Here is a 253,142-nt window from a genome sequence, read left to right as displayed (position 1 = left end):
GGGCCCCACGCCAACTGCTGGTCCAGGAACATGGTGTGTCCGCTGTCTTCAGCCAAGTGTACACATACACACAGGATCTCCACAGAGGGAGGACAAGGCTGCTAAAAAGATGAACACCGAGTTGGCCAAGCTAAGATCTCACATCTGTCACAGCTGCCAACAGTCCGTGCCTCAAACTCAAGCAGAGAGACACGCACGCAGGGCTCTTCCACACAAGAGAGAGATATGTTTTCACTTTCAATAGGCCTGAGTGAAGCACGTTCGGTAGAGGGACACAACTATAAATCGATGTGTGTGTGTGTGTGTGTGTGTGGGGAGAGTGTGTGTGTACATGTACATTTTGTGTTCGTGCACCCATCAGTTCCCGGGGGGGAATATCTGCCAGTCCCCCCAGGCCAAGAGAAGGCAGCCCGGCAGGGATCGGGCCCGCTTGCTCGAGGCTCCAGGCACCGGCAGAAAATGGAGGGACTGCTGCGTACGCGCTCGTTAGGGTGTGCACCGGCCACTAACGACCGTCCCCACCCCCCCACTTCACCCACTCCTCTCTCCCCCATCCTACCTTCTCCACCCGGTAATGAGGAGGTACTGCTGAGGGCTCACGCTGTCAGTGTGTGTCATTAGCCAGAACACACTCGCGCACACATTAGACAGGTGCCTCATCCCACCTGCTGACACACTAACTGGCTGTGAGGACTTCCCTGAGGGTGGAGGGGAGGACGGAAGCGTGGGTGTAGCCATTTGAGCATGTGCGGGGTTGGACCGGACGCATCCTTCACCCACCATCCTGGACTCGGTCCCACCGCCTTCGGGTCGAACGTAGTTCAACTCGGGCTTTCTGCTGTGAGTGGCCATTGCTCCTGAGTGGCCAGGGTGAGGTGTTGGCTTGTTTGGGTTCAGTGCAAGGCTGTTGGGAAACCATGTCCGTTATCAGCAGAACCAATCTAGTTTCACAACTTCCAGATTACCTGTTACAGTTGTGCAATTTCTAGTGAAAGCTCTTATTTGGAGAAGTTTCTGTGAGGAAAGATGTGATTCATTGTCTCTCACATCTTAATCTGGGAAGTGAATGTATGTTTCTGTGTGTCTGTGTGTCAGCCTCACTGTTTCTCTCTCTCTCTCACTCTCTCTCAGACATGTCTGGACTCCTCTCACACTCTCCTCTCTCTTTCTCTCTCAGCCTCTTTCTCCTCCTTGATTCTCCTAACACAAATTCTAACACAAACCACGTTTAAAAATATTCCTTTAATACATAATCATGCGTAGTACAAGTTGAGTGATGGCATTCATGATGAAACCACTCCTCCATAACTGATAAGATTTCAACAACTCCAGTGAATCATTTTTGAAAAACAGAAAAACTAAAAATATGAATTCAGTATTTTCAGAACTTTCTGAACAGTAATACTCAGTATCGCCTTTTTCCTAAATAATTTGTGAACTTCTGTAAGTCAACAAATCCTGACAGAAAAACCATTTTTTTCTGGATTTTTTTTTTGGTGTCTGTATTGATATAATCTCGAAAGGCAGGTCTGACTACACTGTGATTTATTAAAGGTTTTTCAGCCATACACAATCACTCCATCACACTGCGCTTAAGCCCAGGAAGTAACTGCACATGCACAGAGGTGCAAGGTTTACAAAGTCTACACCACGCTACAACCAGCAATGAGGATGTTCTACGTGCCATTATTACTGATGGCAAACTACAGTTTTGTATGTGTTGGGAAATGGTGAATATGAGACTTTTATTGAGGACTGTTATTGAGTCAGACACTTGGGTCAAAGGTCAGAGAAACAGGACATGAAGATATAGTACCTCTACATGATGAAATCTGAAATCATATTCAATTAGCTGTGCTTTTTTAATTTGACATTATGAACTTTGAATCCAGTATGCTTGAGTTTGACTACATTCATCTACATTACCTTATATTCACCTTAAAAATGGTGTGTTTGTTGGTGGTAAATGATGCAAATATACACACACTGGCAGGAGCTGGGACCTTCTTTACTACCCTGAGGCACCCTAACCTGTTAATGCTTTCAGCAGTAATGACAGTTTAAGACCATGATGCTATCTGTTAGACACTCTGAGAAGGAGTCAGCAGTATTAATTAAATCCATTAGATGTGCTTTGAGAGAAAATGGCTCCCCACTCTAAGTCGTAGTCTTGTGCTGCTGGGGCATTTCACCACAAAGCCACCATTGTCTTCTCCCAAGTGTGCTCTCATTTTCCAACCAGGACTCCGCAACCACAAGCATCTGCGTTAGTTTCAAACGTGGTTCTTGTCTACGTCCTCTCAGGTACATTTGCCGTCCTGCACACCCTCATCGTTGGAATGGAGGTTGTTCTGTTTCGTGTCTAAGAAGAGGCCCGTGAAATTGATGACAGTGGGTTTAGATATGTCACGTTGTTAATACTCCTGTTAGCTTGACAGCTTGAAGATGTGTGAGCTGGCATCATTCCCAATGAAGGGAGAGGGAGAGAGAGAGAGGAGAGAGAGTGTGTGTGTGTGGTGTGTGTGGGTGTGTGTGTGTGTGTGTGTGTGTGTGTGTGGGGTCTGGTCAGCTGGAAGCATGGGGCCGTGGCCCAGGGCTGAGTGGAGATAACGTCACAGACGGTCCTGCTATCTTCCCTCTTGGCACCGAGAAGTGAGACTACAAGGCGACCACCGGGAAAAACAACAGCGAGCAGGTGAGACTTTGCGAGACGAGCCTGTAAAGAGAAACATGGACATTACAGCCGACGTGTAACTACACCTCAGGTTTGGTCAGGCTTGATGGTAGATAAGGCAGGGCGATGGCAGGAGACCACAGAGTCTACTGGTGTTGGTGCCTTAAACTGGGGCAGGATGGCTAAGAGACAAAAGCAGAGATGTTGGAAGACTAATGTTCTCCATTCCACAGCATTTGAAGTGGAATCTGTCTCACAGTATCCGTCTCTTTTACCGATAAAAAAAACACGCTGCCTACACTATAGAGAACCTGTCATGAGCTCAGTGTCTCCTCAACTGCTCAGAGAGCCGTCTCCCACTTCACCTGCCTGAGTCACGCCAACCCCAGCACGCTCCGTTCGCCTCGGAAGGTATTAATACAGCGGTCTTTGTGCGGAGCACTAGTGAGATTGTGGAGGTGCGACATTAGTCAGATGTGTTTCGACGGGTCCATCTGCTTCTGTATTAATCGCTGTTCCGCTCGGACCGTGAGATCAGGAGACGTGAGATAAACATCAGGGCAGTATGGTGTGTTTCCTCTCCCAGCGCTCGGCTCAAAGGAGCACTCTGTCACATGCTCTCTCTCAGTCTTGCTCCAGGCCTTTATCTTGCCGACCACTGATGTCTCCTAAAGCAGCAGGTACCTCCCAGCCCGCCCTTGTAATGGGGCCGATGGCTCACGGGGTTGGCTGCTATGTGGCTCGGCCTGGTCCTGATTACCACCGCTGCCTGCTTGAGATTGGAGCCGTTTGGAAGGCTCACAGTGATTAATTGCTCCTCGGTCTGATCGCTTCGGTTTCCTCACTGCAGCAGGTCTTCCGTGAAGGTATTAGCACTCCATACAGAAGGTTTGAGGCAATGTGGATGTTCGGGGAGTCAACGTGGAAGATGTTTGCCAAAGGCCTTCACATGTTAAACCTTATATCGACAATAGATCATACATTGGGTTACTTCTGCATTTTAACTGCATATGGAGTGTAGTTTAAATCCATAATTTCGTACTGTTTCTGTCTTCCATATGTTTCCAGGTATTGTTCAGTGTCCATGTCGTGTTCCCTGTATTCGAGCGCCCTTGAGTTGAGAAATTACAGATGAGCTCACATGCTTCCTGGCTCAGAACAGTCTCACAGTGGACTCAATCATTTCTCTCAGATGTTTCTCTCAGATGTTTCTCATTTTAGTCTCATCGTCAAATCTCATCGTCATATTTCATCACCTCTGCGCCTTGTAACAGAGAGACCTAGTTGTGACACTTCTGAAGACCCCTGGGTGAGTCCAGACCCTAGGGGTGTGTAGATCCCAAAGTTAGGTACTCCTGCTGTGTGTGTGCATGGTCTGGCATCTTTGCTAGCGGCTCCTGCACGTGCGCGCACACACACGCACACACACAAAATGCGATGAAAAACCACTGCCCTTTCTCTTCTCACCATCAGCCTGAAATTTTCTTTATTTACCCCCAGTCTGCCTGTTTAATCAAGGCCTGGGCTTGACTAAGGTAAATAATAGTGCGTGTGTGTGTGTGCCTTCTCTGACTGCAATATTTACAAAAAGGCAAAAGTTCACTTTTAGAGATTGCTAATGTCCATAAGGTGCACACACAGCTTCATGGTCCACCTCATCCTGAATCACTGGAGATGATCCCACACTCCTGTCAGAGCTTCAACCTGAGGAGTGGAACCACGTACCTAGACCATGAGGCCTTGTCCTGTGTGTGTGTGTGTGTGTGTGGTGTGTGTGTGTGTGTGTGTGTGTGTGTGTGTGTGCGCGCGCGCGCGTGCGTGCGTGTTCCTGTGATCAGTAACTTAAAAAAATAAAGAAAGAAAGTAAAAGTGAAGGCAGTCAGCTTGCCAAGGCCTGTGATGTCCTTTATGTTTGGTCTTTCCACTAAGTGCTCTGGCTGGAGTCGGCCTGTTATGTAAGACTAATGGCTTTTGCAGAGGTCCAGTAGTGTCCATTGCAATGCATTAAGGCAAACAGCAAACTGTGCTGTCAGTTTAAAGCAGTGTGTGCTAGTGGAGCCTAATTTCCTTCATTCTGCCGTCACAGAGACGCCATGATCCTGTACTTTTTGATGGAAGCCCATTGGATAACCCGCTGATGAAGGGAGCGGAGTTCGTTGACGGGGCCGGAGTTAAGTTTGTCATAAAATCTATACTTTGCCTCAATAATGCATGGGTGATGAAAGTCTCTGTGGCGTACCACACAGAATAACAAATGTGTCTGTTATCGGCGTGATTTGCCTAAGGCATTGTGTCCTGGCCTCTGCTCACAGCTGAGATATAAAACGGACAATAGCTATTCCCCTTCTCACACAGACTACACAAGCAGCTCATCAAAGGGAATTCCTGTTAACCCAACACCTCCCGCCAAGGCTGAGGGTGAGAGTGCTCCACACTCTGATACTACACTCACAATCTGCAAAACCTCGTACAGCCCAGCTAAGCAGCAACTTACCAACATTGTTCTCATTGACACACACACATCAGTCATTGTCTATGAGATTTCAGCATTAAATTTAAAAAAATGGGGGGGGGGGGGGGGGGGGGGATTTCATCCTCCCGCATGAAATCTGAAATGCGCTCTCTCTGAGGAGGCCGTGGTGTGAAGCTTGTGCCCGTCTCTGAGGAGTCTCCACTTGACTAAGTGCAATACGGAGACCCTTCAGAAGAGCCCGATTCAGCACAAGGGTCACTGATTCACCGGATAAAGCCCTGGCACCATGACAACACTCCCATGGCCAGGTGCTCTGTGAAGCCTGCCACCACTTCAAGCAGCCAACACTGTATATTTACTCGAAAACACATTTAATTTTGGATTAAATTGGATGGTAATTATTGTGGAGTTCTTCCAAGATGCTTGTGAGGACTAACACAGGTGAAAACGACACCTTACATCAATTCGCCTTGTAACATATAACCTTAATTATCCGGCTGTGATTTCCAAGACAGCGAGATTTTCTCAAAACATGACCGAGCCTTCCCGGGCTGCAGTACATCCAAGCAATCTGTCTTCAGTTCAAAACAGTGCCTCACAGTTTAACTTCTGCTAACACGTAGATATCATTTCCTGTATTCTTCACACATACCAAGACAGCTACATAGATAGATAGTATGAGGGGGGGTTGGTGTGCATCTGGTACAGGGCACAGGGCAATTAACAACAGGAGAACACGTGCAGAATTTCAACTGTGGTCCAGGAGAGACTAGATGATTTGCATGGTGGAACAGCAGTGCTGGTGAAGACGCCCGGTCGGACAGACCCGGAGCATCGGTGGCGCTGTTCTGAGAGGGGGCGAGAGCTGGGGACGGTTCTTCCGCCGTCTTATTGGTGAAGACGAAGACACACGAGGGCAACACAAGGAGGTATTCATAATTAAAGGCCAGCTAGCGTGGCCGGTGTCCTGACGTCTTCTTAGACGTCCTGCTGAATTTTTAAAGCATGTTATTCGTGTTTCCTCTTCTTACTTTACCCTCGATCTTGAAACCTGCACGGAAATGAAGAAGGGACAGAAGAAGAGACAAAAGGGATAGACGAAGGGACAGAAGAAGAGACAGAAGGGACAGACAGAAGGGACAGAAGAACAGACGAAGGGACAGATGAAGAGACAGAAGAAGGGACAGAAGAACAGAAGAAGGGACAGAAGAACAGAAGAAGGGACAGAAGAACAGAAGAAGGGACAGAAGAACAGAAGAAGGGTTCCTTTTTATCACACAATACACAAGTGTAACAATGCACAAAGGCCAGAAATGAGGTGCAATAGGAACAGAAGCTGATACTTTGTTGTAGGTCCAGTAAACATTGGGATGTCCTCTCTGTGTTTGGCTTCTTCATCACTGGGCAGGATGATGATGATAAGGTTGCCCTCTCCCCCTCTTCTTCTGACCAGGCCATTTTTCAGGCCTTCCAAGCTGCGGGACCTGGCCCATGATAGGAGACCTGCGACAGTCGTAATTAGGAAGAACTGTTTTTTGGGCTTAGTGTGTAAGTTCAGCTTAGTGTGGTTCAAATCATACAGTACTGAGATGCTGTAGTTCTTCGAGGAAATTGAACAACTGAAGACATTCCAATATGGATTTTCTCCTATTTATCACAGTCTTTCAAGAGTGCAACATATCTGCAGTGTGCATTTTAGTGTGTGTGTGCATGAGTGTGTGTGTGTGTGTGTGTGTTGTGTGTGTGTGTGTGTGTGTGTGTGTGTGTGTGTGTGTGTGTGTGTGTGTGTGTGTGCATGTGTGCGTGTGTGCATGAGTGTCTGTGTGTGTGTGTGTGTGTGCATGAGTGTGCATGAGTGTGTGTGCATGAGTGTGTGTGTGTGTGTGTGTGTGTGTGAGAGAGAGATTTACAGATCCCCTGCTGATATAGGATCCATCCAGATGTCTGCTGTACTTCAGCAGCTGGGAGGGAGGGAGCTCACCCAGGGAAGTTCAGCTGCCCTGCTCCGGGCTTGTGGAGGCAGAGCATTAGCATTCGCCCTGGGTATCTTCAGACAAGGTGTGTGTGTGTGCACGTGCATATATGTGTGTGATATGTGAATGTCATATCCCTCTATTTCTTTGAAACTACATTACAGACCAAACTCTGCACAAGGTTTCAGTATTATTGTTAATTATAAAACTTTCCTACTTTCCATAATTATAAAACTTTTTCCTACTTTATTCAACCAACATATTTAAATATTACAGAGGATGTCTTGGACCGCCAGGATTTTCCTTTTTATAAGCGTCTCAATAGGCTGAAGAACTTTTCTTCCCTTTTCTAATCGTCCTGCTCAAGAATAGTGCCACATGTAAAGGACCTTTTTTGATACCTTTTAGCTACAGAACTCTCTGTTCAACTCTACAATATGTGCAGGTTCCCTGGTCCAGATCCTTACAGAAGAAATCGCAGCAGAATACAAATGAAAGGGTTCAAGTCAAGAGCTCTCGTTTCTTTAATGAGGACTAAAACCTATCAGCACATTTACCCTGATCTACTACAGTCCTGTCTCTGTCTCCCCCTGAAGACTCCACTATCTTCTGTTTTTGTTCTTCTGTGAAGCCTAACCCTTCTCTCTCACTCTCTTCCTCTCCCTCTCTCCCTCACTCTCATCCTCTCTCCTCTCTGTCTCATTCTCTCTTTCTCGGGTGCCGTTACACTCCTACATCCCCCAGCATTTACACCTTCTCATTGCCAAGAGCGCGTTCTGTTCCAGGAAGGAAAGGTCACTTTAAATAAATAAAGAAACAAGGAGGTATCTAGCCATCCCACATCCTCACTTGTGCTTTGAATGGCTGTGTGTTGTCTCTCTCTCTCTCTCTCTCTCTCTCTCTCTCCCCCATCTCTCTATCACTCTCTCCCTCACTCCGTTTGCCTGGAGGACATTGGGGAGTGTTGAACAACAGGAGCAGAACTTCGGCCCTCCCCTCCCACTCCTTCACCATGCCAGCATTAGTCATGGAGTAGCAGTTCGATTCCCTAAACGCCTGTGCTGTGAGCCGCTCATGCCTGTGTGCTGCAGGGGGAGCCGGGCCGTCTGATGAAAGCCGTGAAGGGTTAACGTTTTGATACCTGCATGAAAAATAAGGAAAGAAAACGGAAGAATGAAACAGAGCTACAAAGTCATACCATACAATGTTTCTTGTCAAACAATAATGTACTACATGTGGTCCCCACAATAAATGCAATGGAAATGCATTTACTGCATTTAAAAACAAACAGGATAATTTCATAACTGTCCTCGTATGATCATAGGGCAATGGAAGAGCTCCATAACCTTCTTCAGAACATACCGCGAAGAAAGGCTCATTGAAATTTTGATATTTTCATTTTATTCCCTGCCTGAAGAGGTCCAACACTTGCTAGAAAAGGCATCACTTTGCCAAAAAAAAAAAGCTATCCCACAAACCCACTCTGCACTAATTCCCATCTACCCCTGTCAGACATGTTGTCTATTGTTCATTCCACTGTTAATGTATCCATTTGTTGAGGCTTTCTCATAAGGGTGTGTTATGGCTGTGGTGCTGTCTGAGGCCCCCCCCCCAAAAAATACCCCCACCCTCCCCCGGTGTAGCCACTCCACGCTGCTGCACCCAGGCTTACCCACGACTCTGGGGGAATGCAACGGCTTACATCATCCGCCATGGCCTTATCGACCCACCAATCAGGAGCTGCTAGAGGACTCTCAAAGGCTGTTTTGTCTGCCTGTGCTCAGACCCCCCCCTAACACGCTTGCCCTCCACCACACACGGGTATTTGTTTACAGCAGTCCAAATTCGGGGCTGTTTTATCGCAGCGCTGCCATGCTGTGGGGAAGAGGAAGTGCTTGAACGTGGGGATGCTTATCTGTGGCAGAGAACAAAAGCAAATCCAGCAGGTAATCCACCTCACCAACCAACCAGCTGCTCCAGTCTATTGATTTACCTTCACCACCCTCCCCCTAGTCACCGGGGTGGGGTGGGGGGGGGGGGGGGGGTGTGAAAAAAGGGATCATTATCCTGGTGATTGATAAGGATAATTAATAGGTCATTATACTAGGATTTAATGCCTAGCTCTGTTCAGCAGGGAGGCAGTGTAGTGTATGGGAATGAATGAATAGCATCCAGTGAAGCAGTAGGATGAAGAACTTGGCGGTTTGGGTCGGGCCACACGGCCCAGCGTGGAGCACAGGGTTCTGTTTACCCAGACGCTATACCAGACGCCGACACAGATGGATAGTCTACAGTTTGGGCAGATGCTGCAAAAGAGATACTGCAATTACGCTAATGGTTTGAATTAAAGCAACTTTTCTTCTACCGATTTATGTAGAGGTAGCCCATTAGCTGTCTTCGTGGATCTGTTTTTAAGAGGTGGGTGTAGTCAGAAGACGTTCTTTGCTTCTGCCTGTGGGTAAATGGTTTCTGCAGAATGTTCCTGTGCATTCTGGCTACTCTTCAACCTCGCTAGTCTCAGGTAATTAGCCTACCCTCTTCTAAGCGTACATCCTGATAAATATATCTGAAGGACTTTTATGTGTGAAGAAAACCGTTTATTTATTTGTTATATTATATTTATATTACATTTAATCACATCTGTGGGAAAGTTGATATTTGTGCCTTTTAACAGCTATTGTATAAGAAAGTTCTTTGTATGTAGTTTGTACCGGTTTTAATCCACAATTTTAACAAAGAATTGTAACCATAATCCAGGGGAGACCGAAACCATTTGCAAGTCACCCGATGCCAGTTTTGTTCTTATCATCATCTGCACATTATGTACTCAATGTTACCGTGACCATTAGATTTACTACTACACTCTGGTAACGAAAGGGTGCGACGAAAGCCCCGCCTTTTCCGGTCTTTTAGGCCAATGACAGTGCACAATGCACCATGATGGGACGTAACGTAAGATGCCGTCGTGTCGGGATTGGAATGTAAGAGAGTAACAATCGGAACAACTGAGCAATCGGTAATTGGGCACACGGATCCAGCGAGCCCGTCCGCTCGTTTCGAATACGCCGCTGTTCTCGCTCTTCTCCTCCGGTTCGACCCGCTGTCTTCATGAACGGATTTACTTCTCGCGCGGTTCACGTTTCGGGGGAGGAATAAGAGCGATGCAGGGATTCGTGAGGCTACAGCGGTCGGGATGAAGCGCTGTGCCCGCGCGCTCCACGCGCTCTAACGGAATCAAACGGCGCGAGCGAGTCGGGACGTCCGTTCACACCGAGACGAACCTGTCGGCGCGGTAAAGACTTCACGGTTCTGCCTCACGGTGCGGTCCGGAGGAGGAGGGGGGGGAACCAGGAGTCCCCGCCGCTCCCCGATGGAAGTTCGACTACATGAGGCACACGGTCGGTAACGGAAGCTGCGGGGAGCTTACCGGGCTGGTTCTGGAGCCCAACGTGCGCCGCCTATAAGGTCGTGTTAAAATGTTCCGACTGGTCCGACGAGGGAGAGTGAGGAAATAGCGTGTCCAGTCGCCCACATGCGCCGGGTCAGTCGCCCATTAGGGGAACGGAATCCGCAGACGAGGGAAGAAGAGAGTTGGAGAGCCGAACCTGGAAGATGGCGGAGCGGTGCAGCCCGCGGTGCTGAAGGTCCAACTTCCACACGCTTCACGTTTCTTCGCGAGCCCCGCGGACCGGCCCGTAGTACACATGCAGGCCAAAAAGCGGTATCTAATTTCGCTGTTGACCGGCGCGTTCCTGGTTCTCCTGTTTTACTTCGGCGGGGTCCCGGGTCCGGCTGCGGGCGGGAGCCGGCATGAGCGCAGCCGCGGCCGGTACCGCTCGGTCCAGCCGTGGCCGCACTTCTCGGACCGCTTACAGTCGTTCAGCCCCCGGGACCACACGGACACGGAGGAGTACAACACCCACACGTCCCCTCGGCAGAAGAGGGACGTGAATGCGGGTGTGTACCGGGGCGGACGGTGCCGAATGGACTCGTGTTTCGACTTCTCCCTGTGCACGAGGAACGGCTTCAAAGTGTACGTGTACCCTCAGCAGAAGGGCGAGAAGATCTCGGAAAGTTATCAGAACATTTTGTCGACTATCGAGGGGTCTCGGTTTTACACGTCCGACCCGGGCCAAGCGTGTCTGTTCGTTCTGAGCTTGGACACTCTGGACCGGGACCAGCTGTCCCCACAGTACGTGCACAACCTGAAGACCAAGGTGCAGAACCTGCCGCTCTGGAGCAACGGTAGAAACCACCTCATATTTAACTTGTACTCGGGCACATGGCCGGACTACACGGAAGACTTGGGCTTCGACATCGGCCGGGCTATGCTGGCCAAGGCGAGCATCAGCACCGAGAACTTCAGACCCAATTTTGATGTGTCCATCCCGCTCTTCTCGAAGGAGCACCCGAGGACCGGGGGGGAGAGGGGCTACCTGAAGTTCAACACCATCCCACCTTTTCGGAAATACATGCTGGTGTTTAAGGGGAAGCGCTATCTGACCGGTATCGGTTCGGACACGCGGAACGCCCTGTACCACGTCCACAACGCCGAGGACGTGGTTCTCCTCACCACCTGCAAACACGGCAAAGACTGGCAGAAACACAAGGACGCTCGCTGCGACAGGGACAACGCCGAGTACGACAAGTAGGTTTGGACTTTGGTCCAGCTGCTTTTGGCCCGTCTGGGTCGAGAGAGGGGGCGCGTTGTGTCCGGTTTTGATTTTCTGATGAAAAATTTCCATTAGAACTTCCTCACTTGTAACCTTGAGGCCTTGGAACGTTTTATAGCCATTTAAGTTTGTCGTGTGGTAAGTTTTCTGGGAACTGAACTGTTCTCTGTCCTCCTCGTGTGTGCAGGTAAACTGCAGCACTTTTTAGGCGGGTGTCTGACATGCATGTCGGGCTTTTGGCAGCTGAGCACATGTTGACGATCGTTATAAATCGATCCTGAGCAGTAGACAGTTTAATGTGTACCACCGGTCCGTCCACAACCACGTGCTGTAGCGCTCCGTGTAAGCCCAGTGTCCTGTACACCTGTGTGTTGGTACTGTCCCGCTCAGACTCCTTCCTGCTTGGCCGGTGGCGCTAATGTGCGCGGATATTTTTGGCATGGAACCCTTTCCGACCATTGCACTGCAGAGGTGCTACTCGGCAGGACTCACTGATGTTAATTGGGTGTGTGTGTGTGTGTGTTTGGAGCAGCTGTTTGGAACATGAGCAAGCTGAGCCCAGCAGAAATGCTGCAGCTGACATGTTCTGTGTATTTTTTTTTTATTGCTTGTGTATGTCTGTTCGCTCTCGCTCTCTCTCTCTCTCTCTCTCTCTCTCTCTCTCTCTCTCGTGGGAGGGGGGGGCTGGTGTGTTGGTTGGAAGCTGATTGAAGTGAGCACCGTAGGTGTTGGCCATCTCAGAACCCACACATTTTTGCTCCGCTGTGTTATCCCCTGCTGCTTGGTTTGAGCCCACTCCACTCCATACAGTAAAATAAAGCTGCAGTTATCCGACCGCTGTTGTCTCGAGGACCTCTAACCATTAGTCTCAATTTCACCCATCCCGAGGCCCAGATAAAGCCACCTGGAGCTGGTGCATTTATCCTATGGAGCCGAGTGGAGTAATTGGTAAATCTCACCCCCCCATTCAGAGAGATGTGTTGTCAGTGGGTCTCGTTTCGCCTCCGTTTCTGCAGAATGTTCGCTCCCCGCTCAAAAACACGGTTGAACTCAACCGAGCAAATGTGCCAAGCTATATAGCAATGAACTGAATGATGCTTCCTATAGGCTGAGCTTGCATGATGCATGAGAAACTAATGAGTGGCGTTTGTCTGTGGCCCTGCCACCCCAACCCCTTATTAGGAGTGCTGATTCATGTTTGGAGATGCATCTCCAGGGTATCTCAACACTCATGACTCATAGCCTCCAGACCACTGAAAATGACTCTTGACTTTTATGGTGGTGTGTGATTCTTCTTTTATATGTCTGACAGGAGTTGAGATTTTTGCAATTGCCTCCATTTCATAATCCTACTGTACAGAACTCGTGCTAATATGGCCGCCCCGACTCCGCTTCAGCCAGACGGGTGGCACTAGTGGGCTGAGCGGGTGCTTCATCTACAGTGGCGCAGCAAGGGTGGGGGTGGAGATCCCTACCAAGGTGGATGAAGTCACCAGTGCTGCTCAGTGGTAAACAGGAGAACAGTTCAGAGTCTACAGAGTGGTAGACGGGAGAACAGTTCAGAGTCTACAGAGTGGTAGACGGGAGAACAGTTCAGAGTCTACAGAGTGGTAAACGGGAGAACAGTTCAGAGTCTACAGAGTGGTAGACGGGAGAACAGTTCAGAGTCTACAGAGTGGTAGACGGGAGAACAGTTCAGAGTCTACAGAGTGGTAGACGGGAGAACAGTTCAGAGTCTACAGAGTGGTAGACGGGGAGAACAGTTCAGGGTCTACAGAGTGGTAGACGGGAGAACAGTTCAGGGTCTACAGAGTGGTAGACGGGAGAGAACAGTTCAGGGTCTACAGAGTGGTAGACGGGAGAACAGTTCAGAGTCTACAGAGTGGTAGACGGGAGAACAGTTCAGAGTCTACAGAGTGGTAGACGGGAGAACAGTTCAGAGTCTACAGAGTGGTAGACGGGGAGAACAGTTCAGAGTCTACAGAGTGGTAGACGGGAGAACAGTTCAGAGTCTACAGAGTGGTAGACGGGAGAACAGTTCAGGGTCTACAGAGTGGTAGACGGGAGAACAGTTCAGGGTCTACAGAGTGGTAGACGGGAGAACAGTTCAGAGGCTCTCTCTGGTCACTGGCTCATTTGGGGAAGTTGTGGAATTCCTCGTAATCTCTGTGATGTCACATGGATCAGCTGCAGATGGAAGAAATGATTACAAATCCTCCACCTGCAAGGGGTTTTCAGTCTGGCATCCAGACTTCTGCCCTGTCACTAAGCCTGTTTATTTATTTATTTATGTATTCCTGCTTATAGGACGTCACGGGCAGTCATGGTCTGGTGATTGGGGAACTGGTCTTATGATCGGAGGGTTGTGGGTTTGATTCCCAGGCCCATGATTGACCAAGGCACTTAACCCCAACTGCTCCCCGGGCACCGTGTGTACCACAGCCCCCTAGTGATTGTGTGTGTGTGTGTGTGTGTGTGTGTGTGTGTGTGTGTGTACGCTCACTGCACAGATAAATGCAGAGGACTAACTTCGTTTGGGGTGAAAATCACGTTTGACAATATGGTAACTTGTATCTGACTAATCCTGTTTCTTGGTAAGTGTGTGTGTGTCCGTGTAGTGCTGAGTTGCTGGGTGATCTCTTGTCATGCAGTACCTACCCTGCTAATATTTAACCACTGCCTTCCGCCTTTATTGACATTAGGATGCAGCCGTTGTGGTTCTGGGGTTCTACGTTCTATTGTGCACAAGCACATTTTTATTGAAAGTTTTCCATCACTCCAGGCCTTCTCAAACTTTGAACTTTGGCCTTTGTGACCCAAACCCTGGATCCCAGTTTAGGTTATTTCCACAATAAATGATGGAGCATATGAAACACTGGATGTGTCCATCACACCATGTATCTGCTCCCACCACACAGGCCTGTGTGGTTGCGCTGGATGAAGGTCTTTCAGACGTGAAGGAAGGAGAATGTTGCGGTGACTGTCTGACTCGTGTTTCAGTTTCACTGCTTCACAGCAGCCAGACACTTTGAGGCGAGTGTTTCCACTGCCTCAGTTGCTGTTTCTGTTGTCGCATTAATAAATCATGAATTTGTCATGATCCTCATTCCCTTAAAGCAGTGGCTTGAGATTCGGAGATAATTAGCTAGAATAGTGTTCTGCTTAATTACTGATAGTTGATTATTTCTGCACTTAATGTGGTGTGACTGCTTTATCTGTGAGTGCCTGCATGTGTGTATGTGTATGTATACGCTCTTCATCACCTAGTTTTTACATGTTTGTAAGTTCTGTGATGGAAATGGTGCTCAATAACTGATTTTCCATTGTTGGCTATGTGCAATATTTGCAGTAAGAGACAAATCTCTTTGGTAATGTTCTGTTTCGTTTTCACACCACTGCAGCTCTGTCAGGCTGCCGGGTCGTGTGTGTGTGTGTGTGTGTGTGTGTGTGTGTGTGTGCGTGTGTGTGTGCGTGTGCGTGCGCGCGTGTGTGCGCGCGTGTGTGTGCGTGTGTGTGTGCGTGCGTGCGTGCGAGCGCGAGTATGTGCACGTGGTGCTCCTGGTGCTGATCTCTCTGGCCCCTGTCTGTCTCGGTCTGTGTGGCCTGGCCCGAGCCCCCTGCCCTTTGACCCCCCCTGCAAGGGGATTATCATGGGAAATTTTCCCCCGGGACAAAAACCAAAACCCTGAAGGACGAGGCACTCGCAAAGTCATTCTAAACTGCTTCACCCAACCACTGTTTGCTGTTTATCCATGATGAACTTTATACCTATAATTGATATTTTGTTTTGGACTGCAGTGAGAGTAGTAGTGTAGTCACACGTATAGTAGTCACGCAGTGCCAGATGAACCACCCCTTGGCAAACATTAATAGCAGGACCATTTAGCAAGGACCGGGGTAGTTCAAGTGGCAGTAATTGAGAGTACAGGATAAAAATGTGCAAAACGAGTCTTTTTATCTGAGACCTGTCAAGAGAGCGCTCGCTCTCATGAATTAATAAGAGAACAGTAAAGTGGTAAAAGCATCTCGCACTGAGGCAGGCGGCAGTCGCTTCTCTCTGAAACTGAGTTTAGTCGGACAGTTGATTGACTCCTGGCTGCAGAGTAGAGAGAGAGGGAGAGAGAGGGAGGTGGAGAATTGCCTCCTTGGAGATCAAAGGAGGTCTGTGGAAATTCGCATTGTTTATGCCTCTTCCTCTTGAGTGGCCGAGTGTGTCGAGGTGGACCCCCTCCTCTACGCCCCCTGCTGTCTGGCAGGAGAAGCGCTCAGGGGGCGGGGGAGGTGCTGGGATTTACCATTCTTAAAATATTAATGTCCAAATGGACTAGAATTATTGAAGAAAACCAAGACCTTGCTTGTAAAAGTTTATCTTGGAGCTGAAATCCAAAGAGGCAGTACAGTGGGGAAACTGCTGGTTTGTACATTTGCCTGTGAAAGCTTGAGTCTGGAGTCCAGTTGTGAAGAGATGAGGGTGAGGTGAAGCCATGCTCCCCTTACAGGAAGACTATACTAATAAGCCCCGCCCCTCCCACCCAGCAAACCGTATGAAAGGATGGAAGTACTTGTAGTTGCTTTTCAGAATACCATGTTTGATGCACTATACCTGTATAGTGCTGGTGGATATGGCCTTTTTTATGTAGATGGGGTTGGTGACCTGGGGAGCCCTTCTATGAGGTGTGAGATGGTTCATGCGCCCTCGTAAACTGGCAGCTTTGTTTGCTCCTTGATGTTGGTTGAGTTGGCAGAGAGGTGTCGGAAGTGGAGCAAATACGTTTTGTTTGGTCTTGGGGGGGGGGGGGGGGGGTTCTTTTTTGTGTGGCCAAGTCGTTGACCAGTGGTATACGATGTGGGGCGTGAGCAAGGTACCGTGCACTTGCTGAGGTGTAGGTGCGTGCGCGTGGTGCATTTCTCATTGTGATGTCATGCCACTCGATTCTTTGCTGGACTCCCTGGATCCGCTGGATCATCGGTCCCTGGTGCCGGGACGTTCGTTCCCTGCTGGATTGCTCCATGTCAGGCTGAGCTGCCTGAAAGGCACTGCGACCTCCCTGAGGTCAGCATGGACCACTCTAATTCTGTCTCTCACAAAGCATGGGAATGTAAACGGCTCGAGGGGCATTCTTATGGTACAGGGGCTCTTCACCAAGCCATCCATTACTGCACATTATCTGTTGCATTCAATCATAGGCCTCGTTGACCCTTAACACAACACAATCGCTGTATTGCTAAATCATTCTTCAGAGAAATCAAAACAAACATTTTTATTGCTAGGCAAGACTAGCGCTGCGCAATTAGCAGAGGTTGTTTTAGGGAAAAAAAAGCATTATGGTCTGAAGAATGTGTGTAGAGTGTGGAGAGGGAGAGGGGAATGGTGTTGGCAGGGGGGAGCTGTCTGTAGAAAGAGTGTTTTGTTTAAGTGCTAGCTGATCTAATGGCCTGTGCTGTTTTATGGCTTGATTTGACTTCCTCTCCAGTGTTTCTCTCTCTTTCTCCTCTCTCTCACTCTTTCGACCCAAGGCTCTGAGGGGCTCCTTTGTGTGAAAGTTTGCTCAGATTCCTTTGCAGTCTGTGCCTTGTTGACACCCTGCCTCCCTCCCAAACCCCTGCAGTCTCCCACTGCCTTCAAAGCTCCCAGAGCCCAGTTTCCTCCCCCTCCTGCCCCAACTTCCCAATTCCCACAACCCCCACCTCTACCCCACCCACGCCAAAGGCCCCCCCCACCTCTACCCCACCCACGCCAAAGGCCCCCCCACCTCTACCCCACCCACGCCAAAGGCCCCCCCACCTCTACCCCACCCACGCCAAAGGCCCCCCCCACCTCTACCCCACCCACGCCAAAGGCCCCCCCCACCTCCCTCTTTCTGCCAGCAGCTAGACTGAGCCTCTGCTCTCTGCCTTTGCTTTTGAACCCTGGACGGCACTGACAATGACCACACACACACTCCGCTGAACCCACGCTTGACAGAATCCGCCCCACTTAACGGTTCAGTGGCTGAGTGGCGACTGTCGAGGGAGGAAGGAGCCCCAGGCGTCTGTGGTGGAGAGTCTGAGGATTATAGAATTTCTTTTCATTTTTCAAGTTCTCCCACCTGCCAACCAAGACTTGTTCTTCAATTTGTTCGTGGGTTACTGAAGGTCCTTCTCGTGGCCAGAGCTGGCTGGTGGGACGTAGGAGGGACGGTGGCGAATGGCTCCATGCAGGCCGTGTGTCTCTCTCCGACACCCCCTCCGATGGACTGTGCAGCACCCTGTTACTCTGACTGAAAGATGCCACCACTGCTTAAACGCACCGTCTTGGTGGTATGAAGATTTTAGATCCTGGGGGCAGCTAGAAACACCTGAACTGGAGATTGGATTTTAAAGGTATCCATGGCTGTCTCGTCATGTTGGCATTCAGTAGTTGCCAGTTACTCATTCATTTTCCAAATCATTTATTTCCGATGTGTTGCCAGATACCTGAGGCTTAACGTTGTTGACGCCTGAATTATTTTTTTCAGGTGGTAGTTCTCAGTCAGGCTTGGTGAAGCTTTGTTCATTGTTGACTGCCTCAACTAAAGAAACAACTTAACAGGCACTGTGGATGAACTGCTGATTTCTCTCACTCTCTCATTCTCTCTTATTCTCACCCTCACTCATTTATTTTTAACCCATCTCCTCTTATGTCTGGGTGAGCCATATTCATCACATCCACCACTTATGCTGATTGAAGGTGGCTTTTACTGGAAATGGAGAGTGTTATTTTATATTTTCCTCTCTCTCTTTTCTCTTCTCGTGCCGTTGCCTGTGAACCGCTGTTAAATGAGCTCACAAGACATTGAGGTGGCGGACGTCTGCGTTCTGGGCGGGTCCTGGCTCTGCCGCCATGTCCTCCTCAGGACCCCGCATCCTGCCGGACGGTATGTAGGAGAGAGGCCGCCATGGTCCCTCTTTAATTCAGGCACAGCACCGGGGATTAAACGTGCTTTCAGTGGCCTAACATGACTTTGTGCCTTTAGTCTAATACGTCTCTGCTTTCACTGGCTGAGGCTCGCAGCCGTCTCTGAAAGAGGGACCATTCTTCTCTTGTTCCTGGGAGTTTGTTTCGCTTGGTCTTTTACCTGTGTTCACCTGTCATGTCATCTTCACCTTTGTCATTACCCCATTTGTAGGCCTCTGAGAAATGTATCTCTACAAGGAAGCTTTTCCGCTCTGACCCAAAGGTCTTCATTATGCAAATGCATATTTATTATGTGATGAGAAAACAAAAGGCAAGTTTGCCTTCCTCATTCCGTGTGTGTGTGTGTGTGTGTGTGTGTGTGAGAGAGAGACGTGAAGTCCAGTAAACACTGGGTCCGTCTCTCTCGCCGCTTCTCACTCGCCGTCTACACTCACCTCCTCACCTCCACCCCTCCTGGGCTTTTGCTTCATGGACGTGTTCTGATTGGCCGAGCACTCGGCCGTCCTGAAAACGTGCCTGCTCGCGTGGACCCTCCAGGCTCACTGAATCATTCCTCAGCAGGGTCGTATCTATGCATGTGTACCAGTCCCTTTTGCACTGCGTGTCCATACAGGCATGTCCATACAGATGCTCTAATGTCTTCTGCCTTGATCTCCATCCTGATTCAAGACCTTATCAAAGTGTCAGCTGGGGTTCAATGCAGGCATGGTCCAAATGGCCCTCGCTTTGGGAGACTTTTGTGGAGTTTAACTTTTTTTGTTTGTGACGTGTTACATTGAGAATATCTAACATTTTTGCATAAATACTAAATAATCCATTCATTATCATTTAACATTCATGTATTCATTTTTGAGAAAGTGACTAAGTACTATCTTGATAGTATCAACAGGGATATATACATACACATACCGTTTTCGATTCGGATTTGTTTGGAAGTCTGAGCTCATTCATTGGTCATCTCCTATTTCAGCATTGTGTTTATACAAACATACCACACTGATGGGACTTTATATTACAGCAATATAGAATTGTCAGCTTGAGAAAACGGAGAATAAAGTAATAAACATGAATATTAATGACACGAACATTCATGAATGTGTTTTCTGCTTGTGGCTGTTTGGCTTTACATAAAGCAGGCGTACTCAACTAAATTTGTCCGCGGTCCAATTTTGGCAGATACCTGTGCCCTGAGGTCCGGTGCGGCGGGGGTGGCGAACGTAAGTTGTTGAGCGGGGGGGGGGGGGGGGGGGGGGGGGGGGGGTACAGTGCGCGAACGGTGCATTTATACTTTCGCGAGCGTCACTGCAGTGTTCTCCGCACCGATAGGCGTTTTGTCCGAAACGATATGTGGTAGAAACACCCCTCAAAACAGGGGAATGAACATTTACCTGACCAATTTTAATGTTGCTATATGTTTCAGGTTTGAAAAGTGCTGGAATTTAGGTTAAAGTACTTTAAAATGCTTGAAATTGTAACTACTTGGTTTCACAACAAATAGCTGTCTGACTGAATAGTTCTCTTGTATTAGGTTAACAAATACGAGCCTCTTGTAATTCCAGGACGAAACATGAGAGAACGTGAAGACGTGAAGATTGGGCGTTTTTTAAATAAACAACCATTAAATAATGTGATAAAAAGCGAATTATTTTGAGTATATGTATAAATATTTAACTTAATTATGTTTAACATGCTGGGAAATATTGAAATGGACCTTGAAAGTGACGTACAAGTGCTTGAATTCCACCTTATAAAGGTGTATGAACCCTGAAAACGTGACTTTGTTCATTGCGTTGAAGCGTGGCGCGAAGTTACAAAATTCGAGAGGTGCACGACCTCTCGAACCGACAGCGCGCGAGGCACTCGCGCACACGCGGAGCCACAGCGATTACGTCATTTTCGCCGCGCGGACCCTCGCGCCGCTCGCGAAGCGTCAACCAGGCAGGCTTGTTGTTGAGCGGGGTGGCGAACGTAAGTTGTTGAGCGGGGGTGGCAAACGTAACACTCGTGACGGAATGTTTTGTCAATAGTCCTGAAATAAATGCTACGGTTTTGTTTTGGTCCGTATCCAGTTAATCAGGAATGAGATTGGGTCCGGACAGGACTGCGTTCGGGTCCGGATCCGGACCGCGGTCCGCCAGTTGAGTACCCCTGACATAAAGGGTGTCTGCACAACACATTTACCACAAATTTATTATTCAGCCGCTGTTGAGTTATGAGCTTGGTGATCCTTCAGTCTCTGAAATCTCAGGTTTGGTCTTTAAAGGCAGCTTTTACTTCCATTAGTATGGGGTCCACCTCAGGCTTCCGGATGGCCTTTGTTTGTTTGCAGTGATTTTTTTTTTCTACCTTTTTTATATGCAAGTTCAGTTCTGCCCATTAGAAAAGTACTTTTATCATTTAGCTGGACTTGTCCCTGCAGGTCCACTCAAGAGAACTTGTAAGTCTGGGATGTTGGCACATCTCTATTTTGTTAGATAATCTCTCCAGTATCACCTGCTTCTTTCAGGATCCTTCTAAGAACTGTTCTTCTCCTGGTCTGCTGCTCATGTGGAGAAGAGAATAGAGCCGTGTGTGTGTGTGTGTGTGTGTGTGTGTGTTGCGTTGCTGTGGTTGATCCCTGCTCACCTGCCAAGCCTGTGCTGTTCTTAATGGGATCTCTCTGAATGAGGCTTTTTTTGAACTCTCATGAACACATCTTCACTGTGCAGAAGAGTAACACTTGCATGCACATATATATGGCATTTATAACTTGTAGCACAGAGTTAAGGAGTTTTTATTTTTTCCTTCCCTGCCTTTCATGTCCAGGCTTCTGCAGAGCTGCGTTCATGTGTTCAAGGCTGCTGTGCTTCTCACCTGCTGGTGATAGACAGCGCCCGCGTGTGCTTATCAGGAGCTGCAGTGATTTATGTGCCGTCAGTCATCTGGCATGTCGATGGTGTCTGCACACACCGCTGTGGAATAATCTGTCCGCGGCCACACAGCTGACTGACGGAGAACTGGTGTCTAACTGTAGCGGCGATCGTTTCTGTTCAATTAAGCGGGATGGTGCAGATGGAGTCGAGTTGGGGGCCCTTTGCAGATCATGATCCACACGGGCAAAGAACAGCAGACCAGGAAACACTCCGTCTTCATCAGGCCGGCATTCTCCTCCATTACGTTATGGTAATTTCCGTCACTGCTTAGCCGGCTGGCACGGCGCTGCTCTCTGATTGCTGATGGAGGAATATTGTCGCCTCTCTCCCGCTGACCTTCGCTGGTGCGGCTGCAGGTTTATATCGCTCTGTAGAGCCTTACAACCCCCATCCGTGAGGCAGACTCTACATTTCTGAGGAGGATGTGCTCAGCTGGAAGGTGTTGTGGTCTGATGTTCCTGGCACCATCTTTAGCTCTTGGCTGCCCTTTTGATGCCCAACATGGAGTTGGAGCCTTCAGGAACTTCGGGGGGGTGGGGTTGGGTTTGTCTTTCAGTCCATGCTGGCACATCACGTTCCACTGAATCCACATTTCTAGTGAGTGACCCCTGACTCCATGTCTCTGCCTTCACAAGAGCTTAATTACGAGGTGTGTTGTACGCTGAGGGACGACACGGGGTGACCTGCTAAACCTCATTATGGGAGGGCCGCAGGAGCTCAGAACGCTGTCTTCTAATGACGCTGTGAAGGCTCCCACCTGTTCCACACTGCTGCACTCACGGCCTGCTTTTCTGGGTCTCGTGTGTGTGTGTGTGTGTGTGTGTGTGTGTGTGTGTGTGTGTGTGTGTGTGTGCGCTCTAGCTCCTCACACTCACTGTCTTTCCTAAACCACCTCCTTCCATTTGCCCCACTGTGGAGGGCGTGGGGTGGCAGGAGGAGGCCTGGGTTGTGGTTAAGATGGTCCTGATCCAGAGTGGTAGGAATCTGGATTGTAGCTGTGATTTTAGCCCCTGGGCGAGGTGCACGCGGGGCTGATTGTAGGTGTTCCAGTCTGCTGGCTACGGAGCAGCCAGTGTCTGGGGACGAGGCCCAGCAGGGAAGCAGCTTGTCCAGGACATCTGCTGTAAAAGCTTGTGAGTCAGCAGAACCAGGGAAACGAGGAACTACTCCTCAACGTCCTGGGCAGCAGGGGGGTGTTCAGATAAAGGAGCGGAGCAGGTCTGAGCAGTGTACTGATCCAGGATCAGCAGAGCCAGACCACCAGAAAGCTCAACAGTCGTGGCCAAGGCTGCTAGCTTGGCTGCCTGTTCTCCCAGGTGCTCATGTTGGTGGGGCTCTTTTGGACCAAGGCCTCCAGAATAGGCATCTGCGTGTGTACAAATTGAACTCAAATCCCCCCCCCCCCACCTTTAGTTCCAAGGTAATGCGTCTCTTCCTCGCGAGGAAAAAATTCCTGCCATAGCAAAGGACATAAAAGAGCCCTTCACTGGCTCTCTGGTGGGATCCATCATTGTCTGGAGGCTGGAGGAGAAGAGGAAACGGCATTAGGTCTGCGCTGGTCCTATAGAGCTGCGGGGAAGTGGCTGTATAATTGTGCGCCGCCTTCATTAGCCACTCCCCAGTGGGGGATTTAATGAATGGGAACTCAGGCGAACTATCGGTGCTATTTGTGCCACAGCCGATGGGCTCCGGCGAGGGAGCGCTCCCGCCCGCCGGTGTCCATCACGCCTCCGAAATGCGTTTTCCGTGCCAAGGCGCTGCCATTTGTGCTCTCCTGCGGGGAGGCGGAACAAAAGCGCCCTGGCCACAGGAGCAGGAGACGGAGGCGCGGTGGAAGGTTTTCGTGCCTCTGCGCACTTTATTCGCAGCATTGTACTGAGACGAGATTTTGGCAGACTCGTGCTTCACCGAATTTAACGGGAATGTGCTCTGAGCGGACGCTGAGCGGTCACCGTTGTAGTGGAGGGGGGCGCACACACCGCGGACCATGAAAATGGCTGTACGGCCTGAGGCTTGATGAAGCACATCCTGCCACGTTGCTTGTGCATGTCTGCATAGGTGTACATGGCTTACCTAGTGAAGAAAACTCCCTTCTTTTGAGGCTTGAGCTAAAGTACTAAGTAGTTATTATTGGGTGACTCAGTAGATTGCATTTCACTTTGGCATGTTTTGCTGTGGACTGTTCGGTTTTATTGTGTATATAATGCAGCTGTGACCTGGAGACCATGAACAAAACGGCGTATTTGATGGCGATTCGCTACATTCCACATTAAATATTTGAGCAAATAAGATTGAACGTTTTAACAGCTTCCTTTCCACTTGTCTGTGTGGCCCTTGTGTGTAAAAGATTAATGGACACTGGGCTTGTGTGTGGCCTTGTGATGTCTTGTTGTTTCCGTGTTGTTTTTGAACAGATAAATACATCATTTAGAAGGTTTCCTCTGCCTGATTGCAGTTTAGATTGCATTAAAAAAAAAACGTATTCAGATTGTGACCTATATCGTCTGTGGTTTGGTGTAAAGGCATCATCTATGTCTGTTTTGCTGTGTCTGCAAACTGGACTGATCCTCTTGTGACATGGGAAATGAAAGATGACCTCACCAGTCTAGTCCCTGGCGGTGATTTGTCACACTCGTGGGCTCCGTCATTCCTTCCGTCTCTCTCTCTCTCTCCCCCTCTCTCTCTCACTCACTCACTCACAAGTGCACACTCTCTCACTCTATCACATTTCTCTTTCTTCTCTCGCTCTCTACAGGGGTTGGCTTCAGATGTTTAAACCTGATCCAATGCTGAAACCCTCGAGATGGAGCCCCGTCTCTTCTGTGAAGTTATTTAGGGCCCCTTTCTCCCTCCCCAGCCCACAAAGGTCTAGCCATCGCACTCGCGCTCACTCGGCTAGCGTTTGGTAAACACGAAGCATCCAGCCTCCAGTAGCTCCACGTGCGGTTTGCATGCCTTTTCACAGCAGCCTGGCGCTTCTGGGACACAAGTGGTAACCTTGTGGTGAAATGCTTCTCGGGCCCTCTCACGGTCTAGATCCTTCTTCCCTGTCTGGAGGCTGGAGACCACGCCGCTACCTTCACCCAGTCTCAGCCACTCAAAACCTCCATCCTCCATCTTGCACTGTTGCTTATTGGAAGATTTATATAAATGCTACAACGTCTCATAGATTTGATAACACTGTACGTTATGATCAGATTGAAATGGAACAGTAACTAATACACTGTCAACGTCACCCCTGTTTGGCTGAAGGGCTCCAGCGTATGGGCTTTGGCTTATGAACAATAAAACCAAGATGGAGAACTAGATGGAGATTGAAGTATGCAGAGTTTTATGGGGGGAAACCCTCTACACTTATATCTTTCTCCTGACTGGCTGTGACTGCCTAAATGTGCTAGTTCATTCAGGCTGTGGTTTCCCCTCTGAGCGCCTCCTTCCTCTCTGTGTTTACGGGCTGGGGTGAGGGGTTCTTCTACCCCCAGAACTCCCCTCCTTCCTCTCTGTGTTTACGGGCTGGGGTGAGGGGTTCTTCTACCCCCAGAACTCCCCTCCTGCCTCTCTGTGTTTACGGGGTGGGGTGAGGGGTTCTTCTACCCCCAGAACTCCCCTCCACCCTCTCTGTGTTTACGGGGTGGGGTGAGGGGTTCTTCTACCCCCAGAACTCCCCTCCTGCCTCTCTGTGTTTACGGGGTGGGGTGAGGGGTTCTTCTACCCCCAGAACTCCCCTCCACCCTCTCTGTGTTTACGGGGTGGGGTGAGGGGTTCTTCTACCCCCAGAACTCCCCTCCTTCCTCTCTGTGTTTACGGGCTGGGGTGAGGACGGGGGTGGGGTGAGGGGTTCTTCTACCCCAAGAACTCCCCTCCTGCACTTACTCAAACACTTATTTGTTTATGAAGGCATGTGGTTGGCAGTGAAATGGAGGCCAGAGCCTGTTGGGTGATATGCTGGGGTGGAGACTGCAGGGGGTGGAGCCATAGGGGGAGAAGCCAAATCCCTGTGATCTGAATTAGGAGTCTCAGGCTGGTGAGGTGGCTGGTGATGGAGCCTGTTTTGCTCTGCCTGGTCTCAAGAGGGATTCTTGAGGTGTGTGTGTGTGTGTGTGTGTGTGTGTGTGTGTGTGTGTGTGTGTGTGTGTGTGTGTGTGTGTGTGTGTGTGTGTGTGTGTGTGTGTGTGTGTGTGTGTGTGTGTCTGGATGTGTGCCTGCCTGCCACATTTTCAGGCTCAATTCAAGAAGAGCAGAGATGTTGGGCTCCCCACCTCCCCTTTCTTCTAGCTGCTTTTTTTTCTCCATTTCTTTCCTTTTCTTTACCCACTCTGTCTTCGTCCCCCCCCCCTCCTCTTCCTCTTCTCCCCATTGCCTGTGAAGGTGGAGGAAATCCAGCCTCATTGTTGTGCTTTGTGCCGGCACTCTGATCATGTGACCTTCCGCCTCGGCGGGAAATTCCCAACAGGCCGCCGCTGTGTGGAAGTGCTTCTCCAGTGGCCGGGCCCGCCCCACACACACACACACACACACGGGCCTGAAGAGCGATCCAGGCCAGCGGGAGTCTCGGCCCCTGTCCATGCCAGCAGCTCGCCACACCGCGGCCTGCAGCCCGAGCCCTGCGGTGAACCACCCTCCCATGAGGACACCCTACAAACGCAGTCGAACACCCCACAGGCTGGCTGACCTCTGACCTCGCACGTGGCCTGTGGGCGGATTTCCTGCTTTTCATAATGGGGACGTTACATGCCGTGATTTGATTAGCCATTTCTTTGGAGTTTGAATTACTCGCTACAACTCTGAACCTGTGAGGCAGGGTGTTTTGGGGAGCCTTCAATATGTCACATGGTTGCACAGAAGTAAAGTTTGATATATATAATCTGTTGGGTTTAGAGTTCAGCGAAGTTTTGATTTCATATATTCCATTCAGCTTCATTTCATTATATATTCCATACACACGTTCCATTACACGTTCTTTAATCACAGCTGGGTGTCGGTGTCCTGCTCTTTGTCAGTGTGCAAATAAATGTAGTTTGCAAATCATAATGGCACTTTTACAAATGAAGCCTCTGCAGAACGTGTGTCCTGATGTCCTTCAGTCCTTCAGTCGTGCTCACGCCGACCAAGCATGCATAGCGGACCAAGACTGGTGTCTTTACGGAAAGCTTTGTTGATATGCAAATATCACACATGCACTCGTGGCTGACACGGTGTGTAAATGGCCAGACGCTTGACACCTCGCCCAATGGCTGGTGGAAACCCCCCTCCCCTGGCTACTGTGTTGAATGGGTGGAGTACGTCCAGTGTTTGGGTGGATCTGCTACACGTGGATGGTGCTGGAGACGTAGAGGAGTTTAATATGCGCGCCACACGGCCCGGCGTGGGCAGTATGTGGGAGGAGGGGCTTACCGTGTGTGAGGGACAACGGCATTGTTCAAGACAGTGTCCATGTGTGACGGGGACATTGAATATCATACCGCCGCAGATTCTGAAGCTTTTCACTGTGTTTTCCTGCAGGAGTCTGGTGGGTGGAGGGGGGGGGTGTAGTTTGCATGGCTTTGGTTTGGAGGCAGCAGTCAGATCTTTGTGGCTGCAGACGTGGGTGTAGGAGGCTCTGCTGCTCCACTTGGCCTCGCTCCTTTTTGCCCTGAGGTTTTTAATGTGTTTTTTTTTCTTTTTTCGTGCACTTGATGGAAATTCACAGCACATGAAGGAACCGTGCACATCCATCCACACACACGTCAGACTCACACACACTCACACTCACCCAGCCCTCGGCTTGTTTGGTACCTCCGAGTATTTTTAAACTCTTCCAAGTACTCTGCAGGAGTGTGCACTACACGCACACACTCGCGTGCGCACACACACACACAAGGCAGTACTCTGGATGAGGTCACTTTGGAACGCTCACGCACTCTTAATGGCATGCGCGTGAGACTGTGGTCCGTTATAGACCAGTCAGCCAGTGAAAGTTTGAGTGATGACTGCTCAGAGCTGGGGGGGATACTTGTCTATATTTTTGTGTGTGTATGTAGAGAGCTGTGTATGCACGCCTGTGTGCAAGCAACCATGATGGTGGCTCATTATATGCTTTTGCAATGTCACAGGAAGTGCGGAGACATCCCAGCTGTCCTCTGTAGTCCAAACGAGGCGAGAGTCGGACCCACTGCCACACAACGCCACGGCTGTATTTTTAAAAATAACCGGTCCAGAAAGGGAGTTGATGGGCTACCGTGGCAACAGCATCCCTTCCTCCAGCGTCTCCAGGGTCAGCGTGAGGCCGACACGAGCAGCCCGCCTCATCACGGAAGAATTCACGCGCTGCTTGGCACGAGTAATCTAGCGATTATCTGCTAACAGTTAGAACAAACTACAGCAATGATTCCTCAGCTTCACAGCGCTGGTGTCTAAATCCTGTTGTTCTGAATCATCTCCAGTCACGTTGTGCTATTGCATCCATTCAGCTGTGATTAGCCTCTTGAGCTATCAAGTCATTAGTGCCAATTGAATATGCGTATTCATAAGCAGAAGACGGGTGTCTCGCAGTGGGCTTATATGATTTCGCTTGGATCATAAAGCCTTGGCATATGTTCAGCTGAAGGGGTGTGTGTGTGTGGGGGGGGGGGGGATCACATGCTAGTTCTGGTTGCAGACACGAGTGATTAATAGTGGTATCTGTTGGCTGTCTCGGCGGAGGTGTTCTTCACAGGTGTATGCGAGAGAAATGGGAATGTTCCTGGGTTGAGGGGCTTTGAGCAGGTGTTCAGACCCACTCTCTTATCTCCACACAGCCAGGCCCACTGTTGCTCTGCCCTGCTGGGAGTGTGTGTGTGTGTGTGTGTGTGTGTGTGTGTGTGTGTGTGTGGACGGTGGGCGCGCGTCTCTGGCGCGGCCCACGGCGGCGTGGTGTCTGAAAAGAGACACCCAAAACTTTCATGCCAGGTTTGTATAGAAGTGTGTCATGTAGCCTGCATGTGAGAAGGAGTCATGTGACTGAGGAGATGAAGGCCTCTGTGCCCCAGCAGCAACAACAACAGGCTCTGAGGGGGAACTGGGGGGCAGGGGGGGTTGGAATTAATCATTGTAGATGTTTATTGGATGGGAGTTGTACACTGCTACAGCACTGAGCTGACGAGCTTCATTACCAACAGCAACAAGAGCTGCTGCTAATGTGTGTGTGTGTGTGTGTGTGTGTGTGTGTGTGTGTGTGTGTGTGTGTGAATATTCCCAGCTCTTTCCTCTATATAAGGAAACATTTCCGTAACTACTGAGGCAGGCTTGGACCATAAACAGATTGAGAAAACACCCTCAATTGGAAATCAAAAGCTAATCAAGCATGTACACACCATGAACACCCAACCTTCCCTTTATATTAACGCACTATTGTTCCGTTCACGTTAATGCCGCACTTTAATTGAGCTCCTGTATAAATATGCACATGAACGATGACCACACCCCCTGTGATGCAGCAATCCGTCACGCTGATGTGTCCGTGTAGCCCTCCTAGAATCACAGCGGTGCTGACCCATTTAACTTTCTGCTGTAATTGCCTGCATGTGCCCTGAAGTCCGTAGGCAGGAATGTTTTGTGTGAGAGACTCTCCTGTGCGGTGGTCATTTCCCCGGTGTCGGTCCACCTTACCACAGTCTGTTCCACTCGCGTTTGGATCTGGGCACTCCAGAGAAGTGCAGAACCCACTGCCTGCGAACGTTGTGAGAGGCTCGGTTAAAAGCTGCAGAGGGGATGTGTGATGTGGCTACAGCAGGCTGCGCTGTGAGGAAGAGGCTTCTGCCTGCTAATGGTGTGCACATGTGGTGGAGTGTTCTGGAGTGTTCTGGAGAGATGTGTTCAGTGCTGGTTTTAAGGCCCGTCTCCCAGATGCTGCCACTGCAGGCTAAGATTCTGTCACGGGGATCTAGTGTGGCTTCCCACTGATGCTGCGAGTCCACAGACCCGCTGCTGATCGAGCTCTTGTTGGCTCAGCAGCCAATGCCTCCGTTCCATGTAGGCAGGCCAGGTAGGCAGGGTCTGGCTCTATGTCCTGACCCTGCTGTCACCTACAGGTGAAGCTTACAGCAGGAGCTCTCCCTGGCTGGGTGGGGCTGGGGCGTGTCTCCCTGGCTGGGCGGGGCTGGGGCGTGTCTCCCTGGCTGGGCGGGGCTGGGGCGTGTCTCCCTTGCTGGGCGGGGCTGGGGCGTGTCTCCTTGGCTGGGCGGGGCTTGATAAATTTTACGTGCAGCCTGATGAATTCTGCAGTTAGCATTAGTGTTCTGAAAATTGATTTCATCACAGTATTGATTTCATCAAAGTTTCCCCTGTGATTTCTTTTTGAAAAATAAGTAATGGTTCATAGTTCTTAATGTGATTTGTGAGCTCACTGAATCCTAAAATAGCCAACGGAAGTCGTAACAATGTTTGGAGCGAAATTCAGCCAAAAAAGAAAAGTTTCCTTGACTAAGGTGACCAGCTAAACCAAACGAGCTTTTGAGTGAGTAGATATTTTCTTTCAGAAATACAGATGTAAACCTTTTTTGGTTTATTTTACTTTTTATTTTTAAGTGCTACTACAAGAATAAATTGTTTAGCTGAAGCCCTTTCTAACCCTTCTGATACCAGTCACTGCCATCTTTGTTTTCGAGATGAAATCAAAAGTTTTTTCCAAAATGGTTTTATTTAAGAAATGCCTCCCTGTTCTGTAGAGTAGAGGGGTTCACATGTGAGGCGTTTGAGTAGCTCTCACCCTGGGTAATGACTTTTCAGATGCTAATCGTGTCTTAAGGGTTCAGAAGGAGTCAGATGCTGCCTTGGGGGTCAGGGGAGTTTCCTCGGCACACCTGAGCCTGTCTCCAGCCCCCTGGCCCTGCTCTCATGGCCCTCTCTGGAGCCTGGCTGTCCTGACCAATGTCCTTAATCCACTTAATCCACACGAATTCCCACAACCGAACCTCCCACGCACGCACATGCAGTCACACGCGTGTGCGCACACACCCCCTCACCACACTCGCCACAGACGCATAGAGTTTGAGTGGGCCGTTCTTATCCGTCCTCATGCAGTTAACAGCTCACCACGATTCTGTGTGTGTGTGTGTGTGTGTGTGTGTGTGTGTGTGTGTGTGTGTGGGGAAGGACAGATGCACGTTTGCGCACTTCCTCGACTGTAGTCACTCCAGTGCGCTGTGTAGCGGATGCTGTGGCTTCTGTTGTGGTGACCGAGCTTCAGAGTCGCGTACACATCCGCCTGTCGGGTCGGTCGTCGCTCACGTCGGCCCAGCACCCTGCTTTCAGCTCTGTGGCGGAAACCGTCCAGGCCGTCGAACCTTTCATCGTGGAACCGAATGTTTACACGTTGCGGTGATTAAAGGGATGTTGGCGTTTTGATCTGAGGGCGTTGCGGCGCTGACGCTCGCCGCTGCTTTGACTGAGCAAGGCAAGAGGCTGGCTCCTCGAGAACAGTCGCTCAGACAGGCTCCGCCTCCTCAAACGCCTCCTCCAACCCCAGGCCTGCCTCTCCTCCTCTCGACTCCACCCAGCTGAATACATTAGTGAGGTTTGGAAGTTTTGGAGACTGAAGTGTTCGGGGGAAGCCCAGAAGACTCTGTTCCAGCATGCAGTCACTTCCTTGCCCCATTTCTCTTCCTGCTTCTAAGACTTCTAAATCTAAAATACCCAATGCCATCTAGTGTCTGCGTCTACACACTGTAAATAGACATCTGCAGAAGGTTACTGGTTTAGCAGTGGCGCTTTCTGTTGCAGTAGAAGTGTGCCTTGTAAATGCTGAAGCTTCTGCTCTTCTGGGCTCTTGGTGATAATGCAGAGGCAGACGTGTGTGTGTGTGTGTGTGTGTGTGTGTGTGTGTGTGTGTGTGGGGCCTCCGTTGGGCTGAGGGAGGTGTGTGTGGTACCACCCCCCACCCAGACCTGCACCCCCCCCCCCCCCCCCCCTGGAAATACCTCACTCTCTCTGTCCTTCCCAGCTTCACTACGCTCAAAGCCAAGAGGGGGAAGGACGGAGAGAGTGAGGTCTTGTCCAGGACTTGTGACTGGACGCTGACTACCACACACTGGATGTCCTCCTAGTGGCAGACAGGAAGCGGGAGATCTAACGCACCTGCTCGTGTGGGTCTGCCTCACCCGTAAGCCCCTCCCACGTCTCCTCCCACGTCTCCTACGGAGACTCTGCAGCTCTTTATAGGCAGCTGGCAGCAGTCAGTCTTTAAGCGGCCACACTTCATATCTTCTATAGCCCTTAAGAAGGCAGCGCCTTTATTTTGAAGGTCTGTACTGCTTGGTGTAGGGATGTGGTTTAGCAGTGCTATAGACAGTCATGGTGTGTGCGGTTTATCGCAGCTCCTCTTTTATCTGTGTTGGCTGGTTGCTGACTGGACGTCGACAGTCGGCCTGTCTGGCCACACACACCACGTGTTAGTAGCTGAGGCGCTCGCAAGGAACCTAATGTGGCAGCCAGACGTTTCAGAGCACCCCTCTCTCTCTCTCTCTCTCTCTCTCTCTCTCTCTCTCTCTCTCTCTCTCTCTCTCTCTCTCTCTCTCTCTCTCTCTCTCTCTCTCTCTCTCTCTCTCTCTCTCTCTCTCTCTCTCTCTCTCTCTCTCTCCCCCTCCCTCCCTCCCTCCCTCCCCATCTTCTCCCCCACAGAAGAAAACAATGTTTGAACTTCCTTTTTGTGTATCTTTCAGTCGAGCGTGTGTTCTGACTGCGTGGGTGTTCCCACCACTTCTTCCTTCAGCCCCTCATTTTCCTCTCACTCTTTCAAATGCACTCTTCACACTCCTCCCAGTTTCACTCCTTTCCTGCATTTCGTTGTCCATCTCTCCTCCCCTCCATCCGCGTGTCTTCATGCGGGTCCTATAACTGACCTTTCTCATGGTGAGGTTAGTGGTGTAGTCGTGATGGGGCGGAGCTCACATGGGGGCCGCTTCTCTCCCGTCAGCCCTATCCACCAATCCTACCTGCTTAATTAGGGTATTTCCCAGAATCCCTGGGGTGGTGTCTGATCTACTCTCTGAATGAAAACTGGCTAGCTGTGAATCTTTGTTTGAGGAGACAAGTTTGTTCACGCTTTCACCTTGCTGTACTTTGACCCGTTAATGAATATACCAATGTCAGCACTGTAGCAAATGAAAAGTAATTTGTTTAAATTGCATGCTGAAAGTTGTGAAGGACAATTAAATATGTAATTACCTGTTTAATTGGTGTAATTTCAAAGTTCTTGTCAGAGAAGCCAGTTAGCCTTTGTAGAAAGATGCAGTCTAAATCTCAGCAAAGATCCATTATGTTGTTCCCATTTCACTAGTTCTGTAATTTGTGGTATTAAAATAATAATTTGCATATGAATGGAGTCTGTGTCTGTTGCTATCCAGTGCATTACACTAATCAATATTAAATCTCTCTCTTCCCCTTCTTTTGCCTGAATGTGATCTTCTGTGGATGTGGTGTCCTCTAAACAAAAGGTAAGTGAATTCTTCATCCACTCGCTGCTCTCCAACACAGTGCTTGATGTACTAGTAACAGCAGACTCGGAGTCTTGAGCCTTTTGACTTTGAGCACAAACATTTTATCAGTAGTTTGGAGAAGCAGGAAGAGGGTTAGTGTGAGAACTCACCATGTTGTGAGCGTGTCGCAACATACCCCCCACCAGAGTCCCACTGCTGAAGGAGCTCTGGTCCTGAACCAGTGAGAGAGGCCAGTGTCTGTCCCTGACAAACTCTGAAAGCATTTTGTTCGTTTTCTCCCTTTACTGGCAGATTCATGTTTATTGTTTAGAAAGCGAGTGTGCTAAAGACTGCAGTTTGAGATTTGACTGAGAAAGGGCCGTCTTGGGCTCCTCTGTGCCTGTTTGGATGGTGGTCTGTGAGATTACTTCACCAGCACGCCAGACATTAATATGAACCGTAATTCTCTGCTGTCTAACTTTCATATACTACAGGACAGTCATGGTTCGTGTTCTAGTCTATGCGTCACGTATGTGATGTTGTGGCACGGACACTGCGGGTGAGGGCCCTGCTGAGGGTGTGATGTTTTCTGCCGTCAGCTGGATTTGTTCCTCAAAGCCTCGGTGATGCAGCTTAATAAATGGGAGGTGGTTTACTCTTGGCCTCCTGTGCCTACGCTCATTTTCCTGCTCATCTCGGGTAATGGCTTCTCCACGTCCGTCCCGGTCCCTCTCTGTTGCCTTCCCCCGCGTCTCAGACCCTCTCATCCGCCGGTGTGATTAGCACCGCCTCGCCCCGCTGTCTCGGAAATGAGTTTCCAACGCACCGATAATACAGCAGCGGCGCCACGGAGCCACGCCGGGTCCTGATGAATATGCAGTAGGATCGTCTGACCCATCAGGAGCTCCGATACGGGGCCTCCTTTTGTTTCTCTTTCTCCCTTTTTAATGGAATACCAATGAACTAAAACCGTGTCCCTTCAGGTCCTCCACGGCAAACCTTCTCAACGGAGAACGGAATAAGGAAATGAGGCACTTTAAAGGCATCCGTACTGCAGCTAAATGGCACATAGGGCACTTTAACTCTGGACGCCATCTTGGAATGTGTCTTGTGACCCAAGTCTTAGTCTAATACGTTGAGAGCGGGAGATGGTGTGGGGGAGTGAAATTGTGTTAAACGGGGGGGAAATGGTCCATGTGCTGGAGTGTGTCGGTGAAGCTGGTCTTCTCATCTGTCCACACACTGGACTCCGGGGCCCTCGTTAGTCACGCGGCCCCTAGGGGAGTCTGCGAAGGAAGCAGAAGGACTATATGAGGTCCTGCAGTGCTGCGATTTGTTGCGACAGGTCCGTGAGTGTCCTCCAAGCTCAGCTGCACTCTGAGAAAAAGTAAATAAAAGTCCTTCCCAGGCTTGTATGTGTAATGGTTTGATTTGGTTAAGTGTGGGAAGAATGCTCTTCACTGCATGTTGAGTCTTTAATCATATTAAGTAGTGGGTGGAAAGACTTGCTGAAATGTGATGTGTGTCTACGTGTGTACGTAAACACACACACCAACCACACACTCACCCGAAGACCTCTCCCCACCTGATTGCTTTCTCATTTTTCTCTGGAAAGATTTATGGTCTTCAGGATCTGTGAGACAGGCTATTACCATGAGCTCTTAGAACTCATCATTCAACTGAAGGGGTGCGTGTGTGCTCCACTTTGCTCTGGTCTCTCCTCCGTGCCGCATCCGCCCTTCTGCCCCCGCTATCTGCCCAGGGTGCACGGGTTACCGTCCCAGAAAGATCTGCTCCTCAGATTGCTTACATCGCTGCCTTCAAAGGCTAACTGATCTCAGTCGGTTGTTGATGAAGCACGTGGGCTCAGGAATCTTCCCTTTGGAGAAGTGGAGCAGGAGAAGGCCGTCTGCTCACTTTGCAACGCAGCTTTTACAACGGCTGAGCTGTCAATCATTCTCTTTATCTCCGAAGGAATGTAAATCATTGCCATTCAGTATTTAGGCGCTCACTCTCAATCCTGTACGACTGGGTGCTGCTAGCAAGCGTAGAGGAGCCGATGGTTTGTAGCTTCCGCATCGCTGATGTAAAGTTTTCCAACCGTCTCGCAGCATCTGCACAGAGGGCGCGTGTGAGGAGCAGGTCCTCATTAGGCTGGCAGTGTGCACCCACAGGAGCCATTATGGTTCAGTTAAATCAGCTTGTGAGAAGCTGAGATCCGTGTCCCTGGCCCCCTCCCCCACCCTTTACACCCCAAGACCAGCTGACACTCCGCCCTTTTCCACCAATGAGGAACCACTTCCTAGCAACTACCAAGCACTACCATAGAACCGGTGTTCTGTCGGATTTTCCTACCTTGTCGAATTTTCCTACCGTATCAGCTGGCAGCGCGTATTTATAGACTAGTCTGTCGAATTTCCCTCCCTTGTCGAATTTTCCTACCGTGTCCGTTGGCATAGCGTATTTGTAGACGTATCTCTTAGTTTGTTTACCTTATGGAAACGTCGTAATGTAGCGCAAATCAGCGTTTAAAAAGTAGTATTGTAGACGTATCTCTTAGTTTGTTTACCTTATGGAAACGTAATGTTGCGCAAATCAGCGTTTAAAAAGTAGGATGAGCTTTAAAATAAACGTTTTATTTTGCGTATTACTGTATTATTAATAATAATACAAGCAAATTGGATTGTTTACATCTTTGAATGAACATGTTTTTAGCCTGTGTGTCATTATAAACCAGCATTAAGTTCAACACTACAGGTAGTGTTACACGGTTAAAAAAACTTTATAAATAGCGATAAAACATTAAAAAAAGAACACGTTCACTTACTGCACTGATGTAGGAGTAAATGGCGTTGATGTGGAGGTAGTAAAATGGCGCTGTTTAAACAACTAGTTAACTTAATGCACAGTTGAAAACATTGCAATTGCAAACAAAGAAGAAACAAAGAAGAAATTATAAACAAGAAATTAACTTACTGCACTACTGAAAGGACTAAATAGTACTGCACTGTTGAAATTCGCTAGAAGGTAGGAAAAATCGATGGGTGTAGTCGGCGGCCACCAAAATAGTGACGTAAAGCGACTTGCGCATGCGCAGTAAGCCTTGGTATGAATTTTCGATGGGTAGGAAAAATCGACAGAACACCGGCCCACTTTTGCACCAGTGTTTGTTGGAGCAAAAAAATAAACTGTAGTAAGGTGCTCTTAGATTACCTGCGTGCATTTGTGGTGTTCCAGAAATTTTTAAGATAGCATGGGTAAACTATTGGTTATGAGAAAACTGATAATAACATAATGAAATGACAGATAACAATGTTAATATAGTGAATATAACAATGTTAAATGGTTACTGAGATTTATAGACACATGTCTGTGAAGTCTAACCTAATCAGCCTAACATCATTAATGGCCGTCATGAATGCAGATGCAGGGTGAGCTGCTATTGAGCACAAAATAATGCGCTAGCAAATTCCTCTTTCCAGTGTTGCTTTCCTCTACAAATGGACACGCCCATGTATGTCATCACGATTCATGATAAGGAACCTTTACTTCCAGCTGGGAAGGAACGTTTAGAATTCCAGCACCAGTTTATTTTGGAGAAGTTGCGAGAAACGCGAACCGTAACTGTTCAAGTTTCACATTGGTGGAAAATGGCTGACGGTTCCAACCAAATCAGAATCTCCGCCTGTGCCGTCTCCTCAGTGTCTCGGACAGAGCCATGTTTTATCAGTAATCAACATTAATGTTCCTGACTAAATTTATCCCAGACTCCCATAAGTGTTGAAGCCATGACCCAGATGGGACTTGAGAACTATGTGAGGTGTTTATCAAATACAACATGGGGTCCAAAGCAAGTCTACCAAGAAGTGACGAATCGGGTCTGGGGACTCCAGAGGGCCAACTGGCTTGAAATTGCTTTACTTGGCTCTGTTGACATTGTTACAGGCAACATTTTTCCTGACAAAAGCTCTTTGAAATGATGGAACACACCACTAGTACAGTGCACAGTGGGCCACAGTAAATCAGGATTGGTGTGAACCTGAAGCATGCATGTGTTGCCTCTTGAATAAGGTATACCATATGGTGTGCCAACAGGACATTAAAATGTATTTCAGTTTCATACTCAGTTTTGGTGTATCGTTGAATAATGCATATCAACCGATAAAAAAAAAAAAAGAAAATGTACTGGTTTTTGGTAGAAATGGCAGCTGTTCTTGGTAATGGTTCAATAATGTCTCCGTGTTTTGGTGTGTGGATGACTAGTGTGACCCCCTGATGCCCTCCGGATATTTCAGGCGTTAATAAGGAGCAGTGGTTCGTGCTCATCTGCCACTTTGGTTTTTGAAGAGTAAACGTTCCCCTCTGAGAGTACGACCTGCCTTTTTGTGCTGTCAGTTGTCACATTCCTCTTCATTGTATCCCCACGTCGTCTGGTCTACGGGCTCTCGCTGTTGTCCCCTCTCAGCGGGACGCCCCAGCTGCATGGAGGAACCCCATCAGGCTGGGCTTGCTGGATCAACACCGCAGCTCTTCTCCGCCTCCGCTGCCAGACCCGGACTCATCAGATTGATTAAATGTTAGCAGTGCACGCTGCCTGACCTCTAAAGCATCTGCGCTCCATAAAGTCCTGGTCTACTGCTGTCAATTCCATAAACCTCCTGACTGCGAGAGTCGGAAGGCAGCTGGCCTGCCACAGCGGTGCTATCTTGTCTCGGCGCCAGTCTGCATGACCGATGCTCCCCACCTCACCGTACCCCCCCACCCCACCCCACCGTACCCCCCCACCCCCACCCCACCTCACCGTACCCCCCACCCCCACCCCACCTCACCGTACCCCACCCCACTCGCAGGCCGCCGGACAAGATGGAGCCGTCACGCGCTGCTCTTTTGGCACCGTGACATTTAGAAAGACTGTTTGTTTTTATCACTCCACATCGGATCATTCCTCCTTCTACCCAGTCCAGGATCACTTGGACCTTCATGTTAGGGAGGTGTCTGGGTTTTATTTTTTTCAAATGAATGAATGAATGGATGTGAAATGAATGGATGAAGTTGCTAGAAATTCACATACATGTTAAAACTAATTATGTTTTCAGGAGCTTTGCTTCTATATCAATTATGTGATTAATTTGAAGCTGGAATTGATTTGTCCATTGCTACAAATGGAAGTGTGTAACACCAGCACAGTAAACATGGTCACGTGCACTAATTGAGTAGCGCTAGCACAGTAAACATGGTCACGTGCACTAATCGAGTAGCGCTAGCACAGTAAACATGGTCACGTGCACTAATCGAGTAGCGCTAGCACAGTAAACATGGTCACGTGCACTAATTGAGTAGCGCTAGCACAGTAAACATGGTCACGTGCACTAATTGAGTAGCGCTAGCACAGTAAACATGGTCACGTGCACTAATCGAGTAGCGCTAGCACAGTAAAGGTGGTCACGTGCACTAATCGAGTAGCGCTAGACATGGTCACGTGCACTAATCGAGTATCGCTAGCACAGTAAACATGGTCACGTGCACTAATTGAGTATCGCTAGCACAGTAAACGTGGTCACGTGCACTAATCGAGTAGCGCTAGCACAGTAAACATGGTCACGTGCACTAATCGAGTAGCGCTAGCATAGTAAACATGGTCACGTGCACTAATCGAGTATCGCTAGCACAGTAAACATGGTCACGTGCACTAATCGAGTAGCGCTAGCATAGTAAACGTGGTCACGTGCACTAATCGAGTAGCGCTAGCACAGTAAACACGGTCTCAGATGTTCACAAGTAAGCAAATACATTTGAATATGAATTAGATTTGGGCTACCTCGTATGTAAATGTGCATTTTTGAAACGCATCTATAGATAATTCAGGAAATACTTATAGACAAGTTTATACACACATCAAGAGGCTAACTACATGACTTCTTCCTGAAGCCAAATTCCTGGGTTGTAAGGGGCCACCCAGAAGACGTTGAGTGGCTTTGTATCAAACAGCTTCAGATTTAGAAGCGTAATCTCTGTCAGGTGCAAATGAGACACCTATACAACATGCCCTTCTTAAAATAAAACAAGGAGCGTTTGGACCACGATTTCTGAATCATCTCAGAGACTCCCAAGAAGAAAGCGGTGAATGGAGTGTGGAGTAGAGGAAAACTGTCATTGTGGGCTTCACTTTACGACACTCATGCAGTCTTAATGGTGGCAGTCTCTCCCCAGCAGGTCTGGGCTGAGATCAAAGACGTGTTCAAATCGTCCGGCGGATCGGCTGTGCAGAAGGGCTTCATGTGTAGGCCAACAGAGCGCCTTTCTTCGTGGTGGTGTAGCTGTACCATGTGACCTGATTGTGTCGACATCCGGAGATCAGATGTCTCATAAAGTCATTGTTTCGAGCATAAGGTTATTGTTACTGTCAAAACACAAGGATTTATGAATCAGCAAAATGATGTATGTATGCCTCAAAAGTATGACTGGAGTCATTGTTCACTTCTAAACCACAGTCACAGACGAGCACACACGTTTACCACTTGGTCTTAAGCACAAGTGTGTATATACACACACATGCACTTCTGCCTGTTCACACGATGTGGTACTTTTGCACAAATCACCCTCATTTGCAGACCAGCAGGTGAATCGCACAGGCACAACGGCATGCAAACGAACTCTCGTCTGGAAACACTCAGCTGATTGTTCATTGAACCTCAGTGAGAACATATGACCCTGGTCTCCGTCTGCCGGTGTATGTGCCAACAGCATGCTCTCTGCTTAAATACAATGGTCCTCAGAAACCTTTGAAATGGTCACGGGCTGGAGATGTGCAGCAGTTGCCTGCCAGCTCCTACCTGGACACGCAGCCTTCCGCAGAGATTAGCTGCCTGCCTAGCGCCGCTCATCAAGGGCTGTGCTGGAGATAATGTATCAGGTGAGGGTTAGAAATACCTCCTTAACAAGGAGTCCAAGAACCGACTCGATAGAAATGTGGCGTTGGCCGCTGTGGACCTGTGTGTAAAAGCAGTTTGACTGCACCATGGGCAAATGTGGAGGTTGCCCGTTGCCATGTTTAACGGGCTTAGGGCGTTGCCGATGGCATCGTGCATTACGTATTCCACCTGCAGCTCACGCTTGGAAACAAACAAAAAGAAAAGACTGAGCGGCTCCCTCGTTGGTCTGCTGGATGCTCTCTGCTGATTGGTCGTACCGTGACCCCGGAGCTGTGCTGAGCGAGACCAGAAGTGATACCTTGCGCACACTTACACCTTATCAGAAAAGTAGAAAGGGTTTAAAATCCTGCAATACAGTGTATGCTGGGTATTAAATGTGTAGTCTTCTAAGACATGATGGTATCTCATCCTCAGGGCCTGTCCTGGTCTGAGAGATGCTTAAATTGTGCGTTTGGACGTCGGCATTTTAGTGCAAGTGGCTTCGAGATGGAAGGAGCACTTTACTGTCTCGCTGGTTTGTTTGATGGTGGTTGTGCGACGCACGCTGCCGTGTCTGAGACGTGCGTCCTGCCCTGTTCATGCTTGTGAGTATAATGGAGTGCTTTGATGCCACCGCACATAACGGGCAGGCCTGCACTACCGCACGGCCGTCCGAACCCTGGGCCGAGCCTGGGCCACGCCCCTCCTGCTCACCAGGCTGACATCAATAGGCCAATCGGGCTGCTCTCATCTCTGCACTGCAGGTCCTGTTTTAATTGGTTATGTTGGCAGGTGGGTGGCTGGCGCTGATCCAGGATCAGCAGGAATGGCCCACTCAGGGGGGATTTGAGTGAGGAGCCGTGAGTGACTACAGCCCAGCTGATGCCAAACTTCGTTAGCTCAGGAGGGGGGGAGGGGGAGGGGGGAGGGGGGGGGGGTCCTGGGTTCTAATTAAACACGTTTAACCCAAGGTCATATTAAGTGGAGGGGTGGGGGTGTTGCCATAGATGTTTTATTGAGTCTCTTTGAAGTGTGGGGGGATGGGGGTGATGTCTGCCTCTGCGCTCGAGGAAGTCCGACAACCCCTCCGGCTGATGGGCTTTTGTACACCGACATTTTGTTTGGGGGGGGATGTGAGGACTTGAATGTCACGGTTAGAGGTGTCAGAGCCGCGGGTGTGTAGCGCAGCCAGTGCAAACCTCGACTGCCGTGTTTACTGATGAGATTTCAGGCGGGCTAACCTGGCCCACCTCTCGCCTCACGAGGGGCTTTGTTGACATTTTGAGGCGAGCGGGTGGAGTTTGTGGCGAGCGGGTGGAGTTTGTGGCGAGCGGGTGGAGTGTGAGGCGAGCGGGTGGAGTGTGAGGCGAGCGGGTGGAGTGTGAGGCGAGCGGGTGGAGTGTGAGGCGAGCGGGTGGAGTGTGAGGCGAGCGGGTGGAGTTTGAGCCGATGGCTGACGTAGAGCTGGAAGAGCAGTCCGTTTTGCTTCCACACAACTACTGCGACAGAGCGGCTGTCGTCTTTGACGTAATTTAACGTCTTGTTTTTGGAAAATGTAAGTCCCTCTACTTCCCTCGGGATGCTCGAGGTCATATTTCTGTATTTTTAGGTTGATATTTGGGCATATTAATCTAAGGCCAGAACGTGATATTGGTAATAGCTGTATCATCACTTAGTTCTCCCAGCATGACACTTGGAAAATTGTGCTTTAATTGTTACACAGTTTTACAGTCACTAAAATGGATCAAAGGACTGTATAACTCTTTTGTTATGGGCCCAAGAGAAAACAGTTAGGCGGGCGGCATGTGGGTGGTTGTGGTGTGTGCGTGCGTCTATACCTGCGTGTGCATTTCCGGTCCTGCTCCATGGTCCTGTTGTGCTGGTGGTGCTCTAATTGAGGCAGACAGACCGTCGAGCTCCTCTCCCCCGTGTGTGTTGACACCTGCCTTTAGCACATCGTCTCGGAGGGGCAGTGGGGCAGATTCTTCCTCTCTGATGTCACGACTGCTCAGCAACACGATCCGTCTGTGTGTGCTTGTGAAGAAGGACTCGCACACACTCGTGATGCTGTCAGCTTAAACGCTCCTCTCACCATGATGGGCTGCAGTCTGTGAGGAACCCAGAAGAGGGATGGTAGCTTTGTTCCTTGGCCATACTGTCAACGTCTCCCCCTATGTCCACATGTCCCACAATGGCCCTATGTCCACATGCCTTGAAAGGCGCTGTATCACTTTGTCCCCACACACACACACACACACACACACTCTCATCCCCCCTATAAACCACACACACTTGATTCATAACCACATTACACTGGAACAGGTTGCCAGGCGACCATGCAATGTTCAATATTTATTTTTTAAAACAAACAAAAAAACACAGACAGGCCCGGTGTCTGATCGCCCGGCCCCTGGCCTCATCTGCCGTCCCGGCTGTCATTAGCCCCGGCCCAGAGTGGTCCATCGCCATGGTGACACTCTAGTCTTGTCCTCTTCTTTAGTCCAACACTCCACTCCCTCTTCACAAGGGCCCTAATGGCTACTTCAATCAGAACCTGCTGTAGACTCACTGTGCACATCATCTGACCCTGGTGTGGAGGGTTCAACAGTAACAGATCACAGCGCTGTGGCAAAACTAACTCTCTCTCACCCTCCCACCCTAAGGTTATGGTTTCTGGAGATGAATTATGGGCAGTTTGGACAGTGTTGCTGTAGTCTGTGTCACCACTGAAAAGTGAATGTGGACACAGTTGAGTACGAGGGTGTTGTGAAATCAGAGTTCCTGTAACTGGCGGAGGATGGAATTCCACAAGATTGTTCACTCTGTCTCGTCCACGCCCTCCCCTGAGACACTGGGTTACAGGAAAAAGGGGTTTGTGTACATTGTTGTAGTTGCAACCTGATCAAAGATGATGACGTATCCGCTGGAAACTGGATCGGTGTTTCCACCGATTTGTTCTGAAACTTATCCATTGTAAATGTGGAAAAGACGAAATGTTCAATGAGCACATTGTGTTTGAGGGCTGTGTATGCGCGTGTGTGTGTGCGCATGTGTGGAGACCTCCTCCTCATCAGGAGCAGAGAGGGAGTCCCAGGAGCGTTTTGTTCCGAGGGGTCCTGTGCTCACTCCTAACGACCTCACCTCCCCACTCCCACAGGTGTGACATGGGAGCCCGGCCTGTGAGGCACACCTGGATCACGTAGCGCTGCCCTCACAAGGCCCGTTCTGGCCGTTAGGAACACTCACGCCTGCCCGTCCCAGTTTCAGGCACGCACGTCTGTCCTTCACGTCGTCCGACACCTCTGGCCGTGTTCTCACGGGCTGCGGTTTTGATGGATGTCATGGTAAACTCCGCGCTCGGACTGTGCAGAACCAGGCCATTCTCCTGCTAGCTGGGAACGGGCTGCCCGCCCTCTCACACCCGCAGTCACCGCTGGGGGGAACCAGGCCTATCGGGCCCTAGTGCCCTGTCCTCCTGCTCCACAACAGTGCTGGGGAGGTTTAGAGCTTTAGGCCTTTGCTGTACGGTGAAGTTCAGAGAGAGTCCCCTTCCGCCCAGATCAATCAACCTTGACTGATTGGACCATTGTTGTTTTTGCTGCTTTTTTGGACACACACACACACACACACACCGTGGACTGTCAGAGGTGCATATGGTGTGGAGTCCTTGTGGCTTAAGCCTTTAAATTGAATAAATTAGAATGTGTTTGCAAATAAATGAGTTAATTAGGAGGCCTAGCGCACCTCTGGGCCAGAGCCCGGAAGCAGATGGCGCCGTCTCTCTCCTCTCTGACTGTGGCGATGCCGATCACAGCTCCTCAGGCCCAGACGACCCGGTAGAACCGGTGGTGCGGACACAGGCTAGCTTTGACCACTGCACCAGAACTGCCGCTCTGCTCTGTGATCGCAAACAGGTTAGAAAGAGGTTGACGTGACTTCTGAGAAGCAGAAATGATTCTGCTCACCTGCAGGCATGTTCAGTAGGTGTGCAGAACGACCAATGTGTAGAGTAACAGCAGCTTGTTGGGTCTCTGTAGAAACCGGGAGAGTGACTCCTGGGTGTAGACGCAATCCGGAATGTTCTGTGAACAGTTGGCTGACGTGATACTTCTGCATAGCTCGAGCATAAGGGAACTACCTGCCTGTTGGTCGCCTCGTTTGACTGGACACTTCTGCGGACGCCCGGATCACCTCACCTCCATTTTCACTGTTCCACAGTGTGTGCCAAATGTCGCTTTGTGGAATTGAAGCAGAAAAGGCCTTTCTAATGTCAGTGCTGTGCGTTCCTTTGACCAATCCAGTGCCGTCGAGTGTAAACGCTGCTCTTATTTCCAGGCTAACATCTCTTTTAACGTCTCGTCAAAAGCGTGTTTCTTTTGGGGCGTGTGCGTCTGCTGGATGTGGTTAAGTGCTGTGACATGGCAGGAACATCTGCGGTGGAGATGCGATGCGAGATGAAAGATGCAGAGCCCCCGTGGGCAGACGTGTGTGGACACGCTGGCGAACAGGCTCTCCTTCGCACGCGCGCACGCTCGGCACACGTCAGCACGCTGCTGCGAGCCATCTGGATTCACACGTGTGCTTTGAAACACATCTGCTGTCCTTCCCGTTCCCGCCCTCTGATCTGCCAGTTCGGCCCGTGCGGCGCTAACCGGGGAGAGCGGCTCCGACCGGTCACATGAGCCGGGGGGGGGGGGGGGGGTGTGTGCGCTCATGGCTGGGCTTTGACGTCCTCCGCCCTGCGGTGTTGTGTGGAGGCTCTCTGAGCCCTGGCGCTGTGTTGAAGGACTGGCTTGCTGACATGGTGCAAAAGGAAGAAATTGAAAAGAACATAGTGATAAACTTGTCCCAGTAAATTAGTGTGCTGGCACAACCACTTGTTTGTATTTGTCAGATAGAAAAGCTGATGGTGTTGACGTGGAAAGAGTGGAGAATGTGCTGAGGACTGGTGGGGGGTGGCGCGCGCGCGCGCACACACACGCACGCACGCGTGCGCACAAGTCTTTCACTATGCTTTTCTATGCTTTTGCTTGGTTCTAGGAGCGATCCAGCCCTTAATTAATGACACTTCTCCAAACACACTGTTAACTGGTAAACCCAACGTAATCAAACTTTTAACTGATCCTATGAATCACACACCCCACCCAGTTAACCAGTGCTACCACTCTCCTCTCCTCAATGGCTGTTCCAGCAGGCACACACACCTTACAGGTGTGTCATCAGCATATGAGGGCTGGGTGATGTCTTAGCTAGCGAGAGCAGCAGACATGGAGCCGTACTAAACCGTTGATATATACTTATGTATATGCTAGTGGTGGGCGATATGGGGGAAAAATGTTAGCACGATTTTTTTTTTGCATAAAATCACGATTTCGATTTTTTTATCACGATATTCCATCCAAAAAAATGGGGGGCTACAACGCTTTCTTTCTAAGCAGATTTTAATGAGTGATGCTGATAAAGTGCACTATTGCACTAAATATACAATATTTCCCAGCATGTTAAACTTAATTAAGTTAAATATTTATACATATAGTCGAAATGATTCGAAATAATTTGCTTTTTTATCACATATTTAATGGTTGGTTATTTTCAAAACGCCCATTCTTAACGTCTTCACGTTTTCTCCTGTTTCGTCCTGGAATTACAAGAGGCTCGTATTTGTTAACGTAATAGAGGAGAACTGTTCAGTCAGACAGATATTTGTTGTGAAACGAAGTAGTTACAATTTCAAGCATTTTCAAGTACTTTAGCCTAAATTCCAGCACTTTCAAACCTGGAACACAAAGCAACATTAAAATTGGTCAGGTAAATGTTCCTTGCTGTTTTCGAAGGGTGTTTCTTTATACTACCACAAACAACACGGACAATACTTTCCTCTTCGTTACCAGCTCCTCGGTTATGCTTTTATATGCTTTTAGCCAATGAATTTTCAATTAATACATTAATAGTTCAATACATCAATTGATTCCTTACAAAAAATAGTCTATTGTGAAATTGTATTTTTTGAGTACATTTTGTTCTCGTTGTATTTTGTCCACCTTGCTAGTACTGCGTTGGACCACCATTTGCCTTCAGAATGGCACTAATTCTTCAGACATGGATTCATCAAGGTGCAACATTGACATTGTCTTTAAGAATACTGTGGTAGGCTGTGGTGTTTAAACAGTGCTCAGTATTAAGGGGCGCCAAGAAAATCTCCACATTACACCACCGACAGCCTTAATAAAAGCAAGATGGATCCATTCTTTTGTGTTCTTTATGCTAAATTCTGATCCTACCTCCTATCTTAATGTCGAGACTCATCAGACCAACATTTTTCCAGTCTTCCTTTGTCTAATTTAGCCCATTTGCTTCAAGGTGTGATGTGTGCATGTCTCCGTAGTAACAAATCTCCGCTGCTTTGCCACTTATGTTGTTGAGGCGAATTCCCGCATGTTTTGATGGGCAGATACGTCTGAGTGAGTGGGAGATGAAGGAGCCTATCGTTTAACTTTTAAAATACAAAGTTAGATATTTTCCCCCAATCACAAAAAATAACGCTGCATCACCTGTCACCACTGGCGAGTCAATTAATTATATTACTCGCAAATTAATATTTATGGTCTCAATCGCGACCACAAGTGTCCTACAGAAGTGGTTGGATGGGTGTCTGTGCCACTAACCCAGTGCCCACTCGGCACACAGCATTGGCTCTGAGCCCCAGGGCCCCCAGGGACCTCCTCATACTTTGGGTGCTAATTAAAAGCTACATAAGCTGGTTGATTAGCTCTGATTGCTTTAACAAGGTAGCGACAGTAAGCGCAGTGGTGTGCACGGATGGGCCTGGGCACCCCCCTGTCAGCACGTTCTGCTCTGATGTGGAGGAAGGCGAGTGGGGTCAAAGGTCACCACCACTCCTCCCAGGGGCTGCTGGGGGCAGGACTAGGGCTGGAAGCGCTGTATTAGCCTCTTGTGGCCATGGGAATAGCTGAACTGTTGCTGATCGGCACCTCTCCTTAAAACGGCTGCATCTCTCCCACTGCGTTTACTGGTCACATTCTAGGCGGCGGTGTCACTAGCTGAATTCCTCACGTTTCTGATCATTACAGCGTCATTTGTGCACATCACCTTGATTTGACTTTTTGCCTTTAGAAGCGTCTTCTGCACCTCACAGGAGTCTGGGGTTCTAGTTGGTGCTCTGCAGGAATATCTGATACAAGTCAGCAAGCAGGTGGAAGTGGTAATGGTGTTTAGTGGGAATGTAGCTGGTGTTTAGGGGTAATGGTGTTTAGGGGTAATGGTGTTTAGGGGTAATGTAGCACATGTTTGGTAATGTACACACACAGAGGCACTAGAGGGAATCTCTGTTTCTCTACATCTCTCTCTCTCATTCTCTTTCTGTGTATCTCTATTGTTCTCATTCTCTCTCTCTCTCTGTATATTGTTCTCAGTGTTTAATTGGCATGTAATATTTAGCAGGAAACACCTAAAAATAAGCATAGATAAGAGAAATATTTTACAAAGTTATAGGTTGGAATAGGGCACTAGAAATGACTAGAAAAAAACATAAGACCCAATGACCATTTAGTGTTTAGTGGTAATGTAGCTGGTGTTTAGTGGTAATGGTGTTAGTGGCAATGTAGCACGTGTTTAGTGGCAATGTAGCACGTGTTTAGTGGTAATGGTGTTTAGTGGCAATGTAGCACGTGTTTAGTGGTAATGGTGTTTAGTGGCAATGTAACACGTGTTTAGTGGCAATGTAGCACGTGTTTAGTGGGAATGTAGCAGGTGTTTAGTGGTAATGGTGTTTAGTAATAATGTAACAGGTGTTTAGTGGGAATGTAGCAGGTGTTTAGTGGTAATGGTGTTTAGTGGTAATGTAGCAGGTGTTTAGTGGTAATGGTGTTTAGTGGGAATGGTGTTTAGTGGGAATGGTGTTTAGTGGTAATGTGGCAGGTGTTTAGTGGTAATGGTGATTTGTGGAAATGTAGCAGGTGTTTAGTGGGAATAGTGTTTAGTGGGAATGTAACAGGTGTTTAGTGGTAATGGTGTTTAGTAATAATGTAGCGGATGTTTAGTGGGAATGTAGCAGGTGTTTAGTGGTAATGGTGTTTAGTAATAATGTAGCGGATGTTTGGTGGGAATCTAGCAGGTGTTTAGTGGTAATGGTGTTTAGTAATAATGTAGCAGATGTTTAGTGGGAATGTAGCAGGTGTTTAGTGGTAATGGTGTTTAGTAATAATGTAGCAGATGTTTAGTGGGAATGTAGCAGGTGTTTAGTGGTAATGGTGTTTAGTGGGAATGTAGCAGGTGTTGAGTGGTAATGGTGTTTAGTAATAATGTAGCAGATGTTTAGTGGGAATGTAGCAGGTGTTTAGTGGTAATGGTGTTTAGTAATAATGTAGCAGATGTTTAGTGGGAATGTAGCAGGTGTTTAGTGGTAATGGTGTTTAGTAATAATGTAGCAGATGTTTAGTGGTAATGTAGCAGGTGTTTAGTGGCAATGGTGTTTAGTAATAATGTAGCAGATGTTTAGTGGGAATGTAGCAGGTGTTTAGTGGTAATGGTGTTTAGTAATAATGTAGCAGATGTTTAGTGGGAATGTAGCAGGTGTTTAGTGGTAATGGTGTTTAGTAATAATGTAGCAGATGTTTAGTGGGAATGTAGCAGGTGTTTAGTGGTAATGGTGTTTAGTAATATTGTAGCAGATGTTTAGTGGGAATGTAGCAGGTGTTTAGTGGTAATGGTGTTTAGTAATAATGTAGCGGATGTTTAGTGGGAATGTAGCAGGTGTTTAGTGGTAATGGTGTTGAGTAATAATGTAGCGGATGTTTAGTGGGAATGTAGCAGGTGTTTAGTGGTAATGGTGTTTAGTAATAATGTAGCAGATGTTTAGTGGTAATGTAGCAGGTGTTTAGTGGTAATGGTGTTTAGTAATAATGTAGCAGATGTTTAGTGGGAATGTAGCAGGTGTTTAGTGGTAATGGTGTTTAGTAATAATGTAGCAGATGTTTAGTGGGAATGTAGCAGGTGTTTAGTGGTAATGGTGATTAGTGGAAATGTAGCAGGTGGAGATCTTCGTGCTAAGTGCTTTGCTGCAGGTAGCTCCACTGTGCTGTTCATCTCGCTGCATCTAAGGCTGATCAACCTGCTCCAGACATGGCGGTGATTTTTGGCTTCTCTCCCAGACGAGCTCCCCAGGAATTCTGGGAAAGGAGGTGTGTTGTGTTGAGTTGCTGGAAACACACGGTCAACGAGAGCAATGCATCAATTGCGTTTTTGACGAACACAAGCCCCTTTATGCAGCCGCCGCGCGGTGCAATCTGCGTGTAATTAAAGGCCCTCCAAATGGACACATTTAGCTGCAGTTGCCATGGAGATCGGGCATAAAGCTTCTTGGGGGTCAGTTCAGTAGGGTCAGTAATTGTGTGCCGACTGAAATGCAGACAGCCCGACAGGAAGGCCAACACCACGGGGGACTGGGCCCACCCCCTTCTACACACACTCATCCTTGGGGGCTTTTTGTTTTTAGCTCTACTTTAAATATTTCCGCCGCTGTTGTTTGTTTCTGGTTTGCACAGTTGTTTTTTTAGGGAGTGTTTTTGTTTCTAACACTCCCCCCTCCATGACACGGTTTTGTGAATAATGCATGTATCTTTACATGGCCATATTTTTAGACAGTTTTCCTCACGTGTGCGCACAGGGAATGTGCCAGAAGTGTGTACACACACACACACACACACACACACACACACACACACTTGGGCTTCTCTGCTCTCTCTTCAAGCTCAGGCGCTACAGTTGCAGGCAGATAACGATGACTCCGAGTGGTAGAGCCACTGCTGCTCACACACACACACACACACACACACACACACACACACACACACACACACACCACACCACACCACACCACACCAGCTCTGTGAATTCACACCCTACTTACTGTGTAGTACTCTATTTAGTGTGCCAACCGACTGCAGCGTTGTCCGAATTCTCTGGGCACTTGGAGTGCCTGTATGGTTCACTACACGCTAACCCATAGTGAATGGCACATTTACGTAAACAACCAGTGTGTCTCGCAACACGTATCGGGTGCCTATTGCAGGTGTGTGCGCTGTTCTTGGCAGGCTTGCCGGGTGAGAGACGTTGACAGGCATGGCAGTTCCTATTCCAGCTGATCCCAGAACAGTCACAATGTAATGCACAGGAAACGTCAGTCTTTCACTCCTGGGTATCAATAAAGTCATCAACACGGTTGGAGCTGGAAAACTCCACTGCAAAGACAGACACGGCTGCGCTCCGCCGGTGTTAACACGGCTGCTGTTTAATGTTTACGTCTCGGCTAGAAGTGCCCCGCTCTCGTGGTGCCTCTGTGATTCTGGTGTGTGTGCTGGCGTGTGTGTCATCTGGGTGCAGAGGTAGTGGAGCAGAAAGAGGAAGTGTTATGACCGGTGTGAGAGGACTAGAGGGAATCTCTCTGTTTCTCTACATCTCTCTCTCTCATTCTCTTTCTGTGTATCTCTCTATTGTTCTCATTCTCTCTCTCTCTCTGTATATTGTTCTCAGTGTTTAATTGGCATGTAATATTTAGCAGGAAACACCTAAAAATAAGCATAGATAAGAGAAATATTTTACAAAGTTATAGGTTGGAATAGGGCACTAGAAATGACTAGAAAAAAACATAAGACCCAATGACCATTTCTAAATATGTAATAATCAATAATCATTAGTTTGATTGTCCTCACTGGTTGTCCCTCAGGCTGTGACAGGCTCAGACACATTGTGCTGTGTGTGTGATCAGTTCAGTCTTCTCTCCTAATATGTACAGCAGTGTCACTGAAGCACTGGAACTCAGGGGAGATGCTCATTACTTTCCTACAGAATCTCTTTCTAATGGGGTCATATTTAGGACAATCAGTCAGAAAGTGCAGCTCTGTCTGCACCACTGAGAGCTCACAGTGGGAACACAGTCTGGCCTCTCTGGGTAACCAGCTCTGTCTGCGCCGGTCAGGTTCAGTGGCCAGACTCTGAGTCCATCTTCCTCAGTCTCTTCTCTCTGTCTGTCACACTCTCTCTGTCTGTCTGTCTGTCTGTCTGTCTCGCTCTCTCTCTCGCTCTCTCTCTCTCGCTCTCTCTCTCGCTCTCTCTCTCTCTCTCTCTCTCTCTCTCTCTCTCTCTCTCTCTCTCTCTCTCTCTCAGGTATGGATGGGTGTGTTCACACTGATTTACATGCACCTTGTTTTTGAAATTTTTTTTTTCTGCCACAAAATGAATTCTGTCTAGTTTTGTGTGTGTGCAGTAAAGAGCAGATGTGTTGAAGCACGCTGTGGTATTGAGAGGAGTTCCAACTGCTCAGAGAAAATGAATAGAGATCCCTTAGGTTTGATACAGGAACAGAACTATTTAACTTCAGTAATAAGCAACAGAAACACCCGTGTGTGTGTGTGTGTGTGTGTGTGTGTGTGTGTGTGTGTGTGTGTGTGTGTGTGTGTGTGTGTGTGTGGCCATTAAGGAGGTAGTCATAGTCAGCATGTAGTAATAGGCTGAGAAGGCAGTCAGCACACCAGCAATGGAGTCAGCAACATTATCATAACCCAGTTAATAGGAAACCGTGTATGTGGGTGACACTGAGCTGTGTGTGTGTGGGGTGGGGGTTGTGTGTAAGACTGAGTGTGTTCTCTTAACCTTCACCTTCTAGTAAATGATGAATGGTTTTCTAGCTGATAAATAACTGTCCAGTCTTTTAACCTTTTGGTCCATGTGTCAGGCTGAGCCTTTCAGGTCTGTGTGTGTGTGTGTGTGTGTGTGTCGGGGGGTGAGGGACCCATGTGCGACACGACATGCAACATGTGGCAGAGCAATGACTCTGTCTTTGATATGTAAAATGACTATCTTCTCAGCACATGTGTGCGGTGGGTGGGTGTGTTGAGGACAGCAGGAAAAGCTGGATAAAGCCTTACACACACACACACACACACACACACACACACACACACACACACACACACACACACACACACACACACACGCACTACCTGAAGATCAGCTACCTGAAGCAGATGTCACTCCTAACATATTACCCCAGGACTGCCTGATTGTTCTGTGTGGATAGTAAGAAAGCCCATCTCACTGGGGGGGGGGTGTGCAGACACACACGGGCCTGTGAACCTCCAGGGTTCAGGAGGAACTTCAACACTGTGTCTGTGTTGGTGCAGATATGACTACCGTGAAATGCTCCACAACTCCACCTTCTGTCTGGTGCCACGAGGACGCCGGCTTGGTTCATTTCGCTTCCTGGAGGCGCTGCAGGTGAGTGGGCTGTGACACACACACACACATACACACACACACACACACACACACACATACACACACGTGTTCTCAGATAACTGATGGTGTGTGAGTGAGCGCTACGCCTCGGGGCACTATGAGCTCTTGCTGACCCCGTGAGTGGCAAGTCCAAATTCTGAGAGGTGAAATGCAATCACTTGACCTGCTCCCTCTTACATCCTCTCCTCCACCACTCCTCCTCTCCTCCACCACTCCTCCTCTCCTCACCTTAACCCTCCTCCTCTCCTCCACCTTAACCCTCCTCCTCTCCTCCACCACTCCTCCTCTCCTCCACCACTCCTCCACCTTCCCCTCCTCCACCACTCCTCCTCTCCTCCACCTTCCCCTCCTCCACCACTCCTCCTCTCCTCCACCTTCCCCTCCTCCACCACTCCTCCTCCCCTCACCTTAACCCTCCTCCACCACTCCTCCACCTTCCCCTCCTCCACCACTCCTCCTCCCCTCACCTTAACCCTCCTCCACCACTCCTCCTGTCCTCCACTTTCCCCTCCTCCACCACTCCTCCTGTCCTCCACTTTCCCCTCCTCCACCACTCCTCCTATCCTCCACCTTCCCCTCCTCCACCACTCCTCCTCTCCTCCACCACTCCTCCTGTCCTCCACTTTCCCCTCCTCCACCACTCCTCCTCTCCTCCACCTTCCCCTCCTCCACCACTCCTCCTGTCCTCCACCTTCCTGTCCTCCACCACTCCTCCTCTCCTCCACCACTCCTCCTCTCCTCCACCACTCCTCCTCTCCTCCACCATACCCTCCTCCACCACTCCTTTAAAAAACCCTCCTGAGTTCTCTGTAGGAGCTTCTACTCTTGCTGTCTGTCCTGAGTCACGTGTCCTGCGATCACATCCCTGTCCCTGCGTCCCTCTCTGAGCGTGTGTGTGTGTGTGTGTGTGTGTGTGTGTGTGTGTGTGAAGCAGGTCTTTGAGTCATTATCACTGCTGTAGCTGCTGTGCCCTCTGTGGCCGTGCTGAATCTCCTCTAATTTAATTCAGCAGCACGTGTGTCTGTCTCCTGCGTGCCTCTCTGTTCCCCTGTGTCACTCGCCCAGCACACCCCTGATTTGTATGGCTGTCTAATGAGAAGTACACCGTGAATGACACCTACTGGTGACCTGTGTGTGTGTGCGCATGTGTGTGCGTGCGCAGGCAGCCTGTGTGCCCGTCATGCTGAGTAATGGCTGGGAGCTTCCCTTCTCTGAAGTCATCGACTGGAACACGGGCGCCGTGATTGGAGACGAGAGACTCCTGTTACAGGTCAGAACCCTCGCCCCTCCCCCACTCTCCTCACCCCAGACTCTCACCCTCTACCTGCCCCCCCCCCCCCTCTCTCTCTCGCTCGCTCTCTCTCTCTCTCTCTCGCGCTCTGTTCAATTCAATGGTGCTTTATTAGCAAGACAAATGTGCACATTTGTAGCGCCAAAGCTATTCACAGTGGTATTATCATATAGACAGAATACACAACAATAGTTTGCTATCAGTAATAGTAATAACAATAATATTATAACAGCAATAGCAAAACTTCTATTGGCATTATTTCCTCCATTGCCTCTATAACTGATACGTATGATACGTATAGTAATAATAAAAGTAATAATAACAATAATAGTAAAAATAGTAATAGTAAAAATTATAATACTAACAATGATAACAATAGTAACAAAAATAACAATGATAGTAGTAATAACTACGAAGCTCTGTGGTGACATGGTCCCTCACTGTCCCTCAGACTGTAGAGTGGACATACAACGCTGTTATATTGTCCCTCACTGTCCCTCAGACTGTATTGTGGACATAAGGCTCTGTTATATGGTCCCTCACGGTCCCTCAGACTGTAGAGTGGACATACAGCGCTGTTATATGGTCCCTCATTGTCCCTCAGACTGTATTGTGGACATAAAGCGCTGTTATATGGTCCCTCACTGTCCCTCACACTGTATTGTGGACATAAGGCTCTGTTATATGGTCCCTCACGGTCCCTCAGACTGTAGAGTGGACATACAGCGCTGTTATATGGTTCCTCACTGTCCCTCACACTATATTGTGGACATAAAGCGCTGTTATATGGTCCCTCACTGTCCTTCACTCTGTAGAGGGGACGTACAGCACTGTTTTATGGTCCCTCACCCTGTAGAGCGGGCGTACAGGGCTGTTATATGGTCCCTCACTGTCCCTCAGACTATATTGTGGATGTACAGCGCTACCAATTTGCTGAACTCTTATGTTCACCAAGAACATACAGCAGCTTCTCATCATGGAGACTTTTGGACACTAATTTTGTTCTGATATGACTAAACTTTGTGCATTCAGTCAGGAAGTGTAGCTCTGTCTGGATCTTATTGTCCTGACATGGTCTTTGGTTTTATAGCTAGCCAGGACTGTGAGTCTGCCTTTCTCTAGGGCTACACCAGTGTTAGTGTGGCGTTGGTGTGTGTTAATCCAGGACTGTTTGTGTGTCTTTCTCTATGGCCTGTGGCGATGGTTGCTGAGACTGTACTTCGTCATGGTGGATCTCTCACGCTCTCTCTGTCTCTCTCTTTCTGGGTCTCGCTCTCTGGCGCTCTCTCTCTCTCGCTCTCTGGCGCTCTCTCTGGCGCTCTCTCTGGCGCTCTCTCTGGCGCTCTCTCTGGCTCTCTCTCTCTCTCTCTCTCTCTCTCTCTGGCTCTTTCTCTCTCTCTCTCTGGCTCTCTCTCTCTCTCTCTCTCTCTCTCTCTCTCTCACCCCAATGTTGAATCATCTCTGTGTTAATTAATTAGTATCTGGCTTGACTTGTATAACAAACACTGTGGTTCTTCCTTCAACACATTTCTCCTGTGTAGACTTGTAAGTGTAGACCTGTATGTTTGAACAAATGTGATGAGTCATCTTACCTAATCTCAACATCTCCCTCCCCTCTCTCTCCTCCAGATCCCATCCACAGTACGCTCCATCCATCAGGACAAGATCTTGGCTCTGAGACTTCAGACGCAGTTCCTGTGGGAGGCTTACTTCTCATCGGTGGAGAAGATCGTCCTCACCACTCTAGAAGTAAATCATGAGCAATCAGCCTTCATTCTGTCATCACACACTTATGGATCTCTTGCTCGCTCACACACACACACACACACACACACACGCGCACACACACACACACACACACCATGACATCACTTTGACAAGAGCCGTGTTTGTACCACTCAGAACACCTGGCGTAGGTTGAGCACCATGATAAGCGCTGCGTTGCTGTGCTGAAGGATCTGTCCTTCACTTCTGTCTAACTGCACCATCAGTAAACAAGTCACGTGTCAAAGAAGAGTAAGAATCGGAGGCCCAGGCCACGTCGGAGCTTCTGCGCAGGTTTAGGCTGACGACAGCATATCCCATTACTGCTGTTTACTGTCGAGTCTTCAGATCTGGCAGAAACAGATGTTCCCTTGTAGTTAACAAAGCAAAATCTGATCACAGTATTAAGACTCCATCCGAGAGGAAAACGGCTCATTTCTGTTAAGCTGTTAGCACCTAACGCTAATTGTCCCCCTTGCTGTCCCCACAAATTGTTAGATTCAGGTCCTATTAGTGATAAAAGGAAGATAAATGATGCGTCCAGGTGTCATCTTCTAGCCACAGGCTCTCCCTTCCCCGAGATCAATGCTCAGGGTATTTCAGGGTTGACTGGGAATGAAATTGATTTGGCGTGTTGATGTCTGAAGGCAGCGCGGTAGGCCATTGTGATCCTCCAGACTCGCACCATCGCAGGCATGTTTGAAGCTGGATTTGATATGAACAGAACCGCATAAACTGCCTGCTACTTGTTCCAGATGTCTCTGGTACAAATGATGCAACAGCTGTTGGATCATTAATGGAGTGTCATGGGATGTTTTTCTGACTGGATTCATTCACCATGTGTTTCTTTACATTTCTGTACTGCAGTGGTCATTCACCTTGTGATTTTGTGAAAATTGCAGTTACTTTTTGTTAACCTCATACAGAAACACTTGATGGACCACCTTGATGGAATACCGAAGGCCCACAATGCACCTGTCCCCCTGTGGTCACTCAAGATTATGCATTCAACAGTGACATGCAGTAAGGAACCAATCACAGCACAGTGGAACGATATGGGCCAGTACTGAGGACCAATGATTTCTGACCAGACCACGAGACGGCAAACGCACATCTTTGAGCGGCTCTTGATATTGGCTCCTACCAAAATCTGTAAATGTAATATGAACATAATTAGCTTCAAAGTTTTCACTCCATTCGATTTAGAATCAGGGTTCATTAAGCCGATATAATCACTCCACGTAAAGCGCGTCATGGTGGCCAAACCACAGAGGCTCCGATATGCTTGTAAGACTGAAAAATAGAGGCAGAAGAAGCAGTTGTTAAATGCTTTTCCTTCGGTCATAGATAAGGTCACTTCGGCATATGCTGTTTTCATACACAGTTAAGAGCTTTTCTTGTTCCGACTGAATCAGATCTGTGAGCTCTTATAGCATGAACACACTCATCCCTCCAAGTGATGCACAAGTGTCTTTCCAAAGACTCTCACCCGTTTACAGTCCGCTGAACCCAACCCTCAACCACTCAGCCAATCCCGGGCCTTCAGCCCGTAACCAAGGACACGGCCGCTATCAGCTCCTGGCAATAACTGCAAGTATCCCAACAGTTGCTTTTATTTATCGAGCTCCATTGGGAAGATTGTGAGTGTTCCCGTTGCGAAATTGAATCGTCAATCATGTGCGTGCAGGTCTGGCCAGGCCTGTAGGCATCCGCCTCCCAGCCAGGCAAGAGAAACGGCCTCTCAGCCCTTCCTCAGATTGCGTTTTTAAAATGACAAGTGCTTTTATTGGGAGGGCAAAAGGAGGACAAGTTCATCTTTTCAGCGGAGTCAAATGGTTATCGACTTTCTCCCCCCCCCCAAAAAAGAGAAACACATGACAGGAGAACCACTCAAATGTCCTTTTGCTTTGGGTGCTGTTGGCACCTTCACTGGCAGCGTTTAGCAGAGCACCTCAGGGATAGGGTTAATAGTCCTTCAGAAATAATCAATTAACAAAACTTCCTGTTTCCATTCTGTGGAAATCCCGATTACCAACATCTACACCCTCACCACGGTGGCTGTCGTTAAAGTGAATTAGTGCCTCGCTCTGTGCCCCCCTCTCTCCTGCCTCGCTCTGTGCCCCCCTCTCTCTCCTGCCTCGCTCTGTGCCCCCCTCTCTCTCCTGCCTCGCTCTGTGCCCCCCTCTCTCCTCCTGCCTCCCTCTGTGCCCCCCTCTCTCCTCCTGCCTCCCTCTGTGCCCCCCTCTCTCCTCCTGCCTCCGTCTGTGCCCCCCTCTCTCCTCCTGCCTCCCTCTGTGCCCCCCTCTCTCCTCCTGCCTCGCTCTGTGCCCCCCTCTCTCCTCCTGCCTCGCTCTGTGCCCCCCTCTCTCCTCCTGCCTCCCTCTGTGCCCCCCTCTCTCCTCCTGCCTCGCTCTGTGCCCCCCTCTCTCCTCCTGCCTCCCTCTGTGCCCCCCTCTCCTCCTGCCTCCCTCTGTGCCCCCTCTCTCCTCCTGCCTCCCTCTGTGCCCCCTCTCTCCTCCTGCCTCCCTCTGTGCCCCCCTCTCTCCTCCTGCCTCCCTCTGTGCCCCCCTCTCTCCTCCTGCCTCACTCTGTGCCCCCCTCTCTCCTCCTGCCTCCCTCTGTGCCCCTCTCTCTCCTCCTGCCTCCCTCTGTGCCCCCCTCTCTCCTCCTGCCTCCCTCTGTGCCCCCCTCTCTCCTCCTGCCTCCCTCTGTGCCCCCTCTCTCCTCCTGCCTCCCTCTGTGCCCCCCTCTCTCCTCCTGCCTCGCTCTGTGCCCCCCTCTCTCCTCCTGCCTCCCTCTGTGCCCCCCTCTCTCCTCCTGCCCCCCTCTGTGCCCCCTCTCTCCTCCTGCCTCCCTCTGTGCCCCCTCTCTCCTCCTGCCTCACTCTGTGCCCCCCTCTCTCCTCCTGCCTCCCTCTGTGCCCCCCTCTCTCCTCCTGCCTCACTCTGTGCCCCTCTCTCTCCTCCTGCCTCCCTCTGTGCCCCCTCTCTCCTCCTGCCTCCCTCTGTGCCCCCCTCTCTCCTCCTGCCTCCCTCTGTGCCCCCTCTCTCCTCCTGCCTCCGTCTGTGCCCCCTCTCTCCTCCTGCCTCCCTCTGTGCCCCCCTCTCTCTCCTGCCTCGCTCTGTGCCCCCTCTCTCCTCCTGCCTCCCTCTGTGCCCCCTCTCTCTCCTGCCTCGCTCTGTGCCCCCTCTCTCCTCCTGCCTCCCTCTGTGCCCCCCTCTCTCCTCCTGCCTCCCTCTGTGCCCCCTCTCTCTCCTGCCTCCCTCTGTGCCCCCTCTCTCCTCCTGCCTCCCTCTGTGCCCCCCTCTCTCCTCCTGCCTCGCTCTGTGCCCCCCTCTCTCCTCCTGCCTCCCTCTGTGCCCCCTCTCTCCTCCTGCCTCCCTCTGTGCCCCCCTCTCTCCTCCTGCCTCCCTCTGTGCCCCCCTCTCTCCTCCTGCCTCGCTCTGTGCCCCCCTCTCTCCTCCTGCCTCCCTCTGTGCCCCCTCTCTCCTCCTGCCTCCCTCTGTGCCCCCCTCTCTCCTCCTGCCTCGCTCTGTGCCCCCCTCTCTCCTCCTGCCTCGCTCTGTGCCCCCCTCTCTCCTCCTGCCTCGCTCTGTGCCCCTCTCTCTCCTCCTGCCTCCCTCTGTGCCCCCCTCTCTCTCCTGCCTCGCTCTGTGCCCCCTCTCTCCTCCTGCCTCCCTCTGTGCCCCCTCTCTCTCCTGCCTCGCTCTGTGCCCCCTCTCTCCTCCTGCCTCCCTCTGTGCCCCCCTCTCTCCTCCTGCCTCCCTCTGTGCCCCCTCTCTCTCCTGCCTCCCTCTGTGCCCCCTCTCTCCTCCTGCCTCCCTCTGTGCCCCCCTCTCTCCTCCTGCCTCGCTCTGTGCCCCCCTCTCTCCTCCTGCCTCCCTCTGTGCCCCCTCTCTCCTCCTGCCTCCCTCTGTGCCCCCCTCTCTCCTCCTGCCTCCCTCTGTGCCCCCCTCTCTCCTCCTGCCTCGCTCTGTGCCCCCCTCTCTCCTCCTGCCTCCCTCTGTGCCCCCCTCTCTCCTCCTGCCTCCCTCTGTGCCCCCCTCTCTCCTCCTGCCTCCCTCTGTGCCCCTCTCTCTCCTCCTGCCTCCCTCTGTGCCCCCCTCTCTCCTCCTGCCTCCCTCTGTGCCCCCCTCTCTCCTCCTGCCTCCCTCTGTGCCCCCCTCTCTCCTCCTGCCTCCCTCTGTGCCCCCCTCTCTCCTCCTGCCTCCCTCTGTGCCCCCCTCTCTCCTCCTGCCTCCCTCTGTGCCCCCCTCTCTCTCCTCCTGCCTCCCTCTGTGCCCCCTCTCTCCTCCTGCCTCTGTTTATAGCCCCTGTGCTGCAGGGCACTTGATGTTTCCATTAGATGAGTTCAAACGAGCGCTGCACACGTTTCCTATTGTACGTTACATCAGTTAATTCAGCCCAGATCCATTCCCTGTATCCAGTGTCGTGGCTGAGTAATTAACAGGTAATGCTTTCGTTACTGCGTCCTTTAACGAGGCTGAGTTAATGAGTTAATGGCTCCTCGTGTGTGTGTGTGTGTGTGTGTGTGTGTGTGTGCGTGTGTGTGTGTGTACAGATCATTCAGGACCGTGTCCTGCAGCACGCAGGCCGGAGCCCCCTGATGTGGAACCTCCACCCTGGAGGTCTCTTCACCCTGCCCCAGTACTCCACCCACCTGGGCGACTTCCCCTTCTACTACGCCGGACTGGGTACGTCTCCTCACCCGCGGTTGGAGTCCCAGGGGTGGAGGTTACATGTTTGGGTTGATCAAACGTTTATGTGCATATTATATGAGATGTGTTGGGCTGTCAGTGCTGGATTAAGGCCTGCAACATCAAACTATGAGGAATCCATTTGATACTTGCAGCCTTGCGGCATGTTTAGTTAATTCTTCCATAAACAATAATCATCGTATATTTTCAGGTATTAAAGACCTTCTTAAAAAAATAATGATGTGCTTCTCAGAAAGATCCCAAAGGTTCATATCTAAACACACACATCTTGACCGTTCTCTGCTTCAAATACTCTTTAATCATCTTTTTAACTCGTGTCATCTGCCTTGTTATTTTTGAACTTTGCCGTTTGATGTCTCTTAATTGGCGTAGAAGATGAGCCTGTTGAGCAGTGCTGTTTCTGAAGTTCCAGATTTAGACCTGAAACTAAGTGATGGTGTGTTGTGCACTGTGATGGACTATTGAATTGGCCCTAGTGTAATTGGATGGCAAAATCTATATTGGCGTGCTGGGCTCGTACATTACAGCACTCGGTCATGTGACCACAAAGGCTGCCGTGCATGCCTTTATCTTAATCTGCTGTTCTTGGCAACACGATCAATAAAAGGCTGATGATGAAAAAAGAGTGAAAAGGGATGAGATCATTCACTTCTCTGTAAATTCGTCTCACGGTAGCAATCAGACGTTTTGAGATGAAGGGAGTAGCTGTGTAATTTCAGCTGTGTAACGGGCGTATTGTTTCAAACGGTCCGCTGTAGTCACGAGGGAGGCAAAGATGCAGCCAAAGCAGAAACCTGTGTGTGTGTGTGTGTGTGTGTGTGTGTGTGTGTGTGTGTGTGTGTGCGCGCATCTGACGTTGGTGGCAGTAAAGTCATTATTTGGAGCTGTGAGGTGTAGCGCAGGACCGACATGCCGACCTCGCCCAGCGCCGACGGGATCCTCTGAGCTTTGACCACTCTCCTGCTCTCTCCCGCCTCTTCAGGGATCAAGCCCCGCCCCCAGTTCACGGCAGTCATCCACGCGGTCACGCCCCTGGTCTCCCAGTCTCAGCCAATCCTCAAGCTCCTGCTGACCGTGGCCAAGTCCCCATACTGCTCCCAGGTAGGTGCAGACAGCTGCGTGCGGGACACGTCCTGAACTCTGAACTCCGCCTCTTAACACCCCTCGTTTGAAATGCAGAGAGTCTGTTTGCGCCAACAAATGTTACTTTGGTGTAGTACAGTTTCTCTCAATTTACTAGACACAGCCAGCAAACAAATTATGCATGTCTCTTGAACTCTGTGAACTCCAAAATCAGGTTGATGGTAAACATTCATTAAGCTCTGATCGAAAGAAACAATGTGACACTACTGCTGTTCAGCTCCGTGCTATGTGAAAAAATGAACTCATACATTTTAATAAACTCAAACTTTCTTAATAGCTAATTAGTTTCATGATATGGATAGGAATACGTATCGCCTTATCAGAATCCCCCTGTAGCCTCTAGAATGACCAGAGTTAGACAAGATTGGCCTTAGTAGACGCATGTAAAGTAACTAGACTGAACTAAATGACGTTGAATGCAGCGTGGCTGAGCGCTATGATTGGCACCTGTGCTGCACGGCGTTTGCGGTTTGCTTTGCGTTGACCTTGCGTGCGTCCTTCTGTGTCATTTGAGAGCAATCATATCGACTGCCCCAAACGCAGTGTGGATCAGGACCGTACGCTCAAGCTACTGCCTGGGCCACACCGCCCCCAGTGGGGAATCCTGATCCACCACGCAATCTGATACCCCCCCCCCCCTCCCCTCCTTGGGGGGCCTTCCATGGTATCCATCACCTTCTGCGTAGCCAGCAACCCTGGGAACCAAGACGTATTGATTCCTCTCTGCCTCAAACAGACAGGGGGTAGCGTGAGATGGATGGATGGATGTGGGGGGAGAAAGGAGAGGGCCATGCTGGTGAATGATTATGTGGCTACATCGCCCCTGGCTACAGCAGGGAGGTGGGAACGGCCACGCACCAGTGCCCCCTCCTCTCTCGGGGGAGGTGCGGGGCAGGTTAAGCCGCAGAGCGGTGGGCCGTTGTTGCTCCGCCCACACGGGAAATCCAATTCATTTAGTTGCCGTGAAGTGGAAGAGATGCGATGGGAACAGCAATTCCACAAGCGCACGCTACGCTCCTGTCTGGCAGGCCGAGCTCCTCCCACCCGCGCTCGGGGAGTAAAGGAGGCGCGAAGAGCTTTGGAGCCGAGCTAGCTCGCTAACAGCAGGGTCTCCCGCTGCGACCTGCCGTCCTGTTTGTCAGCGCGCGTGTATTAGCACAGACGCACGCACACCTCCCCCAGAACAAGGGCAAGCTGAGGGAGACGCCATCTGCCTTTCGCCGTCTTCAGTTAGCATCAGAGGAAGCTGCGACCGTTAAAAATACACCTCAGCACCTACGGCACCGTGCTCCACACCACTCCCAAACACGTGCCTTCAGTTCCGCCATTAACAGCTATTTACCATCGCACTTAAAAAGCGCGTCATTGGCACGCTTTTAAACCCTCCCGGGGTCCTGCTACGTCCCTGTAAGGAAGAGCAGCGTGAGCCTCGCACCAGGGCGTTTGCCTGTGTCTGCGCCAACTGCGTCAACTTGCGGCTGAATTACTCGGACCCCTTCATGACTGCACGAATGACTTATCTGAGATTTTGTTGTTTGCATGAATGTGGAGATCTGCTGATTAAGGCGGTATCTTTGCAACTTGTATTAGTAACTCGTGAAACAGAATCGATATGTTGTTGGTTCCAAGAGAGACGCTGAGAGTCTGTGGTTCGTAGGACTTTGAAACGCTAACGCTCCTGTGATTCTTGTTTTTTCACCACAACTTACTTAAATTAGTCAAACGTTTAAAGCTAATGTAAACATCCTCCTGAACACTCCAAGCTGAGTCCCCGAGCGGATTAAATTACCATCAGCATAAGGACAAAAGTAATAAAGGGGAGAAACGGCTAATCTGAAGGAATTAATCGGCAGAATGACCCAAATCACTGCTAATAACTTTTGGCTCTATAACATTTGGCCTTTTTGTTGTCTGTCAGCCGCAATTGCTTGTGTAAGCCATGATCAGCAGCATTAACCCTGTGTGTGTGTGTGTGTGTGTGTGTGTGTGTGTGTGTGTGTGTGTGTGTGTGTGTGTCCTCCTCTCCCTCTGTTTCTGTTTTTCTGTCCATCAGATCATTGTGTTGTGGAACTGTGACAAGCCTTTACCTGCTAAGCATCGGTGGCCTGTCACCTCTGTGCCGGTCATAGTGATCGAAGGAGAGAACAAGGTGGGTCTTTCTCACACACACACACACCCCCCATGCCACAAGGATCACCATTCTGCATTCTGCAAACGGAACACACACACACATACCATTTTTATTAAATAAACATTTTAGATCAGTTCCTCTTGTTTGTCTGATTGTTGGTCCAATTAAAATCCAATTACAATCAAGATCAGAGCAAAATCCAGTAGTGCTTTGTTTCGTGGCAGCTGTTCTGGGGCAGACGCTGAACCCATTCAGCCGTTTTAGGGAGCCACACAGAGACTCTTACAGATGCTTCCCTGCAAGTGCTACTGACATCGGCTGTTCACTGAATATTTATCCTGGGAGTGTGGGTGGCCCTCAACTGTCTGGGCTGAAGCTCAACATTCAGAGCCACACTCACAGCGGGAGGAAGGGGTGATGGGGAGGTGGGGGGGGGGGGGGGCGTGAAGGGGGGGTGGGTTTGGGGGTAGCTCTGCGCTGGCTGCTATAGGTGGAGAATGAGGATCCAGTCTGTCTGGTTTGTTGTGCCTTGTTTACAGAGGTGTGCGTGTTTGTGTGTGTGTACACACTTCTCACACACACACACACACAGACACAATCCCTCTCCATCTTACCCATTCCTTCAGTGTGTGGGGTTTGTCAGTCTGGGATAATTTTCAGTTGAATTTAAATGGTTGTCATAATTTGGCTGTTTAATATGTCTGGCATTAAAGTAGTTACAGTATGGATGATTGATGTCTGAAGGCTGTATGAAAGTTCATTGTATTAATAAGGTATTTCATGTTTGCCATATGTAGATTAGACTAAATGTTATAAGTAGGAGTGGGTGATATGACTACTAGTTGTTGGATGATAAATGACATCAAAATGCTTTTCTCCTCATGAAAAGCAGTATCTTAACAGTATGTCCGTTCAGGTACTAGTAGAGGTTAGTTTTCTGCTATACACCCCCCCCCCCCCATAGGCTAATGAGAAGAGTTCTGTTAAAGATAATAGAACAGGGTTGTGTGGGCACGTGCTCTTTGATGGGTCTTCATTTAATGGCGACAGGTAAACAGCCAAGCATTTTACCGTGACCTGCCACCTCACAGCAGGTGTGTGTGTGTGTGTGTGTGTGTGTGTGTGTGTGTGTGTGTGTGTGTGTGTGTGTGTGTGTGTGTGTGTGTGTGTGTGTGGGGGGGGGTTATGTCTGTGCTACGTGTGCCCTGTTTCTTTGGGGCATGTCTGGGGTTTGTGTGGGCTACGTGTGCCCTGCGTGTGGGGTTTGTGTGGGCTACGTGTGCCCTGCGTGTGGGGTTTGTGTGGGCTACGTGTGCCCTGCGTGTGGGGTTTGTGGGGGCTACGTGTGCCCTGCGTGTGGGGTTTGTGTGGGCTACGTGTGCCCTGCGTGTGGGGTTTGTGTGGGCTACGTGTGCCCTGCGTGTGGGGTTTGTGGGGGCTACGTGTGCCCTGCGTGTGGGGTTTGTGGGGGCTACGTGTGCCCTGCGTGTGGGGTTTGTGTGGGCTACGTGTGCCCTGCGTGTGGGGTTTGTGGGGGCTACGTGTGCCCTGCGTGTGGGGTTTGTGTGGGCTACGTGTGCCCTGCGTGTGGGGTTTGGGTTGTGTGGGAGGTCTTGTTGCAGGTCCATCAGGTAGTGTACTAGTGCTCTACTCCTTCCTTTAAGGTAGTGTACTAGTGCTCTACTCCTTCCTTTAAGGTAGTGTACTAGTGCTCTACTCCTTCCTTTAAGGTAGTGTACTAGTGTACTAGTGCTCTACTCCTTCCTTTAAGGTAGTGTACTAGTGCTCTACTCCTTCCTTTAAGGTAGTGTACTAGTGCTCTACTCCTTCCTTTAAGGTAGTGTACTAGTGTACTAGTGCTCTACTCCTTCCTTTAAGGTAGTGTACTAGTGCTCTACTCCTTTAAGGTAGTGTACTAGTGCTCTACTCCTTCCTTTAAGGCCTGTGTGAGTCTGGGCTCATTACCGTCTGATTTCCTCTCAGCCATGGCTTGCAGTGTAACTCTGTGCGGACGGGCGGGAGGGCTCATTACAGTCTGACCTCCTGAGCCCCTCTTCATAACCCCCCCACACACACACTGAGCTAAATATTTAAACCTATGAATATTGCAGCAGCCTCCTTTTGTGGCTGTTTTGCAGACGGAAAGCATCTGATCATTAGACGGATGCAGCCCTGGGACAAACTGAAATGAGACCAGAAACAACCAAATGGCCACATAATGGACATAATGGAGAGGCGTCCTTAAACATGTCTGCACCCTCCCTCTCGTTCTGCAGGTGATGAGCAGTCGCTTCCTACTGTACGAGAGCATCACCACGGACGCCGTGTTCAGTCTGGACGAAGACACCGTTCTCTCCACCACAGAGGTACGCCACTCTGGGAGTTTGGCCTGTTTTGTTTCCTCTCCTTTGCGAGTTTGTGTGTTTTGTGTCTATGTAGGCGGGGCCGTTTAGGGGCACGTTTGTGTGTGCGTGCGTGTGTGAGACCAGAGTTCGTTGGCAGAACACCTATGTTGTCCCACTGCTCTTGGTCACGCTCTCCTGTCTCACCCCACGCTGTCTCACACCCCACGCTGTTTCACACTCCACACACACACACATCATACCAGCTCGCTACCGTTTGTGCACTACCTGCACGTCTTCTGTATAAGCTGGGGTGTGTGTGCGTGTGTGTGTCCACTCTGATAAAGGCCAGCTAGCTTTCTCCGTGCGATTGCCTCTTCTCCCGTTACCTGCCCTGTCTCCTCTAACTCTAACTGTGTGCTGCCCCCCCCCCCCCCCCCCTCAGCCGTCTGGGTGCGTGTGTGTGTGTGTGTGGAGCTGCTTCTGCTGTTGGTCTCTGAGCTCGCTCTCGTTACCACTCTCTGTGAAGTTAGCAGGGACGGGTGCGTTCCCATGCACGTCGAGCTGCTCTTTAACCCACTGCTGATTTTATATCCAGCCGAGGTTCGGCCTCACATATGTTTCAGTAGATGTATAAAAGCTTTGATCTTTTAAAAAAAGAAACAAAGAGATACGAGGGTCCCTAACAGGTCATGGGTGTGTGTGTGTGCCAGGGGTTTCTCTCACCCTGCACTGGGAACCTTTCCTGTCGCTCTCACTGTAGGACAGCTGTCATTGTTTTGGTTCTTGTGTAATATGGTTTCCGTTGTAAAAAACGTCTGGAGAGGTCGTCTCGGGCTCGCTGACCAGCCGCTTGTCACATCTGCACTGCGTGTCAATCTGTAGGTGGACTTTGCCTTCACGGTGTGGCAGAGCTTTCCCGAGAGGATCGTGGGCTACCCTGCCCGCAGTCATTTCTGGGACAGTAATAAGGAACGTTGGGGCTACACCTCCAAATGGACCAACGATTACTCCATGGTTCTGACTGGAGCCGCCATCTACCACAGGTACTGTGTCAGCAGCCGCCGGCCGGTGTCCGCTGAGCAGCTCTGAAGGGTTCCTGCCCAAACACAAGGCTCCACGAATAACAAAAATGAGATGTGTTTTATGTAGCTGAAACATGGTCTAAGAGTTCTGACCCAAAGTTTCCAGGCAGTCTTTCGCATTTTCCTGTCGCATCCCACAGGGCTTGACGTCCTGTATCTAGATGGCTTTATGGTTGTCCTGATGGCTGGCACAGACACTGCTCTGCTCCTAATGGGAGTTTGGTTTTGTTCTCCAGGTATTACCACTACCTATACACCCACTTCCTGCCCAGTAGTCTGAAGAACATGGTCGATCAGCTGGCCAACTGTGAAGACATCCTCATGAACTTCCTGGTATCAGCTGTGACCAAGCTGCCACCCGTCAAGGTCACCCAGAAGAAGCAGTACAAGGAGACCATGATGGGACAGGTAGGGTTGAGGTTTCCTCCGACTTTACATTCTTGGGTTTTCCTTTATATATATATATATATATATATATATATATATATATATATATATATATATATATATATATATATATATATATATATACGATTTCCTGAATGCTCATAAAGAATTGTCTGACTTTGCGTGTCTCCTCAGTCGTCTCGCGCGTCACGTTGGGCAGACCCGGACCACTTTGCCCAACGCCAGACCTGCATGAACAAGTTCGCCAGCTGGTTTGGCACCATGCCCCTGGTCCACTCCCAAATGAGACTGGACCCGGTCCTCTTCAAGGACCAGGTCTCCATCCTCCGCAAGAAATACAGGGAGATTGAGCGTCTCTGACCTGAAGGACGCCCCCTACTGGGCATACAGGAGGGGGCAGTGAAGCACTCTGTGGAGAGGACGAGGACCACAGCGGAACAGCTCACTGCTGTGGCTCTAACTCCCTGTTCCACTGTGGGTGAGCAGCCGGGCAGGGTGCAAATGTCTGAGCACAGCGGTCCACACACACGCACCCCGAGCACACACTATTGACCACAAGACTTGTTTTGTTTAGTTTTTTTGTGTAACGAATGCCGTAAATGACTATCTCTGTCAGCACACGAGAGGATAAGAGAGGACGCAGGTGGGATGCAGTATTGTGTTCACATACTCTACGCCACACCAGGATCTGAACCACAAATGACCCTTTGCTCCCAACCATGAAACATGCCAACAATGTCATGTCTGTCCCATACATGAGGACCTGGATGACTGACCACTTCTGCATTTATCATTTGTGTGTCTCCTGGGGGTTGGTGCTTTGACACATACTATCTTTAACAGAACTATCTTCAGTTCTGTACATCATTTCAGTAATTTATGTAAACAGTACACACATACTCACATAAGCATAATTTCCTGTTTCATATCAAGAGTAATGGTCTCCATTTCTTCTTCGTTGCCAGGAGCCACATTCAGGCACATTTGGACATGCACATGGGTTTTTTTTTTTCTTCTTTCTCTAATCCTTTCAGTGCCAAGATTTTATTACTAGCCTTTTAAAATATGGGTGAATAGGAGGATCCATTTTAGTTTGGGGGGGGGGGGGGGGGGGGGCGGCGTTTTAATCTCCTGTGAAGTTCTGTTTTTGAAGAAAGCACTTACATGCATGTGACAGGATTCATTGTGACCTACAGGCCAAATTTCAGCAATCTGACTTTTTCCTTTGTTTCCTGTGAGGTGACCTTCAGGGTCACGGCACCACCTCATTGTTCACCCACTGTAGTCCTCATTTCTGAATTGCTGCTGGTTTTCATGTACCAGATTTATTTCCATCACGAACCAATGCCTACAATATAAATGTCCTCAGTTCATCTGTTTAGAATTTGATGTTTTTATTGAGCACGTGCACCTTCTGTCATTGATTCTATATCAAGGGTACTGCGCTAAGAGGGTGGACCACTGCTCGTGTCTGCAGTCTCCTGTGTAGAAGTGTTAGTCTTTATGATGGAGTGGAACTCTTTGCAAGTCTCTGCTCTAAAGGTACTTGAATGTCTGATGACTTGAAGGAGCACAGTGCTTTAGTGGCCTTTTGTGAAGGTGACTGGACTTAAAGAGAACCAGCTGTGAGCCAAAGTCTGTTTTTTTTTCTCCCAATTTTCTTTTGAAATAAGTCCCATTTCTTTTATAGTCTTTACACACAAAAAAAAAAACTCTTCTATTATAAAACTTTGCTTTTAGGCCTACCACACTGAAAAGCATACTAATGATGGCAAAAAATTATACACTACAGTATTTTTCTTTAGATGAGAAACTACATTTTTTTTACATGGTTCAATTCGCAGTTAAATTCAAGTAGATGTCTGCTTATTAGTTTTGGAGTGTAGCTGTATCAACATGATTTATATTGTGTTTTGTGTTTTCTAGAAACTGTGTTTTGGAAAGCTGTTTAAATTTCCAGTTAACTTGTCATTTATGACAAAAAGAAATCCACTTTGTAACTTCCATTTTTAGATAAGTGACCTGGAATTAAAGTGTAAAAAACAAACAAACAAAAAAACAAACCCAAAGCAAGTCTGAATAGTCACATTTGTATCTGAATTTGTAATGTGTCCGCCATCTTGACGTGGGATTTACAACAGTCTCCTACTACAGGAGATCTTGCTTTGCACTGCATACACTACAGAGGGAGATCTCAGAAACCTTTCCAGAGCTGTGTTCAATTGCTTTGTCTTTCATTGTGATGTGATGGCAGTGCATGAGGAACTGCAGTACAGATGACTTTCAACCACTGGCCCACATCTGGTCGACTATTAAGTTCAGTAAACCCTCTTTTATAAATGTATCAGGCTTGTATCCTGTTTTCCTAACCATCTCATTTTTAGAAGTTCTTGCACAATTTCATTGAGAGAAGACAAATGTAGACTTGCTGTACAGAATCTTTCACACACAAAACTAAGCAAATATGTATAGTTGAAACTACGAATATGGCTGTACAGCATTAAAAGACCTATTTTGTATAAGATGTAAATTGCCATGCCCCCCCCCCCCCCCCCCCCCCACCCCAACCACCACCACCAATCTTTGCCATTTGTTTCAATATGGCCTTGAATCATTTTATTATAATTTTATGACTGGCTTTCATGCCAGTGTTCATGTGCTTTTGTTTGTTTGTTTCTCCTAAGGCATCATTAATCAGCACCTTTTAGAGCACTGAAACTGCAGTGGCTGCATACTCCGTCACCAAAGACTTCTCAGTTGATCAGTACGCATCATGCCTTCTCTTTCCGTTCTGTATTTGCAATGTACATTTTGTGAGTTTTATTCTGGAGAATTTTGAGGCTATTATCTTCTAAAGCTACTAAAACTGGCAAACCTCTTCCTAAATTAATAAATAACATTTTTAAAGAGAATCGTATGTAATTAGCAATAAGGAAACCGGAAACATGGGGGTGGGCATAAGCAGTAATCTTATCCTGACTGTGCCTTTGGCTAAATTTAATCCCAGATTCTGATCCTGTCCCATGGCAGCAAGTGCTCGGATATGCTGGAACCTGCCCTTGGAAGACTTGCCAGATAGTAGCTTTATAATGTCTTACACTGGAGTCTCTCAGCATCCATTAGACACTCATTTGATCATTTCACACTGCGCTGGAGATCCCAGACCTGCATGACCACTTTAGACTACTTATCACAATCCCAGAATGTTTTATTTCTTGTATAGTTTTTTTTTTTTTACCAGGATTTTGCTCCCTCCTGTCCTCACCATCACCCCTAGTCCCTGTAATTAACAAAAGATTTTTATAGATGTAATAAAGAAAATAGAATAATGGCAATTTTGTATGAATGATTTATAAGAAAATGAATTAAAAAAATCATATTTGAGGCTATGAGGGCAAGGATTGTGTGGTCTTTCTTAAGTGTGTGTGTGTGTGTGTGTGTGTGTGTGTGTGTGTGTGTGTGTGTAGCTGCTGGAGAAGAGGTAAAGGGCATTTTTAAACTTCCTCTGTGCTTGGTGCTGTTTTATTATGAAGACCTTTTAAAAGCAATGTGAATTTTCCTGACCCTATACTTGGTAACTAAATGCCGTCCAACAAAGATCACCGATTTAGTCTCCATTAGATCAAGAGACAGAGAGAGGCACACGTTTAGTTTGGCGCTTTGTCCAATCTTGACATAGTTCCTTTATTGTGATTACTGGCAAACCATCTAAAAGCAAAGCTGTTTTCATTTTGAACCATAAACATCAAGCAAAACATATAAATATGAAAAACCTTAGAACAAAATTAACTGAAAGATCAAATTATCCATTAACAGCTGCCTAATCGTTTCTAAAACAAGTCACATTAAAACATCACTGATATTTGTATTCATGCCACATCCTTCTTGAACTGCAAGTTAAACATTACACAGTCAAAGCAACACTAATTTCTAAATATTTGGAATACAACTCGGACAGAAATCCATCACAAATAAGAACGTCGCATTTTCAAGGCGATACCCAGGGCAACCAAAGGGGGGCGCCTTCCTGGCCGTGAGGAAGGGAGCGTTTACCCTCGTCTCTCCGTCTCTTCTCCTTCCTGCTGCTCCCTGGCAACCTTTCATCTCAGCGCCACGCTCCTCTGCTCTCTTTACTGCGTCATGCTCAGTGAAAACGGACATCTCGTTAATGCAGCTGGTGTAGACGATAGTCTCCCTTGCATATACAAGTCATTTTGTGTCCGTGTGAGTATATGTGCTTAGCTCCTTACAGCCAGCATAGAGTTAATCTCCCAGATGAGGTTTCTGAGCTGGTCCATTATCTGCTTCAGCTGCTGGTTCTTCTGTTTCAGTTTCTGTAATATAAACGACAAATTATTTTTAAGACTTATCTGTTACCACATAATGTGATCCAGTGAAAGAAAGAAAAACATCTTAAGTTAGCATTTGCATGAAACAGGACAGATGGAAAAGATGTACGCTAAATTAATTCCCATGTTTTCAAGGAGAAGACAAAGGAGAAAGCAAATTATGTTCGATTTTAGCCTAAACAGCACAGTAAATGCAGAGCAGCACACTTGAGCTAAGGTGCTTCCACACTTGTTTAAGTGCCTTGTGCAACCTCACTGAGGTGCAGGCGCCATCCAAACAAAGGGTATGAGGTTTAGTCCCAGGTGCTGAATACACATTCAGATTTAGATGAAAGTCTTATCAGTGCATAGTCATTTACCCTGAACCCCCATGTCCACCTGGTTTAAGGTCACTTACCCAAAGCACTTCTACAAAACAGTGAAACGGTCCAGTCTAAATGCCCTAATATGTGATGTATTTCAGGAAAATCTGATCCACTTCCAAAATGGCTCACTGACTGCCCGTCTGTTGGGTGGAGAGTGCGGCCTTTTGGTCCACATTGAAAACACAGCTGAACGGGGTGTTAAAACGTACAAAAAAAATGATGCGTAGCATTGAAGTCCACCCTGACACTTAAACGTACATGACAATATGCAGTTTTTATATTCCTGTAACTATTCATGCTGATCAGACATTGGAGAAGAAGCAGAAGACCTTTACAGTTCCTGCACGTCATCTGCTATGAAGAACAAAAGCCAAACTTCTTCAGCCTCAGCGAGCCTCATTACTATAAAGCTGAAAATGAGGTGCTCTTTTTAAGGTGCGACATTTACATTTATTCATCTGGCAGCCACCTCCACTTTTATCCAAAGCCAATTACAACAAAGATAAAACACACATAACACATGCACATTGTTGATACAGGAGTCAGTTCTGCTACAAGTGTGATGCGGTTTCCAAAAACTGGAACATACTGGATCAACTGGGATTTGCCAAGACCTTAATTATGATGCAGTTAGCTATGCAATTCCGTAGATACTTCTTCCTGTTTCAAGTTTACTAATGTGGTAAACTTTAGGCCACCTGTGAGTTCACGTACATGCATTTCATAATGTCTCTAAGAGTCAGATAGGCGCTCGATAAGGGCAGCGTCGGGAGCCTGGAACACAGGCGAGGTCGTTAGCTTCGCTTTTACTCAGGATAAGCTGAGAGTAAGAAAACGTTGATATTCGGGCTGGATTACTTAGTCACCAAAGCTGGTGCTACACTGAACACATCTGAATTCGCTTGTCCTTCACCCACCCTTCCATCCTCCTAAACTCAACACGAGATCAAAGAAGCCGTACTCGATTATGCGTGAAGGAGGAACACTTTTTGATCAAATACAGACTTATTAAAACTCTGTCACTCGAGGCTGCCAGGTCTTAGCTGCCCTCTAGGGTTTAAGCCCCAGACTCTCGGTCCAGCATACAGACCATTTTGGAGGAGAAAAATGGCACCAGAAAATCAGCAAGGAAAATAAGGAGAAAAAAGCTTCTTTGTCAAATTCATAAAACAATAGTGCCTAATAATGTAACATATTTCATTCACATTTGAATATTTCAACATATTTCAACCTATAATTTAAAGAGAAAATTATATTTTTTCTAAATTTTAGACCCCACTACTATTTTAGTTTCCCAAAGTACCATTTACAGAATGGAGAATATACATTTTCCCCACTCATTCCCTTCAAGCTCAGGTCTTCTACCAGAGGTGTGGGCGCTTGAGGGTCTTAGCCATTCCTAGGATCCCTTTCACCTCTGCACTGATGTTTCTGTACGTTATTCCCGCCACTTGGTTGTGGTGTTCCATGCATGATCTGTCTGCACGTTGCATCATGGATTGGTAGATCAACATTGGTAGATCCCAGCATCTGAGCTGGTGCACAGAGCTTGTTCCTATGCTGTCTTTCAACACCAGCCTTTTGCAGTCATTGGTATGATTTCTCCATATCAGGCACCAGCCACTAGATGTTGGACATGTAATATATTAATAATGTCACTAAACTAGCTAGAAAGGATCGGTTGGTATATCGGTTGGCCATTCTTCCTCACTGCAGATGTCTACTGTCTCTTCCAAGAGATGTAATCACCTTTACGTTGGAGAAACAATGAAAAGTCCGGTTCTTTGTTATGTGGAACATATTTGGACTATCAGAATGAAGGATTTGTCATTTTCATAGCATTTTAAAACCAACAAATGCTGCATTAATGGTGTATCCTTTTGCAAAACAAGTTGTTGCTATGGTAGCAATGAACAAAGAGTACTTCAATAAATCAATCCACACACAATGAACTTTGGAACCCTAGTGGACTGATTGGTGTAATTTAAACTTCTATCAGTTTGAACTAGTTTCACCTCCTCAAACGTCTGAAGTATTTTTCACAGCCGATGAGGGACCCGTCTGCAACCTACAAACCTCTAACCACAATAACACTAAACCAGCAGCTCTCTCATGTACTTGTTACAAAAAAACAGAAATGTTAAAAGATGTTACTCAAGTCAAGTTAAATTTATTTAACACATATATAACACATGTTGTCACAAAGCAACTTTCAAATTGAATGGGTCCAGATCCCTAATGAGCAAGCCAGAGGCAACAGTGGCAAGGAAAAGCTCCCTATGATGGTGGGGATTAGGAAGAAACCTCGGGAGGACCAAGACTCAAAAGAGAACCCATGCTCCCTTTTGGAAAAAAAAAAGTCTGTATTTGTAAAGTCACAGAGAACTTATGTTAAAATGCTAAATTATCGTCAAAACGATTATAGAAAATACAGCTGCAAGTGCAATTTCCATGGTCAAGCACAAGCCCTACATGTCGGCCAAAAACCGGCTAGGTCTGCCATACAACATTACAGGTGCATCTCAATAAATTAGAATATCATCAAAAAGTTGATTTATTTCAGTAATTCATTATATATTCATGACAAACAGAGAACCATTTCAAGTGTTTATTTCTGTTAATATTGATGATTATGGCTTAAGCCAATGAAAATCCAAAATCATTATCTCAGAAAATTAGAATATTACATAAGACAAAGTGAAAAAATGATTTTTAATTCATAAATGTTGGTCTACTGAAAAGTATACTCAGGTCAGGGGCTCCTTGTGCACGAATTACTGCATCAATGCTACATTGACCTACACCAGCAGACACGGCTCCCCCAAACCACCACTGATTGTGGAAACTTCACATTAGACCTTGGACTGTGTGTCTCTGCACTCTTCCTCCAGACTCCAGGACCTTGATTTCCAAATGAAATGCAAAATTTACTTTAATCTGAAAACAACACCGATGTAGGTCCACTGTCTTATATCAAGACTAAAGTATACAAGATATGCGTTTCACTTTTTTTTCACTTTACTGAAATAAATACACTTTGATTATATTCTAATTTATTGAGACACCCCTGTACAGTTCAATGGTTCTGTTATTACTAGGACTGGTCAAATCTGAAGCACATGGTCATGGAGAAACAGTATAATGCATGTTATTACAGACCACCTTTATACTGGATTGATAAAATTGCAGTCTGTAAAGATTAATTTGAATCAGAGTAATAGTGTACAACTGCTGTTTAAGTACATAAGGTCAATTTTAGTGACATAATACAGTAGGCTGGTCTTTTAATTCTTAAATCAATGAGATAGTTTGGTTTATTTAAACATTTGGCTCCACCTTGCAAACGTTTCAAGCTGTGTGAAATACATGGAGTTTATAAACTGATGATGCACTGCAGTGCCATGTGCTGATCAGAGTCAAGACTGAAAAGCATCATGTCAAATATGTGCATAATGGTTTATGTTCTGACTCACTATTGCTGACTTCTGGCCATTTACATAAAACAAAGGTCCTATGAAAAGAAGTTAACTGTATACTGTTATTACCTGCCAGTGTCCTAACTGACAAAGAAACTTTGCAGGCAACATCAGATTATCATTACATGTATGTCTGTAAATTTGTTTTGACGTGTCCTACTTTTCCTGACTTCTGCCCCTTTAGGTGTGAAAATTAAATATAAAGTAGTGTTACAGAAATACACAGTAGACTCTCTCAAAGTCATAAGTGGCTCACATTGTGCAGACAGGATCAGGCTATCATTACATGTACGTTCAGTGTGAACTATGCTTCCTGACTTCTGTCCAGTTAGGTATTTAAACATAAGGCTTATAATTAAATGCAAAATAGGAAAATGTACACTGTGTATTTAATGATAAGCCTTACTTCTTATGATTAAATGCAAAATAGATGTACACCTATAGCTATACACCGTGTACAGTTACCTATTTTGCATTTAATCATAAGCCTTGCGTTTCAATATGTAAATGGTGAGCAACTTATTTCACACTTTGCAGTTTTCTCCATAATGTTTTGGTTACATAGATTTGCCCATACGCCCATTTTGGTCAAAATTAGATAAACTATGATATAGTTTCAGCTATATGACTCAGTGATACTAGTGTCAATTTAGACAATGCGTTGCTAAGTTGTTAAGACTCCTGCAAGGAAACATTTGAATCCAGATTTATGTTCCTAAGAGACATACTTATTTTAAAGGTACCCTCATCATAGCCAAATGTTTTTCATCTTTACAGAATTGCAGAGAATTCTAAAGCATTTAAGTTTCGATGTGACTGGTCAATTTTAAGCTTGTCATATGCCTCGTGAAAGCTAATGGGCCAATGTGATCACAATTTTTGACATATTGGTTCATCCTTAATTTACCTTGGCTAGCTCAGTGATGCAGCAGGCAAAGTGCCTGTCGATGTGGGTATGCTGGGATATGTTTTTCTATCATTTATAGCAAACCCCTACGGACACTCATTCAGCAAAACAGGCCACCCTGCAGTCACAGGTCTAACCTGGCTGTGACGTTTAATCAAAATAAAATGATGTGTTCAAGAGATTTAGCCGTTTATGGAAAATATGCGCTTATCCAGAAGGGTTCATTTGTATATGGTGACCATATTGTTTTGGAACGTCAAAAAGTTTTTTATAATAATTTGTATTCTGACTCTTGTGAATATTTTGACACCAAGATTGTTGTGATCAAATGAAAAACCTTGGACTAGTTAGCAAATGTAGATTTGCCTATGTCTTACAGTGAGCGAGGTAATGTGCAGTTCTATAGCGCCACCAACAGGCCAAAGAAGGTCCTTTTACTTGCCACCTTTGGTGTTTCTAAGCCTTACGGTCTTTGCTGCACAATGTATTTTAGCTGAGAAAAAAGAAAAAGAAACCTGACAATTATAATAAGGTCCAAGCACCACATGCTTGAACCCTAATTATACGGTACAGTGTAAAATTTCACCCTCAGAGTATTGTAAAGTCCAGGCTGCCAAATTTCTTGTAGAAAACACAGTGTGCCATTTAATAAAAGCATCCTAGAGCATTTAGAAATGTTGGGTGGTGGGGAGGGGTTGCTCCCTGGTACTGCTGAACTGACCCAGTTGAGCAACATTGAATCCCCCCCCCCCCCCTCCATAACTATGAACTAGTAAAGCGGCAGTGTCAAACTGATTCAAATGAAGAGCATGGTCTATTACTGTACAGCAGCAGTGTCAAACTGATTCAAATGAAGAGCATGGTCTATTACTGTACAGCAGCAGTGTCAAACTGATAGTTCATTAAGCTTTTCAGTACTGCCTGCCATTTGAATCAGTGTGCCAGACTAACATTAATACATGAGGGGAAGTGCATTAGCCCTGTATAGCCATACTGAGTGTTCTTCTATTAGAAGTTTATCTCTTCATACAATTTTCACTAGACTGGAAGGCTAGATAAAAACATCACTGTAGATTTCCAAGGAAGATTTTTTTTTCTTATTTCACATATCATTTGAGGTATTCTCACAATGAATCAGATGTCCCCAAAAGGGCAGCGGCCATCGATAAACCATGCCAATGTTAGACAGGCTGCATCAATCCTGAGAGCTGCCAAATGTACAAAGATGTAGAAATGTATATTTCTACGAACACCATTTGATCTAGCAGCACGGTGGCGATAGACTCTTTCAACCACGGACAACCCCATTCACAGATCTGGGCCTACAGTCCTAAATACTTTATACTAATTACTACTAAATGTTCCTTTTTAGATCATGGTGTATGGGCCAGGCTTTAGTACTCAGAACAATCAATGAGCATGGTCCAGCTTAATGGCCTCACTTGGTGATTGTGAACAGCTTGGAAAACATCCACACAGAGCAGGATGAAATATTGGGAGTTGCCCTGCAACTGAACAGAGAAACTCATCTTCACAATGTGAAGCGGGAGCTGCTGAGATTTTAGGGGCACACAACCTCATTCGTTCAACTGCTCCTGGTGGTAACTTTCTCCCAGATAAAGTACTTTCTTTTAGATAAAAGGAAAATGGAGGCTTCATAATGCAAGTTACTTCACCCTGAATTCCACTTGGCCGATCCGCCTTGTCACCAGAAACTTAAGTCTCCGCTTCATTCCATCAGAAGGAGAGGGAATTACAAACCCAAGTGTCTGGGAGAGGTGAAGGGATTCAGTGTCTCCTCACTCTCCTTCAGGACACCACACTGCCTCTGCTGTGGTGGAGAAATGAGACAGTGAAGGATCTCAGACCAGAAATCCCTCAGATAATTCACAAAGCTGAGACCAGTCGATGAGGACTATGGAAGTTATAATGAAATTGGAGTTTACATTGAAATAAAGAGAGCCTGCCCATTACCTCCAGCCAAGGGTGGACGCCATCAACATGTGATAAATGAACGTGGTTACTCCGCTAGTAACTCAACGCTACGGCAGAATGACCACAGTCCAGCACGGTGAAAGGGACAGACGGCTCCAGCTGCATGCGGTCACATGCTGGGCATCGCCGTCATCAATTACACCTGATCAATAACCGCCCTCTGGTGGAATGACAGCACTGCCCACCACGAGCAGAAGAGCACACCCCAGGTTTAGACCAAAAAGATCAAAACAAAGACCATATGTTTGCGAGGCCGGTGGACACGCGTCTCTGGAAGACTGCAGGGATGTCATTCCTGGCCCCGCCCACACCTGCCAGTCATGTCTTTGTTTTCGTGTTCCGTGTGCTTGTGTCAGTTGTTCAAGCCTCGTCATTTGTAACTCTGGCCCTCATTGTTGGTGTCTGGTCTATTCCCCTTGCAAGCTTGTGTATACATACCCTGTGTTTTCAGTTCGTCTTCGCTGGTCTTTGTTCGTTTCCGCAGCTCAGTTCAATCTCCGTCTTTATTATCTTTTGTTTTGTTGTGTTGGAAACGTCTCACCCTGTTGTGTGTGTTAGTCGTTGGTCTGTCTCTGATGTACCTGGCGTTATGACCCCTGACCTTTTGCGTCTCCAGGGGGAAGCGGAGGCCCGCGGCGAGAGCGTGCGGTGTGCTGTGTCAGTGTCACAGAGCCGCCACTGAGCCACGCTGCATTCCCCAACATTTTTCAATCAAGCTCTTTCGCTTCTCACCCCCCCCGTCTGCCCGCCATATCGATCTCACCGCTCTTGGTTACTTTGTTTTGCAGCAGCTATATATCAGAATGCAGGTATATGGCCTCTCATGTGCTGGGCGTACAACAAATGGTAAAACAATACCACTGTGTACTACAACAGAGTGCCTAACAAAGGCACAAAGCAATATGTGGAGGTTTGATGGCCATCTATGAAGCTAAAACCGCCAGTTTGACTGGTTTAGTAGCTAAAAAATTCCCATGGATGCAAAAGCTTAGTTGTCAGTCTTGTCCCCACACCTCTGCTGCTTTTGTGCTGCTTTCAAAAGATGAGAACCACAGATCAAACCGATACATAATCCCCAGGTTGAAAGTCTCATCTGTTCTTAAAATCAACGTTTAGGAGCAGAGCTAAGGAGTGGGGATCGTTGGAGCCCTTGGAGCAAAGCGCTCCACCCCACTGCAGCCAAGGTGCAGAGCGTTGAGGGGAAGGGCTCCACCCACACCACAGAATCAGGGTGGAGAAAGGAGGAGAGGAACAGTGGGAACAGGAGAGGCAGGACTGACTGCATATCCAACTGGCAAAATAGGACTGGGCAAGCAGGAAACTCCTTCTGTAGTTTCTAAATCACTTCTAAAATAAGCTATAGTGAACCCATAGCCTTATTAATGAGCTGGTGTCACTTCTAAATGTCCATAAATGAGATAACCACAGCAATTTAGTCCAGAAAAAAAAAGAAATAAGGCCCTGAACCAGTCAGTGGTGCTTAGTTACATGTGCTGACTTGGAGCAGATGCACGACTACAAGAGTGCGTCTCCTTTAAAGGAGAACCAACCAGCTCCTTCATCTCACGCCTGACTGGCAGGAGCTTACAACCACCCAGCCTGAGCACGGCTCCGCCGATGATGTGAGACAGAGACGGAGCAGCGGATCTCCGCGAAAGGGAGAGCCTCACACTAATTCCACTTTTAAGTCTCATCTGAGAGAGAGAGGTTACTTTGGCTTATCTTCGGTTATAGGAAAGGGGGTAATACATGGAGCGACTTTGATGGTGAAGAAAGATCTGCTCTAAACGCAAATTATATTCTGTGAGGCCATATGCACGGGTTAGGTTGTTTTAGCTCATGTAATGTGGAGCAATCAAAAATTTGATAAGGCTCAATATGCAATTTAACAAATGATGTGATTAACATGAAAGATTGTGTTGAACAGATTCTGATAACGTAGGCAAAATCTGAGGAACTATTACCAGCTTTACTGGAAATGAAGATGTCAATGTGAAAGAGGTTCACCGTCATGCAGCTAAGGGCCAGCATATTTAAAAGAGAAAGAAATAATTCCTATCTGAAAAACCTTCCTCTGCCAGCACTGCTGAGAAAACCAGACCTCCAGTGACCTCAGCTGATCCTGAGATAAGCAGGAGGTTGAATAATTGCTTTCCTCTTAATTGTTTTTAGCCTGTGAAGACCATAATGATACACCAAATACATAACAGATATACATCTTTAGCCTAAAGTGCTGTGTTCTAATTCCAAGGCATCACACCCCCCCTCCGCCCCCCGTGTCCTGTAATTTGCCCACTCACCCACTGCACACCAAACAAATCAAACAAACACAAAACAAACAAACAACACCTCCATTCAGCAAGCCCACTCTAATGGGTGACACACGATCCTTCTAATCACGTGGAGATTGGTTGCACCTGTGAGCGGCCTGTTACTATGAGGAAAGTGCACATGTTTGTGAGCACTCGCGTTTGGAGCAAGATAAGCCGGGGTCTCATTACAGCCGTGTGTGTGTGTGTGTGCGCGCCTGCGTGCGTTTATCAGGAGAGCCTGCAGACTCCCAGCCACAGCACCGTTCTGGTGATAACACCCCACCCGTGACCACCACTCATTACTGCTCATGATGAGGGCCCTGCTTAAAATTACAAACAATCTCTCCCATAATATCTCACTTTCTCATTTGAATAAAGAGGACAGACACGGTAATTAACGGTGTATTTAAAAAAAAAAGAAGCAGGCGGAAGAAGAGGGATGGTGCGGGAGAATGAGGAGTGGAGAGGAGCCCAGAGGAGCATGGGAGAATTAATAAGAGCCGTGATCTCTCCAAGGCCTCCTTAATGGCCTGTGACAGGAATTTATTCACATTTAGTGCAGTATTAAATCAAGGCAGCCCGCCGCCAACACAGCCATAGCAGCCCCACACGGCACAGGGCCGCTGGGACACGCCCACACCGCCTGGGGACACGCCCACACCGCCTGGGGCCGAGCGTGAGTGATGGGGGGGAGGGGGGTCTGCTGTCTCCGAGCCCAGGTGCTGATATAAACGGTCATGTGAGGTCTGTTAGGGAGCCGCTCTCGCTCACACGGGCACCAGCGTTGGTGTGCGGCCTTCCGCAAGGCCGCTCCTGCGTTAACCTGTACATTAACATGGAGGTGATTGGAGACAAGGCACGAGACTCACGCTCGCGATCACACTTGAGATCACACTCGCGAGACTAAACATGATGAAGCAAATGCACAGCACAGATGGTTCCCCACTTGACGTGGGCAATGTGAACCTCCCCAACATGTATACACCCATGCACCCACCTGGGACATGGATGTATGTGTATGTGTGTGTGTGTGTGTGTGTGTGTGTGTGTGTGTGTGTGTGTGTGACACAGACGAAGGCCACCCAGAATCCCACTCATATTTCAGGCACTCCCTGACAAACAGCAATTACCTCAATTGACAGATAAGGAGAGAGCCATTGTTTCAGAGCCGGGCTGAGCCACAGGGCCTCCCTACCTCCACCACACAGCCTACTGCCAAGACTGAACTCTCAGTCTTCAGTCATGGCTTCCCACATCCAGAACCAGAATCTAGATTATCTTGACAACATTTTGCCAGTAAATTAGTGTACAGAGCCATACAGGTTTAGCTAACAGGACAATTAGGGAAGCATCCAACCATAACCAGGGTTCAGCGGGGCGGCTAACATCTGCTCCCCACACTACGCAGTCCTGAAGCATGGACATCACAGCTGGACACAGCTCGCCTGCCCGGTGGCCTGCCTTAGCTCCCTCCACAGTCTCAACACAGCACTGGGTTTCTCGTCATTCTCTGTGGCAAACGTCATTTTAAAACACGCCACAGCAGAACGCGAGGTCAGCATGACTCACAAACACTGAGGGCTCTTGTGCGATGTCTGGGTACTCGGAGACGAGCACAAACAAGTGCCTGGACAATTATCATTTAAGCTGGACTTGAGTGTGCAGTGAACATGCATGTAGCTTCAGAAGACTTTCAAGAGCACCAGCAGCTGTGGAAGGAGACGCTGCACTGACCTGGTTCACCTCCAGCACCTCTCTCCTCTCCTCGCTGGCCGACCTGGCCTGGCCGCCCCCGCGCTCCACCTGTCTGGAGCCGTCGTCCTCCACGTACGGGATGAGCTGCTACAGCAGAGTGGAACAGAGACGTCAGGACACAAATCACTCACACCTGGCGCACTTACACGTCTACCGCTGCCACATCAATATCATCTTGTGTTACATGGTACAAAATGTAAAGCCAGTTTGGTGAGGAATAATTCCTTGACATCATCATCATCAGTCCCTTCCTGCAGGTTATTTCAGGACGGGCAGATATAAACGGACTCATCAATATAGACACACCATATTTTTTTGTTTTAGAGGAGCTTCGTTCCTTAGATTGGTGACGAACGTTTCTTTGCACGTTTTAACAACCTAGTTTAGCGTGCTGAATGTTTTAAGACAACATGAGTTTATAATTTCCTCATCCAGATGTGGGGAGAAACCTAAATAACAGAGAACTCAAAGAGACTGTAATACTTTGTTCCATTGCTATAAGTTCTACGTGTTAGGCCTGTTACCCATGGCAGCCTTAGTTTGGAAGTGGTTTCCAACTGGCAACTGTATCATAAACATGAGATCTGGGAAACTACTGAGTCCGGTTCAAGTTTAAATCCACTTCAGCTGTCATTCATATTAATGGTCAACCGATCCTCAACAGCCAAGGATGTCAATCTTGAAAGAGCAGGAAGACTGATGGCAGATATATGATGAAATCATGGGGGTTTATTTTGCCTATTATAAAATACAACAACTTAATCATAACAACATTGCCGAGACACAAAATTGCTAAACTTAAATGAATATTTAACACTGCTACCTGCCTAAGATGATGTGCAACTCTTGCTATACAGTCATTTAAAATGTAAGTCACCAAGTCATCAGGTTCTGTTACGTCTTGTCTTTTCTTTATTAAGACGCTAGACTATATTGTTTAAGTGTACATGTACCCTTCGTTCCAGCACTTTTCCTTGAATAGAAACAGATGGTGAAAAGTCCTCTCGACACCAGATTTTTTCCCCATTTCTACAATAACCAGGCTTACAGCTTTCAGCATCTGACAGACATCTCGCTTTGCTTGGAAATTACAGGGAAAAATACCGGCATTAACATTAGGATGAAAGACGTTTGCATGTTGCTTTGTACGTCCCACTTAGTCAGTTCAAAACACCACCAAGTGCTTATCTGGTCTTTCCACTATTTTGCCTGCTATGGTACATAATAATTCATCTTCTCAAATACGGCAACCAGAGACCTTCAACAGCTTTGAATTCAGTCACAACATGTCCACACTGCTCCACCCATCCCCTTCCCTCCATCACTGCTGCACCCAAAGTGGCTCTTTCAGCCACTTCTACGTCAGTCTCCTAATGCTTCACTGTTTTTGTAAACAGTCCCATGAAATGACCTTGACGAATTTCCTGTACTGCCAGTGCTGACGGCCACCTCAGCTTACATCACACTGACACCTGCTGGCACAGAGCATCAAAGATGGTGCCACCCAGCACCGACACAGGGGTCCATAACCACACTGGGCATTTTGAAGCCGTCCTTCCACTTTGGTCTAAATCCAGCCTTAACCAACAGAGGGCGCCGTTTTGTGAACCTCTGAACTGGCACCTGACTGCTCACCCTGTAGACAAGGACAAGTCAGTAATCATCTTCCATCACATCAGTTCAAGCACGACAGGGTTTACAGCTGCCAGGTAAGCCCATATTTAGCATTTATGATGAGCACAGTAATGACACACATTTCACTCAGTCAGAGTGTGGACCTCAGATGAAAACTCTAAACTCTACACTACCCTAAAGACAAGCTGCAAAGCCAGCACACAAGGCAGTTTCCACTTTTGCCCATTACGAACCCGTCAAAGTGATCTTTGCACATGCTTCTCAGCCAGAAATTGGTGTCTGACGCGCTGCCCTAGGTCCTTGGCCCCTGACAGGATGGCAGGTTTATCGAGTCACCGCAGCAAACCAAAAGCGTCTGATTGGCAAAGCAGAGGCAGAAGGAACTTAAGCCTGTAGCCGGAAAGGGAATGAACCTGCACCTGCTGGCCATGACGAACTCCAGTCAAGGGCAGAAAACCCAGCGGGCCTCTCTCCCCCCCGAGCCCGTATGGAGCTTTCACGGCAGGAGCTGGCAGAGTTGGAGGCAGCTCAGGGAGGAAATAATGAAGCAGCACTGGGTTAGTCATAGTTTGCACAGTGAGGGATGGACGCGGTTTGCCGCTTGACAGAAAAGAACGACTTGGTGAGGTCCGCTCTGGTATTTTACTTCCAGGGAAAGAAAATGGATGAGGGGGGAAAGTGGAGTGGTAAATGAAATGACATTGGCTTTTTTTTTTTTTTGGCCGTGCAGGAAATTCCAGAGTGCAGCTCGCTGTGGAAAATGCTGACGTGAGCACCTTTACCAGCTGTTCGGTCCAAAGAGCTGCGGCTAATTACTCCCGTGATGAGGTAATGCTGCCTTCCCCATTAGCCCACTTCCCGTCAGGAGAGAGAGCTCCAAAAGACGAAGCACCTCAAGTCAAAGCAGCTCAGGCCTGGCCAGGCCTTGTAGAACAACACAGAAGAACAGGGCCCTCCAGTGGGCAAGATGGGTACAGACATCTAAACACACTGTTCATAATTATCTTTCAATACAGGCCCTAATGCTTTTCATTTGGAGAGGTTCCCAGAAATCTATTCCATACTCCTTCTATGTAAAACAATATGCATTTTTTAAAAAGGTTTGTGAGCGTGATGCTTGTAAAAGCCAAGGACGGCCGACATTCAAAGGCCAAACAATTCAATAGAACCTAATAGGAATCGGACGCTTGCAAAGGCAAGTAAGGTTAATATAGCACTAATGGCAGTAGTACGATTTCCTATACATTGAGGAAATATACAAATCACACTGTATTTTAGGTTAACACCATGTTCATCTGACCTGATGTGCTTTAGTCTGTTGTCACTGATGAATTAACACCAATAAAAAAACAAATAAACAGAAAATAAAACTAATTAAAAAAGAAGAAGAATGCTCTGCTTTAAAGCCCAGACAACAACATTAATCAAGAGAACAAGTAGGACACAGAAGAATTACTAAAAAAAACCCTCCTCTCCTGTAAGATCTTTAAATCTTGTGTGTGTGCTAGGTGTACGACACTTATGAGAGAAGCACAAGTGTCTGAAGAACAGAGGAATTAAGACATTCTCCATCAGCTACTGTAAACCCAACAGTATGAACAACTGCACTTTTAAATGTATAAGCTTAAGGCATGCAAGTCGTTTTGCCCATGTTTTGCCCATTTAACTTTATCTGTGGATTAAACTTAGAAATTCAACTGCACATAAATTACTGAAAGCCAGAAAACTCCTGTGTTAATCACAGCATGTATCCATCTGTTTGGATTTAACTAATTTTGCAAGACAAACCCCATGATATCATGCAGCTAACCATCAAGGACAGAGGTGTTCTGATCCCAGTGCTCAAGGTCTATGAGCTACAGATCCACCTCCCCAGACCTGGGAGCCAGGTGTGATGACAAAGTGGCCAACCAGTTACAATTAATCATTTAAACATCTTCAAAAGGATTAGAAGATCCAGACCCAGATTTACATTTGAGGTCCAGACTTGAACACAACTGGCCTAAGGCATGTACACGGTGTACGCTACCAACATCCCCCGTTTCTACGGTGATCCAGTGCGGTGTGAAAGGTGGGTAGTAACCTCGGGTGGTATGGGGTCCAGACCAGCACAGTTCTCACTGCATTTGTCGTAGACAAGGCGCAGTTTGCGGAAGAGGACGGACAGCATGCGTAGGTGTTCCTGCAGCTTCCCCAGACGGTCCTGGTGGGTGTTGGGGTGGTATGTCACCCCATTGGGCAGCTGAGAACGTGGGGGGGCAAAAACAACAGATCAGGGACAACAGCAACAGGACATGGTATGAGTGTCAATATAAACCAAAACCTTGATGCAAATGTAACTTGAACCCCATTTTCATTACTGATGAGAAGACCATGCTGTACGTTTACTTAAAGGGGAAAGCGGTGCCTTTAATGATCGTTTCTCATTTTTTGTTGTTGACTTTTTTTATCAGATAAGTCTGGGTTGCTGTTATTTTCATGATTTCAACACCAATTATATCTGTGTTTTTCCTGGAAATCACGTGTATGGCCAAAAACAAATACATACTTCTGCTTGTCTAAATCCCGACTGTCGTGAGTTTAACAGTGCTCACCTGCATGTTTCTAAGCAGCTGAAAGATCTCCATCGTCCTCAAGACAATGTCCTGCACGGTCTCCTGTCCAATGCGACATAACGAGGCCGTGTTCACATCCCGTGCTGCCTGCGCCTGCTGCTGCTGCTGCTGCTGTTGCCCGGGGAACGGGGCGAGTGGCGGGGTTGTCATGGGGACAAAGGGGCGGGGTCACTTCGGCAGGTGTGACTCGGTGCGCGGTGGCATGACTAGAACAAAGATAAACGGGGATTAACGGGGGAAAAGTCCCGATCAATCGATCACACTAGCTAGCCAACGGGCTGTAGCGGTAGCCCAGGTTACTATCTAGCGCATACGTGTGAGTTACAGCCGCTTACGTGTGTGGTGTTGTGCCGAGTGCAGTCCAGTTGCCAAGCGTCGTGGTGTACCGCGTCAGCTAGCAACGGTTGTCAGTCACACGTCGCACCGCAACCGAAGAGCCATACAACTCCCTGCAGCTGACGCACCTGGCTACGCCTTGACGGCTAATTGGACAGCAAAGCTACAACACGTCAACACAATTCGTCGATTAAACAGTCGTGTGATCCGACATTTCGGCCAACGGTCTACGTAACGTTTGCCACACTGGCGGTTACCTTTAACGCTCACTAGACAGAGCTAGTTGTGTTGTTGTTGACGAGACGTCATTCTCCTGCGTCTCGTCAACTCCGCCGTACTCGCGCCAGTCATCGCGAGAGTTTGACAGTACCGTAAAACATCGAAAGAGAGCCCACCTGTAAATAAAAACTAGTCTTGGTTGGGGTTTCTTCTTTTTCCTGTTAATATTTTAAGCAGTGTTGTAACGTGGAATAAATTAAGCTAAAAGGCGGTGGGCATTCCACGAATTTTAAAACTCCTCTCATTTCACTTTACAGTAACAAGTATACAAGTGTATACTTACACAGTCTAGTGCGACATCTAGCGCTGTTGTCTGTTACTCCCCTTATTTATATAAATTCAAAAACTTGGTGCGTTACAAGTACGAAAAAAAAAGCTTTTTAGAAACACGCAGAGCACTGGATTATACCATGCTTTGATCATCATGTGAAAGTATTTTTTATGCCTAAATGAATGAGAACCTAAAAATGTAAACCATATTTTTAATAGCAAATGGATAGAATTTACATTTGACTACATACCTGACAAGAAGTACGATTAATTGTGGAATTAAGGTCAAAACAGGTATCAGTGATATTGATCCTTAACATTACATTAACATGATTATAACAAAGTTTATCATCAATTTGGCCTATTTCAAACCAATCAAATTTACAAAAGGCACACATTTTCACAGTGCAAATTACTGCTTCCTGCTAATCAGGGAAATCATTTATGAAATCATTTATGAATCTGGTCATCATTTATGAATCTAGGATCCATAACTCTTGTAGAGGCAATCGGTACATTTAAAAAGCGTTCAATGCATGTCCTCTGGGTAAACTAGCAGACTGGAAATTACCCTATGCACAAAGCAAGGAATTGTTTATGTTGTTTGATTAGCCTCATCCTGTGAACAGTAAGAGGATTAAAACAACAAAGGCGTTAGAGGCAAAGACCGATATGGCAGGGAGGGAGGGTGGATTGAGGGGCTCCATGCTCTAAGTACAATGAGAATTCCTTTTGAGTATTTCATAAAGATGCATCAAGAGGTGAGAGATAAGGGAGCTCAGTGTGTGTGTGTGTGTGTGTGTGTGTTTTGGGTGGCAGTGTTGTCCAGAGAAGAGACAAACAAGGGGGTAAGTATGTCATTGTAAAGTCTGTTGATAACTTCATAGGTTTGAGGATTTTGCTATCTTTACCAACACTAGCAAAGAAAAAACTTTTGGAAAACAATGTGTTGGAATGTGACCCCCCCATCAGATGCTTATAACTTGGGGACAGTCCTTTGGTGGCCTGGAGGTGTCTCTGCAGTCCCTGATCAGATGTCAAGGTACATTCCCAACGCTCTGCACGCTTTGTCCCATATACTTTACAATATCTTCAGTACTAATAAGGTCCACTACACTATGATCCAACCAAATCATAATATTCAATTCTTGTTTAATGTTCTAGAAGGCAATTGGAGCCATGACTTCACCTAAAGAGAAATGGGTGAGAGAGAGAGAGAGAGAGAGAGAGAGAGAGAGAGAGAGAGAGACATATATATTGGAAAGGTCTTAGGAATGAAGGTTCATGAAATCCCCAGGGACCTAAACAGAGCCAATGAATCACAGTGCCAGACCTGCTATCACACACGGGGACTCCCAAGGTCAGAGAGAAGTGCTAGCATTAAACCAGCATCAACGTGAGCTACAAGACAATGACCGACAGTGTTCTTGTTGCCTGGCAACACTTAGCCCTCAGAGTGGCTGAGAGAAATAGATAGGTGGAAAGATATCTTATGTACCCCCTCAGGGCTTTTTAATTTATGCTAACATATATGAATAGGCAACACAAAGCTACATATGGAAGCATAATGTGCCAAAAAAACAGCTACTAACTTATTCCAAATAGAGTTATATGGTTCTACACCACTAGAAATACACAGTAACTTTAAAATCAGGATAAGACACCAACCCAACACCCCCATCCCCAATCTTTTCTTCTTTAACCAAGGACTGTCGAGTGACCTGGGAATGGATTTGCCACTGATAAACACACACAAGGAACAGGGAGGAAGATCTAGTTTATAGCAGACAAATGAATAGTCATATTGACTGATAAACATGACAGCAAGTCATTCACTACACTGGCCTCTGGCAGTTCTTGGTCTGGCCTTTGGGGGCAGGAAGTATTAGCGTTGGGGTTCCTGACAGAGGTGACACTCCGGCCTCTGGTCAGCCTGCTTCTCCAGCTGGATGGTGACTGAGTGGAAGCTGTAGGTGGTGAAGCAGAACTGGGTGATCTCTCTGAGCACGGCATGTTGCTCCACACTGTCATCTGAGGAAACAGATAAAATTACAGGGTGGACAAAGTTACAGCTTTACAGCTCCAACCACAGACAATGCTCACAGTCTCACCTGTAGCCACATGGGCAGTGAGGACCACCTGGTTCATGGTCAGGGCCCAGATGTGCAGGTTGTGTACAGCTTTCACTCCCTTAATGGACAGAAGACGTTCCCTCACCTCTCCATAGGCCACACCCACTGGAGTTCCTGCACAACACAGGTAATACATTGTAAAATCGTTTTGATCACATATGGTTATAAATTCACTGGTATAATCACAAAGGAGGGATTTGAGGCCTCTTTGAGAATGAAGCACACATTCTTAAACATCTTTATGATGGTAATACCTTCCATTAAGACCACCAATATGTCTCTCATGATGGTCATCGTGGTGCCCAGGACAAACAGGGAGAAAAGGAATGTGCAGATAGGATCTGCAATCTTGTACTCGGGCTGCAAAGAGGCAGTGGTCAGGACATTAGCTCTGCCTTGGAGTGGACTATAATCTCTTCATATGCAGATATGAAGATACAAATGTTGTACACCAACATTCAGAGGTGTTTGGAATTAAATGTGTGGCCGATGTCCATCAACAACACACCCTCTTACCCTGAAGAAGATTATAAGTGCGCTAACAAGCACACTGACGCTCTGCAGAAGGTCTCCGATCACATGCACAAAGGCAGCCCTGACACTGGCATTACCCTGTTGCTTCTTGCCTGCCTCTGGATCATGGTGGTCACTGTCTGTGTTAGTGTGGCTGTGAGAATTCTTCCTCCCATGGCTGTGGCCATGACCGTGGGAGTCAAGACCACCATGAGAGTGACCATGGCCTGACTGGTGCAAGGTAAGTGCCATTCTGCACATGAAAGGAAAGAGAGACAGAGTGAGAGAGAGAGGGAGAGAGAGAGAGAGGGATAAACAGGAGGACAGAGAGACAAAGCAAGACTGAGTGGCATTATAGCTCACTCAAAGCAGCATTAAGAGAACACTTGTGTTGCAAAGGGATTTTTACCACACTGGTTCCCATCACTCACATGATGTTGGCCAACACAGCACAGCCAGAGGTGATGAGCATGACGGTGCCCTCAATCTCATAATCTTCATGAATAAGCCGTTCCACAGCCAGATAAACCAACACACCGGTCACCAGCCAGATGGTGAAGACAGACAGAAGAGCTCCAAGGATCTCTGAGAAGTCACAATATTTCTCATAATACATTCTTTAAATAATGACGATAATGGCGGTGACCATGATTGATGTCTCACCTGCGCGGTGCCAGCCATAGCTGAGTGTGTGTGTGGCAGGTTTGGACGACAGCCACAGGGAAAATAGGCTGATGCTGAAACTGGTAAAGTCCACAAGCAGGTGGGCCGCATCCGTCATCACTGCCAGACTACCAGCAAAGTACCCACCTGTTCACACAACCATACAAAATCACCTAATGGCTGCTGTACATCTCCTTACATCTGCAGTAAATGACAGAGATCAATCCCAATTCCTTGTCGGAGCCAAAAACTGCAGCAAGCATACCCAAGATCTCTCCCACCGTGAAGACCAGACAAACCATCGAGACGATGTAGAGACGTCTCCTGGCCAGTTGTTTCTCTCTCTGCCTGTTTTCAAGGGCCTGGTTGCTGTCATGACAGTGCTTGCTATCCTGCTCTGCCTCATCAGTGAATATACTAGAAAGAAGTAAAAGCAGAACACGTAAAACATACTGCTGCGGTTATATAATTGTAGGCATAGGAATGAGAGTCGTTCTCGCGTTTCTCTTCGGGTTCTCAAACTCGCCATTTTAAACTGCAAGTTCACTTTTTGGTTTCATCTTGCCTTGAGACTGTGAAAGTTTGTTTCAAGCTTAATTTTTATGTTCTTTCAGCATTTCGTGACGGAACGTCGTAGGGGCTGCGGGTCGCGTGACGTCCCTTGTGTGACGTCGAAGGGTCAACCCGCAAAGTTTGCGCACCGCTTACAAGTGCAACAGAATCGTGTGGAAAACAGACTTAAAATCGCTTAAAATGTCAAATAACTAAAAATAATAATTAGAGATTTCATACAGAAAATTGGCAGGGCACAGTAACGAGAAAAGACCCAACTGCTCGTTTGATTGTTAGGCTATTTGTGTAAACGTAAAACAAATTTAAATTTAGTACTTTACCTCCCCTGGATGTCGGTGAGCATAATGTCAGCGTTGTCCATAAGTAAAGGTGTTTTTTCCTGACGGTTTATCATGGCTGCAATTCCAATTCCGTTTTGGCCACTTGGAACAGTTAACTATTTTTTTTAATTAAAGATTAATTATTGTCAAATGAAATCAGGGAGACGATGCAAATGTTAATTTGTTCCTTGATAACTTTAGAAATGCTAACATAAAACAAAAATGCATACGCGTAAATATATATCCTATATGTTAATGCATTTCTAAGTCTCTCGCTTCTTCACTGGCAGCATCTTAAGAAGGTACCTGACCTCAGTAAGCAACTCTTTTGTAGCCTTGTGACTTGCAACCGTGCGCAAATTTAACACCTGCTCATAGCACTAGGGCTTCACCCAGGTAGAAAACACAACGCTAGCAAAATCGGTAGGCTACATCTTGTAGACCGACATCAGATTAGAAAGAAATACACAATTTTAGGTCTGCAGTTGTGCTGAAACTACCTGAAACCGAAACTGAATTGAACTTTTTTCATATTCAGACATGGCTGTTTTGATGTTTTAGTTCACTAAAATGTCTAAGTAAACCATGAGTAAATTATTCATCTATCTACAATAAATGTGCCATCAAATAGCCTTATAAATACGGTATCTTCAGTGATGAGTCTTTCTTCCTCCGCCTAACTCTCAGTACCAAACAGTGTCTTGAGGAACAGTGGACGTTTTAGTCGGAAACCGTGTTGATGGTATCTGGATGTGAAGTTCACCACGTCCTGGTTGAGTTTTGTTTTGGTTTTTTTTTGTAGTCTTTTTTAACATAGACGTGCTTTCACTGCAAATACTAATTATGTGGTCCAAACAAAAAAAAACAACATGTTTTTCAATTGCTGAGTGACACTGACTTAGGAGGACGGGTAAATATCCGGCTACCCTAAGAACTGTCCTGGGTGAACATGTGCCTGAAAGGCCGGTCACGGCGGGTGCTCTCGGCTCTCCTCTTCCTGCAGTTGATGCAGTCCGAGCAGGGACTGTGGCTTGGGGCGGGGTGTCCTCTCAACTGACTGCCATTTCTCATGGGTGTGATGGCGGAACAAACTTCTGCTGGTTATCCAGAGAGCAGAGTGCCTTGCAGACTGAATGCGTATCTGTTTGTGGAATATTTAAATGACCATTGAAGCAACATAATTTTAATTCATACTATTGGTTGACAAAGTCTCTAGCACGTATTGTTTGATATTATTTGTTGTTACACTACTAGACACTTCTATGTATCAGCACTGACTCCTCCCTTTCAACAGTATTCTAGTTCTCTAATCCACTGTACTGGCTAGGATATGTTCTATGATTAAATACCAAGCAATCCCAAGTAAGTCACTCCAAATAAGAGCATCTGATAAATGCTGCAAATGTAAATATTAATGTAAATCTAAATATAAAAGGTTATTTGCTTCTGAGCAAGGCAGTATAAGCGTAACTCAATTCTTTCTTGCACATGTACAAATTCCACTTTGGTTGCTTTATTTACATTAGCAGCTAGTAGTGTTTATCACTCCAAACCACCAGAATACAACATGTACCCCAAAGCTCAGCTGCTGTGATTTCCCTGACCAATCTCAACACTAAAATTACAGAAGAACTGCATCTGGAAGCCAGCTTCAATCCAGCAGTGGTATCTGTCCTTGAGGAGACGTAGGATGAGGAGCGTAATGACCAGTTGACAGGTGGACCTGAGAGGGGATGTGTTGACTACAAACATCTAACTGGGTCAGTAGGCACTAATAGGCCCAGTACAAATTAAGAGAGGAGCTTCTAATTGCCAAACTGCTTAACACAGTTTCTAAATGTTCTTTATTTGGTTCACGTATCTGAACAGTTTACAAAGTTTTGATGTTAAAATACACAGTTGCAAAGAAGTTACGTTTTGATTTCAAAGGCAATGACGAAGCTCCTTTAAATCCTACAAAGACAATGGCTAATAGCTGTTGGACAAGACCAAGGAGAAGTTGTACAGTAAACACACACAAAAGTTTCAACAGATGAGACCCTGACAAGAAACATCTTAAATCTTAATTCAGCCAGAGATCTTTGGAAATGCATCTGTAACAGAACACTATAGCACTCCTGAGTCCTGTCATAGACGATTCCATCAAAACTTTCATGTAGATGAACAATTAAAACATTGCTCCAAATTTAAGACTTAGTACTAGTAAACAACATGAAGACAATGGAAGCCATGCACCCTTTCAAGACATTTAAAATATGCAAGCTTTCAAATATTCCCCATGACCTGTTCAGTTAGCTCTCATTTATTCCAATCAATGTAACCAGTATACCATGAAATATAATGTGCTACTGTTGGAGCACTTAACTGTTTTTCCAAGCTTGTCGTTGATTGAAGGATGACAAAACACCCCAAAATCTCGATTTGCTTTGCACCTATATTTTCAAATCTATAATTTAATAGCATGGCAAAATATGATGTACTTTTTAACATGGCTTATGAATGGCTTACTTGTGTAAACAAAACAAAATGTTCTTACGGTTTCAGTTCTTTACTTTCTGTGAATATTTTTTGTTCACAAATATTGTATCGTACAATATCCTATCTGGAAATGATTTCACACCATAGAGCAGCCTATACATGATCCTTCCATCAGTTTCCGTGTGTCGTGTTTTATGAACGAGGAAAAAATGGTGAAAATTCCCTCTTGGAGCCTAGAGGAATTCAGCAAGGACTTTGCCTATATTGTTCAACAATAAGCAAAATCGTCAACATGTGAGACTTAATATCTCGGCATAGTTTGATCTTTAACGAAACTAATAAAGATTTGGGATCACTGGGTGTGCTTTTTCGCTTTACTGACTATATGGTGATATCTCATTTTCATCTCATCTTCCTGGGGCTCAAACACACTACTGACTTTATTACTTGTTAAAACCTGCTTGATTGTCTTTTGCTCTGCGATCACGGTAGAACAAACAAGATGAGCTTATTGCCGCCACGTTGCTCCGTTGTTTAAGCTTGTCGCCATTTAATTTTCATAAAAGTATAAATCCCACCTCCTCCTTACATCAGTGATTTACCTTATTCATGATAAATATTTTGCTTGCTGGTGCTGTTGTTTAATAAGTGTGTTATATATTCTCATGAGGTCTTTATATTCAAATTGTATCCATCTCAATTATCTTCAAAGAAATCATGGTTACTTGGCCTGAAAATCCTTGAAAGATCAAAAGATTTTTTGTAGTAAAAAATAGGGAATGTAATTAAACTGAAAAAACATAATGATAAACTTTGAGAGTGGTTAATCAATGAGATTGATTAATAACTATAAGGCATGAAAACTATGGTAAAACCCCTACACCACTGATAAACCAAGAAACAGAGAGGTTCAAGGTCCAGTGAGAGCACTCAGTTTGATATGGAGAGGATTAATGTTGGGGTTCCTGACAGAGGTGACACTCCGGCCTCTGGTCAGCCTGCTTCTCCAGCTGGATGGTGACTGAGTGGAAGCTGTAGGTGGTGAAGCAGAACTGGGTGATCTCTCTGAGCACGGCCTGTTGCTCCACACTGTCATCTGAGGAAACAGACAAGGATGGATAATTATACAGTGGCTTGGTGGTTAACACGTTTGCCTCTAAGCACTGGGGTCTTGGGTTCAAGTCTCTGTCTGAGTGGAGTTTCCATGTTCTCCCGTGTCTGTGGTGGTGTCCTCCCACAGTCCAAGAACATGGAGGTTAGGTCAATTGACATTCCCTGACAAAAATTCTCCCTGAGTTTCTGAGTGTGTGACTGTGTGTCTCTTCATGTTCAATAAAAAACAGTTGTCTGAGTGTGTGTGCATGAATGTGTGTGTGCTTGAGTGCCCAGTGGTGGGTGCTCTGTCACTAGGGTCCTCCCTCCCCTTCCTGCACCCCATTCAGTCCCCCAGGGGGCTGTGGCTGCCGCATCTTGCTGGTGTGTGATTGGTCATGTAAGACTTGTTGTTTTTGTAAATTGTAAAGCGACCTTGGGTATCTTGAAAGGCGCTATACAAATTGAACATTCATTTATACAGGACAAGGTGCCCTGCTTTACAGCTCCAACCACAGAGAACGCTCAGTCTCACCTGTAGCCACATGGGCAGTGAGGACCACCTGGTTCATGGTCAGGGCCCAGATGTGCAGGTTGTGTACAGCTTTCACTCCCTTAATGGACAAAAGACGTTCCCTCACCTCTCCATAGGCCACACCCACTGGAGTTCCTGCACAACACAGGCAATACATTGTAAAATCGTTTTGATCACATATGGTTATAAAATCACTGGTATAATCACAAAGGAGGGATTTGAGGCCTCTTTGAGAATGAAGCACACATTCTTAAACATCTTTATGATGGTAATACCTTCCATTAAGACCACCAATATGTCTCTCATGATGGTCATCGTGGTGCCCAGGACAAACAGGGAGAACAGGAATGTGCAGATAGGATCTGCAATCTTGTACTCGGGCTGTAAAGAGGCAGTGGTCAGGACATCAGCTCTACCTTGGACTGAACTATAGTCACTTAGACACATAAGCAGATACTTCATAAGATATGAATGTTGTACACCAATATTCAGAGGTGTTTGGAACGGAATGTAAGGCTGATGTCCATCAACAACACACCCTCTTACCCTGAAGAAGATTATAAGTGCGCTAACAAGCACACTGACGCTCTGCAGAAGGTCTCCGATCACATGCACAAAGGCAGCCCTGACACTGGCATTACCCTGTTGCTTCTTGCCTGCCTCTGGATCATGGTGGTCACTGTCTGTGTTAGTGTGGCTGTGAGAATTCTTCCTCCCATGGCTGTGGCCATGACCGTGGGAGTCAAGACCACCATGAGAGTGACCATGGCCTGACTGGTGCAAGGTAAGTGCCATTCTGCACATGAAAGGAAAGAGAGAGAGAGTGAGAGAGAGAGGGAGAGAGAGAGAGAGGGATAAACAGGAGGACAGACAGACAAAGCAAGACTGAGTGGCATTATAGCTCACTCAAAGCAGCATTAAGAGAACACTTGTGTTGCAAAGGGATTTTTACAATGGACACAGTGTTGTTCTAAGAGGTCAACTGTAGTCACAAGGAGCCAATTGTTAATCTTGTATGAGATTTTTCATTAAATGTCTTTGAAACTTAAATAAAATCCATGAAAGTACACAGTCTACTCAAAAATCTGTGAAAAACTTCTAATGCAACAAAATACATCTTTGGTGTACTGGCATAAAGCACATGGCCACCATAGACTGTATATAAAGTAGATGATGGCCACTTACAATAGGAGAACCACACTGGTTCCCATCACTCACATGATGTTGGCCAACACAGCACAGCCAGAGGTGATGAGCATGACGGTGCCCTCAATCTCATAATCTTCATGAATAAGCCGTTCCACAGCCAGATAGACCAACACACCGGTCACCAGCCAGATGGTGAAGACAGACAGAAGAGCTCCAAGGATCTCTGAGAAGTCACAATATTTCTCATAATACATTCTTTAAATAATGGCGGTGACCATGATTGATGTCTCACCTGCGCGGTGCCAGCCATAGCTGAGTGTGTGTGTGGCAGGTTTGGACGACAGCCACAGGGAAAACAGGCTGATGATGAAACTGGTAAAGTCCACAAGCAGGTGAGCAGCATCCGTCATCACTGCCAGACTACCAGCAAAGTACCCACCTGTTCACACAACCATACAAAATCACCTAATGGCTGCTGTACATCTCCTTACATCTGCAGTAAATGACAGAGATCAATCCCAATTCCTTGTCAGAGCTAAACAAGTGCAGTAGGCATACCCAAGATCTCTCCCACCATGAAGACCAGACAAACCATCGAGACGATGTAGAGACGTCTCCTGGCCAGCTGTTTCTCTCTCTCCCTGTTTTCAATGGCCTGGTTGCGGTCATGACAGTGCTTGTTATCCTGCTTTGTCTCCCCATTGCGCATACTAGAAAGAGAAGAAACGGTGTACACTAGGTGACAAACCTGTACGTGTACATAGTATAAATTGGAAGATCGCGTGTTTTTGCAACGCTTTAAGTATCAACTTTTACTGCTGCGGTTATATTCTTGCAGGCACAGGACATAGATGTGTGGGTGCATTTAATGAGGCTTTTCCAGTGAGATTACGCTACGAATTAATTCATTCTGAGCATTAATTCTGAGAATTACACCGTAAACAAATATTCACCTTGTTTTTATTCAGGTGCTCAAACCAGCCATTTTAAATCACACATTTTTTTCTATTAAGTGCCCTGAGACGACAGTGGAAGTGTCTGCGCTTAATTTCGGACCTTTGCATTATTTCGTGAAGTAAACTCGAGTTGGCTGACCCCGCCCTTTTAGAAGGGGCGTTGCGCTATGAAGGGGCGTCGTGCAGAGTTTGCGCACCGCCAACACCAATTACAACACAATCATGGGTAAAACAGACTTAAATATACCCACTTTACTTCGAAGAAGGTAAACTTTAATTATTAATAAAAAATAATTAAACAATTTTATAAAGCACGACAACAGGTCACAGAAACGCTACAAGAGATTAGTCTAATTTCTCGTATGACATTTGTTTAAACATAAAACACATTTACATTCTTAAACTTGGGTACTTTACCTTCCCATGGTTATGGTGTACATATTGGCAGTGTTGTCCTTGAGTAAAATAGTTTTTTCCGGATCGTTTTTGAACATGGCTAGAATTCCAATCTGTTGTTTAGGCTACTCAGAAGTTAAATGTTTCTGTGTTAAAAATATATAAAGCTAAATAATTACCAAACGAAATCGCGGAGACAATGCCAAAGTTAATCTGTTCCTCGGTTTCTTTAGAAAAGTTAACATAAAATGAAAAATGATGTACATGTGAGTCTATGTTCATGTATTTTCAAGTCTCTCGTCTCCTCACGGGCAGCATCAGTTATCAGTGCTTTTTGAAGCCTTGTGACTTGGAACCGTGTGCAAATTTAAGAGTTGCTCGCAGCACCAAAGGCGGAATCACTGAGGTAGAAAACAGACAAAGCTAATTTCGATTTATTCTGTAGACTGGTACGTTATTTTAGAAAACCTTATGAAAATGTTTAAAAGTAATTCTCTCATTCTAGTATTGTTACAGACAATGCTATTTTTTAATGTTTTGGACCACCGAATGTTTTAGTAAACATGCAATAAATATACTTACCAATACGGTATGTTCGGTCACGAGTCTTTCTCGCTTCCACACCACTAAACCCAGTTTACTGAGGAACAATGTACGGTGTAGTCGGAAACTATGTAGATGAAGGCTAGAGGGTACTAGTAGGAAGTGTAGTTCACCACAAAGCCAGCCTCAAACCAGCAGTTTCTGGTTTCTTGAGGAGGTATCTGTCCTTGAGGAGACGTAGGATGAGGAGCGTGATGACCAGTTGACAGGTGGACCTGAGTGGTGATGTGTTGCCTGCAAACATCTAACTGGGTCAGTAGGCACTAATAGGCCCAGTACAAATCAAGAGAGGAGCTTCTAATTGTCAAAGTGTTTAACACAGTTTCTAAATGTTCTTTATTTGGTTCAGGTATCTGAACAGTTTACAAAGGTTTGATGTTAAAATACATAGTTGCAAATAAGTTACATGTTTTGATTTCAAAGGCAATGATGAAGCTCCTTTAAATCCTACAAAGACAATGGCTAATAGCTGTCTGGCACAAAGAAAGACAACAGACCAAGGAGAAGTTGCACAGTAAACACACACACAAACATTTCAACAGGCGAGACCCTGACGAGAAACGTCTTAGAACCATCTTAATTCAGCCAGAAATCTTTGGAGATGCATATGCAATAGAAAACTAATGGCGCTCATGTCACAGACGTTTCCACAAAAACTTTCATTTAGATGAACAATTAAAATATTGCTCCTAATTTAAGATTGAGTACTAGTACACATGATTTGAACAGAACGGACACCATCCACCCTTTGTAGACATTTAAAATATGCAAACTTTCAACTATTGTCCATGACCTGTTAATTTAACTATCACAATTATTTCAATCAGTGATCACAGTAAACATATAATGCAGTCTGTTATTGTTGGGAACTTTGAACTTAAAAAAAAGAAGGAAAAGCAAACAGCAAACATCTCCTTGCTGCACTTAGAGAACCTATCAACCTACAGTACTTAATTCCAGTTTACTTTCAGACAGGAACTAGCAATATTTTGCAGTGATTTCTGTAATAAAATACTGCAGTTGATTATAAGACACTGCAATGAAGGTTGTCTTCACATGTCACATATTCAGCTATCTTTATGTTCTAGAGAATTCACTAAAAATTTACTACATAAATACAAAAATATCACAGCAAATCCCAACCTCGGTTGGGCAGTTCTAGCAGGAACATGGTGATTCAAACAGGAGAGCAATCTATTGGCTACTTGGCTATATTACATGTGAGCAGTACACAGTGCCTTTTCAAATCAAAACACAATATAATATTGGACAGCAAAAGACCTAAGTTAATTTAGGACAGTAATGAGTACTGAACCAATAAAAATGTCTGACCATATAGTATTTCTTTTCTTATATCTTTACAGAGTTAACAGAGTAGTCCAAAATGTTTGGTGAAAGTGACCCCAACCAAAGGGTCAATAGGTACACTGATACTAGACTGATAAGATCCAGTAAATGTGAGAGCAGAACTGTGCTCAAACCCACTGTTTTTACAGGCTGTTCATACATACCAAAAGAATTGGAATGATGACTAAACCTTATCTCTGTGCCCTCGAAACGTTATTTACTTTGCTCCTATTTCAAATGTAGAAGACCATCATTTCAAAACATGGCTAAATACAGTGTAACACCACCAGTATGCTTTTGAAACATGGCTTATGAAACCTCCTGTTTTACAAACCCCAAGTTGAGTCTAGAAGAAAAAAAAATGGCGCAATCCAATGCTTCATACAGTCATAATCGCTCGTTAAAACCCCTGCTTGGCCTGTTACTGCTTCAGAATGCATCCACGCACTGATAGTATGATGGGCGTTGGGCAGCAAACATAAGAGTTGGGGGACAGTCCTCGAGGCTAATGTACAGGAGCAAAAGCTAGTGGCCCAGCCGCATGGGAGGTTCAGCGTACCCAGCTCAGTCAGAAGGGCTATAGAAGTCACCAGAGGAAGGCAGGCGGACATGGCCTCCTGTTACATTTGGAAGCAGATCCAGGTCTGGGAGACTACTGAGACGAGATCGGAGCTCCTTCCTCACCTGGGTAACGCGTGCCAATTTACGCTTGTACTCCTAAAATACACACACACACACACACACACACACACACACGACAACAGTTGTTAGGAGTTGCACTGAAGTGCTTTAAAATTGCCAAACAACATAACTGACAGACTTGACAGAAATGTGTGTAAAATTAGCAAAAAAGAACCATGCGTCAAAAGGTTTTATCAGAAGAATTGGGCTGAAAGAAATTGGAAGACTGTCAGGTTATTAAAATAATTCTCAAAGATTCCCAAGTCCTTTATCCCAATGCTAGCATATCTATACACATACAGCATGTTGTGGGCAGACTACATTAATGCAGCACTTAAGACAAATCATTTTATGATCAACATACTGAAGTTTGCAAGGCAACCCTGCACTTCCCATCTCTACAAAGGTATTTTTAATCTCCCTAAACCAGCCCAAAAGCATACAAGTTCTTTGTATTTTCTGTTCAAATTTTATCTTTGGCAACTAGACACTTATTGTTATAAAGTGTATTTTGTCTAATGTGCACTATGTATTATTAAGTAACAGCTGACCAATCATAATTTCTTTATTACTTTTTAGTGAGGTGATTAGCCCAATTAAATGTATTTTCTTCAACTGAAATGCAGCATTAAGTAATTCATTAATACCCTAATTGATTTGCACTTTGGAACACATTTATTTCTCTTAGTAGTGATCCTTAGTGGCTTTCAGAATACATTTTAAAGTTCACGACACTTTGTAAACTCGCACAGTTCAAAGGTCCTGACCCACCCCTGCTCCTAGCACATCTGACCTCAGCACAAAAGATCAGCCAATAACTACAACTGTGCTTAGAGTTAGAAGAGTGCAGCACCTAACTCAGACACGGGACTGTGTCGAAAACCCTGATGTAGAAAATACACGCTCAGATTATTGGGTTATACACCCATAAGTACTATAAGTATAGTATAAGTACTATTTAAATTAAAAGCACCATTCCAAATGGGCTTGCTTATTAATACAATAGTAAATGTGGAATATTTCATATACTGCTTGAAATATGGACGTTAATGATAATGTAGATTTAACGGGCTCAAAGGTAAAAGGATAGGCAAATGAACTGATTTACCATGCATTTGTAAATGCATTCCTGGGGCTCCACTGTTTATGAAATGTACAAAAATAATGAAGTGCAACTTTTGAGGTATGACTGAACAGTTTCTGGGCTGCAGACTTGCAATGCAAAATGTGTTCATCTTAATAGACAACACTCTAAACAAGTGAGAATCAGCTAAAGCTCAACAGAGCATATAGGTTGAACCATGGTGAATAAAAGTAAATGAACTAACTTAAAGCAACCACCCTCTCTCATACCTGAAATGTCAAAGTGTAAATAAAAAGTTGCCAATTAATAAACTTGCCTTACTATGTACATAAAGAGTTCCAATTGTTAATAATTCTGTAAAAGTGATTGTTAAGAATATGTACATGTGAAACCAACTGCAATAATAAAAAAGCACACTCCAGAGTGGTGATTTTACTTTCATTTTTATTTGATCTGCAGGATTGAAGACACGGTTTAATGAGATCTGCCGAGACCTGCTGGCAAATGCTATAGAATCAATCAACATGAATCATTCTTGTTAGCCTTGACCTGCAGTCATACTTACCTCTGCATGTGTTTGTGAACATTAGGCTTAAGGTTAGCATTAAAACATTCCTGCACTTGGGTGTGCATGCATGGCTCTGTGCTACCCTCTAGTGGACAAAGCACACCCAAAAGATGGTGAAACGAAACACGAGAGAAGATCACCAGAAGGTTGAAGCGGTAATGAAGAACGTGGGGATGCAAGAGGAATGAAAGATATAGCAGGTTTACGCACTTCTAGTTTCTGCTCATTCTGGGCCAGGCCGTCCCGCTGGCTCTGCAGAAAGAGAGCAAGCAAGCGCGTGAGCTGCCTGCGATCGTCGATCTCCGCCGCCAGGCGTCCGCTGTAGTCCGCCAGCAGCATGCAGGCCTCCTCCACCAGCCTGGACAGACGCTCCCCTGACTCCTTATCTGAGACAAACACACAGACCCGGCCAGACCATAAATCGAGTGTAACCATGCGAAATGTCACTTCCCGTATAGAACAGGACGTGCCTTGTGACAGTGTGCGTTATGAAAATTGTAGCTGCAACACAGTCTCAAGAAGTACCTACCAATCAGACCTGTTCAATTCAGAGACTAAGGCTAGAATGGCAGTACAACATACTGAGACTAATATGACAATTTATATGTGAAAAGAAAAAACACCTACACGCGAATAACTCTGCAGAAGGGAGGTGTCCTACACACACACACACACACACACACACACACACACACACACACACACACACACACACACACACACACACACACACACACGTAACTCTGTGTAGTAGAGGTGTCCTACACACACACACCTGTAACTCTGTATAGTAGAGAGGTGTCCCACACACACACACACACACACACACCTGTAACTCTGTGTAGTAGAGAGGTGTCCTGCACACACGCACACACACACACACACACCTGTAACTCTGTGCAGTAGAGAGGTGTCCTACACACACACACACACACCTGTAACTCTGTGCAGTAGAGAGGTGTCCTGCACACACACACACACACACACACACACACACACGTAACTCTGTGCAGTAGAGAGGTGTCTTGCACACACACACACACACACACACACACACACACACACACACACACCTGTAACTGTGCAGTAGAGGTGTCCTGCACACACACACACACACACACCTGTAACTCTGTGCAGTAGAGAGGTGTCCTGCACCTCCGCCGGTAGAGCTGAGATCCTCTGGCGTAGGGGGGAGTCGCTGGAAGCCGCATTCTCCAGCTCCTGCAGCGCTCGGATCAAGTCTGCTGTCTGAGACAGACAGGACCGTTAAAATCTGAAGCCAGGGCGGATATATCTGGGCCGGATGCCCGTGCCGGCCTGCAGTCGCACCATGCAGTACCTGTGGGGGCTCTGCGGGGGAGCTCTGAGAGGCAAACTCCCCGTCGTTCACCTTTATGGCCTCGTAGGGACGCTTCTTCGGCTTCTTATCACCATCTGGGAGCATTTGTTAAAAGAAAAGGCATCAGACATCACCCATTACTGCATACATTTTACATCACTAACTGTAGCCGTGTGCTGCTGCCGTCCTAACAGGTGGTATTCATAGGTTGAATACTAGAGGCTGACTGCTAGTAACACTGGCTGGGCTATCAGAGAGAGACCCAAAAAAACCACACCCTGGAGATTTGATCATTTATTTGCCTATTCAAACATGCAAGTTTGGTCTGTATAAAGGGAAGAAAAAGTAAATAACAGAATTGCCCAACATGCAAGACTGAGTAATGCCTATTCATTGACAGATCTGGTTCATATCTTAAACATATATTGGGGTTTGTTTGATCTTGCAGGTTAATCTGTGTAATCAAACAATTTGTTTAAGTCATAATAAGCACCGGTTATGAGAATTAGAAAAAGAGGAATGATGCACGTGTTTGTTTTATGGCTCAATTAGAGGCACATACAGGGATGACATACAGAAACAGTATGTATGCTTTTAACCAGTAAAACTCTCAGTGAAAAGCTTGTACAAACAATAAAACATGTGCAAACAATAAAACATGTCAAGATGTGTTGCACATGCAGAAGTGTCATCTCTACCAGGACCAGCTGCATGAGGGCCTCTACCCAACACTCACCTACCACTGAGGCCTGCTCAATTCAGAGACTACGGCCATCATGGCAGTACAACATATTGAGACTGTAATACGCTTTGGAAAATAATAAAAACACAGTGATAAACCCTTGGTGTAATATTATGAAAGGCCCATATTATCTTGAAACATTATGTACAATATTATCTTTAAAAGTTATGTAGAGGTGTTGGATCTTGTGAATGCTGCGTGATGATATACTGCACCACCATGCTGTCCCATCTTAAAGCTTAGCCTTACATCACACCAAAATGCGGCTGTATAATCTGTTTGTTTATGTATCATATATTGTGCTCTTTTATTCTTGTTTTGTTCTAGTGATAGGAGTGGTCATGCGTGAGAGCGGTCCACTTACGTAGCACCTCAGAGAGTTTATCCAGCAAGTCATTCTCATACACTCCTCTCTCATGCCAGATGGACAGAACCCGATCCAGCTGCTTCTTACAGCCGTCCTCCCCTTCGCTGCACACAAAACATGCACCAGGAGCAATGACTCGGCGTAACGCAACACTAAAACACACAAACAAACAAACAAAAAACCACACAAACAAAAAACAACAACAAAAACCAGAGTAGTGCGCCTAAAAAGTACAGACTGGTGCAAAAGTGAGAGGCGTGCGAGAGCGGACCAGGCCGTCTCACCTGGAGACGTGTTTAAAGGCATCGACAATGAAGGGGGCAAAGTCCAGCGTGAACTCGGGCCCTTTCTTTTTGCTGTTCTGGATGACGTCGTTGGCTAGATACAGGAAAGTCAGCTTACGAGACACCTGGGCTGAAGGGTGTTTGTCAAGAGGGGAGGGAGAGGGAGAGGGAGGGAGAGAGAGAGAGAGAGAGAGAGAAAGGATTACAGTTTTACAATGTGAGAAAGAGAAATGCAAAAAGAAAACGAAAAGACAAAAACGATGTTAGTCTGGACGTTTACATGGAATATGTTTCCATGACATCACACCCACTCACTGTGCCCATCCACCTCCAGTCCTTGTGGAGAGAATACAAAACAGTTATGGGTTTTGTTGTGCCACAGGTGGGTGTATTACCTTAATATAGATTAAAGGATTATCAAAGGACCTTTAGATGTCCTACAGAGGGAGCCTCAAAGCAGAGGGCTGGCCCTCGAGAGATTTTAATCAGAAAAACCAAAACAGTCACTATGACAGCAGGTGGGATGGTGGAGTGGTAGCTCGGTTACCACAGTGACACCATTCCACACTACGTCTACACACAATCGGACATATTGAACAGAACATGACATGCATGGAAATCATGCCTGGAATCATATGTTATTGTGGAATTGTGCCATAAAGCAAGTTTGTACACTGAAAGCAATTCTGACAGAAGCAAATCTGGTTTGAGTTATAAACACGTTCATACCTGCAGAATAAGGTTACATTACTTGTACCACTCACCAGCATAGAAACCAGCTTAGTTATTAGTGACAAAAAATAGCAAGCTTGATTTCATTTTATCCATTCATCTATCTATCTATCTCATGGGTTAAAGCAAGAAATTTTCATTTGACTGAAAAAATTTTCCTGGCAAAAGACAATGCCAGCAATTACTGAAAATGTGGTGTAGTTGGGACAAGGCCTCTTTTGCCTAATTCTACACAATAAACACATTTATAAAGTATATTTATCTAAACAGCCTGTGTAAGGAGAGAAGAGAGAATGAACACCTGAGCAATAAATGTACATAAATGTGTATTTAATGGGAGTTATCTGGGGGTCCTCTTCCAGAAAATTATTTCAAGATCAAGTCAAATTTAGTGAATCCTGGTGAGAGGTATGAAGCTCTCGTTTTTATCAGATTCACCATCGCAAAAACATAAGCCGTAAGATTACATGCTTTAAGTAGGTATGTTACAAAAAAAATTAACACCACTGGATAGAGCTTTTAAATACAAACAGAGCAACACCATCCATGTTAAGCCTGGTTTAAGCCTTTATACTTGACGCCGCACGAGTGGCGTGAGCAGCGCGAGGGTCCGCACGCCGAAAATGACGTAATCGCGGTGGCTCCACCCGTGCGCGAGAGCCTCGCAGTCGTGCACCTCTCGAATTTTGTAACTTCGCGCGCACAGCGCTTCAGCGCAGTGAGTCATGTTTGCCGGGTTCATACACCTTTATAAGGCGGAATTAAAGCACTTGTACGTCACTTTCAAGGTCCATTTCAACGCGTTCTCAACGTTAAATTTAAGTTAAATATTTATACATATACTCGAAATAATTCGAAATAATTCGCTTTTTATCACATTATTTAATGGTGGTTTATTTTCAAAACGCCCAATCTGAACGTCTTCACGTTCTCATGTTTCGTCCTGGAATTACAAGAGGCTCGTATTTGTTAACGTAATAACTGTTCAGTCAGACAGATATTTGTTGTGAAACGAAGTAGTTACATTTTCAAGCATTTTAAAGTACTTTAGCCTAAATTCCAGCACTAATGCAACATTACAATTGGTCAGGTAAATGTTCATTCCCCTGTTTTTGAGGGGTGTTTCTTTATACTACCACATATTGCTTCGGACTACACTGCAAAAAGAATGTGACGCAGCAAGTAGCCTCCGCCGTTTGCGCAGGTGTACAGAGTCGCGCGCTACGATCACGCCAGGCAGGAGGAGATGCATCCAATTGCACAGCCGGAGAGCCAACTGCAGTTCTAGACCTGCAGTTTTAGACCTGCAGTTCTAGACGTGCTGTAGTTTTAGACATGCGCCACCTAGCGGTTCGGAATGTAGCTAACGACAGCCAACTGCAGTTCTAGACCAGTAGTTCCAATGCATGCGGTAGGCTCAGGGGCTTGTATATTGTAATAATCCATTGTATAAAGAGTTTATTTGTTAAATATGCCCATTGATTCTCAATTGTTTTAGCCAAATCTCTAACATTTGACAAGTTTTAAACGATAATGTACACCACATTTTGTATTTAAATAGAAGTAGTACGCCTCATTTTCCCTGTTCTTTTAGAGAGTTTGGATTAATTTTGTCATTTACACACACAGCTTGTCTCCTGAAGATATTTTATTTTTAATTAAACTACTGGATTACTGGCATAGGCTATTTTGTATTAAAAATCAGCAAAAATTGCATAATGTCAGGATGCTTTCAGTGAGTAAGCATACGTTTCCAGAACGTTAGGAGTGATTTATTTTACTCGTATACCTTCATTGGCATGCAACTAGCAAATATTATGTGATACTTGGGGTTTTTCGCTCACACGCCACACATCCGATTTCTCACGCCGAAAAAAAAATATAGTTTATTTACCTCTGATCCATATCTATGATTCAATGAGTTACCAGTTCGCTCTGGCGCAAACACTGATCGATCGCAATATAATACTTAATTTGTGTCCATTTTACGTTCGCCACCCCCCCGGCAACAATTTATGTTCGCAGGACTAGCATTTCTCTCATAAAGGTAGCCAGAACTAACGAACTAAGACACACTAACGCTAGCCAGATTTATCCTTCATGACATAAACATTACGATAACACAAAAATGACCTTCAGACCGATTATATTTACATTTATGGCATTTAGCAGACTAAATATATGTCTATCATATATTAATATGCTCAATTGTATCAATATTCAGAACATAGTCTGGGTTCTTAGGGGTTAATAATGATGGGGAAATGCTACTTTAGCTTGCTTACTACTTTTAATATTAATAGTAGCGTAGTAAGTGCAAATTTCCTTCCTTTAAGTTGTTTCAAATTTAATCAAAGTAGCTACTAAGTAGCCATAAAGGTAGCCAGAACTAACGAACCAAGACACACTAACGCTTGCCAGATTCATCCTTCATGACATAAACATTACGATAACCCAAAAATGACCTTCAGACATTATCATATATATATCATATATTATTATTGCTTATAAATATCATTCTTCCATCTGCTCCCGCGACATACTAAAACACTATCTGGATATTACGTTACATACATCTAAAACTAAGGCACGTCTAGAACTGCAGGTCTAAAACTGCAGGTCTAAAACTGCGGTTGGCTCTCCGGGTGTGCAATTGGATGATGTAGGGCAGGAGGGGGGTAAAAACTTTTCTACGTAACATCCGCAAATCTGAAGGCGGAATGAACCGCAAGTCAATCAAATGACACCGCCGTCATCCATCCAGCGCTGATGAGCGCCAGTGAGAATCATATTTCGGCCACAAAACAGATAGCACGCGCGTGTGTTGTTTATTATGATTTGACGGATTTTTTCCCCAAAAAAATCAAATGACGGAAATCCGTCGTAGTGACGGAGAACTTTAACCCATGATCGATCGATCGATCTATCTATCCATCCATCCATCCATCCATCCATCTATCTATCTATCCATCCATCCATCTATCCATCCATCCATCTATCTATCTATCACACACATACAAACATTGGTGGAGTATACCAAAAAAAAAAGTATACCATTTTTATTAGTCATAACTGTTGACTAGTTAGTATTCAAAATTTATGATTAGTAGTTGCTTAATATTAAATAGTTAAGTAATATTCAGTAAAATCTTCAACCGGCTGAACTAAAAAGCAAAATGTATAAGCTAAATGTCTATATTACAGGAATATGCAACTTGAATCAATCTCTCTGATAAACCAGCCAACATGTTCGTGTCACAAATAATAGGCCTAAAGTTTACACACGAGAACCATGGGCCTGGAACACTGACCTGCACAAAAATGCAGAATATTTATAGGGTTGTTCCACATTTGTTGTACTTCTAATCACCAAAGTAAAAATTTACATTGGAAATGTAAACTGATTACAAGCAATACCTAAATGATTTTTAAAATAAATTAGAGATCTGTAGTTCACGGACATCAGAAACATGCCAGCTTCACAGAATCAGGAAATGTATCCATCAATAAAATAAAGATAAAGACAGCTCTTCAGCACATTACTGAAATGCATCATGTACTTTCTGTGGTTCAGTGAATATGGTCTTTGAGTTACTATTGTTTATATTTTTCTAAATACATGTATATAAAAATCTGAGTTTTTATATAATATTTAGTGTCATTAACACAATGTGTATTGCATTAAAACTCAAGAAAGTCAAAATATGCAGACAATAGCATTTTCTAGAAATATCAGTTTGTCATTCGAGTTGATCTGTCTACCAAATGCTTTACATACAAATGTGGTGTTAAAATGAAAGACATGAATCACTGTTAGTTTATTCTCAACTGTCCAAACTTTAGGCCTTCTGAAAATTAGTCATACAAGATATCAGCTTCCTCTGAGCGTTACCTATGAGCACAGTAACTTACACAATGCAGCGTGTCAGCTAGACACTTGTAAGTAACAGGGCGCACTTATTTGTGCAGAGCACACAATATAATTGGCAGTTTCCAAAAGAGAATGGCAGGACTTTGTTTTGCAGTCCTTAACTACAGTGGCACCATTCACAAACCAGTGCTGAATGTGCTGAGCCTACATGGCAAAAGTTAAAAGAACAAATTAGCTAGAGTATACTCAACACGGTGACAAGAACAATGCATATTTATATAGATACATATATTTGTATCTATAGCCTACTAGTTTTGTTTTGAAATTATCACTAAATAGTTAGCCACCTAGCCTGTACTTTTTTCTGTGCACAAACCAAGCAAAGTTGTTTTGGGGAGAATGTTGGAGAATATTAGAGAAAATTCTATTTTCATGCAAACACACTTGCAGGTGAACACTGATATTATACCAGCTATATATGTGTTTATTAACTTGACAACACTTAACACTTACAATCAGTTTTTCTTGTTTCTTAAAGGTTCTCTAACACTGTAATAAGACCCAATCAATGGGGGATTCTTGGGAGTCATACAAGCCAAAAACTTACGAGACATCATCAAGATATTTGTTTTCTATTCTCCAAGATTCCCATCTGGAGCTAATGTATGGAGTCAAATTAGGGTCTTTAATGGTGACGAAAAAAAAATAATATCGCAAATATAAGATTAGCATTTTGCATTTTACGTTCCTAATTTGTTTCTGCAATACTTTCCCTCTTTTGCGTTTCACATTTTATGTTGCTGCTTTTTTTTGCAATACTTTCGCCCTTTTGCGTTTCTTTCTTTTCTTTGCGCGTCACTGCTTTTCTTTGCGTCTCGCATTTTACGTTCATAAATTTTTTTTGCGCTTCTCTCTTTTCTTTGCTCCGGTTTTACCCTCTGTGTGGGGGCGGGGAAAGAGGCGTGACCAAGAGCGAAAGGCGTGCTGTGAACGTTCAGCGTCAGTTCAGCTTCCTTCCACTCGCTGAACTGAACTGCTGCTGCAGCGCATCTGGTGTTAAAGGAAGAGAGAGGTCGGGTGTGTGCGAGGTGGTGGCGCATTTCAGGGCATTGTTTTTATTCGCTCAGGTTTTCAAAAGATCATTTCAAACCGACCTCAGTAAAATGTTAATAATAATAATATATATTTTTTAAACCAAGATTTAAAAGGGCACTTTCGTTGATAAAGGGCAGAGTTGGTGGTGCTTTAGCACCTGATGTCTATGTCTGCACGCATATACCTGTGGTCCAGCTGGGCGACCGTCTGCCATGATACCAGTAACCAAATTGCCGCGCTGTGTGACGGTTCAAATGATGACGTTCACAGCACGCCTTTCGCTCTTGGCCACGCCTCTTTCCCGGCCCCCACACAGAGGGTAAAACCGGAGCAAAGAAAAGAGAGAAGCGCAAAAAAAAATTATGAACGTAAAATGCGAGACGCAAAGAAAAGCAGTGACGTGCAAAGAAAAGAAAGAAACGCAAAAGGGAGAAAGTATTGCAAAAAAAAAGCAGCAACATAAAATGTGAAACGCAAAGAAAAGAAAGAAACGCAAAAGAGGGAAAGTATTGCAGAAACAAATTAGGAACGTAAAATGCAAAATGCTAATCTTATATTTGCGATATTTTTTTTTTTTCGTCACCATTAAAGACCCTAATTTGACTCCATACTAATGGTAGCTAGATTGTGTGCAATCTATGCATGCGTCAGTAAGCAGTGGCATTTAAGGAAAATTTACTATTTTCCTTTGTAGAACTTCATTTATAAAACAACACCCAAAGCATAAGGTGCATCAAATTAATTCAGCCTCACCAGACACGTTTTGTCAGACTATTAAAGAATACATGTACCATTTCCATCCAGATTTCCATAGTATATTGCCGCGTGTCTGCATCCTCACTGAGCTTGAACACTATTGAATTGCTTGATTGTTTAGGCCAGGAATGACCAATTGCAGTGACACATTTGTTCCAGACCACTGACATTTAAATGCATTAACGTTACTTTTTGCATCCAGTTTTATTATTTGTGACATCAATTAGAAGATGCAATTTTGAATGCAGTTCACTTATGATAAACTTTTTTTTTGTTTTTTTTTTCAACAATTTGATGTTATCTAACATGTTTAAGCATGAGCACATTCATTCATTTTGAATGAATTCGCTGGTTTCGCATGAATAACTAAAAACAATATTTGTACTGTAAATGAAATGGTTTTAATGATCCCAAACCTCTTTCATATGAACTCGAATGTCTCGGATTAGAGACACGACGTTGTCTGCAGGTGTAGCAACAAAGACAGTTAGGACCATGTTCAAGTATTTAAAATTTGGACAACTGCAAGAAGTCACATTTGCCATTTACAATACATAACACTGATTTATTTGGAATGATCTAAAATTGCTCCCAAGTTCATTAAAGAATTTATACTAAGTAACGATAACTGCCTGGTCAGACAGCTAGTTAGGTAACGTTAAAGTTACACAATTTCATCGCTGACACAGGCATTAAAACGATTACCTGCTGGGAATATCGACTGGTCAATTAAGTCAGTATAGATGTGCTCAATAGATAAATAAAATACAAGCAGCCGGTCATGCAAACATGTTCAGAACGGTGTGAACTTAATTCAGTCCGCTGACAAGATACATGTAGTTAGTAAAGGGAGATATCTTTACCAGTTAGCCTAGCCTGCCTGCTAACCTGAAGAAGAATGGTAGGTTAGCGCATGCGAGGTAACCGTTGGGCCCGGTTAGCCAACTAGCCTTGGATCCCAAAACGTTACTCAACTAACCGGCTAAGAGCGTTTAAAAAAACTGACAGCTGGAAACCTATTAAAGCGATATCAGCTTCTAATAATTATATGGTTGACGAGAGAAACTGACTAGAGCTGACAACGTGTAGTTCTGTACGGATATGCAGAGTTAGCTGGTAAGCTAGGATAGCTAGCTAGCTAATTAACTAGCTAAATCGAATAGGTTTATGAACCCGTTTCATATTAGCATATTAGCACATTAGCTTAGCTCGCTAGCAAGCTAATAAGCTATGGGTGAATGGCTGGGGTTCTGTGCTAAGCAGCTAGCGTTGAAAGCCAAGCTGCGCAGAATGTAAAGCGGCTGTTGCGAAGCGGAGACCGTTTGGCGCGTTGGGGAGACGCCGTCGTCCTCTTACCTTTCTTCAGCTCGTTATACCAAACTTTGACGATGGTTTTCGAGTGTTTTCTGTGGTGGATTAACCATAGTGATAAGGTCTGTACGCTCTGCTGAGAGTTGCTAAGTTCTGCCAATTTTTTCTCCAAAGCCGACTCGGAGAAAACTGACATTTTCCTCTTTTAGGAAGCTTTTCTAAATGTACAAAACAGTGCTGGCCGCAGAACTCTACAAATCTGTCCCGAGCAACATAACACTCTAGTGTGTGGACAACACGGAGCCCGTTAAAGTCACTTCAACGGGACATGCGCGTCTTCACTACTGTCATTTTAAAGAGACATGTCTCCCACCCCTTTGGCCACTCATACGGTCAATGTTGCTGACTTTACCTGCTTATACGTTTACCAACACGTTTTTGCTTATGAATAGCAATGATGGGTTATCGTCTTTGCTTTTGCTTATGAGCCGCAAATTTATCAGATGCTGATCTAATAACGTAAAAAGAAAAAAACACGAATAAAGTTGACTGAACTGTCTGTTGTGGGCATTGGCGCAGATGGAAATTCTGAAGTGAGGGGGACCAAGCTGTACAATATATACGTTTATGCTTGTAGATGCTAGATTTCGGATGGGGTCAATATAAATCTGGAGGGGACATGCCCCCCCCCCCCCCCCCGTCCCCAGTGCCATCTGCGCCCCTGGTTGTGGGCGATGGTGAGACGGATAAAGCGAGGCACGCAGCGCACAAAATATAACAGTACATAACACTAGTTCATAGCCTTTGGTCGGTATATAACATGTATATAGCCATTGGTCGGTATATAACACTTGTATATAGCCCATGGTCGATATATAACACTTGTATATAGCCCATGGTCGGTTTATAACACTTGTATATAGCCCATGGTCGGTTTATAACACTTGTATATAGCCCATGGTGGGTATATAACACTTACACATAGCCTATGGTCGGTATATAACACTTGTATATAGCCCTTGGTCGGGTCGGTATATAACACTTGTAGGTAGCCCTTGATCGGTATATAACACTTGTATATACTATGGTCTATCAGGCCCGTAGCCAGGGGGATCGAAGGAGAAGCCTCTCGCTGCAGCCTGCAGGAAGGCGGAGTTGGACATCCAACCCCGCCCACATCCAACTCCACCCTCTTCTCAAGTCCGAAGCCACGCCCATGTTACGTTCGAAACTCGGACTGTTTTTGCTCCCAGTAAACAGAACTTCCAGATTTTAATTAGTTTAACAGATGCCAAGAAAAACACTCACATGTTATTGACCAAAATGTATGTTTTTCTTTATTATCCCACATGAATAATTTAAGTCTTAGTACAATCTTTTTAGATTTTTCTTGAATAGTTTAATTGTCAGTTCTGAATATGTACAGGACATACAAATGATTTAAATTACATTACTCTCTTACCCAAAGGTACAGCAATAAAATAAATATTAATGTAGCAGCAGTGAACTTTACTAAAACAAGGCACAGGGAAAGGCACATGATAAGACAGTTAGCCGTCGTCAGTGTCCCTGGGGTGCGTGGTGGCAACATCATAATGTGCTTAGCCGTTAGTCAGAATAGTGTTAATCGTGCCACTCTTGGTCTCTACAACACTGCCATTTTGAAGGGTGCGTTCCGGGAACTGTCTGCCTCAATCCGATAACTTTCAAGCCTACTAATTATAAGTTATGAATAAATCTGTCTGCGTTGAACCAATTAATTGAACAAATAATTCTATAAAAGACATTTTAAACACAAGATCCACATTCCTAAATGGAGCTCTCCTTTTTAGCGATGCCTTTCCATGTCTCCCCTATAAAGCTATTTATAATTTCGTGAGTGACCGTAGCGCGCGTCACATTCTTTGCAGTGTCCTCCTGAAACGATATGTGGTAGTATAAAGAAACACCCCTCAAACACAGGGGAAGGAACATTTACCTGACCAATTTTAATGTTGCTTTGTGTTTCAGATTTGAAAAGTGCTGGAATTTAGGCTAAAGTACTTGAAAATGCACTTAAAATGCACGTCGGCACTTAAAACACTTACAAAACAAACGTAAATAATTTAAAAGTAATTTATATATATACGAATTGGCTTGTTATTTTGACATTTGTGCGCCTAAGCGTTGCGTTTTGTGTGCGATCCGGTGACATTGTTGGCCTCAGTGACCCTGTGTCTCATGCCGCTGTTTGCGTTCCGGCATCGTTTGATTTACAAATTAAGCACTGGGTGTAATAATGTTGGTGTTTAGTGTACTCAAGCAGCCCAGCCCACTTTCGCAAATGGTGACACACCTGAACAACTCTAGTGATATGAAAGAGTTCTCGGATCCTGATCCGGCTCAAATTAAGCCCTGATTACACCCCTTCTCCATTACCAACATTACCAACATTATCAGTAAACAGTAAACATTACCATTTTAATTGTGTAGCAGAGTTGCCAACTCTCACGCATTGAGCGTGAGACACATTTGACCGTCTTCACACGCTCTCACACCACACATCCGATTTCTCACGCCGAAAAAAATCTAGTTTATTTACCTCAGATCCACATATATGATTCAATGAGTTACTAGTTCGCTCTGACGCCAACCACCGGCGATCGATCATCGCGATATAATACTTAATTTGTGTCCATTTTACATCCCCCCGTCAACATTTTACGTTCGCCACCCAATAAATAAAAATAATGAATAACATACGTGGAACGATACACAAAGTAAACGAGGTATGTGTAAATTAAGCGCAACGACGTGTCTCTTGAACACTTGTGAGTTATTATGCATATGTTCAAGTGCCACAGTTCTCGAATGGAGAAGTAGTGGGTTGGCGCACGAGAGCGCATTAGAGGGTGGAGTTGGATGTGGGCGGGGTTGGATGTCCAACTCCGCCTTCCTGCAGGCTGCAGCGAGACATACTTGGATCGAAGGGTTCGTTCGATTCCCCCCCCCCCCCCGCCGCCCCCGCAAACTCCCTCCGTACACACATGCCCCTCAAGATAGGTAGGCTATTCAATGAATGAATTGTTAATCTCCGGTGAATATACAGACGAACAAATAAGGACAGCAACAACAGACTCACAACAAACTTATAACAGTGTTGCCAACTCTCACGCAATGAGCGTAAGACACACGCATTTGACCGTTTTCACACGCTCACACAACATACATCCGATTTCTCATGCTGAAAAAAAAATCTAGTTTATTTATCTCCGATCTACATCTATGATTCCAAGAGTTATTAGTTCGCTCTGGCGCCAACCACTGGCGATCGATCGCTTTAGGCACAGCATAGAGGAAACATATAAGACATAACTCCCCCCCGGTCAACGTTTGACATACACACCCCCCCCCCCCCGCCCCCAAATCAAATCTCAGTCCTAGTGATTTTGAAAAGTTGGCAACCTTGCTTATAATGAATAAAATATGTGTAAATAAAGGGTTTGAAGTGCGCTCACGTATTTAGGGGGCATTGGAGTAGAGAGCCAAATGAAGTCCACTTTTGGGGGAAAAAGATCCCCCCCATCACAATGCTGGCTACGGGCCTGTCTATATATAACACTTGTATGCAGAGGCGGTCTTTGCATAGAGGCGTTGCTAGGCAATTGCCTTGGGCCCCTCCCACTGTAGGGCCCCCTTGTCTAGCTAAAGCCAGGTTCACACTACACGACTTTTCAGTCATCAGGTTTTTGTGCCGTTCGCACTACACGACTGGTTGTGCTGTAATTGCGAGTCTTTCAGTTGTTGTGGCTTTCACACTACATGACTGATCGGCGACGCGGGCTCACGAACAACTGGGGAATCGCCGACTCATCTGGCTGCCGTCCAAAAACACGAGAACACGAAAATGAAACACTCGCGAGAACCAGCAACACCACGTAGAAAATAAAAACAACGTACATGTGCTCCACGTTTTCGTTATTATTATTATTATTATTTTTTACCGTTTAACCACTCCATAGTCCCAAATTGCCAGAATTATTTCATCTCTCCGTTGCAGTGAACATATATATAGTCAATCGCACTATTTCTCCAGTGCTGTCACAATAACTTAAACACAGTCTTGTAGTCAAGTTGTATGAAGCTAGACGCTGCTGTTGACTCACAGTCGCCGACTGGGCTAGATATGAAACATGCTGGATATTAAACATGCTAGATATCTGCCGGTCGTTTGCGATTAGTTGGCGGCCACTCGGCGACGGCTCGGCGAGCGTCTTTCAGCAGTTCATGCTACACGACTGAGCGAGCGCCGAGTGATCCCTGATTTGCCTCCGACCACAGTTTCTGTCGGCGATCTACAAAAACAGTCGGCGACTGAAAAACCAGCCTAAAATCTTGTAGTGTGAACCTGAACTTATTTCTCGCATATTAATGTTGATGGGCCCCCTAGCTAAATTCGCCTTGAGCCTCCAAATTGCTAAGTCCGCCACTGGATACAGAATGAACAATCGACCGTTTTTGCTTTACATTTCTGTATATTTAACTAGCTACGGCCTAAGTTGTGAAGAACGCAGCCTTAAAATCCAATTTTAACACCATTCTGAATATTGCTTAATACAACCACGTTTCTGACGAAACGCATAGCTAGGTACATTTAGAGTATGACATTTATTTCAGATCAGATCTTGAATGCATGTAACATCACAGTTCAGATAAGATAATACGATTAAGATGTACACTGCGCACCAGCGTTACCAAACTAGGAGCCCAATATGATCAGATTGATCATATGCCTGCAAATTAGTAAAGGAGCCCAATATGATCAGATTGATCATATGCCTACAAATTAGTAAAGCACTCTGAATGCAGCTATTTTCTAGACCTGAGGCCATGACTGAGGTGCCCCTGAGCAAGGCCCTTAACCCTCAATTGCTCACTTGTATAAAAATTGAGATAAAATGTAAGTCGCTCTGGATAAGGGCGTCTGGCAAATGCCATAAAATGTAAATGTAAATGTAAATATTTAGACTGAAACTACGTTAAATGGGATTTATCCGCGGTAACGCTTCGTTTAACACCCTGGCAACAGTAAGAACTTGTGAATGATTAGATGGATAATGTCAATTCATTCTACATCAGCCTATCCAGTGATAAAAATGTGGTAATGGCAAATATAGGTTACTTTTCACTAGGTGCTGCATCGATAGTCATTAGGAGCTCGTCCCATCCCCGTGTCCTCCTGAAACTTACATTGAGACTGGGATTTGCAGCAGTTTTTTTAATATAAATCGCATTTCTGATATTTATCGCTGGATTCATTAAGGATTGTTATTTATTTTATAAACTTGACACAGCTGGATTTGCTGACCATCATGTGGCAGAGGTGTGGGTGAAACTAGACCGGTATAAAAATGTGCACAACCCACGGGTCCACGAGCACTGCACTGTAAAATTAGACATCACATGCTGTGGGTTACTTCAGGATTTAGTCTTTTTAAAGTAAACACATTTTACACATAATTTTTTTTATTATAAGGCATTATAAGTACTCCCTTTATGGTCATTCAAAATATCAGCAGAACAAAGTTTATTTTGTTTATTTTACTCATGTTAAAACAAACCAGGAGTTTTTCCCTTTTCCTTTTTAATCCTTGTGCTGTCTTAATGCATCTCTTTTAGTGAAAAGCAAACAGTTGTATAGATGAATGCAATCCAGTTTCATTTTAATGCAAATTTACAGTGCAAAGACCACCACACAGCCAAAATGTATTGTACACACCTCAATCCACCACAGTTAAACAAGGGTTAATTACATTTCTTAAATCAAATTAATAAAATAGGGCTCCACAACATCAGTAAAATTAAGAATGATCTTCAGACATGTTTTTTTAACAGCTAGTCCAGTTTTCACATGCTGACTAAAGGAACATGCAACTGTAGATTGACATTAAACAGTACTATGTGGCTGGAGACCGGACATTTAGTCAAATCACATTCAAGCCAAAATCAGCCACTGACTGAGCATATAACTGTGTACAAGTTTAATGTACAAAAGATTTACATGTGTCCTCTGGTAATTTCATGTTCGTTTCAGTTTCCATCATTTGCTGAGGTTTTCTAGTCTCCCTTCGTAGCTTGCTACACATTTTATAAGTAAGCATTATCAGAACACGTCTCGAGGCTCCAGGGTTACAAAGCTAATGTATCATCATATGACAATTTCACCATGATAATGAAGGGGATTAGATGGAATGGATGATACATCAGTCACTCAAGAGCCCCAGGAGTGAGATCTACTTAGCATGAACTGAATTACTCAGATGTAACTCAGCAAACCTCAGCAAACCGAAAAGCAACCATACTGTTTAGTTCTCCATGACAGCATTGCATACTACAGTAAAGTGTAATAAATAAGTCACAAATAATGCAGCACAGAAGCCAAACTATGTTGTTTCTGCTAATCAATGACAAGCTATTAGTTGTATCTTTTACCTTGCTGTTATAGGGGGGAGGAAATGATCTAGTATTAAAACAAATCTAGTATACAAACACAGCATATCAGGTAAAATGAAGGGGAAAAGAATTACATAAATATGCAACAACGTTCACAATTAAATCAAGGAGGAAGAGACAGAGGGTGAACATGTCAAGCAACATTCATGGAATTTTTAATACTGACCTAGGGAACTATACAAAAATCACACTCCACACAACCATACTTAAGGGGGTGAAATCCCTCCAGTGTGTCTCCACAATATATATATATATATATATGTTTGAATATTTACACAGGATTTATATTGGCATTTAGTGTTGAGTTTTAAGTCCATGTCTATTACGCCTCATCCCAACAGCACATATTTGGTCTTTGCTTCCAAAGAGGTGGTCTCATGTATTCTCTGTGGAGCACCACAGGCATTCCTACAGACATGCTTTTAACAGAGGGAAGTGGCTGGTCATCATTACTATTTACAGCTACATAATAAGCTTACTTGGACAGGTGTGTCTGATGTGTTAGTTCTGCCATTCTTGCCGTTTTAGCTTACCATGCAGAGTACCAGTACATGAACTGGTGGGGATGAATCGAGGAGGTAAGGTGCGATTAGCCATCCCACTCTGACCCCATGATTCTCTACTCAACACATCCTCTCTGTCCACGTCCTGTCCTCCTCCCCCCGCAGTGTTAAACAACGGAGTGCCAAGCTCACAGGGGTCAGGGCCAAAAGGTTTCTGCTCATGCAGTTTGAATGCGACTGGAGAGTCCTACTACACTGTAACATTTTCAGACACACAGAAGCTGTTTCACCGGGAGGGGCTGAGCAGGCAGAGGACATGGTGGACAATGAAGAGGACTTTAAATGGGTCTTTAATTGATCAAGTTAAAATACACAATCCCCTTGCGGCTTTCCATGCCAGGCCTGCTGGATGCGTAAAGTTACTGGTCTGACCACCATATGCATCGGCTAAACAGCGGACATGTTGAGAAACCAGGAGTAAAGGGTGTGGGATCGATATGGAACACGACAAGAAAAGTGCAACAGGATAATTCCGGGAGTGGTAGGGTGCACCTCTTACTCACTACACCAGGGGGAGCCCTCACTCCCTGGAGCGGCCCACTATAGCCAGGAGGTACATGAATATGTTGATGATGTCAGTGTAGAGGTTTAGCGCAGCAAACACGTACTCCTCTGGGCTTAATGACAGCTTCTTGTTGCCTAGGAGAAGCTGAGTGTCCACAGCCAAGAACTAAGGGAAGACAAACAAACGTTTAGTTGCAATGTCCGTTCAAAACCATGACATTATTAACCTTCATGTCTGAAAAAGTTCAGATCATGTTAACATACAACAAGAAATTGGTGAACTTGTGTAGTTCCATGTAGTATAATGTGTACATGGTGTCTATTTAGCATGTTGTCAGCCTGATCTTCATTTCCTGACTTCTGACAAACTGATATCAAAATAAAGTCCAAACTGGACCAAACCTTAGTCTTCTTAAGCCATCTCATCACCATAACATGAGGCCAAGATATCAGCTGTAACTGCAGTTATACCAGTACAATGCTGGGTAGTTTAACACATGCCGTCATATTAATAAATAGATGCAGGTCTGCCAAACATTGAGGACCTATCAAATTGTGTACATTAAATATATATAGCAGCATTCTGGGCACAATGTACTGTACACACCCCCATCAACAATTACAGCATCTGACTCTTGAAGAGCACCTTACATAATTACAACTTACATAGTTATTATTATGTTAGTCCATGTCTTCCCATACAATGGAGCCCATGTTCTACCTGTCCCACCATATGAGGTATGGGTGCAGTATGCACACCAAGGTCTACTTACACAGGTAAAGAGCAGGGCCCCCAGAGAGGTCTACTTACACAGGTAAAGAGCAGGGCCCCCAGAGAGGCCTACTTACACAGGTAAAGAGCAGGGCCCCCAGAGAGGTCTACTTACACAGGTAAAGAGCAGGGCCCCAGAGAGGCCTACTTACACAGGTAAAGAGCAGGGCCCCCAGAGAGGTCTACTTACACAGGTAAAGAGCAGGGCCCCCAGAGAGTTCTACTTACACAGGTAAAGAGCAGGGCCCCCAGAGAGGAATACTTACACAGGTAAAGAGCAGGGCCCCCAGAGAGGCCTACTTACACAGGTAAAGAGCAGGGCCCCCAGAGAGGTCTACTTACACAGGTAAAGAGCAGGGCCCCCAGAGAGTTCTACTTACACAGGTAAAGAGCAGGGCCCCCAGAGAGGTCTACTTACACAGGTAAAGAGCAGGGCCCCCAGAGAGGTCTACTTACACAGGTAAAGAGCAGGGCCCCCAGAGAGGCCTACTTACACAGGTAAAGAGCAGGGCCCCCAGAGAGGTCTACTTACACAGGTAAAGAGCAAGGGCCCCCAGAGAGGCCTACTTACACAGGTAAAGAGCAGGGCCCCCAGAGAGGTCTACTTACACAGGTAAAGAGCAGGGCCCCCAGAGAGGTCTACTTACACAGGTAAAGAGCAGGGCCCCCAGAGAGTTCTACTTACACAGGTAAAGAGCAGGGCCCCCAGAGAGGTCTACTTACACAGGTAAAGAGCAGGGCCCCCAGAGAGGCCTACTTACACAGGTAAAGAGCAGGGCCCCCAGAGAGGCCTACTTACACAGGTAAAGAGCAGGGCCCCCAGAGAGGTCTACTTACACAGGTAAAGAGCAAGGGCCCCCAGAGAGGCCTACTTACACAGGTAAAGAGCAGGGCCCCCAGAGAGGCCTACTTACACAGGTAAAGAGCAGGGCCCCCAGAGAGGCCTACTTACACAGGTAAAGAGCAGGGCCCCCAGAGAGGCCTACTTACACAGGTAAAGAGCAGGGCCCCCAGAGAGGCGTAGACGATGTGGAGGATCTTGTGGCGAATGAAGATGCAGAGGATTGAGAAGAGGAGGAGCACAATGAGGCAGACGAACAGCACACCCCGACAGGAAGTGAAGTCATATTTGCTCTGGTTCGGAATAGAGAAACAAGATCAGGACCAAAAATAAATTTTTCTTTCCAGTTAAACAAATGTACTGCATATTATTTTTTCAAAACCCATTACCATCACATAACTGGTAATGGTTAAAAACTGCAATTTGTTCAATATACCAAAAGCACAGAAACAGATAAAAATAAGCCAAAAGAGAACAAAAGTGCATGTAATGATCAGAGCCAAAGACAACAGCAGTTAAGAGGTGCTGAGAGGGCTCAAAAGAAGCGTATGGTCAGACTGACCTGCAGGGAGAAAAGCACCACAGTGAAACACACCACTGCAGTGATGCCTACAGCCATGATGACCGTGTCTGTGTCATAGAAACTGGCAATCATCCCCACCATGTAGGACAGGCTAAGAGTCAGAATGGACTGAGAGAGAGAGAGAGAGAGAGAGAGAGAGAGAGAGAGAGAGAGAGAGAGAGAGAGAGAGAGAGAGAGAGAGAGAGAGAGAGAGACATGGATTAGAAACATTATCTGACACAATTCCTTAACACTCATGCCTGATGCAAGAAACCTTGAGAAATTTACAAAGCAGCCAGATCCCATGAGGACAGTCTGTCACAGTCTGTACAGGTTCAGCTTGGATTAAATTACTGTAAATCAGTAGTACAGTGAGCAGAGTCCAGTGTATAACTAAAATCCGACATGCATGGTCAGTACAGTTCTAGATGTATCATACCAGTGCCACCAAGTTCCACGGGTGTTTGCGGCGAAAATCTCCACAGCAGCTGAGCGCAATGAGGGCCACAAAGAAGACGGCGTAGGACACATAGTACGTCCACCGGTTTTGTCTCACAAACAGTTTGATATCAGGTGAAAAGGTGAAGAGAGCAACAAAGGAGAATGTGACCATCAGCTGAACGGTTAAGACCAAGAACACCTGGGACCAGGGAGAGAACAGACGTTACAGAAAGCTTGGCAGGACAGCTCAGAAATGCTGTCTTGAAAATGAGCTTCTGTGCTAATAATGGCTTCGTTAACATAATATCCACGATTGAAATCCCTGACATTAAAACAACTCACTTCTACAGTCTCTTACCTTTCTGATGAAGGCCTGTCGAATGCTCTTGTCCTCCCAGCTAGAGTTAGCAAAGCCATCGTTGTCGTAGTAAGAAGGGGGCCCATCTCCACCATGATAACCTGGGCTGCCCATAGGATCTGACAAAGCAAACAGACATCCAGCTGTAGCTGTCCGTCACCTGCCCAAACAACAACCACCTCCCAAATATCACACCGCTCGCAGATGAAATGACTCATTGTTGTGGGTGAAGATTTTAGAACTATAAATGGTGGACATTTCATTACTTTTCTAACTAACTACCTACAAAACATATAAGAGTTTAGATTTCTTTAGGAACCATTATAAAATGGGAATCAATGTTTATGGGAATTAATGTTTATTTTTTTATAGAAAAAATAATGAAAGCAATTTTTTGGCCCAATCCAGGCATATAACTGTGGCATAACGAGCACACACGAGTCTTCCTGTTCCACAGTGAATTCAAGTGATGCCAGATGAAGGAAATACACTCTACTAGTATAAGCCAGAGACATATCAAAATGGTCTTCCAGAGACATTCTTTATTCAACATGGCTTTAAAGCACAAACTAAAGGTTCCTATTCCAGTCACACAAGTGCATTCACAAACAGGGCTTTACAGCTGTTCCTTCATCATCACCACTGCAGCGATCAGTGAGGGTTATAGGCACCTCTGCTAATGCTCTAAAGAAAACCACATCAGCCCACAGTCCAGTCCACTCATCTGATCAGAGGAATGCTATTCCAAATGAAAAATGAGTTGTATTATTATTTCCTGCTATGTATGCTACATGTCACCTATTTGTCATTGGTAGCATCGGAGTCATTCACACCTGCTGCACCTTTCTGCCATGTTTGGTATTTCTAGGTCTTATGGTCTAGGCTGCACAATGCATTTTAGCTGAGAAAAATAATAAGAAAAATTCAATTACAATGGGGTTTCTGGACAATGGGCTAGAGGATTTGCTCGCTAGTGCCAACTGGTGTTTGGTCAGTAGTATTTAGGTATAATGGGAGGGTATGAAGAGTCACTACTTAGCAACACGTCAGCGGGGTGATACAGTTTTGGTGTGAAAAACATGAAGAAACTCAAAGCAGAAGTACTAGAGCACATGTCTAAATGAATGAGTACTGTACATTTACAATTCATGGTGAATTTGATCCAATTGAAAATTGGCACCATAGTTTTTCCACTTAGAAAACCACTGCTGAGAAATTATTTGGGAAAATTCTTCTTTTTATGTAATATAATTGCTCGATTTGAAATTTGAATTGAAATAATTGCTCGATTTGAAATCTCATTACTTACCAGCATGGTCCCCACCGAAGCCAGGCTGTCCAGGGCCCTGCTGATAGGGGCTTTGTGGGTATGGCCCCTGTGGGTATGGACCTTGAGTGCATGGACCCTGAGGGTATGGCATTTGTGGGAAGGGCATCTGCGGATAGGGTCCGGGGGCAAATGCTGGTGCTCCCTGGGGGTAACCCGGCTGGCCGTACGGCCCTGGAGCTGCGTATGGACCCCCACCTGGAGCCTGCGTGTAGTTGGGTGGAGGCATCCCAAAGGCATCAGGCTGGGGTGGGCCGTAGACATTACTTTGAAGAGATTTGCTCTCCCCCATTATAGGGTAGGCGGGCTTGTCCTGGGACATGTCTCCGTTCCTCTGTAAGATCCTGCAGGTTGGATGGATGGATGGATGGATGGACAGACACACAGACAGGGAGGGACAGAAAGACAGTTTTATTACATCAAACGAGGATTCAAATAATCACCAACTGCCCATTTTAATCATTTCTGATGACATAAATCCAAAAATCCAGACTGCTGTTAATCACTAAACTGTACTCATAACTGTACTCACAGAGTCAGATCTTCAGCTATGGCACAAAACCTGAATGAGTTTAGCTGAAAGTTATTCAAGTGAAAGAAAAAAATCATGCAGAAAATCATGCATTTCCTCATGCGCTGTGAGGAAATGAAAAGCTAGATAAAGAGAACACACCTTACATGTGAAAACTGCCCATGATTAAGAACAGGATGTCATGACTTGAGATTTTTATCATTCTATCAGTGTCATTTTGTTGGAATTACTGTGAAATTCTTAAAATGTACAAAATATTTTTAAAAAGGTTAGATACAAATACTTTCATCACCAATAAATAAGTAAATAACAACATACCATCACCTCCCACTGCAATGGTTTTCACAAAAACTAGCAAGTTACCAAACAGGCTGTATTCAGTGTGAATAATCAAATCCTGGACAGTACCAGAACAGAACACTCACTACCTCAACTCTCTAAGCACAACCAGTGTAAGCACAGCGAGGCCAACTTACTCTATTAAGCATTCAGGTTACACCTCAACAATCAAAGGTGAAATTAAAAGAATAATCAAAGGTTTTTCTTTACTGTGCTGCACTGGGCTCACTATAATGAAAGAAAAATCTTTATGTTTGTAACACAGACAAAACCAGCAACATGTGTCCCTGGCTACACTATTATTTACCTTGTGCATGATCACCAGAATTGCCTGAAAGGACAGAAGAGGACAAACACACGTGGACCCATTTGAAGGTGGGATGGACATTGATGTCAAACTGCTTGAATGTAGCATTACACTACACAACAACAACAACAACAACAGCAGCAGCAGCAGCTCTCAGCAGTGCTAGTCCATTATAAACTTATTCAGCAGTTCTCCAGGTAGTTATCAGAATGGCACATGACCACATGGAGCACTGGGCAAGACTGAAGCACTGGGTTCACATCAGCATTAATAACAAATCCAGTGGGACTCATCATCAATGGTCAACTTAACTCTCCCACCCTCCCATAGAATTACAACCCAAGACAAAACATAGTTATAATGCATATAATTATAATGCACAATTCATAGTTATGATGTATGATCAACAAAACAATAGTGAAGTAAGGCCAAAAAAACCTAGCAGAACTTTTGGCAGCACTGCTTTGAAATTTCATACTCTGCTGAATTTGATAATCTTCCAAAACAATAATGCCCAAATGTGCATCTCTCTCTCTCTCTTCTCTCTCTCTCTCTCTCTCTCTCTCTCTTCTCTCTCTCTCTTTCTCTTCTCTCTTTCTCTCTCTTTCTCTCTCCTCTTTCTCTCTTTCTCTTTTTCTTTCTCTCTCTCTCTTTCTCTCTCTCTTTCTCTCTCTCTCTCTTTCTTTCTCTCTCTCTCTCTTCTCTCTCTCTCTCTCTCTCTTTCTCTCTCTCTCCTCTCTTTCTCTCTCTCTTTCTCTCTCTCTCTCTCTCTCTCTTCTCTCTCTCTCTCTTTCTCTCTCTCTTTCTCTCTCTCTTTCTCTCTCTCTCTTTCTCTCTCTCTTGTCCACCCCTTCTCTCTGCTCTGAGCCTTGAGGGCTGTGGGAGACGTGTGTGAACATGAGTGGACCATCACCATTTAGCAGCACATCCTGCGCTCCTCAGCCTCACTAGCGAGGCCCTTCTGCTTTGTGGGCAACATGTCAGAATTACGCCGGTGCAGAGTGACGTGTGTCCTTCTCAGTAAGGGAACGATAAACCTGATGTGCTACAAGTAACGTGTAACGTGGTGTCGGTGCTCTGCTCGCACCATCACTGCATTTTAGGAAATTAGAAAGGAGCAATTTCATGTTCTGCCACTTAAGAATACTTTAATGTTTCTAATGTCATCTGTCCAGCAGAGTGCATGAGGTGTTAACTCCCGATGTTATATACAACATCACTGCTGGGAAAGTCTCTATTGTCTTCTAATACAAACCTGACAGTGTGACACCACATGTTGGTGGGTTTTTTTTGTATTTATTAAAATATACAGTTATATATAGTTATATACAGTAAATGAGAACACCCACTTGATGCTAAGAATAGATTACTCATTTGTGTTTGCTATAATAATAACACAATAACATGTGGTCATATTGTCCAACTGTAACCTTTGGAAGATCACTGGTCTTGCAGGGTTCCAATGGAATGCAGAAGTGGGTTTGGACTCTGGCCCAAAGAGGTTGTGTGAAGTCAGCGTCATGAGCTGAGTGTGCTCTCTCTCAGCCTGCTCAGAACAGAGGGTGCTGACCACACATCCTCCCACCCTCTTACCTCTCTGACACACTCACAAATACACACAGTCTTCTATTGATGTCTTTGTGGGGTATTTCGTCTTGTATATGAATGCAGTTCATACACAATTTGCCTAAACCAAAAAAGGAAATCTATTGGCCAGTTTTTCAGATAAAGGTATGCTAGAAAGTGTCCATAGTTTGCAGTTTTTCCCCATCATTAAAGGCCCATTTGGTCCCCATAAAGCCCTAAAATAAATGTGTATGCTCACCCACATGAATGCACATAAGACTCTCTCTCACACACACACATACACACATCCAGACACATCCAGGCACCCACGCTACTTAAAAAAAAACATCCGAGTCCATATATGCAATCCTTTCAAAATTTCTTTTCTGCTAAATCTCATATTTTTCTGTTGAAACAGCAGGAAACAGCTGACTGCAGAATTGTTTGGTAATCTACTGAGACTCCCAACACTGAGGAGAAACAGGTCTCCCCAACATGGTCACAAGTAACTAACAACGACATCAGACAGGAAAGACTCGTGCATTTTCAATCAGCAACCAATCACTATCTATCAGCCTTTCAATGTTAGGCAAACAAACATTTGATTGAAATCAGACATGGGATTAACATTGTTTTGTCCTTCAACCATCACTACTTACATTGGGATATTTTCCTTTTAAAAGTACTCGAGTAACATTGTGCATCCAGGCACATCGCATATAAACCTTGTTTTTCCTCTTTAATAAAACACTCCCAGACCTGACGACATCTCTTGCATTCAGGGTAAGTCCTACATTCTCACCTAGTTTAACACCACTTTAAGATAGTCTACAAGTATTTCCTTGGTCATTTTACTTTATGTCAAATGATTGTCTCAGTCCCCCCCCCAACACACAATTTAAGTATTGTAAAACAGGGGTTTTCAGTTCCAAGCCTGGGCCCACTGCCTAGCAGTTTCAGGTTTTGCTTGATCTAGCAAACCTGATCTAACTAATGAAGGGCTGGATCATTTGTTGATGAGCTGGATCAGGTGTGCTATACCAGGACAAAGTGAGCCCTAAACACTAGAACTGAAAACCCCTTTTCTAAGATGCAATTCATTATTTGTCATTTTAGTCTTGCATAGCTATTCTAGTGTCCTGATATTCAGACTATTCTTAATTCAGGTCAAAATAACAAAATGAAAAATATAAGAGCAATAAGGTACATACGGTGTCTTGGGATTTAAGTGATGATTTAGTCCCTATCTATCTAATAAAAGTACGGTAACTGCCTAGTTTGCCTCGGGTTTAAGTAAGGAGAGTAAAATCCTTTAATGGGTCACGTGGTGGGTGAAGTAAGTGCCACCATCCTGACCTACAGCTGATGGAGCTGTAGGAGGAATGAAGGTGGAGGAGCTGTAGCGCGTCCTCCATCAGTCAGCAGAGGTCTGGCGGGAGACACCAGTTCTGCATGGTTATCCTTGGTATTGTTTCCCTGTGGAGTTGAGGGCTTTATACACATTAGAAGTGGGACAGGAGACGATTAATGCCAGTCAATCCCTCCTCGTCACACTTCACAAGAAGCCAGTGCGTGGGACCCGTCTTTAAAACATGCTTCCTACATGCCATATTGGTATACCGTTTCAAAATGGAGTTCAGCCAATGTAGGCTATTTCTCAACAGAACAGCCTCCACGGTGAAGCCTACTCAAATCATGCTCTTTGCACATGCAATGGTGTCTTACACCATGCAAGACAACTCTTTTCTTTCCATTTCAAGAATACAAATGATTTTCATTTACGCAGCCTTCACCAAAATCTCTACTTCACCTGAATCTCTGTCTTTATGAGTTTATGAGCTGGCCATTTCAAACAGTCAAAAAGTGGGACATGCAAATCTCTCACAATCTCAAACCTAATAAAAGCAGCTTGGTTCAGAGGTTATGTTAGCTAGCTTATGTTAGCCTAGCTACATTAATCAGCAACACCAACCATTTCTGCTTTAGTTGTTGTTTTTCTTGGAAACTTTCCTTTAAATAGAAATAACATTCTGAATAAGCTGAAACTGCAGTTTCATAATGATGTTCTCTTTGCTGCTTCCTAGTATAAACATAGAGAATAACCTAAGCTCACTTCTAGCTATAATAAGTATGTGTATCATCCGTCAGAACATTCTAGCAAACCTATACAAAGTGACTAAAACATGCAAAACATGTGGCTGTGTCAACACCTTTTTGTTGCAGATGATGAGAAAGTACTTAACAACAACAACAACAACAAACAACTATACTCTCAGACCAGTATGAAAACCACATCATTTTGTTACACTTTTCACATCATCAGAGCACAACTGTAAGGGGTGGGAAATAACACATATATAAATACTTGAAGTCTTATTCAAATATTTTTAAACTGAAACTGTGAATCCAACATTGAGAACGATTTGCATTTTGTTGGTTTACTTATTACTTGAGTGTAAGTTTTAGATAAGATAAGATAAAATAAATCTTTATTGTCATTGCCACTTTTTCAAGAACAACGAAATTACAGTGTCAAAGGTTTCATTCAAGATTTTCTACTTCTCTAAAAACACTGCATGCTATAAGCTTCGAAAGTTAGGAATCTTACACAGCTCTGACAGTGTAAGAATCCCCAAGGTACATTCAGGAAAATAAAATAGTAAAAACTATTTTTTTAGATGACTCATCTTTCGTTCACTTTAGCCAACAAGACATTGGTGACAGGAGCATACACAACATTATATATTTCTTACTGTAATACATTCAAACTGCTCTGAAAAGCCATATTCACATTTCAAATACAAGTAGTGCTAAAACATGACATGCATCACATTTGAGAATATTTTTCCATGTTGTGATTAAGACAGAATTTAAATTATTCACATGTAAATGCAATGTCATGTTTGGACCTCTAGGCCAGTGGATGACGACCCATCAGCTTCGATCAGCATTTTTAATGCAGTAATGTTTGAACTTTGCACGATGAGACCAAACAATTCTCTCCACTCACTTCAATGTTAAGAGAAGCACATTATCCATTTTCACTGTTCATGCACAGGATTATTTATTTTTTAAACAAATCTTCAAATCTTTAAAAAATGTTTTGACTAACCCAATAGCCAAGTAATAATTAATGATCACTATTAATAATATTAGCTAATGGTTCCTTTGAGGATATGTTTTCTGAGGAAGAGGTAGCCACTGACATACAAAGGCAAGACAAGACCCTGAACACTGTTGAGCAGCATGTAAGAGAAAACAGGGTTGCAACAAAAACAAAAATAGACTTCAATCAAAACAGCCAAGGCACTCCTTTACTGTGGGGGCACAGTGTGGAGAAAAGCTGTACCCAGAATTGCTTGGTCCTTTTATGATCACCAAAAGAAGAACCCTATGAATAACCAAAACGTTTATGGGACAACACTTGTAATTTCGCTTCCCCTACATCAGCCACATGCCACCCACTAGCATCTTCTCCTCTCCATCTGCTGGAGTTTCCTCCCCTAAGACTTCTGGTCCAACCTCCACTCCACAGCTGTTACAGTCATGTCAGCAGATTTACATAATACACAAGAATGTCCCTTCACACAGGCATTTTGTGATCAGAAAAGACATGAGTTGGGCTGGAATCTTTAGGAAATGCTTCTTTCAAACTGGAAAAAAAAAGGTAGCTTTTACGGTCTACAGTAATGAAATGTGCCTATTAAGCGCAAGGAAAAGTAAACCTTCTCGTGAGCTGCTGAGACTTTTCCCCAATTCAGCCTCAGCAGTTCATGATCAAACGAGTGCATTCAGGAGAGAGCAGTGAAGTGCCAACATGGTCAAACAACCTCACATGTAGTAGACAAGGACACCACGTCTCGGGTTCTCTATTATATTGTGTTGCCACAGAATAATCTAGAAGTCTAAACGGTTCACAGAACTATCTAGAAGCCTAAATGGGACTTCACAGGACGAAGCTTAAAAGCCGATTCTAGACGCTCTAAACATTTCCCAGAGCCCTATAGAGAGAGAGTCGCGTCAACTCCGTTCACTCCAATGGACCAGTTTTTTTACAGCAATGGCGGATCGTGGAGCCTGTCAATAGTTCCCGAAAGTTAGCAGCAAATACGAGCAGCGCAGTCAAACTGGAGCAGTGGACCATCTGTGATACACTTTTACAGGTTAGTACGCTTAAAAAATCAGATTGTGTATTATGAGGACATCAGAATCAAATTAGCATGTGCATTAAAATGTGAATTAAAGCATTTTAGTGAATTATCCACCTCTTAATAAGCAGATTTAGGGAACTAAATCTATGCTAAGACAACGCGAATACGGTTAGCGAGATTTCACATTAACGACCGACAGCCTATTAATAGTAAATTCCTCTCTTAATGTCATTTCACCTGAACGCGATGTTTTTGCGGGGTAGCTAGTATTGGTTAAATATAACATTTGAGTGTGATTGTAGAGTGTGTTGGGTCGAGGAGGTAAAATGAAGATATCCATTTTGGAGTACCAGCTAACGTTTTATTTCCTTTTATTTTATTTATTTATCCTTTTATTTATTTTATTTTCCTTTTTATTTCGTTTTATTTATTTTTATTTTATTTTATTAAAGTATTTCCTCAGTTTTTAAAACTGCTGGATATAAAAGACGTATACTATTTAGTGTGATTAAGTTTTAAATAGTCTATCACTTAAAGAAATAATATAATTATTAGGAGTTCATACTTATTATACCTGTGTCACCCCTAACACTATAGCTGTGATCAGCAGCTATGGGCCCTGTCTTTACAGGTCCAGTAGTGCAGGGGGCTTCCTCTTTCTGAGTGCGGGGCGATGCACAAAAATGGTGGGAACAGCATCTGCTCTCAGCCTAGTGTTGCCCTGTTTGGTTTTGATGAACTGGTCTGCCTCAAAATGTGCCTGCAGAGTGATGTGAGTTTACTCCTCACACATGACAACTCAGTTTTGTCTACCCATATACATATCCCACAGTGGGTGAATACACAGTATTAGAGAACACTTACTGGATACGTATACACTCATTACACGTATAAAAAACAACCAAGGATGTGCAACAAGTTCAAATTCATATCACATCAATACTCATAATAATCATTTTCTTCTGTCTTTTTCTCCTCTCTCTCTTTAAGCCAAAGAACCACAGGGGATTCAATGGAGCCTGCAACTAGATAGCACCCTCACCCTGCACCCGAGTCTGTCTGGAGTCTTTGATTTTTTTTGTTCACTATTCTGTATTTTAATAAATCAGGCATTAAGCCTTCCAATAGTGTGTTTATTGTGAAAAGTGCAAATGCAGTGTTTGATGATTACCTCACATATATATTTGCTGTTGTAATCTTTAGTGAGGGTAAGATTGCTCCTGCTTAGTTGAGACAACCATTTTTTTTCTCCTCTCAGTATCAGTGGGGAAACCATACATTTTTGCTCGATTGGAGCATCCCCATGCAACACAGCAAACCATGGTGGACACTACACAAACAACACGGAGGAAAAGACACAGAAAAACTGCTTGACATTATATTCATATTTGAGATTATTAGAGATTTATTTAATTAATTAATTGCTGTAAATAAGTGTGTATTAAAAAGACAAGATATATATATATATATATATATATATATATATATATATATATATATATATATAATTTATCAATGTATTTTAATATGTCATATACTGTCTGGATGTAAATGTAATGTGTTTTAATGTACCCTTTTAAAGCATATTTCTGCACAATGAAGTCAAAGAAAATTTTCCTTCTGTCAGAAAATGTACATTAGTCATTTAGATTACTTAGGTCACCAATACCATGGGATTACAGAAATTACCATGATTTAAAGATATGTTAATGTTAGAAAATTTATCTAATCTGAATTTCTCACCCCTTCCTGTCCCTCTAAATATATAAATGAACGTAATATATAACAATTATAAAACAATCAAAGCATTAAACAGCAATGTGCTCTAAAATTAGCCTAAAGTTGGTCGTTATATGTTCACAATAATCCTCAAATCGCAGTTCTGTCTCTGCGTTTATGCGCTCAAATTGAACTTCCTGGAACTATCTGAAGCCTCCGTGAATCACGTGACCATCAAGCGTTTTGAACTTCCGTTGTCGCGACTCTCTCTCTATACGGCTCTGACATTTCCCACACAATACCCCTCGTTATTGTCCAACCTTCTAACCTTATAGCATATGATATTTTTATAGAGGTAGAAAGCCTGAAGTGAAACATAAACGTCTACTTGTGTAATAAGTAAACAAACAAAATGCAATACATCTGTGTTCTAAACTGGAATATCATACTCTCAAAATACATCTCAAACCATGCACTCACTGGCTGGACATGACAATACCTGAAGCCTACAGACACTTTACACAGCCTGCCTAAATTGCTCCTGCATGTGTATGTGGTCGGTTTTGACAAGTGAATGTCCCAACATTGCAAAACAAGAACTCCTTAAGGTCCCAAAATTTGCCAGTAACGAAGTTCGTTTTAACACCTGTTGCCAAAGTCAATATCTAAAAAAATACAATATCAAGTTACATTGGACATTGGACAAATTATGCTAATTACAAAGTGATGCATTGCAAGTACACTCACATGCACAATATCTAGCCAACATCAAAATATCTAGAACACTAAACCCAAGTCTTGCTTGCATAGCCACTTTAGGGCTCCTACACACAGAACACAGAACCGTACTTCCCCTTGCCACTTGAACTTGGGACAAAAATCTAGAGTAATTGGCAAATCAACCTTATACAACATTATGTCATAACCACATCCAGTATCTTTAAACATTTATATCGAGTTGCATGAATTAAAAGTACATTAAATGAGGAGATGATGGTACACCATTGGAAATTATATCAGTTAAACTGAAAATGTTTTAGATGCATTTGATTTGCTGTTTCTATGTGCTGCCTCAATTAGGCTGTGATTTTGAGAAGATCCGAGGCAGTAACGTTGGCTAACTCGCTACTCAGACTAGTCTTTTACCAATTACTTAAGCATTTATATGAGCTTGAATATCTACTTGAGAAAATATTAACATTTACGTGTGTTTTTGACTACCACATCTGGTGAGATTTTGGCCTAAATACTGTGAAGCTGAGTAGGTTGTAGTGACTCGGCAAATTCAGAACGAACCTAACCGCAGTAATCAAATAAGTTTGAACCTAGGCCCAATAAAACAGCTACTCTAGCTTACTTATATCAGTATTTTATTCAAGAGATGGGGGGGGGGACGTGGAAAGGGGGTAACAGAAAAGTTTATTTAGATCATATTTATAGTTCCACGTAAAGGGAGAAGGTCGCTGGTAAGGTAGCTGCGACTACAGGCGCATCGCAGATCACGCTGGCCGGGACATGGGGACACTGCAGTTCTCTCAATGAAACGCTACCGCCAGGTCTGATCTAACAGATCTGATCTAACCCCATCTAACCCTAGCTGACGGTATCCGTTAGCGATCACCTCCACAATTACATAAGAAACCCTATATTAAAATGCTCGCCGATTTCGATACATTAGATGAGATCTTGTACCAATAATGGGTGTGCGGTGACGAAAAACGAGCGGCAGCTATCTGCATCCTGGCAAAGATGGGGAATAAACACAAATAAACATAAATATGGAGAATAAACACAACATAAACACAAAGATGGGGAATAAACACAACATAAACAGAAAGATGGGGAATAAACACAAATAAACATAAATATGGGGAATAAACACAACATAAAGACAAAGATGGGGAATAAACAGTCTCCCAGCCCAGTGGGCCTGCTGTCCTAAGGACTTAACGCGTTATCGGCCCGCATCAGCTGACGAGAGTGAGGTCTTGTTATGACTGCGCAACGCTAGCTAGACATATTAAAAACACAAAATACCAAATAAAACAGATATAATAGTATTATGGGAGTCGTGTGGACTGAAACTGCTGGCCGTATCTCGGGAGGTGGACGGTAGTGTGATGTAACGCTCCGTTAGGAAGAACACACAACACCGACGTGCTAACGGACCCGTCAGGTACCGAGCGATAACGTTCACTCGCGGTCCTTTAAAATGTACAAACGTGCTTGATTCATTTAGAAACGAACATAGCGTACAGGATGCATGACGACATCCTTACCTTTCTTGCAGTAGATAAGTGTTTTCAGTCCAACGATAACATAAAATCTGAGACGGTTTCGAGGTGACGGGTACAGTCGCTCCGTCGGCTTGTTTAGTGTCTAATGACGTGGCGACCCCGCAACCGTAGCGAGGCAATAACACCAGACGTCACTGCTGAGGTCACGTGACAGGAGAGCCTTAGCCAGAATAATACAGAAGTTTCTACAAAAATGTTCTAGAGGGGACAAAAATTGCCCACATATATATCTTGTATTACTAGAATAAACACTCCTTGGTTGCAAGGTGCTGTCAAAGCATCCACGCCACTCGTGTTATACAAAAGAGGTTTAATGCGTCATGCTTGCGTTGGGTCAGAGGATTTATTAGTTTTAGGCACAATCTTAAAATTAATTTCAGAAAAAACATATTTCAAAAATATTTTACGAGTTTCATAGCACTGTTATAGGGACTGGCATCTATCTCAGTGTGAGATCTCATGTTGCACGTTCACTCAAATAGAGTGACTATTATTAAAAGGTCTGACCATTCTCCATCATTCTACAACTACAACAGCTACAACAGTCCCTGTTGTTAGCTGAGCAGGACACCTTGTCCTCTGCTTGTAACGGTCAATGCTTATCCAGTCCAAACCATTTTAGAACTGCGGGTGATGTTTAAGCAGGCTCTCCAGTTCCGTTCTGTTGATGGTGCCATAGGCCTGAGCATAGCTACCAAGCTTGGCTCGAGGGTCTCCAGCTGCAGAAATGTTGGAGTTGTTCTGGAAGACCTTCTTGCTAAACCTGAGTGGAGCCTTTGCCTCTCGTGTCTGAGAAGGTGAGCGTGGGTTCTGCACAGCAATAAATCAACACAGTATGAGACAGTCATGATGTCATACAATTACATCATGTACATTTTTTAAGTACACATTGCAATCGATCCAAATAACTAAGGAAATGTAAATGCCCAAGTATATGGTAATTAATAAAAAAAATAGTGCTGTCAATTCCAGGTTCCGCGATTAAAAGTCCTCACCAGGATTTTGCTCAAGCTTGCTAGATTTTCTAATTAGCAAACCAGGTAAAATTAGTGGAATCAACACAATCCAGGAAGCCAGAGCAAAATCCTGGTGAGGACTTTTAATCGCGGCACCTGGAATTGACAGCACTAAAAATAAATTAAAAAACAAAACAAAGATCACATGTACATAAGTATTCACAGCCTTTGCCATGACACTCATTGAGATCAAGTGCATCCTGTTTCCACTGATCATCTTTCAGTTGTTTGGACAATTTGATTGGTGTCCACCTGTCGTAAATCCAGCTGATTGGACATGATTTGGAAAGAGACACACTTGTTTGTCAATGGTCTCTAGACCTCCGAGATAGGATTGTATCAAGGCACAGATCTGGGGAAGAGCATAGAAACAGTTTTGCAGCATTGAAGGTCCCAATGAGCACATTAGCCTCCATCACCTGTAAATGGACGAGGTTTGGAATTACTCTTCCGAGAGATGGCCACCCAGTCAGTCAATCTGAGTGATCGAGGTAAGGGAGCTGAAGAAGAACCCAAGGGTCACTCTAACAGAGCTTCAGTATTGCTCAGTGGAGAGATGAGAACCTTCTAGAAGGACGACCATTTCTCTAGCACTCCACCAGTCAGGACTGTATGGTAGAGTGGCCAGACAAAAGCCACTTGGTGAAAGGCATAAGCCATCTCGCTTGGAGTTTGCCAAAAGGCACCTGAAGGACTCTCAGACCACGAGAAACAAAATTCTCTGGCCGGAATGCCAAGTGTCATGTCAGGAGGCATCGCTCATCACCTGGCCAATGCTGTTCCTACAGTAAATCGTGGTAATGGAAGCATCATGCTGTGGGCATGTTTTTTGACAGCAGGAACCTGGGAGACTAATCAGTGTTGAGCAAAAGACGAACGCAGCAATGTGCAGAGACATTCTTGAAGAAAACCTGCTCCAGAACGCTCTGGGCCTCAGACTGGGGGAAGGTTCATTTTTCAACAGGACAACAACCCTAAGCACCCAGCCAAGATGACAAAGGAGTGGCTTCGGGACAACTCTGTGAGAGTTCTCGAGTGGCCCCCACTTGAGGCTGTAAGTGGCTTCAACAAAGACTGTGAATACATATGTACATGTACAAATGTATAGTTGAAGATTCCAGGCATGTAAGTACACTGAACTGTAGTAAGAAATGTTTTTACTGAGAAACAAGACATTTCAGAGAGTCTTTCAATCACGACCCTATGCAAAAATTCACAGAATTTTATTACTCCATAGAATTTATGCTGTGATTTAAACAACCCTTTTCACATAAAAACATATTCCTCCTCCTACAAATTCATAAGCTCTTTTCATGCACATCTGATGAGAATATAAATTATATTATATAAATACATTAATAATTATTCTAGTATAATTTTTCACACAGGGTGATAGATAGATAGATAGATAGATACTTTGAAAATGAGTGAGGAATCAGCCATTCCTGCTCATGAATTACAGTATTAGATGTAATTAGATGTAATCAACTCTACACTGGAGAAACCAAGAGGTTCATTGAACACTTCTGAACCATCAACCAACTAGTAAGGATGTCTCTTCTTAAAAGCATCTTAATACCAATGTGTAATGATATGTGTGATGATGTACCTGTCTTGCCAGCTGTTGCTATGGCAGCAATGAATAAGAAAAAGCTGTTATGTTATTAATGTTATGATTTAAACATCTTCAAATGTTCAATTTGTTTTTTAGAAAATCTCATTCTACAGATACATGTATTTTATTTAACTGATTTTATGCGAGATAGATAAAGGCAGTTTGTGGGGTAGGCTAATGCTGGATTTGCAGAAGGATTTTGATGCCTAAATTAAAAGCTACAGGCTTTAATAATGTCGCTGTCCAACGAGTTACTTACATATTTGAAAAGACAGAATTGGGTGGATGTAAAACATATGATACAAACAGCAACCCTAATATCAGCAGGCCCAACAGTACAAGGTTCCTACTAGACAGAGTAACAAGTGCCAACAAGACCTCCTCCTGATGTGTCTCCATATGTCTGTGATCACACCACCCCCCCCTTCTAATAGTCCTCTAAAGAGAAACATTTACATAGGCAGGTGGATTTATATTGTAAAAGAAACATAAAAGTGTCCCAATACCCATTAAAGAAAGAGAACTTTATGGGATGGGTAGGGTTTAGATTTTTGCGAGGGTGTTTCCTCCTCTCGGTCAGTGAAATGACAGTGAGACACTAACTTGTATAAGGGTGAGGTGGCTGGCTGACTCACCAGACGAGCTGAAGTGCCACACAGGCCAGTGGACAGGACGGGTTCATCGCTGCGTAGCAGAGGGTTATTCTGGGGCTGTGAGAGGGGGAGGGAGAGCGATCGGGAGTGTGCGGCAGGGGCTGACTGTCCCCGCGCCTGACCCGGCTCTGCACCCTAATACGAGGGACAGAAGTCACTGTTAAACGGTCAACACTGGTGCCACACTTATTCCCACATCTCTGTTCTGATATGAATCCACTCCATGTGAAAGGCATTCACAACTGGGAGAGTCATGCTTCAGTGGGACGAGGCGGAGTAGCGTGAGGAGTTACCTTGTTCTGGCCCTCCCCAAACAAGATGGAGCTGCTTTCATGGTCCTGATGCTGCAGCACCATCTTACGGCCAAATCTATGATGCTGATGTTGAGGGGATATTGAGACATTGCTGGACGGGTTTACTACATCTTGGAAGAAACAAACACAAACAAGCATTTTTACATCAACTTGAATCTAGTATGTGAAGTTTACAGGGTACAGACACCACTGTGGAATGGTCAGAATTTATGCATGCGTGAGTGTACATGGTGTAGCTTTAAATGAGCACTCACTGGAGACATGCGTGATAGGGTTGTAAGATGTCTTCACCATGCTGGAGTCGGTGCCTGGGTTGCTTCTCCCATTGTGTGGTTGAGGCTGTTCTTTTGGACCTGTGGGCTTGGTATTGACTGGTTGGGGTTTGGGTTGGTCGTTCTTTTTACAGAGCTTCGTCTCACCATCCCCTCTCCCTTCCCTGCTCTCTTCTGCCTTAGACTCTGAGTCTTTTCTGTTATGTTTGTCCAGATCGTGGCCCACACACTCTTCTCTGGTCTTCTCATCAGCTTTCTGCTTCAGATGAACTTGTCTTTCCATCTGGCGCATGGCACGTTTCTCCAGAATCATCTGTTCACAAGGACATTACAGGCTCGCATAATGGAGCATGAAACTCAGGGTGAGACAACACAAAACCTTCAGAAGAAAATCACAGCTACTTTTACGAGAACACAATACTTTGTAATCTGTGGCCGGCCGGCCCAAGACGGTGTTCTTCATTTTGATACGTGTTGAGGAAAAGCACAGCTCTGCTACCATGACACAGCTGTGTGTCTTGTTCTAGCACGCGCCGCATGGCTACTTTAATATGTCTGATTAGGACAGCGGAGTGGAAAGAGCAGGGCATGCTGGGATGAGTGCAGGTACTTCACCTCGTAGAGTTTGTTCCTGTACTGAGCGACAGACAGCTGCACGTCATCATCCACGGGGAGGATGACATCATAGTCCAGGCTGGGCTCTCTGGCTGGGTTGTGAAACCTTATGTGGAAGAGCAGGAAAGGTCAAAGGAGTCATTAACGTATCAGCAAACAGGATTAAAACATCATATTCAAGGCTTTCAATGAATGCTGCATGAACAACGTTTGAAAGAAAATTGAGAGGAGATTCATACTGAGTAATGCAGAACAAAAAACACTGAACTACAGTAAAACTGTACAGTAAAACAAGGTGTGAGTGTAGAGGATCATGGGTAGGGAACAGGTAAACAGCCAGGTGGGCTGAAGTCCACAGCACACACACAGAAATATTACATCTAGAGATCCAGATGCTCTGTGTTTTGTGAAACCATGTAATCGTCATTGAACCCTTCCTCTTTCCTAGCCCCTCACATTCTCCACTATACTGCCAAATGTATGTAGACACCCCTTTCTAATTAGTGTTTTGGCCACATTGGATCAGTTAGCACATCAGTAGGAGGTGTGTACAGTCGAGCACAAAGCTATGCAACCCCCACAGACAAACACGGAGAGCGTTATGGGTAGTACTGAGCAGCATGGCCACCTTTACAAGTCAGCTTGTGAAATGTCTGCCTAGCAGGATGTGCGCTTGGTCAGCTGATGGTGCTTTTGCTGGAGAACCACAGCTCAGCCACGCAGAGTGAGCAGAGGCTCGCAGCGCTGGAGCGCCAGGCTCAACGGGCTTATCCTGTGTTGCATCATTCACTGCAGACTTCCAGAGCCTGTAGCGACGGCAGCAGCAGTATAGCTGGATGTCGGGAGAAATGGGGTTTCTCTAGCCGACCCACTACAAGACTGACTGAAAGGGCATATATTCCCACAGAACAGGCTATTAATAGCTGTAATAGCTATAGGAGGCTATTACAGCTGCACCTGGGGGGGAATCCACATATTTTTGGCTACAGTGTACCTATTTACATTATAATTCAGACTGGTTATTGAATAACATGACTTAGGATTAAAAACTAAATGATAAGCCTGAAGAATAAAAGGTTAACAGTACATGTTTTAGTACATTTGTCAATTCAGAAGCTTTCTGAAAGGCTTTTGATGGGTTCCAAATGTCTCTACTCAGTGGGACACGGGTGGAGTGTCCTCTTCGGGTCGGGGTGAGTCCTCGCCTCAAGTGGAGGAGTTCAAGTATCTCGGGTTCAAGTATCTCGGGTGGAACGGGAAGATGACAGGCGGTTCTGTGTGGCATCTTCAGTGTTGTGGACACTGTACTGGACCGTTGTGAAGAGAGAGCTGAGCCAAAAGCCAAAGCTCTCACTTTACTGGTTAATCTACAATCTGACTCTCACCTATGGACACAAACTCTAACTAGCGACCAAAAGAATGAGATTGCAGATATAAGCGGCTGAAATTAATTTCCTCCGGAGGAATTTGCTCATCTGGGAGAGACTTGGAGCAGAGCTGCTGCTCCTCTATGTAGACAGGAGCCGGTTGATGTGGTTCTGGCATCTGGTCCGGATGCCCCATGTGCGCCTCCCTGGTGAGGAGTTCCAGGCATGTCCAAATGGGAGGAGACCCCAGGGAGGACCCAGGACACGCTGGAGAGATATCTGTTGTTCTGGGAGTGCCTCGGTCTCCCCCGCAGAAGAGCTGGAAGATTTGGCTGGGGACAGGGAAACATGGGCCTACTTGCTTAGGCTACAGCACCCAAGACCCAGGCCCAGATACGCGGATGCGGATGGATGGATTCCATTTACTTTGCCACATAAGGGTGCTGAAGGGCCTCCTCTGCTGTCAGCCTGGTGTCTGGATTGAAGACCAGCAGACGCTGTAGCAGATCCAGGGCATCAGGTGGCACGGAGGGCTGCAGTAAATCACCTATCAGCACCTGCGGCCTAGAAGCACCGTCACAACAACCACATGTTCAACAGTGCTCATTCCAGTGGAACCAGAACATGTACTAATACTGAGTCACGATGACTAAGATAAAACATATGAAGGAACCTCAATGGAAGGACAAATAGAGTGGATATGTGTCAAAGGCTGCACATATGATTGGTCATCTTCAGGATATGTTTTATGAACAAATATTTGGTCTACAGCTGGCTAATATTTTAATTGTAATGAAAATGTTACGCACCTAAGCAGCATTCTCTGAATTACAGAAGCTCCATACTCTGACTTAATGGCCGTCACATCTGAAAGGAAGGGGAAAGTTACACATCAATTAGTCTACATGTGAAAGTTAGACCTATCTGAGAATATAAGCTCACCCTCTGGGGTAGATATAAAGTGACCTCACATCCATGGTGTTAGATATAAAGTAAGCTCACCCTCTGGTGTTAGATATAAAGTGAGCTCACCCTCTGGTGTTAGATATAAAGTGACCTCACCCTCTAGGAGAGATATAAAGTGAGCTCTCCCCCCTGGTGTTAGATATAAAGTGAGCTCACCCGCTGGGGTAGATATAAAGTGAGCTCACCCGCTGGGGTAGATATAAAGTGAGCTCACCCTCTGGTGTTAGATATAAAGTGAGCTCACCCTCTGGTGTTAGATATAAAGTGAGCTCACCCGCTGGGGTAGATATAAAGTGAGCTCACCCTCTGGTGTTATATATAAAATGAGCTCACCCTCTGGTGTTAGATATAAAGTGAGCTCACCCTCTGGTGTAGATATAAAGTGAGCTCACCCTCTGGTGTTAGATATAAAGTGAGCTCACCCTCTGGTGTTAGATATAAAGTGAGCTCACCCTCTGGTGTTAGATATAAAGTGAGCTCACCCTCTGGTGTTAGATATAAAGTGAGCTCACCCTCTGGTGTTAGATATAAAGTGAGCTCACCCTCTTGTGTTAGATATAAAGTGAGCTCACCCTCTGGTGTTAGATATAAAGTGAGCTCACCCTCTGGTGTTAGATATAAAGTGAGCTCACCCTCTGGTGTTAGATATAAAGTGAGCTCACCCTCTGGTGTTAGATATAAAGTGATCTCACCCTCTGGTGTTAGATATAAAGTGATCTCACCCTCTGGTGTAGATATAAAGTGAGCTCACCCTCTGGTGTTAGATATAAAGTGAGCTCACCCTCTGGTGTTAGATATAAAGTGAGCTCACCCTCTGGTGTTAGATATAAAGTGAGCTCACCCTCTGGTGTAGGGTGTGGGATGACACTCATGATCTTCTCGATCTGATTGATGGTGGAGGTTCCAGGGAACAGTGGTTTACCCAGCAGCATCTCTCCAAGGATGCAGCCCAGACTCCACATGTCCACCCCCTTTGTGTACCTGTGGAACAGACCGCAGGCAGTGGAACCTGCTACCATTATGGAAGAGAGGGTGTGCTGTGGAAAGACTGTTCATTCACTTTCAAGGAGTAGTAAAATGATGGAAAGGTACCGTGTGGACCCGAGGAGAATTTCAGGAGCACGGTACCATCGCGTTGCCACATATTCTGTCAGGGCAGGGTTCCCAGCATCCTCTTGGATCTGGTTCAGGGAACGTGCCAAACCAAAGTCACATAGTTTGACAAAGCAGTCTGCATCCAGTAGTATATTGGAGGGCTGTACAATGCAGAGGAGAGATGGAGAAACACAAAATACTTGCATTAGATGTTCTGAAGCTCAAAGATGTCTATAAGTGTAATCCAAACATAAGAGATTACCTTCTGGTCCCTGTGGATAACATTTCCTGAGTGTAAGTATTTGGTAGCTTTGAGAAGCTGGTACATGATGTAGCACTTATGAATGTCCTTCAAAAGGCTTCCTTTCTTTATTACCGCATGCAGGTCTGACTCTATAGAGAACGATAGCCAACATTTGTTTTAACTGTCACAGTGATGGTGGACTAAATTAATGTTTCACAGTACACACCCAAGATGTATTTAATCACTGTTCCCTTCAAAAATGACATTTATAAATATGATAAATATGCACATTTAAATTCAGACTGTCATGGTATTAAATCCATTTATATATCAGTGTTCAAGTGCAATTTAAAATGACAAACATTATTTTTAAAAGAGTTTTAAAAATGTTTACATTTCAATTTTACAGACATCAAGCCTTCTTCACAGATCCAAAATAAGATAAAATTTCAGAAATAAAGTTCATATTCTTTACATATTTCACTTACTTACTGTGAACTATATGAACAATAGTCTAGTAATAATACAACTGTAATAAAAATGTGTCAGAGCTTGCTTTCAAATGCAATGCAGCTGATGACTGCCTGAAGCCTGTGACCTCCAGCCACCAGCAGGGGGCGCACATTTCCCCTATAAATGTACCTGGAATGCAGCCTGTTTCCCTTCCTGCTTATTTCAGAGGCTTTTTGCTTTTGGTTGTGTCATCAGTGAGTGAAATCCTTGGGGTTCAGGTCAGGTGATTTGACCAGTCAAGAACATTCTATCAGCCATACCTCTGACCTCTCATCAATGTACAAGTTCATTATTGGTGGTATTGTTTTGTTATCCAGTACTATGTTCTACTGTGGTCTACCAGTTAGGAGAATTACTTCCACACAGTAATGGTTTCTCACTGAAATGGTGATGAGGGAGAAGGATGAGCAGGTGCAGCTCGTGGATTATTTTCATTCTCATCATGGCATGTGCAGAAATGCAGTCTTACCCATGTACTCAAACACCAAGTAAATGTCTTTGTCGTTTTGGGCTCGAATGACATTCAGCAGTTTGATGATATTGGCATGACCACCAAATTCCTTAGAGAGAGAAAGTAATCACTAAACAGACACTTCATCACTCTGAAACAATATATGTAGCTCTGTAATAGAGGACACTGCCATTTAGCTAATGCTCCCTTAGTAGGGCACAGTCTAATATTAAATCACATGCAAGTATTTCATCACATTACAGTACAAAAACAAGAGATTATGTTTGAGATTAAATGGCCAATGTATGTTTGCATATGAACAGAAATCCAAGGTAACAGCCTGAACACATAAATAGCACCCATATTATTTACTGGAGAATATCTGGTGTTTTCAAAATACCATATTCTCTGAGGAAACAGAGTTCTAATAATGATGAAAGGTCAGCATGTTATGTCAACCTTCACTTAATGATTGTCCTTACCTGAAGAAACATAATTTCTCTAAATGTTCTCTACATAAAGAAAATGAAAGCACAAAAAACTGTTATAGGCACAACAGCAGAATAGAAGCTTTTATAATTCATTTAGTAGTAAGTTATATCATAGCATACTAATAACAAATCAGAATGTTGCATATTATCATAAACTGTAACTCTTGACCTGAGCATCAGTTCGGTTTCTGAAGGCATCAAATATTTTTTTTACTGCCACAGTCTCTCCTGTCTTTCTGTCCACTGCCTTCCAGACAATTCCGTATGCCTGTTAGAAGACATTTCAAAGCAGTTAAGCCTAACACAATCATTTACACGATTACATGATTGCTTAACATTGCTAAAGGTTATATGCAAATGCTAAAATGAATGGCAAGGCCTTTGCTCTGATACCCTCTAAAGACCAGGTGAAATGTAACAATTAATCCTAAGATGTAAGAGAATCAGCCCTCCTGTCAAGCTGATGTTTCAGTATGTTTGCATCCAGTAATACAACCTCCTGCTCATGTCACCTTTCACAGATGCACATGGAAAGGACCCTATGAAGGAGGAGCAAGGTGAGGTTCTTTCACAACTGCTGAATGTCTAACTATAGGACACTATTTTCTGCAATATTTTCTCCTGCCACCTCTGTCTTATTCTTCTGTATCAGGGATCACGTGGAAGAGACATGGCCACTCCTGGTCCCTAAGGTGTAGTCACAAGCGGATCTACCTGTACAGCAGTCAACAGGGTTGCCAGCTGTCATCTAATAATTATTGGCCAACAAAAGAAACCAACAGTTTCAGGATGATGTTGACTTGCTGAATGCAGGTTAAGTGGTCATGCTGTAACTAGATGAACTGTTCAAACGAAGTAAATCATTTGCAGATGAAAGTACATCCTTAGTAAACTGAACTTGAAAACCAGTAACTGTTGTAAGAACAGCTTATGCAAGCGTTTTTTAGGCTGATGATATAACATCAAAATAATGTTGACATGGCTGAGTAAATAGCCGGCGAGAGGTGGACATTCCAGGTTCAGAAAATAAAAGTCCTCACCAGGATTTTGCTCAGGTTTCCTGGATTGTGTTGATTCCACTAATTTTACCTGGATTGCACCAATTAGAAAATCCAGCAAGCTTGAGTTCGTCCTCAGTGTTTTTGCCCCACTTACCCCCTTTCCGAGTCTTCGCTTTATTTCATACTTGAGGGCGACGTGTTCTTCCACCTCGGTCAAGTTCATTTCTTCCACGTAAACGTTAACTGAACTTAGCTATTTTATTTATGCTCTGAAACGTATCTGGCTATGACCATGGCACAAAAAAAAACGGAATTAGGTAGCCGGTGTAATTCTATAGCGTCTAATCAATATCTAAAGCAGAAACAATACCTGACAGAGTAATGCCCGAGAACGGGAGCAGCTCAACCCCAGCTGCTGCGTTTCCTGAAGCGGACACGGACTAATGTTGCCTGCCCAGCTGGCCTCTTTACTACACGTTTAAACTACTCTCTGCAAAGTTACTTCTCGCTAACGCCGACAATTACGGTGGTTACTTTATTATTCATCTTAATGTCGGACTGTTTGTCATCGGTCGGTACACATTCGAGTTTCTCGTCAAGTTTGAATCTCCCCCACCAACAGCGCCGACACCGCTCGGTTTTGTAACCGTTGTCCTGGAGACTCTTCTCCCTAAAAGGAGCCGCACGGCTCGGAGTCGGTTCGTGAACCGGGCAGTTTGGATTCACTTTGCGCAGCATTCACACGGTTCATTTATTTTAATGGTAATTTCTAAAAGATTTTCATGCTTATTTTTGAAAGAAAAGAAAATAAACCAGTGGTGTTTTAATAAATATACCTTACTATACAATAATTTTCATAACCAAAGAACAGAGAAAGAAAACCGTAAATGATCGATGAAATTATTTTCAAATACTAGGAAAAACAAAATGCCAAGACAAAAAGAAAATAAATGTATTGTTTTCTTCATGCAGTTGTAACCCTCATTTCAGTGAAAAGAAAAAAAACCTCATTACCATTTGAAGTGCTACAATCTAAACATAATGAATAACTTATGAGTTTCTACAAGAACTTTCTACAATTAATGCAATAATGTTTTGAGTGCATTTTTGTAGTTCTGCCAACAACCCAGCACAATTGCAAAACACCCATCTACTCCTCATGTGAAAGTACTACAATGCCCGTTTCCGTTGTAGGCATATTTGTTGCTTATATAAACAGAGTTTAAAATATTTCCACTGTAGAAAAACAGTGACTGAAAAGAGATGTGCTTTCATTTCAAATGTAACTCGAAATCGGAGTCAATACCACATCTGAAAATCCCTCTAAGGCAGTTCTCATCTCTCCTTATGCCAATGCATAATGATTTCTATCTAATGGATGTAGTAATTATAAACTGTTAAAAACATGACAATAAAAGAAAAAAAGAAATAAATCAGTATCATAGTTAGTTAAAGCTACATCTGTTTCTGAAAATAACAAGTGGACAGCAACATCATTAACAATCAGAAATATTTCACTGGATTTTGAGTAGTCTTTACATCAGCACTAGAGTTCTGTATCAATCCAGAGGCTTCCAGGACAGAATGAAGGGATGTTGGAGAATGGAGTGTGAACAGTTCTGGGGGGGAGGGGTGTTTAGGAGGAGTGCAAGAACCGGTTGAAGGCGTTATAGGCAGACTCCAGGTCAAACAGCATCTGACGAACCTGAGAGTCATCCAACTCATCAGCCGCTGACATGCTGCTCAGTGTGGTCAACCTACGCATGGAAAAGGAGGGGGGGGGGGGTGATGAAGTGAACAAATACCAGTTAGAAGTGCCATCGTTGTCCAGTATTCACATTTTATAATAAGTAGATGTACTTAACAAACATCTTAGCCCATCCATGCTAATTTATTTGCTACACAGCTAAATGGGAAAATGTCAACTCACTCTTTGAAATGAAAATTTCAAACTTTGGAGATTTTCAAAGATTGAAAAACACACACATCTTACACAATCATACACATCTACTACTACCAGCTTTTCTCCAAATGCTTACCAAACAGATGACCAAAAATAAAAATAAAGTAAATGTAAAAATTCCAATGCTTACCAAAGACTGACTTTGTCCTTGGCCTCTGAATCTGGTGGCATGTTACTCATCCTGTTCATGGTTTCCATTAGCTCCCGAAGATCTGGCTGGATCTGACATAAATACACATCAAGACCTGGATCATGACCACTGAGGAATGTGCTAATAAACACCTTATTGATTAGCCAAAATCACCAGGTAGCCATATTATAAATACCTCATCCATGGCTCGAATCTCCAATCTTAGTTTGTCCATCACTGTGATGAAGAGCTAAAGGGAACAGAATGTCAGAACAAGATATAGTGTTACTACCAACATATGTACTGTGAAACAACAACAATTTTACATATCATCCATTTCCAACCCCCACAGCAGTGTAAAGGCAAAGAATACAACAGAACAAATGGTAAAAAAGGGACCACAAATTGCAAAACAAAAATATATATATTATTTAATCTACTCAACAAACCAGTTGGAGATGCTCAAAAGTCTAGTAGAAGTCGTTGTTCTATGGTTTTCACTCAAGCAAAAACACTGTTTACAAGATATAACAGTCAATACTATATGCTATTATAGTTACTTACAGATACAATATCTGCAATGCAGCGATTCAGGTTGCCTTTGTCATCTTTTATGGTAATTGGGCGGTCTTCTTTGATTCTCTCCATTGCCAGTGGGCAGTCTAGCTGTAAGTGTTATGAAAGATAATAATCAAAGGTTATTTAGTTCACAAACACAGTAACTGGACAAATTTGAAAAGGTCAGCCATTATAAAGTGCCAGTGTTTACCCTGTATTTCCTACAAAAGTCATCAATGGAGCCCACATCTGAAGCCTGGACCTGTTTGAATGCTGCCTTGTACTGGACGAGCAATCTTGAGCAGGCACCTGTGTATCTGAAAGAATGTCATGTCTGTTCAGTTCAGCTGCCAACCATGGTATAATTTAAATGTCAAATACTGAGGAACTACTTACTCATTGGGAGTGACACAATCCTTAATGTACGCCTTTTCTAAGGCTTGGAGTGTCTTTACTACAGCAAACAGCTCGGCCATGTTGTCATACCTTTCAATAGAGTCAAAAATTGACAAATTACAAATATGATATGACAATGTGTATGGCTTCCTTGGAAGAATTAATGATAAATAGCACTACCAGAGCTGCATGTATGGCCTTTTTTGCTATCTCAACACTGACATTTGCAGAAAGCTACAAATGAGCTCAAAATTTTGATTTGCATTGTCAGCATACTGTCCAATGTCAAATATGCCAAATGAATGTTTGAATTAATTACACAATTTAAACTAAATAATGTAATAATAGATTTGACAAAATTATCATTAACCACATCACATCAAAGGTTTACCCCTTGGGTATTAATATATTTCATTTCACAGTTGCAATATGTAGTGATATAATACTGTTACTTTTATAATTACTTACTTTTCCCTTTCTCTTGCATTTTTATACAGCTTGACCTCCTATAGGTAGGTACACATGGGAAGGTTAAAAACAAACCCAACTCTTAATTAAACCATATTTAGAATAAATGAACTGAATTATGTTCTTGAACAGACTGACTGTACCTCGTATAGTTCTGGCTTATTGGCTGGCGCTTCACATTAGAAATACCGGGGGGGGGGGGCGAGAGGAGAGAGAGTGGTGTGCAAAATGTATTAAAAACGCTTTGGCAAGTATGTAAAATATGTCTGTAATTACATTAGCTTTTCCACTTACCCCCTCCCATCCCTCCTGAAGCAGGTATTCCGTGAAACATAGTAACAATCCCACGTTATTTATTAACACCTATAAACAGTAATCATACATCAATATCACAATAAGATCGTTACAGATAAGCAGTGCGTATTAATGGCAGATCCACACACACACACACACACACACACACACACACACACACACACACACACACGTTACATTAGTTTACTCCACACTGACGGTGCATTAGTCTGAATCGACGAGTCCACTATAACGATTACGGAAGTGAATTGTTGGGGCCGACACAACCCTGCTGAGCCAACTCCGAAGAAAACACGCAAACGAACATTAAGCGTGAATATGTAGCTAAACACATTTATGGGAGTGACGGTTCCTCCTAGTGTAGCAGATACAGCCAACTGATCTGAACACCCGTCTGCACCATCAGCCTACTAGCGACACAGCTAGTTAGCTTAGCAAGCTGAGCTTCTCGGCATAATTTTGCTGCAAGTCAAATCTACCTATTAAAACAGCTTACATTTGGATATGTATACATGTTTCAAAACTAGTAAATGACTACATAACTGTATAACTACTAGCCGTCAAAATACATTCATGGAAAAATACTGAACAAGGAACAGAATAATTACTCACCCTAAACTGTGTTTACGTCAACGCCTGTTCGCGTTCGTCGCGGAATGCACACGTCACGTCCGGTTCTTCCCAGGCTGGAGTTCCCCTTCTTTTTTTGGTTGCCAGATTTAAACAATCGCGTTCATCCCGTACGCATTCCCAGTCTTTCAGGTTCAGAGCGTTCCTTTATCCACATTTGTATAACATTTGTTTTTTATGTTTATTTTTTATAAAATCAGAACTGAATTATCACAGTGAATCCTGGCGCTCTTTTAAAACATTAATTCATCGGTTTTCGAGATGCATTGCAATAATCTATTAACACAAAAAAGATAAAATATGTATTTTAATTCGGCCCTGGAATCCACATCTGATAATCTACGCTGTTAACTGGTAGTTAATCGAACGATGACGATAATTATGACGGCGACAGCAGAAACTTACACACTCAACAGTTTACGCTATTTGAAAATACTTGGCAACAGAATCGCTTTAATACAAACGCGGCGCGCGGGAACAGTAGCAAGCGCCCCAAAATAACCGCAACTCGTGAAGAGTAACGTTAGATTACAGACGAACTATCGATATACATTATATGTATTCACCGACATTGATTTATTGAATAAATTAGCTATGACCAGTATGTTGTCCTTTACGAATTAGTAAACCTCAGTTGGCCTGCATAGTCTACACCGGTTGCCTGCTCCGGTTTTCGCCACGGTTATTGTTTTGAGAGGCGTATGATGAACTTAAACTAAATTAGATCAACTAGCTGAATAGTGAACTAACATATAAACATGAAACCTACTCAGAGGAAGACGAGCACAGCAACCTCAGCAGCAACGGAAGAATGCGGAGTTTGGCTGGACGTCGCTGAATTAAGAGCAAAGAAACCGAAGGTAAAACCCTACAAGAAGTTCTTGTATATTCTCGACTTGAATACAAACAGGCCGCGCAGTTATTTATATACAAAAACAGAAAATACTTTATATTTAGTTATTTACACTAATCTGGCAGACACTTATGCAGCGTGACTCGAGATGTAGCTATATATATGTCAGTAATACAGTAACGTATGTTACAAGGACTTTATTTTTTTATATTGTTTTACTGTAAGTGATCTTTTAAAATGATTTTACCATTAACAGAAACGACTGACACGGCCAATATCCAAACTGCTGAACCCGCTGGCGCAGTCAGGTGGTTACAGCCTGGCAGTAGCACTGAACTTCACACAGACCAAGCTGGACATGCCCGCAACAAAACAGAGCACCATATCGTCGTTCTTTCAACCACAGAGGAGAACGAGTAAGCCTAAAGGTAAGCAAAAGGGTTCAAGGAACATGATTTTGCATTTCCTTTCATTTTGTCTTCCATAGATCATTTTACATTGTTACATTGCTTCTTTGTTTCTTGACCAAACGTAATTTATTTATTCTTGTCCTCACAGAAGAACGTAGAACCTCTCACTGTTCGGAGATGTCCTTTACTCCACTTCCAAGGGCCCATGCGGGAATTAAACGAAAGCACGGAACAGCATTTGAATTGTCTTCTGAATCTAGTAAAGACACCAGTCATATCTCTCAAGTGCACCCACAGGATTCTGATGCCAGCTTTAAGAGGGAGACAGGTGAATTCTGCAAAGACAGTGGAAAAGAGAAGCATTTTTTAAATTTGATTTGGGGATTTGATTCAGAAGAACCTGAACCCGCAGAAAAGAGAAGACGTCCAGAAGACGTTATATTTGAAAATAATCGAGAGGTGCAAAAAGAAGCCGACAAAGCGATTTTTGACGGATTCCGACCTGCTGATGAGATTGAAGATATACCTGAAATTCTGCAACATGATTCAAATGAGCATTCTAACCAGAAACACGGCAAGGGAGGTTCTTCAGCTCATAACTCTGTGAAGGGTTTTCAGAGTCAGGAGCCCTTAAGGACTTGTATTCAGAGGCCTGTTTTTACCACAAGATCAGTCGTAGAGAGCCAAAACGCAATAAAACATCAGTCTAAGGCTCAAAAAGAGCCAGAGCTATGTGAACCCTACCAACATCGTATTCAGGGGTCACCTGAGAAGACAAAGTATAAAGAAAATAGCAGAGCCACATCACCCTCACTACATGTTAAACATCGTCCTTTGCAGGAACAGTTCCCTCATAGCCCAGCACAGCTTTTTTCAAAAGTGAAATATGGTCAGTCGTCTAAAAAGTCAGTCAAAGAGTTGCTGGGGGATGAAGGAGATTCTTTAGCCATGTTATTCACTCAAGACTCCGATGGCTTTCGGGTGATTGCCAACCACAAAGGACGGGTTAGATGTCCGCTGAAGGACTGCACTAATTCAGCTGAAGGCATCGATTACTCAAACATACCAAAGCCACTGGAACCAGAGGACACCTTGGACCTAGAGCCAGAAATGCTGTTCACACAGGACTCTCTGGGAAACATGGTCATCAAACACTAAATGTTACCATCATAGAGTAGCTTGGATGGATAGTTGTGTTGGATATATTTTTTGGTTTTTGCATAATTAGGCAAGTTAATGTTTGTTTTTTTGTGTGTGTGGTTGTTCTACATCTGAGGTTTGTAAATACCGGTCATGTTGCATTTATTATTTTCTGTACTAGTATATTTCTCATGTGTGCTGTTAATGTGAACTAGCTCACATGTGCAGGTGTTATAAATGGTTATGAATAGATGTTTCACTAGTCTGACACTGTCACGTCTTCCATCCAGTAGCTACCAAATGGCATTTTCAGAAATTATTAAAACAGGATCTTTTGTGAAAATCTTGTGATTTTGTTCATTTGATGATTGTTTACATTTTTTACATGCTTTGCTGCACAGTAGCTAGTAAAAGATGACAACCTTATGCTTAGAACATTTTATCCTTTGTCAGACCTCAATAAAGTAATGGACAAAATATATATATTTTGAATGTATGAGATTTAGTTTGTTCTGTTACTAAAATAGCATTACTGCAATTGTAAGTAACCTTAGAGGTGGAACATTTCACAAAATCTTATTCATAGACGTCAATTTGAGTGGCATTGTATAAAAATATCTGTCATACTTTTAAGCAGGACCATAACACTCGTTAGCCATTTAGATGTTTCTAGGTACCTGTTAGGTGGTCAAATGTGAAAACAACTGACTACCACAAATCATGACTAATTAATAAATTAATTAAAAATGAATATTAATAAAAAAACCTCATATTAATGTGCTGTATATTACTTAATATTTGAAATTACATTTTGTGTGTGCTCTAGCATTAATGATATTAATAACATTTCACAAAGCAGACAGTCAAAGTGGGATTACACAAAAAGTAGCTCTTAAACACCTTTAAAAAAAATTTAATGTAAACAATGTATATTTACGCAAAAAAATCCATCTTCAAGGTATTTGCAGTGTTTGCGCGAGTACAATACGATGTGATAACTACTCAGATTGTCTAATTCATCAGTGACAACTTCACAAAAGCTGAAATAGGTAAGTGTCCGGCCCCAGAAGTGCAGCAAAGCAGTGATGTCTATTGTCTATCACACTTTAACTGTAGGGTCAGTGAAAATATACTTTCTTCCTGTGAATTAGTAGTGAGCCATTTACAGACAGGTGAGGAAAACGTTAAATATATAATCAGCTTAATTCGTATTTCTGAACTACAGCTACAGTGATGTTCTCTAATGATTTTTGGTTATGTATATTCATGAGTATGTGCATTTGTCTTTCTACACCTTCAGTTATTTACGCCTGCCATAAACTATTACATGATTGTTGAACGTCACAATCATGTCATCAAAATAAACTCCTGGACAAATAATGGTCACAGAAATGAATTCAGTTTAAGTTGGCATTTCCTCTGCTATGGGAGTTCTCATGTTTACTCTGGGTTTTTTTAAATATAATAACTGTTTTGCCCACTAGTGTGGAACTAGATCATGAGGATCTATTAATGTCAATTAGTGACTCATTTAAAGCTCACAATAAATGTGATGCTTTAATATGTCTTTGAAAATCAGAGGAAAGATTAAAACAATTTCTAAATCAGTTATGTCACACAGCAAGATAAAACTGCGATACAGTGGTAAAGCTAATTGCTGAACGAGTAAATTATGATCATGAACCTTCTTTGACCTCAGAGTCCTCACTATAAATATTGTATACATTACAAGACAGTTTTTACCTGAAAATTCAATTTCCCTGCATGTGCAGACAGTATTTTAATGCATGTTGGCACAGGTTGACACTGAGGGGTACATATATGCTTATATATATTCATATATGCTTGTGTAACCATAATATTGGGATTATTCAGAACTTATACTGGGTAAGGTGCCATACTTAAAAAATAAAAATTACATGAAATGAAATCTGTGATGTAGGAAAGTTATAAAAAAATCATAGAGGCACACATTTGCTCACCCAGAGCAAGATTCAAACATCCAGATGAAGTTTCTATGCAAGACTGAGCTCAGTTCATGGTTGATAAACTAGTCCCAAAGTTACAAATATAACTTTTCAAATTGCTACTGATGTCTGTTTAAACATGATTTAAAATGAAAGCTTATTATTTCAACAGAACACAGGTTTAAATGACATTTGTATTTGTCAGTACAAATAGCAGATAACATTACCCAACATAATTATAATTACCCAACATACAACAGCCTGATGCATCACATTCACAATTATTCTTCAAAGTGCTATTAGAATTATAACCAGGGAAGGTTCTGCATTCTAAAGCTGTCTGAAAGGACTTCTAGTGTAGGCCTCACTTACCCAGCCAGATAAAGGGTTTTATTCCATTTAATCTAAAAGCCTAATTCCAAATCAGATAACTTTCAGAAAAAAAAAATTTGCTTAAATGTTAACACTTCAATTGTATAAACTATACAATTACTAAATGTAAATGTCCACCTGTCTTTATTATATTATTTATTATATTTTTTATTTATTATATTATTGTCTGTATTATATTATAATGTTACAGCCATAGTTAAATTTTAGTTAAACTCTACTGCAAAGGCTTTTCACCTATGTATCTTCGTGAGGGAGTGATTTGATTGGCTGTATGGGTTCAGCAGTGAGGCTATGGACTGAGATGATGTGCAGAGGGTCATTCAGCCAGCAATCTCTGTGGGCTCCGTCACCAGCTTGGACCCGTCCCAAACTGTCTTAAACTGCTCCGGAACTGGAAACTCTTTCTGTTGATACAGAGCATGAAATCATGCTATTAGAATTGCTATTATCAATTCTGTTACTGAGCTTTTACTGTGGTATTTTAGAGCAGTGTCTGTATTTCAGACACACAGATGCACGTTAAATGTGAGCTCACTCACATAGTCGTCATCTCCTTGAGGAACTAGGATGTTCATTTCAGAACTTGTGGCACTGACGATCTCACAGCCCAGAGACTCCTGACTCAGGTAGACTTGGCAGCCCTCTGTCTTATTAATTGAAATGGTGGGCACTTTCCCCAGAACCTAAGAGAAAAACAACTGGATAATTTTCTGTTCATAATGGTGTTACCACACAGGTGTGTATGTGAATACACCACAGTGTAAGTCAACACTATTATGTTGAGGCTTGCTAAATGTTGAGCATCTAGAACAACTGTGGCTCTCCTGATGTATGCTGACCTGGAGCTGAATGTCTCTGGAGTTGATGACTTCGAGGATGCCAACCACATTATCGAACACAAGCCCGAGCTTCTTGCAGTTATCTAGACACAGATGAAGATGCAACACTCAGAACACCAACGTGAAGCATCCGTCAGAGGGGCGTCGTGAATGTGAGTGACTGACCAACAGCAGCTTCACTCACCTACTATAATGGAGTTGACTTTGCCTTTGATCTGAAGTGTGGAGTTGGTGCAGCTGAACACGTATACCACCTGTCTGAGTTCTGTCTCTTCTATCAGCAGAGCATGAGCCTTGTCCTGGTGTTCCTGAGACACACACACACACACACACCGTACTTAAAGGATGCTTGGAATAATCATTGGCTCTAGAAATCCTGCAGAAATCAAGGTATTTCATACTATTTATTTTGTTTTCAGCTTTCTTAACCTTGGTTCATCCAGCCCTCCAATAGAGCATCATGCTGTCAACTAGCACAACCAGTCAAAACCAGTCAAAACCAGTCTTTAAGAGATGTAAATAGAGAGGTAAACCCACCACTCGCCACTTCTTCCCTTCCAGTTCCAGAACTGGAGAATGCTTTTTAGCTGGTGTGGGAGTGGAGCCAGGAGCTTTGTCTTTAACTGGAGAGGTGTGGTGTGTCCCACCCTGAGAGCGGAGAGTAGGGTTTTTATGGGTCTTCTGCTCATCAGACACGTGCTTTAACCCTGAGAAACAAATCGGTTCCAATCAGTCAATCAATTTTCCGGGTAAAGGGTACGCTGTGCGTCTGTGCTGCCGCTCTTTCACCTGTGTTTCTTTTTGCTTATTCTCTTAACTATTTATTTTGTCATCATTAAACTTTCTCAGTGTCCTGCTCTCAGCATCCTTGGGTACTTTGAAAGGTGCTATAGAAGTGGAAATTATTATTATTATTATTATTATTATTATTAGGTTCAGCCTTATAACCATCCATTTCCGTCACCGTCATGTGTTCAGAAAGGACAGAATTGAAAAGCGCAAGCAAAGTATGGAGCAGTCTAAATGGCAGCTTTTTAAATTTACACGCATGGCACATACATAATGACGTGACATTTACATACATTACAGTCAGTGACTTGCATGTAGAATGTACAAACCATTCCAACCTTATACTGATCAATATACAAATGGCACCGTTAATCACTTAGCTGGGGCCATTTCATACTGCAACATGATAACCATTCACTTTAAATAATGATACATGTGGCTCAGTGACTTAAAATGTGGAACAGAAATGCCTTGGAGACAAAAACAACTGTGGACACACTGGTGTGTAAACAGAAAGACATGAGAGATAATGCACTGCTTCACTCCTCTACCTTTAGTGACTGACTCCCCCTGGTTGAGCTGAGCGAACAGGGCTGAACGCTGCCCCGCGCCGCTCTCAGCCCTGGGGGGCTCGTCTGGGAATGCAGGCGGAAGTGGAGGTGGAGGAGGAGGAGGGGGGCACGGACCAGCAGGTGGAGCCGTCAACAGCGAAGGAGGAGCTACGGGACCCTGTTGGCAACAGTGGAAGCAGCTGATGAGAAACCTGATGGAGATCCATGCTTTTGTTTTTACTATTTCATCAATAGAGAGACTAAATGGCCAGTGAGGAATTCACAGATTGGTTGGTGAACAGACATTGGATACCTGAAAGGTGTAAGCAAATGACACGAGTCCAAACTGCAGTACACTGACTCACCACTAGGAGGAGTATTAGACAGTGCTTTGAATCACACAACACTAACACTTAGACTTGACACCATGTAATACGGTCTTAGTTCATGTATATTCTCAGTAATCTTGATTCCCCTATTTTCATCATTTGTTGCAACCAATATTGGCTGGGCCTATTTTCTTTAATCAACATATTAACTGAAAATATTTGCTTCTGAGTACATTTACCTAGAACCGAACAAAAAGTAGGCATCAAATCTCTTCTTTAGCTCCATCTAAAATACAGTATGGAGCAATATATGTATTTTGGGCTGTTAATATTACTGATTTTGTTTCTTTAGAGAAGTGACTAAATAATCAGTTTGAATCCATTTAGACAAATTTTATCTAGACCAATTCGGTTTAGAATTTCCATTATTTGTCCAGATATTTTCCTCAAAACTGATATTTATTTTCCATGAAACTCTGTTATGATAGATAAGTTGAACAGGCTCTCTGAGGTGACACAGCGTTTTAATGTACTAGTAGCCACTGAAGTGTTAAGCCTGACACAGGCTGGAATGCGGGGCAGTTGGTTACCATGTTAAATGAGGCACACTTACACTTTTTTCACGCGTCAGCACAGCTGCCACTGACAGTTGCACACAATCCTCTCTTCAACGCTTAGAGCACAACAACTGCTAGACACACGGCTTTTCTTTTCCAACATAAACAAACTCACACCCTCCTGTCACTCCAGATACATTGCTAAAGTCTAGTTTCAACATGGGTTCAGTAGTGGACCCTTAGCCTATGACCCCAAAGGGTCTTTTTTTTTTTAGCGGGGGTGGGGGAGCAGTTGTAAGGTGACGAGGTATAGCGATTAAACCCTTAATGAGAAATACGTCCACAACATGGTGAATCCATAGATCAGGGTTTTAGAAGTTTTACGTTAACAAAACAGGGTGTGAAAATATACAACAGACTGGCAATTGATATCATCCTGGAGGGTAAGTGTTGAATATATGAGAGGAGAGTTTATATTACACACTGTGTGTGTGTGAGCAGGTGGGTGATCTGAACACACACTAGGCTTTTGTTAGGGGTATTTCTTTGGTAAGACCCTTCTTTTCAAAAGGGACCCTGAGAGCCACCTGTCTACAGCACACACTCCCTCACACTCTAACCCCTCACAGCAAGAGAGACAGCTGACACACAGCCACATAGAGCTCTCACGTTTCTGTCTTCTGTCTTCTCTCTCTCTCTCATACACAAATACACTCTTCCTTCACATCTCATCAGACAGAGCTACTGGTAAGACAAAGGCTAATACAGCATCTCTGTTAAACCTAACTGACCAAGCTTGGTCACCATAGAAGAGGTTTTTTAGGCTTACTATGAGTTCATGGAATGACTCTGAACTAATACAGCACATTTGAATGTAGGAGGGGTTTTAAATCTGCAAAAAGTGAATTAAAGAAAGCAAAGAGTTGAAAGAGAATGACAAGGCAGACCAATGACTACCATGGGGAGTGTTCTGCAGAGATGCCTAGAACCAGATATGTGTCACAGCTCAGAACCCGCTGATCCAGCAACTACATGACAATTTTTTCTTTTGTTTTTCATTGTTTACACTAATCCTCATTTGAAACATTAAGCAAAATTATGTGGAAATTATTATGACCCCCATCACCATCATTCTTGTACCAGCTTTGTAGATTTGATTTCAGGTCTACTGTATAATCTCTATCTGATGGAAATAAGCAAGGAAAAAGGTGAGAGAAAGTATCCCCCATTCAATCAGCACTGCCAAACTGGGTAAGCGTGTGGGGCAGAGAGCACTGCAAGTCAAGGTGTATACGAGTGTGTGTGTGTGTGTGTGTGTGTGTGTGTGTGTGTGTGTGTGTGTGTGTGTGTGTGTGTGTGTGTGTGTGTATGTGTGTGTGTATGTGTGTGTGTGTGTGTGTGTGTGTGTGTGTGTGTGTGTGTGTGTGTGTGTGTGTGTGTGTGTGTGTGTGTGTGTGTGTGTGAGGCTCACAGTCTTGCTCCAGACCAGTCCGGTGGTGTGGTGCCGTTTGATAAAGGTCTGCATTTCCGTCCAGATACCCAGGTAGAAACGCACCCACTCCACATGGCATGGGTCACTACAGCAAGGAAGATACACACACATGCGCACACACACACACACACGCACACACACACGCACTCATTACATCTGCAAAATAACTAGAAAGATTACAGAGACGTTGACTTGTTAGTGTGTTCATTTACAGTATGTGAGGTAATAATAGTGATTGATTTCTAGTGTGTGGTGCTACACTTGCGTGTCTTTGTAATCTTTCAGAACTCTGTTGGTGTAGAACACGGCAGCATCGTTCATCTCCTTCACATAGGGCTCTGGTTTCTGACTCTACAATAACAAGAACACACACACACACAAAGGTAATGATGGCAGCGATTGACAACACTGTTGTATACTTCAGCCGCTGAAAGATACTAGTGCACCTGGAGATACTCAGATATGTGCTTAAAGATCTGTAATATCTGTCCCAGCTCAGACATAAGGCATAAACATTACGGCAAAGTGTAAAACCTTTGCATCATACATGTGGGCTAATGTAAAGCAACAATATGAGTGTATAAGAGGTTTTGAGTGGGGGACATTAAACACCCTAAGGGAGAGGGGAGTACGGGGAAGGAGTGTGACTACACATGTACTTGACAAAGGCCAGAACATGCACAGGGAGTCATTTATGAGGATTAACTGAAATTATATACCAGAACATGAGTCTACAAACATCATGACAGGTCAGTGTATTATAAGAAGAGTATGATTAATCTAAATATTGATCATCATCGATGTCAAACATTATATGAACCAGAGGGGGGAAGGGGTGGTCATCAATACACACACACACACACATACGCACGCACGCACACACGCACGCACACACACACGCACACACGCACGCACACACACACACACACATATGCACATACGCACACACATCCTTTAGTACATTAAGGACTAATAAGGAAAAGGATACATTTGAGTATTGACCAGATTTTTTGACTAATACAGCCCAGCTGTCCCTTCAAACACCCAAATGTTGACTTTATGCCCACTATAAAATAACATCTGAATATTCAAATGCTCCTGAAAGACCTACAAATGTATGTCAGGTGTCTGTGATGAGGTTCACCCCAAACGAACACACCTGGCTTTAAAATTAAGTTATTCCCAGTTTCGTCGGCTGTATCAGGTATGTATGAATAAGTGTCCAGTATTTAGAAGCAAAGGTTAATTCTGAAAGAAGGTAGAATAGTTGTAGAGACAATGCATTTGATTAGAAGGCTGCATTGTTGTTGTGCCGATGGCTAATCTTCAGGGTTTCAGAGTCCTCACATGACCAAGCACACAGTGGTGAGGACGCAGCTCTGCTCGGACTCACCACGGCCACCCAGCCCAGCGCAGGAATGCTCTCGCTGACGGCAGACAGGTGGTTGAACAGATGGCTGCCCCGGTTCTTCTCTCTAAAGTTCTGGATCGCCTCAATCTGCTCCGAGATGGGTCTGAGGAGGTCTGCCAGCACTGTCTGATGAGAGGTCACACAGATAACCAGAGCAATCAAAGGTCAAAGGTGACACTGATATGCAAGATTTGTTTTGGATAGGATTGTCTCTATGCTACTTGCAGATAAAACCCAAGACCGTAAAAATCACGTCTGCCGTATAATGTAGACAGTATTCTGCAAACAATTTGCCATATAAAACCACAATGTTGCACATGTCCTGACACACATTACAGCCCTGTGTGCATCAAACAGAACCAAAAGGCCCATTTGATCCTCAAGGAGCATCCAGGGACCACGTTTGTTCCAGCAAGACATGCAGGGGCCCCACCTCCCTCCTGTCCAGCATGCCAGGGAGATCCCACAGGCCTTGTAAGGTCCTTCACACTCACGGTGTTTAGAGTTTACCTCAGCGTAATGGAGGAAGGGAACATTGTTGTCCTCTTTGATACAACGCTGCTTACAGCCACCGGTTTTAACTCAGTAGTTACATATTGACTGGATTTATTCACTGGATGTTATAGTCCTAGCCGTGTTAAATTGGGCTAAAAATACTGTCCTCATTTGAAGTCCCATTAGCTGGTGCTGCCCACATTAGACAGATATAAGCATTATGATTTCACTTTGGATTTAGTTTTTTTTAGATAATAAAAAAAACATCACTAGTCAATTATTACATCTACTTCATTGCTCCCTATGAAAGAGTTTCAGCCATAACATTTATGCACAGGTGTGACCGAGTATGTTGCAACATGAATCAAGCATGAATAAACAAGTCAGGGGTGTCCAGCAGGGAAAATAAATTACATACTTCACATGTATTTTCATGCTCCATGTGGACATGGAGTCTCAAGTGTAAAGAACCAAGAACATGAATCATTTCTGATGGACACTGAAACTCTTCCCAGAACACATCAGAACATGCACACACGGAACCTTAACAAACCAATGTGTACCAAGAAAAGATCCCTCCAAATGCAATAGTTCCTGAGACCCATCAGTATCTGGTCCTGGATCAGTTTGGACTTCCCCTCTTATATCACTCTGAGGTTAGGGGAGCGGGGCAGAAATAGGCTGCCTATCTCTGGGCTGTGAATGACGCCAGGGCAGAAGTTACGCTGTCCTTCTGCAGACCATCAATGACGAGGCATGAAACAGAGATTTTCAAGAACGGTGTAAGAGGGGTTACTTTGGTGTTTCACACACGTGGCTGATTACCTCTGATCCTCAGTTCCTGTGTACATTGTACTCTTTGGTCATTAAAACCCATTTTACCCTTCAGTCTGCTCATCTATTCTGTACATAACTGAGAGCAAAGCATAAATATTCAGTTGTCAGAGAATCCCCAAAAATCTATGATTTCTACAGTCACTGGGTAAAATAAAGATGACCTTAGTGTCAACCTAAGGCTGAACTCCTTGACAGGGGCTTCTGGTTATAGTTGAATCCGTTCTATTAGGAAGCCAGAGGGAATTACGGAGAGTAACAGCTGTGTTCCCCACTCCGCAGGCCACACAAACACTCCTCAGCGTCGACCAAAAGATTTGTCACTTGACCAAGGCCACAGGCACACAGCAGCTCAAATATAGAACATGACCATAAAAAGCCACAGAATGCAACCTTAGCCACACACACAAACACCAAGACAGCCAGACAGAGAGAGAGAGAGACAGAGACAGAGAGACAGAGAGAGAGAGAGAGACAGAGAGAGAGAGTCTAACATTTACAGCTTACTGATATTACTCAAGCTCTGAAGAAAAAATGTGTGTGGTGATGGATCTGTACTATAAGCAAAAACATGAATACACGTGCATATATTTGTGCAGGGTTTCAAGAGGTCACAACTGAACAAAACCTGTGTCTTCAGGGATCACAATGTGGACTCCTCCTCTTTTCTGGCCATATTCAATTCAGCCATTAGAAGTATTTTTCCATTCTGGTTTGTGGAAATCCTCTTGAGGAATTAGCCCTAGCGCTCTCATGTAGCATAGAATGTCAACAATAGAGGCACTGGCTCTCTCTCACAACTCAACAACTCAACAATAATTCAGCACAAATGTAACCCTTCAACAGTACAAAGCCTGTGGAAGGTTTGTATATATGCATAGTCTGACAACCAGAAGGGGTCTGTGTAAAGACTGTGGTGAGTATCAGTTTATATTAAGTGTGACTAACTCGTATTATAGTGTGTACTTTCAAGAATTTGCTGCACAGCTATCAAAGGTTCAAGACTCAAGATTTAAGAATTTGATTGTGAGTTGGTTACACTGAACATTGAAAATATAATGGTGTTATATAAACAATGGTTCAACAATGTATATAGCCCTCTGTTTGTATACAACATTAGCCGTAGGTTTGTCATGTCGTGCAAGGTCCTGGCGTGGGCCTAGGAGGCCAGGAATGTTAAAGGAACTTAAAAAATTCTCATTTAACCCCAACTTGCTGGGAAATTTTTCTCCTTTTGATAAATCTGCAGCTCTGCCCTGGAGCTCACCTCAACAGCCATGTTTGTTTATCAGACGACTTAATTCCGGCATGCTTGGCGCTAATCACTTCCTGTTTCACCAACAGGCAACACAAACTAAAGTCAGACGGAATGACATCACGCTGGCGCCCCAGGTCTTACCCCGAGGCCCCCGCGTGAAGTGCTGCGAACGTGTGGCCGAGGTGTTCTGCTGAGCCCAGCATGGCACGGCTGACCAAGTAACCTCAGGACCGCGTGGAGGAGAAGAAGACAAGCGCTACACAGCAGTGCAGACCAGGGCAGCTACTGAACCTTGTTTATGGATACCTCAGCCGTTAGTGTGGAAGAGGTCGACCTTGCTCAGTAGCATACAGGAACACATCAGTAACAATCAGTCTCCAAGAGGCCAATCTTGTTCAGTAACATACAGGAACATGTGAGGAATAATCAATTTCTTATAGACCAACGACATTCATTAGTGTACAAGGCAAGTTCTGAGTGGAATGACTGATAAATGTGGTGATAACTGTGGTCACAGTAAACAAGAGGGTATCTCAGATGATCTGACTTGACCATTAGGTTCAAAAGACAGTGAAACATGAACCTTAAAAGTCACCCAATATGATTCTCACATTGTCCTAAATCAACAACAGTTTAAACATTAAACAAGACCATGTCTGGTGGTGGATTTGTTTACGTGAATGTGCCGAAACCTTCACAGATATGTAGATGTTCTTCTGAATCTTTACCTGTGTGGGCTCCTGGTGTGTGCTGACCATTTTGAGGAAGGTTCGCTGAACCTGCAGGGCATTTTGAACCATCTCAGCCTGTTGAACGTAAACACATCCAAAAAAAAACGTCATGTTCAAATGCATAAAACACAGCCACAAGCCCTGGTGGAGACAGAGCTACAAATTAAAGCTAATATATCATCTGAAAGGCAGAATTTGGCAGAGGTGTGCTAAACCCAACACAAACCTGTAAATCAAAACTTTAGACATACAGACTTGGAAGAGAAACGTACATTATGCTAACTGCCTTGCCAGCAATCAAACTACAGTAGTTAAAATAACACAATAAACGCTCATGTTCTGTGTATATTCAAATACCTCCCCTTAGATCTGCATCTGTAGGGTTCTAGATCATAATCAGCTCAGATTCAGGCTCTATACAAGTTAAGTAAGGTGACAAGACTTTGTTCTGCACCATACACACTCACATTCTGGGTCAGGTCCAAGGGAGGCATACCCTGTGTTTGGGAAAAGACCTCCTGTCCCAGATCAGCGGAGCCCAGAGGCCTGTTTTACCATAAAAGGAGCTGACTATATGGGGTAAAGTCATTCTCCCAGCCCTCGCCCATGATGAGGGAGATACTTGCCTTTTGCAGTAATTCCCACACTTCCGCATTGAAAAAATTGACTTTCTAAACAACCCCCAATTAAGAACTGCAACTGAAACTTTACTGGCTTTGCACATGAAAGCAAATGAGAAAACAATCATGGTAATGATTCTCTCTCTCTCTCTCTCTCTCTCTCTCTCTCTCTCTCATATATATATGAGGGAAAGAGGGAAAGTCATCTTAAATTAATTATTCATTTAATATTTAATGTTCAATAAAACAAACATGCCCGTTTCTACATTTCTAGTACCCACTATGGTCCTAAACACAGTCAGGATCTCACTGTTCTTTTTCATGTACACTTAGACCAGTGAGTGAATGTATGCAATTAACCACCAATAACAAACAAACGGCAGGGACTGAGTGTCCACTGAGAGCTCCTTAAAGGTCTAATGACTCTTTTCCACCAACTCCAATGCAAAACAGAGCTACCACCAGACTGCTAGTGGTCTTTTCTCCAATGGCGTTGTGAGGTCATGATTTACCAGCAAATGTGAGATGAAACCGTTAGTGATTCTGTCGGAGTGTAGTCACTATGTTTCGAGTGATGAATGATGAATGATGGGGTTTATTCTAGAGATCCCTCACACAAGAGTTACCTCAGGGGATGTCTGTTGCAGTGTAGTTAACATGTCAAAACCACAGCCTGTGGTGGTAGCAGTAGTAGTAGTAATAGTAGTAGTAGTAATAATAGTAATAACAGTAGTCATCATCTGTTGGAACTGTACTGTGATATGCCCAGATTCACTCACTATCCACTACCACCGCTTGATTCTTTTCCCATCAGACAAAACATACAGGATTAGTTTGGGACAAGCTTTGTAAGCAATTGTTTTAGCACTTTTAACATCACATGGATTCAAAAGTTTTGATTTGTTTGCAGTATGTTTTGTGTGGTGTAGCATGTTTAGCTTTATGTAGGGGAGAAAGCACACACCTACCCACCCACACACACATACCCACCCACCCACACACACACTCACACCCCCTCCCACAAACACAGCCCTGTACATACATGCTTTGCCACGTCGCCTCCAATAATCTGGCTGTTCTTCATGTATCCAGAGAGAGGGCCCCTCAGTAGATGGTCAAATGCTTCCATGCACTGGGACTCACCTTGAGGTTGAAACCAACACATATTACAGTGAAGAAAAGTGCCATAAAAAACAGAGTGATACATCATCTGGCTAGCTAATAGCAGACCAGAACCGGTCCTTCATTGGTGTAAAAGAATGGTTCTGCTTTTGAAAACGCAGTTCCCATAGAGGCACAAAGTTAGTGATCGTTTTATTGCTCACTGAACAATAAATTATCTGTAAATTCCTAACTCTTCAAGACAGTGTTTGTTTTTGAAGGCTTGAGTGACTACTAATAAATGCTATTAGCTTGAGTGCATAAAATCTGCAATGTCATTAAATGCAACATTTTAAGCCCTGCTTGTTTTGCAATGAACAGAGAAACAGTCTAGTAGACCCCAGCCCTCTTAGCCGTTACGATACCATTAAGTCCATTGATGTCACCATTGGCCATATTCCCAAAGCAGCCTTGAAGCTTGGCTGAAACCACCTCAAGGCGAATCACAGCTTGTTCCAGTCGCTCAATTAGTGCTTCCATGAGTGAAACCTGCAAGAGTAAAACCCGGCATGAGTGAAGTCTGCAAAAGTTGGAATTGAAGATGTCATCTAATTATTACCACTGAAAATAACTCTCTCCACCTATGGTCATGGTGCCAACCTTAACTGTTAACCACAGAAATTAAACTCCAAGTAAAACATTTCATAAAACTAATAAACATTTATACAAATATTTAAAAAAAAATACATTGTATCTCACATACACAGCAGTGAGAAATTGTGGTGTCAAAAGTGCATAATAAAATCATAACCAGGTAATAAGTTAGTCCTATTAACTGACATTACTTTAAATGAATACATTACATAGGTTTTGAATGTGCCGCTGTATTGTTAATCTTTCCAACATCATAAACGCACACACAAGCTGAAATTCATCTTGGCAAACTTTGATTAGACTCACACACACACACACATACACACACACACACACACACACACACACACACACACACACACACACACACACACGATCTGCAAGTGAAAAGAGTTCACGGGTAGCCTTCCCTAATGCCATAGTATCACACCTTCAGCGCCCATCTACCAGGCACAATGTAACAGCCAATTCAATTATTTATAAGTAAAAAAAAATAATAATAATAAATTAATTAATTCATTAAAATAATAATTAAAATGGGATATCACACAACCTATGCAGGATACAAACAAACTCCAGATCATCACTATGCGCTACTCTACAAGGATCGTTGATCTATTTTACAGCCGTTGTCTTTAACTCAAACATGTGTTTATCTTTGTAAATGTGTCCCACCACCAAATTAGTGATCAAAAGAGTTTAGCAGACCCAAGAAAAGGTTTACTAAATAAATAGAGCTGGATTTATCACAACATAGGAAAATTAAAAGGGGAAATCACCAGTAAAAAATACATATATCCACAAATGTAAATTGCAGAGAGACAGATGTTTATACCAAACTCTAGAAAATAAACATGCTGAGGCACTATATATCATTTATTCCTTATTATTACAATATATGATTCTACAGTACTGATGTTACTGAAGTACATGTAACATCAAATGTTCGCAAAGTGTTTAATATACTGCAACTGCAATATGTACCAATGTCATTTTTTATCCATACTGCTTAACTCTATAGAGATTACCTTAATCTCTTTTGGTTAGGAAAGAAATGGAATCTAGTCACCCAGTCTGCAGAAAGTCAGTGAAGATGAGTGAAGATGACTTCATCTGCACAACCATCTGTGTGATTAAAATCTCACATGATACTGGGACAGCAGTGAAATGATCATTGCCCCAATTTCTTATCTCCTGTCTCTTGGCAATCTTGTCCATTTGAATCAAATCAAATATATGATTAGGTTAGTCATTTAATGTATTAATAAAGTAGCTAATGGCTAATCACAGGTCAAATTTGAAGACGTGTCAATCTTATCCTAAACCACCAATGCAATGAGTCTGTAATGGACAAGGTATCACGATTGAACTAAAACCCATTTTAGTGGGGGGGATATTTTATGTCACTTTTAACTACACAGGGTTGATGCGAACTTAATAGGCTTGCGGACGCGTTTATAAGCGTTTACCCCCGCCCAAGATCAAATCTTACTCCAGGCGATCTTGAAAAGTTGGCAACCCTGATGTCGCTGTTTGAGTTCCACCATCGTTTGATTTACAAATCCACTGGGAAATGTACGATCTGGTAAATGTAGAGGTAAATGTACGATCTGGTAAATGTAGAGGTAAATGTACGTTCTGCCTTGTCCCCGGCGTAGATAGCACTAGGTCCTGCTCCTCGTCCCGCTTAGCAATAAATGAATAACATGAATGACGTCACAATATGAATGAAATATTGTGAAATTGCCTTCATGTATCCATTGAAATTGTCAATTTCGGAAGTGCTATGTTAAGGTAGAGTTTGCAAATCTATGTGTTAAAGCTGAACGTTTTCTGTTGTATAGGTTTTGTTAGGCAACATAAATTAACACATTCATTTGTGAAAGAGGAAACGGGAAGTTCCCCCATTACCTGTGAAAAATGCCCATCTGCATTCATGTAATGACAACACTCAGTAGCCTATAACTCCTTCTCCTACCTTTTGGTCTTTTTACTGTCTTAATTGTAAGCCTATATTGATTTACTAATTGCAGCACAATGCCAAGAATGGAGAGGCTAAAAAGAGAAAAAGTAAATGAGCTTTAACAATGACTGTATATAGTTAATATTGGATATGGATTTTATCAGTTGGTGGTATGATTTTTTTCCATTGAAAACTCACGTTTAGAGAATGTTACAAATAAAAGTCAAATTTCATTCAACATATGCGTGTAATTTTTTATTGTGAAGTGTTCCACGTGTGCTAAAAAGTGCCCCTTTTCCCCCCACTTGCCCCCCAAAATGTCTGTGCACACCACTGTATAATATCCCAAACTCCCCCGCAAAAAAAAAAGTCCTCGGATCTACACAATTCAAAACGACGAATTTTGCCAAAAGGTGACAGAATTTCATGCCTGAGTAAATGATAATGAAAAACATCCTGGAGGTTCTCCTTGTCCACCCCTACTGACAGCACAGTTTCCATCTCAGCTATGTAACATGAGTCAAAGGGAGATCTTCACCTAAAAATCCAGCAATAGAGGTAACCAGAGGTTTCACCTTCTCTGCACATACAAAGAAACATGGCTCACTTTAAAGTTTCATGTGCTACAAGGGTTCTACAAAATGAAGTTTTGGTGCCCTTTCTCTCTCTCTCTCTCTCACAAAGATTTGTCAGCAATAATTAAAAGTGGCCTTGTGTGGAAATGCACACGTCATCGTGTAATCTCTCTGGAGAATTCTCTGGGAGATGCCAAATGCCTGACTTAGGCCTCAGTGGCTATTTCAGAGGTAGCAAGACCCTTCAGCACCTCAGTTCCACAACTTCAGACTCCAGAGCATAAAGCCCAAAGCATTGTAACCCCAGACAGTGATGGATGCACTCCTCATTACATGATCCAAGCTGAATAAACTCTAGTTGAGACTCACGATGAGCTAAGCTGTCCTAAAGCTATGACACTGGAAGCCAGAATACATGGAGCCCACTGGATGTGTTTTCATATAATGCCTGTCCCAGCAGTCCCCATACAGTGAGTCTAATGCCCTGCTTCTTGCGGGTAATTCATCATTTTAAGAATACATACAAAAAGAGCAAATGCAGACTTTATGAAAGGCCCGGCATGGTTCCATCAGTTTGACATCATATTTGCATTTTTTCTTTCATTCTGATGCTTTCAGTCCAACAGTCTTAATTGATTCACTAAGAGAAATGTGTGATGCTTTCGCATCACTTATGCTAATTCCCCCAAAGTCAATTTACATATTAAACAGGGAAAAGACGAAGAAATCAGTTACATGTTTTATTAAGGTGACAGAACATCCTCTGGTGAAAATGACACGACATTAAAAATGCGTATGTGAAGGTTTTGGGTGCAGAAACACTTTGAAACAGTTGAGGAAAGTAAGGCCTGTGGGTAAGTACTCCACACACAACCAATACCACGCATAAAAACGCATTACAGGCCGATCTCCACAAACCTTTAACTTCCTAGCACAGAGAGGCGCCTTACCGACTGTACCCAGATTACCCCCCCCCCCCCAAAAAAAAACATTTTAAACAGGTAATAATATAACGCAACGCAGACACGCTACATTCATAAAATAGACACAACGTGTTAACGTTTACGACGTAAACTCAAGAAATGAGCATAAACGAACACTAACCTAACTGATAAAGAAGCCTCGACCCATCCCTTAAACGAAACGATATGGCAAATGTCAGCTCCTTATGGGGAAAGGCAAGGTAACCTCTAACAGCAGAAACACACTGAACAGACCTGTGTTCGTGTAATCTCCCGTTTCTCGCCAACAACGTTCACGTCTCTAACGACAATAAACGCGCTTTCAATGTATTGCGCCAAGCTCGTGCGCGCGTGCGTGTGTGCTTGCGCGCGTGCCCCCCGCCCCCCTTCAGATCAACACAAATCTCTCCGCTGTTCGGCCAGAGTACTTTATGTTCTGTACTTTATGTTTTAAAACACTTATTATAAAGTAACTTGATGCAATAACGTTACCTTCGACTACAGTCCACCTTTGTTATTTCCACGTTTTAGCTGTGTCTGGATGTCCCATTCAAGCCGGGTCCCTGTCTGCGTCCCTGTCTGCGTCCCCTGCGTCCCTGTCTGCGTCTGTCTGCGTCCCTGTCGCCCAATTGCGCTGCAGTTCCTGCGCTTCCGGGACTTCCAAATAAAGCAACATAAGTGAATATGAGAAAACGTCGATGAAAACGCTCGGATGTCTTATTTTTCCGAAAACGCAGATGGTTTTTTTTAGACTTGGACTCTGTATTGTTGTGTCTGGCAAATATGTCAAATTTGCTACACAATTTTAGACACCGTATGTTCCTTAATTACTCGCAAGCACATTAAACAAACATATAAGCACGTACAATGTGTACAAATAAACATACAATGTGGGAAACGATTACAAACATTACATTATTTTCAGTAAAAAATGTATGGTAAGTTTAATGTTTATTCACATTGTAGTTCATCTTTGGCATTCTAACTCTTCAGTCTTGTAACTGGATTCCAAGTGGACGTAATGCAGAAGAAACAGAAGACAGATCTTTCCCTAGCAGCCCTGTGTCATTATTGTAGACTTCAAGAATGACTGCGTGGTGTCATGGGGCAGAAGGATGCCATCTCTGCGGTGTCAGAGTGCAGTTATGTCTGTGTGTTGGGTTACACGGAGAACAGAAATAGCATGTGACAAAAAGTAGTGGCGCAAGGATCAGCACACATTTCTTATTGATTAGAGAGGCGCTGAATTATTTAAAAAGCTCTGGTAGGCATCCATTTTGTTATACCCCATTGGGATGTGTATGGGTGTTAAAGCTGAATCATGTTTACACGTCAGGAAAGATTTAGGCCTCAGGGCCGATTGCTGGTGTTTCGTATGAGTCCCAATAACAGCGTCAACACGGTGGAGCGGAGAGCAGGATATTCATTGCTGAGCTCACAAAAACAAGAGTGAAGAAGCTCGTGAGTGACGCTGGGTGTGTGAGTTTGGCGCGAGGAGACGGGCCGTGCTGGCTGTTTTGTTTGTGGTCCATCATTCACATCAGCATCTCCGACATGGACACGTCCGTTTCCCCGGCACAGAAACACTGACTGCTGTTCATTCTCTGTCAGTGGAACAGTGATGTGATGCCCCAGCCCACTATGAACTGGAGTTTGTGCTTGTTATAAGCAAAACCAATAGATGGATTTTAAGGTTGGACACATGTACTTTTGCATGTCTAGCTGCATGGACGTAATTTTGATTTCAAAAGTGGGGGGGACATAGATTCGTCGCTATTTAAATATTTGGTTTTAACCGTAAAAACTGGGGGGGACCAAGGCCGGCTTTTGAAAAAGTGGGGGGGACATGTCCCCCCCGTCCCCCCCCCCAAAAATTACGTCCGTGTCTAGCTGTATAGTCTGTGCGGAGTTAAACCGTGGCTCATTCAGTTGTCACAGAGACATAGTGGCTCAAGAAACAATTCCATAAACTGACTATACACCTAAATAGTAGAAAACCTAAAAAAAAAAAAAAAACATTTATATCTATAAGCAAAATTGGATTTCCTAAATAAGTACAGAAGAAATAATGTCATTTTAATCCATCCCACAAATAAATATTTCCAGGCAGCCTGAATGAATCAAATCAGTGAGGCAGAAAACAGTGTCACAATTTTCTGGAAAATATTTTTAAATGCTTTGTATTAAGACCACAATGAAAACACAAACGCTGTGAATAAGGTTGAAATACAGAACCTTTTTATTTCCATTTAGAGTAAATAGTATTGAAAATCTGAAATAAAGTTTAAATAAGTTTTACCAATGGGCCCTTTATTTACGTTAAATAGTAAATAACACCCTTTCATGCCCATATCCAGTGACAATGAAAAGCTTTCTTAAAAAGTTTTTTTTGTTATTCTTTATCGTATTTTCCCTTGTAAGAAATAGTTCAAGTATAAAAATTCCCAACAGTGTAAAATAGCCCATTCAATGTATATTAAAAGCAGTTGAACAGCTGTTCAACCTCAAGCAGGACTGTACATTCTAGTATATGATGCATGTGCCATACTCTTTGCCTATTCCTTCTTTAATTTTTGTGTCCTAGATGACAAAATAGACTTTTCCTGCAAACAGGTCTGTGTGTAAACAAACACTGCACAATAGGCATGAACCTAGCCAATATTTAATTTAAACAAACATTGTACAACAGGAATTAACCTAGCCAATATTTTAATTTAAATAAATATTGTAAAATAGGCTTTAGCCTAGCCAATATTTAATGTGATGCTCTAAAATTCAATAGGTGAGAGAGAAAGAGAGAAAGACAAAAAAAAGAATTGTACAGTGCACATACAGAGTTGCATCTTAAATAAGTCCTACATCACCATTTTTGGTTGAGTATGTTAATACTACTACAACTAAATCTATTCAATAACTTATAATATGCCATGAGATGAAAACATTATATTAATACAGTACCGCCACTAAGTCTTTGTCCTCAGTGCGCAACATAACTCTCAAAATAAATATCTTAAATAGTAGATCTTTTTTCCTTTAAATAGCATTACGACTGTAAGGCAAACAAAGAACCCTCATACTTGCATTAGAACCCTCGGATTTAGTGCTGCTTTCTCATGAAAAGGTGGTACGTTAGTTTGTTCTGAGAGAATGGAGATTGGAGGTCTCTCTCACTAGGAAAGACATGCTGGTGCACAGACATTATTCAGCATGAGCACAGAAAGAACAGATATCTGTATCATCAGTGTGGATTGGTGGACTGACAGATTCATTGGTACAGGCTGGAAAACCTGCACGTGTATCCCACTATCTCTTCCCTCCGCCTCCCCTTGCTGAAGTTCCGTGGCCCACCCCAGAGAGGAGGTAGCCAGGAGAGCAGTCTGGTGAGTGCTGGCGAGGGTGGGGGAGGTGGTAGAGGGTCATTCAGAGAGCCTGGCGTGTGTTTAAGCCTCCAGGCCCTCTCTGGGGCAGAGGTGGATCTGCTGACAGGGCGGGAGGGGACCTGTTCCCAAATGGGCCCAGGGATTAAAATGTGACTGCTCCACAAATGAGCACAAGTGATCCGATCTTTCCAGAGCAATCTCTGTGTGCATGTGCGAGTGCGCACACGCGGGTTTGTGTGCACGTGTGTGTTGTCCCACCCCCAGACTTATAGCACCTGCTCCCTGCTTTCAGCTCTTGGTCTGCAGCTCTGAGCTTCACTGCTTTGTTATTTAACCTTACCTTGTGTGAGAGTATGTCGGAGTATTTGTACATGTAAGAATGTGTTGATATGTTTGTACTTCCTTCACTTAAGCAGTGATAAGGTCATTAGTGTTGTGTGCGTGTGTGTGTGTGCATGCGGGTCTGTATAGGCAAAGATTAGAATGTCTTATGTTCTTTCGGAGTGCTCTCATAGTTTGTTGTCCTTAGAAAGGGAGTCGCAGATCATCCCCTCTGTTCCTGTGAGTTTGTTCTGTCTCCTGGTGGCTTGGTTGCTTTGCATAGGTCGAGAAGTCAAAAACAAGAGTGAGAGAAAGGGGACATTCAGCATCAGGAAGACAAAGGTAGTTCTGAACCCGCAAGACAGAGCAACCGTCTCCTCCCACTCCGTCTCTCAACACTTATCTCTATTAGTCCCTGATTGGCAGAGTTTGTCATTACACGTTTGGTGGAAGAAATGCTCCATTTCCCTGATAAAAAACCTTCGCAGTGTACGAGAAGACAGAACAAAATAAGCCCTCAAGAAAAAGAATAAATATATTAGTTCGAGGGCTTCAAAATCGAAACACTGTGGGGACATCTAAAGTCCTTCCAGAAGAACACACTCCTACATTAATGACAGCATTGGGACATAAGGCTTCTTACACATCTCCAACCCACAGTGATTAGTCATTGCGTTTTCCGCTAGCAATAAATATACTACTTCAATATTACTCATAAAGATAACAATAACATTATTGATGATAAAAAGTAAAACTTCTGTCCTTACACTTTCCTGTGATTTTTTTTTTTCCATATTTTTCTGTTTTGGTTTAACCACAGCAAGTTGGAAAGCAATGGAGTTCCCACCTCCACCAATCACCATCCTCTAACTCTTCCTCCAGCTATCCACCCTTTAACCATCCTCTTCCTCATCCTCCTCCCCTTTACAGCCTCTGAGCAGTCGCTGGGCGTCGGACTCTCCTCGCCTGTCCCGTCTGCGCCGTTCGCCGCTACTGCATCCGGTCGGCTTGCAGCTGTTGCGGTTGGTACTGGCCGAAGGCAGCGGCGGCCGCGGCAGCCGCAGCAGAACCCGGGGCGGCCGTGGCCAGGGGCTGCTGCATGGCGTAGCCGTAGCCGGCGGTGGCTACGTAGCCGGCCGCGGCGGGGGACGCTGCGTAGGGGTACTGCTCGTAGGCGGCGGCCGCGGCCGCACTGGCCGCGCTAGCGTACTGCGCGTACGCCGCACCCGTGTAGTCGATGTACGGCGAGGAGGTGGAGGCCGAGGCCGTGGTGGGCTGCACGTGGGGGATGACCACGCTGGGCTGCACGAAGGCCTGCGGGTAGACGTAGTGAGCGGGAATCCTGCGAGACACAAACGCACAGGCCTCAGTTAGCCACAGGCCGGCCGCGTGCCGGAAGGTGCGGCAAGCTTTAACTACAGAACCACAATCACAGGGCACAACCCCACACCGCGGCCAAGCAGCCCAAATCCACAATCCAAGAACACCCCAATGTCCCAGTAACACCAAGGAAATGCCTGCTAGTGGTTATTAGAGACATAGGGTTGCCAGAATAGACATCTCATAGGGAAAAAAATCCTCATTGGAGCTGAATCACTACAGTTGGGCAAAGCTAGAGGTTTCCTTAAAATTGCATAATTCAGAGTTAGTTCCCCATACACATTTAGACTCTATGGAAGAACAACAGCCTAGGAGGTTCGCCTGAAATTTTGGGGTTTGGGCAAAGTTAGAGGAATACCGCTGTATAAGCTGTATAGGGCCTCTGAGAGAGGTGGAAGGTAGGACCCTGCGGAAGCAGGAGAGGAGGGCAGCATTGTGAACTTGTCACTGCTACTTTGACAGCTGGACAGTTTTCAGAAAGGGACGCTGCTGGCTATTTCCCCCTCCGCGCTGAGACAATGAGCGTCAGGCCGGACGACACACACACACACACACACACACACACACACACACACACACACGCAGAGGGGAGTTCTGATTAAATAAGCAGTCTGGAACAATAGCATTTTCTGCCTGTCATTACATAACCCTCCCCAGTTTCCCCACAATGCGCCCAAATGAAAAAGATTTGAGGGAGTCCAAATCCCAAATCTACAGATACATACATACATGAAATTATAATAAATAAATGATCAATTTCGGATCATATTTCTTGATCAGTAAAACGTGGTACTTCTTCAAAACACCGGAAAGGCAAAAAAGTAGATTATGCAGCTATGAGGAGAGGGATTATATCGGAGATCTAGGTTAAACTGGGCACTTGAACTTGTTAATTTAATACTGAAACGTCCTAACCTGTTGACAAGACAAAAAGCAAAAAAGTTAGGAAAGGTTCTATCATGGCAACCCTAGTTTCAGCACATCATACACTCGAACCCCACAACATCCCCAATTATGGCCCAAAATAAAGAAGCAGGTCCACAAACACAGGCGACAAGAAAAACAAAGAAAACTTCAAACAAACAAAAATAGCAGTCTGATCAACACCAACACCAACTCAACACAACCCAACCACTCACACAAAGCACAAAATAAGGAAAAAAGTTCTAGTATTTCTCACACTCGGGTCAAAGGGCATAGCTGTTCTTATCCTGTACTGATGCTTCACCAGCCTGAGGTAACAGCATTGTTTCAGTTAATATAATAAGGCACTAATAAATGAGTAAATTTGAATAAATGAATAATACATCACTATTCAGCACAGCACACAGACGCAATATAAGGGTTACGCAAACACACCCAAATTCTCAAACAAACAGTTTCGATTAAAGCACACACCGTTCCAAAATTCAACACCACAAATAGGAAAATCTCTCTCCGTTTCTCACACACACATCTCTCCGTCCCCCCCCCCCCCCCCCCCCCCCCACACACACACACACACACACACACACACACACACACACACACAGCAGGCAGCTAACTGACATAGCTGATGTAGTTGGGCATTTTCTTCGCCAGCATCAATTTAAGCTACATCATGGAAACATGATAGAACAGTCAACAGTTTTAGCCACTGCATCTTGTTACATCTAAGATAGCAGCTTCTAGAAACTAAAAAAATAATAATTCTGTAACAAAAGAAAAAAAATTTGGCTGATCACATGCACCTTCATTCACATGCACCTAAACCAGTCACTCAAAATGAGTGACTTCTCAAATTTCCTACAAACAAATGTGGATCTCTGCAAAGAACCCATCACCAGAGCTCAGAACCACAAAGCCCAGAACTCGCTCTGTGTTTGACTGACAAGAGTAGCTGGCCTCCTGCTATTTTCATCGCCAGTGGGAGCTGCCGTGGTCTTTTCTGAGCCCAGGGACACAGCTCGCCTCACATCATCTCCATCGTCTGCACTCTCCTGCCTTTCTGTATCAGGGCCAGCTTTGAGGGGGGGGGGGGGGAAACACACACACACACACACACACACACACACACGCGCGCGCGCGCGCGCACACACACACATCAGAGCACAAAGATCACCCCAAGGTGGCAACACTGACACGACGGCTGGGACTAGCTTGGCACAAGGACACTGTTGGTAGACCGGGATGAGGGCTTGTATACACGAAGAATTTTAGTGGTGATTAAGTTTCAGGGTTTGCCCTGGCTAAAGTAATCTCAACAATAACAATTGCGCAATTATAACATATAGTGATAATATCTAAACCAGAAACAGAATTCCTAGCATGAGAGGCCCATAGTTCATTAAATGTATGGAAGATCTCAGGGCAGGATCAGCCCCCTGTTCCCTTTAGCTGTATTAACCTGATTTAAGTAGTGTTTAATCCAAACTTCTCACTTTTCTCTCATTTACATCTACCTGGCATTCTCCTGATCCAACTTTTAAATTTTGAGTTTTTCAAGCCAAATTGGTAAAGTGAACACAAACACTTCACAACAGAGAATTAATTTTACCTTATACAGAGTTAGAGTGCTTTGACCACAAAGTGGTCTGTGAAGTGCCACAGACGGCAGGTTTATGCCTCATGGTGGCCCAGCACTTGTTAAAGAAATAGTCCCCAGGCCCCTGGGATTCAGGAGTGCATTTCCTCCTCAGGCCATTGGTTAAAAATACCACTGTTACTGAGCGGCGAGCTTAAACCCAAACATTTCCTTTCTGTCTGGACTGCCGTGGGCAGCCGCGTTAAAGTTCACATCTAAATAAAGGTCAACGTCAGAGATCGAATGGCTTGGAGACGGCATCCGTCAACCCTGCCTCCGAGGAACATGGCCGCCGGCACGTGCCGAAACCGGAGCACCCCAGAGACGCAACCGAACAGACGGCGCGGCGGCGAAAACACGGGTGAATCGAGTGGAAATCAGCCGGTAGGTGTGCCGAATTCAGCCGACGAGCAAGCGGTCACCCAGCCAACTAGAGCCGGGCACGTAGAGGTCAAGGGGCGGGTCCCATCCAGCCGCCCCCGTGCTGCTCCGTGGCACCACACCTCCCACCAATCTCTAGCGCCCGACGGCACTGTTGCTGCGTGAGAGATGGCTTTTAGAAGTGACACCACGTCATGGCGGGCCCGTTTTCCCTCAGTGGATCTCATTGCTACATGTTACAAAGCCAGAGGGGGAGGGGGCGGGACGAGGGGGCAGCTCCGTGCGACTGCACCGTCAGCACTACAGCCTTTGTGAGGCACAATAGACAAGCTTGTTTTCCTTAATGCTGCACAGGCCCATGTGACGAACTCTCATTGGGAGGCAGTGCCATCCAAACGTCGGACCGTGTCAGCCATGCAGCCTGCAGCTCTGTAGGCTCTCATAGCACATTTAACAACACGAAGGCTAAAGATCTCCTGGTCCCGTCTCTAACCGTGCGGCCCTTCTGTGAGACTTAGCGGGACAGACACAGCGGGACAGACACATCGAGACGTTCTCACTATAAAGAGAGAGCTGGCTTCCCACTGATGGCAGGCCAGGCCAGTTTCGCCTGTGTACAACAACATAGCAATGACTGAAAGACTGCAGGTCACCAGGGACTGAATCCACTACAGGTTGCCTTATAGGGCTTGAGAAAGAGAGAGAGAGAGAGAGAGAGAGAGAGAGAGAGAGAGAGAGAGAGAGAGAGAGAGAGAGAGAGAGAGAGAGAGAGAGAGAGAGAGAGAGAGAGAGAGAGAGAGAGAGAGAGAGAGAGAGAGAGAGAGAGAGAGAGAGAGAGAGGAAACAGACACAAAAACAAACAGAAAAGTGCAAGAGAGAAAGTGCCAAACTACAACTCTACAAACAATGTGAGTGAGAAAGATAGAAAAAAAACAGCACGGTGCAAGGAAGTTGTAGTTGGGTTGTTTGGTTGAGGTTGGGTGGAGGAAAGGGGTTTCAACCATATCACACACACAAAAACAAACAAAAAAAAGACTGCAGTCACTCCAAGACAAGACACTAGAACACAAAAATACAAGCTCCAGCAAAAAATTAACAAAGAAATCAAAACAAATAAAAGAGAACAGCATCAAAGGAAAAGCCCACTTTGCTGCCCATGGCAAAGGTATCACTCCTCCACAACAGTGAAAAATTAACACCCAAAGCTGCCTTTTTTCCCCAGTGAATGAAAAAGCACACAGTTTAGCTAGTAACACCACTTCATAACGGCAAAAAAGGCACACACGGCTCTATGTACTATTAAAATCAAAGTACAAACCAAAATGAAAACCAACATACATGCATCTGTAATCACCATTTTGAGCTTGTTTGTGTGCGTTTGAGTCTATGGTAGCTACTGATCTGTGCAATGACCACAGAGCTATTCCTCAAATCACCAGTTAGCTTAACCCATATCGTGCCTGTCGGACCAGAGAAAGACAACATTGAGTCAGACTACAGCTTCCATCAAGTTAAAGGACATCTCACACACAGACAGACAGACACACACACATACTCACATGCACGCACACACACTTACAAAAACAGAAAATCTCACTTTGACTTGAACACAAACCTAATCCTACCAATTATTCATGAGGGGATGAAATAGTGGTTAGGCATCATAATAATCACTGTGATAGATTCTAGCATTTAAATTAACAGATAATGGTATAATCTGACATTCATATCCATACATAATGGTATAATCTACATTCATACATAGAAAGGTCTGGTGCATGGAGTGAAAGAGTGTCTAGAGTAAGCCCAGATATAAAGAAAATGTATTTTGTTTTCACATCATGGGTATAGTTTTACTGTATGGCTAACATAGGAACCTTTCTCATCCTGCAGATACAGTCAATACTCTGTACAAAGAACTGCCGACACTTACCCATAAGGTCTTTGAATGAAAGCTGGATGTATTTGGGGTATGCCAAACGTGAACCCTATGGACATATTCATGAGAAACATCTGTCAGTCACTGGCCAAACGGTCTTCAGTAGCATTTAAGCCCTTACTGTAAGTCCAACAGGGCTATTCTAAGAAGCCAATAAAATCTCACTGTGCTGCACTCTTAGTGCCACTACAACTAGTGTTCTAATGATGCCAGCAGGGCAAGCGGGTCTTCGTTAACACGCCGCGAGAAGCTCACCTGACTGCATGACCCGGGGCTTGGCTCCCAGGTAAGCCAAGTTCACATTTGCCTTCCTACCATCGATGATGGGGTTGGGATCCTTACAGGCCCTGTCTGCGGCAGAGCGGTCCGCCATCGTCACCTGGTTGGCAAGAAGGGGGGCAACAAGGAAAGGAACTCTTAGAACAGAGTGAGAGATTTCACAGGATATGAGCTATTAAATGAAAGGGCTCTAACAAACGGGTTTGAGCCACTGGTTTGACGGAGGTGCTTCTGACCCGGGCATCTATGGTCACAAACAAAAGAAATAGGAAATGACCCTCAACGGCTTTGCCACTGGTTCATTACACACAGCCCTGACATAAATTCTGCTTCTCTCAGAAGTACGTTAGAAGTCACGGGAGGGGCGGGGGGTCGCACACACGACTGCTGGATGTTTGATTCGGCATCGTTACTTCATAGTGGGTAAAAAAACTACATTCCTACAACAGACATTATTTCATTCGATGTCTTATATGAAAAAAAGTCTCAGAGGAAGTCATGAGATTCACTACCAGAGAACACGGTAAACAGGCAACCAGTTTGTTGTGAAATCTCCCCACGTCGGAGCAACGGTTTGACTCACTCCTGTTGTGTGGACGGTCAACAGTTTACTCGAGTGTTTGTTTACTTTGAGTGCGAGTTTATCAAGACGCTCCCGGTCAGCTGGACAGCTGAGCCAACAGGCCCCATTCCGCCAGTTGAACACTTACACGACCAGTCGCTTCGCTTATTAACGCAGTGGACCCATTTTGTTCTAGGAATTTAAGAAATATCAAAATACCGAAACTCTCGGAAGCTCACTTTCCGTTTTTTTTATAATGCATCAATGGTGACCACAGATCGAAACCCGTTAACCTAATTAACAACATAGGAGAAAGAAATGAAACATTTTATTTGTTTCAGGCGGAGAACTCCAACATGCCTATAATTGCTTTATCGTGATAGTTACATTGAAATCTGATTAAAGAAATTGTTAGATTTGCGATTTTATTTGCCGCTGTATGGCAGAAAGTCAGTGAATGGGTCCATCGGTGCTGCTCGAAGGAAAAAAGACCCAAAAGCAGCTCTCTTCACGACCAGAACGTGGGGTGTGTTTCCTCGGAAATGTTGTGCAGCTGCGGTACTGATGTTACATTGACGAAACAGAAATAAAACAATACTTACAAAACCGTACCCCCTGGACTTGCCAGTCTGTCTATCGGTAATCACGACAGCCTCCTCAATTTCCCCAAATACTTCAAAATATTTCCTAAGACTGGAATCCGTGGTATGGTACGGAAGACCTCCGACAAATATCTTGGTGTAAGTTGTGTCCTTTTGCGTAGTATGCATCCTCAGAAATACTCAAGTGCAAAACGAGGAGAAAACGTAGTGCAATGTTTTAAAGTCGATATAACTCGCTACTCGTATTTAAAAGACGACAGAGAGCAGGCGGAGTTACAAAAACAATTTCTGAGAAGTATAAAATACGTTTCTAGGCTACAAACTTGTTGCTCGAGGTAGATTTATTGTCACTTGGAGGAAATATGGAGCGGATCGTGCCCAAGATCATCAGGTGGGTTAAACTCCCGTTCGTAACTGTCGTGACTTCTGAAAAGTGCTTGTGACCCTGTCCTAAATGTGCCCGAGTAAACCCCGCCCAGATAACCGCGAGGGAGGGGCCGCGCCTGCACGGCCACGCCCACGGCACGCGCGTTCGAACAGCTGGACAACATACAACGGATGGTTGTGTGCGCCTGTGTTGAAGAACTACAGAACCGTCCCAAACACTTGTTGCTTTCACAAACGCTCTCTCTCTCCCTCGTGCGTGCACGGGTGGGATAGAGGCAGAAAAAATAAAACTTGATAAAGTAAATCAGGGGCCTACAGTATCAATCACAGCTTAGTTGCAATAGTAACATTCTTGTAAGTGATCTTTCTGAAGTATAAAGAGTTTCAAAATGGAAACCAAACGGGCAGCGTGTTCTCTGGGAAAGCACGACAGGTGGTTCAAACAGCGGCCAGAAGCTGTTCGGCGTCAATAGCCGCACTCGCCAGAGACAAAAACAGGTGTAAAAAAGACTGCTGTTCAGATAAGAACAAAGAAACCAAAGTCCTAACATGTATCTCTTCTTCCTCTTTGTATGTGTGTTTCAAAAATATATTTTATCTGTATAGTACTTCGACTATAATAACAAATCCATGTATTCAAGCATATTGTTTAAAATACTTAGTGCAAATGTGTCAAAGTTAATGCAAACTATCTTACCTACGAATTTGTTGGCATTATATTGGTGCCAATATGGCTGTCCCTTTAATTTATGTCAGAGTTTTATCATGTGATATTATTTCAGGCAAGTACACGTAAATAGACTCTCACATAGTAGAAAGTAACTTCATCATTGTCACAAATGTTCTCGTCACCAAAAGCTTGGTGACGCTTCACTGCTTCATACAAACCGAAAGAGCAGATTATTTTCTGTGTCTGTGTGTAATACAACCTGAGGAATCTAATATGGTCCAGAGTGAATTATTAATACGAGCTCTCATTTAGACTGCAAACCTCCATGTCATCTGAATGATACGTGTTTTGTGGATGCGTGCAACCGGAGAAGCCGTCTGTTTGGTGTGGCCCACCACGGTTCGCCTACTTTCTGACGCTCGGCACCTTGGGATACACAATTGAGGCTTTACAGAAAAAAAAACGTCGGTCGCCGACCAGCCGCAGGAGGCTGATATGAACCTGGTAGAGAGCATCTTTGGCATCTTGGTAAGTGCACTAATTTATTTATGCGCAGCCACACACCCAGAGCGCAGCAGGGTAATAGTGTCAGGCTTGGATTTCACCTGGATTACAATGGGAACCTATCCTGTTGCGTCCCCTAGTATCTCTGTCTTCATTTGGGTCGTGTGGTTTGACTGTTCTGAACAATTGAACAGTAAAATAATCGAGATATGATCCTTGTATAATTTTTGTTAATGGCCGTCTATAAATGAATCCACAGGGGCACTGTCAAAACTCCTTCTTCTGTCTCTCACGTGTCATGCATAGGTCAGGGGTCATACGAACCTGGAGTTAAACATACTTTATAGGAGGTACAAAGCAGCATAAGTTCTACTACATGCTAGGTTAGTATAGTATATGATAAAGTATACATGTTTGTGGTTAAAATAAATAAGAAGAAAGTCATCAACAAAGCATATACCTCACCAAGTCCATTTGCACTAAAGCTACTAAAATGCACTTTCAAATAAGCCTCTGGCAAAAAGTGTAAATGTCAAAAAAATGTGTATGCACATTTACACAAATATGCTCCCTGAAAGTTTGACGATTGTCTCTTCAAGAGGAAACATCTTACACTAAGTTTAAATGTGCTCCTTTGCCCACAGGCCACAGGTCAAAAGCTGTTATCAGATATGAATTTCAACAGATGTGGCTACAGTTGTGAGTTCCAGTCCTGGGTAAAAGACAGATTACCAGCAGCTGCCTTAGTGCTGCACACATATCTAAAGACACACACACACACACACACACACACACACACACACACACACACACACACACACACACACACACACAAAACCTCCACCTATAAAAGAAAAACATCTAACATTTTAATGAGACCTAGTTTTAACAAATTGCAACTGGCATAGTGTTTTGCCACAGTGCTAATTACTATGAGATACAGTTACATACACCAACCACATGAAAGGCCACTCTCAAATTCACACCTATAAAGATCTACTTGGCCACATGGTAATTTTCCTACGTTCAAACGTAATGACCAGTCAACCACACAGTGCCCCCTGGTGGTCTGCTTGAGTCCGCGTGTTATAAGGTGTTTTGCGTTTTGCCAGCTTGTTCACTTTCCTGTCAATATATTGACTTATAGATCAGTGCAACAAACTATAAAGCACAAAGAAATACATTTACACTTAAAATTACAACTGAAGTGGGGACTTTATGTATTTCTGAATGCATTCATAAGTAAACCAATCAGAAAAAGTACATTATATCGTAATTATGAAATATTTGATTATTGATACAAAAACATTGCTGTGGTTTAACACAAAATCTACATCTAAAGATATAAGCTGCTTAACATTTTATGTACTTTTGATCTTCAGTACCCTATCTTTCCCAATTTTCACACTATGCTATGCTAATCTCTAATAAAAACTCTTAATATATGTCTGTTTGTCCAAGTGCATGGCTGTCACTTGGAAAATAGTACATTAAAGAATATAGGTAGTAAAAAATATATATGCTTCAATCTTGTCAAGTGTTAAAAAAGTAAGACAATATATTCTAAACTAAATTGTTCTAAAGTGCACGTGCAGAACCGTATGCGTGTGAATCTCCCCAAACCAGTGTACTCTTATAGTATGGACTTGTGTCCTATCAAAATAACCTGCACAGAAACGAGCATGGCCAGACTTCTGCGTCACGGTCCACAAGAGGAACCTTGCGCTAAAAGAACTCATCGACGTCTTCAATCTTCTGAAAGGTGGAGTCATTCTCCAGCTCTGGAGAGTCACTCCACCTTCCGTCTGCTGCCCGTCCTCCGCTGCCACCCTCGCGTGGCTCTCCGTCTGGCTCCGGGAGGTGCGGGGTTGGAGGAGCGGGGCTGTGGTTCCGACCCATAGAGGCGCCCGCGTCGTCAACCCCGTCAGGAGCCGCGCCGCGCGGCCGCGCGCTCTTAGCCCTCAGCCGGCTGCGAAGCTCCTCCTCACGAACCTGCTCACAGGTACACCTGGGTTTACTGACCCGTTAGTACAGCAGGCGCTGCTCGCATGACGCACACTGCAGGCTTGGCCGTGTGTGTGTGTGTGTCAGCACTCGTATCTTTGAGTAGGGTTAGGCGATTTGGCTTTTCGTTTATGCCTGATGAACACAGACCACACAGACTGTGAGGTAGGTGTGGAGAACTGTTTCAGAGCTGTGATGTCTGCTGTACCTTTCTTCTCTCCTCTACTTGTTTCATTTTCTCTTCAATGTCTTTTCTGGTGACCTCGTGTCCGTTACGAGTCTTGAGTGACTCTAGACGAGGTGGCGGCCTCCTTCTTGGTCTATCTGCATCATTCAGCTACAGAGCAACACACACACACACACACACACACACGCACGCACGCAGTTGGCATAGCACATAGCACACTGTGTTTACACTTTATCACACCTCACTAGTCTAGCTACCATGATGTTGTAGGCTTCTCCACCACCCCCGACTTTGGGCTGGGCTGGAATGATGCCCTGACTTAGCAGTTGCTCCAGGATCACGCTGGAGTCTGGCCTCTCCGTCTCATGGGCCATTCCTGGACTCTGAGCTAAGGGTTCAGAGAAGAAGAGCGGACCTGAAGTAGATTTGTGTGTGTGTGTGTGTGTGTGTGTAACGTCATGAAATGTGTACATCATGCACTTAAACATTATGAGCAGACATTTTATGCCTGTATACCTCGTAAAGGCGGGAGTATCCTGGGCACAGGTAAGGCCGTGGCGTCTCCCGGGTCCAGACCCACTCCGCTGTCTGTGGTCTTCCTGGACACAGCGGAGTCACCGCGCGGACCCTCACGCGCTGCTGCAGCCTGTTACAATATAGAGCAGTAGCGGAAGCCACTGTCACCAAAAATACCGTGTAACTCCATAGCAGGTCGTTCAAATACTCATATCGCTGCATATCAAGTGTAAATAGGAGAAATGTTTTAGAGCATTCTTAAAAACTTTTGTTGTTTGTTGTTCACTGATAAAAACAACGCGAGGAACGGAAACGGTACCTCATTTACGTCCACGCTGCCCGGTTTCACGGGTTCGACCACCGAAAGTTTCGAGCTCCCGCAACCCATTTTCACTCTTTAGGACAACGATAAAATGTTTCAAACACTTATCAACGTTCAAACATTTTAAACAGCGAGCGCATTCCTACACATGAGCGACGTGCCCGTGTCCGGCGTCGCCAGGGACTCTGTGTCGCTAAGACTCGTTGCTACAATACATCTGACCCCACGTTTCCAAGGTCGCTACACTTTGTTACTTTGTGCCAGGCCGACATGTAAACATCACACATGCAACCTCATACGTCTCTTAATTTACCATACAATGGTCATTTTATTCTTACATTTGGTTTTAATGATCTACCTTTATTATTTACACAGCTCAAATAAAGTCAATCAATTAAATAAATAAATACATAAATGGAGATTGAAAGTTATTCTATTGCATGTTCAACAACAAAAAATAAAAACAAACAGCTGGATCTGAAAGTACGGATTTTTAATACAATTTTTATTAGACACTGGGAAGACAAAAATGAATCAGTTTTCACATCCGCACTGTCCATTGCTTCCATGCACATCACATGAACACATCACAGATGAACAGGGTGTGCTTGGGTCTCTTCTGGTTCCGTGGCCTTTATGGGTATTCTGTGGAGACCAGTAAGATGACTACAAACCTCCTGGCACTTTTGGTCTATCTCAATTGATTGGGTCTTTTCCTTTAAGCCCGCCTCCAGACTGAACAAATTCCTGTACATTGTGTCCAGTGTCTTCCTGTGTGGTATAAGTGGCAAGACATCACTATGAGATAAAGTCAATACTCATGATGAAAGACAAATGTTACTACTTGCAAGCCAGTTTTTGATATGGAAACGACTGATTGTGAATAATATGAAATTCAAATTTAATGGAAATTTATTTCTGAGCAAACCCAGAGCTGATATGGCAGTTCTGCTATTTCCAATACAATAATATGATGCCATCTATAGGATTCTCTATGCATAAGGCAGTTTTATAGTAAAAACATTTATCTCTATATTGTACACTCTCACCACATGTTTAGGTAAATCCTGGAATGCCATCCAGGGCCGGAGTAGGCCACTTTTTCAGCCTGGGAGTTTCATGCCCAAATCCGGCCCAAAATTATTTTTCCATCCTAATCGGCCCAAACTAGAGATTGACATGAGCCGGCCCATCGGAAATCCTCCCGAATCTCCCGATTAGCCACTCCGGCTCTGATGCCATCTGTCACATTTTTGCAATCTTATCTCAACCCTGGTTACTGAAAATCTATTGATTACATTTTATTTTTTGTTATATATACAAAATTTTGTTGTACACTGTGCGAGCCTAAAAGCAACAACATTTCGTTCTGCGTACACCCGTGTACAATGAATGACAATAAAGATTGTCTAAGTCTAAGTCTAGTAAGGGATCATGAGAATCATGGTAAGCCCAGAGAACATGTGTTTTGCGAGATGCTTAACAAAAGTTAAAAAACATCATGGCAAAGAACTAGAACAAGAAAGAATGAATCCCAGTTCACTCACTGGGAAAGAAGGAGCTTCTTCCTGAGGCAGAAGGTGTTGCTGCTGAGGCACGTGGTCTCCTGCAGGAGGCTGGTGTGTGGCTGCAACAGAGTCTCATGTCACTTCACCCATGCTGCAGCATCAGACGTTTTGAGGCGTCACGCCAGGGACAGCCCGTCATAGCGTGACACCTGTGCGTGCAACACACCTGATCCAGACAGCGCTCACAGTTCTCTCTCTGGGCCAGGACTTCCAGTCGGGCCTGAGCGAGCTGTTCCTCAGAACCCGAGATGAGGATCTGGCTCTCCACCTTCTGCATCTCCACGCGCAGCTCGTCCACAGAGTCCGTGGCCTGAAGGGGACATGTCGCGTTAGCACATGGCGGTCAGACCCTCCCAGTACTCAGCACTTCCCAGTTAACACAGCCTCACTTGTTGCCTCTCCCACTCGAGCGTGTCCTTGGCCCTGCTAAGTAGAGCTGGGCGATTAATCGATATTATCTATTAATTCGAATTTACAGTTAAGGACGATGTGTTTTTAAGAAAATCGATTTTCTGAGATTTAATTTTCACCACCGACGCTGCACTGTGGGCTCCCGTAGTTCAGTGAGTTTAGCACCTCCCACCCATCCACCCTCAACACACACACACACACACACACAAACATGACGGCGGAACTTGTGTCCAAGAAAAGAGCAACTAGCTCCGTGATCTGGAGTTGGTTCGGTTTCGTAGACCAAACAAGTCCTCGCTGTAAGGTGTGTTTGAAACCGATAGAGGGAGAGAGCGAAGAGTTCTATTGTTCAGTTGCGCTGTCAATAAAGTTTCCCTCCACGGGATATTTTGGATTAAGCAGTTTCTGCCTCGGTCACCAAACCCGCTTCAATGGATTATACTTTCGCGAGTGACCATAGCGCGCGGCTCCGCACACCTCGCGAGTGTGTAAAATGGAGACAAATTAAGTATTATATCGCGATCCATTCTTAGTGTTGACTTGTAACTCCCGCGGTAGCCCAATTCAAATGTAGCCCAAAAAACCGCACCCCGCGACCCCAGAATTTTTACCCGTGGCTGGATTTTCAAACAAGCCCAATTTGGCGTGAAAACGCGAACCTGGCAACTATGGTAGTATAAAGTATAAACTGTGGTAGTATAAAGAAACACCCCTCAAAAACAGTGGAAGGAACATTTACCTGACGAATTTTAATGTTACATTGTGTTTCGGGTTTGAAAAGTGCTGGAATTTAGGCTAAAGTGAGGGGAGCCCTGTTCTTAATCAGAATGTAGACAGCGTGACTGTCAGTACGCAACATGCAAGAATTGTTAAATTGTATTTGTTTTCCATTTTATTAAAGGGCACCAAATTATTTATATCTATTTATTTTTTGAGGGTGTGTTTTATTTATTTATTTATTTTAAGTTTGAGGTTGCATTGTGTCCATGCTTAAACTATGTTGGAGAAAGCCTTCTAAAAGTTACTGAATGTTCTCACTTGTTTACAATTGTTTTTTGCTTGTTTCTGGTTGCACTTTAACCCCAAAGGGGACATTTAAGTGAAAAATAAATTAAAACTTTTTTTTACCATTCCTTTATCATCTGTAGTTTTTTAGTAGAGAAAAATAAATCTATTAAAATCGAAAATCGGATAAAAAAAAATTAATCGAAGATTTTTTTGGAGGGCCATATCGCCCAGCTCTACTGCTAAGTTCATCTAGCCTCTTGCGAAAGGAGAACTCCGTGGCACCACGCTGGCTCCTCAGAGCGTTCGTGAGCTGCAGGGCGGACAGGCAAATGCACTCCGCTTGGCAACGTTAAAATGATAAAGATGAAAGACGCATATAAGTGACACCGCTTCATGCCATGTGCCCTACCTCAGACAGCTTGTGCTGCGTGTTACTGCGGAAGTAGGAGGAGTCTGTGATCACCCTCTCCGCCCCTTCCTTCAGACTCTTGCAGTGGGCTTCCCACTGCTTGTATGTCAAGGCTCTGTATTTGATAAAGACTTTGTACTAGTACTTGGTACTGTTAATAACACAAACATGTATCGAGGAAGATTACTGAGGTGCAGTGAAAACATTAGAATACATTGAAAACATGTAACAGGGGAGACTCTGACAGACAAACCCATTGGCAGTACTGGACACTTGGTATCTGTATCCAATGCTGGGTGACTGGGGGTCCAACATAAGGCATTGACTGTTTAGTGTGGCAGCCTTGTCCTTGTCTGTCTGGTCATGTAACAGTTGTCTGCGCAAATCCTTCAGTGTCCTAGAGATCAATTTGAAACAGGTTGTACACAAACATAATGTTCAGACCAAGATAAGAGAGTTAGTGTGTCTTTCAAAGTGCATATGACTTTTTTTAGTTGACCTTAGAAGCTCCAGAAGATCGAGAATACTCTGCTGACTCAGGTGCTTGACATGCTCACACAGCTTGACTTCTGCGCTCAAGTGCGCCTCCACGTGGTCATGGACGAGGTCCACACCCAAGCGCCCATCCCGCAGTGCCACACACTCCCCGAGGATCTGCCGGTGAAGGGACGTCTCCTGCAGGCACGTCTCTGCGCTGGCCTTCACCTGCACGGGCCAGAGATTGGGATCCTTGACAACCAGAACTCAGGCACCGAACTCTGACTTTTAACCTTAAATCTCATCCAAATAGCTTAGAAAAAGATTTTAAAATCTAAATCAAGTCCATTGTGGCAAAATGAAATTGGATCACGTCTGATTTGCAATAGGACCACTATGCATAGACAGGCAGGTGCAAGAATGGATGTTGCCCAGGGCAGAAATTAGGCTCTAGTTCTATAGCTTGACCCAATTTATTGTTAAGAATCACTATCTGCACAATGTTGCACCACAGTTACGACATGCTGCCAGTTTCCATGGACATCCATTTGATTCAAGCTTTATTTACTAAATCTTCCCAGTGGTTTCTGGGAAGTTTAGGGTGGCATGCATTTATGTTTGACATTTTGCAATTGTGTCCAATTTTAACAAAAGAAATCACTTCAAGAACTCAGTACATAGTGAAGACTCTTAAGCATAGCAGGGGGGCTGTTGTGCTATCTGATGTACCTGCTCTAGTTGAGATATCTCCTGATCAACCTGACTGATACTTTCAGCCATTTCACTCTTCCAAAGTTTTAGCTCTTCTACACGGCAACAGAGATCTGATTCTGTGTTTTGAGTGGCCCAGCGAATCTAAGGAAAAAAAAAAAAGAGACACATTAAAATAGCATTTTCCCCTCTCAAATTTCAAATCACCCTCTATGTGTAGAGGATTGACCTCCATGTCCACAGTGTTTGCACAGAGGGCACCGTAACAAAGCTTTTCAGGAAAAGTAAAAAAATAGAGTGGATTAAAATCTAAAAGATGATAATAAAAATTACCAGTGTTGGGAACGTTACTTTAAAAAAGTAATTAGTTATAGTTACTCACTACTTGTTCAAAAAAGTAACTGAGTTAGTAACTGAATTACTCTATAATAAAAGTAACTCGTTACCAGGGAAAGTAACTATTTGCGTTACAGTTAAAAAAAGGTTATATGCCAATTAATTAAGTTTTTTTTTTTAAGCAGTTTTCACAGTCAGTTGAAATGAGTAGATCAGAAAATTGTTTAACTTTTGATATTTATTGCACATCCACAGACCAGTGCAGGATAAAATCCTTTAAAATCCCAAATCTTTGAAAAAAAAAAAAAAAAGCAAAAGTAAACAGTTACACTATATAAAGTGCATTTACATCTATGAAATTAAATTAAATTCTCTCAACCTGAGACAACTGGTTTGTTCACAACAGAAGTAAACTTAACAATAAAACCTCTATTCTTAATTAAATAAATCAAATACCCAGTCTGGTAGACATTCAGGAACTTCAAGTATTTTCTTAAATAATGTTTGTATCGTCTTGAAAATGCTAGTTTTCTTCGGCTTGCTTCTGACGCCATTTCGGCCCCTTCTCCGTTTGTGTCGTGTCACTCGCGTGCTTCGGCGCGCGTGTAAAAACCCAGGTTCTGATTGGCTACCATAACGCTGCCTTAGCTAATCGCTTACTGACTTGTTAAGTTAAACAGGTGTTACACAAAGACCTGTGACCTATCGAGATCTGTTACTCCTCACTAGCCTGGGCAGCGGTCCGCTCGCATTAGTATATCAATATATAGTAACGCACCGCTTTTAATGACCAGTAACGTAAACGGCATTGTAACGACAGGAAAAGTAACTAATTATATTATCCCGTTACTGACAAAACGACGCCGTTACTTTTAACGGAGTTATTCGCAACACTGAAAATTACTATAAACAGTACAATACGGAAGTGGATTTAAGATACCACAGAATGACAAACTAGATCAAAGACCTTAAATTAGACCCAGAGTTAGAACTAAAAGTATTAAATGAACTAGAAGTAGCCTGTTAATGAAGAGTAAAGTTATATGACAACTGAACGATCAGCTGACTGGATAACGGCGGCTGCTGAGAGTCTTCACCTGGGCGCTGGCATCTTCACGCACACATCGCAGGTCTTGGCTGAGCTGACCTGCTGCTGTTCTCTGCAGCTCACACCTGCTTGTGATTAACTGGTTGTTGTTGGACCAGTCTAGCTGCGTGTATTTTGGGGCAGGCTTCAGGAAGCCACCCTTTAAGTCATGAGCTCTCCTGTGGGCGGGGATGAGTCAGGACCACAGTCAAAGCAACAGACATCTCATAAAGCAAAATAAAATACTTAGAGGTTTAGTTTAGAGCTAAAACATTAATGGCAAATGTCATTACTAACATTACTTACCACATGAAGCCTTTCTAAGAAATAAAGAGAAAACTGACAAACTGAGAGCACTGAAGATTACTTATTATTGAGGGGTTTGAAATTTGACAGTGAAACATATAACAAAACTCAAAACAAAGCATTTCTTAAATTGAATGTATACATATCTGTGATGATTACATTTCCATAGACATAGAATAGAATGCCTATGACCTCAGACGTCCATAAGCCTACACATATAATTAGTACGTACAACTATGGCTGCAGTTCATGGGCATTTAGAGCAATACAAACATTTGAAATCAGTCTCATTGATCATAAGCATTGGCATCCTTACAGTTCTGGTTCACTGCTACTACAGATGCTGGACTTCTCAGCAACAGATGTTTGATCTGTAGGCAAAAAGATGATCACTAAACATAGTCTGGGACCAAATGTCATAGTTTAGATAAACTCAGTTACCCTTCAGCAAGCATACATTGCATAAAAGTATAAACTGCATACACTGTGTAACACGCACAAACTGGTCATGTCTCATGCGTCGTAGTTCTCATGCATCAGTTATATTTTACACTGAAATGACGCTGACAGCACAACCGACAATGAAGTATTAACGTTTGGTTCTTTATCGAGCCACCAGATGGCGCCATTGGACCAATCATTTCTTGCATCACGGATTTACTGCAATCAAAACGTGATATCTTGGGGCTATTTACCGCCGCCCACGGGATCAACTCAGTGTGACGCGGCTCTACAAATGAGAAAAGGCGTTACAACTGTGGAAACTCCATCAGCCAATAACGTGCGCTGAGCTGATACTTGGTTCAATCAACCACGTACGCGAAGGTTCTTGTCACTTCCATCCACTTCACAGTAGAGTACAGCGCTTTAACTGGGCCGCTTTTGTGGTGCATTATGGCATCCACGCAGATCTCTCGGACGCTTTGTAAAGATGACGTTAATTATAAACTTCATTTTCGGATGATAAACGAGCAACAAGTGGAGGATATTACTATAGAATTCTTTTACAAACCCCATACGATCACTTTACTGACGTTCACCGTGATTAGTTTAATGTACTTTGCGTTCACCAGGTAATGTACCGAAAGTTTTCTTCTTGGACATCATTGTTTTGCATGCCTGTAATCCTACCAAGCATTAAATTCGTTGTATTTGCTGACATAGACGGTAACTATTATTATCTTTTGCATTGCAATAGTTCACCTAAATGATTTTAAACTTTTGTGGTAAGAATAACTGGATTATTTCGTACTGTAATGAGTGTACCGTATTTGAGATGTAAGTGATGAGCCTGAGGGTCCTGACAGCGTCTTCATCATATGGCTGTGTTGTAAGGCTCCTCATTGTAATCACTTCCTTCAATGTGCCGATGATGATCTTAAACCATTTTTGAACCTCTGACAGAAATGATGCTGACGGTGACGGTAACCTGCGCGTGGGCATTCTTCTAGTCGTCTCCTTCTTCCTCGTTATCAGTATCTTGGCTTTCCCAAATGGTACAGGCTACAATCATTTACGTTTGCAGCATTCCTGACCTCTTGAGAAGCTTTAGCTTAATTTAATTGTATTGAGGGTTATTTTTAATTATAAGATCATTTTTAAATGAATCTTTTCAAAATGTATAATTATGCAATTTTTTACTACAATGGATTGGCTTTGTGTGTATTGCACATTAAAAGGTATTTGCACAGGGTGTTAATGAATAATCTGGTAAACCTGGTGCCTTTATGGAGGTGTTTGCACTGTCTAAAAGCTGAACTGTTTCTCCAGGTCCGTTTGTACGACCACACCCAGCAGTATGGCGCATGGTGTTTGGTGAGTAGACCTGCTGCTGGTTTAGTGCTGTTGCAGGTTTATGGACTGAGATCCCTGAACTATGTTCCATCTTTGACAGGTCTCAGTGTCCTGTACTTCCTGTTTTTGGTGTTCCTCATCTTCCTCAGCTGGGACCAGGTGAAGGTTCTCCTGTACTGGCTGGACCCGGACCTGCGGTTCGCCACCCGGGAGGCTGACGTCATGGTGAGCGATCGGACCTTTCGTCCCCGTCTCATTGGCTGTGTTTCCATGTTGCAGGACTTACCTGCCGAGCGGCTGTGAGTGAGTGAGACCGAGGGCCTTGGCCCGTCATGCGGGGGCCGGTTCTTTCGGTTTCGGGAGTGACGTCATGTCCTGCTTCCCAAGAATGCTGAGGATGCTTGGATCTAAGATTAGATGAAGATAATGTTGCGTTCAAATGAGGGCACTGACGTCTGCTCGAGGAGGCGGTGTGTGCTCTCCAGATGTTAGATCTCAGTCCGCCATGTCACATGCTACTGAAGGGGGTGGTAGTGGAGTGGATCACATATCTCGCTGTTTCTGCTCTGCTGAAGAGACGTGAGCCTGTTGGGCTGTAGCTTTTAGTTAATGCTCGTCGTGTGCTTACGCTCTCTTGATCGCCTGACTAAGGGCTCTATGGTTAATTGTATATGCTTTGAAATCTCTGTTTTTACTGAGGTTGCATGTCAGGAATGTGAAAGAAAGAAAATGAAATAATTAGCTGGTTTTTGTGCCCTTACTCCACTCAGACACTGTAGTCTCAGTAATTCTGTCAAGAGTCGAGACCCCATTTCTTCAAAAGCACCATAGAGTTAAACAAGTCTTAAATGAGAGTGCGTGTTCAGTGTAACACTCTTTCTGCCATTTAAAGATGACCTTCATGTTACGATGGTGTTGGGAACTCCTGGCCCGGTTCAGGATTGGCACAGACACCATAGTGCATCAGCCTCACGTTAGACGTTGACTGCTGACACACCATCTATTACTAATAGAAATCATACTAACTTTCACTATAGTTATACTAAACATGGTTCCAAGCCTTTTGTATGCGTGCGTGCCTGTGTGCGAGCGAGTGTGCGTGCGAGCGAATGTGTGTGCGAGCGAGTGTGTGTTTCAGTCAGGTTGATAGTGTCAGGGTTGAGTAGACCACCTCAATGCTACACAGTGATAATCCGGTGATATGAGATTCATGAACGGGCAGTAAAGCAGCACCCCGCTGAGAACAGTTGACCTCTGACTTACTGGGTTGCTCTTTGACCCTTGGTATCAGGGTTAGGTTCCTAACATAAATAAGGAAGCTAATAAATAACATAATTTAATATATAATAATAACCTAATAAATAACATAAACATAAAGGTTGTTTCTGTGAAGGGCACTGTAGATATTCTGCACAGCCCAAATCTGTCTCCCTCGCTGTCTGTCTCCCTCGCTGTCTGTCTCCCTCACTGTCTGTCTCCCTCACTGTCTGTCTCCCTTACTGTCTGTCTCCCTCACTGTCTGTCTCCCTCACTGTCTGTCTCCCTCACTGTCTGTCTCCCTCACTGTCTGTCTCCCTCACTGTCTGTCTCCCTCACTGTCTGTCTCCCTCACTGTCTGTCTCCCTCACTGTCTCGTCTCTGGTTGGCAGGACTATGCGGTGAACTGTCACGTGATCACGCAGGAGCGCATCCTCAGTCACTTTGACATCTTTGCCTTCGGCCATTTCTTCGGCTGGGCCATGAAGGCCCTGCTCATCCGCAGCTATGGACTGTGCTGGACAATCAGCATCACATGGGAGCTAACGGAGGTGTGGCCTAAAGTGTGACATCATCTCTGTGTACACTAGATAAGTGTGGATTAAACAAGGGCGCTGCATTTTTAAGCAGGAATATTAGACCTTTATGAAGCTTGTTAGTCAGCCAGGTGTTATGCCACGTAATTTCTGTTAGGCTATCAAGATTTTATTCTGAGGGTGGGGGATTAAGCCTTGGAACTAATACAGGATTTACTGACAACCATGACTCTCCTGAGCCATGAGCTATGTATTTACCAGAGCCTCGTGTGGGCTGCCGTGTGTCCAGGTATTTACCAGAGCTCCGTGTGGGCTGCCGTGTGTCCAGGTATTTACCAGAGCTCCGTGTGGGCTGCAGTGTGTCCAGGTATTTACCAGAGCCCCGTGTGGGCTGCAGTGTGTCCAGGTATTTACCAGAGCTCCGTGTGGGCTACAGTGTGTCCATGTATTTACCAGAGCCCCGTGTGGGCTGCAGTGTGTCCAGGTATTTACCAGAGCTCCGTGTGGGCTGCCGTGTGTCCAGGTATTTACCAGAGCTCCGTGTGGGCTGCAGTGTGTCCAGGTATTTACCAGAGCCCCATGGGGGTTGCAGTGTGTCCAGGTATTTACCAGAGCTCCGTGTGGGCTGCAGTGTGTCCAGGTATTTACCAGAGCTCTGTGTGGGCTACAGTGTGTCCATGTATTTACCAGAGCCCCGTGTGGGCTGCAGTGTGTCCAGGTATTTACCAGAGACCCGTGTGGGCTGCCGTGTGTCCAGGTATTTACCAGAGCTCCGTGTGGGCTGCAGTGTGTCCAGGTATTTACCAGAGCCCCATGGGGGTTGCAGTGTGTCCAGGTATTTACCAGAGTTCCGTGTGGGCTGCAGTGTGTCCAGGTATTTACCAGAGCTCCGTGTGGGCTACAGTGTGTCCATGTATTTACCAGAGCCCCGTGTGGGCTGCAGTGTGTCCAGGTATTTACCAGAGACCCGTGTGGGCTGCCGTGTGTCCAGGTATTTACCAGAGCCCCGTGTGGGCTGCAGTGTGTCCAGGTATTTACCAGAGACCCGTGTGGGCTGCCGTGTGTCCAGGTATTTACCAGAGACCCGTGTGGGCTGCCGTGTGTCCAGGTATTTACCAGAGACCCGTGTGGGCTGCCGTGTGTCCAGGTATTTACCAGAGCCCCGTGTGGGCTGCAGTGTGTCCAGGTATTTACCAGAGCCCCGTGTGGGCTGCAGTGTGTCCAGGTATTTACCAGAGCTCCGTGTGGGCTGCAGTGTGTTCAGGTATTTACCAGAGCCCCGTGTGGGCTGCAGTGTGTCCAGGTATTTACCAGAGACCCGTGTGGGCTGCCGTGTGTCCAGGTATTTACCAGAGACCCGTGTGGGTTGCAGTGTGTCCAGGTATTTACCAGAGCCCCGTGTGGGCTGCAGTGTGTCCAGGTATTTACCAGAGCCCCGTGTGGGACGCTGTGTGTCCAGGTATTTACCAGAGCCCCGTGGGGGTTGCAGTGTGTCTAGCCGTGCAATAACTTTCCTGGGAGAGAAGCAGTGGTCATTAGTGAAAGTTGTTGTGCAGGATCACATTGAGTACCTGTTTATGCTGCAGTCCTCCTGGAGCTTTAGTTAAGTACACGAGGGATAAACACTGTAATCAGCTTCTGGTGTATAAAGGTTTTACAAGAAGCACATTCCATATGTTAAGACATCATGAGTGTTGCAGTGTTTCGATTTCTGAAGCAGTTGATTAATTTCTCTATAATCTTGTTTCTCTTTTTTCCCCCTCCCCTCTCTCTCTCCCTCTCTCTCTCTCCCTCTCTCCCCTCATCTGTCTTACTCTTCATTACCACACCTTCTTTCCCCTCAGCTGTTCTTCATGCACTTACTGCCTAACTTTGCAGAGTGCTGGTGGGACCAGGTGGTTCTGGACATCCTGCTGTGTAACGGAGGTGGCATATGGCTCGGGATGACGGTGTGTTGCTTCCTGGAGATGCGCAGGTACCACTGGGCCAGCATCAGGTGAGCCTGCCGCTCTGGGGATCGTCCTCCGTCCTGGGGGTGCTGTGATTGGCTGTGAGACAGACTGAACTCCAGGGCCTGGTCTGCTGAATGTGAGCATCGCTGTGCTGCCTCTACTCCTCACCGCTCCTACAGACTGGTCTCTTGCATAACTGCATAATATTGCAGAGTGTGCTTTTCATTAGAGTACATTTTATTCATCCTTCTTAATAGTCGCTTAGATGGTATATGATTGGCTGTGACCTTTGACATTACACCCCAGGAATCCCAGTTTAATGCGTGCGCAAAGACTGTCACTACATCTGTGCCACCACATGTTAGTATTTTTGTTGTTTCATAGCATTTGCATAGCTTAAAAAAGGAGAATCCCAGCAAGTGTAGTTTACTGTAATCATTTTCAAAACCTGCACTGGTAGATTCATATATGTATGGTTGGCCAATCCTGATTCTCCCCACTTGTGTCACTGTGTGCAGTTCTGTTTGATTGGTGTAGCAGGTGGAGGAAGGAGGTGGGATTGGACAGAGGCCTGTGACTCATTAGAATATTAGGACCATGCCTGAATTGTTTACAGATCAGCTCTGATGAGCCAATTCTGGTGGTGTTTTGTTTTTTGTATCTTTTTATTTTCTTATTTAGTTTGCTAAATGTTTAAATCAACACTCATGTTTGGTATTATACAAAAATTTTCATGTGTTCCTGGGACTTGTATTTGACTTATAGACTTATAGCATTTTGGACACACACTTTTGACGTCGAGTTTTGCCCTTTGAGTCATGAAAATCCATTCCCCAGGGTCAGAGGTCACAAGCTGAACCTGAGTAAATGAGAGACCAGATATCTGCACTTCAGCATGCAGAGATATCCATAATGTGGCAACGATAGATTAGCTTTATTATCTAATGAGGGGGACATCTGTGGTCAGCTAACCAAGTTCCTCAGGTGCCTTTCTGCAGGGCTTTCTTCCAAATCTAATGTTGGGGTTTACATATTCTCTACACCTTTAAGATGGTCTTTTCTACCATGCACAGAAGGAGAGCGTATATGGACGTGTTCACGTTGGGTTTGTAAGGATAGCTGTAATTCCCACGTCCATCTATATGTCCAGGGACATCCACAGCACCTCCGGGAAGCTAAAACGCGTCGCACTGCAGTTTACACCGGCCAGCTGGACCTACGTGCGCTGGTTTGACCCCAAATCATCATTCCAGAGGGTGGCAGGCATCTACCTCTTCATGATCTTCTGGCAGGTGGCTTGGATTCTGGATTGAGTTATTTTCCTGTCTAAGTATTCATTCATTATGGAGACTACTATTTCCTGGGACCCTTGTTTTAATATGTGTTTACATCATTTAGGCTGCATGTGTCATAAGACGCCTGTTTTTGTGCTCTTCTGTTGGTTGCCCAGCTCACGGAGCTAAACACGTTCTTCCTGAAGCACATCTTCGTGTTCCCGGCCTCTCATCCTCTCAGCTGGTGCCGAATCCTCTTCATCGGGATCATTACTGCCCCAACTGTACGGTATGGTCCTGCTCAGACTCCATACATTATTATACACTGACCACGCTTACGGCAATGCTGGCCAGACAACTGGATTCTGTGTTTGTTACTCTACAAGAACTGTACGTGTCCTGAGTCCTCATTCTATGGATGTGTCGGTACCACATTAAATAAATTACTTTGATAGTTATGACACACAAATTAAATCATGTTGATAGTTGGAGTCTTTTAGTCTTGGCTCATGAAAAAATTCACCTTGATTGTGCTTGATGGATGAAGGGTGAGACCTACTGCAGTGGACATACCGAGCTAACAACAGAGAGGTCCGCTGTCCCCGCAGATAGTTCAGTCCGTGTCTCTAATTGTGATGTACTATGTGTAAATTAAAAAAACTTCTGTTTATTTTAGGCAGTACTATGCATATCTTACAGACACGCAGTGTAAAAGAGTGGGAACCCAGTGTTGGGTGTTTGGGTGAGTATAAGCTTTAACCTTTATTATCTCATTTTCTCTTTAATTTCTCTCCTCCTCTCCTTTTCTGTCTCCTTAACTTGATCTAATACTACTGCTACCGTTAACACTGTTACTAGCAGTGTAGTATTACTGCTAGTAATACAACTAACCCTAACACTGAATAAATGATATTATTTCTGAACACTGCATGTATAGTTGACATATACTGATAACAATGGATAAATGATAAATAAATCTAAATGATAAAAACAGCTCTTTCAAGGGCTAAAAGCATCGTTCCTGCTCCATGAGGGTTAGTTTGATGAACCCCAGGGAGAAGCATCAAGCAGGAGCAGTAAGAATTACCTGCAGCACCTGGATAAGACACGAGGCTCTTCTGTGTAGTATCCTTAATGCGCCCTAGTTCAGACAGCTGTAATGCACTGAGATCACTTGTGTCCTGACCCACATCCCCTTCCTCACAGGGCCATCGCCTTCCTGGAAGCACTCGCGTGTATTAAGTTTGGACAAGACATCTTCTCCAAAACACAGCTCGTGTATGTGGTGGTCTGGCTTTTGTGTGTGGTGAGTACCGTATGCATACGGGGTTCTGCTCCTTTTATGTTTCTGTGGAAACTAAAACAAACATCCCAGATTCCCACATTACTGGATTTAATCAGGTGGCACCAGAATTTTATTTATGTTTATTTATGTATTATTTATTTATGTATATTTATTTGAAGGACATTTAAGGAATGGCTGCAATCTCGGTACGTTTGAGCATGTTAAGCTTGTGTATGTGCTGTATCATATATGTGCTGGGTGTATGACGGCCACGCTTGTTCCCCTCAGGCATTCATCACCTCTCTCTGCCTGTACGGGATGGTGTGGTATGAGCAGAGCTACTGCCTCAGGCTGCAGGTCAGTGTGTGGATCACAGCAGGAGGAAACCCTGTCATGCACACAGCCACAGTGACTCATCAAAGCCCTGCAGTGTTTGCTGAGCTGCTTGGACTCACGTCAATGGCAGGATGCGTCCTTACGCCCGTCACTAACCATCTTAACTGCTTGACATCTTTGTGTGATGTGTGCACAAAAGTTCTGCAAAGTTCCAATAGCTGTAGTTCATAAAGAAACATTTTGACTTGCCTTTCTATGTGGGTACCACTCACGCCAGTTTCTGCACTCTTAACGAATAATCGGTTATGTAAACTCTTTCCTTCAGAGCACCTCTGACTGTGATGAAAGCAATTTCACATACTCATGCGGTTATACACCCGAACCTTTTACAGGTAAGCTGTGTATCTGTAGGCTCGGTTTATGAAGGGTGCCTAAACCCTGAGGTTATTTCTTCTCTTAAGAGGCATCTGTTCAAAATCATCACTGCTGGGTTAGAGGAGTGAAGACTACCATTCTGCCTCTTTTTCTTTTCCCTCCTCAAGCTGACAGGAGCCCCAGCAGCAGCAGCTCCCGGACGTCTCGCCGGAGGAGGAGAGACTTGGGAAGGAGGAGGGCAAACGGAACCAGGAGCCAGCAGTAGGGGGAGCTAGCAGGGTAGCTAGGAGGGTAGCTAGCAGGGGAGCTAGCAGGGTAGCTAGGAGGGTAGCTAGCAGGGGAGCTAGCAGGGGAGCTAGCAGGGGAGCTAGCAGGGTAGCTAGCAGGGTAGCTAGGAGGGTAGCTAGGAGGGTAGCTAGCAGGGGAGCTAGCAGGGGAGCTAGTGTCCTCCCAGTCCTTCCAGTCCTCCCAGTAAGAGACGCTGCTGTAACTGTAAGGAGAGGTATACGGTTCACCAGGACGCCATGGAGATGTGGAGGGGCGAGACCGGTCACTACCAGCACACATTGCTGAGCACCAGGTTGTTATGGAAACCTAGTAAATAAGGTTTGAAGAATTCTTTAATGGTTGCTACTAAACAAAGTAAGGCACAAGTGGCATTCACTGGATAATGTAGTGGTACTGTTTTTCAAGTCTGAACTGTGACCCCAAGCTAGGTTTTTTCATAACTAAATCAGCCATGGTGCCTCTTTGCCCATCTTCCTACACCACTGTTATCAACTGGACAGTTCTATAGCTATGGATGCCACTGGGACAATTTTGCAACCAAATAAGACTGAAGGAATAAACTGAGACATTCCCGAGTCCTGGCTGTGTTCCTTTTTTCGGAAACTGTATATCCAGTTCATTATGCCTAAATGTCCTTGGGGGATTTGGTTTGATGGCAACCAGAGATCACAGTGCCTTAAGTTTTCACAATGCCAATATTAATCTTTTGTAAAACAGCCCACCTGCATATCGGTGCCACCATCAAGAAAAGGTTGCAGTACAATGATTTTTTTTCTGTTTACAAAAATTAACAATTTAAGAGGAAAATCAAACAAATGCTTAAGAATAAATAAACTAATGACAACTATTAATTAATAAGTATAATAACATGCTCATGAAGGTTTATTATAACATTATTGATCATGATGATGGCTATGTTGTGTCCCTCTTAACTGTGATAATTGAGATTTAGGTGCTGTATATTATTGCGGGTATTGGAATTGAGGGTAAATGTCTCCAAAAAATGAGAGGACCAAACTATCAGTGGAGCTAATGGCAGTATGTAAATGTTCAGTAACGTATGTGTATAATTACCAAATCAGAGTTCACCTGGGGATACATGTGGTCCTTGAAAATCCTTGATATATTTGACTTATTGTTTCTTTCCACTGAGGTTTTGCAGAGTATGTTTTGTGTATGTTATGATGTGAAACTACTACTGCAGTATTTCTAGACAGACCATAACAGCCTATTTTATTATTGTACAAATGTAAATTAATGTACCAATATCATGAATTTTATGCAGGGTCTGCACTACAACTTTGCTTGAATTGCATGTACAGTATAGGTTTATATGATTTTGTACTTGAGCACCATCAAGAGGATTTTGCAGGAATTTTCTGAAATGCCTGGTAATATAGTATTACAATATTGTCGAATAAATCTCTCAAGCAGAATTTTGAAATGTGGAATGTTTATTTTCTAGTATGGTGTCTGTTTATGACTAATTACAGTACATGCACTAGATTGGTAACATTAAATTACTTCTCACCCAAATAAACAAAACAAAAAACAAATACATTTCATCTGTATAGTGCAATTAATGGATAGAATGGATAACAATGAATTTATTTACAAAATATATAACTTGACACTTGTATGTGATACAAGTGCTTTTGTAGGTGAAAAATGTAATTTGCAGGTATTGATTGAATAATAGTGTGCATGTTAAATTAAGTATGTCTAACATATTTTGTGTATTCTTTTTAAATGATTGAAATTTAATATACACTGTAAAGGTATTTATTTGAATAGAAACGTTCACATGATGTGCATTTGTCATAGTGGGGAGAAGGGAAAAATCTATTTTAAAAATTGTAATAGATTTAAACTCGGTTTCCCATAAATCTGCACTACAATTTGCCGCCGAAAGGTCTGACGGTATATTGGTGGGTTTGGTTTGAGTTCTTGACAGGAGAGTCCTATCCGGCGCCGAGGCATTGAGTAGATTCAATCTAGTTAGTTAGCCATGGCGGCCACAGGAGGAGGGAAAATTAGAACAAGAAGATATCATATCGTTTCAAAACCGTACGCCAAAGGCAAACAGGTAACCAAAACCAACACTTCCTTGGCACGTCGGAGTTCTTTGAGGTCCGCTGTAACTTTAGACGTGTCGTTTCGTGCGTGTTTTTGTTTTCTTAGCGGAGACATTTCGCGGCCTAACGTCGGATGCTAAGCTAAGCTAGCCTTGCTGCCAAAGGCCCGCGCCGTCCACGTTAGCCCCGCAACCGCGGCTAGCGCGCGTCTCCCCCGCCTGCTCTTTATCGGTGTCTCGCGGGTAGCATTACGAGAAATAAATTTAAAAATCCAAAACCGAAAATGATGCCAGTCGGTTAATTTTTGCCACCCGGTGACCGTTACAACGTCGAAACGTGTCCGTGGCCGACTGGTGTGCTGGCTAACCGTCCTCGACGTCCACCGGTCACCGGGCTGGTTAGCCGCGCTAACGGCGCTGCTGGCTAACTGGTTAGCATCCAGCGCGAGCGTCGTCGGGGCAGCGTAACGGGCTCCGTTAGCTGGCTCACCTGTTAGCCGCGCTAGCGAGCGTCCCGCCGTGTGACAGCGTGTCTCACGGGCTCCGTGCGGGCCGGCGGTAGTTTCCTTTGTTCTGAACGGTTCGTGGTGAGCCACCGCGGCGGTTAAAACGTGGTGTCGGTCGGCTGGACGTCGGCAGGTAGTCTCTTGTGTAGCTACACGGCTAATCTCCCCGGACAGCCCCGACGCTGTGTGCGCAGTGTGGCGCTGGTTTGGAAGGTTTCCAGGGCCCACACATGGACGGGTGGCTAACGCTAGCCAGCGGCACGTCGGCGGTATTAGCATTAGCCCACTAGTTAGCACTTTGTGTGGTCACCATGTTGACCGATCGTAGCGCGTCTCCCGCGTCTTCGCTCGAGGGGGGGGGGAGGTGGACACGAGCTGGGGGAGCGTGGCGTGTTTGTTTCACGGGTGGGGGAGCCAGTGAAGCAGCGGTACCCCGGGCTCCCTTACGGACACCTGAAGGAAGGACGGCGGCTTGCGGTGTGGCGTGTTTCTTAAAGCCGAGTTGGGAGAGCAGGTAGCGAGACCTTAAACATCTGAATGTCCTGCAAACGCATGTGCTGTCCTGCCAACACGTGCGACATGGACATGTGTGCGCTGTTAGATACGTTATATAGGAAACGTGCGTTATTGACGACCAAACAATAGTCGGGTGATGTCGTTCCTTTGTCTTTTTTATTTCAGTGGATGTATCTTACATCAGATACCAAGTACAATTGTGTAATCGTAGCCACCAGCTTTATTTATTTACTTTGCATAAAGCACTTCTAATTAGCATTTAACAAAAGTGCTATACTGTCTAAACATGTGTGCTTCTTTTTTGTGGCATAGCAGGTCGGCATGTATAGATTTTTTTTAATCCAAGACACTTAACAGGTAAAGGTTACCTTTTACCCATCATCTGCCAGTCCGTCTGATTTCCAACTCGATATACTATCCTAACAGAAACTTGTGGTCAGCTTCCATTAGTGTGCAAATGCCTTGCTTGGTTCATGTGAATGCGGTGAGTGGCCAGTTTTATTTTCTAGTGAAAGTGCGCTTGAAGGAGTTGAGATGCCTCAGACAGCAGTATAAGCAGCTTGTGCAGTTGCACTAACGTTAACATTTTCCCAGTGGATGTGTAACCAGAAGGAAAGAGCCTGTGGGTGAATCCTTGCAGTGTTCCAGACTGCAGGCATTACTACAGGATATGAAATCTGTATGCCATTACCAAGATCACCAAGTGGTTGGTGGTTTAAGGAAGTCATTCATGTTGCAACACCAAGTCTGTGCTTAATATTGATGCGTTCAAGACATGAGGAAATCTTTCATGTCTGAAAATGTTCTGAACTGTTTTGCTGTGGAAGCAGATGATTGTTTTTTTTAACCCTTAAAAAAGTCCCCTGCAGCTCAGAGAATGACATTATATTAGCAGTTTTGCTAATTGCTTACCTGAAATTCTTGCTTTTGTCTGTGAGGACCAGACTGTGATTGGCTCAAGGAAGGGCAATGTGCACTGTATTTACAAAAAGCACAACTTTAGTCATGCATACGGGTCATCATCAATACATTTTGAATGTTGACTACTTTTCAGTGTATGATATTGTCCATGCATCGGTGAAAGGCACTTGCCAAATCACATTTTGGAAATGTGCATTAGTTTGTCCCTTGCCTGACCTGCACAATCATGGATACAGCTGGTGTAACAACATCTGGAAAAATCCACAAACAGTTAGTAATGCACAGACTGTTTTAACATCTGTAGCTTTGACTGGTTTTCTTGTAAATTCTGGACTAACAGTAGACAATTTTTTTTCATTGGACAACATCTACCTATCAGGAATGACTTTGTGTGTGTGTGTGTGTGTGTGTGTGTGTGTGTGTGTGTGTATGAATGAATACCCCAATTAAAATCATTATAAACTAGCATTGTTCAGTAGTGGTGTTAATTTTGAAAACGTTTCAGTATGTACATTTTCCAGATCTAAAATTATACACAAGCTCCTCAAGAAAATAGTATCTGTCCCTAAATAGTGAGTTTCGTCATGCACTTCAGCCTATAGTGAAGGTACCTCTATCACACGTCTGAACTGTTGTTACAGTAACATTTAAAAACCTCATTTGTGTATTACTGTTTCCACTTGACAGCGGGCCGTCAAGCAGGTTTCTAAATCTTGGCCACAATTACAGACCTAAGAACTAGTGACCCGGTGTCTGATTGGCTCTCTGCTGATGAATGTTGACAGCCCTGGTTGGATTTACCACTGGACGGGCAGATACATGCCCACAGTGTGTCTTTAGGGAACCCCCTTGTGCTTCACACCCTGTGGCTCTCCAGGAGAACAACGGGCCAATAGTGCTCCAGTCATGCTGCTGTCCTAGGGGTGCCTGCACATTCTTGCAGTTGCATAAGTCATTTCTTATGCCCGGAGGCTGTGTTGGATCTGCACAAAGGTAAAGAGGTTTGTGGGCAGAATGGAAACGTGAGCACTTCAGCTCGTGTTTTCAAGCGTGGGTGAGGAGGAGGAGGAGGAGGAGGTCACTTAGATGTGTTGTTGGCCAGATACTTAGTTAAACAGAAGGTAAGAGAAGGATGGGTCATCAAGAGAAGTTGTTCAGGTCTAGCAGTGAGACAGCTTGCACCTCCGCTTCTCTTCATACCCAGGTTCCATCATTTTCCGTTCCCACTACCAAGTGATAAATCCTTTTCGCTCCTCTGTCATGTAACTGTTTATTGCTGGTGAGAGTTTTAATTAAATAACTGCGTAAATGCCCAGGTTATAGGCCATAACGTCTAATGGCTTATTTTATTCTGTTCATTAAATGCTTAACTTGGCCTTCTGATGGGCTTGCTGATTGAGTTTCAGCATCGTGACAGATTCACTGTAGCACTCCTGTAGCCTTGTTACCTTTCTACAGTCGAAGCATGCCTCGCCCTTTGAGGGACTTGGGTAGATGCAACAGTTCTACAACAGAAAATGCAACAGTTTTGTTGTTGCGGCTCCATAACTAAGCAGTCTGAGGTCTGAAATGACAGCAGGATCGTGGACTGAAGGGAGAGTCACTGCATCTCCACCACCTCTTCATACCTGTGACATTTCCACCTGTTAGTGGAGTTCAGTGCTGTGTGAGGCTAATCACTGTGAAAATCCCCTGCCACAGCAGCCAGGTCTGATCACCCGTGTGACGGACACGGTGAAGAGCATAGTCCCCTCCTGGCTACAGAAGTACTTTAACAACGGAGACGTAGCTGAGGGCGGAGAGGCCAGAGTGGAGGTGGAGGAGAACAATGTGACCCCTCCCCCCAACGGCAGTGAAGAAGCTGCACCTCTCCCAGATGGACGTAGGTCCCCAGTGCCCGGCACTAGTAATGCAGGTGAGTCTGCAGATCTTTAGGTGCTCAAGCATTCTCCAGCTGTATGAGCAAACATGGTCTTTCAGTATGTTTGTTTAGTTTTTTGTTTCCTCATAGCATGTTTACTTAAATGTTAACCCCCCCCCCCCCCCCCCCAATATTTCCAGAACCTTCTACAAGCAGAGCATCGCTGAACTTCCAGGATGTTTTGTCACGGCCCCCCCTCAACCGCTCCCACCTTCAGTTCCCCAGCCAGGATGGCTCCCCAGCACTAGGGGGCTCCACCTCCCTCTTCTCCCAGCCTTCCACCTCCACGGCCCCCTTCCCGGGGAGCCCCTTCGCCGTAGCCTCCAGCTTCTCCCTGGTGAAAGAGATCAAGGACTCCAGCTCTCAGCACGAGGACGACAACATCTCCACCACCAGTGGCTTCTCATCACGGGCCTCTGATAAAGGTAAGGCGTCCCTTCAGGAGCTGACGGGTGAGGGCAGGGCCTGGACTCTTTCTGGAACAGGTACTGAATCGGGAATTGTGACTATTTGGCAGGTGTGTTCTATCCTGTTTGTAGTGGACTTTGTGTAGCACTGGTGTCCAGCAGCCTTGTAGCGGTAGATAAAGTTTAGGGAAAACTAAGACTAGGGCTTAATCTTCTTCCAGATGTGCCCACCTCGAAGAGCATCCCACTGCTGTGGTCTCCAGAAACGGATCGCGGGCCCACCGGGCCTCAGCAGGTACACGCTAGCCTCAAGAAGCCGGCCTTCAACTTGTCCGTCTTCAGCACAACCTCCTCGGTAAGCGGAACCCCAGTCAGCAGCTTGCGCTTGTGATTAAATTTTTTTATTAGCTTTATTTACTTATTACTTGAAATGTGCGTTTCTGTTCAGCAGTCTGCGATGAACAGCTCTGTGCTGAACTCCAGTCAGCTGGGGAACTCTCCCTTCTACCCGGGGAAGACGACCTACGGTGGAGCAGCCGCTGCCCGAGCCCAGCAGCCCAGGCCGGGAACACCCTATCAGGTCAGACGCCCAGCCAATGGTCATTCCAGCTGGATCGCTGGAGAGATTCGTGTGATTTTTCTCCCCACCGATGGCTTTATTAGTAATTTTTAAGTTCAAGCCTCTTGGGCTTTAGGATAAATTAATGGTCAGCCAGCAGTTCTAATACGGATGTTAAATTGAGAAGTTCGCTGTGTTAAGGAATCAAGTGTGTTGGGTGGTTCAGGGTGTGTCTGCAGTGCTACTACTGCAGTGGATGATGGTGTGTGTGTGTGAGCGCTCGCTCGTGTTCATGCGCGTGTGTTGTCATTCATGACGCACCCCAGGCTCCAGTGAGGCGGCAGATCAAGGCCCGTCCAGCGGGAGCGCAGCCCTGTGGGGTCACCAGCGCCACAGCCAGACGCATCCTCCAGTCCCTGGAGCGCATGTCCAGCCCCCTCGCCGTGAGTGCCCCGCCCTGAGGTCGCCCTGCTCCACGCTGACCTTGTTTCGTCATGCATGACGGTTGCTTAGATCATGTTAAAATGATAGAGCTTTTCTTGGTGTCATTGCAGGATGCCAAGAGAATTCCTTCAACGATTTCTTCTCCTTTGTCAACAGTAAGTGAAGTTTATCGCTTAAGTTCTTGAGTTGATTCTTATCCGTGACTCCCTCCACGCCCCAATACTGACCTTAACTTCCCTCCGTTTGCTCTAGTCCTCCAATCACACAGACCACACAGAGCTTCTCCAGCCCCAGTCAAAGAAGAAAAAAGTAAGTCAAAGTCTAATCTTGCCAAACATTGTGCTGATTGAACAGTGCAAACTGGACTTCCTGTGTGGAATAGAATTAAGCTTAGAAATATTGTCCAAATTGCTGAATGAATAAAGTTTCATCTTGGCCGTTATTTCGTACTCTGCTTGATTACTTTTCAAATGGGAGCAGTAGTTCTTGCTCATTCTGAACCTGTTCTTCTCGGGTGACACTTGTCAGCAGATTTACTATTGAAAGCGAGCTGCTGTAATACTATAATTGTTTTCTTATACTGTGCACATGTGCTTTTCCCTTGGCAGCGTAGAGGTGTTTGCACACAGCTGGTTAGTGACAGCAGGGGCAGGTGCTCCGTAAGCCCCAACAATGGGTCATTCAGCTCCCAGCCAGTAATGTGGCCTGGACGGTCACCCCTAACTAGCCTGTTTCTCCCATTTAGTTTGAGGCAGTTCTGGCTACCTCTCACTACCATGGTGAACAGTTGTGATTACACAGGTCCCATAGATCTCCCCCCCCCCCCCCCCCCCCCCCCCCCCCATCAGGTTTGTTTTGTGTGTGCTGCGCGAACTTGTGTGCCTGCCAGTCCTGACCCCTTCTGACTTGTGCTTCCATGGAGCAGCTGGAGTCGGCCGTCCCGCCTGTGCAGAGGCTGGTGGTGCCGGCAGCTGCCTCCGTGTGTGGCAGCCGCTCCGTGTGTTTCCGTCCCTCACTCACCCCTGGAGTGAGCAGGCCAGTGGAGAAGAGCTCCAGGGAGGCGGTGAGTGTGTTTCCTGCTGGAACGGGACGCGCCCCCGGCCTGGAACAATCACACACACCATCCAAGCGCACTGACCCCTAACATGAAGTGGAAGTCACTATGTCTGCTTTTGCTTTGAAACCTCATCTCGAGTGTAAAGTGCATTTAAAGGGGCTTGTTACCAATATTCAGTTCTCAAAATGTACAGGCTAAATCGGACTGTACAACCATGCTACTGAGTACAATAATATTAAGTTTAGTACCCATTTCAAGTACTTTGCACAAAACATGCATAACGAGGTAGCAGCAGTTAACTAGCCAGCTTTCTCTCTCTAGTAAAATTTTAAAAGCCCATGCACAGCGCTGACGTAGCCGGGTGAGCTTGCGTGTGTTCAGGGATGGGGAATGCCATGTTTTGATACTATACCTAATTCACCTCGGGGCTCTATTCCCCATGAGCCCCCCAGCAGCTAAAATTAGACCGCACCCAAAAAAAAAAACTGCCTCCACTTTTAAACCGTCGACTGTTTACACGGATGTCCCCTCCTCTTTCTTTCTTTAGCCTGTCAGACGATCGCCTCAGATCCCAGATGCAGTAGCAGCTCCCCCTCCGAGGTGAGAGGATCCTCGCGTCTGGACCTTCTGCGCTTATTTATAGCTAAAGCCTGTCGTGTTTACTTGCTTACAAAAACAAGAAGCTCTTGAATAGAGTGCCGTTTCCTCGGGTGTCCGTGGAGCCGTGTGAGCGTGGCGTCCTGGTTCGTGCTGAGCTGTTAATGGAGTGCGTCTGTCTTGTGGGTCCCCAGCGTGTGCAGCGTGCCCTACCCGCTCTCCAGCACCCCCACGGCCCCCAGCGCCGGAGGCAAGATGAAGAGGGAGAGGAGCGTCCGCCCTTCCTCCAAGAAACCCAGTGAAGAGGTCAGCGCCTCTGGCCATCGTGTATGTGTGTGTGTCTTGTGTGTGTCTTGTGTGTGTCTTGTGTGTGTGTGTGTGTGTGTGTATGTGTGTGTGTTAGTACTACATTATGGCGTGTGAGACTGACCGTATGCTGGCTGTGTTTGCCTGACCAGGCTGCTGGAGTCCCAGACCTGCCTGCCGTCTCCTTCCCCATACGCAACTTCACCCTGCCTACGTTCAGCTTTTCCACCTCCCCCTCCACCCTCCCCCCCAGCAGCGCAGCGGTGACCCCCGCACAACCTGCTCTCACCAAGGTACGACCGTCGCTTCATCGGTGCCTCTGCACAACAACCGTCAACGCTGTAATGCTAGAAGGTGCAGCTGCTCCACTGAGTGCAGTAGAGGAGCATCAGGACTGACCCGTGGCTGTTTCTCTCCCGTCCAGGAGAGCGCTAGTGTGTCCACGCCTGACTCTGCCCCCTTCACCTTCTCGTCACCTATCGTCAAAGCCACGGCTGCAAGTCCACCGTCTTTCTCTCCATCCGTAAGTATCCATTCCTTACATCTCCTTTTTCTTTGCCTATCCTGGACGGTCTCTCAGTTCTGACTATCGTCCCCTGCAGTCTGGATTTACGTTCAGTGCGCCCACTATGAAGTCTGCGCCCTCTTCGTCCAACGGGAAGCTCGTTTCAGCAGTAGTAGCAGGTAAGCCAGCCGGCTCTCCATCCCCCGTCGTATTTGTTCGGTGGGGATCGCTGCTCACCATTGCTGCTGTCTTTCACAGTGAAAACGGCTGCCGGCGGAAGCAAAGAGGAGTTTGAAGGGCCCTTCAAACCTGCCAAGGTCTTAAAGTCGGGCAGCGTTCTGGACATCCTCAAAGGACCCGGTGAGACCGCTGGATCATCTTGGACACTTAGATTAGTGTGAGGAAGCCTCATCCAGGAGCAGGTCGGCCGTGTTCTGGCTGCTGTGAGGGAGAACTGGACCTGTGTTCTGGTGATCAGAGCACACGTTTGTTAGAAGGCCCAGGGTCAAACCTGGGTGTGCTGGGTCTTTAAAATACCTTGAATTTATATACCATTACAGGCTCCAGCCCAGATGTACTCAGACAGGGTCCTCAAATCCAGTCTTCGATTTTGTAGTTACTGGTATATAGTTGAACGATTAATGTGATTGGCGATTAATGTGATTCCCTTTGTGGGTTGTCGGCCACTGTGTAAGCTGTTAATCCCTCATTTGTGACCACAGTAACGGGTGCTGGTGTGTCCATGAGTGTCACTCCAGACAGCTGCTCAAATATCCAAATTTAGAATCTGTATGCATTTATTTAAAATCATTCTGAATAATCAATTCAAACTCCAAACAGTATACAAGACAATGTCCTAAAATGTGCCTCTGAAAATCATACAATATTTAACCAGAATACAGACCACAAAAAATCTAGAGTAAGTTTTATGTGAATTGAAATTTATATTTTGAGGTCAGCCAGTTAAAAACCTGCTAAACAGATAAATGCATCTTTTCACCTCAGGTAATGTTAGTCCAGTTGGATTATAACATCTTTGTCCTCACCCCTTTTAGCGTGAAAAGCCAATGCCACTAACCACACGCAGGTTTTGTGCTGGACGTCTGATGTGCTTAAGTTGAACCTGCTGGTGCTTGGCTGTGCTGTGTGAGGCATGGTGGGCTAGTGTGTGTGGTAACCTTAAAGCGCAGTGTTGGGTGGAGAACTGGAGTACTGCACAGTTCGGTGACTTTCCTGCTCACACACATGGTTCAGCTTGACTTTGGGGTGTGTGTGTGTTGGAGTAGGAAAAGCTTCAGACTTCTGTAGTCGTTCTTCACTGGTGTAAAATGCAAGACGCAGGCTCCACTCTGCCCTCTGGTGGAAAAGGATTCATATGTTCATAAATAGAGTTCATAAATGCATTTCACGTATGACTTCTGAGAGAACTAAATTGCACATTTTTTTTCTTTCCATACATGTATATATCCATATAATGGTGGCGACACCGTGTGTTGTGCCATCATCCTGCTTGCATGTCAACTTTTGTTTAATTCCTCCAGGGTTTGCGTCTCCTGCCCAGAGCTCCTCAGGCCCAGACAGGACCGTTCAGACTGCCACCACAGCTCAAAACACGCCCCCACTTCCTGTCTCTGGCTTCGGGGACAAATTCAAGCCAGCGGCAGGTTCCTGGAACTGTGACACCTGCCTGGTACAAAACAAACCCTCAGATAAAAAGTGTGTGGCCTGCCAAACGCCGCAGCCCAACACGGACTCCTCCAGGTCGGACAGCAGCCCCGCCAAGGCACCCGCCCCTAGTCTTACGTCATTGTTTGCCCCTCCGGCTGGAAGCTGGGAATGTGACACTTGTCTGGTGCAGAATAAGCCGGAGGTAGTGAAGTGTGTGGCGTGCGACACGGCAAAACCAGGCACCGGCGTGAAGCCTGCCCTGATGCTGCCTCGGGCCTCGGACGCGTCCTCCACCCTCAGCACCGCCCCCGTTCCTTCTGTCACCACCACCACATCCACCTCTGCAACATCTGGACTGCTTAGCGACATATTTAAGAAGCCAGAAGGAGCGTGGAACTGTGACGTCTGCATGGTTGAGAACAAAGCACAGGATGTCAAGTGTGTAGCTTGTCAGAGCGCTAAACCAGGTATGTGTGTAAGACAAGATTTGTGTTCAGATGAGGAAACTGAAAACTTGTTTTTTTTAAATATGTATGTATATTGTTTATATATAGTTCAATATATGGGGGTTGCAGCTGAACAGAACATGCTGGCCCTCAGTTTGACTGATTTGCTTTACCGTGTAAGCAGGGGGAAGACGGGTTTGGCACCAACCAACTGGATAATGTTACTGCCTGGTTCTGTACTTGGTCAACTTCAGCACATATTCTGTTGAATTGGAATGACCTTTCAAACATTTATCCTCTGCCTTATATAATGTATGCTGGTGTGCATTTTCCCCAGGCCCTCGCGCACACAACCAACAGATCTTGTTCTGTGGGCCATCACTGAAAGCTGAGGTACCAGTGAGGTGTTGAGCATGTAAAGAGTCTAACTGCTGTATCTGCCTTGTGTTGACGTGAACAGGAGCGGTGTCTGTGGCCCCAGCGGGACTGCCCCCCGCCCCCACCACCCTGCTAGGCTTTGGAGACAAGTTTAAGAAGCCAGAGGGCAGCTGGGAGTGCGACGTATGCTGTGTACCGAACAAGGCTGATGACCAGCAGTGTGTGGCCTGCCAGTCAGCAAAACCAGGCGCTAAGGTGGAATCCAAAGGTAGAGTCCCTCAAAGATTTGACTATAAATAAATGTTTTATGTAATGCATTTGGTATATCATCGCTAACTGAAAAAATATAAGCAGTCTGTAGTGAAGAAATAAACACAATTCCCACTCAAGTTCTCCAAAATAGCAAGGAAGCCACAAGTCACGTATGGATTTGAAGAGGGGAGATTAGTGGTGGGAGGTGTGCACACTAAGCAGCTCTGGTAGCAGGCAGCTGGGTTACTGGAGGCATGTTTGCAAACAGAATAAAGGGGAAATCATGTCAAGCTGACAGTTGCAATACCGCCAACATTTCCCAGCTCATCCTATACTACTGTCCTAGTTTGATTGTTCTGGTCTTACATAAGGTAACAGTACATCCTCACCCCCACCTTCAAGTGTGCTTGACTAGGGCTGTTTTTTATTCTAATGCCTCTGGTGGTGCAGTGTGTTTTGTTTGTTTTTTGGGGGGTTTTGTTTATAATCTGATGTAAAAAAAAAAAAAAAGACAAAGCTGAAGAAAACACAAGAATAGTCTAAAAGGTTAAATGAGCCCCTAGTTATGTAGGGTACAATTTTCATATTGGTATAATTCAGTGTTAGATCATCATGTTACAAAACAGGTAGCTTTTACACTGGCAAATGTGAAAATGAGACGTTTTGATTAAACATGACTTGTGTCCTTGCTGTTTCAGGTTTTGGGTCATCATTGGGCCCTCAGTCATCTAGCACAGAATCAAAACCATCTGGTTTCAAATTTGGTACAAGTTCTTCAAATTCAGCTTCTGATGGACTGAAATTTGGTGGCACTTTTTCAGACTCCACCACAGTGTCCTTTAAGTTTGGTAACCCTTCCTCAGACTCCACTTCAGGGTCGGCAGGCTTCACGTTCGGAGCCTCTTCACAGATGCTTCTGGAGGATTCAAGTTTGGAGGACCATCCACGGAAACAAATTCCTCAGCAGGATTCAAATTTGGCAATTCCTCAGATAGCACAAATTTTGTAGCAGCCCCCACCCCTGTTTCGGCAGGTGAAGACAAAAAGAGTGAACCTTTGAATTCTGGCACTGGCTTCAAGTTCGGAGGAAGCAGCGGAATCAATTTTGGCTCTGCTCCTGCGAACACGGTCACCAGTTCCGCCTCTACGGGCTTTTCCTTTGGACTCTCGAAACCTGAAGAGAAAGCAGGAGCCACTCCGGCGTTCGGTTTCTTGGCACCCAAGGCCAAAAGTGAGAGAGATGACGCTCCCTGTTCTACAGAGGCAGTGGCCGCCACCACCACCAAACCAACCACCACAGCCGCAGCCAACGCCATCTCTGTTTTTGGCAAGCTGCCGGCTGCCGAGTCTTCTAGAGCAGCCCCGTCGTTGGGTGAAACGGCCGCGAAGGAACCAGCTTTGGCAACATCAAATTTTGCATTTGGTAAACCGGAGGAGAAGAAAGAAGCTCCTGTGCCCACATCTGGGTTCCTGTTCAGTGCAGCCAAGGAGGCTGACAAACCTACACCCCCTTTGGGTTTCTCTTTTAGCACGCCGGACCCCCCGAAAGAACTCCCTAAACCTACGTTTAATTTTGGAAAACCCACCGAACCCACAGAAACCCCGAAGCCGACCTTTGGCTTTGGTCAAAATGCAGCAGGTAAGAGCACACATGCGATACTGTGGGAGTGAGAGAAATGTTTGTGTGTCTAAAAAATCGATTTGTAATGTTGCTGTTGCACCACCACCACCCCCCCTCCACCCTTCTCTTTCCCAGACAATACTGCACAAAAACCTACGTTTGGCTTCATGGCAAATCCATCCAGCACCACTGCTTCCACAAGTTCTGCACCCAGCCTTTTTGGGAATTCCAGCAGCTCAACGCTGGCCCCCACCCCTGCTCCAACCAACACGTTCATCTTTGGGCAGAACTCCTCCTCCGCCTCCTCTGATGCACCTCCTGCGAAGACCTTCCTATTCGGGCAGCAGCAAGACGGCCAGCCCGCCTCCGCAGCCCCGCCCACAGCACCAGCCGCCGCATCCCAGCCGTTCGTCTTTGGGTCGGCGACCAACTCGGCCGCTCCCGCCTTTTCTTTCGCCACCGCTGCACCTGCTACGCCAGCTCCAGCAGGTCGGTTTACTAAAATGTTTATTTTTTTTGCTCTAAAGCGCTGAACTAACCTGGACGCTGTAAAGCCGTGTGACCACGCTCGCTCTTTCTGTTTCAGCAGCTTATTTCTGTCTCCTTCCCTTCCAGCTCCTGCCCCCTCAGCTGCCCCGTCTCCGTTCACGTTCACCCCCACCACGTCTTCCTCTGGCTTCGGCTCAGGGCAGGCGTCCATCTTTGGACAAGGTTCAGCCCAGCCCGCTGCCCCGGCGTTCGGATCAGCCGCCCCCTCGTTCTCTGCCACTGCTTCGCCAGCCCCTGCGTTTGGAGCAAAGCCCAGTGCTGCTGCTGTGTTCGGCCAGCAGGCCAACGCCACTCCTGCATTTGGGTCCTCTACTGCCCCTGCTGGCCAAGGTAAGTAACTGAATTACTTGGTCTGTTATGTTTTTGATTTCAGAAATGTATGTTGCAGTTAGTGTGGAGAATTCTTTTATAATTTGCCTGTCTGAACAACAAAAATCTAAGTCAGAGGTTGAATACAATGCGATGACACATGACCAATATGTCCTAGCACATTTACCATCCCAAACCCAAAGGACTGATTTGAATGCTTTAATTTGTCTTCATTTTGGTCATGTTCCCAGGAGGGTTCCAGTTTGGAGGAGCCAGTGCTTTTGGGTCTTCTGGTAGCAGCAGTGGTGTGTTCACCTTTGGAGCAGGGTCTGCTTCAGCAGCCGGTCCCGCCGGGCCCCCAGCCATGTCCAACCAGGGCCCGGCCCCCGCAGGACCCTTTGGCTTCTCCCAGCCCCCAGCCTTCAATATCGGGTGAGGGGGAGGGACACCACACCTTCTTTACCAGTTTGTCTTCAGCAACAGTCAGTTTAAGAGAAAAACTATTTTTTGACATGAAGATATGATGATCTCCCTTTCTTATCCACCACCTCGCAGGTCGGCCAAGAGTTCCTTCAATGCGACGCCCACTGGACAGCATTCGATCGCTGGCCGTAAGATCAAAACGGCTGTCCGACGTAGAAAGTAAAGCCGGAAGAGTCTTGGGACTGCCTTATCTCTGAACAAACACTGAAGTACTTGGTGTTTAGAGCGTATCCGTCTGATGGCTCCTCGTGCCAGGAGATTTGTTTTGCTGTCATGGGTCAGAGGTCGACCCTGGAGCCCTGGCCTAGGCACACAATCCGAGACTCCAAAAAAGCAAAATATTTCAATACAATCAAGCAAAAACCTTAACAGGAAAGGTAAATATATTTTTACCGTCTGCATTGTTGGCAGGATTTGCGCATGACCTTTTTTGTAAGTAAGAAAAAAAAAACGTGCAAAAACAAATTTAGGGAACTGACATAGGTTTGGCTAGGGTGATCAGGTTAATAAAGTGTAAATGGCAGAGATGTGGACTAGTTGCTGTATGTACAGAGGCGAGTGTGTATACTGAATGAAGCTTTTTTACTTTCTTTTACTATATGTGCGCTGATTGATGTGTGCATGTATGGTTTCCTTGTACATGCTGAGCAGTGCTGGATTGGTGTCTGACATGAGTGGCAAGATGAATGTGTTTAGGAAAGGGGGGGGGGGGGGGGGGGGGGGGGGTGACATGGGCCAGGCCCGTGCACGCTGGAGATTGATGGGTGGAGCAGAAAGTAGCCCCAGGATCTTTTCTCCTCTGTAACTCTGTAGTACCTAATCTGTTCTTTCATCCCGTCACATTCATCATCAGTACCCCCATTTCATCTCACTCTGCCCTTCATAATCAATATCTCACTCTCAATCTCACTCTCAATCTCACTCTCAATCTCACTCTCAATCTCACTCTCTCTCAAACTCTCACTCAATCTCTCTCTCTCTCTCTCTCTCTCTCTCTCTCTCTCTCTCTCTCTCAATCTCTATCTCAATTGGCCTTTGAATATTATTAAAAATTTGTAAATAGTAATTTTTTTTTTTTTAATCTGTGAACCTTTTGTGTGTTAAATGATCTTTTTTTGTTCAGCATTTGTCTTTTAGAATTTATGTAAAAGCCCTTTATTCAAAGTTGCCCAAATCCATTTAAAAATAACCTTAAATGCAAATTGGGGATCCTTTGAAGACTAAAGGTATATTGGCATTTCTGATCCACTTTTGTTTGGACCAAAACCAGTATTGTAAAAAGTATTAAGTATATATTTTTCTATTGCTTGTTTAAATGGACTAGGGTGACTTTGGATAATAAGGACATCTACTTAATTTTAAAGCCATGAAAATTATTACTGGATGAGTGATAAATAAAACCATGGGTAATTGCCATCAATAAAATAATTAAAGACAAGTGTGTTCATTCCAGTGTCATACAGTGTTTCTGCTGTTAACAGTAATGCTTGATGAACATTTAGTAACCTTTATACCATGTTTTTGAAATGTCCTGTATATTTATAGTGTGAAAGAACAAAGATCAAACTTTGCTGAGTTATTACCAAAGCAGAAATTAGGTAGTTTATAAATGGGATAAAGATCACCTTATCTATTTTTGATTGGCTAAAAATTTTGAAACAACTTCAGTATTTTATGGGTTATCACAGTGTTCATGAAGGCCAGTAGAAATGCAGTTCTTTTGAAGACCATCAGACGTGACCTGAGGGTTCATGTTCTCCCTGGTTGTATTTGTTCAATTTGCATAGGTGATTCTTACCCAATGTCTTTGCCTAGAAGTCAATAAAGTTCTCTGATCTTTCAAGATCTTTCTCCTTCAAGGTGAGTTGAGCGAATTTTTTTTCTAGTTGGCTGAACAGCATAAATGAGAAAAATTATGATTTTATTCCATGTGAACATTGGAACCAAGACCTAACTAAGCCATGCATGATGCTCAACAGCTGAGCTGCTCATCTGACACTGACAATCACGGCTAAGGTGTGTAGCAGATGGCCAACTGAAGTAGCAATTCTATAGCTTCTATAGACGATCACTATTGAGACCAACCAGCTGATATGTTCCACAGCAACAGTGATACTTAAGGTACTGCAGGACGAACACCATCAAGGAGCAGAGTCCTCCATGAAGAAGGAAATGAGCTAAGATAATACAATTTAGCCAGCTAGGAACAGACCCACAAAAGCTGGAGATCAGTACTGGAAACGGGAGGATTCATCACTACAATGCTCAGTGTTTATTAAACCTGAGACCACAGCAAACTCCCTAAACAGGATCCAGTAGCCATCAGGTTGGCAGACCTTCAAGAAGGGGTCTGAAGTATGATGAGCTGAATAGCTCCACTAGCTGAAGAAGTGTACTCCAACTATGAGCACATGGCACTGAAAATTACCCAGGCGCTAAATACATAAGCTGAACCCAGAAAGGCCAAACACCAGGTAAACTAGCCACCCGAGACTGCAATAAAGCCCATAACTTAGTGGTCTGCATGTGGATCTCCGAATGCTTGGGGCTGTGTAACATAAGCAGGGCTCCATGAGCCTACATGAAGAACTCGATGAGGTTGTGGGAAGACTGGAGAGGCCAGCGAGGAGATGCGCCGTCATTACAGATGAACATCCTCAGTGAAATTATCTCCAAGGGTGGACACAGACACCTACGGAATGGAGCAACCACCAGAACCGATAGAAGTTATGTAAGTGCTGTTATATATCAGTACTCACCGAATACCTCCAATCAAATGACCTCGCTGGAACTAATGTGCTTTATTATAACGTTTTCCCCCTCAAAGCCTGCACACTAGTAGGAGTCAATGTGGTTAGAGTATTTCCACACGTTGGTTATTGCTGATCTATTGGAATAGACGGTCAACCCCGTTTATATAACGTTATTAGGTAATAAAAGTATTTATAGATCAGTGGTCAGCCATTTACTGGGCACAAGCAAAAGCTACACGTCACATAATCACCACTGCACAAAGTGTACAACCTGTTTGTGTTTTTGCACCTACACACACCTGGACAGTGTGTGCTGACCTCGCCTGGCATCATTACATTCCCCACATTACACCCCAAAAACAGAAGGGAGGCTTCTACATGCATATACCAAAGCAGAACAGGCCGATATTCAACATTTAACCAGTTTAATGCAACTTCTTCCCCCCCACAGAGTGTGTGAGGTACTGGTACCGCCGGGTCCAGAGAGCCCAGTCGGCCGGTGTGCAGAGGTAACTTTACGCCCCTCTCACATCTTAGTAACTCAGTCCACCGAGACCGGAAGTTGACAGGACTGTGAGCTGATCTGAGCTAGTTAGCCGGCTAAGTCAACTCCCTCGGTCCGGAACACACACATATGAGAGAAGAACCGTCCAGGTATGGGTTCATGGTCCCCTACTGTGTAATAACATATCAACAACACAGCACAACAGAAGAAACTCGCCGCAAGCCGCCACCGTGGAGCAAAACTAGCTAGCTTTGTTGTGAGGGGGATTTGTGCTAGCTTAGCTTAGCTTAGCCAGGTAGTGTCCAGCTGGCAAGGTGTGGGCTGATGATGAACTCACATTTCCAACACAGCTGCACTAACAAACTTTTATTTGTCAAGTAAACAAAATGTCACTTAATCTGGATCCTTGTGCTCATTGTGTTAAACTTGTACTGTGATAAAATAGGCGAATTGGCTATTTAGCTAGTTGGCATAGCAGGTTTATTTATAGTTTTAGCTGGTTAACTAATTAGACATTTTCATACAGAAGATAATCACATGCTTTTTAAATGGCAGTTTTTTACATTTATAATGCTCAATAGATTAACATTTATAGTATTGATTGTGTATATCTTCAGCAGTATGGTAAACACATAGGAAGCTGACTAGCTAGCTATGTAATGTTAGAAGTGTTGTACTGTTGACTGGTTACACTTCTCAACACTGCAGGCATGGTGTTAGGACCTGGTGTTGACACCAACAAGCTCCGTGATGGGCAACCAAGACCTCGAAGATGCATTTGTAGCTGTTATTCGTCCGAAGAACACCGTGAGTCTAAGCTCTAAGGAGTATCGTGCTAAAGCATTCGAGGTAAGTCAAATCCTATTTATTTATCCCACGTTTGTTTGTTTGTTTGTGTAAACTGTCCAAAGCAATGCAGGTAGTAATATGATAATGTAAAGATTTGTAAAAGGAAAAAAAGCAAACGAGGTAGCTTGATCAAGACAACCTTCTTGTTAATAATAATTGTACTAATTCATCATCATCATCGTTTTAACGTCCGTTGTCCCCTAGCGGAGGTTGGACGCGTAGTTTATGTCGCCAGCTCACTCTATCCAAAGCATCAGCTTCCTTTAGCCCAGTAGTTTTCAGGTCTCCTCGAATAGTTGTCAACCATGTTGTCCTTGGGCGTCCTTTTGGTCGTTTCCCGTCAACTTCTAGGTTCATAATGGTTTTTATTGCAGTATTTTCACTGCGTTTTACATGACCAAACCAGCGCAACCGATGCTTTTGCAGTGCTTCACTTATTCCACCTAGCCCACTACGATGTAGTATCTCAGTGGACTCAATGTGATCAGCAAGGTTTACACGTTGTATATAATATATAGCCAATAATTGTACTAATTATTAATGTCAAAATTACTAGAGTTTTTTTCTCGTGTCCTCAGATTCTGTTGATTGAAGTTCCACTTGAGGGCAAAGAGAAGAAAAAGAAGAAAGTTCTCCTGGGGACCAAAATCCATGCAGACAGAGACAAAACAAAGTCAATTCTTGAATATGTAGATGAGGCCACTAAGCCCATATCAAATAATCAGGGTATAATAGGTTAGTACCATCTCCCTAGTTTTCTTCACATATTTCTTGCTCATATGTACATATTCACCATTGCTTCTTATATCTCTTTTCTCATATTGCGCTGTTTTAATATATCTGTTTTGGTTCTGTTAAATTTAAGTTTAGTTATCTACATATGTTTTGTTCTATCTGTATGTCTGTAAATAATTCAGTATGGTATAATACTTTTGCACTTACCAAGGCAAATATGCGTTTGTGTAACATACCTGGCAAATAAGACTCTTCTAAAGATTCCACATCTTGGGCTAAATTGACTGTTTCCATGGCATCATGCAGTGTATTAATAAGAGCCAGAATAAGATTCTGATTTTGTATATTAACATAATTTTTTAAACAAGGAAGGATCATATTTTGTAAGTACCATCAGCTCCTGAACAGAAGTGAAACCTTCTAGAGATGGATGATTTACTGCACGTGTGCTTTAGTTCAGCCTCTGTGTGGTCTTCACCCCAGGGAAACGTGTGGTGCACATGAAGAAGTTCCCACTAGATGGGGAGAATGAAGGAAAAGAGGCCTCTCTGTTTATTGTGCCAATTAACGTTAAAGGTAAGAGGAACCCTTTGTGCTAACCATGTATATTCAAGTTAAAGCAATGCACTTTGTCTAGGGACCAGTTTAAAAAAACTGCTCTCTCATCCACTGCAGACAACAGCAAACCTATCTGTCACCCCGGGAGTCCCAGTTTTTACTGTCTTCAAGACATCATGCGAGTGTGCAGTGAAACAAGTGTCCACTTCTCCTCGATCACCTCGAAGATGCTGCTCGGCCTGGACAAGTAGGTCTCCCCCTTCACATTGTTAGAACCTCATCAGAAGGTCAGGAACCGGACGCAGATATGTTAGCGTAGTGTAATGCAGGTCAGTAGCGCTCCTCTGTCTCTCTGGCGCCCTCAGGTGGTTAGCGGAGCAGCACACCGTGCCACATGCCATTCCTGCGCTCTTCAGGCCTGCTCCCATAGAGCGGGTCAAGACCAACGTGAGCAACCCGGCCTACGGGCCGGAGGGCAAGGCCAGCGACGGTCTGCTGCACATGGGCTACACCGCCCTGGAGATCAAGAGCAGGATGATGTCCCTGGAGAAGGCCGACCTGTGCGTTGAGAATCCACTCTATGGCTCGGACCTGCAGTACACCAACAGGGTGAGATGGCGATGAGACTTTGAGTTGAGCTTGTGAAGCTCCCCATTCTAACTTCTACCACTTAGTACAGGAAATAATAGTGTAATAAAGTAATGGACACGAAGGGGTTAATAGCCTGGGTGTTTTAAACCTCTCTTTAAAGTGGTACACTGTGCTAAGAGCTGCCAACATGTCCACAAGCCAGTGGACATTATGGCTTTGGTGTTGACTTTGTGTTTCGTGTTTACTGTGGTGATTTGTGGATGGCGGTGTGTGTGCAGGTGGATAAAGTCATCATTAATCCATACTTCGGCCTGGGAGCACCAGATTATTCCAAGATCCAGATTCCAAAGAGGGACAAATGGCAGCACAGCATGAACAGTGTGGCGGAGGACAAGTAAGCTGGGATGGGATTATTGTTTCAGATTATTTTGAGCCTTTCATTACACGGGGCTCTTGCCCCCCTCCCCCCTTCATCTAGTACTGTATGGGGAGTTGCTCATGTTTGGTGGCTCACTCTGTCCTGTAGGGAGCGCCAGTGGGTAGATGACTTCCCCTTACACCGCAGTGCCTGCGAGGGAGACACGGAGCTTCTTTCCAAGTTGCTGGACAACGGCTTCTCCGTCAAACAGCTGGACAGCGACCACTGGGCTCCCATCCATTACGCATGCTGGCACGTTCCATCCACAGCCTGTCCTCTCTCTCTCTCTCTCTCTCTCTCTCTCTCTCCCTCCCCCCCTACACTCCTGACTGAACATGTGTCCGTCGCTGTGCCTCCACCCACAGGCATGGGAAGGTGGAGGCCACCAAGCTCTTGCTGGAGAAGGGCAACTGCAACCCCAACCTGCTGAACGGCCAGCTGAGCTCCCCGCTGCACTTCGCCGCCGGAGGAGGCCACGCCGAGATCGTGCAGCTCCTCCTGCAGCACCCAGAGACCGACAGGGTGAGGCGCCGCTCACGCTTCGGCCAGCAGGGGGCTCCGCTGATCATCTGGCCTCAGCAGAGCTGGTGTCTAGATGTTTCCTCTATGTGATATGAATGCTACAAAAGTAAAGACAGGATTGTTGTTTGTTTTTTTGTGTGAGCTTTCTTTTTTGTTATGGTTTGGCAATTTCGGTACGATTTCTGTTTTGCGTTTTTCTCCTGTAAAGCACATTGAGGACCAACAGAAACGCTCACCCCTTCAAGTCTGTGAGGAAAACAAACAGAACAACTGGGAGGAGACTGTGAAACTCCTCCAACAGGCCAGCAACCAACCAGTGAGTGTTGAGGAGCCACCATCCTCTCAGGGCCTCTAGTGTACCACCCCCTCAGAACAGTGTGAAAATCTGCATGTTTGGGGGAGCACACACACACACACACACACACACACACACACACACACACACACACACACACACACACACACACACACACACACATTCACAGAGCTGTAATGAGTATGTGTCTGGAGCCATGGCTTGTGCTAATGTCTAATGACATGTGTGTGTGTGTGTGTGTGTGTGTGTGTGTGTGTGTGTGTGTGTGTGTGTGTCAGTACGAGAAGGTGCGGATCTACCGCATGGACGGCTCTTACCGCTCGGTGGAGCTGAAACACGGCAACAACACCACGGTGCAGCAGATCATGGAGGGCATGCGTCTCTCCCAGGACACCCAGCAGTACTTCACCATCTGGATCTGCTCCGAGAACCTCAGTGAGCGCTCCACCCGCACGACTCCGTCACACACCACCCACCTTCCCTCCGTCACCACCGCTGGTGTGGCTGTAAAAGCCAGGATCTTGTCCTCTTTAAGGTCTGCAGCTGAAGCCGTACCACAAGCCCCTGCAGCACCTGCGCATCTGGCCTGAGATCGTGGCTGACCTGACGGCCCTGGACCCCCAGAGGGAGAACGCCCAGCTCTTCCTCCGCAGGGACGTCCGTCTGCCCCTGGACGTGGAGAAAAAGGTCTCGTGCCAACGCTTCCACGTCTGTTGTTTGTCTGCTCCACCAGGTCGTAGCTGGGCGGACAAACAACAAACCACTTGCGTTTGTATTTCTTTTTTAACGTGGGCGTTGTCTGCAGGTGGAAGACCCTCTGTCACTCCTCATCTTGTTTGACGAAGCACGCTACTTCCTCCTGAAGGGTTTCTTCTCCTCGCCGGACAGCAAGCTCATCACCCTGGCCAGCCTCCTCCTTCAGATCATCTACGGCAACTACGACAGCAAGAAACACAAGCAGGGCTTTCTGAAGTGAGCGCCGGTCGCCTCCGTTTGGTACCGCTGTGGTGTGGAAGCATCGCTCTCACTCAAACCTGTTTTTAACAGTGAGGAAAACCTGAAATCCATAGTTCCCATCTCCAAAGTGAAGAGTAAAGCACACCATTGGACCAACAGGATACTTCATGAGTATAAGGTAGGAGTATATGGAGTATATCTGCCTGTCTTTGGGAGCAGGGGTTTCCATGGTGCAGTATTACATCATCCACTGGTGGTCTGTGTGAACGTCCTCCCGTAGAGTCTGAGCACGAGTGAGGGGGTCAGCAAGGAGATGCAGCACCTGCAGAGGCTCTTCCTGCAGAAGTGCTGGGACATCCCCACCTACGGCGCCGCCTTCTTCACGGGCCAGGTGTTCACCAAGGCCAGCTCCAGCACCCACAAGGTCATCCGCGTCTACGTGGGGGTCAACACCAGAGGCCTCCACCTCATGAACATGGAAACCAAGGTACTAGCACTGGAAGGGGGATGACGGCAGAGTACCGCTGGGCTTCGGTCTCCCTGGTTGTGTGCTGTCACTTTAATGGCTTTAAGCACAGGCTTTGCATCCCGCATGCGTCCTCGTGCCTGTCCTGCAGGTGTGGTGCACCTGCTCCCTGTGTGAGGACTCACCTGTTCCCTGTGTGTGCGCTCACCTATTTTCTGTATGAATGGTCACTTGTTCCCTGTGTGAGCGGTCACCTATTTTCTGCATGAATGGTCACCTGTTCCCTGTGCCCCAGGTGCTCCATCTCAGTCTTGCCTATGGCACCTTCGTATGGCAGCTGGGCCAGGCCGACCAGTATGTCCAGATCCACAGCCTCGAGAACAAGAAGAACTTTGTGGTGCACACCAAACAGGTACGGAAGACGTCTGTATTTTTCCACTGTAGTGGCCTGCCTAGGTGTGGACTATTGAGGACGATCTGGTGTGTGTGTGTGTGTGTGTGTGTGTGTGTGTGTGTGTGTGTGTGTGTGGTCCTCAGGCGGGCCTTATTGTGAAGCTCCTGATGAAACTGAGTGGCCAGATGACCCCAAGCGACCGAACCCCGTCAGACAAGTATGCGTACGGCTGAGTACGTGGCTGAGCCACGCCCCTTTGCATACACCACGCCCCCTACGTTCGCCACCATTGGGCTCTTGGGAATGGTTTGTCATTTTGTTTGATCAGTGTTTTTTCTAAAGTGTGCATATAAAGTTAATCTATTTTTGACCATGTAGCAGACACATTTTCATACTGTATGTGATGTTCTGTTTGGAATATGTTTTTTGTAAGTTCATAATGATTTATTTGAATTTTTCACTTTCATGTAAATATTAATATTTAATAGTTACATTTTAATAAAAGGATAATATATCACAGATAATCGTTTTTTGTGTTTTTAAGCATAATGAAAAAAGCTACTTAAATACACTTAATATTTACAAATATTTTTATGTATTTTATGCTTTTGGTGAAATCCATCTGCTACTAATTATCATCAAAGGTGTCAGAAGTATTCACATTCATTACTCAGGTACAAGTATAGATACTAGGGTTTAAAAATACTTCTGTAGAAGTTGAAGAATCAACTCAGTAAAAGTGTAAAAGTACTCCTTTCAAAACTACTTAAAGTATAAAAGTAAAAGTAATGTAAGGGGAAAAAAAGCCATTAAGGACAAACGCTTGGGTCACACCACAGGGGTCTATAGTGCACTAGCCCACCTCCCCAAAAACCCCATTCTTCTAAAAGCCATAATGACTATAATGTTATATTAAAATGTTAATGTTGAAAAATAGGCACATATGCCCATTGAAAATGAATGTAGCACAAGGGTTAGTTGGTCTTCCTGGCTACCGACCTCCTCGCTGGTGCTTAGCTGGGACACTTCGCTCGAATTCTCTTGAATCTCTGCCACGGACATCTTTATACAAAGCTACATACGTCTGCTACGTCCTCGCTGGAGTGTGACGTGACGTGTGCAGGTGCGATCGATCACGTACAAGCCAATGGGGTGTCGGAATATATGTTTATACTTCTCATCCAACTTCTCATCCAACGCAATCAAATTCACTCTATGCGGATGGTGCGATTAGTCAGGATAGGGTTTTTTTTTTATAAACGATGACATGCCGGAATGAAAACAAGTTGAAATGAACTAGCAGTAATGAGGCTATTTTTAAAATGTAAGGAGTAGAAAGTACAGATAATGATGTGAAAATGTAAGGAGTAGAGGTAAAAAGTCTGCTGAAAAATAATTACTTATTAATTACTTAATAATTACTTTACTCCAGTAAAGTAACGAAGTATTTGTACTTCGTTACTTGACACCTATCATTCACTTTAAAGAACTTTCACATAGTGCTGAAAGAACAACTGCATCTTTGTGTGAAGGGGCTTTGCTACGCTTAATCAGTTGTAATTATTACCTACCACCAGTAGGAGGCATAATTGTACAGTGGGCTCAAACTAATAATTATATCCCTTTTTAAAAAGCAGTTACTCTTTACAGAAATGCTTTTTACATGTTACGTTTTACACTTTTTAGATTTAGAATGGAGAGTTTGGCAAAAAGACGGCTAATTTATTTTAGTATCACCACTGCATTCAAAAGCTTTTTACATTCATTTTAGAGACAATTATAATTAGGGTTCACACACGTAGTGTGGGAAACCTATTGTAATTGCTGAGATTTTTCTTATTAGGGTTCACACACATAGTGTGGGAACCCTATTGTAATTGCTAGGATTTTTCTTTTTTCTTCTTTTTCTTATTATTATTTTTCTCCGCATAAAACGCATACTGCAGCCTAGACCGTAAGGCCCAGGTAGACCAAAATTGGCAGACTGGTGTAGTCTGTTTGCGGGACCGTGCTAAAGTACAGACACCCAAATTGGCCTGATGGTGGCGCTATAGCGCAGCATTTTGCGTTTGGGTTCATATCTCCCACCCCGTAGGTCCTAGAAACAAAATTCCACTTCAGGTGCATTCCTTGGCTCCAGACAAACAAAAAAGCCTCAAGAACCATTAAGCTCCGCCTACTTAGATTTTTTGCTAATTTGCATAATATGCAAAACCTACTTTTTTATACTAGTCCCTGGTTTTTCATCTGCTCACCACAATCTTGGTGTCAAAACATTCACAAGAATCTCATTATCAAGGAATATCAACAAAACTGTGACATTGGTATACAGTCTGGTTGTCACATGTCAATCAATAGCTCTGAGGCGTGGCCAAATTGACTTCAGCAGCTATATCTCAGCAATGCTTTGACCAATCTTCATGAAAATTTATCAGTTGTTAGAGCACATGATTCAAAGGTCACAGGTCAAAGCTGGCCACGATTGTCCAATAGGGGGCGCTATAACATGGGAAAAACTGTATCTCAGAAACCGTTGGTCACATCGAGCCAAAACTTTACACGCATCATCAGGGGCCCAAGTGGTATCAAGGCACACATGGATGACATCATCACTCAAAAAACATGGCCGCCATGAGCTAATTAATTTTTATTTGAATTAATTGGCCATTTGACAGACTTACCATAGGTACATACACATGAAACTGACATGGTATGTTCATGTACACACCCTCTAAGACATACTCATGTTAGAAGGGAATTGCACCACTAGGTGGCGCTATACTAGAAAATCCAGAATTTCTCCTACATATTTTCACTTATCAAGAAATGCTTGCACTCATATGATTGTATGCAGAATTCCTAGCAACTTTCTAATTACATGTGCTTTGCAAAAATGTACCACTTTTTCACTATTATCAAATATATATAACTTGTCATTTTCATACTAGTCCTAGCATTTTAACTCCATCACCTTTAAATCACACCTTGTAATACTCAGCAGACTCTGAAATGCTAAGATTAGGGAGAAAATCCTAAGGTTTTCACAAATTAATATTTTTCATATGCATCACAATGCTACCATCGTAACACATCAAATTCACAGTTCAATAACTACGACATAGTATGTCTGATTGTTATGAAAATTGACATCCACATTCACATGACCATTGTGGTGTGATGTGCCAATTTTGAGCCAAATCCGTCCACAAACAGCTCTACAGTGAATATTTTCATTTTCCATACTGAGCTGTGCAGGGAGAAGACGAGAGCTGCTCAGCCCACACGCACGTGCCATTCTCGCACACGCTGCCCCCCTCCTCCACTCCCCCATCCTTCTAACATTTTACAACCCTTGGGCTCTCCCTCCTCCCTCTCTCTCTTTCACATGCACTCACAAAAACAAAGGCCTCTCTGGCCTATAGGTTTTACATACACACTAATTCTAGCCATTACTACCAATTACCCAGTGACTAATATACAGATATTTAGCTTCTTTTTTTCCACACACCCTCACACAGGACTTCCTATATGCTTCATATATACATTTCTCTTGCCATTTCCAACACACTAACTGATATTTAGCTTCATTTTTCCATCCACACTCTCAACTCATGCCCTCTATACATCCTGAAATGACATGAGAGGACAGAGATATGTAATTCACATTTCACACACAACCTCTATATAACTGCATGCTTTACTTATCATCAAAGTCTTGTTAGATACACATTCCTAGTGGCCTCCCTACTATGGGCACAACAGTGAGAACATGTCAGAGTAGGGATGAGAACATCATGAACAGGCAAAGATAAGAATATTTGTGTTATTTTATTGTATAGTAAGCCATTACTCTTTGGTTTGTTTGAGATTCACATGTGACATATTTTGTCAGCTAAATGAAAAGGGTTAAAGAGTGGTGTTTACATGTGGGGCATTAACCAGAGCTCTCCTGCTGCTATGTTCACAACATCAGTCAAATTCAGCCAAAGGTATATTTATTTGACTAGGCCCCTGGGTCAGTGTGTCAGTACTTTTAACCTAATCTCAGCATTTGATTTAGTTGTATTGTCTGAATCATTTTGCTAATATCTTCCACACTGTATGGCCTAGAAACAAAATTGTACTTCAGCTGTATTCCTTTGCTCAAGCCAACCAAAAAAGCCTCAAGAAGCCCTTACTGCATACATGAAAAAACACACAAACACACACATACAAAGCTAATCACAGCATTTGATTAACTTCTATGATCTGAATCATTTTGCCAATACATTTTGTTTTGATCTTTTGGGCCTTTATTGCCTCAGTTGAATAAGACACGCACGTTTGCCATTCTCACACACGCTGCCCCCCTCCTCCACTCCCCCATGCTTCTAACACTTTACAACCCTTGGGCTCTCCCTCCTCCCTCTCTCTCTTTCACATGCACTCACAAAAACAAAGGCCTCTCTGGCCTATAGGTTTCACATACACACTAATTCTAGCCATTACTACCAATTACCCAGTGACTAATATACAGATATTTAGCCTCTTTTTTCCACACGCCCTCACATAGGACTTCCTATATGCTTCATATATACATTTCTCTAGCCATTTCCAACACACTAACTGATATTTAGCTTCATTTTTCCATCCACACTCAACACATGCCCTCTATACATCCTGAAATGACATAAGAGAGGACAGACACATGTAATTCACATTTTACACACAACCTCTAAATAACTGCATGCTTTACTTATCATCAAAGTCTTGTTAGATACACATTCCTAGTGGCCTCCCTACTATGGGCACAACAGTGAGAACATGTCAGAGTAGGGATGAGAACATCATGAACAGGCAAAGATAAGAATATTTGTGTTATTTTATTGTATAGTAAGCCATTACTCTTTGGTTTGTTTGAGATTCACATGTGACAGATTTTGTCAGCTAAATGAAAAGGGTTAAAGAGTGGGGTTTACATGTGGGGCATTAACAAGAGCTCTCCTGCTGCTATGTTCACAACTTCTGACAAATTCAGCCAAAGGTATATTTATTTGACTAGGCCCCTGGGTCAGTGTGTCAGTGCTTTTAACCTAATCTCAGCATTTGATTTAGTTGTATGGTCTGAATCATTTAGTTTAATATCTTCCACACTGTATGGCCTAGAAACAAAATTCTACTTCAGCTGTATTCCTTTGCTCAAGCCAACCAAAAAAGCCTCAAGAAGCCCTTACTGCATACATGAAAAAACACACAAACACACACATACAAAGCTAATCACAGCATTTGATTAACTTCTATGATCTGAATCATTTTGCCATGACATTTTGTTTTGATCTTTTGGGCCTTTATTGCCCCAGTTGAATATTTTTTTGCAAATTACTTTATCTGTCCATTTTTTAGACTGAAGTAGCTTCATATCACTTGTTGGTCTAAAAGACCCTTTGGGCTTTTGTGCCTTTTTTTGTGTGAACCCGCCAATCGCCGCTTGCGGCTATATTTATTATTATTATTATTTTTCCCCCTGTAAAACGCATACTGCAGCCTAGACCGTAAGGCCCAGAAAGACCAAACTTGCCAGCAAGGTGCAGCAGGTGTGCAATGAGAGAAATAGAGACAGGGACCCACATTGGCCTGATGGTGGCGCTATAGCGCACCATTTTGCGTTTTGGTCCTTATCTCCCAAACCGTAGGGCCTAGAAACAAAATTCCACTTCTGATGGATTCCTTGGCTCAAGCCAAACAAAAAAGCCTCAAGAACCATTAAGCTCCGCCTACTTAGATTTTTTGCTAATTTGCATAATATGCAAAACCTACTTTTTTGTACTAGTCCCTGGTTTTTCATCGGATCACCACAACCTTGGTGTCAAAATATTCAGGAGAATCTCATTATCAAAGTTGCTTAAAAACATTTTGAGATTTGCATACAGTCTGGTTGTCACATGTCAATCAATAGCTCCGAGGCGTGGCCAAATTTACTTAAACAGCCATATCTCAGCAACGCTTTGACCGATCTTCATAAAATTTTAACCGTTGTTAGGGCACATGACTACGAGGTCATACGTCAAAGCTGGCCACGATTGTCCAATAGGGGGCGCTATAACATGGGAAAAACTGTATCTCAGAAACCATTAGTCACATCAAGCCAAAACTTTACAGGCATCATCAGGGGCCCAAGTGATATCAAGACACACAATGATGACATCATCACTCAAAAAACATGGCCGCCATGAGCCAATTAATTTTTATTTGAATTAATTGGCCATTTGACAGACTTACCATTGGCCAAACAACATCAAACCTCACCACTGTGCATATCTCAGGACTATGTGTCATGCTGTGCAGTTTTGAAACATTTGGCCACTAGGTGGCGCTATTTGTGAAAATCATGCATAACTCCTCCAAATTTTCACTTAGGAACATGCAACTTGTTTCTTTTTATTCCTTGCAGTAGACCTGACAACTTTGCAATTACAAGTCCTATTAAAAAATGCAGACTTTTGTCACATTCATCAATTGTTTGAAAATAGCTCTTTAAGAACTAGTCATAGGAATTTGATCCAATTATGGCAAAATTGCTATGAGCATAATCAGTAGACTCTGTAGGTAAAAAGTGATTAAAAAAATTTTGGATTTTTATTTTTCTGATTGGTCCATTTTCCCATTATATCATTGTGGCCATGCCATATATGACCTATATTGCTATAACTCATAAACCATGTATGCAATCAACTCCCAATTTAAAAGGCTTTTATATCCTGAAGTCCTTGTGAGGCATGCCAAGTTTGGTTCAAATTGGCCTGTCGGGGGCGCTACAGTACCCAAAAACCTAAGAAAACATAAAAACTCATGCTGCAATCTTGTTATGCAGAATACAGACAAGTAATTGGTCTTGTATGATCCAGATCAATAAGTTCTATAACATTGCAATTGCATCTTATAACAAAAAGTGCACTGCCTGACCAGAAATGAACCTTTTAATTCACCAAAATGTCATATTGCATTACTGAGATTAATGAGATATCAGTATGGTAGTACTTGGGCTCCATCTAGTGGCCATACATTGAAACGAACTGAAAACTATTGCTCACATGAAACACCACACAAAAACACACACAAAGCTGATCTCAGCATGTGATTTAGTTCTGTGATTTGAATCATTTTGCCAATACACATTATTTTGATCCTTTTGGGCCTTTAGTGCCCCAATTGAACATTTTTTTGCACATTGATTTATTTGTGCATTTTTTCCACTCAAACAGCTTCTTTTGGGTCTAAAGGACCTATTGGGTCTATTGCCTATTGAAGCCAAGTGGCCTATTCGTGTGTGAACCCGCCAATTGCCGCTTGCGGCTATATTTATGCTAATTGTTTTTGTTGATGATCTGGCCCAAAAATGCTTCGTAATGTGCAAGGCTGCTACAAACATGCATGGACACAGACAGATGACATCTAGTGCTTATAATCTGGCTTTTTAGAGTCTTTAGAGTTGCTATGCAACACACGTTGTCGGCCTTTATGTCAGATGAAAGAAGCAAATGTTTAATGAGTATAATAGTGTTTGTATGAAACAGTGTCACAGAGGAATTGTACAGGACCATTATGACTGAGGCAAATCCGTGGCTGTTAAATCTTTCAGCTGTCACTTTGCATTTAACAGTCCCTCACTCACCTCTTGTTATATTGTTAAGCTTTGCCCGTCTGATTGACCTTAAGACTTAATATCACATTTGCCCCTGCTCTAATGACCTTATTGCCCCCACTGCTGTATTATACACCACACCCACACTCACTCACTCTTTCACACACTGTTATGGTCTCTGTCTCCAGGCCTCTTTCTCTCTAACTCTCTCTCTCTCTCTCTCTCTCTCTCTCTCTCTCTCTCTCTCTCATCCCCTCTTCCTTCCCCCACTGCGTAATCCAATAGACTTTCACAGTGGGCTTGATATTAGAAACCATTCATGCTCTTCAATGCAAAGCAGAGACAAACGTGTCCTTTCAGCCCGTAATGAGCTGTCTCCGCGCCCAGCCCCAGGTAGCTGAGCGCCCCTGGGAGTTGGTGTCCTCACCGCGTCACAAAGCCCTCGCCCCGCTCCTGACCGAGAGCCGGGAGAAGACGTCTGCAGCGGGGCGGACGCTGGGGCCGTTCGAGCGTGCGTCCTGAGATTTTGTCCCCCACCCTCCACCCACACACACACACACACACACACAGTCCCACCCTGGCATGTCCCAAGCAGGGAGGGTCCACTGGAATTCTGCGCCTGCTTCTACGTACAGAGTGAAAGGGTTGTGTCAAGCCGCCACCGCTCTGGGGATTCGTCACCTCTGGGGGAATGCACTTACGCTCCACACAAAAGTGCTAATTCTATTTCCCCACAGCAAGCGTCCGTACTGTTCTATTGAGAAGCACAGTCTCCAGCTGCTTAACCAGCAACCTGTTTGGTGTAGGGGATTGATGAGAAGGGCCTCCTGGCTGTAAACCCTAAAGGTCAGGAGAGAAGTAGCTGTCGGGACACTGTACTACATCACAAAGACTTGACTGAGATCTCTCTCACAGCCCGCTCCTCACACAAAGGATGAATGGCCGTGTCGTGGGGGAGAGTGTGTGTGAGTGTGTGTGAGAGAGAGGAAGCCTCCCCCCCTGCACCTTCCACTTCTTTTGGGTGAAACAATGGTCTTTGTCCCTTCATTCTTACTGGGGTTACAGAGGGGGGGGGGCTGGTTCTCCATAGTAACAGTGACAAAGCAAGCCCCAGTCCCAGCGTGGCGGGACACGGGAGAGTCTTACTCGCTGCTCATCATCGGCTGATCCGCCGTGTTTTGGTGAATACGCCGAAAAAAAGAGGGGAGAGGAGTTAGAAAAGAGGACCATGGTAAAAAAGATGGAGTGGGTATAAGAAACCAGGGAGACGTTGGAGGTGGTGAGAGCTTAATGACAGACGTCGGACCAAAGATGTGTGTGTGCGAGGAGCGTGAGCTCCGTCCGTCCCCCGAGGAGGGCTGTTAGTGAGAACAGAGCTCTCTCACACACACACTCCTTCACTCTTCACCTTCCCCTGGATGTCACAATGAACCCAGAGACCCAGTATGAAGACGCCGTGTCCATTATGGTTCTGGAGAACATTAAAAACAAGCTGCTCCATGCCTTCAGGACCACGGCAGAGCCCAGAGGGTCCTCGGGATGCACTCCGGTTCCCGCCAGCGTCGGCAGGAGTTTCCAAGTCAATGAAGAGCTGCGCAGAGCAAAGATAGACGGAGCCATCAGCTGGTTACGGTCTGAACTGGTGAGTGTGGGAACCGGGGAGTCCCAGTACAGCTGCGTGGTTCTCCACATTTGCTTTTGTAAGTCAGCAAGTTAACGAGTGGTCTGCACGAGGAGTGTGTTTTCTGTCTGCTCCAAAAAGTGCCTGGAGTTCAGGACTGGAGACCGTGTGGAAGAACTACAGTGGCTGTTGGGCTGCCAGGGTAGATGAAGCATAGAGGATGAACACTGAGCCTCCAGGGCAAATAGCGACATTTCCAATACCACCTTGTCAAAGACTTATTCGATTTATTTAATTCATATTTATTTATGTTTTATATACTTATTCAATGATTTTTTCATTCTGTTCTGTGCTTGGTGCTAAAGACCAAGTATAGCGTTATAGTGTAAGATTATTGTCAAAAAGTTCTATATTTTATGAAAAGGACAATAAAAATGCAAAACAAATATTTTTTATTATATATGATTACACAATATTTATGCTACTTGTTGTTAAGGTCTAATCCTAATATAATATTGATCATTAATATTTTATTTCTATTATATTGAAAATGTATGACATTCTCTTAGTAAATAGGTTTATTACAATACGTGTTTATTGATATGGCTCAGTGAACTTTTGTGAAGTTTTTACTGCCAACATGCTGCATTATGGTTGAAGGACAGACACAAAAGATCCAGTCCAACTCTGAACATTCCTTCAGTCCAGCAAAAGGAGAAACACAAACAAGTGGCCCTTCCTTTATTCAATTCAGCAGTGTTTTAACAATGTAGTAACACTGTAGTGTAGTAGTGAGTATAGTGAGAGTGAGAGTGTAGCAGTGGAGCTTAGTGAGAGTGTGAGAGTTTGAGAGTGTGAGAGTGTAGCAGTGGTGTGTAGATACTGGCCTGTCTGAATGCTCATCTGGAGGTCTGTCATTAACACACAGCTGGAGATGCGCACCCAAGACAGGCAGCTGGCACACACTCTACTGGCTCTCAACACCGAGATTCAGAGACTACGGCGGGAGACCAGCCCTCTTCTTCTGGACCCCAACGGCCGTGACCAGCCCTGACCAGCCCTGACCAGCTCTGACTGGCACACAAGACACCACAACCTTCAATCAGCTTTTCTGATGGGAGTGAGGCAAGGTTGCTCAAATTCATGATGCCAAAACTTTTTTTTCTTCAAAAAGTGTACTTTTTTACACAATACGGTGTTGTCTCATGTGCAAAAAGAAAAAGAAACCAACAGCTTTTTAATTTTTAACTTGTGAGAAATGTGGCAGACTTTATGTTGAATACTCAACATCATCCTGAGTAGCTTCATCCTGATCACAGGTTTGCACTCTCGATTGGCAGTGTTAGAGCAGTGTTTACACACACACACACACACACACACACACACACACACACACACACACACACACATACACATACACACACACACACAGAGCTAGGCATCTTTAAGGCCACTAGGTAACCTTTAAGGACACAGTAATTTCTGAATGTCAGTTCAAATGATTATTTGAACAAAAACTAACAAACCCTCCAAACCTTTATGAATGTTGTACAGTACAGCTGAGTCGCTAGTGTGATGACTTTAAAGCAGGAAACAACATGCTATTAACAATATGCTATTAATAATACTAAAGCATGCTATTAATCATTCTCAAGTATGCTATTAATCATTCTCAAGTATGCTATTAATAATACTAAAGCATGCTATTTTGTATATCAGTATTACTGAATAAAAAAATTTCTATTCATTTCGCCTAATGTTTTGTTTTGTGTATGTTACCTAAATGCACAATTTTTACTGAAAGTTTAAACTTAAAGTTTTTTCTTGTACCTCCTTTTTGATTAGTTTGAGCATTTGAATGTTTCCCACTCAAATGGTTGCTGTTTTTTTTTTTATGAATCAGCCGTTTTATGCCTGAACTGAGATTCTTTCTCAGCTGCTCATTTTCATATTATGCTCAACAGAATCAGTTCATTTCGCACGATTTCCAAACGACTTGTTAACCGGCAATTCTTTACGTACAAGAACTGCGTGCAAACACCATACAGAGGAAATCAGAAGAGGACACGTTTCCTTAATGAGTCTCCTCTCCTGGCTTTGTCCTCACACTGTCTCAATACATTTGTCTTTGCTGCAGTCACTTTTGTCCTACCCATCAGGGGTCCAGACCATTGACTGTATATATACATATATATATACAGACCTGGACTACTTAAAGTTGCTTTGTGATTCTATCTGTTGGTAATAATAATTTAGACCCTGGGATTCTAGTACCATTTATATTAACAGTCTCTGATTGCTTCTCAATAAATATATGTGCTTTGATTTGTGTTATTATTATTGTTATTGTGCAATTTTGGATACTGTTGTTATTTTTAATGATAAAAAGAGCAATTATTTGAATGCTAGCTGGTAACAGCTTTAATGCCATGAACAGTTCCACAGACTGTTCATGGCATTAACTGTTCAGTGCCTAGGCACTAGGCACTGCCATAAAGTTTGAGTTTCAGTGAAGCGCGTTGAGTGGCGTTTTGATAAAGACTTTTATATAGTTCAACACTGTGTTGAGTGGTTAATTGCTAAGACAGTGTTCATCTGTAAAAGGCAAATGAATCACACAATATGCACATATAAATCATATGCAAACATAAACACAAATAAAAAGACAGCACTAACACTACTGTGAGGTAAAACTTTCAAATGTGTGTCCACACACATTCATCTACAAAGTGCTTTAGCGAAACAAAGTTTGTCAGTAAAATGACTGTTACACGACGGAGAACAGCAGCCTATGTGAGGAGACCTTGTCAGTGTCAAACTGAGATCAGTGTGAGTGATGGAGTCACTGCACCAGCTACTCTACGTGTAACGATCAGCTCCTACTAAAGCAGTCACGCCGCCCTCATACTGGCCACACGTAACGCACCGCGGTGTCCCGTAGGGCGCAGACACTGACGCTACAGTATGGAGCGTTGCGAGTGAGATCTCCGCTCCCATTGGCCCGGGGTGGGGCACCGCCTGGTTACGGCACGGAGCTGCGGCGGTTGGAGGCCCTCGGGGGCCGAAGGGCCAAGTGCAGGGCGCTGATGCGGAACAGGGGGTAGAGCGGGGGTAACAGGGTGTGGATCGAGGGGGAAACGCTGCCCTCTCCTGAGTAGGAGGAGGTGCTGCTCCCTCCCATCATGCTCCCTGAGTCCCAGCAACGCTCCTCTTCCTCCCCGTCATCAAGAAAACACTCCTGCTTCAGCTCCTGGATGCCTGCGTGGAGGTCCATCAGCTGTCTGATCAGGGCCTGGTCCTGAGAGCGCATCTCCATCTGCAATAGCACAGGAGACACGCCATCACTGAGACACAGGACATTTTGGACAGATATCCATCAGCTGTGCATTCACTTCATACGTATACATTTTCATTCTGTGGAGCAAACACACTGCAAATACCTCAGCTGTATACGTCTCCTCCACTATACTAAGACAATACAGCATGGCAGCATGAACTCCATTTATTTGTGCGGCTAGAATGACACTTGGAATGCTGTTCGTTTTGCCTTTCAGCCACTATGACAGCATGACATTGGGATCCATGGGAGGTGTTTCTAGGATTCTGTGTTTCTGAAGTCACTGTCAGGGATTTCAGAAAACCGGACTGCAAGAACAGAAGACCCAGCAATCCCAGAGTGATATCTGTTTCGTTTTCCTCACTCATAATTAGGCATCTCAAACATATCTGAGACATATCCTTCATACTTTCCAAAATCTTTTTAGACTTGAAATGTTAATTTTACCAGCACAGTGCAACTAAAAGACCAGGACATCGAACACCTTAAATGAAAATGTAAGCATCGTTGGATCTCTGTATGGCTTAGATGAGGTACTGCACAATGCTGCCTTTTCTGCAGGTTCAGGTTGTTAAAAAGATTGCAAGTAGACAATGTAATGAGCACCCATTAAAGAATACAGCTGACAGCAATTCACACACTGTCACAACACTTCCTGGAGGTTCAAAACAAAGTCGGGCAGATTCACACACACAGCAACTTCTTAAAAAGACGAACTCTGACATTAAAGCATAATTGGATAATTATAACCTGGACTGCAGAGACATTTCAGACACAGGGCACTGACCGAACCTTCCCTCAGGACCCTGCCTGGTGACACCATTTCAGACTGACAGTGTCTCTTTCAGATGCAAATGATCCCTTCGGCCGTGGGTTTCCTGAGGAGCCAGCCCCGTCTAATTGCCTTGGTTGTGAGAAAATAATGTCCCAAATTCCAACACATTCAGTGACCGACCCAGTGCTGAGCTGGGGAATTTGGGGAACAAAAAGGGTTCCCGCCAAAACCCCGGGTTCCCGCCAAAACCCCGGGTTCCCGCCCCTACTCCAGTTCCTTGGTTATAAATGTGATGGGATTTTGGTAGTGGACATGGAAGCATATAAGAAAAGTACAGAAAATGTGCTGAAGTTTCTTCGAGCCTCAGAGCGGTTTAGGGTCTCTGTGGTCAGGGTACTTCAGATTCTTGCCTTAGTTGATGCAGTAGACTGAACCATCACTAATTTCTTATGATGGGAAACAGAAAATGATGCTCACTCATCCATGAATCTCACTTCTCCTGTTTTGCAGACTTCTGAAGGACCACTCATCAGACTTGATTGGATGTGACACATATCAATGGTGGTGGTGGTGGTGGGTCTATTGGAACCATGTTTTGCACTCTGAGTTTCTGGCAGCACATTTAAAGTCTCCCGTTAGAAAAAAAAAACCTGCACTTTGTCTCATTAGAGATCCTTGACCCGTTCAGTGAAATGTCACATCGACACCTTCCTGAACTGAACAATTAGACTATATCATATTAGCAAGAAAGGTACATATACCAGTACTGAATTCAGAGAGCGTGTCAAATATTTGTCTGCAAGATATTTATACAAATTGTCCCCATTTAGGTTCAAAATGCATCTTTTGGCAATATCATTTCAAGAAGGTAAATATACGATGGCATGAATATATTCATTGTGGAAATAATAAGAAATTATGTTATGGTTGATTGAGTGCAGTATTAATGCGGCTTCCTGTGGGAGACTCAATCCCCTGAATGGGTAAAGACACCACAGTGCACCAGTATGAGACCGTGGGTAAGACTCTTAACCACACCCATCTACCTCTGTAACATGACTGGAACTGGCAGTTGTTCTAGATGTAACAATGTGTGAGTGAAAAACTAAAATACAAAAATATAGAAACATTTAAAAACTAAATTGTACTAAAATACAACACTGTAAATTAGGTAAATAAAACTATGTATTATTCTGTAAGTGGTGAGATTTTTTAGCTACATCTGGTCTGCAAGTGTGAAAGTACAGAAATGAAATGAATACGGGCCACTTGGCAGTCACAGTTGAGAAGTGAAAACATTGTAAACCCTTTCACCACGCCTCTGTTCACCTGTCCTACTCATGGTGTTGAGGAAATCCGAGCCTCGTGTCATTTAACAGTGAGGATGAGGAGTGAAGAGTGAGGATGAAGCGACAACTGAGAACCTCTGTGCTGATCCCATGGGAATGTTGCTCGTGGGCTTTAGTAACAGTGACCTGAGTGTCAGTAACGAGAGAAAAGAAAACGCTGCTTCCAATAGCATCTTCTCAAGCATCTGTTTGTGTTTCTGTTCTTCCCTCTTCTAATTTATCTGTGGAGGTGACATCTGAAACCCTCGTGTGCGAGGGAGCTGAGCGTGAGGATGAAACCTGGAAGTGGGGAGTGATATATGTGTCACTGACAATGGGGTCGCTCCCCATTCAGCCCATGGGAACGCAGGGCGGAGGACATTGTAGTGGTGACCTCTGCATGTCAGGTGACAAGACGCAGTAACATTTTACTGTTTGGCAGTAAACTCTTCAACAAGCAGAATAACCTCTGCTGTTGTTAGACCTCACTGATCTCATGCTGGGTTCTAGCGCGACCCCCCACGGTTCTGGAGACCAGTGCTCCAAACGCTGGCCAGTGAAGGTACCACCCATGACGTCTGGGCTGGAAAAAGTCCTGTATCTTAATTGTATATTCGTACACATTATAAAAATTGAATAAGTGACTTAAAAGTTTATCTGTCTGAAAATGATTCTGGCAAGATCAGATGATAAGCTGAACACTAAATTTACACATGAAAAGATAAGAACTCTAATAAATAAAAACATTTCTGTATAAAAAGCAAAAATATGGAACAGGACAAAACCAGCACATCAGTAACCTGCTACTCTCACTCAGAATGGCAGAATAAACAGAAAGTCTGTTGTTTTAAATGAGGAAGAACAGTCTGAATGCTCCTCATCAGCTCTTACCAGCTCACGCCGGAGCCAAGCCAAGGCACTCTGGATGTCCACACGTCCACCGCGCCTGGGACACGCCACCCGGCACGTCTCTGCTGCCGGCTCATCCCGCTCATCGAAGGTGGCGTCCCTGCACGAGAAATCTCTCAGTCTGGTCAGGACTGCTTCCATGCTGTTTGGACCGAAGAAGGTCTTGGCTATTGCTATCTGAGCAGCTAATAAGAACAGCTTTGTCTTCCAAAGTGACAGCTTCGCCACACTACTGAACTCTGGCTGGTGAGCACTAGGATGGAGACTGTGGAGCCCCTTCTCTCTCCAGAGTATTAGAAGTTGCCAGTAATGTGTGTTTGTGCGAGTGTGTGACGTAGAAAGAGGGACGTCAGCTCTATTGTGAGACCCAGTGACGTTCTAGTTTACCATATAACATGCTTTATTTGCACACCCACCCACACAGCCTCTCACACCCACATCCAACCACGCAATTACCCACATAGGCACACAACTTCCACCCATCAACACATTTACCCGCCCACTTACCCACACACACACCCACCCACCCACACACAGTTTATTCGCTTGATGAAAACATGTGGACATGAAGTTACCATGGTAATCTGCACAGTGCTACTCAAGACAACTGGACAGTCTAAGGAATGTCCTTGGCACAGTCTGAAGACACATCAAGTAACAAAAGATGGAAGATGAAGTAGAACATCTGACTGAGTCCACACACACACACACACACACACACACACACACACACACACACACACACACACACACACACACACACACACTCCAGTTCACATGCGAACCATGCAGCACTATGGTTTACAGTCTGCATATGGGCTAGTTTTTCTCTTTATAAAATAACGGAAAATGATGAAAAAAGTGCTCCGAGTTCATCTTGATAATGTGATGCTTTAATACCGGCCTGTGTAGGAAGCCATGTGACACTGTGAGGGCAGCCTGTGTGTAGCTTTGTGGCCAAACGCTGTACAGAGTCTTCAGCTGGATAGAGTGATCGGACCTGCTCCTAGCAACCCACTCAAATGAGCAACAGTTTAACATGGGACCAAAATAGCCAGGGTGCAATTAGGGCCGTTTAAACCTGAATTATTCAAACACGGACATCGATCCAACGATAGAGCTCCGATCCCATCTGACGCAACAGAAACGCAGAACCCGAAGGAGTCCAGCGCTGATCTCAAGCCATCTGGCAAGTCCCCAGTGAACAGTGTGTGATCCAGTGTGGTATGTACCACCCTGCAAAGACCCAGACCAGCCTGGCAAGGGCTGAAAGCAGCTCCACATGCCGCCTGGCTTATTCATGTCTGACCGCGCTTGAAAGGGAGATAAAGTTGCTCAAATTGTAATGTGCAGCACGCTCCATCTCTCCATCTCCATCACGTCTATCTGAACACACCCACAATGTTAATGGTGGCAGACTCGCTTAAGTACGACAGTTTGTTCAACACCTGCTTCTGTACGGCACAATCAGTCACACAAATCGGGAAGCAAACTGGCTTTATTGCTCTTAACTGCAAATCCTTTCAATAAAAGGCTGGAAAAAGCAACTACAGTGATTTGCATTCAAACTGCATAGGCTGTTAGTGCAAATCGAGAACAAACACGAAGGACGTTTTAGCTCCCCCTTGTGGAAGGTCGGTGACATTTGAATTTTAAGGACCTGGCCATTGCAAAAGGAAATCAAACTTGCCCTTTTAAAACTCGTTGCATACAGACATAACTAGTTTTCACAATGTCCTTTTAAAAATTATCTCCCCAAAAAACTGTCAACTCTTTAAAAAGAATGTTTTTTTTATATTATATATATCCAGTCTAAACATCAAAGGTTTTGTATGGGGCTCAGGCAGACATCACGGTTCATGAGTGACCACTGGTGGTGTCTGTGCTCACGCCAGCGACACTGGCGTCTGCAGCGCCCTGCCTGCGGTGTCTGCTCCTCCTCCTCTTCTCTCCCTCCGTCTTCTTGGGCTGTTGTGGCATTGGCTTCTTCTTTTTCTTCAGGCAGCTGAGCGGATTCGGGTTGCCGTGTTTTCTCTTGCGCTTTTTGCCCCGCCCCTCCTGCCCCTCCCCGCCGAGGCCCTGCTCGGCTTTCAGGGTCTGGATGCTGTTCTGCTGAGCCGGGCTCACCAACTGGCCCAGCTGCACGGCCTCCACGTGCTTGAGCGAGCAGGGCGAGGGCTTGTCCAGCACCATGGTGTTGAGGACGATGTAGATCAGAGGAACGCCAGGGATCTCCATCAGAGCTGCTGTCAACTCTCTGTCCTAAAAACAGGAGATTACAAAATGCAGCCCTTTACATTCTCATAAGCTTTTGTACGATTATAATACCTGGGTTTTCTTTTACACGAATGCTTGTTGCATGAATTTAACTGCTCCTTTCAGTGATGATTGTTAATAAGCTGCAATTACTTGCGTCGCCACAAAGTAGTGATGTGGATTCCTCTCTCCGAGTAAGGACAACAAGCACTGAGATGCTGCCACGGGCTCCTTGGTATGTTTACATTTCCGCATCTGAAATCGCTGCAAGATCAGCTTTGCTCCGTACAACTCTTTTGAAAGAGTTTCAAGTTCTTTTATAGTGCATCTGGAGGGAGGGAGGGAGGGAAAGAGAAAAAGAGAGCGAAGGAGGGAGGGAGAGAGATTATCACATTTGGAACTACAACAAAGACAGGACAACAGATCCACTGTCACTGACTTACTTTGTGGTGCAAAGCTGGACCTCTCCCATAAAATACTTGGGCATTTGTTCTTTGATTTGGATCTTATTCTTCAACGCTGCCTGGCAGAATGTCCCATCTATCAATATTTGAAATGGTTCCCGAAAACCAAAATTATACTTGTAAAAACTGATCGTTTTCTTGGCGTGTTTTTGGCGTTTTATTTTCATTTGAACGTAAAGTGTAGCTAGTTAGCTATCTAGCTTCCTACTGTATTGCTCAAACCCGAGAAGTCAAGCGACCAATCTGTTATTCGTAGCTGCAAATCAAGCAACCTGCGAAAGAAAATAGACCAAACTAGTGTTAATCTAATGATCTATCAGGTAAATCAGCTTTGGTATTATCGTCAGACATGAAATAAAGAGTCAGGATAAACTAACTAGGACAGCTAGCTACATAACAAGTAACTACTGTTGAAGCTGAAAACAAGAAGCATGGTACTTACGGAGTTACAACCAAATTGGTCCGTATAGAAACATGGTTGTTGAAATAAAGAAAATACCAAAAAACGTGTTAACCATATCAAGTTATAGTTGTTATAATGTCGTATACATATAATTTATATTTAACTGTATTTGTAACTGGTGCATTTTTTCTACAGCATTTGGGAACTACTCAGTGTAACAAAATCTTCCAGTCATATTTCGAAACCGTACCTCGACCGGAAGTCATCCGTTCGCCGGTGTCTCTATTTCCCGAGTTTGTGCAAATCGTACTTGTACTTGATCTGGCAACAGTGTCGATTCACCTGTAAAATATATTGAGATTGAAGGCTTGGTGAGATCATATACTCCAACCTTTCGTATTGTTATACTGCATACGACGATGAGACGCAAATGACATTCAGTCATGCATGACTTGTCTATGAAGCTGATTTAATTAATCACAAAGGAAACCCGTTTTATGTTATTATGGTGAAGCCAAATACACATTCACAATTACATCAAGTCCATAGACACATTCATTCAACCATTTTTTTTTTGTTTTATCAGTGGCAGCGGGTTGTTTATTTATTTTTGCTTTGTTGTCATTCATAGAATAATCGTTAGATGGTATGTTTATAAAGTGTGGCTTTGTCTATCCAGATAACTGCAATTTTTTCAAAACATGCATATTAGAAGACTGATCACTGGTAGCCAGTGGAGGTAACGTTTAGGTCAGGAACTCAGGTTTGATGTGTGACGTACTTCAGACTCTTGAGGCTGTAGACAAACACACACTGCACCTTTGTATTCTAAACACACTCCATTATTGAGCTTTGTTTATTATCCAGTGACATTTCCACGCTGTTATTAAACATTGTTTTACACCATAAACTCTCATGAAGTGATATTATTACCTGATTATATTATCAGAGGCAGCAGTAGTGCTGCATTTAAATGAGAAGATCATACAGACATAATGTATGTCAGTACAGACATAATGTTTTCCGCAGAACTGATATTAGAGATGCTCTTCACTGCACTTGGTTTCCTTAGTGGACATGTGGTGTTCACATTGCTGCTGTTACAGGGATCAGTCTCGGTGGTTTTGGCTGGTATCAGAGAGAGAGAGAGAGAGAGAGAGAGAGAGAGAGAGAGAGAGAGAGAGAGAGAGAGCGGTCCACACCAGCACTGTTGCCTCGCCACCCCTGACATGGACGCTCCAGCTACACGCCTGTGGACTCTGTTCTTCCAGCATGTGGGGCTCTTTGTAAACCTGGAGTGAGCAATCTCATCACTCTCCTCATCACTTCCTGTATAAGTGGCCATTGTGATGTCTTAGGTTCAGCCTCTTCATGGTGTCAGTGCCAGTCAACAGGCTGCTGAAATAGCTGCAATAACCAATATATGGATCCTTGTAGGTAAAGAGCAATCCACACACAATCAGAGAAAAGACGAATAAAGAAAACAGGCCAGAATAAAAGGAATGATAGAACAGCCCTGGACGAAAACAGGAAGTACAGTGGCTACGCTGCTATGTCGGCGGTAAACGCGTAACCCTTGACGTCCGCGTGAAGCCGGCGTCACTGAAGCACCAGTTGCGATCTCGTTTGTCCTCATCAGTGTTTGCAGCTGGAAGGTCCCAGTAAGCACGTCTCACCGCACCACTCCGTCCTCTTGACGTCTCACCGCACCACTCCGTCCTCTTGACGTCTCACCGTACCACTCCGTCCTCTTGACGTCTCACCGCACCACTCCGGCCTGTTGACGTCTCACCGCACCACTCCGTCCTCTTGACGTCTCACCGCACCACTCCGTCCTCTTGACGTCTCACCGCACCACTCCGGCCTGTTGACGTCTCACCGCACCACTCCGTCCTCTTGACGTCTCACCGCACCACTCCGGCCTGTTGACGTCTCACCGCACCACTCCGGCCTGTTGACGTCTCACCGCACCACTCCGTTCTCTTGACGTCTCACCGTACCACTCCGGCCTCTTGACGTCTCACCGCACCACTCCTGTTGACGTCTCACCATACCACTCCGTTCTCTTGACGTCTCACCGCACCACTCCGTCCTCTTGACGTCTCACCATACCACTCCGGCCTCTTGACGTCTCACCGTACCACTCCGGCCTCTTGACGTCTCACCATACCACTCCGGCCTCTTGACGTCTCACCGTACCACTCCGGCCTGTTGACGTCTCACCGCACCACTCCGTTCTCTTGACGTCTCACCGTACCACTCCGGCCTCTTGACGTCTCACCGCACCACTCCTGTTGACGTCTCACCATACCACTCCGTTCTCTTGACGTCTCACCGCACCACTCCGTCCTCTTGACGTCTCACCATACCACTCCGGCCTCTTGACGTCTCACCGTACCACTCCGGCCTCTTGACGTCTCACCGTACCACTCCGGCCTCTTGACGTCTCACCGCACCACTCCGTCCTGTTGACGTCTCACCACACCACTCCGTCCTGTTGACGTCTCACCGCACCACTCCGGCCTCTTGACGTCTCACCGCACCACTCCGTCCTCTTGCGGTGAAGCTTTGAGCTCACTGTGCCTTCTGTTTGTTTCCTTTCACGTTCAAGGAGCGGCGTTTTGTTTCCAGGGCATTGCCTAGGAAAAGCTGCAGGCTATATTGCTGTTGCATAGCTCATTGATTTCCTGTGGCTACGTGCTTTCATCCTTCAGTGGGAGGCCCCGTGAGCCCCCGCCTGCAGCCGTTTGGATGTCTTGTCCTGCTTCCCTCTTCCACATCGCTGTGAGCAGTGCAGGTTTAGCCTTTCCCTTCATGCATATAGTGCTCTGCACCATTGAGTCCTGGCTTGCTTGTTCTCCGCAGTAACCCGTGTCATTGCACTTTGTTTCGGACACCGTGCTCGCTGCACCGCACGTGGGGCGCATCGTCGGTGCTGCGTGAGAGCAGCAATGCCCCCTGGTGGTCATGCGCGAGAGCGTCCTAGACACAGAGGGATTTTTCTCTTAAGCATGAGCACCAGCACTCAGACACAGTTTCCAGCCCCAGAGAGGGTTCTATGTTCAAAGGAGAGTAAGTGAGGGCGTAATGTTGCCGGGGGAGGAGATTGTCTGGGCATGCGGACCTGGGACGGGACCACGGGATCATGGGCGGGACCAGGGTCACTGACTTGGTGTGTCTCCCAGCACAGTTGTCTGATGAAGTGGAAAGAGAGACACAGAGAGAGATGTTTGCATTGGGAAAATCTTGGGGGATGCCAGACTTGTCCAGGGTACACCAGCCTTTATTTCCTGTGTTTGGTTGGGCTTTAGATTCAGTGGGTAAATCTTGGGCTTGAGTGGGCAGGACCTATCCAGAGCTGCCAGCCTCATGCCTTTATTTCACTGCCCTGGCTTCTCCATGCAGGAGTTGCTGTTCCTTGCCAAGGTGCTGAATTGTCAGAGATGGCCCCTGTCCGTGGTCCTGATGTGAAATGATGTGGCGTTGGCGGTGGTTCAGACGCGGCCATTTGCCATCACACTCTGTTAGCTACACGATGTTGACTGAGCTCTTCTTTGGAGCAGAGTTTAAGGAATTGCTGCAATGACAGGGTGTTGTTTGAGCAGTAAGAAAAGGTGCTTTAGAAACGGCTAAAAAGATTGCTTTAACTGCAAGCATTAAAATGTACAAGTTGTTTACAGTGCGTAAAGAACATCGGTCAGCAGTCAGGACTTATATCTTACAGGGGTGATACGAGTATCGATTTCATTACTCTTTACCCAGTGTTCAGCCCCTGAAGTGCAGGGAGAAAGCACTGCTGTGTATGTGGTCTCTGATGTTGAATGATAGCCTCCACCTTAGTGGTGTGGGCTACCAGGGACCTTCTGTAGCACGTTAAGCCTGTTACTACACCCAGCATGGCTGCTCGGATCAGTCTCTAGAGCCCAGCAAATGACAGCGATGTTCCTGCACATCCCATCCAGCGTTGCCAGTGAGGAAGCACGCCATCCTCTTCATCAAGGACATCTTCAGCATTTCTTTTGTCTTTCTAAAACTAATAAAAAAATACTAAAAACACAAAATGAGTAAACCCTTATTGATGAGGACACCTTTTCCTATACTAGACATGTCTGATTTTAAGGTTTCGCTGGGCCTCCGTCTCTCTGGGTAGTATGTTTGCATGTCGTCCCATGTGAGGGCCGAACAGCTTGACCCAGCACTCCCCAGTATCCCCTTTCACAGTCAGCATTAGCGCCCCCTGATGGTGGTGTGCGTTAAGCACGTGCATATGCTGGTCCTGCAGACGGGCTCTGGCCTGCCTGTCCGTGAGCACCCGCCTCCCTCGGTGATTAGCTCCTGTTTTATTAAGGGCTGCTGGCAGTAATGTGACACAGGCGACCCCTCCCTCTGCAGACACCTCCCTCTGCTGACCCCTCCCTCTGACGACCCCTTCGAAAAAGCTGACCTTGTCCGTTAGCTAATGGACGTTTGAAATTGAAGTGATGCAATAATCTCCACAGACAAGGATATTGATTGGCAGGTTTGATTCGGCTGGTCAGGTTCATACTTGAGCACAATCCGCATTAGCACTGCGCTCTCTTAATAAAGCAGTGAAGACAATTAAAGGAGATTTATGGAAGCCTCTGATCTGTAGTAATTTCCCTGCACGGCTTCTTAGTGTGTCTCATTGATAAAGACAGTGCTCCTCTTTAAAGATCTTCTAGTGTTTTTTTAATGACTACAAATAACCTCAGCGTATAAAGCATGTGGATTAGATGGGAGATGTGAGGCTTAAAGAAGAGAGCTCTACAAATCCACCGCACATTTTCCTTTCTTTTGCCTTCACTTTCACTGGGAGAAACTTTGTAACTTTCTGACCCTTCAAGTAACGAGCAGTCAAACCCCAAGCCGGTCACCACGGCGCCACTAGCAGGCAGGAAGCACTTGCAGTTGGTCTGCACTGTTCTTCATCTGAGCTCCGAGACCCGTAAGACCCTCAGATTGTCCTTCATCTTGGATTGTGGATTCGTTTCATTCCTTCGTTCGTTTAGGGGTTTCTTCGTTTCGTGAGTGACTCAGAAGCTGAAGCAAGCGGTCGCCTCCCATCCACGTATCCGGTTCTGTTGAAGCAGCCTTTTTGAGAAGAGTCATTGTGATAACAAGAATAGGCATGGGGGGGTTTCAACAGCTCGGCATATTTTTGATGGACTGACTCTACTTGCTTTTAGTCAAGAGTCTGTCACATTAGCGGCAGGCATCTGATTCCCTTGTTCCCCTTGAATTACTTGAATGCTGTTATCTGGCCTAAGGCACAGGCCCACAGAGAATGCTTTATACAATTCATTTTAAATTGACAGGCTCAAGCTTCTTCTGCTGTGACCAGCAGGGGGCAGAGTTGATCTATTGAACGCCTGTGTGTATTTAAGTTTCAGCCACATATTACCTCATTGCCTATCATTTCAAACAGCGAGATTAGATGTCAGGCTGGCTGAAGCGTGGCACCCTACGAGAACCGCTGTAATGTTACTTTTCTTGAGACTTCAGCAACATCAGTCACGAAAGCCTTTTTGGGTCCTGGACTTTCTTTTGGAGGTCAGGAACATCTTTCAGCGTGGTCAGAGAGATTAGGATTGGCTGAGAAAGCATGAGTGGGTGGTACAGACGGATCTGGGTGTCGGGGCGGGGATGCTAAGAGATTAGCTATTTGGCAAAGAGGAACAGGCTAACCCAGGATCAGGGCTGTCACTCTCCAGCCCATTATGCAGCCAGCTCTTTGTGTTTTACTCTTTAGTTTCAGAGAGAGTGTGTTAGCTGCACCAGGGGCCCGTGCTGAGAGGAGTGGTCTTGGCTCTTCGGGGTCACCGGAACGGTAAACAGCAGAGTGGAATAATGTCCTTTATTGAGTATCATTGTGATTAGCTGCTAATCCATCTTCCCATGAGCTCATACCAGATATTTTAGTCTCCATTAATTAAATATGATTTGCAAATTTTATACAGAGTGACAATTAGATCATAATAAGCGTCTGCTTGTTTTTAAACTTTCGGGCTCAGTTGATGGGTTGTTGGCCTGGATTAGGGCCAGAATGCAGAGCAGGTCATGGTTTGTGGGTCTCCTGCAAACATTCAAACCAAGAACACATCATCTGGGATGAGTTCAGCTTTGCTATCGATCCTGAGTGATCATCCCTGAGTGATCATCCCTGAGTGATCATCCCTGAGAGATCAGTCTTGAGAGATCAGCCTTGAGAGATCAGCCTTGAGAGAGAAGTGGGAGAGAGATGAGCAGTGACCTTGGGTGAAGGGCAATCGCTCTGATCTTCAGAGTGTCCTCCTCTGATCTTTGGAGGGTCCTTCTCTGATCTTTGAAGCATCCTCTTCTGATCTTTGGAGCAGCCTGCTCTGATCTTTATAGCATACTCTTCTGATCTCGGAGCAGTCCTGCTATGTGTGTCCTCCTCTCAGGTTTGGAGTGACCTCCTATGATCTCGGAGGGGACTCCTATGATCTTCAGAGCATCTTCCTCTGACCTCAGAGTGGCATCCTCTTATCTTCAGAGCATCTTTCTCTGACGTCGGAGTGGCATCCTCTGATCTCTAGAGCAGCCTGCTCTGATCTTGGAATGTCCTCCTCTGATCCTGACCCTGAGCAGACCATGCGGACCTTCATGCGGACCTTCATGAACTCTTTACGAGGCCTTCTGTGCCGTGATGCGTTGTGTGTCGTGCCTTTAGCCTGCACGAGGCTGTGCCGTGCCTGAATCCGGGCTAGGCAGCTTCGGTGCAGCGGTTTGGTGCAAGCATGGACATATGTGGCTGTGTTCCCCAGCACCGCAACCATCATTTCTGCCAAGCCCTTCGCAAACCTCTCAGCTCACTACTGGTTTTTAAGCACATTGCAGCATTGCATTACAGACCTCACTAATCCCGCTGCATGAGTCGGAGGTGCCATCCTGGTACGTTGTCATTGTTCTTGTCAGTGGCGTCGATGTAGTTGTTGTTTGATACTGCTGCTCCCTCTGTGCAGAGGAGAAGCTCTGGGTCTTGCGTTACACCCTGCTGCATTAATTCTGCGATCTTGTAGTGTCAGCTCGCGGCTAATTGTCCATATAAACAGGCCTCCCGGGGCCTGCAGACATGCCCCGTCCACGTCGCCCAGCAGGGGGCTGTCACGGTGTCAGGGCAGCAGCTCGGCTCCGTTATGCTTTCCAAGCACATTCTCTGCACTGTGGCGCGAGCACGTCCTGAGCGCCAGCAGCCACAGACCTGAGAGAGAGCCCCGGGACTTGCGCGCTCTTTTAGGCAAGATTACAAAAAAAAGGCTTTATTGCCACATGACAGGATCTGTTCCATCTGTTTTGCGTCACTGTGGCAGGAAGGTGTAAGAGTTTCAGGTGGGCAGGACACCCTGCTTTTCCTGGACCGGTGCTGGTGCCAACAGGGTGCTGGAGTCACTCCTGAGGGCCCCTGGGCCACCATCGCGTCCTGTCAGGATCAGCGATACCCTCCGCAAGCCGGCAGGACAGGAGGGATCCCACGGCCGGGACCGGGCTGGAGTGGGGTCACCTGAGTGGAGTCACCCGTGTCCGTGGTGCCGTGTGTGGGCTCAGCCTGCTGACGCTTGATCTCT

At 44.9% G+C, this 253,142-nt stretch overlaps 19 protein-coding genes and 2 long non-coding RNA genes across 33 annotated transcripts in view; 9 read left to right on the top strand and 12 right to left on the bottom strand.

Annotated features, from left to right (window-relative positions):
• Positions 1–5,220, top strand: part of samd12 (sterile alpha motif domain containing 12) — a 62,156-nt gene extending 56,936 nt beyond the window's left edge. Inside the window, exon 5 of the mRNA XM_077009078.1 lies at positions 4,761–5,220. Coding sequence (XP_076865193.1) covers positions 4,761–4,771 — 11 coding nt within the window. The 3' untranslated portion in view covers positions 4,772–5,220. The remainder of the gene's footprint in view (positions 1–4,760) is intronic.
• A 4,876-nt stretch (positions 5,221–10,096) lies between these two features.
• On the top strand, positions 10,097–70,571 carry ext1b (exostosin glycosyltransferase 1b). Its single transcript, XM_077009076.1, has 11 exons — positions 10,097–11,768; positions 52,186–52,279; positions 53,463–53,570; positions 55,221–55,340; positions 59,917–60,049; positions 61,056–61,174; positions 63,270–63,365; positions 65,624–65,713; positions 66,575–66,735; positions 67,011–67,182; positions 67,357–70,571. The coding sequence occupies exons 1-11, from the start codon at positions 10,825–10,827 to the stop codon at positions 67,540–67,542; spliced, it is 2,223 nt and encodes a 740-aa protein (XP_076865191.1). The 5' UTR covers positions 10,097–10,824; the 3' UTR covers positions 67,543–70,571.
• Positions 70,572–70,828: 257 nt separating this feature from the next.
• On the bottom strand, positions 70,829–87,324 carry med30 (mediator complex subunit 30). 2 transcript variants are annotated; one of them, XM_077009074.1, is made up of 6 exons: positions 87,185–87,324; positions 86,927–87,090; positions 86,571–86,797; positions 86,060–86,218; positions 82,321–82,428; positions 70,829–71,516 (listed from the first exon to the last, which is right to left on the bottom strand). In XM_077009074.1, exons 3-6 carry the CDS (start codon positions 86,739–86,741, stop codon positions 71,421–71,423), a joined length of 534 nt encoding a protein of 177 aa, XP_076865189.1. In that variant the 5' UTR covers positions 86,742–86,797; positions 86,927–87,090; positions 87,185–87,324; the 3' UTR covers positions 70,829–71,420. The 2 variants fall into 2 exon arrangements, with proteins under 2 accessions (XP_076865189.1, XP_076865190.1); XM_077009075.1 differs by having other exon boundaries at positions 82,321–82,425; positions 86,927–87,273.
• A 372-nt stretch (positions 87,325–87,696) lies between these two features.
• On the bottom strand, positions 87,697–92,742 carry LOC143517012 (proton-coupled zinc antiporter SLC30A8-like). 5 transcript variants are annotated; one of them, XM_077009070.1, is made up of 9 exons: positions 92,576–92,742; positions 91,678–91,793; positions 91,050–91,201; positions 90,785–90,931; positions 90,553–90,706; positions 90,125–90,374; positions 89,863–89,968; positions 89,588–89,722; positions 87,699–89,507 (listed from the first exon to the last, which is right to left on the bottom strand). In XM_077009070.1, the coding sequence occupies exons 2-9, from the start codon at positions 91,749–91,751 to the stop codon at positions 89,362–89,364; spliced, it is 1,164 nt and encodes a 387-aa protein (XP_076865185.1). In that variant the 5' UTR covers positions 91,752–91,793; positions 92,576–92,742; the 3' UTR covers positions 87,699–89,361. The 5 variants fall into 5 exon arrangements, with proteins under 5 accessions (XP_076865187.1, XP_076865185.1, XP_076865184.1 ...); XM_077009069.1 differs by lacking the exon at positions 92,576–92,742 and adding an exon at positions 91,989–92,522; XM_077009071.1 differs by lacking the exon at positions 92,576–92,742 and adding an exon at positions 92,321–92,522.
• A 732-nt stretch (positions 92,743–93,474) lies between these two features.
• slc30a8 (solute carrier family 30 member 8) lies at positions 93,475–113,420 on the bottom strand. Of its 3 annotated transcripts, XM_077009067.1 has the most exons (14): positions 113,109–113,420; positions 105,299–105,428; positions 105,012–105,118; positions 103,906–104,000; positions 103,688–103,814; positions 102,777–102,952; positions 100,800–100,950; positions 97,490–97,642; positions 97,224–97,370; positions 97,001–97,154; positions 96,329–96,578; positions 96,058–96,163; positions 95,783–95,917; positions 93,496–95,251 (listed from the first exon to the last, which is right to left on the bottom strand). In XM_077009067.1, the coding sequence occupies exons 1-14, from the start codon at positions 113,257–113,259 to the stop codon at positions 95,106–95,108; spliced, it is 2,028 nt and encodes a 675-aa protein (XP_076865182.1). In that variant the 5' UTR covers positions 113,260–113,420; the 3' UTR covers positions 93,496–95,105. The 3 variants fall into 3 exon arrangements, with proteins under 3 accessions (XP_076865180.1, XP_076865181.1, XP_076865182.1); XM_077009065.1 differs by lacking the exons at positions 102,777–102,952; positions 103,688–103,814; positions 103,906–104,000; ... (1 more) ...; positions 105,299–105,428; positions 113,109–113,420 and adding an exon at positions 98,305–98,684 and having other exon boundaries at positions 93,475–95,251; positions 97,490–97,641; positions 98,866–100,802; XM_077009066.1 differs by lacking the exons at positions 102,777–102,952; positions 103,688–103,814; positions 103,906–104,000; ... (1 more) ...; positions 105,299–105,428; positions 113,109–113,420 and having other exon boundaries at positions 93,475–95,251; positions 97,490–97,641; positions 98,866–100,802.
• Positions 113,421–118,748: 5,328 nt separating this feature from the next.
• On the bottom strand, positions 118,749–135,969 carry grinaa (glutamate receptor, ionotropic, N-methyl D-aspartate-associated protein 1a (glutamate binding)). The gene is made up of 7 exons (XM_077009062.1): positions 135,817–135,969; positions 124,906–125,267; positions 123,597–123,715; positions 123,237–123,437; positions 122,798–122,926; positions 122,385–122,528; positions 118,749–120,788 (listed from the first exon to the last, which is right to left on the bottom strand). Exons 2-7 carry the CDS (start codon positions 125,243–125,245, stop codon positions 120,639–120,641), a joined length of 1,083 nt encoding a protein of 360 aa, XP_076865177.1. The 5' UTR covers positions 125,246–125,267; positions 135,817–135,969; the 3' UTR covers positions 118,749–120,638.
• Positions 128,203–146,666, top strand: LOC143517010 (uncharacterized). Its single transcript, XR_013131833.1, has 3 exons — positions 128,203–128,450; positions 145,968–146,003; positions 146,099–146,666. It is a non-coding gene; the product is annotated as an uncharacterized LOC143517010 (long non-coding RNA).
• On the top strand, positions 130,906–133,280 carry LOC143517009 (uncharacterized). The gene is made up of 3 exons (XR_013131832.1): positions 130,906–131,830; positions 132,450–132,590; positions 132,809–133,280. It is a non-coding gene; the product is annotated as an uncharacterized LOC143517009 (long non-coding RNA).
• Positions 136,159–147,090, bottom strand: mapk15 (mitogen-activated protein kinase 15). The gene is made up of 15 exons (XM_077009057.1): positions 146,818–147,090; positions 146,602–146,731; positions 145,616–145,714; positions 145,438–145,467; positions 144,974–145,064; positions 144,010–144,140; positions 143,745–143,908; positions 143,494–143,633; positions 142,496–142,553; positions 142,113–142,250; positions 140,320–140,425; positions 139,687–140,017; positions 139,412–139,542; positions 139,101–139,253; positions 136,159–136,644 (listed from the first exon to the last, which is right to left on the bottom strand). The coding sequence occupies exons 2-15, from the start codon at positions 146,668–146,670 to the stop codon at positions 136,453–136,455; spliced, it is 1,833 nt and encodes a 610-aa protein (XP_076865172.1). The 5' UTR covers positions 146,671–146,731; positions 146,818–147,090; the 3' UTR covers positions 136,159–136,452.
• A 98-nt stretch (positions 147,091–147,188) lies between these two features.
• Positions 147,189–150,995, bottom strand: vps28 (VPS28 subunit of ESCRT-I). Its single transcript, XM_077009063.1, has 10 exons — positions 150,890–150,995; positions 150,257–150,325; positions 150,106–150,134; positions 149,963–150,000; positions 149,495–149,584; positions 149,310–149,415; positions 149,105–149,206; positions 148,737–148,790; positions 148,541–148,632; positions 147,189–148,204 (listed from the first exon to the last, which is right to left on the bottom strand). The coding sequence occupies exons 2-10, from the start codon at positions 150,294–150,296 to the stop codon at positions 148,084–148,086; spliced, it is 672 nt and encodes a 223-aa protein (XP_076865178.1). The 5' UTR covers positions 150,297–150,325; positions 150,890–150,995; the 3' UTR covers positions 147,189–148,083.
• On the top strand, positions 150,443–153,975 carry aunip (aurora kinase A and ninein interacting protein). The gene is made up of 3 exons (XM_077009061.1): positions 150,443–151,767; positions 152,017–152,188; positions 152,319–153,975. Exons 1-3 carry the CDS (start codon positions 151,666–151,668, stop codon positions 153,326–153,328), a joined length of 1,284 nt encoding a protein of 427 aa, XP_076865176.1. The 5' UTR covers positions 150,443–151,665; the 3' UTR covers positions 153,329–153,975.
• A 232-nt stretch (positions 153,976–154,207) lies between these two features.
• cap2 (cyclase associated actin cytoskeleton regulatory protein 2) lies at positions 154,208–171,475 on the bottom strand. Of its 3 annotated transcripts, none has more exons than XM_077009058.1 (13): positions 171,324–171,475; positions 167,103–167,226; positions 166,619–166,719; positions 164,954–165,031; positions 161,621–161,764; positions 160,493–160,578; positions 160,207–160,312; positions 157,850–158,027; positions 157,047–157,216; positions 156,694–156,817; positions 156,510–156,592; positions 156,210–156,353; positions 154,208–156,074 (listed from the first exon to the last, which is right to left on the bottom strand). In XM_077009058.1, exons 2-13 carry the CDS (start codon positions 167,215–167,217, stop codon positions 155,991–155,993), a joined length of 1,413 nt encoding a protein of 470 aa, XP_076865173.1. In that variant the 5' UTR covers positions 167,218–167,226; positions 171,324–171,475; the 3' UTR covers positions 154,208–155,990. The 3 variants fall into 3 exon arrangements, with proteins under 3 accessions (XP_076865173.1, XP_076865175.1, XP_076865174.1); XM_077009060.1 differs by lacking the exon at positions 171,324–171,475 and adding an exon at positions 171,087–171,117; XM_077009059.1 differs by lacking the exon at positions 171,324–171,475 and adding an exon at positions 170,974–171,107.
• A 1,572-nt stretch (positions 171,476–173,047) lies between these two features.
• rbm24a (RNA binding motif protein 24a) lies at positions 173,048–182,681 on the bottom strand. The gene is made up of 4 exons (XM_077009055.1): positions 182,239–182,681; positions 181,051–181,174; positions 180,790–180,844; positions 173,048–175,874 (listed from the first exon to the last, which is right to left on the bottom strand). The coding sequence occupies exons 1-4, from the start codon at positions 182,404–182,406 to the stop codon at positions 175,523–175,525; spliced, it is 699 nt and encodes a 232-aa protein (XP_076865170.1). The 5' UTR covers positions 182,407–182,681; the 3' UTR covers positions 173,048–175,522.
• A 1,599-nt stretch (positions 182,682–184,280) lies between these two features.
• Positions 184,281–187,178, bottom strand: stmnd1 (stathmin domain containing 1). The gene is made up of 5 exons (XM_077009054.1): positions 186,826–187,178; positions 186,507–186,636; positions 186,248–186,378; positions 186,012–186,140; positions 184,281–185,791 (listed from the first exon to the last, which is right to left on the bottom strand). Exons 1-5 carry the CDS (start codon positions 186,892–186,894, stop codon positions 185,525–185,527), a joined length of 726 nt encoding a protein of 241 aa, XP_076865169.1. The 5' UTR covers positions 186,895–187,178; the 3' UTR covers positions 184,281–185,524.
• Positions 187,179–187,306: 128 nt separating this feature from the next.
• LOC143517001 (tektin-2-like) lies at positions 187,307–194,512 on the bottom strand. The gene is made up of 12 exons (XM_077009053.1): positions 194,408–194,512; positions 193,142–193,512; positions 192,846–193,014; positions 191,431–191,556; positions 190,724–190,929; positions 190,478–190,621; positions 190,225–190,339; positions 190,061–190,125; positions 188,786–188,828; positions 188,563–188,706; positions 188,376–188,455; positions 187,307–187,599 (listed from the first exon to the last, which is right to left on the bottom strand). The coding sequence occupies exons 2-12, from the start codon at positions 193,144–193,146 to the stop codon at positions 187,416–187,418; spliced, it is 1,281 nt and encodes a 426-aa protein (XP_076865168.1). The 5' UTR covers positions 193,147–193,512; positions 194,408–194,512; the 3' UTR covers positions 187,307–187,415.
• On the top strand, positions 193,838–203,656 carry ptdss1b (phosphatidylserine synthase 1b). Of its 4 annotated transcripts, XM_077009052.1 has the most exons (13): positions 193,857–194,214; positions 194,546–194,637; positions 194,912–194,956; positions 195,036–195,160; positions 196,585–196,743; positions 198,573–198,724; positions 199,831–199,972; positions 200,131–200,243; positions 200,631–200,696; positions 201,161–201,260; positions 201,528–201,596; positions 201,901–201,967; positions 202,118–203,656. In XM_077009052.1, the coding sequence occupies exons 1-13, from the start codon at positions 194,036–194,038 to the stop codon at positions 202,213–202,215; spliced, it is 1,407 nt and encodes a 468-aa protein (XP_076865167.1). In that variant the 5' UTR covers positions 193,857–194,035; the 3' UTR covers positions 202,216–203,656. The 4 variants fall into 4 exon arrangements, 2 of the variants coding, with proteins under 2 accessions (XP_076865166.1, XP_076865167.1); XR_013131830.1 differs by having other exon boundaries at positions 193,854–194,214; positions 201,528–201,967; positions 202,118–202,199; XR_013131831.1 differs by lacking the exon at positions 196,585–196,743 and having other exon boundaries at positions 193,848–194,214; positions 201,528–201,967; positions 202,118–202,199.
• A 514-nt stretch (positions 203,657–204,170) lies between these two features.
• On the top strand, positions 204,171–219,195 carry nup153 (nucleoporin 153). The gene is given in 23 exon segments (XM_077009050.1): positions 204,171–204,324; positions 207,957–208,170; positions 208,317–208,601; positions 208,805–208,938; positions 209,035–209,163; positions 209,469–209,585; positions 209,697–209,741; positions 209,839–209,895; positions 210,512–210,649; positions 211,191–211,243; positions 211,435–211,546; positions 211,699–211,839; positions 211,971–212,069; positions 212,149–212,230; positions 212,310–212,411; positions 213,593–214,186; positions 214,626–214,811; positions 215,494–215,700; positions 215,703–216,434; positions 216,552–216,905; positions 217,032–217,295; positions 217,526–217,706; positions 217,830–219,195. Coding segments are annotated over 23 exon segments (4,395 nt in total). The 5' UTR covers positions 204,171–204,246; the 3' UTR covers positions 217,921–219,195.
• Positions 219,196–221,046: 1,851 nt separating this feature from the next.
• Positions 221,047–227,328, top strand: krit1 (KRIT1 ankyrin repeat containing). Its single transcript, XM_077009047.1, has 17 exons — positions 221,047–221,164; positions 221,724–221,864; positions 222,443–222,599; positions 223,083–223,175; positions 223,275–223,404; positions 223,523–223,766; positions 224,027–224,142; positions 224,275–224,418; positions 224,532–224,688; positions 224,897–225,004; positions 225,283–225,439; positions 225,540–225,691; positions 225,810–225,976; positions 226,052–226,139; positions 226,242–226,448; positions 226,723–226,839; positions 226,965–227,328. The coding sequence occupies exons 2-17, from the start codon at positions 221,766–221,768 to the stop codon at positions 227,052–227,054; spliced, it is 2,226 nt and encodes a 741-aa protein (XP_076865162.1). The 5' UTR covers positions 221,047–221,164; positions 221,724–221,765; the 3' UTR covers positions 227,055–227,328.
• An 8,123-nt stretch (positions 227,329–235,451) lies between these two features.
• aard (alanine and arginine rich domain containing protein) lies at positions 235,452–238,485 on the top strand. Its single transcript, XM_077009045.1, has 2 exons — positions 235,452–236,084; positions 236,992–238,485. Exons 1-2 carry the CDS (start codon positions 235,869–235,871, stop codon positions 237,115–237,117), a joined length of 342 nt encoding a protein of 113 aa, XP_076865160.1. The 5' UTR covers positions 235,452–235,868; the 3' UTR covers positions 237,118–238,485.
• Positions 238,486–238,587: 102 nt separating this feature from the next.
• On the bottom strand, positions 238,588–242,761 carry LOC143516997 (uncharacterized). The gene is made up of 2 exons (XM_077009046.1): positions 242,395–242,761; positions 238,588–239,379 (listed from the first exon to the last, which is right to left on the bottom strand). Exons 1-2 carry the CDS (start codon positions 242,551–242,553, stop codon positions 239,086–239,088), a joined length of 453 nt encoding a protein of 150 aa, XP_076865161.1. The 5' UTR covers positions 242,554–242,761; the 3' UTR covers positions 238,588–239,085.
• A 1,133-nt stretch (positions 242,762–243,894) lies between these two features.
• Positions 243,895–245,553, bottom strand: utp23 (UTP23 small subunit processome component). Its single transcript, XM_077009044.1, has 3 exons — positions 245,112–245,553; positions 244,822–244,996; positions 243,895–244,674 (listed from the first exon to the last, which is right to left on the bottom strand). The coding sequence occupies exons 1-3, from the start codon at positions 245,297–245,299 to the stop codon at positions 244,270–244,272; spliced, it is 768 nt and encodes a 255-aa protein (XP_076865159.1). The 5' UTR covers positions 245,300–245,553; the 3' UTR covers positions 243,895–244,269.
• Between the last annotated feature and the right edge of the window lie 7,589 nt (positions 245,554–253,142).

The sequence above is a fragment of the Brachyhypopomus gauderio genome, chromosome 6 (assembly GCF_052324685.1).
Source record: "Brachyhypopomus gauderio isolate BG-103 chromosome 6, BGAUD_0.2, whole genome shotgun sequence".
NCBI lineage: Eukaryota > Metazoa > Chordata > Actinopteri > Gymnotiformes > Hypopomidae > Brachyhypopomus > Brachyhypopomus gauderio.
This window is presented reverse-complemented; position numbering and strand designations above follow the sequence as displayed.

Excerpts from the sequence above, each read along its gene's own strand:
- ext1b (XM_077009076.1), top strand. The coding sequence starts at position 10,825 with ATGCAGGCCAAAAAGCGGTATCTAATTTCGCTGTTGACCGGCGCGTTC. Across the intron at positions 11,769-52,185 it reads GACAACGCCGAGTACGACAA|ATATGACTACCGTGAAATGC; the intron begins GTAGGTTTGGAC and ends GTGTTGGTGCAG. Across the intron at positions 63,366-65,623 it reads TGATCGAAGGAGAGAACAAG|GTGATGAGCAGTCGCTTCCT; the intron begins GTGGGTCTTTCT and ends CTCGTTCTGCAG.
- med30 (XM_077009074.1), bottom strand. The coding sequence starts at position 86,741 with ATGACAACCCCGCCACTCGCCCCGTTCCCCGGGCAACAGCAGCAGCAG. Across the intron at positions 86,219-86,570 it reads AGCTGCTTAGAAACATGCAG|CTGCCCAATGGGGTGACATA; the intron begins GTGAGCACTGTT and ends CCACGTTCTCAG. Across the intron at positions 71,517-82,320 it reads AGGTGCTGGAGGTGAACCAG|AAACTGAAACAGAAGAACCA; the intron begins GTCAGTGCAGCG and ends TTTATATTACAG.
- LOC143517012 (XM_077009070.1), bottom strand. The coding sequence starts at position 91,751 with ATGATAAACCGTCAGGAAAAAACACCTTTACTTATGGACAACGCTGAC. Across the intron at positions 91,202-91,677 it reads CTCACCGACATCCAGGGGAG|TATATTCACTGATGAGGCAG; the intron begins GTAAAGTACTAA and ends ACTTCTTTCTAG. Across the intron at positions 90,707-90,784 it reads CTATGGCTGGCACCGCGCAG|AGATCCTTGGAGCTCTTCTG; the intron begins GTGAGACATCAA and ends GTGACTTCTCAG.
- slc30a8 (XM_077009067.1), bottom strand. The coding sequence starts at position 113,259 with ATGTCAGTTTTCTCCGAGTCGGCTTTGGAGAAAAAATTGGCAGAACTT. Across the intron at positions 105,429-113,108 it reads GTATAACGAGCTGAAGAAAG|CCCAGGTGTCTCGTAAGCTG; the intron begins GTAAGAGGACGA and ends AACACCCTTCAG. Across the intron at positions 97,643-100,799 it reads CTTCTATAGCCCTTCTGACT|GTATGCGCAATGGGGAGACA; the intron begins GAGCTGGGTACG and ends CTTCTCTTTCTA.
- grinaa (XM_077009062.1), bottom strand. The coding sequence starts at position 125,245 with ATGTCCCAGGACAAGCCCGCCTACCCTATAATGGGGGAGAGCAAATCT. Across the intron at positions 122,927-123,236 it reads CGTGGAACTTGGTGGCACTG|TCCATTCTGACTCTTAGCCT; the intron begins GTATGATACATC and ends TCTCTCTCTCAG. Across the intron at positions 122,529-122,797 it reads TGGTGCTTTTCTCCCTGCAG|AGCAAATATGACTTCACTTC; the intron begins GTCAGTCTGACC and ends ATTCCGAACCAG.
- mapk15 (XM_077009057.1), bottom strand. The coding sequence starts at position 146,670 with ATGAACTTGACCGAGGTGGAAGAACACGTCGCCCTCAAGTATGAAATA. Across the intron at positions 143,634-143,744 it reads ATTCTCCTCGGGTCCACACG|GTACACAAAGGGGGTGGACA; the intron begins GTACCTTTCCAT and ends TCTGTTCCACAG. Across the intron at positions 140,018-140,319 it reads ACAGGAACAAACTCTACGAG|ATGATTCTGGAGAAACGTGC; the intron begins GTGAAGTACCTG and ends CCTTGTGAACAG.
- vps28 (XM_077009063.1), bottom strand. The coding sequence starts at position 150,296 with ATGTTTCACGGAATACCTGCTTCAGGAGGGATGGGAGGGG. Across the intron at positions 149,207-149,309 it reads ACTTTTGTAGGAAATACAGG|CTAGACTGCCCACTGGCAAT; the intron begins GTAAACACTGGC and ends TAACACTTACAG. Across the intron at positions 148,633-148,736 it reads AGATTCGAGCCATGGATGAG|ATCCAGCCAGATCTTCGGGA; the intron begins GTATTTATAATA and ends TATTTATGTCAG.
- aunip (XM_077009061.1), top strand. The coding sequence starts at position 151,666 with ATGAAACCTACTCAGAGGAAGACGAGCACAGCAACCTCAGCAGCAACG. Across the intron at positions 151,768-152,016 it reads TAAGAGCAAAGAAACCGAAG|AAACGACTGACACGGCCAAT; the intron begins GTAAAACCCTAC and ends TACCATTAACAG. Across the intron at positions 152,189-152,318 it reads GAGAACGAGTAAGCCTAAAG|AAGAACGTAGAACCTCTCAC; the intron begins GTAAGCAAAAGG and ends TTGTCCTCACAG.
- cap2 (XM_077009058.1), bottom strand. The coding sequence starts at position 167,217 with ATGGAAGCACTAATTGAGCGACTGGAACAAGCTGTGATTCGCCTTGAG. Across the intron at positions 161,765-164,953 it reads CACACCAGGAGCCCACACAG|ACAGTGCTGGCAGACCTCCT; the intron begins GTAAAGATTCAG and ends ACCTCTCATCAG. Across the intron at positions 156,593-156,693 it reads AGTCAACTCCATTATAGTAG|ATAACTGCAAGAAGCTCGGG; the intron begins GTGAGTGAAGCT and ends ATCTGTGTCTAG.
- rbm24a (XM_077009055.1), bottom strand. The coding sequence starts at position 182,406 with ATGCATACTACGCAAAAGGACACAACTTACACCAAGATATTTGTCGGA. Across the intron at positions 181,175-182,238 it reads AGTCCAGGGGGTACGGTTTT|GTGACGATGGCGGACCGCTC; the intron begins GTAAGTATTGTT and ends CTTGCCAACCAG. Across the intron at positions 175,875-180,789 it reads TTCATTCAAAGACCTTATGG|GATTCCCGCTCACTACGTCT; the intron begins GTAAGTGTCGGC and ends TGTGTCTCGCAG.
- stmnd1 (XM_077009054.1), bottom strand. The coding sequence starts at position 186,894 with ATGGGTTGCGGGAGCTCGAAACTTTCGGTGGTCGAACCCGTGAAACCG. Across the intron at positions 186,141-186,247 it reads GAGAAGCCTACAACATCATG|CTGAATGATGCAGATAGACC; the intron begins GTAGCTAGACTA and ends GTTGCTCTGTAG. Across the intron at positions 185,792-186,011 it reads AAGTAGAGGAGAGAAGAAAG|GTTCGTGAGGAGGAGCTTCG; the intron begins GTACAGCAGACA and ends ACCTGTGAGCAG.
- LOC143517001 (XM_077009053.1), bottom strand. Across the intron at positions 188,456-188,562 it reads GTGAGCGCTGTCTGGATCAG|CCACACACCAGCCTCCTGCA; the intron begins GTGTGTTGCACG and ends ACTCTGTTGCAG. Across the intron at positions 187,600-188,375 it reads AAGAAGCTCCTTCTTTCCCA|GAAGACACTGGACACAATGT; the intron begins GTGAGTGAACTG and ends TATACCACACAG.
- ptdss1b (XM_077009051.1), top strand. The coding sequence starts at position 194,036 with ATGGCATCCACGCAGATCTCTCGGACGCTTTGTAAAGATGACGTTAAT. Across the intron at positions 194,638-194,911 it reads TATCTTGGCTTTCCCAAATG|GTCCGTTTGTACGACCACAC; the intron begins GTACAGGCTACA and ends CTGTTTCTCCAG. Across the intron at positions 194,957-195,035 it reads AGTATGGCGCATGGTGTTTG|GTCTCAGTGTCCTGTACTTC; the intron begins GTGAGTAGACCT and ends CATCTTTGACAG.
- krit1 (XM_077009047.1), top strand. The coding sequence starts at position 221,766 with ATGGGCAACCAAGACCTCGAAGATGCATTTGTAGCTGTTATTCGTCCG. Across the intron at positions 223,767-224,026 it reads ACCTGCAGTACACCAACAGG|GTGGATAAAGTCATCATTAA; the intron begins GTGAGATGGCGA and ends GTGTGTGTGCAG. Across the intron at positions 225,440-225,539 it reads GATCTGCTCCGAGAACCTCA|GTCTGCAGCTGAAGCCGTAC; the intron begins GTGAGCGCTCCA and ends GTCCTCTTTAAG.
- aard (XM_077009045.1), top strand. The coding sequence starts at position 235,869 with ATGAACCCAGAGACCCAGTATGAAGACGCCGTGTCCATTATGGTTCTG. Across the intron at positions 236,085-236,991 it reads GCTGGTTACGGTCTGAACTG|CTGGAGATGCGCACCCAAGA; the intron begins GTGAGTGTGGGA and ends ATTAACACACAG.
- LOC143516997 (XM_077009046.1), bottom strand. The coding sequence starts at position 242,553 with ATGGAAGCAGTCCTGACCAGACTGAGAGATTTCTCGTGCAGGGACGCC. Across the intron at positions 239,380-242,394 it reads CTTGGCTCCGGCGTGAGCTG|ATGGAGATGCGCTCTCAGGA; the intron begins GTAAGAGCTGAT and ends GTGCTATTGCAG.
- utp23 (XM_077009044.1), bottom strand. The coding sequence starts at position 245,299 with ATGAAAATAAAACGCCAAAAACACGCCAAGAAAACGATCAGTTTTTAC. Across the intron at positions 244,997-245,111 it reads GTCCAGCTTTGCACCACAAA|ATGCACTATAAAAGAACTTG; the intron begins GTAAGTCAGTGA and ends CCCTCCCTCCAG. Across the intron at positions 244,675-244,821 it reads ACTACTTTGTGGCGACGCAA|GACAGAGAGTTGACAGCAGC; the intron begins GTAATTGCAGCT and ends TCCTGTTTTTAG.